The sequence below is a fragment of the Xyrauchen texanus genome, chromosome 7, assembly GCF_025860055.1.
Source record: "Xyrauchen texanus isolate HMW12.3.18 chromosome 7, RBS_HiC_50CHRs, whole genome shotgun sequence".
NCBI classification, from domain to species: domain Eukaryota; kingdom Metazoa; phylum Chordata; class Actinopteri; order Cypriniformes; family Catostomidae; genus Xyrauchen; species Xyrauchen texanus.
In genome coordinates this window covers 8,752,977-8,979,182 of record NC_068282.1, presented here as the reverse complement: position 1 = coordinate 8,979,182, position 226,206 = coordinate 8,752,977, and the positions used below count along the sequence as shown (strand labels likewise).

Here is a 226,206-nt window from a genome sequence, read left to right as displayed (position 1 = left end):
GACATAGCACATGAGAGGGCTCACGCTATTCACAGCGGCATCCACACACAACTCACCACGTGCCCCACCGAGAGCAAGAACCACCTTATAGCAACCACTAGTAAGGTGACCCACATGACTCTACCCACCCTAGCAACTGGGCTAATTGGTTGCTTTGGAAGCATGGCTGGAGTCACTCAGCACCCCCTGGATTCGAACTCGCGATTCTAGGGATGGTAGTCAGCGTCTTTGCTTGCTGAGCTACCCAGCCACCCTTTAATATGTGCTTTTAACAAATCAGTTAAATAAATCAAAGATTCAATGACTCACTCATACCCTTAAAAAAGACGCTAATTTGTCGCCACCTACTGACGTGAAGTAATTTGCAGAAATGGTGACTGAATCAATCTTTTTGGTAAATTTCAAGCTATGCATACTCTAGTTCGCACACTAGTAAAGTTAGATGAAATTCTTATAACTAGATACCTGAATAACATAAGGTTTATTAATGGCACAGATATTTTAAGGTAACTCTATTACCCCCTTGAGTGCTGAGGTTTGTTAAAGCCACAGTAACGCAAGAACAAACGTTAGGTACATACTTTAACAGTACCGCATGCTTGAAAGCATTGGCCAAGCATTTGCCTTTGACTAAAGTATCCTTCTGTCTATATGATTTCTTTAAATAAAAAAGTACTGTGGCAATATCATGATACAGAGATGCTATCAGATGGTCATACCATGGTACCACGTAAAAGAAAATTACAATACCATGGTACTTTTTTTGTTATTGCACCTATGCCCATATAAATACATGTTGCAAAAGTTTAGAAAATTACTCAATACGCCGCCTTATTGTGTATAACATTATTTCCTGTGTGACCTAAATAATACATTAATGTATGCAATTTCAAAGTTCTCACTGTAATCTGATTTTTTTTTATTAATCTTTAAATTCTTTCATTTAAATGTATTATAGATAATAAGTGTGGAACACTGGCTCCTGTGAATATCTTTTCTTTTAATCAAATTATAGGGCCAATTATCTTAACATCTGTCTTGTCATTTAAAAAGAGGTTTAAATCTCTCAAGGCTGCCACCTTCTGGTGTGTAGTTGTAACTGCACCAAACATCATAATCTGTCATGGTTTAAGACATGACATACTGTTCACGCATTCAGATCCTTATTAGTTAAAGACAGTCCTAGACAAATCAAAGTAGTGTCTTCTCAAGTTTGTAATAAATCCAATTTAAGTCACTTAAATCCAATCACGGCTGTGCTCCTCAAAACTCAGAATGCTTGTATTTCCATTGTGTATGGAGATCAAACACAGGCAATACAGCAGGAAGTGTATAGACATACAGTAGTTAATTACAGGCTATTCTAACACAAGACCAGACATGAAACTAATTTCAATGTGCTAGGTACATTCAACCTCTGAGCTATTTACAAACCAGCCCACTAACACAAAAGTATGAAGACACATATTGAGTACTTACCTAAATACAAATCTGCTAATACTTGATACAGCTCAGTCATTAAGTTTTAATAGGATGTTTTGATCTTAACATGAAACGTTAGGACTTTCCTTTCTTGACAACATGCACCTGAGAGCTTATATCACTGGAGTGCAACAGGATACACAATAAGAGAGGAGACTGGGGCTAGTTTGGAAAACATTTTTTAAACATAAATATATAAAAAATATTCACTATTTACTAGTTACTTTTGAACAAAAAATGCATATATGATGAAAAATCTATTATATATATATATATATATATATATATATATATATATATATATATATATATATATATATATATATATATATATATAATTTTTTATTTAATTTTTATTTATTTATTTGTTTCCCTGTAACATATTTGGGCTCTGAAAGGGTTTACAAATGTTGACCTATACATGAGGTAAGTTGTTACAATGGAAACCGGATGTTTATTTAAAAATTAACCCTTTTCTGAAATATGAAGTATAAAAAGCCAAGTTCCACAACATTTATATTTAAAATGTATTAATGACTGTGTGAAGGCTTTTCATCAATAAATTAACAGTAATGCATTTATGAAACACTAAACAATTCATGAATCAGCAATACTGGAAAAAGTAACAGAAAAACTAACAAAGCATTCTTTTGGCCTACAATAATAAAGTATCTGTGTAAAATTGCAACAATTTACTCTTTAAGCTCTGAAGGTATTTTTTTTAAAGATTTTCAGTTTTAGTGGCATGTTAGTGGAAAATTAAAGGCTTGTAACTCTTCTTTAAAAAAAAAAAATAACAACAACAAAGAGGGTTAGTTGTTTGGTATCATTTTAAAGAACATTTTTAATGATATAGAGTATGATAAATTATGAAACTCTTAGCATAAGAAACTACTGAAAAAAAAAAAAAAAAAAGCTTGAGCCAAAAATATTTTACTGATTTGACATTATATATCTCAAGTTGTAAATAAGTTAGCTCAGAAAAACAGCTTTTTTGTTCCCAATCATGGTACCTGCAACGGGTTAAATTTTGTATCGATACAACAAAAGAATCAAAAGTTATAGCATTACAAAAATAATTTATTGTAGTGTCCAAAAACATCTCCAAGTGTCTAAAAGCCTCTTCAAACAAATAAAACATAATAATTGTACATAAGAACAAATAATACAAGCAGAAACAACAATGACTAAACGCATGCTCTCTCTCCAAAGCATGCAGGAGAGAGTAACATTCTGTGCCATATGTAATTACAGTTAACGATCTTCTCTGCCCATATTTGGATGACTTCCAACTCTGGTTGCAGCGATCTGAGTCCTAATACGATTGGTATAGCATCCATGACACTGGACAGCATACTACATCATTTTTGAAGATGTCATCTGATCCAGGAAAGCTAATGTGATTTTAGCCAGATAGCACAGTATATGCTGTGCACATTATGCTTCGTATGGATTATATGATCATCTATGCATCCGATTACATTGTGTGTGGGCACGTTTTAACAGGAATCCCCTCTTCTAAGTAATGGTATGTGATATTTTATGTTCCGATTATTTTTTATGAAGTTATATGTTTTTTGGCTTATAAGCAACAGCTTTTTACATGTAACATGTATGTCAAAGACATGTACTTGGCTATTACTCGCTATATTTTTGTCTGTGAGTAAAACAAATAGGTTGGTGGTATTCTACTCTAGCTTTCCAATGACATGTGACACATGGCTATTTGATCAGTTTGATGTTTTACCGATAGCAATACTATACTGTATGCAGTGAAAAATTATTATCAAAACGGAACACTTCTGATTTGCCTGCAAATTTCAAAGCACTTGTTCAGTTTTGGGCATAAAGCCTACATGTATTATACAGTACAGCTTCTAAGCTTTAAAACAATACCTATTTTGTGATGGTCAAAGCTGTAGTTATTAATATTTTGATCATTTTGTTTCTGGGTTAGCTCGCCATCTGCTGTCAATCCGAGCTTAAATGGTTAAAGCACATGTGACTACTTGCCCCCACATAACATTGATTATATTGTTCATCTTTGCTTGAATGTATTCCAGTGTGGTATACTGTGCTTACTACATTATTCATATTACAACTCTATGAATTTTAGTTTAGAGGATCGAATTGGTTTGGAACCAACATATATAACCTCTTTTGTAAAAAAACAGGCAGTTGTGTAATTGGACTTATAACTCAAAACCTTATAGTTAATGAGATAGCAGTTATGACAGCCTCAGTTTCCCCTATATTAAACCACATGCATTTGGAAACTAAAAGGCTCTGGATACTAATAAAGTAGTTTCTTAGACATTTATTGGTTGTTCTGAAACCAACAAGCAGTTTAAATCAAATCTTAATAAAAACGGTCAGTTTAAATATTTTGTGGGATTCAAATGTCTGAATTATTTTATACTTACTGAAACTTACACGCTTGACTGTATTGTAATAATTAACTGTTCAGCTTGTAGTCTAAAAACCCAGAAGAAAATTCACCATAGGTTCCCTCAGGATTTTCCTATGGGTTTTTATAATGAGTTTTTTGAAAAATGAAATAAGGTCTGTGGTAAACATTATTTGACGATATGTGGACGTTTTGTTCTACAACATAAATGACACACTTTCATACCTCAAACGTAACTTTTGAAGCCATATAAAAAAAATTAAAAAAATAAAAACGGCTTCAAAATTCACGTTTAAGGTATGAAATTGTGTAATTTATGTTCATGTATTAGCAAATAATGTTTACCATAGACCTTATTTCACACAGAAGTTCAAAAACCCCATTGGAAAATTCAGAGGGAACCGTTGGCAAATTAGACTTCCGGGTTCGCCTACAAATTGATGTCACGGCTGAACAGCTCTATTCATACTGTAATTAGACTGGCAAGAAAGATTCCAACAGTTTATTTGAATAATATAACGCACTTTTGGTGCATCTGAATTTTTATTTTATCGTTTAAATGTCAGCAATTTCTGAAACAATATTCTTTACACATGCTTTACAGAATGTACAGTTACAGTATACAAAAAAAAAAAAACACTTGACAAAACAAAAATTAAACAAACAATTAAAAAAGCAGCATTTAAATATTGTCAAAGCATTAACGATAAACTTTGGTTTCTGTTCAGGACAAGTTGGCAGACAACGGGAATGTTTGATGCAAGTGGGCGTTTCTTTGGCATTACACTGAAATAAATTGTAAATGAATGTAAAGTCACAGAAATCACACTTGGCAAGTGTGATAAACAGTTCATTTTCAAACAAAGTCCTGTATTATTCAGAATAGAATAAAACTGCTATTCACTTAAATGAAACTGCTTTGCCTTAATCTCCTGAGAGATGAATTGTGAGTCAATCTGTGACTGCTGTAATATACAAAGAAAGCATTAACAGTAATTCTAAAAGTTTAGATGTCTTAAACGTTGCCAGAAGCCACTGAATGACACATAATCCTTTGCTATCAACAACAGAAACTGAGGCAGCATGGAGTCACATCATTTGGCATAAAGGTCTCTGATTAGTATAATTGAACAGAAAACCGCAAGGCAAGAAACTGTGCAAAATGCAACAAATGAATATGCAAATGTATGGGTCTTTATCACAGTTGGAGAGTGGGTGAGAGCAACTAGAAAGGGAATTTAAAAAAAAAAATAACAACAGGACGAAATTGACCACAGTTATCTGCTGCAGTGAAAATCCATCAGCTTTTGTAGGTTCAAAGAATGTGCAAAAAAAACAAAACGGTGGGCTGCTGTGTTGTGGAGCCTTGTGGAAAAAAATGTATAATTCAAATGTTTAAATGAAAGATTCCTACACATTATCTGGACCATTTAAGCAACATCACAGGAGCAAGAGTGCTGTTGTACTGAATATCAGCATAGAATCGAGTTAGCTGAATGTCAAAAAGGAGCTCTTCTTAAAGCATTAACCTGAAAGAATAGAGTTCAAGATTAGTTTACTAATCAGTACTAAATAACAAAAATTATAGCTTGTTTTCTGTACCTCTGTAATAATGCACACAGTGGGGAGAAAACTAATTTAAATGATAACTCTTTAAAATTCAGTTTGCAAAAGGCAAGTAAAGAAAATAGTAAGACAAACACTTAATACAGGAGAGTACCGTAAAAAAAAAAAAAAATGGAAATAAAAGTACACACATTTACGCTAGCATTATGATTTGTATTAAGGCTGTCCTGGGCAGATTGTCAAAGGTGCAATATATCCTGTTTTTCTGACTTCTATAGTGCCTTAACAAACTGGAGAAAGAAATATTCAGGAATATTTTTGGGTTTGTCAAAAGCACTACACAAAATGCAATAACCGCATAACAAATAACAGTAACTTCGGCGTACAATAACAGTGGAAAGAGCAGCGCTGTCAGCTCTGTTAACACTAATAATGATTATCAGTCAGTACCATTGCCAACAAGAATGAGAAATGCAAAACAGAAAATTGGCCAGAGAACTGCCCTGTTAAGGCAGGCTGGTTGCCCAGTTCTCGCCCTATTTTCACAGTCAATTTTCGTACAGCTCCTTTCACAGTGCAAAGGAAGTTATTGGGGGAGTCTGGGTCAAGCTCTTTGGCATATGCAAAAAGGCTCAACTTTCTGAAGAAGGTGGGGGAAAAGAGAAACATGTCTGATTTGTACGTCAAAAGTTTGGGTAGGGCTAGTGGAACTCTTGGAAACGTTACATTCAGAGTCACAGCTCTAACCAGTCAGTTGTTGAGGAATGGGTAAGCAGGAATTCGGTCTCCCGATTTTGAGAGTTTTTCACAAAACAAAGGAATGGCATGTAAATGGTGTGTAAACACTGAAAAGAGAGGCATTTCATTTGGGAGATAATGAGGCATCTCAGAGGAGGTTGTGGGCTGAGGGCACTGGGAGTTCACTGAAGGATGAGATGGTGTTGATGTTGGGGTCAAGGGCATTGGAGAAGGTGGGATTGGCTGAGTTTATGTAGGCACAGAGTTGGCTTCCTGTTTGTTAGTCCTGTATGAGCCTTCCTCCAGTGCCCCTCTCCTCTCCTCTTGGCTGTCCCCAGTAGAAAAACCCGTCTGGGGCTTGCGTACAGTCACTGACCCCTGGGTGAGGATGGAGGAGTGAGTTTCTTCTCCACTCCAAAATGACCTGCTAGGGACATCTGGGAGAAGAGAAATAGATTGTGAAAATAGACCACTACCAGGCAAAAGTTTGGAAACATCTACTCATTCTTTATTATTACTAACTTCCAGATTTTAGAATAGTAGTAAAATCTTAAAAACTATGAAATAACTCGGCTTTTTAGTGCATTGCTATTGGGTGTTAATGACAAGTCAAAAGAGCCAACACTCATAATATTTATATAGTCTCTATAATATTTTGGTCCCTAGATGGCTCAGCTTGCTCCTTCAATTGAATTCTTTGAGATTTGTCTGCCGTTTTTTCGTCCACCAGGCAAAATAAGTCTTTAATAAATCCTTCGGAGTTGTGCTGCGAAGTTTAATACCTAAGGTTAGGGAATGAATCACCTAAGTATGAACAATATTAATAGTGATGCTTGCCATGGAAAATAAATGTGATATTTCAACCAATATTTGGGTAAAATCTATATCTCGAATGAGATTTCTCAATTTGCTTGTTGAACTGTATTTGGGGATTACTTTGTCAGTGTTGGGTGTAATCTAGTTACAAAGTAATTAATTAGTGTAATTCAATTATTTATTAGTACAAAATCAGTGTAGCACATAACATTTCAAATTCTTGTAATCAGATTAGCTACTGACTTTCAAATACATTTCTTCCAATGGCTTTACTTGGGTTGCAGACATTTCTAAAAATAATATTATATATGTAGAACACATTTAAAAATTTTAATATGTCCATCTGTTTGCATATTTGTGACAGCTGAAGGTCATGAACCCCCTTGCAAGTCTATAGGAAAGTGTTTAAGAAAGTATTTTAGTAATGTGATTACTTTTTTGGTGAAAAAGTGATACTGAGATTATTTTTGAAAAATATTGCAATGACGAATTAAACTGTGATACGAACAAAAAACTAGAAAACGAGTCCTTTTGACCAAAATTTGGTAATGTTTTGCCCATTTTCAACTGCAAATAACAAGGCTACTCTTGAGGGTTCACACTTGATCCCTCCTAAAAGGAATACGCCAGTTTAATTACAAGTAAAGCTCAATTAACAGCATTTGTGTCCCTACATTAAATAAAATTAAAAAAAGCAGAAATCTGGGTTCCAGTGAGGCACTTACAATGGAAGTGAATGGGGGCCAATTTGTAATCATTAAAATACGGTTTCAAAATTATAGCCACAATACATAAACAATATGAGGGTTAACATGATTGTAGTGTGATAAAATCACTTACTAACATTTTCTGTGTAAAGTTATAGCCAATTTTACAACTTTGTTCCCACGACAATGTAATGTCAACAAACTCTAAAAATTATGATTTACACAACTTTACAACTCAAATAATACACGTGTTTTAACAGAAGAATTAATGCAAGTGAAAACATTGGCCCCATTCACATCAATTGTTAGTGCCTCACTGTAACTTCCATTTTTGCTTTTCGGAGTAGAGTTGAAATCATTTTTTCATTATCATTCAATCATTATGCCAAAAATGCTGTTGTGTTAAATGCTTAACTTGTTTTGAACCCGGAATATTCCTTTAAAAAGAACTAAACTTTAAAAATGTTCACTTCAGCCACAAACAAACAAGCATAGAACTGCTCTGAGGATAAAACAAATACAAATGATGATAATATATATATATATATATATATATATATATATATATATATATATATATATATATATATATACACCAGACATTGTGGTTTCTATAGCGATCGACTCCAGCTACCGCTTGGATGCTATTTTTCCACTGAGAAAGCTGATCTTCAGAAAGCTGACAGCATCTCTGCTTGGGAGTGTCAACAGGTGTTTGCACACGCTCCATCTCTCTCTCTCTCTCTCTCTCACACACACACACACACACATTTATCCAATAACTTGTTAGAAACAGCACAATCTGTGATACTATTTCTGAAGTGACATTTTTGAAATACTAATGAAAGCTTGGATGCATCATTTGTTTTGAACCAGCAATGGTAGACTCTGCTCCGTCGTGTAAGAAAGTAGTTCCATGCATAAATGCGTTTTTATGACCATCCTCAATTTTTCCTAATTTTTTTAAATTTACTTGTTCATTGAACTGTTGTATACAAGCCATATCACACTCACAATCTTGCTATATGGCCCTAAATCAGCACTGATGTGATGGCCTGCAGCCAAATCACAGCAGTGCTGATGTAGGGCCATATCGCACTCTTGCTCATGTGATATTGCTTAAATATATAATGCACTTAAAATTCAGACAGGACAGAGCAGAGCACATACATTTGAAGCTAGCAGCGCAATAAGACTATTTATTTATTTAATTAAATCGCCACCCTTTGCGGTTTAATAATCACAAAAGGTCTTATCGCGACTTAGATTATTTTCCGTTTAATTGTGCAGACCTATTCTTGAACAAAGAAAATGTAACATGAGATATATTAGATGCAAATACATCTATGCTGTCTATGTTCCTTTATTTTCATGAGTATAGTTGTGTTCATCCTTACCAGCGTTAAAGTGTTGTGAAGCCTGCAGTCGTGGTTCATGGTTGGTGAGGAACACTGTGTTCTGCTGACTAATCAAACTCTCCAGTGCTGTGTCTACATGCTCGGCATGCTGGTCCCGCTCTTGATGGCCGCTCTGGTGCCCGGAGAGCTGTGCCACCAATGGGTCATCCTCAGCCAGGTAGGCATATGGACAGTACTCACGCGTGCGAGAGTAGATGTTGGCATTATCATAGCAGTCTGAGCAAATGACCAGGGGTCCCGTTCCCCCTGAGAAGACAAAGAACAGTTCTGTATGCAGCTTTAACTATGAAGCATTATACTGCATGAAAAAGCCATTCAAATTGAGGCATTTTAACAGCATGAAGCTAAGAATTCACCAAGCGACTAAAAGTAAGGTCAACTGTTGAGTCCTCCAATATTTTTTTTTTTTTATTATTATTATTATTTTTAATAGATTGCACTTACAATTAGCAATTTTACAGCTGATCTTTACCAGGCCTGGAAATGTCAATTTAAAAATATCTTAATATTTCCAGCTTGGGAACCCTGATTTATTTGTATGCAGGCTACTGTTGAGTACTGACCACTGGGTATATTTGCCTGTCCCTCTCTGGGTTCACTGCGGTTGAAGCTGCTACGTCCAGCAAAGAAAGAGCCTGCATGACTCCCCAGCATTCCGTTAGACTCTGGGTCCACCTCACTGCTCACTTCACCATAACACAATCCTGTAGAAACAAACATTATGATAGTATTACTAGTATTAGTATAAATATACATAATATACATTTATTATACAGTGGGTCTCATGTTCTTGTATTTCATTATTTATAAGTGCAGAATTTGCGCAAATAAATTTGTTCATAGTCACATTCTAATGTCGATAAATAGAGGGAGCGTGTATCTGCAGTTAGTAATGAAACCCAAAAATTGTCCACCCAAACCAGCTCCATAAAAGAGCTATCAGCACGAATCCTGCTGAACAGACATTTATCAGTCTCTGCAAATGCATTCTTAAGCTTTGTTTATACATTCGAGAGACAGCTCTCGACGGTCCGGAAGTGTTTATACTACCGTGGTTGCTATAATCTCCTCTAATCTGCGAATGCACCCTCACACAGACGCGTCAAGAATAAACTAGGCTTAACATTTTCGCCTTTGCAGCAAGACCAAGTATAAGCCAAATGTGCCACTCAAAACCAGGTGAATCAATTAACAACATACATTTTTATTTAGGTCTAGACTACACGTCATCATCTGCATTTTTGTTAGGGGTGTAACTCAGTAAAAAAACACTGACATCACAGTTCTGCACACCTTGTGTGTAGTTGAAAATGGCAAGTGAAGAAAACGAGCCTCTGATAGAGAAGCCCCCCTGCATTTCTCCTTTCTGGGAGCATTTTCTTTTTGCAGTCAATTACAACAGTGATGGTCAAAAGATGTTTACAAAACAGGCACTGTTTGCAGACATCACTCCACACGAGTGCTGTATACTGGTATATGTCAATAATGCATGTGAGGGTTTATTTAAAACGCGCAAGCAAGTTCTTCCCGTTTCGTCGCGCGGCTGTAATCTATCGTGAACATCAATATTGATTAATGGCATTAAAATGCCTTTATAGTAATACATTGATACAAGATTAATCGTTTACACCGACATCACCCAGAGAAAGAGCCGTAGGTGAACTGTACTGCACACTCTCCCATAAGTTTTTAAGCAGGCACTCAGTGCTAATTTGGACAGACATGAAAAAATAACTAAAGCCCTTGGGGGTGTTCATGTGGGATTTCCACGTATTGTTAAAATACTCGAGCAGCATTATCACAACATCCCTTCTCGTATGCATTTTAATAGCAAGTTTATTCCTTTTATAGTGATGTACAGCTTCTGAATATATGTTGAGATAATTCTGAAATGCACATAGTTCAGGTATTAAGTTAAAATGTTGATTTAGTAATTAGAGAAAAAATATTTTTTAGTTAAGGACCATGATGAAAATTAACCATATTATAGTTGCTTTTTTATATTATCTTCCTTTAATCTTTTATTGTGGCTCTCTTTAAAATGTTGACCTGTCTTGTGCTCAACAGATCCAATCAATTTTCAATAGAAATTATTTATTGTTAGAACAATAAAAAGACTTTGTAACTCTTTGTACATTTTAATGCATAATTCCTGAGCAAAACAGTGATATGATGACAAAAGGTAAGTGGCAAAATATCGGTATAGGCCAACAGTTTTGTTTTTTTAAATACGTAATGGTCAAAATGTTTCTATCGGTGCATCCCTTCCATCAGCTGTCACACTAGCAGACTCAGGAACAGCTTTTTCCCCTTAACTATCAACCTGCTGACCCCACCCCCACACACTAACCAAAAACTGCTGACTGCTTTATTGAACATTCTTGCCCTTTCTTAATACTACATAATTCTTGCCACTTGCACAGAGTACTATTTTGTACCCTGTAACTACAATAACTTTATGCCTACATAGTACAGTATATTTACTTGTATATATTATAGATTTTAAATATATTTATATTTATTGTATCACTATATGTTACTATGCTATGTATAGTAGTACAGATACATGTGTGTATATATATACCATTTTTGTACATTTCCCTTCTAAACCACTTTATACCTCATACCTTACCATGAGACATGTTGTGTAAAAATTCAAGGAGATCAGCAGTTACAGAAATACTTAAACCAACCCATCTTTCCCCAGCAATCATCCATGCAATTATCTATTCAGCCAATCGTGTGGCAGCAGTTCAGTGTATAAAATCAGCAGATACGGGTCAGGAGCTTCAGTAAATGTTAACATCAAGCATCAGAATGGGGAACAAATGTAATCTCAGTGATTTGGACTGTGGCATGATTGTTGGTGCCAAATGGGCTGGTTTGAGTATTTCTGTAACTGCTGATCTCCTGGAATTTTCATGCACAGCAGTCTCTAGAATTTACTCCGAATGGTGCCAAAAACAAAAAACATCCAGTGAAAGGCATTTCTGTGTACAAAAATGCCTTGTGAAGAGAGAGATCAAAGGAGAATGGCCAGACTGGTTCAAACTGACAAAGTCTACAGTAACTCAGATAACCGCTCTGTACAACTGTGGTGAGAAGAATAGCATCTCGGAATAGGTTGGCGCTGTTTTGGCGGCATGATGGGAACCTACACAATATTAGGCAGGTGGTTTTAATGTTGTGGCTAATTGGTGTGTGTGTATGTATGTATGTATGTATGTATGTATGTATATATATATATATATATATATATATATATATATATATATATATATATAAACAAAACATTTTGGCTCAACACGTTTCATGTTTTTTAAGCCTGAGAAGAATGTGATTTTTGAGCATGTGTTGTTGTAGTTGGTTCTAAATTTCAGCATAAATTTAGAATAAATCTAAGTGCGACCCGAGACCCAATCTTATGACACATTTTGCCGAGCAATTAACAATCAGGCCCAGACCTGAGACATGTAGAAACTTCCTAGTTGTTAGATATTTATCTCTTGACTGCACAAGATTTAACCATAACATTCCCAAAGTAATGAACTCTCTCTTGCAAGATGGGTTCAGCAAGCCTGAACATGATGATCATACCGTCAGTGCCTTTGTGGATGTAACCATTAGCATGAGAGGGCATGAGCTGCTGGTGGCTTCCATTCTCTGAGTTACTGTAGCCCTCCTGTGGCTCAGACAGAGTACCCTGAGATGAAAGGTAACTGGGAATGTCAGCTGGTAGGGTCATCTCATCTGTAACATAGACAGGGACATTTCTGTGTTAAAATTGTGACAACTTTTATATACGATTTGTGCACATAAAAAAGTTGTATGATTTCATAGTCTGTCTTTTTGGTCCATGATCAAACTGTTTTAAAGTCTACAAGGTTATGATGAAAACTGAAACCCAACTGGACATTTCCTAAATGCTTCTGCAAAAAGTATATTTATTGTAATTTTAAATATTTGTACTGAGGTGTGTGGACTTGTTCACTTTGTTGTCTTCTGACCTGTATTTGTTATACTGTAGTCTTCACTCTTTCGTCTCATGTGATAGATGACTATGACCCATATGAGGGAGGTGCCAACCACACAGCACACAACCACCATCACAACAATGCCAACTGTTGTCCATGCGTCCTGACCATACACGCTGACCACTGGGTCACAGTTGGTCGAGGGCGAGATACTGAGGTAGATATGGCCACGTTCTGTGCCGAGTGTGTTGGACATGATGCATGTGTATTTCCCTGCGTCAGCCGGGCCGGCATCTACGATTATGAGGAGCTGATTGGCTGCGGCAAAGAAGTGACGTTCTGTCAGGACCAACGGGGCATCGTCTTTGGTCCAGTTGAGGCGAGGGGTGGGGCTACCACGAGCTATACACTGGAGGACAGCAGTTTCACCTCGGGCAACGTTACGGTCCTCTAGAGGGCGCTGGAACGATGGAGTTTCTTTCAAAAGGACAGAAGAGGATGAACTATCATTAATATATTGATAAATGCAGTGTATGATCATGGTTACAAACAAACCTGTTAAATACACCATATTTTATGGAACAAAATATTCTTGGGGTTCCACGTGACTCCATGCGAGGATCAGACGTATAAACGGCGAGCTCTACGCACTTTGCTGATTTTTGTGTCAAACCGGTGAGTTTCGAAACACCCTGCTACATATCTGCTCTTTGAACAACATTTCTTGACAGGCTTATGATTTACCGGATTCACAGAATATATAGAATTCAGCAAGCTAGATTAAAGCTGCACCACACATTTTTTTTTTGTCGGTACAAATGAACAAAAGTCCATAATTGAGTGAGCATATAAAAAAATCTGTGTTAAAAACCCTGTCATTCCCTTACAACAACTCACCACAGTAAGCCTAAAATAATTATTGTTTATAGCAGTTGGGTAAGATTTGGTGCGAAATCGCAGGCTTGCATCATTCGTCCTTGTGTGTTTATGTCATATTGTGTTACGTGGCTGGGGAAACACAAATGTTCAGTCAGTCGCAGTTTAGGACAGCAGCAACAGGAATTTAGTCTCCAGATAGACGTTTAACTGTTAACTGTTTGGCAAAGTAGTTTACTTGCCATTATGCTAGGATATGTTACTCAGGATATTGTGTTTCCTAAAATATTTAAAAGTTTTTATTTTATGGTGAAGTTACTGTACATGTTAACAAATTTTCATGACTTCTGAGTATTTTACAACATTGCTGCAGTTTCAAAGTGTGTCCATAAGTGTGTGTCACTGGGGGGTTTCTCCCCTTTGCTCCCCAATTTGGAATGCCCTATTCCCATTAATCATAATAATAATAATTATTATGGCCAATTCCAAATGCGCTCTAAGTCCTCGTGGTGGCGTAGTGACTCTACCCTCCCAAGCAAACGGGCCAATTGGTTGCTTAGGAGACCTTGCTGGAGTCACTCAGCACGCCCTGGATTCGAACTCGTGACTGCAGGGGTTGTAGTCAGCGTTTTTACATGCTGAGCTACCCAGACCCCAGATAGATTTGTGTTTTAACATATCCACTCTGTTTAAATACACCATCTGCTAAAAGGGCAATGGAAAGTGATAAAACAAATTGTTCTTTTCTGCGACTGGAGTAAAAGAAATGAGAAAACAGCGGCACATTTATACACACTTCAGGTCACACATTTGGGGAACCTCAAATCTGCAGTAATACCATCTCAAGTCATTTATAAAACAGATTTTATAGTACAGTAATGTCCGTATTTATTTGTTTAGTGTGTAACAATATCTCTATTATACCTTTACTTCCAAAGGAATGATTAAGGAAACAGTTTATCATTTTAATTGTTATGTTGCATATTTCTGCATATTATTTTCAAGATAAAAAAGTATGTTACATCATTATTGAATCGTCCTTTTGTGTTCTTAAATTAAAGTTTAAATTGTGTGTGTGGTGCATAAGTGTAGTATTTTAGTATTACGGTTTACTTGCATTGTCCACTGAGGCTGTAGATTTGAACAAAAATAATTAAAAGGTCTTTCATTAAATTGTATAAGCTATATCACGAGTTTCACCTCTTAAAAATGTGTAGTGTATAAAAAGATTGAATAATCATATTAAAATATGTAAATAAGAGTGTTGTTCATCTTCCTCAAAGCAAGGAATATAAGTGTTTAACCCTTTAAGCTCGGATGGGCCTGCCTGCGAGAAAAAAAAAAGAATAGTCAAAATATTAACAATTACAGTCTTGACCGACACAAAATAGGTATCGTTTGAAATCTTATAATCTCTACTTCCAATGAATATAGGCATTATGACCAAAACTGAACAAGTTCTTTGAGATGTCCAGACAAATCAGAAGTTTTCAGTTTTAATAATTCATAAATATAATTGCACTGTACATATTATTGCAATCAGTAATAACCACAAACTGATCAAACAGTCATGTGTCATATGTTGTAGGAAAGTTCTCAAAGAGTAGAATACAACCAGCCTATTTGTTGTACTCACAGACAAATATATAGCGAGTAATAGCGAAGTATATTTCTTTGACAATTATGTTGGTGTTGCTTGTATGCCATGTTTTTACTTATAACTTCATGAAAAATAAACCGTACATAAAACATCACATAACATTTTTTAGAAGAGGTGATTATATTTGAAACGAGCCCACACACAAGGTAATCGGATGCACAGATCATTTGATAATCCACACAGAGTACTATGTTACACATGGCCACCAGAAGATGGCGCCAAGTAAATGACAGACTCAATGATTACTCAAATGGCACAGAATGAAACTCATTTTGTGAAGTCTCTACTAAAATCAAATCTCCATGGTTTGCATACCTTTAGTCATTGTTGTGTCTGCATGTGTAATAGTTTTTTTTTTTATCAAACATTTTCTCATATATAGTTGACATGACTGGGAACAAAAATGTTTCTTCAGAGCCAGCTTATTTACAACCAGAGATAAATAATGTCAACTAAGAAAAAAGTAAATTTTTGGCTCAATTGTTTTGTGATTTTTTAACAGTTTCTTAACTCTTTCCCCGCCAGCGTTTTTAAAAAAAGTTGCCAGCCACCGCCAGGGTTTTTGACGATTTTCGCTAAATTTTAATGGCCCGCAGAATATTTTCTTCCATGAATATATGAAGATGCTATATATCAAAATAAAGATCTGAGCCTCTGCTTTTAGGCAAAAAAAAAACGATTTTATTTTATCTTCATTTGTTCTTTTTTTATTGCCACTTGAACAGAGGTAGGTTTTGTCAAAAACAACATTTCGGACAAAAAGCTGAGAAAAAGGCATTTTTATCAAACAAGTGATTTAGTATTAGTATGGTGTTCCACTTCTTCACGTTTGAGACGATCGCAGTCTGTTTCTTTGATCAAAGAGTTGCGTACTCTTTCAAAACATGCGAGCGGGTCTTCCTTACCGTATACCACCTAAAACACGGATACCCGGAAAATTCCGTGTTTGGCGGGGAAGCGTTTTTTCATAAAACCCGGAAAATTCCGTGTTTGGCGGGGAAAGAGTTAAGCTTAGAGTCTCAGAATATTTTCTTTACAATTATTTGGTACAATGATACCAAACACTTGAACCTTTATTTTTTTTGGTAGAGTTATAAGCCTTTAATTTTGGGTATGCCACTGACAGGAAATAGTTAACACCAGAACTTAAAGGGTTAAACAAATAACATATCAATGTAAAAATAGCACAGTATGACTCTGTGATCAATCGATATTCACCTGAAGAGCCAGAGTCTAGGTAACCTCAAACCATGAGTTTCAGCCACACAAAAGAACAGTGCCGAAACACAACCTGCATAAAATGTTCCTCTGCAAATTGCTGGCAATTTTAGGTTTTAACCACAGATGTCAATAGAGACCCCAACGTTTCGTAGTGCAGCATTAAGGTACCAAATCATAGTAAATTACTATTCAGAGAATAAAAACTTGAGATGTTTTGATAAAAGGCCCAGAGGGGCTGCTCTTACCCAACACAGTAACAGTGGCATTGGCCGATAGGCTGCCAGCCTCGTTTTTGGCCGTACAGCTATATACGCCCATATCCTCCATCTTCACATTGGCAATGAAAAAAGTGTCATCATCCGGCATGACATGCATCCGTCTTTCACGGGCAGCTGGAAAATTGATACCACCATCTTTCTGCCAGGCGATCTGGGGTGTCGGGTGTCCCTCTGCAGCGCATTCCAACCTAGCAACCGTACCCGTGCGAATTGTCAGATCCATGGGCGTCTTCAGGAATGTTGGGAGTTCTAGGAAAAGCCATTAATGAGTTATTCTTTCTTCTCATTTTGAAGAATTATATACAGTCATATAACTTGATCCAAGGTTAAAGGAATACTTGACCCAAAAATGCTAATTCTCTCATCATTTACTCTCCCTTATGCCATCTGACTTTCCGCAAAATGCATTCAAAGATATTTTGAAGTATGTATGATGTGTTTGTCCGTACAATGGAAGTCAATGAGATCCAACACTTTCAAGCTAAAAAGGACAAAGGCAGCAAAAACGTGATCCATCGAGTGGCATAATCCATGACTTCTGAAGTGATACGATCGGTTTTGGGGGAGAAACAGACCAAAAATATAACTTTGAGTATAAAGCTTGCAGTCTCCTTCTCTCCTTCTCATGAGACAAGCACGTTCACACTTCCATGTGCTTGTTGCATGCACAGAGAGTGTACAGCGCCTTCACCCAAAACGATTGCATCACTTCAGAAGATTTGGATTAAACCACTTGTGTATGGATTACCTTTTTGCTGCCTTATTTGCCAATGTTTTGGAACCCATTGACATAAATTGTGTGGACAAACACACATCACATCCTTCAAAATATCTTAGTTTGTGTTCAGCAGAAGTCAGTCAGTCATACAAGCTTGAGACAGCATACAGGTGAGTTAATGATTAGAGAATTATTATTATTTTTGGGTGAATTGATTTTACCTTCAGTTAAGATATTTTTCCTAAAAGGAGATAATAGAGTTTTTGTCCTAACCACCTGCAACAGGAGGAGCGTCAACGACAAGATAATATATTTTTGGAATGTTTTCTATTTCTGCGACATTGCGCCAGGCAGGACAGTCAACAAATGTGTCAAAAATTATTCTTTTAAGAGACTAATAAAATATTAGTTTCCTATGGCAACATTCATGCATTTTGTTAGTAATGACAGCAAAATACTAAATCACTACGTTAACCTATATTCTCTTGGAAAATATTGAAAAACATAAAAAATTGCGCCAGATAAAATTCGGTGTTACCAACTTGCAATAACAAGTTAAACAAAAATGTGAATGACAAAAAAAAACAGGCCACTGGCTAATCAAACCCTTAAAGAGCACAATTCCTATTTACAGCATTGTGAAACCTCATTTACTTTGTGAATCATGTTTCTGTTATTCTTATTTTCTATTATTATAAAACGCACAAAACCACACTTACATCTGTATTATAAACGGATAAAAACAGAATAATTACATTGGAGAGGTCTGCCTCCCCAAGGACTGTTAAGTCTTTGTTCAACAGAAATTGAAAATTACATTGAAAAGCCCTGAAAATCACTATGGGGAAATTAAGGGGGAAAGGGTCAGAAAAATAACAAAAGCCAAAATCTTTTCAAAGCAGTGGAGAGATCATGGTGCTTCAGCGAAACTAAATTGTGGCTGTCTTTGGAGCAAGAAAACTTGACTAACATTATGTGTAGACTTCAGGGGTAAATATAAAAGGCAATGAAAGTGCAAAATGTCTCCTTTAAAAATAAGAAAACAATAACAATCGTTTGACAAACACCTAATTTCTACCTATTAAAAAGGCAGAAAAAAAATCTGTTTTCGCAATGCACTAACCATTGACAGTGAGCTTCGCCAAAGTGGAGTAGTTGGAGCCAAAATGGTTGGAGACCACACACTGGTACTGTCCTTCATCTGTAAAGTTGACGTTGAGCAGGTGGAGTAAGGTGGTGTAGAGGAGGCGGTGGCCCTGGTACCGAGCATAGTTCTGCGCCTGAGCTTCATACAGCACCTCTCCATCTTTTCTCCAGGCGGTGTTCATGGGAGAGTCACTGCTGCTGAATGCAGAACAGTTTAGAGTGATGTTTGTCCAACGTAAGGCCACTGCAGTCCTGGGGTGAGTGCTGATCTGAGGTTTAGGGAAGTCATCTGTGAGGGTGAGACAAGAGAGTCATCATAATATGCAAAATGTCACTTTTAAACAGTTATTTATATATATATTTTTTCAAATGTTTAAAACATAGTTTCAATATATATATACATACATTTCCATCCATTTACTCACCCTTATACAGTACCTTTCTTCTGCAGAACACAAATGAAGATTTTTAGGATATCTCAGCTCTGTGGGTCCATACAACGCAAGTGAATGGTCACCAAACATTTGAAGCTCTAAAAAGCACATAAAAATCAACATAAAAGTAATCCACATGACTCCAGTGGTTTAATCAGTGTCTTTTGATGTGATCAAATCAATTTTGGGTGAACATACACCAAAATAAATCTATTTTTCTGTACATATTGACATCAGCAGTCTCCTTGGCGATCGTGTTTTTAAGCCCGGTTACACTTCCTAGTGCCATCTAGTTCTCTGCGCATGTGTCAAGTACTAGGAAGTGTAACCAAGCTTAAAAATCATGATCATGCCTCGAGTTTCATGCCAGTCTTATTATGGTCTGTTTTCCCCAAAACTTTATTAGATGGCTTCAGAAGACGTAGATTAAGCCACTGGAGTAGTATGGATTACTTTTTTTGCTGCATTTATGTGCTTGCTTTTTGTAGCTTCAAAATTTTGGTCACCATTTACTTGCATTGTATGGTCAGAATTGAGATATTCTTCTAAAAATCTTTGATTGTGTTCTGCAGAAGAAAGTCACACATCTGGAATGGCACGAGGGTGAGAACTATTCCATTAAGGCGATATCCCAAAGTTTGCATAAAATACATGGGTGGAAACCCAGTTGATCCAAAGAACGGGAGATTTTAACAAATGTTTACTACGTAGCAAATGTTAATTTAAATATCTAAAGAGGGTCACAAACTAGACGTTTTTCTAGAAGATCTTGCCAAAATGTCTCAAATGTCTCAACATCATTGTCATCAGCTGTAGTCTTTACAGCTTAATGGGCTGACTGAATCAAGCTTCAATACTGAAATGTTGACTCAGTTGGGAAATGAATTAATGATAAATGTGTTATAAGCTTCTAGCATTCTTCTCATATAACGTCAAACACTTTTTTGTGTGTGTGCAAGAAATAGAGTATCAACTTTCAGGTCACTCACTGCAGACAAACATTTCTTGTTTAACCATGAACACACTTGATCCTGCCAGGGAGGAAGGATGTGCACATACAGCTGTGCATGATTGCTGGAAGCGGCTGTCAATCAACCACTGGCTCAACCACTGCAGCTGACAGTCACACAGGAGACTGCTGGTGTTCAGATCACTGAAGAAGACAAATATCCATGCATTATTGAAAATACAGATACAGTATACTATTCTAACATGCACATGTTATATTCTTTCCAGTATATATTCCTCTGGTGTCCTCTCAGTATGGACCATTACAATAGACTGATGAAAAATGTATGATCTAAAAAAAATACTTACAGTGTTTTAAGTTTTAAATGGGAGAATGAATCCGGATGAATAGACATGATGCCATTCTTACTCAAGTCTCTGCAAATGATTTGACACAAATTACAAATTATTAGTTAAACTTGAAAAGTATATAATAGGAGGTTTATCTCATCTGTTTTTAAAATGAACTCTTGTTTGTTACATTGGATTATACTGCTGTTGATGTTGTCATGTTGTTTTCACATGGTATTCTACATATGCACACAAGAATAATGTAACAGTATAAAATATACCTTTCTGTGTGATCTAATCCTGAATGATAAATATTTTGAATAGAGATGCATAGTATATTAGTGGCCATATCTGTATTGACCAATAAAAGCTGCTAAAATAAAATGTGCATTTTGAACTGTGCTTTATAGATCAATTGAAAACTGCTTTCTGTTATCAGCAATTAGGCTGATACTGAAAGCATCGTGCTTTCCCCAAATTCAAAGGATATACTTTTTCTATGCCATGTTAAAATTAGGATTTAAAGAGTTTCAAAAATATAAGTTACTCTACTTTTCTTTTGCATTTATTCTAAAACCTTTTGATGCCGGATTTCCCTTGAAACAAGTACAATTCTAGTTTGGAGCTTTAATGAATGCTGTACAAAATAGTATTGCAAAGTTTGCTAGACAAAACAGAAATAATGTGTGTCATCACATCGGTTATAAGCTTTTGGTATGAGCAAAAAAATATGTATATTAATGCATCCATAATCTTAAAACAATGTTCTCAAAATACTGTGAAGGTCTAAAAGAGACTCACAAATACTCCAGCTCCATCAGACCCTCAAATGCTGTCTTAGTGATTGTCCTGATCTTATTATTCTGTAAAACCCTGAAAAACACACACATGCTCATGTCAAGCCATACTCCACATCTCTGAGTCACATCAAACAACTTGTATACACCAACAAACTTACAGTGAGTTGAGTCTCTTCAAACCCACAAACATGCCAACTGAGTCCTCGATGGCGAGGGATATCTCATTATTGCGGATGTCTCTAGAATGAACAAACATCAAAAAGAAACATCAAACAGAGAACCAGCAGAATATTAAACTCCCAACTACTGCAGAGTACAATGGGTTTTAAATTATTAATCTACAACGTCAGAGTTGCTTTCTTTTTGAGAATGTAATTCAACATATAGAAGGGGTCTGGAATTTGTAGGCCTCTGTTGTATAACAAGGAGGTTTTGTGTGGACATGCTGCTGACATGTTGGAGTTTTTTTAGATTATCTTCATGTACTTTTTTTTTTTTTTTTCAAAAGGCTGACATCACTAAACAACTCTGCCAAAGGGAAGTGGCGAAGGTTAGGAGAAGTGGACACATTTGAAAGCACTCTTTTTCCCTATCAGAGAGCTGGAATGCAGAAGGCGTTAACTTAAGCATTAAACTTTATCGATTCATAATTATGTCCTCAACTTCATTTTTAGAGTTAGAGCACTATGCTACTTATAAGCTATAAGGGTAGTGTCTTTAATATTTGCTGCAGACATATCCAAACACCTGTTCTCTCTTCATCTGAGAAAATATCATTGGTCAAAATATATGTTTGTATAGTGGTTGTACGCATGCTGTTTTTTTTGTTTTTTGATTTTGCAAAACACAAACACAATAAAGAAGATATGAAAGCTTGTATATACAATAAAATTAATTTCAGCACCACAAAACTGTAAAAACAATTACTGTTTAAGTAAGTATCAAACTTGCAGCAATGGTTGAGCCAATGTTGCTATGTTTGACCCAGTCAGGCCACTCAAACAAACAGATTGAAATTCAGATTTTTTAGCCTCTGGTGGTGCAGAAATTACAAACTTCACCTTTGATGCATAATAAAGACATTCATAATGCCTTATAATACACCTTGGGTCTGTTTCAAAAAAGACCCATGGTCCTAACGTAACCCTAAATTTAAAAACTGGATAACTTTAACAACCTTTTATGCCCATTACATGTCCCTTTTTTTAAGTCTGATGCGTGAACGACTGATGCTGAACTAGGGGGTTTCGTGACACTTTAAGCTTAATCAAAAGCATTTGTAGTAGGAATGCACCAATCGATACTTCAAGATCACCTGGATTGTGATTTTTTGATTGCTGCACATGAAATCGCACACTCTTACTTAATAAATAAGCAATGACGTTGCGGCTGCTGGAGTGTGAATTACTGACAATTCTAAGCATTCAAGTTAGGGACCATGGGGGCTTAAGTATTACAAACAGATGTAAAAATGAATTAAACAACATATAAAGATGCAAATTGTAATCGGATTATATGTAATGAAACCAGGGGTTGCGTGAACTGAAAAGTCTCCGTCATTTATAGATTGTTTTGAAACATGGATGGATAATTCCAAATGCTGTCCGTCATTTTGACAGATAAAAAAAAAACAAGAAAACCATTTTAACTTAGTGCAACTGTTTTGACTTCACTATCTCCTGCTGTGTTCGAATGTGTGTGTGTCCTGTTTTTTGCCTGGTATCAGAGGTGCATTTCGGGCAATCTGATCACAAGTGGCAGTTGACTTTGCCATACCTGGTAATTTGAATCTCTTTTAATAACTTGTGTTGGGATTTTGAGAGGAGGGTCTCTGATTTCATAACTGCATACATCAATCATTATGTCATTATTTGAAAGTATGCCAATAGTACCAAACATTATAAGAAAAATGGGTCGCATCCAACTGCCAATTAGACTTGCATTTAAATGGGTGTGCATCTCATCTGTCACTTTATGTTGATATCAGGAACACTGGAAACATTCCGTGAACTTTTGCATGAGCGCTTTTTCAAATTTTCTAATCAGGCAGTTATGTCTTCTAAAGCCGCACATAACAGCCAAAGTTTAAAACTATCCCTTTTAAATACCGGTGATCTTATCAGCCTCAAATTTTCAGATCAGTGCACCGTTAATTTGTAGCATTATATTGATTACTGCAGAAAATATTTCCTTATTTAAAAATCGCTGTTACAGTAGGGTACTTACAATGTAAGTGAATGGAGCCATAAACATAATAATACCCACTTTTATATTACATCAAGACATAAACATTATACATGTTAACATGACTATAGTCTGATAAAATATTTGGTCTACATGGTTTTGTTTGAAAAAAATGCTTATATGGCTTACAGGCATTGTGTCGTCATGGGAACGAAGTTGTAATATTGGATTTAACTAGTAGGGGTGTAACGGTTCACTCATCTCATGATTCGGTTCACGATTAGGGCTGAAACAACTAGTCGACGTTATCGACAACGTCGACAATAAAAAATTGTCGACAAAAATGTTCATTGTCGAATAGTCGTTTGACCTCATTTATCGTAACATGGGATCATACGAAATTCTAATGATGACATGCGAGAGCAGCACTGCAGTTAGCGCCTGACTGAGGAGAGGAAGAATTACACATCTCAAAGTCCAGATGCACTCTAAACTTTCCAAACAGCTTCAGCTTATGTAGATCGCAAAGTATGAGGGAATTATACAAAAATAACAAATAATATAGAAGCACTGTCGTTGTGGAATAAGTGGAGTCAGAGTTCTTTTAAAGAAACACCCCGGTGTAACATCTTAAATGCAGTTATATTTAATGCGTTATAGCTTTATTAAAGTTCAAATAATACGGAAGCAGGTCATGTAATTAACTACAAACTCAGAAACTGGCATTTCTCTGTGCAGTCAGCACCTCTTCTATGAGTTGCACGAATGTCCTAATCTAAAGGTGAGACATTGAAACGGCACCCGGCTGAGGCTCACTCTGGCGCGGGGACGCTCATCCCTCGAGCGCACACGCTTAATGCAGCTAGATTATAACACAATCGCTTGTGAATTATTGAATCATAATAAGCAGCTTTATTAATAAGAGGGAGGGTTTTTTTTTGTGAGTTAAAGATGGATTGATGTGAACAGAAAGGTGAGAGATGGTAGACTTCGCCCCTTTATACACTGCAACAATATTAGTTTATGATTTGTTTTGACTTGTTTTCCAATAAAAATATCTAAAACTACATTTCAAACAATGTACATTTACTTTAGCAGCTATACTGCAGAAGAAAAAATTGTTATCTGAGAATATTGAACATAATATTAAAAATACAAATATTTCAAAATATCTAAAAATCCTTTAAAAAAGATGCATTCACCTGAGAAGCAGCACATAAGATAGTTAGACTTGCTTATAGAGAATAGATCATGAATTCAAGTATATTTTGTCTTATAAGTATAACCAAGTGAAAAGAATACACGTATATACAAAATATATTAATATCTTGTTTTAAGGATATTAAGACAATTTCAAATGGAAAACAAGACAAAAACACTTGATAACAATAGGTTTTTTTGCAGTGAATTTATTTTCTGAATTAAACTTAATAAAAAGTATTTTTTCCAATTAATTCAGTGAATGTCATTTAGAGGTATTTTTAAAAGATGATTTTGTCCTCTTTATTGTTAGTAAGCACATCTAATACAACATTTTAATCGGGCCACAAGCTGAATAATCAGTTAAGAGCTAATGAATAATCATTGCAATAATCGCTGAATAGTCGAATAATCGTTCTAATAATCGTTAGATTAATCGATTATCAAAATAATCGTTAGTTGCAGCCCTATTCACAATACTGAACTCAAGGTTCTGTTCCTTTTCCGATTCTTTAAACTAAGCCTGAATAAAGAAATGTTAAGATATTGAAACTTTTTTTTATTATCATTATTTCTTTACAGTCATATGCAAAACAGTTTGTTTCCTTAAATATTTAGCTAAAAGTGCTAACTGATTAATCAGAAAGGTACTGGGACTAAAAACAGCCCAGAACAGAGCAATGGTGACACTATCACACCTGACAACCTTAGGAAAATATTTTGAGTACCACAATAGTGCAACGCTTAGTCCACATGCTTTTTTGCAGCACTTCGCTTTGCACACGGTCATTCCCCACGCGCCACCATGTGCTTGAGGAGAACTCTTTTAATCTTTTACTCACTTGCACTGGGCTATATTATAATACACAGTGAAAGTCAAAGGTTTCAGTACACCTGCTTAAAAATATTTTTTTTATGATATGTGTGCTTATACAAACTGATAACCATAAGAGAATTGCATTAAGTAATTTAATATAAATGAAAATGATTTATTTTGTATATTGTAACATGTTTTCATTTTCAAATATTTACAGAAACTTATGTTATGATGTAAAACACTGTCAATTATGAATAAAACCCAATATTCTGTTCAGTATTTCCATTTTATTTAATAATTAAATAATTGATTCTGCTTATATTGGCACACATTATATAGGCCTAATGAAAAATATTTAGCCTATTCAATTAAAAAATTAGCTAGGAATGTAGGCCTTTGAAACTAGAGGTTTAGCTACATTATTAACTGAAGCTCCTTGATTGCTAATGTAAAAATCGCAATTGCACATTGTGCAAAATGCATGATTTGGCAGTTTGAAAGCCACTGTTCCTGATACTTTTGAGGAACTTCTGGGGGGCATAGACTCACTTCTTTATAGGTCTGCTTCTCTCTCTCTCCCTGCCAGTTCCTCCTAATCTGATGTCATGTTTATTTTAACTGCAAGGCACACATACACACCTCTCGGTAAATTTCTAGGTAACGTTATTTATGCGGCATGTGCACTTGCTCTTTTTTCATCTTGACATGATCTGCTCCTCTCATTCAGGTGATGGGTTTGCCTGCAATAATAATTATGAATACGGTACTATGAAAAGTCACGTTTAACAATCTGCTACACACCAACCACATAACAGCAAGCCAATTACATAATGTTATGCTAACGTTACTAACGTTAAATATTTTCCCAAGATTGGCAGGTATGCGTTAACGCAGTTAACAATTTAATCTTCCCACATCCACCCCAGCCCGTTTACCTTTGCAAAGGAGTTAAAAGCACCGGCCTCACTTAAGAAACCAGCCAGACGGAGTGAGGAGGGGGAACGATAAAATCTATTTCATGTTGCTGTCGATTTGCAGTCTCTTGAAATTATTGACATTACGCATTTGTCAATCATCCCCGCTTGATACTTGGGGGAATGAACCCAGTGCTATGATTGGTCGATTGGTACTGCATGTATACAACTGACCACAAAGGCGTCACCAGCGTTTTGCATAGCTTAGAGAGACAAATTGTACCAGCATACTTTGATGTCAAAATGCGACCTGCTATGCAAAATGCATACAGGTTGGCAAGTCTGCACTATATTAGCTAAATATTAGCAAATTATTCTGCTCTTGAAAATACTTTTAAAATTAGGATTACATTCCCCCATAGCATTATTACATATAATATTACATATTACATATAGTAGATTAATATTGCACTCTCATTAAACCTCTGGAAACTTTAACTTTCTCTTGCGTAGTCAGAACAAATCACTCTTGCGCTACAAACGGACATTCGATCCCTCACGCTGAAAAGGTACATCTCTCTCCCACTCCTAGTTTCACTTTCAGCCGAACTCATAGTACAGATACAACACCTGTGGCTATTCTCAGTCATGCCCACGAGGATGTTGTACATATAGAACATACGACAACACCAATATAATAAAAGTCCCATCTCAACGATGAGCACCGTAAATTTTTTTAATCATGATGCATTCTGCCACAATAAACTGTTACACCCCTATTAACTATACACAGATAAGGTTTGTTAGAAATGTAATCACACTAAAATCATGTTTAATATTTATAACGATTCTCGTGGCTATATTTTCGAAAAGATTTGTATTTTAATGTTACTGGACTGGCTATATTCATTTTCATTGTATGGGCCTTACTGTAACCACAATTCTAGCTTCTTTTTTTTGTTGTTATAAAGGGACGATATTGTTTTGAGGTAATCAGTATTATGCCACAAATGCTGTCAATTGAGCTTTTAAGATTATAATTCGTAACACATTATATAACACTAGGAATCAATATATTGTGCTATTTAAACTATTCCATTAATACAACTCTGTGTATAATTATCAATTTATTTTAACTGTGGTCACAGTTATTCATGAGAATATACAACAATTACAAGGTGTATTACTTCATGAATACCTTCATAATCAATTATATAGAAGCTACAGACTTTACAGAAAATGTTACTGAAGATCATATGTATTATATGAAAGAATGAGGGGGGATGTGGGTTCTCACATTGTGCGGATGTTAACCAGACTGCTGAACACTCCACCTTCCAGGTGTGTGATTTGATTGTCACCCAAGTTCAGACTCTGCAAGAGGCCAAGACCAGTAAACACCCAATCCTCCAGCCGACTCAAGTGATTGAAGGACAAATCCCTGGAAACAAAACACACACACACACACTGTACTAGATTGCCAACACAAACAAAACCCATAGAAAATAAAATACAAAAGAAAGAAAAAAATAAATACTGACTGACAATATAGGCATTTAAAGAGCTGATATTTATAATGTCAAGAACACTGTCATATAAAAAATATATATATAAATATTCTAATATAATGCAGGGTGAGAATATTATGACAACAATTACATTTTTGGTGAACTATCTCTTTAAAGCTTAAGGTCACTTACAGTTCTTCCAAGCGATAGCAAAATTCCCAGGTGTCGGCTCGGATGAGTCCGATATTGTTTTGATTGACTCGCAGAATCCGAAGCATGTGAAGTCCAAACAACCAGCCTTTATTCAGTTCTGTTAGATTATTATACTCCAACTCCCTGGAGGACACATCAACAGAACACACAGCAGCCATCAACCAATTAATATGATTCATGTAAATCAGAGGCTTTAATGTAAAGATGATTAGAAATTATAAAATCAATAGATCAGAGCATCAATTTTATTAGATTTTTAAGTGATGTTATCCATTAAAATGTCAAGGAAACACTGCTCTAAAATCACCCCAAAGAAGTTCATTATCTATAAAAAAATTAAAAAAAACCCTGACAGCGTTGACTCACAGCTCCTCCATGTTGTCCAGACCTAAGAGAGCTCCATCCATTAGCTTTGTGATGCCATTCCGCTGCATCTTCAATGATTTAAGAGCCTTCAACTCTTTAAATATGAGACTTTCCACCACACGGATCCTGTTGCGCCTCAACTCTCTGAAAAAGAAGTCAAGAGGGGCATATTATGATGAGATCATAGAAAGCATGGCACTAACAATCACAGAGAGACAAGATATCAACAAAAAGAAACTCCCATCTTGATATTATCAGTGTGTTTAGCAAGTAGTAATCCTGTAAGATACAATCTAATTGAGCAGTGCAATAAATTCCAATTTATTAATCATGAATACACACAAGACTTGGAGCTGAGTGAGAGTGAAGACTTTATCCGGCAGCAGAGACAGTCTGTTCTGGTTGATCTTCAACACCAGTAGGGAGCTGATGTTTCCAAAACAGCCAGGTTCCAAAGAACTTATCTTGTTTTTGCTCAGGTTGCTATAGTGATGCAGAGAGGAAATGGAAAGACATTTAAGAACCTTACAACTAATCAAAAGTGTCAAACACAGTAACTGATAACAAAGATTTAAGGTCTTAAAAAAGCTTTCATAATCTATTTAGTTTCATCAAGAAGGCACTGGGGTCTTAAGCCAGATGCAGGGGGCGATTTTATCTGTCCATTACAATTGTAGATTGGCGATTGACATGTTAGGTAAAAGTCAAGGCAAACGGAGCAACACAAATAATCTTTTAGGTCAGACTGTACAATAAACACTCACTTAGCACTTTATTAGGAACACTATGGTCCAAATAAAGTGCCAGACGTGGTCTTCTGCTGTTGTAGCACATCCGCCACAAGGTTCAACGTATTGTGCATTCTGAGATGCTATTCACTACAATTGTACAGAGTGGTTACCTGAGATACCATAGCCTTTGTCAGCTCAAACCAGTCTGGCCATTTTCTGTTGGCATCTCTCATCAACAAGGTGTTTCCAACAGCAGCACTGCTGCTCACTGGATTTATTTGGTTTTAGCACCATTCTGACTAAACTCTAGAAAATGTTGTTCATAAAAATCCCAGGAGATCAGCAGTTACAGAAATACGCAAACCAGCCCATCTGGCACAAACAATCATGCCACTGTCTAAATCACTGTGATCCCATTTTTTTCACCATTCTGATGGTTGATGAGAACATTACTGAAGCTCCTGAGCAGTATCTGATGATTTTATTCATTGCACTGCTGCCAGACGATTGGCTGATTAGATAATCACAAGGATATGTAGGTGTACAGGTGCTCCTAATAAAGTGCACAATGAGTGTACATCTTAGAACTTTGGTACACAATTGACAATGTTGACCGAGTTTTACATTATAATTTTGCATTCTCCCTTTCAAAAGCACAATCAATATCTGTGCTCTTATGGTTCTTGAAAACTAACTCAGACGACACATTATGGCAAAAAAATCAGATAGCGTGTACCTGGCCTGAGGAAAGTTTAAAAGGCACAATTCATGTAAATTTACGAATCATATGAGACAAAAAGCCCAGAGACAAACTTTGAATAACAAATGTATAACTTACAGGTATTTCAGCAGCATGGGTGGGAACGATCCAGCTTTGAGCTCAGATATAGAGTTGGAGCTCAAATCCAGACTTTCCAGCGATGAATACAGCAACAGCTGCTCCGCCACAATTTCAGAGATTCGGTTATGAACACTGTAAACAATCAACAGCTGTTACATAACAGCAGCTGGTACATGAGTTATAGACATCTCAATGAAATTTAAAATTGGAAAAAATCAATCAATCAATCAATCTATTAACTGTTATCCCTTCAGTTTTATGAATGAAAGCTAATCCTAATTATATAACACCTCCACTGATTTCACAAGACATAAACAGCAGTAAACCCCGAAAAATGACAAACAAAGAGGGTAACTTACAGTGACAACACTGTGATGTTGGACGAGGCATCTCCAAGGAAAGGCAGCGATGCAAGTTCATTTTGATTCATAGACCTAAATTCAAACAGAGTGAAAGATTAAAACCAAAACAAATATAGGGTACTACTATGAATAGAATTTACAAAATTTTTTAAAAATCAACCCCTGACACCTCATGGGGATTTGCTTTACCTACATCTTTCATCAATGACAATATTCATCCATATATTTATCTGCACTTCAATGCATATTTTGCTATTTTGATTAGATAATCAAGCATTATAAATTGAAGTGAGAGCATGCAAAGAAAAATGTGAGTATATGGCACTTTTCACAATACATATTGTTTCAAAGCAGCTTTACAAAACATTATGCTGTAAAGTTTGTAATGTCTTAGTGTCTTAAAGCCCAAACATCATGTCTCCAACTTCATATCTTGTGAATAATATAATAAACCTTGTTCCTCATTAGGGATGTGCTGAACGACTAATTTCACTGATGTTTAAACAGAATTTTTTAAGTCGACTAGTCTAAACAATGAAAACAGTGAAAAAAAATGTTATGCGACCCATTTAAAATACTTAATCTATTCCAAATCCAAAGCTAAATTCCACTGAAAAGGGGCATTTATCTGCAACATGGTCACCTTGCATTATGAAAATTATACATTAAATATAGAACATGACACGCATTCACTGAATCAATGTTAGCGAATATTTAACAGGCATATTTATTGAAAACCAATAGAGCAACCCAGCCAGTCCTAAACGGAATTTACCGCGTAAAATTTACTTAACATATTAAAACAGTCAGGACATTGTTGAAAATAATTAACAGGTTGACTAAGACAAATCTACGAGAGAAAGAAAATGCGCTGAAAAGTTGCGCGTATTTCACGATGTTGCAGTTGTGCATCAGCCATTGATCTAATATTACAAATGTTTGGTAAAAAATGTTAACCAATAACAAGTTACGATGTAAAAAAAAATATATAGGCCTGTAAATAGGCCCGTGATGTAGCCTACAATAAACCTAATGTATTCTAAACATGAAATGCACACAGAATAAAAGACACTTTAACCTTTAAATCAGTCGGCATATTTATGTTTTTGAGTAAGTAGTCTAGAAAATGACTGTAAAGAAGACTCAAATGTGAAAAAATCCATAGTGACTTTCAAACATTTGGAAATCCGATTCCCACACCACCACAGAAGTGATTTCATAACTACTTTTGAAAAAATATAAAGCCAAATGTAAATGTGTAAAAATTATGATCAGTTAAATGGGGGGGAATATTAGCCGACTAGTAATTCCAGAGTCAAATAGCAGCATCAGAACCATTTAGTTGACTAGTCTTGCATATCCCCATTCTTCATTAGACCTCATCTGGGGAAATACACTCACTGAGCACTTTATTAGGAACACTATTGGCACTTTTCCACTGCACATTATTGTTCGACTCGACTCCTCCATCGTGAACTCCAGCCATGGCTGAGTCCAGGGCACTCTCCCTCCCATTGCTCGCCAGTCTAGATAGCATCCATTTGGTCTAACCACTTCCACTTTTCCTTGATGGTTCTGTAGTCACTTTTACGTTTTTTTTTTTTACTTTTCCCTACACTGTTGGTAGGTCAGGTAGTAGCCGTATCTCAGCTGTGCGGCCAACAGCTGAGACCCTTCCAGAAAGACTTTTCTGTTTAGTTCGTCGCTAACGAGAGAAACATCTGCACCTCGTTTATTGACCACGGCGTGGTTTTGCACACAGCCATTTCTTATTACAATTCGAAAGTTGCGTGAACGTATTATACTTTTATTGCTGTAGCTAACTTTAAAACTAGCGGGTTGATGTCCCATGTCAAAATCCAGTGACGATGGTAGTGACAATTCACGCAATCAGTGATCTGCTGGGTTTTGAAGTCACATTTAGTATCGGCTTGGCTCGCTTGTAACCTAGACCGAGGTGGTACTAAACAAAGAACCAGGTACTATCCATAGTGGAAAACCCCCAAAAAACGAGCAGAGTGGAGTCGTACCATGCAGAGGAAAAGCCCCATTTGGTCCTAATAAAGTGCCCGACATGGTCTTCTACTTTTGTAGCCCATCCGCCTCAAGGTTCAAAGTGTTGTGTATTCTGAGATGCTATTCTGCTCACTTCAACTGTACAGAGTGGTTATCTGAGCTACCATAGCCTTTCTGTCAGCTTGAACCAGTCTCGCCATTCTCCATTACCTCACTCATCAACAAGGTGTTTCGTCAGCAGAACTGCCGCTCACTGGATGTTTTTGGTTTTTGTTTCTGAGTAAACTCTAGAGACTGTTGTGTGTGAAAATCCCAGGAGATCAGCAGTTACAGAAATCCTCAAACCAGCCAATCTGGCACCAAAAATCATGCCACAGTCTAGATCACTGAGATCACATTTTTTCCCCATTCTAATGGTTGACGTGAACGTTAACTGAAGCTCCTGACCCGTTTCTGCATGTTTTTATCCACTGCACTGCTTCCACACGATTGGCTGATTAGATAACTGCATGAATAAGTAGGTGTACAGGTCTTCCTAATGAAGTGCTCAGTGGTGTATACAGGTTATATATATATATATATAATAAATATATATATAAAAAAATACTTAAAAAGCACTGTAACTGAGCCAAGTCTCCATTTCAAAACAATCCTGGTGTGTTTCAGGCTTGCTTGTAGTTAAATTTCCCTCGTTATTAACCAAATCTTCTTTTTTTTCTGGTTATTTCTGTGATTTTGGTTGTACAATAAACTGCATCTGGGATTGTATTCATTTGGACTCATGTAGCCTCTGTGTCTGTGCCCATCATAGTAAGGATTATCTAAGATTCTATAAATCGATTTTAAAAACTATCTGCCGATTAATCAGTTATCAGCTTTTTCAACCACCTTAGTTATCAGTTGACCTCTAATTACAAAACTACAAAAAACAAAACACACTGTACAAACACAGTAGCAAAAAACTTCTACATTGTATATTAACATGTTAATCATGTAGTACAATAATACAAAATATCATGGTACTGCCACAGTACTTTTGTAAGGGCTACATGTTAGATAACGACATTATCTTGAATAGGCTTTAGAATTATGTTTGCATTAGCATGGTTTAGGTACTATTTATCAGACCACTACCACTTTGTATGTGTAAACGAGGAATTGTCAAATCAAACAAAAGTTAAGTATGGAGTAGGGCTGCATAATATACCTTTTCAGCATCAACATTGCGATGTGCGCAACCGCAATAGTCACATCACCGAATGTGCGATGTAGTAAGGTCTACAATTTTTATTTTCAAAAGGAAAACTAGCATATCTGTCTGATATGATGTAATTTATGGGTTTTTGGATACACCGTGTTTCGAGTTCGTTGCTGCACATTGTTGAGGTAAAAAAGACAGAAACTGAGAATTTTATTACAAAAAGAAATGCATCGTCAGTTATTTGAATATATTTCAGCTACAGACAGGATGATGTTGACCAAAAACAGGAACTTTACAGAGAGTTCCTTGCAATTGTTGCCACAGCATGAGGCAACACGAACAATTTGTTTGATCATTTAAGTTGGCACCACAAATCTTTGTATGACGAGTGCAAAGCCAGATCTGAATGTCGTCCAAAGCAAAAAACAATTTTGAATGCCTTTGCCAGTGTTACACAATACAAGAAAGGTTCCAAACGGCAGAGAGAAATCCCAGAAAGACATGGTACCAATTAACATGTTTACCAAAGAGGGTTTTAAAAACGTGATCTGGTTGCTTGACAAGCGGTAACAAAATATCATCACGCAACTATTTTTAAGTTATTCGTTTTATAAAATGTCTTTTATTTTATGTTGTATTTTTGTAAACCACTCAGGGTTGGTGTATAGCTGCACTTTTTTATTTTTCAAATTGATTAAATTAAAAGATGTTTATTGTTTACTTTCTATTTTCAGAAAAATCGTTTTTTAATTAAATTTTTTATGTAATAAAATGCAAAATGATTTATTTTGTCATTCATATTAATTCCCTATTGTGATAATGAAACATCCTCCTTAGTGTAATGCTCCATTTTAACCTGGTTGGAGTACAGAAATAAAGCCTCCTGTAATCTCCTGGATCCCTTCTAGTCAGCCCCTTTATTTTAGGATAAGCAGCCTGCATTATTAATGTCATAACATGTTAGATCATTGACTTAAGCCTGAACTGATAGAAGTGTATTACATAAATACAATGGAACCATGGTGAATTAAACAGTGTAATAATTATTATAATAAAATAAACTACCCTAAATAAGTCGAAAAGTAAAAAATATTTTCAGTTTTTTTTTTATTATCCATGAAGATGCAGCTCCCTACAAAACAACCCCAATCATTCTAGAATAATTAATTATTTTCAAATAGAGCTATTCAAGTCATCTGGTGAAGTCATCCTGTATTTTTTCATATCACAATATATATCGCAGAAAAACAAATTACCGCAATATCAGTTTTTTCCAATATCGTGCAGCCCTAGTATGGAGTGCCACAGGGATCAGTTTTAGGACCTCTGCTTTTCTCCTTATACATGCTTCCTCTGGTAGATATTATCAGGAATCATGGAATAAGTTTCCACTGTAATGCCAACGATGCCCAACTTTATATTTCTTCTAAACCAATCAAAATTCAAAATTCTCCAAATTAGCAGAGTCTATCAATGAAATCATAGATTGGATGGCTTGAAATTTTTGTCTATTTAATTCTGACAAAACCCTCTAAAAACAAGCTGCTAAAATATAATTTCACTCTCGATGGGTGTACTCTTGTGCAGTCTTCTACAGCGAAGAACTTACCAATCTGTCTTTGAAAATCAAATTTCCAATGTTTGAAGAGCAGCATTCATCCACCTCAGAAATATGTCAAATTACGCTAAATATCGCTAAATTACGACGCATGCTCTCACATGCTGAAAAACTAATTCATTAATTCGTGACATCAAGACTAGATTATTGTAATGCATTACTGGGAGTAGGGCTGGGTGATAAAATGATATAGATATTTATCATGATAAAAAAAAAAAAAATCCACGATATCAATGACACCGAAGCTCCATTCCTTCTTGGTGTCGGACTACACTGCTATGTGTCCTACGTGGAACTGGCTCCCACAGTGAGCCTGGTTTATCCCATGGTTATTTTTCTCCATTAACCAACATCTTATGGATTTTTGTGTTCATTGCCACAGTCGCCTTCAGCTTGCTCACAGGGGTTATAAATACAATTATTATTTAATTATATAATTTTTATACACAATACGCAATCATATTTAACCAAACTTTACAATGACCACTACGTCTTTATAGATATTACGGTTTCATTTTTAATGCATAATTTCTGTAAAGCTGCTTTGAAACGATGTGTGTTGGGAAAAGAGCTACAAAAATAAAAATGACTTGACTTGCATCATTTCTCATATCCATTGTTATTTGTTGCATTTGTTACTTTTCGTTTGTATTTGTTTAATTTTTACAGTATTCCTGTCTGTTTGATAATAACCCAAAACTACAGGGGAACAACATTAATAAATACATTTGTTTACAAATTGGTTAACCTCAGGTAAGTGAAAGAAGGTAGTAAACTTCTCATAAAAAGTTTATGAGAAGTTATGAGTAATAGTATCTGCAAAAAATATAATTGTTACTTCCTACAGCTTTTTGTTACTAATGTAAATCAAAAATGTATGTGATTAAACCAGTCTCTCTGCAATGTTGTTTATATCGTACAGTTGTAGCTATTAACAAATGACCAAAGTGGTATTGAAGTGTTATTTTGGCGGTCAGTGTGTTTGTCTTCTGTTATGGAATGCATGACCTTAGACAATACATAACAGAAAACATGCTACTATGTTACATACTAAATATTCTATTAAAAGCTACATCTAATATCTAAGAATATCTAATCTTAAATTGCACCTCAATTGTGTGCATTCTACATGTGCAACCCTTATAATGTGCTGATCATCAGAGCATGTAAACAACATCTCAAGAGACTGTGCTATACTCACGCATGAGTAATCCACGATGGTGCTTCCAGGGATGTAGTAGACAGTCTTTTCTTATTGCAATCCAGCATTTGAACTGCACCTGGACCACTGGAACAAATACAAGGAGAAGGGCAAGTCTCCAGCCCCACAACACTCACTATAAGCAGGAACAGGGCCTGGGGGATGGGCCAGCCCTCCGCCATTTTGAGTCTTTGGATAGCAAATGGCCAGTACAAATTACGGCATTTATTAGACAGAGAGGCCAATGTGGGTTTTAGACTATACCTCTGCTTTAATTAAACTCAAAACCATTGCATAGATCGCTTAAAACCAATCCGGAGCAATTTAGATGCATCACTTGTAACCAGTCCCTCGCTTCGCAATTCCCTTCTTCCGCCTCGCGATTCCTGCAGCTCCAAGAATTCCCAAACCGAGCGTCAAACAAGCTTCAAGATGCCGAAATTTATTTTAATTAACCCGAAGGAGGCCATGTTCCATGGGATATTTTGAGTTTGCGTTTGAAAGTTGTATCAAACATCTCTGAAAAATCTCCTTTACAAACATCGTTCCTCGACTTTTTTCCTGAGGAAAAACAAAACCGTCTTCCTTCGTAGACACGTCATCCGCCCATCTATCACGTGCTTCTAAAGGCCTCACTTCATTGGCCAGGAAACTAATCCGTCAAACTTTTCCTTTATAACTGTTTCTCTGGATTTGCCTGTGCACAGTTATAAATGTCAAGTTGTTGGCGTTAATATGACAAATAGTCCAGTCCAAATAGTCAAAGGAAGTGCAGAAAAAATCGAATTAACAAACGAACAATATAAACAGTTTGTGTAGTACAAAGATATTCAAGGCTTTGCAATAATTTTGCTTACAAATTAAATTTTTTATATAAGTTTTATATTTCTTTATTTTTATTTTTACAATTGTATTTTTTATTCCTATCCATGTAGCTATTAAAATAATGGGTAACACTTTATTTTTATTTTACAGTGTCCTTGTTATACATATTACATGTAATGACTATAGTAATAACAGTAAAATATGCATAATTACAAGCAACTAACCCTAAACCTATTACATGTTGTTAATTAATATTACTTGTGTAATTACACTGTAACAAGGACACTAAAATAAATTGTAACCAAATAAGGGCCTATTTCTAATCTCAAATGTGTGAAACACATTTACCTTTACATTTGATGATATTTACATTTACCTTTACATTTATTCATTTGGCAGTAACTTTTTTCCAAAGTAACTTACAAAAGAATAATAATATAATATTTCATCTTAAGGAGACAGTAGTATGAAAACTATTTGATTGCAAAGTTTCAGTTGCATCAGAAAAATACTACCCAAGGCAGATTAGAGTACAATAAGAATAGTATATAGATTTCAGCAGAGTTCATATTTACCCCTTAATAAAAAGGTTTTTGAGCGATGTGGGCAGGTGGTCTTCATTACAGTTATCTATGATTGGGAAGGTTAATGTTATTAAAATGAATTGTATTCCAAAATTTAACTACCTGCTACAATCTCTCCCTGTAGATTTCCCCCCTCTCTTATTTCAAGCAATTTGATAGCATAGCAAAGTCCTTCATTTGGAATGGTAAACGTCCCAGATTGCATTTCAATAAGTTACATAGGAACGATTGACAAAGGTGGGCTAGGCCTAACCAAGATTTTGTTTTATTATTATGCATTCGGTCTCAGACATTTGGCTCATTGGTCACTTCCACCTGAGAGAGCCCCTCCCTGGTTTTGTATTGAACAGGAAGTTCTTGCCCCTATTTCGCCATTGCAAAGCCTTTCTATTAAACTAACCAGAGAAGTTAAGTTACACCCTGTTATCTTGCATTTGTACTCGGTATGGACAAAAGTGTCCAGAGTGTTTAATTCAGACATTTATTTAAATGTTGCTTTGAGCATATGGCTGAACCTAAAAATATGTGTTAATAAGTCCCCTTTCTGCTGGTCAGAGTGGATTGTGAGGGAGGTTAATACGCTCTGTGACCTGTATGAGAGTGGAGTTTTGAGATCCTTTGAAAATATGGATCAACATTTTAGGATCCCCAGGTCTCAATTCTTTAGGTATTTACAGCTGCGCTACCTGCTTTGTAATATTTTGGGGAGTAGCAGACACCCGCCTAATGCGGCAGATACTCTGGGAGAGGTGATTACTGTTTTTGGAAAAGGCCATGAGGCATCAGTGTATTACTCCCTGTTAATTCCGAGTCTGGAAATGGAGCTTCAACTTTGTTCAAGAGATTATGGGAGAGATATTTTAACTTGGTATTGGAGGGGGAGCGGGTGCTAGGATTCTAAAAAAACCATCAAGTCTACATCTAGAGATGCAAGGGTGCATGCAATTTAAGATTTTACATCGATTCTATTGGACCCCCTCTAGATTGTATAAGCTGGGTCTTAAAGACATACCCACCTGCTGGAAATGCCAATAAGAAGATGGGGACACAACCCACATTTTTTGGTTGTGTTAAGATACAAGAATTTTGGTTGAGGGTTCAGAGTATTATGTGTGACTTTTTGAGTACTCAAATCAAATTTTGCCCCAGACTCTGTATTTAGGCGATGGGGTAGTCATTAGTGTAGGGGATATGTTCATTAAAATTGGGTCCTGGCCAGTGTTATGATGGCAGACAGGTCATCCTTAGGGGAAAGAAGTCGGTTGGAGCACCCTCGTTTCGTGAGTGGTACGCAGAGATGGGCAGGGTAGCCGCGTTTGACGATTTGTCACATAGAAGGCTAGGCAACATAGATCTGTTCAACAAGAAATGGGGCAGCTATTTAGCATTTTTAGAAGGCTCTCAGGGAGGGGCAGTGGAGAAAGACTTGTTTTAAATGTGTGTGTTATAACCTTTTGTTTTTGATCGTATACTTTGTTTTTATAAATATATATATTTCTAAATATTTTCTACTGTTTTATTGTTTGTTTGTGTGACATTGTGAAAAAAAGTATAGTATATAGAAAAGATGTGCCATTTTTTTAAGACAAAGAGGAAGATAGAGTTCGGAAGGTCATTCCAACAACGAGGTACAGTGAAGCCAAAAGTCTCTTTCTGTTGGTACATCAAGGTGCCACTGATAAGCTGACCGCAAGGCTTTTGGTGTGAACATAGTGTAGCTCTGCACGAATGATTTTAGGTAAGCTGGAGCAGATCCAGTGACTGTTCTGTATGCCAGCTTCAGAACCTTGAACTTGATACGTGCAGCAACCGGCAGCTAGATCTAGCTCTGACCTTTCTCAGTCTCGGTGGATTTTCTATATATTTTTTTGCTTGTTCTAGACTTTTTTACTTCCCCCTCAGTTAAAATGAAAGAAATTGTACTTTGCACGTTTTCGTATATATTTCTTATATTCTAAGATCATTAATATCTGGCAGCTTGTTCTGTGAGAGATGGGCAGAGATCTGATTGAAAGCTAACTTGCGAGTGTTTTCACCTGCTTAAATGAGGTGGGAAAAGTGCCTGTAAGTAGAGATCTGTTAATTATGTGTTTGAGTGCAGGTAGGATGGATGGAGAGATAGCTTGGAGAAGACTTATTTCAGTGGTAACTTTCAGGGAGTAGGAAAACTTACAGCACCTTTTACCTTGAATTATAACCAGGGCCGTATTAAGGTATTCTGGGCCCCCTGACTCTATATTGCCTTGGTCCCCTTTCCTACTGTATTAAAAATGTACAGTTTAGAATCGTTACCACCTTTCACCCCACTATCTACAGCCATGATATATATATATATATATATATATATATATATATATATATATATATATATATATATATATATATATATATATATATATATATATATATACATACAGGTCCTTCTCAAAAATTAGCATATTGTGATAAAGTTCATTATTTTCAACTTTCATATATTTGATTGCACATCAACTGAAATATTTCAGGTCTTTTATTGTTTTAATACTGATGATTTTGGCATACAGCTCATGAAAACCCAAAATTCCTATCTCAAAAAATTAGCATATTTCATCCGACCAATAAAAGAAGTGTTTTTAATACAAAAAAAGTCAACCTTCAAATAATTATGTTCAGTTATGCACTCAATACTTGGTTATTATTTGAAGGTTGACTTTTTTTGTATTAAAAACACTTCTTTTATTGGTCGGATGAAATATGCTAATTTTTTGAGATAGGAATTTTGGGTTTTCATGAGCTGTATGCCAAAATCATCAGTATTAAAACAATAAAAGACCTGAAATATTTCAGTTGGTGTGCAATGAATCTAAAATATATGAGTTTAATTTTTATCATTACATTATGGAAAATAATGAACTTTATCACAATATGCTAATTTTTTGAGAAGGACCTGTATATATATATATATATACACTCACCTAAAGGATTATTAGGAACACCATACTAATACTGTGTTTGACCTCCTTTCGCCTTCAGAACTGCCTTAATTCTACGTGGCATTGATTCAACAAGGTGCTGAAAGCATTCTTTAGAAATGTTGGCCCATATTGATAGGATAGCATCTTACAGTTGATGGAGATTTGTGGGATGCACATCCAGGGCACGAAGCTCCCGTTCCACCACATCCCAAAGATGCTCTATTGGGTTGAGATCTGGTGACTGTGGGGGCCATTTTAGTACAGTGAACTCATTGTCATGTTCAATAAACCAATTTGAAATGATTCAAGCTTTGTGACATGGTGCATTATCCTGCTGGAAGTAGCCATCAGAGGATGGGTACATGGTGGCCATAAAGGGATGGACATGGTCAGAAACAATGCTCAGGTAGGCCGTGGCATTTAAACGATGCCCAATTGGCACTAAGGGGCCTAAAGTGTGCCAAGAAAACATCCCCCACACCATTACACCACCACCAGCCTGCACAGTGGTAACAAGGCATGATGGATCCATGTTCTCATTCTGTTTACGCCAAATTCTGACTCTACCATCTGAATGTCTCAACAGAAATCGAGACTCATCTGACCAGGCAACATTTTTCCAGTCTTCAACTGTCCACTTTTGGTGAGCTCTTACAAATTGTAGCCTCTTTTTCCTATTTGTAGTGGAGATGAGTGGTACCCGGTGGGGTCTTCTGCTGTTGTAGCCCATCCGCCTCAAGGTTGTGCGTGTTGTGGCTTCACAAATGCTTTGCTGCATACCTTGGTTGTAACGAGTGGTTATTTCTGGCAAAGTTGCTCTTCTATCAGCTTGAATCAGTCGGCCCATTCTCCTCTGACCTCTAGCATCAACAAGGCATTGTCACCCACAGGACTGCCGCATACTGGATGTTTTTCCCTTTTCAAACCATTCTTTGTAAACCCTAGAAATGGTTGTGCGTGAAAATCCCAGTAACTGAGCAGATTGTGAAATACTCAGACCGGCCCATCTGGCACCAACAACCATGCCACGCTCAAAATTGCTTAAATCACCTTTCTTTCCCATTCTGACATTCAGTTTGGAGTTCAGGAGATTGTCTTGACCAGGACCACACCCCTAAATGCATTGAAGCAACTGCCATGTGATTGGTTGATTAGATAATTGCATTAATGAGAAATTGAACAGGTGTTCCTAATAATCCTTTAGGTGTGTATATATATATATAAACATATAATTCAGTGAAAAATAATAAATAAGCATCTTGTGATTCTGAAAGATGATATAAAGTTGTTTGCCATTGATTCTTCAATTTGGGGATTTTTTGGGATCCTGTTCCTAGGATAATTTTCATAAAAAAAAAAAAAAAAAAACAACCATTAGTTCATTAAATGTTAATTATATTTGCATAGCTTTAACCATTTTTATGTGTATTTAATTATCAAGAGTTTTGAAAGGTTACTTTTGCCACAATTACTGAACTAGAAAAAGAAAAATCTTTTGAATCTTTAATGGAAGTTTTCTCTAAATAATTAAATTGTTAAATCAGTTGTGGTGAACATCAGTTAAGATGGCATTCCAGGGACCAGTTTATGGCAGGGCCCCTCTCTAACTGCCGGTGTTGAAGAAGATGTGCCACACTGTGATTGGATCTTTGGTAAATGAGCATAACAAATGTTCAGCAACATCAGATAAGATCCTAAGACAACTGCTAGACACCTCTTACAGGGCAGGAAGGGGGAACTTCTGCACCCACCACCACCAAGGAGAGGACTTCTCATTGGAGTACAGGTTGAATTTAAATCATCACACTCATTCCTAAAGTTTAGGCAAGAACAACCGTAAAAATTCCTTCAGGACCTCCTGGATGCAGCAGCAGTGGAGAGCCATGAGATCTATTCATACCCAAGTTTGGAGGCCTTAAATTAATATAAACTGCAACACATCCACTCCATTTTCATGCAAAGCACAGATGATTATTGACTGTTAACATAACAGTTCACAGGATAGACCAATTAACAGATAAACGAATGCATGGAAAGCAGGAAACCGATGGAGTGCGTACTCCAGGTAGGGAATGAAGTTTTGCCCCAAGTGAAGGAGTTCAAGTACCTCGGGGTCTTGTTCTCGAGTGAGGGGACAATGGAGCGGGAGGTTGGCCGGAGAATCGGGGCAGCGGGGGCGGTATTGCACTCGCTCTATCGCACCGTTGTCACGAAAAGAGAGCTGAGCCGAAAGGCAAAGCTCTCGATCTACCGATCAATTTTTGTTCCTACCCTCACCTATGGTCATGAAGGTTGGGTCATGACCCGAAAGAACTAGGTCGCTGAGTACAAGCGGCCGAAATGGGCTTCCTCAGAAGTGTGGCGGGCTTCTCCCTTAGAGATAGGGTGAGGAGCTCAGTCATCCGTGAGGAGCTCGGAGTAGAGCCACTGCTCCTTTGCGTTGAAAGGAGTCAGTTGAGGTGGTTTGGGCATCTGGTAAGGATGCCCCCTGGCCGCCTCCCTAGGGAGGTGTTTCAGGCACGTCCAGCTGGGAGGAGGCCTCGGGGAAGACCCAGGACTAGGTGGAGAGATTACATCTCCACACTGGCCTGGGAACACCTCGGGGTCCCCCAGTCAGACTTGGTTAATGTGGCTCGGGATAGGGAAGTTTGGGGCCCCCTGCTGGAGCAGCTGCCCCCGCGACCCGACTTAGGATAAGCGGTTGAAGATGGATGGATGGATGGATGGATGGACGAATGCATGGAAGATGACTTAACCATTTATTATCGTGTTTGGTCTCTATCTGTTCCATACGATGATTTTAATAATTTGAAAGAGGTTTGGTAAAGAAATAATGCATGGGTAAAATGTTAACGACACAGTTTTAACACTGTACTTTATGCTATGCAATTGAGTTCCACACTAGTGTGGGCAACACTGAGGCTATTTCAGACACCGGTGGCCAATCGGAAATGTGCCAGATTTCAATCTCTTCCTCATCAGGAAGGGATAAATATGTCCCCCGGGTAGACACACCCTTGTTCTGTGTTTCCAACTCGACAGGAAAGGAGACACCAACAGACACACTACGTCCTGAGTTTCTGAACTAACGAGGAAAGAGACTACATGACTCCCAAGATGTTAGGGTTTTGAGTGCAAAACCTTTTATATTGCTTGCGGCTGCACTCTAGCTGAAAAAGGGCCCCAGCATTTAGGGACCTTATCTGACCCTTACAGCTCCTCCAGCATCACATCCCAGTCCACAGAGGACCTCTGCATCGGTAGACATTGCCTGTCCCACACGGCTCAACAGTGACAAAGCCAGCCTGCAACGGACCCTGTGAAGATTCAACTGACCCAGCTGCCCAGTCCACTCTTTAAGGATCCTCTTGGCACAACCGAAGTTCAGCATCCAGCTGAGCGTTTCAATGACTACTGTATCACAATTCTGCGCCCTTCCCATAGCACACAACCCGCATCACCGGTGGAAGACGGCTCTACTGCCGGACTGATCCCCCGACTGTGTGGAATGCAAATATAAACTTACCAAACCTCTTTCTAGAGAACTTGGCATTAGTTTATACCTGCAGCCAGGGCTGGACTGGTATCTGGCATACAAGACATTTTCCCGGTGAGTCGAGGCACTTTGGGGCCGATCAGGGGTGGACTGGCCATCGGGAGAACCGAGCGGGCTGGTGGGTCGTCCGTGAAATGTGCCGAATGGGCCGCGATAAGCTAAAATGTGCCACCGCATTATGCAGAAGGGACCACAAAACGGCGCAGAGAAATGCAGAAAAGGACAGTGAACACCCCTTTTATTACAACTGTGTCTTCATTGTGTTGAAGATCAAAGACTCTACTAGTTGTCCAGACTCTCACAAATCCTTCAGATAAATCAGCTGACCAACTCCCTCTAGTTTACATTCATTCTAAATGATTGAACAACTCTTTTGGGGGTGTTCTTAAATTGTTAAAATAATATTCTTAACTGGTGCCCCGTACTGAAAAGGGGTAGGGGTCATCTGATACACTCATAACCACACCTTAAGTAAGACCTTAAGATTTGTAAAGTAGTAAATGTGGGTTAAATCGAAATACAACAGGAGCAAACACTCTAAATGTTGGGTGGATGTGACTCAGTTGGTAGAGCTGGTCGGACACTAATTGCAGGGTTGGTGGTTCAAATCCTAGCCCACACGACTCCACATGCCAAAGTGTCCTTGGGCAAGACACTGAACCCCAAGAAGCTCCCAATGGCAGGCTAGCACCTTGCATGGCAGCTCTGCCGCCATTGGTGTGTGAATGTGTGTGTGTGAATGGGTGAATGAGTCACAGTGTAAAGCACTTTGAATACCGTGAAGGTTAAAAATGCACTATATAAGTGCAGACCATTTACCATTTAAGTGACATGAAATCCAAAATCACTACGTCATCGGTGAATTGAGTAGAAACCACTACACAATGAATGCATTTAAATGTAATTTCATTACCGTTTCCCACAGCAATTCATGACAGAGTTTGAAATATGAACTTATGTATATGACTTATGATCTAACTAATATCTATGTGCTAAGGGCCAGTTCTCTGACTACACTTGTAAATGTAACTCGAAGTGTAAATTAGACACTAAAGTGAGATATTTTTAATCAAGCTCAGCATGTTGACATAATTTACTGAGCCCATGATATAAAAACAAAGTTATCTGAGATCTACTTATATTAAATAGAATGTATGTTTTTAATGATTTGCTGGATCTCAATATTAAATTTAAGATATTATAGCAATTGCATTACATTTTATATAGTGTTAAAATATATATGACATAGGCCAATGAGGTTATTTATTTATTTAATATTTTTGGTGTTTCATGAATTGCTTAGCATTTCATATTTGTTTTACTGTTTTTGCTGAAAAGCCTAATAGGCTGTTTAATGACAGATTATCATTGTGACCTTAGACCATATAATGTGACAACATGCCCCACTATTTGTTGGCAGAAGGTCATTTGGTTTTAAATCAGTCACACACTCATTTTAATACATTTATCAGATGCATCTAGGGAAACATAAGTTTGTGTGAATCAGGCATGTCCACATTTTTACTTAACTTTAACTTTACTTAAATGTTTAAACATAATTGTTTAACAGACCTTTACTAGTAAGCAACTGCATTATTCAGTTGGGTACTCTTTCTAGGAAAAGGGTTTAAAACAAGTATGTTGCCTTCGGCACATTTTAGACAGGTAAGAACATGTCTTTTCTCTCCTTATGTTTTTATGCCCTTATCTCACAGGGGAGAAAACAAACACATTACCCGAGACCTGTAGACGTGGAGGATATATGACAATGGATGTTTTGCAGGAACAAACAAAACCAGTCCGTTTTCTTCGAACTACGAAGAGAAGGAAGTTATCAGAAATGATGACAAGCATTTACCAGCGAACCTGTCGACTGGATGTTAATGCACCTTTACAAATTTTGCATGTCGTCAGTATGCAATTGAAGGTGAACCTAGACAGGTAAGTGAAGTAATATCAAAAACCGCTGAGTTTGCACTGTCTATCGGTGTCGGTTGCATGGAGGAGAGAGAACATGCATAGTACTAACATTAGATTGGATACATTAGTAACCATTGCATGTTAACAATTATTTTACACTCAGCCTATTCATTATTTAAACCATGACCAATGGAAACATGCAAATGCTTCATGCTGCAACTCCCCAATGTTCAAGCCAAATCTACACCCTTGAGCCTAAAACAACAGTTAGTTGTTTTTCATAATACAACTTAAAGAATTAAAGGACTGTACTTCAACAATAGACATGAAGATCATGCATCCCCTTCCAGAAATGCTTCTGTGTGCAGCTTATTCTAAAGAAGAAAGCACCTACAGGGTTTTTTTTCTCCACATTCCAAGACTGACTCAACAACCAAGAAGTACACTAAATGAGATAAATAAAAACAAAACAAAGGACCAACAAACAAAAGTGCAAGGAGCAATATTTGACGACCGTAAAAAAGAATACACCTAAATAACAGACATTCTGACATGCACAAATAGTTTAGACTATTTTTAATATTTATGCATTTCAATTTCATAAAACTCCATCAAATTTAATTAAGGAATATCAACCTTAAAAAATAGGCTAAAACGTTTTTGTAGAAGATAAAGATAAATTTTTTTTAAATCATTTTTTTAATTTGTCTTCTATAGAAGTATACTTAATTTCTTTTTTTTTTGGTAACTAATATATATATATATATATATATATATATATATATATATATATATATATATATATATATATATATATATATATATATATAAATTTAATGACATTTTTTGTTTTTACAAAATCACAAAAATACACGAAAGACATTCTGATTTTTTGTGTTCATTTACATGTGTGGATTTGCTATTATAAGTACCAGGTTAGAAAATGGGTTAAGCACCTTTAGACCGAGCGTTTTGAACAATTTAATTTATTTTTAAATTGATAAGGCGTCCAAATAAAAGCGACACGCAGCGCATCGTCAAATACGTACGTCCATGTTTTTACACAGAAAACAATAATAATAAAAAACGTGCAGATTCACGCATTAACACGTTCGTTGTGAACGACCCCTAATTCGCTTGACTACAGATTGTGGGCGTTTACAGTCAGCTGAGGTCTTCTCAGTTCCCTACACACATCCACCTGCTTTTGGTGAACCAATAGGCGCTCACGCGGAGACATTTCAAGTATAAAAGAGTTTCGCGTCATTGTTAGTTATCACTGAAAGGAAGACAAATCGCAAATCATCATGTCCCAGCGAACGCTCAGACTTGACATCGAAAAAGCGGCAAAGACGACGTACGTTGTCGGAACGGAGTTGATGGTGAATTTAAACAGGTGAGCAAGTTTATTTTTCATGAGTTCTGTGCGTAGAATCATACGAATATAAGAATTGTGTTTTATTTGTTTGAGGGCGCGTTCACACAGGATATTCAAGACTGGGTAAATAAGAACGCAGTGCTCTCTCCCCAGGCTCATTTGTAACATGCCAAAAATATATCCGTCTGACGCATGCGTATACACAGACCAACAATTAACAGAGAGAGACTCAAGCATTGATATTGTATCATATTTTGGGGTGGTGTGTTTTAAGATGTTACTGTTTTAATTACTATAAGCAGAGCTTTAGCTAGTAGGGTGAAAGGTGGTAACGATTCTAGAGGCCCACAGGTCCAGGGGGGCCTACAACAAATTTAAATTGTATATTTTTATCAGGAAAGGGGCCCAGAGCAAGGTATATTCAGGGGACCCAGAATACTTTGCTAAAGCCCTGACTATAAGTAGTACTTGATCCTATTTGGAAGCCATACCAGGATGAATATCCCTCTGACACTTTCTAAAGTATCATAAGGCTAAAAACCATATGGAATATATTTATAATACATTGTGTGATGCTTGAATACCATTGAAAATTGTTGAAAACTGGCCATCCCTTGCAATTTTGCAATGTCTGAGTCTCATATTCTCATTAAAAATTTGTCTTTTTTGGAATTAAAATGTTCAATAACCAAACATGTTTGCTATGATACTGTACATTTTAAATGGTAAATGGTCTGCACTTTTATAGCGCCTTTTTAACCTTTGCAGTATTCAAAGCGCTTTACACTGCATCTCATTCACCCATTCATACACACATTCACACACCAATGATGGCAGAGCTGCCATGCAAGGCATTTCAGCATGTGGAGTCATGTGGGCCGGGAATCGAACCGCCAACCCTGCGATTAGTGGCCAACCCACTCTACCACCTGAGCCACAGCTGCTCAACATTTAGAGTGTTTAGCATTTAGGTATCTGTGGAATACAAAAATGTGCAGATGGAACACAACAATATGTGAACGGCCCCAAAAGATGTAATAAAATTGGTAAAATAACTTCTAATTAAAGGGATAGTTCACCCAAAAATTTAAATTCTCTCATCATTTACTCACCCTCATTCCATCCCAGATGTGTATGACTTTCTTTCTTCTGCTGAACACAAACAAAGACTTTTCGAATATCTCAGCTCTGTAGGTCCTCAAAATGCAAGTGAATGGTGGCCAGAACTTTGATGCTCAAAAAAGCACATAGGAACCATAAAAGTAATCCATTAGACTCCAGTGGTTAAAGAATTGACATGATAGGTGTTGATGAGAAACAGATCAATATTTAAGTCCATTTTTTTTTTACTATAAATTCTGCACAAAGAATGCAAATTGCCCCCAAATAAAAGAAAGTGAGAGTGAAAGTGGACATTTATATAGTAAAAAAGAACTTAAATATTTATCTGTTTCTTACCCACCCCTATCATATCACTTCTGAAGACAAAGATTTAACCGCTGGAGTCGATGGATTACATTTATGCTGCCTTTATGTGATTTTGTTTCTTAGCTTAAAATTTCTGGCCACCATTCACTTGTAATGTATGCACCTACAGAGCTGAAATATTCTGCTAAAACTCTTTGTTTGTGTTATGCAGAAGAAAAGAAGTGATACACATCTGTATAATGTGGGATGTGGGATGGCATGGGCGAACTATCCCTTTAAGCTTATTGTTCTATTGATGTAGTCTAACAATTATTTTGCAACATCATTCTGGTATGAACATATTCTTTTGTTGTGCTTTTTCAAAGACTTGCCTTGGGTTGGGTTCTATTCAACACTACCAACGACAATATAACAATATCACACATTTATCATAAGCACCTGCTAAATCAGGTGAACCTGAAGTATAAATGATCTTATTCAACAGTTAAGAAAGGTAAAAGAAAAATGAAGGATTTAGTGGGTGATTCTCATTTAACCTATTAAGAACGTGCAATTTCCTAGAAACAATATCACACTGCAAAAAGTCATAATAATCCTACAAATAGGCTCTTCATTAATAATAAAAGGTGAACTGTGACTTATGTATTAATTGTTTGTTGCCATTATATTTGCTTTATTGTTGATGTAAGAATTTAAGGGGGATTGTTGAAGAATTTCCTCTCCTTTCAGTTCCAAAGTCCGATGAATGAGATTATTGTGTTGTGACATTATTTAAATTCATCATTGGAGTCTGTCTGAATGCTTCCGTTTAACATCCACTGTCAGCTATTGTCTTTTATAGCTTTCCAAACTAACTTATAGCCCTTTTTCTTTTGTTTTTGTTTTTAAAAGTCTTTCTCAATGTCTTATTGGTTCATACTGAAAGAGACAATCTCATAACAACTCAAAAAATGAATCCAAGATGCATTAGTCATAATAACAGTATTATGACATTTGGGTTGTTTGACATGTCTTGTCACAGCCGTGATATCATTGTCCTACAGTGTAACAAACTGCATCTAAAACATTTTAAACAACATTTGTATCATTCTTGCTTAATTGTCATAATTGCATATATATTAATGTTATTAATTTAGCTTGAGATGGCCAATGTCATTTATTAACACTCTAATTTATGTGATAGAATGTTTTGTATCAGGAAATGATCCCTGTAATGATTTTTGGCCCTGTTGGAGTCCTCTTGTTAAAATACAAGATTATTTGAAGAGGTCCCTTGACTAAACCTTTGTGTATTATTGTACGGTGAAGTGGATAAATTCATAATGATTGTCTCTGTATTTATGTGTGCTATCTGCAGGTGTGCCCCACAACAGTCCAAGTTCTTCTCTGTAAAATGCACACCCAATGTGCATTTCAAGGTCACTCCCCTGACCAGGGAGGGGAGTTCCCCCTCAAATGTCCTTGCCCCAAACTCTACCCTTCTCATCAGCATGGACGCAGTCAGCGAAATGGCAAATGACAACAAAGTAACTCCATCCTATCACTAATGTGCTCTTAAGCTATTTATGCATATTACAGACAGGCCCATACAGAATTTGAAAGACTATAAAAAAAAAAAATAATTGTGGTCAATTCTGCTTTAAGGATTTAAATGTACACTATAAAAATGTACGTAATTTTAACAGTAAAAGAATGTAAAAATGCTACAGTACATAAAAATAATAATTGATTAATGGGTAGTTACCTTAACGTATGCAGTCAAAAATGACAATATATATTTAACATGTCAATACATGTCATTTTATGGCAGAATTGTGTAACAAATAGTCATAAAAAGTATGACTATTTGGTAAAAATGTATATCATGTTTAACAAGAGAATAAATGTATTTTTATAGTAAATCATAATTAAAATGAAGGTGAAAAACAATAATTGGTCGTTCCCAGGCATGACCCATCACCTTTCATTATATTTTGTGGGAATAGTTATGTTTCTTCTTTCTGTGGATGTTCTGTGTAATATTTTCTGTAGTTAAGTTGATGTTTTGCTATAGTTTGCTGTAGTGATTAAAAAATACATTTTAAAGTGAAAGCAGAGTTTTATAGTTCTAGACATCCCGTTAAGTCTGGAACATGGTCACCGTATTTTGCATGGTAAATTTGGCAAGCAGAGCTTCTGTAATTTTGCCGTAAATGTAAAATATTTTTTTTTACAGTGTGAAAAAATGTGTTTAATGTGCTAAACTGGTAGAGCAATGTTTTGGGTTTGATTTCCAAGGCATACACATACTGTACAAATACACTGCCTGGCCAAAAAAAGTTGCATACTCTAATATTTCATTGGAGCGCCTTTAGCTTTAATTATGGTGCATATTTGTTGAGGCATTGTTTCAACAACCTTATGCAATGTCACAACATTTATTTCCATCAAGAGTTGCATACATTTTTGGCCGAGATCTTGTATTGGCGACGGGAGAGTCAAATCACTCCGTAAAGTCTTCTCTGGCACACTCTGTTATAACACTTCCTCCAGAGGCTTGTACAGTGAGTACTACACATGACGGGTGCATCACTTCATGCGTTTACTTTCTTTCCCTGATGCGTCCATCGCTTTGGAATAGGGTAAATCTGGACTCATCAGACCACATGACCTTTTTCCATTGCTCCACAGTTCAATCTTTATGCTCCCTAGCAAATTGAAGTCGCTTTTCCAATTAGCCTCACGAACAAGTGGCTTTCTTGTGGCCCCACAGCTGTTTAGTCCAAATCCTGTAAATTCTCATCACATTGTGCATGTGGAAATGCTCTTACTTTAACTATTAATCATAGCCATGAGTTCTACTGTTGATTTTTTTTACGATGTGACTTCAAGTGTTTTAGTGATCTCTGATCACAATTCAACCAAGATTTCTTTCGCAAAGCTGAGAGTTCTTTACAGGTTTTAATAATGTGCTGAACAGTTCTTAACCCAATTCCAATGATTTCAGCAATCTCCTTAGTTGCTTTTTGTTTTTGTTTTGCTTGATGCAGGCCAATTATTTGCCCCTTCTGAAACACTGTAAAATCTTTTCCACGACCACGGGATACATCTTCTGACATGGTTGATTAAGAAATGAGAAGCTACACACTGCATTTGTTAGGGTTAAAAGAATTGTTGCCAGCTGAAACATATTAATCACTGCAATACTGATCCAATCATAGGCTCTTAAGTATCTGCTTATTTAGATCCAAACAGTTACACTTTTGTTTTGGCCAGGCAGTGTAAAAAAATGTGCAACTGCAAAATGCTTAAATGTTAATGGTAAATGGCACTGAGAGGACTACCAATCATTAGGCAATGGCAGATGGGGTGTTTTAAAAAAAAAAATGTTTATATGTAATGGTGAACTGAAAGGAATTGAAAACAAGAAAAAAAGATCTCCAATGAACGTGTCACTAGTCTATCAGGAAGCTGTGGTTTACACATAGACACTTACTCAACTCTGTCTAGCACTGCCATCTCGCATAGGAGGTTTCAAATAAAAACAAGTAAATCTGGAAATGTACTCATTAAGTACCAGTAATGGTTACAAGAAACTGCACAATTTTCACAATAATCGAATTTACAGTACATTTATCATGCAATTATCAGTATGTGTGTAACTTAGGAATTGAACCCATGACCTTGATGTTGCTAGCACCATGCTCTGCCAGATGAGCTAAAGGGACACTTTCATATTTGTTTCTCACAATCTGATCTATTCTAGCTATCCGTGAGGTACTATGGGGAGAAAATGGATATGCTTGGGAATGCCATCTTGCATCTAACAGCTGTTGGTATGTCTCAGTTTTCAATGGCTATTGTCTTGCTGTTCACAAAAGCTGTTTTTGTCCCTTTAGAGAGTATCTAACAAAGTCCTTGTGTCTATGCACAGAATGCATAGTCAACTTTGCTCCGACCACATATCGTGTCTTTGCTGTTTTTTTAATCTGAAGTCTAAGTGTTCGCTGAGACATCATCATTTGGGACATGTCCTTGCAAGTAACATCCAACAATTACCGTTAATTTACTAATAATATATTGGTAACGATGCAAAAAAAAAAAAAAGTTTAAGCAGCGTTGTGAGTGTTTTGTGAGTAAGATGATGGTATTTGCACTGAAATACCACATGCTGAAGTGCTTACTAAACAACTATTATGCGAATTCACCCCACACAGTTCTTCAACATGAAAGGCCTCTGCTTGCTGTCAAAAGTTTGTGCTTCTGCATGCCTGTAGCTGGTCTCATACATGGAGCTTTTAAATAACAATGACTGTTATTTTGATAACTACAATTGGTTTTGTTTGTTGGTTGGACTTTGAAGGACTGAGCAAGCCTCACATTGTCTCTATTCTGTTGCAGAGATATCTCTGGATGTAGATGCCGACCGAGATGGCATTGTTGAGAAAAACAATCCAAACAAGGTGAGATTTGTCTTATTGTAGTCTTTCAGTCTGTTCTGTACCATCATCAAGAAGATTTGTTTCTGGCTCCTTGTTTCAAACTGTGGAAGATTAATAAATAGAGGTACATTATAATGTAGAATATGGCTCACAAACTCAGAGTAAAAAATTAAAACTTATTTAGTTGATTAATAAAATCTGTAAATCTTTTTATTATATGCATATGTGAAACATACATAAAATGGGGAATTATATGATGTGGTTTATGGTGGGCCAGCATACCATAGGTCCTAGGCCATTATCGATCACAGTATATTCCTGTATTGTAGCATGATGGGTTCTGTAAGAACCATTTGAAGTCATTTTAGATTTCGTATGAAGATTAACAGTTGTGGTTTGGGTTTTCGTTCCAGACATCATGGAAGTGGGGTCCTAATGGACATGGTGCCATTCTTCTGGTTAACTGTGACTCCGAGTCTACATTCAGGAAGACACCTGACAGCCAGAAAGAAGAGATAAATAAAGTGTCAGGTGAGTCTGGCTTTATTTCTGAATAGGTGTGCTTCCTTCATATACTTTGCTATGCAATGCTATATTATAAACTATGCAAAAAGCAATACACTTTAAATCAGTATTGTGTGTGTGTGTATAAGTATATTCAGTAAGTGTGTGTATATATCATCAGATTCAAAACACTAAATTAAAAAAAAAATGGTGGAAAACCAAAAGTCAGGCGGCTCTTTTCAAGTTTAAGTCCTATGGGTACCAAGAAAGTCATTCCTTGTGGTTAAATTGTACTTGTTTAACAACACCAGTGTAAATTATTTTCACGGTTGATTGTTTGGCAATGACATACATTCATGTCACAGGACAGCGTTCATGTCCCTGTACAAGGTAAGTTCAGGAATGTATTTATACTTCTCACCTGAATACATAAATATATTACTTTCTGGCTTGGAAGTTCTTCGTCAAATCTAGTACAGGTACATACTCTGAGTTTGTATGCAGTTTAGGTGTGTGAGGAAGCAGCTTATAGGCCAGGTAAGAAATGTGAGGTATCAAAGTCCAACTGCAGGTGATTGCACTGTGTAAACAAAAGACGATGGCTCTGTTCCAAACCCTAGTGAGCTGCGTACTTGGGGGACTTCAGACTTAATGTGTTCTTGGTGTATAAAAGCTAGTTGTGCGCAATGATTGGCAAAAAAAGCAGGTGTCTCGAAACAGGTTTTTAAAACTAAGTTCTTTTAACTTCACATGCTTGAAAAATCAGTGAGACATTGCACAATAATAAAAATTTCTGTGTATTCTGTTTATTAAAGTTTAAAAAGTCCATCTATTTTATTTATTTCTGAAATGTTTTTCCAGAAAATATTTACATTTAATTAAAAGACTTCATAAAAAATGTGTGTCTAGCCATTTGCTTAGCAACATGCTATCATCCTACACCATCTAACTCAAGTGTTCGTATTAGCATCGAGTCCCTTGTGCATTTCATGGACTGAGTGCTATTTTTGTGTCATGCTCAAGTAACTATAAACAGAGCTACTGCTCTTAAAGAGCGCTTCCATTCAGTCACTTCAGAGGTGCCTTTTCAGTCAGGAGGTAGCGTTTGGAACAGAGCGTTTGATTTGATTAAATGCATTATGATATCAGTGGACCTGTTATACCGTGTCCTAAATGGGTGCACTGCAAAAGTTTCCTGTAGTCGCCCACATTTGTGGCTGGTTTGGACAAAAACACATTTACATGGAAGAGATGGCTTTTATTTGCTGTCACTTTATCATGTTGCATCTGGTTAGGACACAGTGGAGTTCAGAAAGGTGTATTACCATACTACTTAGACTATCTCTGCCAAAGACACATATTGCAGTAGTAGTAAGAGTTGTATGGGTAGTATGCCATTTCAAACTTAGCAAGAGTTTCCTAAAAAATGGAGTCTGGACGATCAAGGTGTAGTTAGGAAGTAATATGAAAATGGAAGCAATGAGAGACATAAAAAAGATAGAAAGTACAGATTTTTTTTTTTGTCATGCCTTGTCATACCATGAAAAGGAAAGGTATAACCAACATTCTGCCCTCTTAAATTTAGAGATGCAATTAAATATATATAAATATTTTTTTCTCCCCAATTTGGCATGCTCAATTCCCAACGAACTGTAAGTCCTTATGGTAGCGTAGTGACTCACCTCAATCCTGGTGGCGGAGGAAGAATCTCAATTGCCTCCACATCTGAGACGTCAACTCGCGCATCTTCAGAACGTGGGGCACATGGCTTCTTGAGCGCGTTACCGCAGAAACGTAGCGTGTGTGGAGGCCCATGCTACTCTCCACGGCATCCACGCACAACTCGCCACGTGCCCCACCGAGAGCGAGAACCACATTATAGGGGGACATATATAATTAACTTAACAACTAAAATTAAGGTAACTAGATTCAAGTAGACTTAAAGGATTTGTTCACCCAAAAATTATAATTCGCCTCATGATTGACTGACTTTAAGCCATCCTAGATGTGCATGTCTTTCCTATTTTTCCTATTTTTACAAGCATATTTCAGTTCTGTTTGTCCATACAATGAAAGCAAATGGGTGCCATGACGCTGCTGGCTGTTTGATGGTCCAAAAGGCATATTTAGGCGGTATAAAAGTAATCCACACGATTCCAGTTGATCAATGAATGTCTTCTGAAGCAAATCAATAGGTATGTGTAAGAAATAAATTGATAATTAAAAAAGTCTTTAAATTTAAATCGTTGCTTCTGCCAACCGCTGTTTGAAATGACCTAACTCTTGGTGATCAAATTTGTATTAAGTTACAGAATGTTAATATACAAAGATCAAAAGAAATAAAATAAACATAGTTCGGAACATCCCCCCCCCCTTAAATTACCCTCCCACTTCCCGAAGGCGACCATAACCCCCATCTCCCAGAAGTACATACAAGGCATAAATAAATAGTCTTAGATGAGTGTAAATCCAAATACAATAAATAAAGATATAAAAGTAGAAACCTGAGACATATACACTCACCTAAAGGATTATTAGGAACACCTGTTAAATTTCTCATTAATGCAATTATCTAATCAACCAATCACATGGCAGTTGCTTCAATGCATTTAGGGGTGTGGTCCTGGTCAAGACAATCTCCTGAACTCCAAACTGAATGTCAGAATGGGAAAGAAAGGTGATTTAAGCAATTTTGAGCGTGGCATGGTTGTTGGTGCCAGACGGGCCGGTCTGAGTATTTCACAATCTGCTCAGTTACTGGGATTTTCACGCACAACCATTTCTAGGGTTTACAAAGAATGGTGTGAAAAGGGAAAAACATCCAGTATGCGGCAGTCCTGTGGGCAAAAACGCCTTGTTGATGCTAGAGGTCAGAGGAGAATGGGCCGACTGATTCAAGCTGATAGAAGAGCAGCTTTGCCTGAAATAACCACTCGTTACAACCGAGGTATGCAGCAAAGCATTTGTGAAGCCACAACACGCACAACCTTGAGGCGGATGGGCTACAACAGCAGAAGACCCCACCGGGTACCACTCATCTCCACTACAAATAGGAAAAAGAGGCTACAATTTGCAAGAGCTCACCAAAATTGGACAGTTGAAGACTGGAAAAATGTTTCTTGGTCTGATGAGTCTCGATTTCTGTTGAGCTATTCAGATGGTAGAGTCCGAATTTGGCGTAAACAGAATGAGAACATGGATCCATCATGCCTTGTTACCACTGTGCAGGCTGGTGGTGGTGGTGTAATGGTGTGGGGGATGTTTTCTTGGCACACTTTAGGCCCCTTAGTGCCAATTGGGCATCGTTTAAATGCCACAGCCTACCTGAGCATTGTTTCTGACCATGTCCATCCCTTTATGGCCACCATGTACCCATCCTCTGATGGCTACTTCCAGCAGGATAATGCACCATGTCACAAAGCTCGAATCATTTCAAATTGGTTTCTTGAACATGACAATGAGTTCACTGTACTAAAATGGCCCCCACAGTCACCAGATCTCAACCCAATAGAGCATCTTTGGGATGTGGTGGAACGGGCGCTTCGTGCCCTGGATGTGCATCCCACAAATCTCCATCAACTGTAAGATGCTATCCTATCAATATGGGCCAACATTTCTAAAGAATGCTTTCAGCACCTTGTTGAATCAATGCCACGTAGAATTAAGGCAGTTCTGAAGGCGAAAGGGGGTCAAACACAGTATTAGTATGGTGTTCCTAATAATCCTTTAGGTGAGTGTATCTTACAACCACTACTTAATTTCTGAAATTGCATCTAGCCATGCTGAGATGGTCCTCTGAGAGGCACCATGTAACCTTGCCACTGAGAGCTCCATTGAGTCCACGCTAGAGAGTGTGGAGGTTTCCAACGTAAGGCAAGAAAAACAACTTTTTCTGCATTAAAGAGAGAGTTTAAGAGGAATCATCACTTAGAAGCAAAAGTCTCGGACAGCATGGTACCTCAAACTACAAAATGTCCTTCAACATTGTGGAAACCTGTCTCGTTGACTTCAGGGCAGTCCCAAAACATGTGCATGTATGTGCCTATACACCCACTTGAACAAAAGTTACATGCAGGAGAAGTGGAAAGCTTCCTGGGAGTGAGATAAATCCTATGAATGGGTTTTTAGAGACATGTTTGAGGTTAGCCCGTATTGAGTCCCCAACATGTCATTATTGTCGTCTGAGCCAATCCCATAAATATCTCTGCTCCAAATGTCTACAACTGGTAACTTATTGTAAGAAGCCTCCAGAAACAACAGGTACAGTGATGAAACCATACCCCTTGTATTTCCACATGAAGTAAGCAACGTATGCAAAGTAAGAGCCCAAAGGCACCCCATATGCACGCATGGCAGATCTCAGGCACAGATAAAAGAAAAATGAAGTGCCTGGTAAATTATATTTGGCATGCAGATCATTAAACATTCGTAAACCATTGTCCCCCAAACATCAGTCAAAACATGAATCCCTCCAGTCTGAGAAAACAAAAGGCTTATTATCTGAAAGAAGACCATGATTACGAGATATACTATTATTGGGCCAAAACGCTGTTTACAATCTTCAACGAAGTGTTACAATAAATCAATTCCTGTAATCTATAAAGTAAAACCAGATTAAATTAAATCGGTTAAATCGGCCAAGATACAGCAGAGCCAGGCTTTAACCATACCGTGAGTGGTCGTAATGTAAATGCCAAATGATACAGCCTAAAGTCTGGAAGTGCAAGTCCACCAGCATCCTTGCAACAATGTAATGTTGAATACTTTATACGGGGGGACTTGCCATTCCATATGAACTTGAAAACGAATCTTTGCAATTTAGACCAGAAATCTAAAGATGGTATCACAGAGGTATCATAGCAGAAAAAAAATGTACGCGAGGCAAAATATCCATTTTGATGACAGAAATCTGAGCTTGTAAAGATAAAGGTAGTGTTGACCAACGAGTCAAGTCCATCTCTACACGATTATATATATACCCTAGAAATTATTCAGAGCTATTGTGTGTGGAGACGGAAATGTATCCACACCCAAATATCTAAAGCTGGTTACTATCGGTATAAAAGATGGCAAAACCGACTTAAAGGATGAAGTATTTAAGTGCATTAATGAGGATTTGTTCCAATTAATCTTATACCCAGAGAATTGGCTAAAAGAGTTAAATACTGACAAAATATGATGAATAGACACAGCAGTATCACTAACATAATATATATATATCACTAACATAATATATCTATAATTCCCGATTCCATCCCATCCCGGAGACTTACCCCTCTTCATACGTACAAGAGCATCCCTTAACTCATCTAATGAAATAGGAACATTTAAAGATGTACCCTCTGCTTCCGAGAGACATGTAAGAGTCAAATCTTGAAAACATTTGTTGCATAAAGTTAGGGCTGGGCGATATGGCCTAAAAATAAAATCTCCGATTTTATTTTTTTTAATTAGATTTACGATTTTTTTCCCGATTTTCCCATCTACTTATTAAGGAAATCAATACGACAAACAGCAGACAACTTAAAGCAAATTTTGCTTTTATTTAATCAAAAGCAAGACAAATGTAACCCCCATTTCTGGGATGAATAATAAATAAATGAACACCCTCTTGGAATCAAAGTCCCAGCTGTGTTTTAAGTCACACTTTGTAGTCCAGACTACATCCATCTAAAAATTATTTATTTTCTTCTGTATTTCAAAACTTTGTCATTCCAAAACTCAGACACTACAGAGATACACAAAAATAATTTTTGTTTACTATAGGCATATGTGCAGTTTGTGGAGAAATTTGAATCCATTTTATAAAATAATCCATTCGACTGTCTTTATGAATAAAATACAGATGGACAATGCATATTGAAACATTCTTGCCGAGTTTTTTTTTTTTTTTTTTTGGCTAGGCCTTATAAAAAAAAATGTATTTTAATAAATCACATACAGCTCTTAAACTTTTTAAACGGTGGATGAACCGCAGTCAAGTTGTCAGACAATCGTCTTTTCGTAGTCGAGTCAGCTTGACTAAATGTTGGGTTGGCTGACTGAAAAAAAATAATATATAGATCGCATTAATTATCACGGCCGTATCGCCTGCGATAATTAATGCGATATGGCTTAGCTTGTCAGTGAACTACGGCTCTGTGTAGTAAATGCCGCTCCATCTGAAAGCAGGTGATGGCGATTTACTACTAATCAAGAAAACCAGTTTTACTGACGAGATGCGCATAACAATGTCATCCGATATATCGCCCAGCCCTACTAGCTTGACTGCGTTTTGGATGAGGAAAATATGTGCTCTGTCAAAATTTAGTATTTTATTTTACTTATTGTTAAACGTACCAATAGCGTTGTGTAGTTTGTGTCCAAAGCACTGGAGGTTTGGCCATCCGTTCACTCTCAGGGCTTTAATCATGTTGGTGCCGCTGTCAGTTGTCATGCAGCATAGACGATTCTCAGACAGGTTCCTGCAGTCGAGAGCGTCTCTCAGTCCCTTAGCAACAAGTTCACCGGTGTGGTCCTCGGGAAAGTATGACGTTTGGAGGGAAATACTCCGCAAATCCCACGCATTGTTAATGAAATGCACCGTTAAACTCATGTAAGGTTGCATAGTCCGACTGGACCACATGTCGGATGTTGCCGAATAAAAGGACAGCTCCTCCAGTTCTCTGCTGACTTTCTCTCGTGTGTTGTTGTACAGCTGGGGCAAGGCGACTTCACCGAAGTACTTGCGGCTGGGTAGCTCATATCTGGGGTCTAAGGTTTTAATAAAATTAATAAACCCCGTCTTCTCCACGTTATATATGGGTACCATGTCTTTGGCTATGTGCAAAGCGACCGCTTCGGTGATTGTTCTCCACCGTGCCCCTTTCCTGTCATATGTGGTGCCTTGTGCAAAGGATTCGGCTACAGTTAGCTGTTTTTTAGCTAAGGTTTGATGGTCACTGCGGTTTTGTTCGTCTCGGAGAGACTGGCATGTTTCATATTCGGCTGGATGTCTCTGTTTCAGGTGTTGGAATAGGTTTGTGGGGCTGCTGCCTTTGACTGCGATGGGCTTTAGGCAAATGTTGCAGCGTGGGGTCTCTTGCTTTACGTCTGTCGCAGCAAACCCATACCAGTTCCAAACAACAGATGATTTTATTCCTTTCTTGGGAACAGACTTCCCACTCTCACCGGTAGCCATGTTGTCGCTTGCTGTATGCTGTTGCCGTTTCGTGTGTGCTATGATGTTGTTGTTGTTGTCGCTTGCCATACTGCTATGTGAAACTAACGCTACGGATGCTCCGGGGAGCCAAAAATGCGCCATTACACAACAACTCGATTTACTTATTTTTTAAATCGCCCGCAACAAAAAATTCGAATTAATTCATTGAATCGATTTTTCGCCCAGGCCTACATAAAGTTTTACTGAAAACTAAATCCAGCCTATATAAATTCAGATAAAAATCTCCATTTATAGCTTTATGTTCACTTATCAAGCTATTAGGGGATTGAATTGCCATAATATTTGAATTATTTTCACCATTCCTTAATCTAAGAGCTAAAAGGTGACTTGGTTTAGCACCATTGAAGTTATAAGTTCTTTTAACTTTGTGCATTAAAAACACAGCTCTATGCCGTAATAATGATTTAAGTTCTGTACGCATCACCTTTATTTCTTTCTGAACATCTTCAGAGCGACAAATTTGCTGACAATTCTCCAGCCTGTTTAATTTTGTCTCGAGAGTGCCTATTTCCTTCAATCTAGACTTATTTAATTGGGATGCAAAAGAAATAGGAGACCGTATGCAACCATTGATAGCATCCCAGAGAAAGCGGGGATCATCCACCGAACCAGCATTTATCTATATAAACCAACTCAACTCTTTTTTTGAGCATTGCACAGAAATCTTTATTTTGTAACAGTGTGGTATTAAAACACAAACGTAACACTCTAGAAGACACGAGAGATTTTAGATGAGATCACACTATGATCAGATAAAGGACATGACTTTATATCAACACTGTGTAATTCTGAGTATGCAGCATAAGATATAAGTATATAATCCAGCCTAGAATAACTTTTTATGTCTGGCAGAGTAAAAGGTGTTCTGTCTCTTTGTAGGATGAAAAATGCGATATACATCAATTAGACTAAGATCTGACATAAACTTACGTAATTCAGTAGATAATAAAGATTGCGTTGGATAATTTTGCATGCAAGAACGATCTAAAGAAACATCAACTACCGCATTCATATCTGCACCGATGATAAGAAAACAATCTTGTATGTGCAATAAAGTTGTAGTGAGAGTAGGAAGAAAATTTGGATCAAAATGAGAAGGGGCATAAATTGAAATAAATGCAAAATTCTTACCCGCAATAACTGTTTTAATGTATGATACTCCGCTTTCGTTTAACATTTTAGAAAGCTATAGTTGTGTAGAAGGCATTCGTTTTAACACGACCAAGCTACCCCTTGATTTACTATCTATTGAGAATGAGGCGGCTACATAATAAAACTTGTTAGTCATATGTTCAAAGGTTTTCTTTCTTAAATGTGATTCTTGGATAAATGCCAAATCAACCTTTTGCCTATATAAGTAATCCAGACAGGTAGTATGTTTAATGGGACCATTCAGCCCATTTGTATTCCAGCTAACTATATGAAGCATGTCTGTAGCCATGAATTAGCTGTAGAATAGCATAAAAAGATCAAGAAAACAATAAACTGGGCATAAAACAATTTAAAAAAATGCACCAAAGAAATATACACCTTACAATTGGAGAAATACCCACCCACCCTGTTCACCACAACCCAAAAGAACACCCAATTACCCACAAAAAAGAAAAATCTCAAACAAGGCATCTGCTAACAAAAGAAAAAAAAAAAAAAAAGCAATTGGGTGAACCATTAACCACCTTATGGAAAACGTGACCCCGAGAAGGGTGGCAGACACAATGTTAGCCCACTCCCCACTCATTATTAATATGTTAATGACCAAACTTAGCAATGAACAAAATTAACAGAGATGCTTACACTCGAAGGTAAATTGTGACATTTAGTTTGCGCTAGCCAATCAATATATAAGAATAAACAAATGTAGAAAGGGAGAAAAACCTCTAGGACATATCTTTAATGTCAGTTTATCCTTCCTCATTCTCCTGTGTGACCAAACCATTGAGAAAGTCTTCAACCTCTAAAGGAGACTTGAAAATGTGCTGAGCCGAACCTCGCGTTAACTTCAGCTGTGCTGTACATCAAAAAGGTCTGAAAGCCCATTTTCTGAGAGTTGTTAGTAGCCTCCAAAAAGGAATGCCGCCAGTTAATAGTGAAAGCGCAATAGTCCGCAGCAAATCGGATATCTTTCCCATCCACCTTGATTGGAGATTTTCTGGAAGCTCGGAGAATGAAATCATGATCCGTATAGAGATTGCTAATGTGACGTCATCGTGACGTGTTACCAGTGGTGAACGCAAAGCATTTTGGGAATCCGCGGCACAAACAGAAGGCGCCAGACTTGATTGCATGGAGGGAAGAACGCAGTGTTCAAGGTGCCGTCTACCTGCTGTGTTATAAACTGCAATAGTCGTTCTCACGATAGAAGTGGCATAAAGCTTAAGAACGGAAAATCCTTTTATCGTTTTCCAGCGTGGAAAAATAATAGTACAAGCCATGTTTCAGAGGTGACAAAAGTGCGACTGAATGGCATGGATAGCAGCAGTAAGGAGGCCCAAGATTACCTTCGATAACACTCCACCACACATGATGGTGTGTTCAAAGCATTTTCACAAAGTTAAATTACAGAGAGTAATTGTAAATGTTATGTTGTGGGCAAATAACCAGCGTGTTTTGTTTGATTTAACCAGACCATTAGATTTGACGTCAGGCCAATGTTAACCGTTAACTAGCATGAAATGGCTAGAAAATGAGCTTAAGTTACCAATGTACTAAAGCGTAACGTTAATCAGTTTTAAATGTTGTACATCTAGGCTACATAGCTATTTATTTGGTGACAGTGTTTGCAGGCAAACCTGCCTATGAAATGTTGGAGTGTGATCCTAACTGGGCCTGGGATATGTGGTGCCTTGTGAGGGGGAGGATAAGACTTTGCTGGATAAAATTGTGATTGTGTGCTGTGCTTTGACCAATATGTGTCCAAGTATTGTTGTGAAGCCGTCGTGTTAGAATTATACACCATGCTCACATCTAATATGTAAATTTTTTTTTTTTTCAAAAGATTTTGTAATGTCACTTCTCACATGTAATGATTTTTAGCCATCTCTGTAAATAAAATACACAAAGACTGAATGAAATTCTGCCTCCTTTATCTGTATTAAGGAAGAATTGTGCAAAATCAGTTTGGATTGCAATACACAATTACATAACTTAAATGGTAGTAACAACCAACTTAATTTCAGTTTCTTTACATATTTAACGTGTAAATACATTTAGATGAAGACATTTATAAAGAGTCCATAGAAAAGATAGGTTGTGGGTGATAAGTCACAGACATGTACAAGCATCGCATTGCCATAACTCTTCTCTGGCTGGTGCGCTGCTGAATCCCACGCAACCTAAATGGAACCACTGTATAGGACAGTTCTGATTATCGCAAGCAACCATGTCTGCAAACATTCAGGCTGTCTGCAAAAGCACCACAACACAGCCTTTTCAGGTTGACCTCCCCTGACCAGTCACTATGCTCGTAAGAATCCAGTCCTTTTGATTCCCTTTATTTTCTCGTCATATCTCGTCTTTGCATTAGGATGTAGTTTTAGGCGGTATGGTCCGACAATGTTTTCTTTAGCCCGCTGCATTTTGTAGGATTATATTCTGTTTTTCACGCTAATTTTTTTATTATTTTCATGCCACTAGCCTGCTATGCGATGCCAGCCTATGTAAACGGGCCAAATATACCCATAATTCTTTGCGTTCTGATGACGTTGCCGCCCAGTTGGTCACATGTCTCAGTGTCTGCGTGTCTGCATGTCTGCGTAGCATCTTCATAATGACCGTGCGAGGCCTGCCAGAGTTGTTGGGAGGGGCGATGCGATGAACTCTCATTATCTCCAATGAAGGGAACCATACAGGTTAAGATCCAGCGCCTTCCGGGAGATTCCTAATACCAACATTATCCCTTCGGTCTTTCAAATGAGCAATCTTTTCCTCAAAGCTTGTCAATCTGGCAGCAGATTTGTCATGATTTTTCTCCACTTTGCCAACCCGGCTGTTCAGAATGGAATATAGATCATGCAGTTCTCTCACCCCATTAGAGCAGCTGGAAAGCTCAGACTGAATCATATCTAGTCTCTTGCAAAGTTTTAAACTGTGCTTCAATAAACTGCGGTTTCCCCATAGCAGAAGCAATCATGGCAGTGAGAGAGGCCTCTATCTTATCCGCCTCATGCATTTGATCACGCTGCGTTTGCTTGCCGGATGATTTTCCTTGACGAGAAGACATGCTGTCGATGCCTAATATCCAGACAAAAAACTAAATGTCGAGCAACAAGCGAAAAAGTTGAAGTATAGAAATGAAAATGGAGTGGGGTTGGCGGAGTCACAACACTATGCTGCCATCATGCTCACAGGTCACATGAGCCTCACATTCGTTCCTATGTTGAATACAAAGCGCAATTCTGACTTCTTGCGTGAACGCACCATATGCCTTTTGGACCGTCAAACAGCCATCAGTGTCATGGCACCCATTCGTTTTCATTATATGACTAAACCGAGATGACGTGCTTATATAAATCTTCATTTCAGTTTTGCTGAAAAAGGAAAGACATAAACATCTGGGATGGGCTTAAGGTGAGTAAATCATGAGAGAATTATATTTTTGGGTGAACTAATCCTAACTCAGATTTGCAATTTGCAGATTTTAGTACTGTACTTAAGTTGCACATTTAACAAGCAGAACTGAGATAGTGAGAACTGAGATCGGGTCTTACTTAAACAAAGGGGACATGGATCAACCTAATGGTGACCTCACACAATACACATTTAAATGCCCCCATAGGTTCCCTTTGACCAAGGAAGTATTTATAGTATTTCTAGTAATAATTGAGATATTAACACTAAATCTGAAATCTATGGGTTTTTAACCAAAATAAGTTCAAAAACATGGCTATTTGAGGTTTGAGTCCAAAATTTCACATTTCAAGTAATGTTTAATTAAGACCACTTTATTTTTCCAGTATTGACAAAATCATTGACACAATGTGGGTTAAGAAAAATAAATGCATTCTCCATTTGAATTATGTTTATCTTTCTCACCCTAGGCCAGGGATCTGCAACCCATGGCACACCAGCAACATCAAGAGAGGAGTAGACGGTTTTATTTATATAAATACTGCAATCTCAATCTAAATCTTGATGTAATCCTTCCTCATGATCACGCAGCATGTTTTCATGAGCTGAATGGGGGGCTAAACAAAAAGTTAAAATGTGATGAGACGGCAGTACACCCAACAGACTTGTACAGTGCGTACAAGCCATTCACTTTCGATTAATCACGCCCGCTTTGCTTCGGTCAGGCTGCACGGATGACAGCCAACATTCTGTGTTTCTTTTGGTTTAATTTTGCTTTCAGGACAACACATTATGTAAAATGGAAAACACCACTATTAATCCTTGAGATTTCCAACCCAGCATATAGGTACACAGACCTTAAACCTTGGTCACATTCAAAATTACATTAAAAGAGAAAACATAAACCCACATCGTGGGGTTCAAAAATCTTTTCAAGTCTATTCAAAATATAAATGAAACCTGGAAATAAAAGTTTTAGGATTTTGTAGGTGCGATTCGTTCTTGCAGGCTTAATAGTTGATCGACTTTTCTTGCACTTGTCTTGTCACACTTGAATACTGTTTAGCCTCCCATTCAGCTGATGAAAACGCACTGCATGATCATGACAAAGGATTACATTAACATGTAGATTGGAATACAGGTGCGAAAAACGTACTGTATTCCAATGCTCCTCTCTCGCTGTTGCTTGCATGCTAGTGATTCCATGATTACAATGACATAATATAAGAAATATTTACGATTCCACACAATTTCGTGATTAGTAATCAAATAAGCAGATTTGTGACTAACTATGTTAACTAATTTTCGACAAAAGGAGGGTGCATCGGCACAGCCATTGACCAGGAAAATAAAAAATGGCACATCATGTCAAAAAGGTTGCTGACCCCTGCCTTATTAAATAAGGCAAATAGCCTTATTTATTCTTACCCTATAACAATATAAGCCTGAAATACTGAATCTTATGTTGTTTAATAAAATAAAGGTATCTTGTATTAAGGATATCTAAAAATAATACAAAAAAGTCTGTGTACTTTTGAGTATTAGAATTTATCTCATTCAGGGGCGTTAGACTCCGGGCAATGATGAACCTGAGTATATAATATATATATAATATTTGTGTTTGAAAATACAAAGTTAGGAATTAGCACTGTTAAATATCCATCTAAAATGTTTATACTGGATATTATCCCCCACCACAAACTCAAATTGGTCAGGTGGCCCTAAAATAGTTCTATGCCTGGTGCCCAAAAATGTGGTGCTACACCCCTGATCACATCTGACACAATAATGTCTCCTGCAGGGCTGGACTGGTAATGTGGCATACCGGGCATTTTCTCTGTAGGCCCACGCACTTTGAGGCCGATCAGGGGTGGACTGGCCATCGTGAGAACCTAATGGGACGGTGGGTCGGCAGCGAAATGGGCCGAATGAGCCGCGATAAGCTAAAACAAGCCGCTGCGTTATGCAGAACGGACGACAAAACGACGCCGCAATATGCAGAAAAGGACCGCAAATCCCCCTACTGTACCCAATACCAATTCAACTTTTGCCCAGTTGCTATGTAAAATCCCAGGCCACTTTGTCTTCCCAGTCCAGCCCTGGTCTCCTGATGCACTTATTACATTCCAAACTATGGTAAAAGAAAGGAGATTTATAAGAATGCATCTTTCTCTGATGGCAGATTTAAAGGACATGTCCAAGATGATCTTGCGCATCAACGGGCCGTCTGACCTTCCGCAGGGCTATAAACTGAGCATGCACATCACACAGACAGCTTCGGAGAGTGTTAGAGTCTTTAGACCTCGGACAACTGGAAAACCAAAGGACTTCTGGAGTGAGTAAACAGACAAGTGTCTAAGAATCGAATGTCTATGGAATGAAAGTGGAAAGTTTGTGCTGAATATGAGTCTTCTTTGTTGTACCAGAGCACAAACTCCTGAAGTTGTTCCTGAAAGAATATCTAATGGTGGTGGGCAAGGACAAGCTGGCAGAGGAAGTGCCCTATCTAGGTGGCAAAACTGAACTGCAGTTCTTTGTAGAAGGCCTTCGTTTCCCTGATAAAGACTTTGATGGCCTCATCACCATCAACCTAAGTCTGCTAGAGCCCAGTGGTGAGGTTAGTGGCCGATCTCTTACAAAATCTGTAGGATTTTAAACTCTTTATTCATGCTTACCATAGAGTCATTTTCAGAATTATCTAGCAAGGCTAGGTATTGTGTACATTGTGGTTTTAAATACATTCTTTACATTTTAGAGGGTTAAATCAGCAAAGTACAATGTTCATGGATTCCTTTTTAGCTGCGGTTTGCAGGAAATAAATTGGCACAATGCCGCTCATTGTTACAATGAGCCAATCAAGCATTCCATAGAACTGTATACTAATAACAAAAATATCTTTTCATGTCTTCCATTCTTTAAATTTGTCCTGGCATTCCACATTTGCTTACAACCCATGTGAGAACCAATGTTAATTTGAATCTTAACATGATTTCAATTGAGACATCGTGGGCTAAAGGAAATAATATCAGTGAATTGCGATGAATTTCAGTCCATTTCTCACAGAAAGCTTTCAATGGTATCAAATGTCTTGGAAAATAGTGCACAAGTCTTGTGGACAATTTTAATGGTGGAATTATGGTTTTTTCTTTTGTTTTTCTTTCCTTTAATATTTCAAATCACTAATTATGTACATTTTGTTTGTTTATTAAAAACAGGGTTACCCTGGAAAGCCCATCTTTACAGATAAGGTCATGTTTCATGTGTCTCCATGGATAATGACCCCCAACACCCTCAAACCCAAGGAAGTGTATGTGTGCAGGTGAGAATGGAGCAATTCAGTCAGAGCTTTTGATTAACATTTCTAGAATCATATATGTTACCAAATCTTACCTTATCAAGAAATGTGTTCCGTCTTTTGCAACACCGAATCATGAAATAGATCTTACGCTGATGCTCATGATACTATTTGATCTGTATTTATTTATTTTGGTAGCACAAATGATAACGATGCTTTCCTGAAGAGCATTAAGAACCTGGTGTACAGCTGTGGTTACAAATTAAATGTGTGTCATGAGTACATGAACCGTGGTGACCGCTGGATGCAGGTCAGTGAAATTGTATTTGTTTTTGTTAGGCAAGTGCTCAAGAGGTGCCATTCGTTTGAGTCACTGATCCGAGCATGATCAGAGTATCAAACAGTTTACAAACTGAATGCTTTTTTAAAACAATCATAAATGTATGATTGTTTACTATACATAAACGTTAAAACATATATTGGAATATTCCGGGTTCAATACAAGCTCAATCGACAGCATGTGTGGCATAATTTTGATAACCACAAAAATGTATTTTGACTCATCCCTCTTTTTCTTAAAAAAACAAATAAATAAAAAGTGAGGCGCTTATGGAAGTTAAGGGGCCAATCTATAAATGCTAAAATACTCACCGTTTCAAAAGTACAGCCACGAGACATAAGCAATATGCATGTTAATATGATTTTAATGTGATAAAATCACTCGCTAATCTTTTCTGTGTAAAGTTATAGCCAATTTTACATCATTGCATGACGATTTAATGTCAAGAAACCCTAAAATTACTGTAAAAATTATGATTTAAACAACTTTACAGCTCAAAGAACATGAGATTTAACAGAAGAATTAATGTAAGTGCTTTTATAAAATTATAAGCTTCACGTTTCTTCCTTAAAACCCTTGTAAGTGCCTTACTGTAACATTGATTTTTGCTTCTTTTTTAAGGAAAAGGACGGACAAGTCGAAATAGTTTTTTGTGGTAATCTACATTATGTCACAAATGCTCATGATTGAGTTTAACTTTTATTGAAGCTGGAATATTCCTTTAAATCAAAACAAAGTACAAAATAGATTACAGTTTTATATAAGGGACTACATTTAATATGATATAATCCCATTAAATATTATTTAATCCTATTACAATTACTTTTCTTTATGTACGTTTTTATTTGGGATTCCAAATAAAAGTTCAATGGCAATTATTTTATCAAAATGAATATTTTAGTCTAAATTATTCTGCCCCCTTAGTTATGCTCCGTTTGCTTCATGCACACACGCAGAATAAATGGGCCTTATTCAAATACACGAGCAGAACAATATCATTTTACATACAAATTGATTAAAAAAATGTATTTACACTGAATCTCATTCTGCTTATTTTTATGAATCAGGCCCAATGAAGTCTTTGAAGTTTTATGGTGATTTGATTGCTGTTTGTGCAAAATGGAAATTGTTTTGCAAAATGGGAATCCTTGCGTGACTTTGAATTTTCAAACAGATATTGAAACACTTATATTTACAGATAATATAACAGTAGAATGTTTTCTAACACATTAACCAATCTGTCAGAGCACCTGTCATGGCAGCTTGCCCTCATGAAACTATATGCTTAAGACTTTCTATTATGTGTTTAATAGAACTTGTACAAATGCTTTGGACAGCTTGCATTTGCTTTGTGGCCTCCACCATTTTTCAAATGTGTTTTTATAGTACAAATAAGTGGTATAACTGAACATGGTTCTTTATGCGACAGTTCAAATGTCCAACCAATAAAATTATTAATTATTTTCATTCTATTTACAATCACATCAAATTAGTATTTCTAATTACTCCATCTGTCCACAGGATGAGATTGAGTTTGGCTACATTGACTCTCCTCATCATAGCTTTCCTGTGGTACTGGATTCACCTCGTGATCGAGGACTTCAAGATTTCCCCTATGATGTTCTTCTGGTGAGTGAGACGGACAACTTCTTAAAGGGATAGTTAACCCAAAAATGTAAATTCTGTCAATTTTCTCACCTTCATGTCATTCCAAACTCATCCGACTTTCATTTAGCACAATGTTGATGCTGCTCTTTCTCATATAATGAAAGAATACAGTAACCATGGTGTCAAGCTCCAAAAACGACAAAAAGCACAACAAAAGTGTCATGAAAGTAGTTCATATGACTTCTGCGGTTTATTACAAGATTTTTTTAACGCCATACGACAGCTTAGCGAGAGGGACATAATGAAATTGAATTTATTCATTAAGTCGTTATTCGAGGTAATAATCACAATGACTTATGTCAGTCATTGGTGTTGATGTACTATTTGAGGAGCTTATTTAGAACCTATTAACTACCTTTTATTTTTATTTACTAGACTATATCACCTTCAAATCCTACTCGAATCTTGAAAAACTATATATAATGTGATAGCTCTTGGTCTGTATTTTTAATAAATGCTCACTGTTTTGACCACCGTGTTCGAGATATGGTGTAAGGAAACTTCTCACATCCGGTTTCAAAATGCAGTCACCCTATTTCCATAAATGGCCTGACAGCTGCCTGTGACAACAATGGTTTTGGACACACTGTTTGCTGGTTAGCAGAAATATATTTTATTCTGCAATTCATCTCGACATGGATTCACAAAAGTTTAATGCATCTCTACATATCAAAATTATTCACCATATCGAAATATAGAAACAACGTAAATAGTGAATCCACATCCATCAAAAGCCCTCTGTGTTTATACCTCGTGTATAATGAAGTAATGAAATAAAAATATCTCTTTGTGTGGTGTAGTGTAAATGCTACTTCCTTAAGGAACTAAGGTTGGTCATTAAAACGAATTTTTTAAGAACGGGGCTTGGATACATTCAACAACTGACAATACTGAACAGAAATCAGGGCATTAAATACACAAAGACTAATGAGAACATTAAACACAGGTGAGGAACAATGAGGGACAGCTGGCAGTGATAAGAGCAGGGAATTATGGGAAGTGTAGTCCGGGAACAGATGACAGGGGAGAAACACAGGGCAGACAACAGTCAATCGTGACAACGAGTCTGATTCATCATTGGGGGCAATTTCCAAATGCCTGAAGGTAACATGTTGATCTGTACAAACAATAGTACGCAAGTATAAACACCATGGGACCACGCAGCCATAATACCGCTCCGGAAAGAGATGCATTCTGTATCCTAGAGATGTGCGAAAAGTGCAAATAAATCCCAGAACAACAGCAAAGGACCTTGTGAAGATAATGGAGGAAACCGGTAGACAAGTATCTATATCCACAGTAAAACAACTCTTATATCGACATAACCTGAAAGGCTGCTCAGCAAGGAAGAAACCACTGCTCCAAAAAAAAAAAAAGCCAGACAACAATTTGCAAGTGCACATGGGGACAAATATCTTACTTTTTGGAGAAATTTCCTCTGGTTAGATGAAGCACATTTTTTTTTTGTCCATAATGACCATTGTGTAGTGAAGTGACATAAGACAGGGAATGTTTTCTATGATTAAATGTCAGGAATTGTGAAAAACTGAGTTTAACTGTATTTGGCTAAGGTGTATGTAAACTTTTGACTTCAACTGTATAAAGTTTAGTTTACAGATCAAGTGTCCTTCTTTGGGACTGCAAAGATGAGGTCCACGGATCTATATGTCATTGAATAATGTATATTTTAATACACTTTCTGCTTTTTTAATGGTCTGTTATTGATCAAAAACAACAAAAAAAAGAAACATTTTAGTCTAATCATACATGGATGCACTGAAGAAATCATGCAGGTGCTCTCTTGTTATAAGCGTTTGTCTTAAAGGGACAGTACCGATTTAGCATGTGTTCTTCATATCAATGTAAATACTTGTAAATAGTACAAATTATAAAAGTAAACAATAAAATTGTAACAAAAATATATATGCAACATAATATATGCAATTTTAAGACATTAATTGAATTGAAAATGTGATCAATTTGATGAAAAACTAATGATAAAATTGTACCTAGAAGGTTCCTTTTAAAATTAAGAGCATTGGCTGACAGAAAATAAAATGTATTTTATATGTAATTTCTATTTCCACGAAGGAAAAAAAAAGTCATACGGGTTGATGCTGAGTAAATGATGACAGAATTTTCATTTTTTGGGTGGAATATTCCTTAAAGAATTAAGACTGTTAAGATTTTTTAAATGCTGTTCACATTTCTTATTTCATTATTCACCCATGGGAACAAAGTAAAAAAAAAAAAAACTCTGCTAGAACAATTAAGGCAGTGTATCAGCAGTTGTATTATCTGGTCTGAGAAACTGAGATGATACTGTAGGAATAGGTGCAAAACGTCTAGTTTACGTATGTAACCCCCGTTCCCCGATGGAGGGAACGAGACGTTGTGTCAGAGAAGCGACACTAGGGGTCTCTCTTGAGTGCCGATATTCACCTCTGGACTATGAAAAAAGGCCAATGAGAGTTGGCAACCAGTATTTGCATGTCCCGCCCCCGGACATGCGGGTATTTAAGCGGCGCAAATACGGGAGCTCATTCAGGATTTTTCTGAGGAGCCGGAAATGGTCCGGCCACAACAGTGGCTCAGCTCAGCGACGTGGCAGGGGAGACACAACGTCTCGTTCCCTCCATCGGGGAACGGGGGTTACATACGTAACCTAGACGTTCCCCTTCTGTCGCTCTCTCCACGTTGTGTCAGAGAAGCGACACTAGGGGTCCACTTATAAAAGTGCCATGCGCTGAGCCGTGTACGTGAACTGCTGATACAGGAGCGAGCAGGTATTCTTACGTGCAGGGCGACCAACTGTATCAGGCTGCACCTACCCTTCCCCAATGCCCCATTTAAGCCATCAGGATTCCTTATCGTTACCCTGGAGGGGGGAACAAGGTGCTGGCCGCCAACCTGGGAACGGGCCAAGCCTGGTCGGGCCTCTTTTCTCTCTATGTTTCTCGCATAGAGCAACTAAGGCCGGGGCCCTTACACGCATTGAGGGAAGGGGGTCTTAGCCCTTATTCAGAGCGGAGAAGACCCTGCGGAGGCCACGCCTACCCGAGAGGGGAGGCAAGTTTAAGTGGCAAAACCATCAGAGGCCTGCTTAGGGCCTATGTGGAAAAGCCGGTGCGGTGGTGGATCCAGCCTCATAGAGGGGGGAACATACAGCACGGCAACCGAGGCAGCCATGACTGCCTAAGGGAAACACGGGAGTCAGCTCGCCAGAGGGGACAGAACCGTGGTGTTACACACAGGGGGAGTCCAAAGGAGGTACTACCTATACCAGTACAGGGTAGCTTGCGGTACCCGCAGTGGCTTGGGTCAGCGAGTTCCTCCGCTGAACTGCGACCCACGAGGGCTAGGGAGGAATCGACCAGTGTCCCAAACCTGAGATCTCCTGGGAATGAAGGCGCACTGTTTCCCCTGGTTAGGGGGAAGGGTGCTAGGTGCAAGCGATTCACCATGTCAGATCATGGGCGTGCCACCGAGTTCTACGGGCTCGGTACCTGAGAAAACACGGGACGATATTGACTCAACTCGGAGATTGTAGAATCTCGCAAAAGTGTTAGGTGTTGCCCAGCCCACTGCTCTACAAATGTCTGCTAGGGCAGTGCCCCTAGCCAGTGCCCATGAGGACGCAACACTCCTGGTGGAGTGAGCTCGGACCCGCAAGGGGGGGGGCACGGCCTGGGTGTGATAAGCCAGGGAAATGGCGTCGACAACCCAGTGGGCGAGTCTCTGCTTGGAGATAGCGTTCCCTTTCTGCTGTCCCCCAAAGCAGACGAAGAGCTGCTCAGAGCATCTGGTGCTCTGTTTGCGGTCCAGATAAATACGTAAAGCACGTACTGGACACAGCTGGACACAGGAGGGAGTTATCCTCCGGGCACCTTTTAGGAACCTGACGATTAAGTCATGCTTACCAAGAGACTTGCCGTCTACAGTGTCGTGGTGGGCCGCGATAGCGGCGACATACACCTTGAGGGTGGAGGGGGACAGCCTCCTCTCCAGCCTCTCCTGAAGAAACACGAGCACTGGCCTAACTGTGCACTTCTGCGGGTCTTCGGCTCGGGAAGAACACCAGTCCGCAAACAGACGCCACTTTAGAGTGTAGAGACGCCTGGTGGAGGGGGCTCTGGCTTGATTGATTGTATCTATGACGGTCGGTGGTAGGCCGGCTAGATCTTCCGCATCCCGTCCAAGGGCCAGAGGTGGAGGTTCCAGAGGTCTGGGTGCGGGTGCCAGAGCGTGCCCCGTCCCTGAGAAAGAAGGTCCTTCCTCAGGGGAATTCGCCAGGGAGGGGCTGTCGTGAGGAGCGTGAGGTCCGAAAACCAAGTCCGGGTAGGCCAGTAAGGGGCTACCAGAATGACTTGCTCCTCGTCCTCCCTGACCTTGCATAGCACCTGTGCAAGAAGGCTCACTGGGGGGAATGCATACTTGCGCAGCCCCGCAGGCCAGCTGTGTGCCAACGCGTCTGCCCCGAGGGGAGCCTCTGTCCGGGCATACCAGAGCGGGCAGTGGGAGGTTTCTTGGGAGGCAAACAGGTCTACCTGAGCCTTGCCGAACCGGTCCCAAATCAGCTGGACCGACTGGGGGTGGAGCCTCCACTCTCCGCCAGGCAAGCTTTGTCTTGACAGCGCGTCCGCTATCACATTGAGGTTGCCAGGGATGTGAGTGGCACGCAGTGACTTGAGTCGCTGCTGACTCCAAAGGAGGAGACGACGGGCGAGCTGTGACATGTGGAGGGCGCGTACTCAGCCTTGGCGGTTTATGTAGGCTACGACCGTGGTGCTGTCTGTCCTGACTAGGACGTGTTTGTTCCAAATTAACGGGAGAAACTTCTGCAGGGCCAGAAAAACAGCCAGCAGCTCTAGGCAGTTGATGTGCCAGCGCAGCGGCCTGTTGCATACGGCGCCCCAACCCAATTTGGAGGCGTCGGTTGTGACCAGAACGCGTCGGGACACCTGCTGCAAGGGTACTCCTGCCCTTAGAAAGCAGAGGTCTGTCCAGAGTTTGAAGGTTTGGCGGCAGGCAGAGGTAACTTTTATGTTGTGTGTGCCGCGGCGCCATGCTCGTCTCAGGACTCGAGTCCGGAGCCAGTGCTGAAGTGGTCTCATATGCATCAACCCCAGTGGCGCGGCCGCTGCGGAGGATGCCATATGCCCCAGGAGCTGTTGGAAACGTTTTAGCGGGACCATGGCGCCTGGCTTGAAGGAAGCGAGGCATTTCAGCACTGAGTCTAACTCCAGACCGAGAAAAGAGATGCTCTGGACTGGGGAGAGCTTGCTCTTTTCCCAGTTGACCTGAAACCCCAAACAGATGAGGTGGCTGAGCACCTGGTCTCTGTGTGCGCATAGTAACTCTCAGGAGTGGGCCAGTATGATCCAGTCATCGAGGTAATTGAGTATGCGTATGCCGGGTTCTCGGAGCGGGGCAAGAGCTGCCTCTGCGACTTTCGTGAAGACGCGAGGGGACAGAGACAGGCCGAAGGGGAGGACTTTGTACTGATACGCCTGGCCGTCGAACGCGAACCTTAGGAAGGGTCGATGTCGAGGGTGAATTGAGACGTGGAAGTACGCGTCCTTCAGGTCTACCGCTGCGAACCAATCTAAATGCCGGACGCCAGATAGAATTTGTTTCTGGGTGAGCATTTTGAATGGGAGTTTGGACAAGGTCCGATTGAAAACTTGCAGGTCCAAGATCGGTCGTAAGCCGCCGCCTTTCTTGGGTACAACGAAGTAAGGGCTGTAGAAACCCTTCTTCGTTTCGGTTGGAGGGACAGGCTCTATCGCGTCCTTTAATAGAAGGGAGGCGATTTCTTCGCGCAGGGAGTGGGCATGTTGGCCGTGTACTGCGGAAAAATGTACGCCCACGAAGGGGGCGGAGACCTGGCAAACTGAATTGCGTATCCGAGTCGAATGGTCAGGTGCAGCCAGCGTGACGGGTTGGGCAGTGAAAGCCACGCCTCTAAACTCCGTGCTAGGGGCACCAAGGGAACGGGTTTTTGGACGTACCCGGCGGGGCTTCGCAGCGGTGCGGAACAGGTAACGCGGCGTCGGGAGGCAACATGGCGTCCCGAGGCTCTGGTGCTGAGAATAAACTCAAAGCACTTACCTTGCTCCGCGCACCCGGCGGGGGGCGGGTTCGTGACTGAGGAGGAGGTCTGATGTTGGCGTTCTCTGGACTCGTCTGAACCGGCCGGCCGGGGAACAGTCGTGGCGCTGAAGGCGGGGACACCGCATCCATGGAGCCGGGACTGTTGAGGCCTGAAAGCAGAGTGCCATGAGAACGGCATTTGCGGGCCATGTGCCCCAGAGACAAAGGAAATAGCTCTTTTATTGAGAATTTGGGTACCGCAGCCCGTGTTAGGGGGTGCGGCAAATGAAAAAACAAAAGATTCTCCTCCCGGGCCCTCCACCGGGGGACGGAGCGGTCTTACCACCTCCAGAGCTAACGTCTTGGGCTCTGGGTGCGTTGTCTCAGGAGCGCCTGGGAGCCTTCCTCGAGGGGGTCCGTGAGACAGGGGGCGTGTGCTTCCCACGGTTTGCTCGACGCTGGAGCTGAGAGCTGGGCCCGGGTTGAGGCGGAGCAGGGGCTTGCCTTCTGGCCGCGGGAGGACGCCCTCGGCGAGCAGACTGGGCATGGGCCGTGGCGGCAGGCTTGCGGCGAGGCATGATGTGAGAGATGGCCTCCGTCTGCTTCTTCACCGTGGAGAACTGCTGGGCAAAGTCCTCGACGGTGTCGCCGAAGAGGCCGAACCGGGAGACAGGGGCGTTGAGGAAGCGAGTCTTGTCGGCTTCACGCATCTCGACCATGTTCAGCCACAGTTGACGTTCCTGGACCACTAGGGTGGCCATTGCCTGCCCGAGCGCTTGCGCTGTGACCTTCGTCGCTCTCAGGGCGAGGTCGGTCACTGAGCGCAGTTCCTGCAGCGTGTCGGGATCAGGGCCACCCCCGTGCATGTCGCGTAGTGCCTTGGCTTGGTGGACCTGCAGGAGAGCCATGGCATGCAGGGCGGAAGCAGCGCGTCCGGTGGCGCTGTAGGCCTTCGCTGTCAGCGAGGAGGTTGCTCTACAGGTCCGGAAAGGGAGTACGGGGCGACCTCGCCAGGTGGTAGGGGTACCGGGGCATAGATGGATCGCAACCGCCCTATTCACCTGGGGAATCGCCTCGTACCCATGGCGTGCTCCGCCGTCGAGGGTGGCGAGGGCGGACGAGCCTGTGGCGATGTGACGAGTGGAGAGGGGTGCTCTCCACGAAGACGTCAGCTCATCATGCACTTCTGGGAAAAACGGGACCGGGGGGGGGGCGAGGCTGTGAGCGGCGCCCAGACCCCAGGAACCAGTCGTCCAGCCGTGATGGTTGTGGGGAGGATGGAGGGTTCCAATCCAAGCCCACGCTGTTGGCTGCCCGGGAAAGCATGTCAGTCATCTGTGTGTCAGCCTCAGCCTGGGCGTGCAGGCCCGAAAGCGGCAGCCCAGGGGAGTCCTCAGCATCAGATAACACACCCTCCGATGCCGCGGCGAGCTCATCTGCTTCCATCGCAAGAGGGTCGGCAGACCGGCTGTGAGGCGAGTCACCACTGCCTCGAGCACGGACGGGAATCAACGAGCGTGTTGGGGTGTGGGTGGTCCGAGGGGGCGTACCCGGCGGAGCTGCACCCGCTGCCATCCTCAAATCGCCTCCATCGCCAGCCGCATCGTCCTCAATCCCGTGGGAAGAAGGAGCGACACGGGGGGCGGCTGGAGTGGCTTGCTCACGGTTGTAAGCAAGCCGCGACCGCAACGTTGTCATGGTCATGTTCTCGCAGTGAGAACATGAACCATCCACAAACGCAGCCTCGGTGTGATCGCTACCCAGACACACGAGACAGCGCCTGTGGCCGTCGGAAGCGGAGAGCGCTCTACCGCATCCAGAAACAACACAGGGGCGGAAAGGCATCTTTATAAAGACGCGTCCTTAAAAGGACGTTCAACGCCGCTGTGTTTTGCTCTTTTAGAGGAAATTACTCTTTTAAATAAAATCACTCTTTTAGGGAAAAAACTCGTGAGAGTTTTTGAATCTGCACTGTCGATGCGCCCAGGGGCAGGAATGCACAGCCGTGCAAACAGGAGAAAGCCGCTGTTGTGCGCTGTAGAATCCAACGTAGAATGCAGCAGAGGGATAGCAGGAACTCGGTGTGTACACTCAGCAGTTGCAGACATGACCATCGGCTCCGAAGAAATTTTCTGAATGAACTCCCGTATTTGCGCCGCTTAAATACCCGTATGTCTGGGGGCGGGACATGCAAATACTGGTTGCCAACTCTCATTGGCCTTTTTTCATAGTCCAGAGGTGAATATCGGCGCTCAAGAGAGACCCCTAGTGTCGCTTCTCTGACACAACGTGGCGAGAGCGACAGAAGGGGAACATGATATCAAATTATAATGACATATTTCAGTAGATGCTAAATTGTTTCATTTAATGTTTGAAAACTATCAAAGGGCCCAGACTTTGGGTATGTGACGCGTTTCGCAAATTATGAAGAAGTGAGCAGCCTGGACTCTTTTGGTAATCTGGAGGTTAGCCCACCAGTCACAGTGAATGGGAAAAGTTACCCACTTGGCAGGATTATCATTGGAGTGGCATTCCCTACGTAAGTACAATAACCATACCCTCCTCCAAAATATTATGTCTCTTTGAGCAATGATGTTTTGGCATGTTATTACATGGACTGAATATTTGCTGCTTGATAAAAGCGAACCATGAAAAATTCTGATCATTTTAATTTTAAGTACAACACATGGCCGCAACATGACACAAGTCGTCCAAGACTTCCTGTGGGCACAAAAGGTTCAAGAGCCAATTGCACTCTACTCTGATTGGCTGACTGTGGGGCATGTGGACGAGTTCATGACATTTGTCCCAGCGCCTGACCGAAAGGTAAAATGATAACAGATATGTTAAAATATTACCATACACTCTTACCACTTCTACATACAGCAGTATTTAATTCCGAACATGAAAATGTTTTTAAAATACCTATAAGCAGTGCTAGCTGCTAACCAGTGTTGTGTAAGTTACTCAAAAAAGTAATTCACTACAAATTAGTAATTACTACTCTAAAATTGTAATCAGATAACTGACTTCACTGATCTCACAGGAAAGCTTGTTTTTTCCCCCAATTTTGTCCTAAAAAAGTAGTTTATTACAGTAATTAATTTGTAATCAGATTACTCCCAACTCTGCTGCTAACTGTCTCAATGTTTTGAATCTTCAGAAATTCCGGTTGCTGCTGGCTAGCCCCGATGCTGGTTACAAAGTTTTCAAAAAAATACAGAAAAAAGGATTTGGAAAAGCAGAGATGTTTCCAGGTAAACCTTGCATATCAAGTCTCCCAATCATGTTTTCTATTCTAATTGGGTTCACCATCCGCTATATTTAATCATTCTAACTACAGTAATTTTTCACTAGGTTTGGAGGAGGCCATCACCGTAGATGACATCCTGAGTGATGAGCAGCTACAGGCTGAAAACAACTACGTGCAGGTCAGTGAAATCTGGCCTATTTACAAAGAACTTAACCTCTATTAACTTATACACATGTAATTATTAATGATTTTGGGGCTGGGTGAGATGACTGTATATACAGTACCATGGGATGGTAGAAGTGGCGAGGGAGATTTTGCCTTATGTGTATAGATACATTTGCTTACAAATGAGAGTGACAAAAAAATAAAAGAATGAATGAATAATGGACAAACTTTAAAGTAGGCTTGACAAAGCCTTGTCTAAACGCTTGAACTAGTTTTAAGTTTGAAAGTTAAACAGACTGTCACATAGATAGTTTTTTTTATTGAGAACCGTTATACTCCAACTAACCATACGGTTTGACCACCCACGGTTCAGGAAGCATTGGCACCATGGTCGGTTCACCTCAAGTATAATGACGCATCTGGAGCACAAGTTTTGGTCAAGAAAACAAAGCGTCAAACAGACAGGCACAGTTACAACCTCTGCAAATGCATCTGCATGGATCTGTAGATGGATACGCGCCGCCTGTGTTTCACGTGGGTTAACTCTATGACATCATAGTTCTGCACATATTGCGTGTAGTTCAAAATAGCAAGTGGAGAAAACGAGCCACTGATAGAGAAGCCCCCTGCATTTCTCCTTTCTGGGAACATTTTCTTTTTGTAGTCAATTACAACAGCGATGGTCAAAAGATGTTTACAAAAGAGCAGACATTGTTGAGATATATGCTGAGATCATTTTGAAGTGCACTTTATGTTGATGCATGTAGTGTAATAGTTCAGGTATTAAGTTAAAATGTTGATTTAGTAATTAGAGAAAATTTGTGTTTTTTTCATTTAAGGACCCTGATGAAAATGAACCCTGGTTTTACTATAGTTATATTGTAGTAACCATGACTGCTGTTACAATTAACTATGGTTTTACAACAGTAATACTGTAGTTTCTATATAGTAGCCATGATTTTAGTATATATTGTGAACATGACAGTAACCATGTTTATTTTGTGGTTACTATGATTTAACTACAAATGCCATGGTTAAACTATGGTTACTGTTGTAAAACAATGATTGTTATTTAAGGGCAAACCTGTTGAAGTGTTACTAAATAGATTATTCTTTGGATTTGGCAATAATATTTGTTTTCTGAACAAAGCAAATACTGAACCGTACCAAAACGTGACCCTTAAACCGTGATACAAACCGAACCGTGAGAAGTATGAACCGTTACACCCGTAATGGATAGTCAGATAAACAGATTAGTTTTACGGTTTTGAGTCTTTGTTTTTAACTCAAGTATTGCATGATGCGAAGCTGTTTTTGCACTGATGCCAGACATATTAGCTATGCATAATCGTACTTCAATAATCAAATGAGATGAAGTACCATTTATTTCACTGGATTATTTAAAATAGGCAGTACCACATGCTTTTTGAAATATAACCAATTTTTTGTTGAATTTTCAGCAAAAATAACTCTTGAATGGAAAATAAAAATGTGGGCAAATTTTTATTTTTTTATTTTTTTATCTCTCACTCAGAACTGTATTGACTGGAACAGGGACGTACTGAAGAAAGAGCTTGGGTTGGATGATGAGGACATTATTGATTTGCCCATTCTGTTTAAACTGCTTAAACATGAAGAAGAGGAAGAGGAAGATGTCCCACGGGCTGCGGCCTACTACCCCGACATGGTACAGCAAAATATCAAAAATATATTGAAGATACTCTGTTTGTTTTTCCCATTTAAAAAGAAATCGGCAAAAATTAAAAATGACTTTTTTGGTCTTGTAAAATAAACAAAATTGCAAGAATTCAGCTTGATTTATCAATGTATGCATTTTTTGGTTAATTTGTAGAAAGTTAGTATACAGCTTGAATATTTTATTTGTGCTTGTGCGGTTAAATTTGTTTAGATGGGCAAAATCTTTTCTTCAGTGCCGTTTTATGGCAGAATAAGAATTCACAGCTGTTAAAGTTAATCGATTGCTTAGTTTCATTTTATATTAAATACTTTAGATTTCTTCAAAACTTTTGATGTTTATCTTGCAATTCCTAATAAAATTACTGGACAACTAGTATTTTTTTGGGACTTGGAAAAAGACAATTTTTCTTGCATTTGGCACTTGGTGAGTGTTAATTTTGGAACCTGATTGCAACTATGTTGTTTTTCATTATTAAGTATCCACAATGGAAAACTGTAAAATATCAGCAACCTGCTAAATAGCCTTCTTTAAGACATTCCTTCAAACGCCGATACCCTACCCATACTGTATGCCTCTCTTGAAACGAGGGAACTCCAGCCAACTTCCATCCCCTAAGAATAATTTGTCTGCTGATCATAACACTGGCCAGGACCCAATTCTTTATGTATTTATCCATTATTTTTGCCCATTTCTTAATTTTAAAGTGGAAAATCTACTGATGCTCATTCATATATTTTTTAATTCATGTTATTTTTCAGAACTATACTGTGCATTTAAATATTCTAGTTTAGCTAAATTCCACTTTAAACCAAAAGTAGAAAAAATATAAATGGATTAATGCATCATTCATATACTTTCATATTCATGTCATTACATAATGTAAAGTGCATTATTTTTAATAGTATAATAATTTATTATAACCTTTGTTTTGATGTATTTACACTCAGGTGAACATGATCGTGTTGGGTAACCAATTAGGTATCCCAAAGCCTTTTGGGCCCCAGGTAAATGGCAAGTGTGCCCTGGAGACCGAGATGCAGTCTCTTCTGGAGCCTCTGGGCCTCAAGTGTACCTTCATTGATGACTTTGCCCCCTACCACAAGATGCTAGGTGAAGTTCACTGTGGATCCAACATCCTTCGGGAACCATCTACTTTTAGATGGTGGAACCTGGAGCTGTAAGAGAGAGAGAAGGAAAAACTAGGCAGAAGAGAGACCTCCAAGTTGTGCCTATTATTCTTAAACAGATGATCAGATCTGATTAATTCTGGCAATAAACAAAGCATACATGCCTTAAACTTAAAAGAACCAGTAAAGCAATAGCAAATAACTTCAATAACATAGGGCAAATCGACATGGTTCCAAACCTATATACAGTTATTTTCTCTTTCGTTGGACACAAAATATATTTTGAAGAATATCCAAGCAGCTGTTTTCCATACAGTGAAAACATATAGTGACCAAGGGCTGTCAAGCTCCAAAAAGGACATAAAAGCACAACAAAAGTACCTTGGAGTAGTTCATGTAACTTGTGCGCTACATTGAAAAGTCTTTTGAAGCCGTATGATAGTTTTGTGAGGAAAAGACAAAAATTCAAGGCGTTATTTAATGAAAATCTTTCCATCTGGGCTTGTGTTCTATTCAGATATGGTGTGTCAAGATAAATCAAGCCAAGTTTGATGTGAATGATATCAACTTCATTGGTTCTTCTGTCTCTCATTATTTTCATCAACCCTGGTGTGATGTGTTGTAATGCTGAATATTTCAATTGAACAGGATTTGAGAGCTCTGGTGGATTTTCTGCAAAAATGACTTAAAATGGTAAGAATCTTGGAATAAAGCGCACAAGTACTTTGGTGCTTTTTGTCATTTTTAGAGCTCAACAGTCCCAGTATGAAAAACGCTTTGACATTCTGAAATACATCTTTTGTGTGTGAATGAAAACAGAATTTTCACTTTTGGGTGAACTAATTCTTTAATACTTTGTAAAAGCTTCATGACTACTATGCTTGAATTCTGCAGGATTTCTAAGAAATTTAAAGGTTTACCAAAAGTGAAAAATAATCACTTAAGAGCTCAAATGTGCTTTTCTTTCTTTTTAAAATTGCTATAAAAATATATATATATATTTTACTTGATGCTGTGCTGAGTTTCTAAGTTAACTGTGAACCATAGAAAAATGGACCATTAATAAAAATCTGCCACTATGACAATACTTTTCAAAATATATTCTTAAAAGGAATATTCCGCATTAAATACAAGCTAGCTCAGTCGACAACATTTGTGCCATAATGTTGATTAAACAACACAAATCATTTAGACTCGTCCCTACTTTTCTTAAAAACAAAATTGTAAAATAAAAATCGAGGTCACAATTTTTGGAGGGTTTAAAGGCAGCTTACAATTTTCATTTTTTTGTATTTTACAAAAGCATTAAATCTTCTGTTAAAACTTATGTATTTTTGGAGTTGTAAAGTTGTTTAAATAGTTGTTTTGCATTACATCGTCATTGCCGAGATAAAAGGTTAGAAAGCGATTTTAACACGTTTAACATTTATCGGCAGGGCCTTTCACCTTCATTGTAAGTGCCTCACTGTAACCTCGATCTTTGCTTTTTTTTTATTTTTAAGAAAAGGGACATTAAATAAATGTTTGTGGTAATTGAGATCATGCCACAAATGCTGCTGATTGAGCATAAGTTGTATTGCACCAATAATATTCCTTTAAGTATTAATAATGCCTTAATTGCCTTTTTTATTTGTGATTTATTTCTTGTGTGCATGTCTTACCATACTCCATTATACATTAATGCAATAAATAAACAATTCAATAAACCCTCTTTTTTAAACAGTCTTTTATTTAATTACAAAAAAGGAGAAAATGTTTTATTTACATTGGAGCATTTCCTAAAAGTACCATTGTATGCACATGTTGTAAAAGAGAACACAATCACATTAAGCAGTCGGTGCTGTGTTTGGAATGAGTTTGTGCTTATATGCCTTGTGCGCAAATGATGTGGAGATCAACCAATCGGCAAAGACTTTGAGCACTAACACATGGTGCATTTCTCTATCCATCCTTGTTTTTCTTACATTTCCTTTCTCCACAAACAGTTTAATAGGTACCATCCCCTGATAGGCCCAAAGGTCTGTTGAATAGCAGGATTTTAAGCAAAAGTTTCCAGTGAACTTCGTTTATTGGTAATGAGATACCTATTGATCTTGAGAAATTAACTGGGACATTAACCTTTAAAAAAGTACCACAGTAATATCATATATTTGGACACTACCATGATGAAAATAACAATTCTTTGAAGTACCTTGAAGTCCCATGCAAATGGCATATGAATATTTATGAATATAGTAATCATAATATGGAACTACCATTTGATATATTGACTGTACAATGGTAAAACCACAGTACAATTCAGTGTAAAAAGTCCCCCAATTTGTTTTGGATTAGTTGATTACAAAGTTCTAAAAATGGCTTTTTTCCCCCCCATGTGTTTACATGAATACAAATAGATGAAATTTAGTTTGAAAAGAGAATAAATAAAGCAAACCATCATTGGTTAAAGCATTTCTTCAGTAAATTCTGACCTAGTGTTTTATGCCCATATATATGATCATATGCAGGGTTGCCACTGGGTACTGCCTGGCACCTCACAATATGATACTCTAAGGCGGGGTGCCAAGGTGTTTGCATTCAATAGTCTAAACTCCCCAGGGAGGCAAAGAGCAAATAAATTATCTCTGAGAAAATCAATATATGAACTTTCTCACAATTAGCATTCCTTCTGAAGGCACCACACCCAACTGAGCAAGAAGCTCTTCCACACCTCAAACTCACATAAGATCTGTATGTCACAAAATATATAATATCTGATGTATACATATAATGTAACTAGGCATATTTGGTATAATTTAAAATGTCTCAGTGCAACTGGTACTATGGTCTCATCCCCACAACTGTAGAATATCTTGTAATACGGTTTTAAGAATGTAGACAAATGCCCGTTTCACACATACTCCATGTGCAGTGCGTATGCGGTGCGTATTGCGGTGCGTATACGGTACAGGAGCAGCACGTGCTATAGTGCTTTCACATATGCTGCGTTTGCAGTGCGCTACTGATCCGCAGTTTCTGTGTGCCACAAAATCAAAAATGTGTAAGGAATTTTGATTTTAAATACAAACGTTAACTTTGAGATTGTTTAAGGCATTGAAACCGTATGAAAATATGTGATTCTTTGATTTACATGTAGTTCGAGTTGTTGACAGAAGAAAAGTTATCGCGCTATATCTGTTGCTAAGGAGGAGAATAATGAGACGCATTTGGGTTCACTCAGTCAAACGAGGCAGGAGACAGTTTGGTGCTTGTCTCAGAACTTCGACTTTACAGTGACCGGCACCTAAAGTACTTTCGGATGAGTGCCGAACAGATGGATAATGTTCTTTCTCTGGTTGGAGCAGACATCACAAGGCAAACCACAACGTATCGTGCGTCCATCGAATCATATATGATGCCATTTTGCAACTTTTGGGACTATAATCATACTTTTTTGTTTTGCTTGACCCTGTAATTAAGTAACTGTAGAACAAATTAACTGAAATTATGCGTATATGATGAAATTATTACAGTTTCTTGACAATATATGTCTATTTTAATGTGAACAATGTGCTGTCACTTTAATTCAGTGCGGTGCAGCACAGCAAAAATAGACTCGGTCCGTAAACGATCGCTGCACTGCTGTATACGCACCGCAACTGGAACGGATCGACGGACTGCATCCGCGTGCAGTGTAAAAGCTCTAACCTGTTAACATGGGAACGGAAAAAAATACGCACTGCAAACGGAGTATGTGTGAAACGGGCGAAACTCTGGCCACTGCTCGGGGGTGCGCCTACCTCCTTGGTCTTTCATCTAATTTACCTCCTGTATGCAGATAAAGTGTGACCCCAGGATTTCCAAACCTGACCATTCCCAAATTCCCTTTATGTTTACTCTGGTTTGGGTATTTAAGGAAATGTAACGCAGTGTTCATTGGAATTTTTTGTAGCCAGAATTCCCAGTGGTTACGTATTTTGTTGAAGTCAGATATGCATCTGTTCAGATTAATCTTTAAGCATGAGATGTTTTGTATTGATTATTTCTGAATTGATTATGTAATTGGCTTGATACACATTTACCCGACTAAGAAATTGTTAAACTTGATTCTATTCTGGCTTCTTCTGAAATGATTGGCTTTAGTAGATCACTTTAAATTCCTGTTACCGCAAATCTATGATCAGGGTTAATACATACTAAGACCCAGCATATGATGGAGCATGAAGCACATCAACCATTTAGCTTTAGTTAAGTGTAATAGACTGTAAAGGCTAAAGAAAGTCCTATCTGGCACAATGTAATTTTGAACGACCAGTCCAGATAGCACTAGTCATGACCCCCGTTTAATGCTAATATTATTCTAGTCAAATGTAATAATAAACTACAGAACTAATCAAAAGTACTATTTGGGTAATGGTATATTGGTTGGCCTTATCCAACTAGTATTAGTGTATAAGTGTATACAGATCTATAGAAACTAAGCAAAACTACTAATTAGAAATAGATTCTTACCTAAAACTAATTTAAGACGCCAAAACCAAATGTGTGCCAGAAAAGATGAACGATACCTTCACCTCTCTGATGGATTCCATCATTGGGCCAGCGAGGTGGCATTTTTGCAATCCATATTGCAATACACGTCACGATTCGATATATTGCGATACATCACCATATCATGGTTTGATTTGATTATGAATCAATTTCAATTCCAATTCATTTGGGTATATTATGGTTACATACTGATGTCTGATGAAGAGCATGTAGTTCGAAACATCACGTTTTTGTCTCTTGGTGAGCTCAATAAATTGGTTTGGAAGTAACAGTGTGCCAACTTAGGAATACACAAATAGTTGAATGTAAATATCAATATGTGGATCTAAAGTATCGATACAATATCATGAGAAAAAGAAATCGCAATTTATCAGTATTTGAATGTATCAATATGGCCCTATAGAAAACAATGAAATCTTAAAAGTGATGGGAATTTCCGTTGTGAACACAAATTCTTCTACTTTACTTCTGCTCTAAAATGTTTAAATGGCTAGACATTGTTCTTTGTGAGTGGCTGATAAATATTAATTCAATTAATTTCATCTCACCTTTCTGTCTTATTGAAGACATTTTGACGCTATTATTATGTGTAATGTTGGTAAACTATTAAAATTCCAATGACTGCTAACTGAAGTACAAATGGAAATCCTTTTCCAATGATGAATGTTATAAACGACTGAAAAATCATGGAAATACATGGGTGAAAAGGTGTGGGAACCCTGCATATGTATTTGCAATTTGGACAGTATTCATATTGCTCTCTGTCACCATTATAAGCTAAAAAAACAAAAGGGAACTTCAATACATCTTTTATAAGTTGTTGACCACTAAATGGACATCCAAGATACATTTGCACGGCTAGTTTTGCTCATTTGACTTACCTTGAAACATTAAACTACAAACGTGAAGCTACAACATTAGTGTATGTTTTACAGAGATGTCAGTTTTACCACAGCAAACAGTCAAGATGTGGTCATTTAAAATATCCAGATCAGGAAAATATCAGCCTACTCTTAATAAATAATATTTGAAAAGATTACATAATCTCACACCAGACCTTTTCGTCATAAAGTCTAATGCCTAAGCTTTGTATATTAGAGAAGACGTGAAATGGCTTGGGTGGTTCTTCACACCAGAAACAAGATCAAGTCAACTACAGACGACACTTACCATTAAAAATATTAATTCCCTACATCATTATTCATTACTGACAGATAACGACGCAAAACGTAACCAAAACGAGTACAAAAACAAAACTACACGCAGTCAGTTGTTTATTACAGCGTTTTGTGGGTTCACATGTTTGACAGTTTTAAGCATGATGGGTTAAGGTTGAATTTTTGGTTGATATTTTGAAAGGTGCAGAAATCTTGTGACAGCTTGCATGGCAAAAGTATTTGTTCTCAATCAGTATTTTGTCTTGTCTTTCCAGGAGAAAACCCTGTAATATACTTAAACCAAGTTAAAATGACTTGAGAAGCAAAATTGCGTACGATAGTGACTGAATCAAGTTTATATTTCTTTCTCCAATAGAAATGTTTTGAGAAATGTAATTTTGTTTGAACGATATTTGGTAACACTTTACAATAAGTCTTCAATTGTTAACATTAGTAAATGCATGAGATATCATGAACTAATCATTTTTACAACATTTATTAATCTTAGTTAATGTTGATTAAAATAGTAGTGTTCATTGTTAGTTCATGTTACCTCACAGTGCATTATATGATCAAATTAACCCAAGATTAATAAGTGCAGTAAAAGTATTGTTCATAGTTAGTTCATGTTAACTAATGTACTGTATAAAACTAATGTTAATGAACGCTACCTTACTTTCAATTGTTACATCATATTTTTACTGAAAACACAAAAATACAGATGAAGAAAAAGTTTTGCAGTGTACCCCTTTCATTACTAATAGACCTACTCCCATAGTGAGCCTCAATAAATAAATAAAAAAATACATAAATAGGAAAGCTAAAAACAAAACAAATGTGGGTCACCATTAATAGAATATAGTGCAAGAAAGAAAGAAAGAAAGAGAGGCCTATGTTAAAGGCAATAATCATGCATTTCCAGTTAAAAGGAGTGATTCACACCACGCATAGACTTTCTGTACTGTGAATTTGGCTCTTCTTGATGCCTACCTGCTTTCACACAACACAAGACGTGCTCAGCAGGTTTGCTATTTTGCATGTAGGCAAATGGCCACATGACAGTGGATAAAGTGGTTGTGTCCTTAAAAGTGTGTGCTGATTTTCTGATGCACACTTGCCCGGCTGTACGGCGCGCTGCTGTAACACCTAGCGATTAGCTCTCCTTTACATCTCTTTCTCTAGAGGAACTCTAGGGAGTGTGGCCAGTTTCCAATACGGAGGGCTGCGTATGAAAATGCTGAAAGAGAGAAAGAACACAAGGTCTTGTAAATGCCATGCTACATTAAACCAATACAATTATAGAGAAACTCAAAATATACATAAACAAGCATAAGGAGTCATTTACTTACCCTCGTGCCATTACAAACCACTACTTGTTTTCTTCTGTGGAACACAAAAGGAGATGTTAGGCAAAATGTCAGCCTCAGTCACCATACACTTTCATTGTATGAAAAAAAGATGCATTGAAAGTAAACTATGATTGAGACTAACATACTGCCTCCTTTTGTGTTCCACAGAGGAAAGAAAGTCATATGGGTAAGGAACAAAATGAGGGTGAGTCAATGATGGCAGAATTTTAATGTTTTGGTTGAACTATTGCTTATGGAAGTATATCACTCCCATATCAGTCCCACAATTGCTTGTCCTAACCTGCTGATGGACATCCATAAAGTCATCTAGACAGCCTACGGGACAGCTAGCAGTTCTGTGTAGCACAAAATGATGATCAGGTTAACAAGCTAAATACAATGAAAACCACATTATATCTGATATTCAAAGGGCAATGGAGACAAGTTAGGGTAGACGCTGTGTTTAGACTGACGCAAATGAAATGGGGGCCGTGAGGGATTGAAATACAGTCTGTAAAGTTTAGTCTGAATACTTTGAACATTTGGCAACAAGAGATACAACAGTACAATGGTCAAAACTTTTACAAACTTACAGTGAACAGAAACGTGGGCCTATATTTGAATATACACAAATGCAAATGAGATTAGATAGCTGAAGTTTAAGGGAATATTTTCAGTGAATAAAGACTTACGTTTGGTCCGTTCCTCAGACAAAGCTACTGTATGACTTCAGAAGCCTTAGAATAAAGTGCAAATGTAGTAAAGACTACTTTGATGGTGTTTTTTTAATGGTGCTTTTTGGAGCTTGACAGCCCCTGTTCTCTATAAAAGGTTTCGAAGGAGATGAGGGTGTGTAAAAGATTTTTAGGTGTACTATCCCTTTAAGATTGTATTTCTTGTCAGCCTTAAAGCAAAGTAAAATTACTTGACAAGCAAATCTGTGTCTAATTGTAATTAAGTTTATTTATCTTACCATTGGAAGTCATTTTTTTTTAGTTTTAAGACAAATTCACGGACAAATTTTTGAGGTTTGGTAAAGTAAAAAAAGAAGGAAAAAAAAAAAATATGGTATGAGCAACAACCTTTATTCAAGATATATTCTTTTAAAACAAGTTTTATTATCTTTAACTTAAAGTTAAGTTTGTTGTTCTTACCATATAGTGTTTTTTCTTTTTTTCCTTTTGCCTTTCTTGTTTTAAACCACACAAAATTTTTAAGAACATTTTTAATTTGGCTTAAAACAAGAAACAATTATTTTACAATGGGGTAAGGAAACTAAACTTAATTCAGTCCTCATTAAGAAATTAACAAATTTTAATAAAATTAAATAAATAATAATAAAAAAAACAGATGTAAAACTGATTAAAGTAATTGAACAATTTAAATATAATTTTACTGGACAAAAAAGACAAATATTGGTTATTAAAATACACGTAATTAAGATTTTGTTACTAAAATATTGCATTTCTGAGATGTGAGTGTATGTGTTAGTTTGGCTGCTTTTCACAGTTCTCACCGAGTCCTGCCTTTCTGTTTTGGGATGTATAGGTTCAGACTGCTGTCGAACAGGACCTATAGCCACAAAAACAATGGTCAAGGCCTGGGCACAATAAACTACACACACTACATACTCTGTATACTGCACAGTGATGTTCCTATTTTGTATATACTCTATCAAATAAATGTTCTGGGTTTAAAACAAGTTAACACAGAAAATGATTTCAACTCATCCCTGGTACGAAAATCAGCAAACCAAATCTTTTTTACAAATGAAAAGTAATTCATTTTCACTGTAAGTCTAGGGTAAGACATTGTGGAAGGTTTAAAAAGCAGAAATGTGCAGCCTGTATTTTTGTTAAAACGCTTACATGAATTCTTCTGCACATACATTTTTTTATTTGAAATGTAAAGTTGTCTAAACTGTCCATGAAGAGATGGGACTACTCTTCTAAGTGGAAGAACTTGTGGTTATGTGCTGAATTTCTACTGAGTGTTTACAAAACCATTTCTGGTATCCTTACACATATTGTGTGAAAGATACCAGGTTTACTGGCTTTACATGGTCATGATAGGGTCTTGACCCGGTGGTCCTCCATCCACATGCAGTGGTCTCATAATTTTTTCCACAGCTGTATAAGCCTGGTTCATCGCAAAAAGGAACTGAAGTATGTGTTTGAGAGTTTGCAAACTGGAAATGATACTGGTACAATGTTTGCTGTCTCACCATGTGAACTGCTCTTACAAGCACTACCGGAGCTGTCTTCCAACCAAACGCCACTGTATGTAAACAAATCTCGCTTATGAGGCGTACCAGCCGAAGACAGACTCTCCTGTATTCCAGAAAAAAAAAAAAAAAAACAGAACCAGTTGGTCTTGACAAATTCTCTCAGTGTATAAACATTGTTGCCCAAACAATTACATTCAAATTCCAATACACCTTTGTTCGACTGGCTGCAAATAGTGCAGGCTTGTCTTATCTCCCTGTCAGTTTGTATGAATGCACTGTATGTTTACTCAATGAAAATAATTTGAGGACAATGTAGTTATCTTTAAATATAATATGAGTAATTCTGTTTTCTCCATATTGGTGACTGATGTAATAATGATTTAAAAGTGGGTGTGGCCTCACCAGTCCAGTGTCGTACTCATCCGCTGCGTCATGCTCCTGTTCATTCTCCTCCACCACGCTGGTAAAGCTGCTGGCATTGGACGAGGAGCGAGATAGGTCATGTGACTCTGGGATCGAAGGAGCACGGCAGCACATGCCAGAACTACAAACAGATACAAATGTATAAATTCATATTAAAGAAAGTCCCAAATTTACATAGTGTAATCACATGCAACCAATATTTTACAAGTCAGTGGCTATGTTTGGAATGGCGTACTAACATACTGTACTTCTATTTCCGTAGAACATAGAATGCAAATTCTATGCAAAGTATGCAAATTATCAGTATGCTCAGATTACATGTATGAACTACTAAAATTTGCCACAGCATGGAATAATGTGTCCCACAGTGCAATTCGACTTGACCTACATTTCCAGTGTGATGAATGAACTTGAAGTAATTTTTATGTTTTTGCTCATTAGAAACAACTGCATTTATTTACTAACTGGACACTGCTCACTGAACTACACAAGCGATGTCATGAGGTCATGTAACGAGTAGCATATTACTGTTTGAAATGTAAGCAGTATACAGTGTTTACTGTGCAGTTTTCAGTGTGCTGGTATTCCAGTCCAAACATAGGCAGTGTTCACATAAGTGCTCACCTGATCTTGGTGGTTGGCATCTCTGGTGAGCTCTGATTGGACGAATTGTCTGATCTGAGGTCCTGAGAGTTGTATCCAATGTCAGATGCCCTCTGTGGACTTGGGGACACCTCTCTACTGCTGAGATAGAGTTGATGACAAATGAGGTGATGAAGAGTATAAATCTGTTAAAAATCTAGTTTAAAAGTGGTGTAACCATCAAATAAAAAGTAATAACATATTTTCCTTACACGTTAAAAACACATTTGAATCTATATTTTCAGAAAAGTTTTGATTTTTTTAATGTATCTTATTTATAACAATAATTATTATTACAAATATATAATCTTATAAAGATTTTATTTTTTTTTTTTCATTAAAATCACAATCACCAGCAAAAAAAAATAAAATGTAGGACTGCTTTTCCTTAAAATGTTCTGTTCTCCATACTTATTTTGTTGTTATTCATACCTCCTCTCCTGAACTTCTTGTATGTTCTCAATCCCAGTAGCGCTGCTCCTCCTGGAACTAAATGGACCAGATTTCTTACGTGTTGGACTTTTTCCAGGAATGATCAATGACTGTGGAGAAACACACCTGGGTCAGAAGTTTCTAATTTTTATCCACTGCATTGTTGCAATGTTTATTTGAATTTATTATAAATTAACTTTAATTTTCTTTTAGTTTATTTTAAAATAAGGGATGATCTTTTAACTTATTATATGTAAACACAGAAAACCCAGTCATAAAATGATCCAGTCATTTTCAGCACCTTTTAGAAATGCACTCAGATTGCTTGAAGGGACTGTCCCTGTTATTAATGAACTGTGTGTTACTTTAAATGAAGTTTTACCTGCTCTAAGATAAGTAATTTTAGTAAATACTTATGAAGTCAGTGTTTTATGAATTCCTATTTTGATAGGAGAATGTTCAAGGTGTTATTATTCAGGCAGGATAGTGGTAGCTTAGTAGTTGAAGATCTATTAAATATCAATTAATAATTTACATTTCTGGCATATTTCCCCCCGATTACCCCATTAAAAAGGATAGTTCATGCAAAAATGAAAACTCTTATAATTTACTCACCCTCATGCCATTCCAGATGTTAATGACTTTCTTTCTTCTGCTGAACACAAACAAAGATTTTTAGAAGAATATCTCAGCTCTGCAGGTCCATACAATTTAAGTAAATGGTAGCCAGAACTTATTTTTTTTTTTTTTATTTATTTATCCTTTATTTAACCAGGAAAAACCCATTGAGATTAAAAATTATAAGCTCCAAAAAGCACAGTCAGCATAAAAGTGATCCTTAAGACTTAAGTGGTTACGTTAAAATCTTCAGAAGTGATATGACAGGAGTGGGTAAGAAACAGATCAATATTAGTCCTTTTTTACTATAAATGTCCACTTTCACATTCTTCTTTTGTTTTTGGCGATTCGCATTCTTCGTGCATATCGCCACCTATTGGGCATTTATAGTAAAAAAGGGCTTACATATTCATTTGGTTCTCACCCACACCAATCATATCACTTCTGAAGATACTGATTTAACCACTAGAGTCTTATGGATTTATTTTATGCTTCCTTTATGTGCTTTTTGAGTTTCATTGTTTTGGCCACCATTCACTTGCCATGTATGAACCCACAGAGCTGTGATATTCTCCTAAAAATCTTTGTGTTCAGCAGAAGAAAGAAAGCCATACACATCTGGGATGGCATGAGAGTAAGAGTAATTTTTATTTTTGGGTGAACTATCCCTTTAATATTTTCCCTTATAATTATAATTTTTGGATCAGGAAATAAAATAAGCAGGCTCATCATTGTTGTTGCTGTGTCACTCACACTACAAGATGTTGCAATAATATTAAATATGATTGAAAACATCAGTATCTGCGACAGCTCAAATTGCGTTGTTGCACTGTTCATACATTAAATCAGTAGCTGGAGCGAGCTGTGAAAAAATCATGTAGTGAGGGGACGTTCTAAGCATCAAAAGAAAAACAGCTTCAGCATCCAAACGAGAAAATCGGTCCAAATCTGAGGATTTTCAGTTTAACAGTGCTGACTTCAATATCTAGTTTCTTGGACCTTTGTTGTAAATTTGTTCACAAAAAAATGTTGATCTCTAATAGCCGGTTATGTCAGCCTGTCATGAGAGTTTCTGAAAGTTATAGCTGTTGCATTTGTTGTCATAGTGATGGAGAGTGGACAGACACTTGTCGAGAGCCCCATCTGTTTTACTGACCACCATTCAAACGCATCATAACAACAGATTACAGATCAGATTTTCTCTTTAATGTCAAATGATAAACATCAGAAATGACAAGAGAGGACCTGATCTAGAATCAGCCCAAATCCTCACAGATGTGCCACCATGACATGTCCTCAAAGGTCAAACCCACTTGAAGGGCACAGATTTTGCCAGCTGCTACTCTGCCAGGCTGAATTATACAGAGGCCAGAGTGGCTGGCACAAACTAAAGCTGGCACATTGTTTTGGTTCATCTAATGACAGATTGCGTTTTCAGGCACTGGCCCGGAAAAACAAGATGTTGTGTCTTTTTAAAAGACCCCATGAAATACAATTTGTGGTTTTTAGTCTACGTCTTTTAGCCTTAAAGGCACCAATATGCTAGTATACTCTAGGGCTGCAACAACTAATCGTAAAAATTCAATCGATAATGAAAATCATGAACAACTAATTTTATTTTCGATTAGTTAGATATATGTGGCGAGCACAGAGAAGCTCCACCAGTGATGCCAATTTACATCCCAGTGAAAATGTGTTGCATGATGAAACTTGTTTGAAAAATGAAGGAGACAAATTGAAGTGGAAACAACAAGACTCAAGATGTCCAGCACACAAGAGCACTTTATAAACACTTCAAAGAAGATCATAGTAAGCATATTGTAATGTGGAGCGGCTGCTGCATCAGGTGCATTGATAGAGGGCATGTGGTGTTTGATGTGCTGGAGAGTTGTTTCTCTCCAGCACATCACTTACATTTTACTGCTGTTTTCAGTTTTATAATTGTGAGAAATATGAATTTGTACATGCTGTTCTGCTCTGTGTATGTGTTTCTGCCTTCCATGTGTGTTCAGTTGAACCCAGATGCAGGCTGAAGTGAGCACGTTAGTGAGTCAGTATGTTTAGCAACTGCTGACCGTTTTCTTCTCTTCCTCTTTATGATGTTGCGCATACTTATTTCAGTGTGGTGATTAGGTCATACTCGTGCTCTTGAGGTTAACAAGGTCAACTGTAAGTCTGGCGCATCTGCATATGGCCCTTTTCCTGTATTACTCCAGAGCACCCATTTCTCCCCCTTTGACCCTGGTTGTCACTTTCCTATTGGCTGATTCTTTGTTCCTTTGTCTTATGAAGAATATAAATAACATGCTTGAGTAGATTGCATACAGACCGACTGTGTGTTGTTCTTTCTACTTCCTTCGCGAAGTCTCCAGAGACTCAGACTCACGACTGCACCTTACTGGGCACGAACATAGAAAAGACGGGACCGGGGAATTGGAGATCGTGACTAGATCAAAAATATTCCTAACAATAATATATACATGTTATGAATACCAAATCAGGTGCGTATTTCACAAAACTGTTAAAATTCACTGAGCTAACGAGTGTGTGCATCTGCGTCAATCAAGCTGATCACAATGGAGAAAGGGAGTGCCTGTATTTTGATTCAACTTGTGGAACATAATACAATGCTTTTCAGTTTCAATGTAATCAATCAGGCAGCTTTCATGGATGTCATGGTCATGTGTGCCAGTTTTTGAAGTGTTTTAGATAGTTTCTCTTCTTGTAACTGCATGCAATACAATGAGCACCAAGATGAGACTTTTCAGCACGACAAACTGCATTTGCAGATGATTATACTATTTTAAACTGTATATAATACACAATATCATGTATACATAGTGCGATATATAATGTCTGATTTCACTAGTAAATTGATACTATGGCAAATATTATTTTACTGGAAATAAAAATTACAATTTTGTTTTTGAAAAGAATACTTTAGAAACATGTAATCAGTGACAATATGGTTTTAAAACCATTTTTTAAAATGTATTTAAAATGTATGTAATTAGTGACAGTGTACAAGCATATGTATCTAACATAATTATGTATTCTTCAGCTGGGCAGAATTATGAATATGTCTGTTCTGGTGTCACCATTGCCCTCTGCTGGGCTGATTTTCATCTCTGATGTACCATTTTACTCTTAATTAACAGTACTTTTTAAGTTTTACATGTAAAGGAAAGGAACTGTTTTGCATATGTCCTGAAGTAATAATAATGCTAAAAATCAAACATAACTATTCATGATTCAGGCTTTGTTCAAAGTTTTATGAGAGTTTAGAACCGTTCAGTACAGTAAAACAAACCAAATCCTTACACCCATCATCATATCTGTTTCTAAATAAATTACATTTGAATAAAATACAGGAAATGTAGTTATTTATCCGATTATCAAAATAATTTTTAGTTGCAGCCCTAGTATACTTCTAAAGGTTTCAAATGTACAGTTTTTATGTTTCTGAAAAATTATGATGACATCCTTCACAATACAGATTTTTGTCCAATCCAATTCTCTCTAGAATGAGAAAGTCCCTTTCCCTAATAACACATTGCTAACTAGCAAGTATAAAATTGTGGTTCATGGTTGTGACATTAAAAAAAGGGACAAGTCTAAATGAATGAAAGGTAATATATCAAACAGAGGAAAGCAAACTGCACCTGAAAGCATTTTCACTGGGTTTTTAACTATTTTAGATCCATTGATAGCTAGAAGGACGTTCATACTCACAATGCCAGTAGTTTTTGGGGTGTCTGGAGGGTTGTGTGTAAAGCTTCCACTGTGGCTTGTGGAGACACTGTGTGGTTTCTTATTACTGAGGCCCATAGCATCCATTGACTGACTTCTATTGCGGATTACTCGCTGCAAATAAGAAAACAATAAATGAAATCACTGCAACAACACTAGATGGCACTCTTGAGATGCTCATAAGAAAAAGGAAGGTTAAAAACAAAATTTGAGGGACAGGAAGAGGGCACATTTCCTATACAGATGACCTACTACTGTACATTTATGGAAATGTGCATTATAAAACAAGAGCATTTAGCATGGAATTCTGTATCCCCTAATGTGCTCAACTTGACTTTCCATTTCCAGAGTGGCATAATGAATTGTTTTAATATATTTTTGCTTTATAATTAGCTAAAACTGACAAATGTTTTATACAAAAATGAATTTAAAATACAAGTTGTGACAACAATGTAGTATAATACTGTGTGAAATGTTTATTTGAACATACTTTTCCTTTCCACAGTCCATTTTTTTTTTTTATTGTAGGCAGTATACATTGTTGTGAAAAAGTATTTGCCCCCATCCTGATTTCTTCTGTTTTTGAGTATATCTCATACTAAACATTAAGAAATGCTAACAAAATCTAACAGAAAATATAGTTTTTAAATGATAATGTTATTGATTGAAGCAAAATAAAGTTTTGGGCATGTGTGAAAAAGTATTTAGTCCACGCCAGCAGATGCTTCTTGTGAATAGCAAACTTAAAATGTTTGATTGCTTTTTATAAGTCAAAGTAGCTCTAAACCCACACCTCCAATGTCGTTTCATTAATTGGATGCCAGGTTTGCCAACTCCTGACTCTAATTATCTTTTGTTGATGTCATTAGCCTAGGGGTTCACATACTTTTTACAACCTACACTGTGAATGTTTCAATGATGTATTCAATATTTACAAGAACAGTTCAACAATTTGTGTGCAATTAGTTTAAACAGATTGTGGTTGTTCATTATTGTAACTTAGATGAAGATCTAACCAGATTTTAAGACAAATTTATACATAAATGAATGTAATTCCAAAGGGTTCACATACTTTTTCTTGCCACTGTCTACAGTGCATTATGCAGCACTTTATCACTCCTACATAATCTGAACACTTTTGACACCCTATCTGATGTACTATGATTTGGGAACACACTGGGATCATGTTTTGTGACCGTTTTGTTATACCAAAATCAATTTTGTCCTTAATTCATGTAAATAAATGCAGATATGTTTCCATGTTTAATCACTGATCAACTCATGTAGGCAGAGCCCAAATCAAATATGGCGAAATGCCAATAACATTAAACCTCATTGGTTCTTGTGTCATGATATCATGACATTTACTCACGAGATTGGCAAGAACCAACAAAGTTTGACGTTATTTACTTTTTTTTTTAGTTGATAAATAATTTGATTTGAGTGTGAAAACGACTTTCAGTCTGTTCATCAAACAAAGTGATTGTATGACTTCAGAGGACTTTAGAATATGACACATGAGTCGCATGGACAAGGTTTATGACACTTTTGGGTGCTTTTTTAAGCTTTAAAGTACGGCTCCATCAGATGTTGCAACATTCTTAAATATTTAAATAATGATATGATTTTCTTTTTTGGGTTAACTATTCCTTTAAATAGAGTTTAATGAGCTACCTTGAAAGACTCAAAAAAGCCGCCTCCCCCTCCTGCACCATTCTCCAGTTTGTCATCATCTCCTCCCAGACCCATCATGGACTGACTGTTCATATGAATCTCCTCATACAATGTCTCCAACAGAGCAGAGCGTGTTCTTTCCTGGAGAATAAAAACCTTCCAATGTAGTATGCATGCAGATGCTTCAACACAACATACACACACACACACACAGTTGTGCCATTCTCACCTCCAGCTTGGCAAACTTCTCCGCTTTATAGCAGGAATACTCCGCATTGATCAGTTTGGTCAAGAGGAACTCGTGAAACTCTTGACTCTGGACAAAACACAATGAACAGAGACAAAATTAGGTTTATAAAACAGATACTTCAAACTGTGAAAAATGATTGGATGAGCCATGTATAAACTCATTGTAAAATGGTTGATACACAGACATGTGACCATATATCGATCAATAAACCACAACAGACCGTGCATTACAGTTTTACCACGGTGAAGGGGATTTTTTGCTGTGCCTAAAAACATCTCTTAACCATAGTAAAATCTCATGTAACTCTCAGTCTCTGGTGGCTTAATGCTTTATTAAAGGTGCTGTAAGCGATTTTTCCATAGAATGGTATTCAAATTTTTTTTTCACTGGTCTCTGTGACAGCTCTAGACTCTAAACAGCAAACAAAAATGTGTCCGCGGGCCACGGTCTCTGACGTTTTAGACCTGTCAACAATTTTGCGTGTTCTCACGGTATTGTAGTTGCAGCGAATCATTGAGACTTAATAAAATTTTTATGCCATGCTGCTCATAACAGTTGTCAGTTGAGGGCGCTATTTTGAAGCTGTTTTTAACATCTGTTTCTGCAAGATGTCTCAATAAAGCTCATTTGTTATCTTTGGAGTGAGGGTTGAGAATTGCTTACAGCACCTTTAACTCTGTTTTCACATTATCAACTTCACTTTTTGGTTAAAAGGTTATTTAGACACAAAATCAATGTAAAAATATGAAATACTAATCATGTAGTGGGGTGAAAATCTGCACTTCATAATCTAATTTATAAACAAAGTGTTACGATTTTCAAACATTTAAATCAAAGAAAAGTTACAGTATGTTGTAAAATGAGTAGCATTTACAGTTCTGCACAATATGTAGGTCACTAATCAAGTAAGCAAATTTGTGACATTGACAATGTTAACTCAGATTGCGTTGCTTCCATCGAAGCACTCAAGATGCTCTTTGGAACATACTCAAATCATGCTGGAATAACATGGATCATCAGGTTTTGTATACATTGCCCATTGTATGTTTAAACTGTGTACCTTCTTGAAGATAGCTGGGTCTGGAAGGGCAGGTCCAAAGAAAGGCACATCATCTCTTGCAGTAACAGATACCTACAATAACACAGAAGAAAACATATGTAAGATATTATGAAAAGTTTCTAGAGTTGTTTTAAATAAGCCTAAACTGACTCATATAATAATGTGGAACAGTTTCCAAGACTGAATCACCAGCACATAAGTATGTGTTTTTTGATTGATTCAACAATGGAACCAACAAAACAGCCCTACGCCAGAAGTGAGTCAACGCAGTTACTCAAAATGGGTATGTGAAGTGCATAGAACAAAGACGCGAACCACATAATCCATGGCTTATCTGAATAATTAAAAAAGGATGTGCTTATTACCTTGTAGAGCACATTTTCTGTGCAGGCATTCTCCACTTGCACCACCACATAAGCATGTAGGAAGTTTGATGCAATCATATCTGGTACAAATGGTGTGTTTTCTTCTTGGAACACAATAGCCACAATGTCATTTCCTATATGCCTCTTCTTTTGAAGCTGAAAATAAGTCACAACGGCATATATTTTTCTTTATTAAACTTTTTCATCAGGGTAATAAGATGCTTGAGGGATGAATGAACTGATAGAAAACAACAGAACTGAGTACTATAAGAGGAAGCTAGCTCCCTTTAATGTCTGCACAATTGGTTCACGATTTACTACTTTTGAAAAGAACAGAGTTCTTGAAGTTCTAAATATCAGTTTAACCCTCAAACGCATACCTCAGGTCTTTAGAGACCCGGGACCTCATTCCACCCCCTGTACATCATCCATTTTTTGGAGTTGTGCCCACACCTCTTTAATATTCATCAGTCTATCTCTTATTAAAAGTTTTCACTTCCATAAATTATCATTTGTATTGTTATTTCATATCTATTCAAGTTTACTATCACAGAGAATCTATTTCTTTGTGTATTAGAAGATAAATTAGTAATATATTCATACAAATAAGCACATCATCACATTGAGTTTCAGTGCAAAAATGTACTATCAACAATGGTGAATTATCAGTATTTTATATGCATATACACATACATAATATACATGTTATTTCTTACTCAAGGTGGCACTGATGTTTCAGTGATTGACTTGATTTACATTTTACATTGATATTTGATGTAGGAACAACATTGAAGTAAACTTATAGCAAGTACAACACATGAAAAGTATGATAAGACTATTGTCATTTGGGTGTACTACTGAAATAATGTAAGTTGTACATCTATTTAGACTTAATAAGTGCCTGAGAAAATACACGTAAGATAAACTTAAGCTACACAGTAGTTACACATACATTACACATGTGTAGATTATGTTTTATGTGTAGTTAAATATGTGTTTGAAAGCCAGTTGCAACTCATGAAATTCTACATTTTACACTATCTGGGCATTTTGTACAGCCATTTTTGATAGATATAAGAGCCTGGGTCTCTAAAGACTAGGAATATGTAAGAGTGTTTGGGAAAATGACCATCATTTAAGAGATGCATTAGCATATTCTTTAATTACTTTACACCATTAGTTTTGACCAAAAACATAGGCTGTATGAAACAAGAAAACTAATGGGTTTTATAAGGGTTTTTTTTCACCCCAAAACCTCAAAGAAAAACTAATTTTACCAAGCAAAGAAAGAAAATGGAACCTATTTTTGGACCATTAAGATTTTTTGGTGAAATGCAGTTATAATTTTTTACTATTATAAAATCTGCATAAATTATGCTCAGCACATGACATTTTCCCACAATGTATTTATAGTTTATCATTTAAATAACATATTTTCTTTTATGTTATATTAACATTATATCTGCATTAAAGTAATGAGAATACTATTATTATTTTACAACACAGTACTGAGAATTGGGGAGAAATTGGTTTAATTGTCATAAAAATAACTTGACAATGCAGTTCTTAATTTTCCTTATGCAAATTATAATTACTTATTATTTTCTTTTGATTATTTGGAGTGAAATATGACCTGGACATTCACTTTATTTCGAACACAGATACTGTAGCTAAAGTTATGACATTACTAAATTCCTGCAACAGTAACACTTAGATCACAACGTAACATATATTGCAATCCAATTTATATGTCTCTTAATTTCAATACACAAACAGTGTCATCACAGTAAAAGCCCTGAAATGCAAAACAATAATTACATTTATAATTAGTTTAATACTGAAACAAAACTTTGTACTATTGTACACTATTGTACAGTAGACACTGTAGACTATTGTACAGTGTCAATTTGATCTCCCACTTCAAAGGTTTATCTGATTAGATTTCCTCACTTGAACTGTTCATTTGCTCATCTGCACAGCTTGCTCATAAATACTTATTAGACAATGCTCTCATGAAAAACAAAACACAGACTTGTAATTCAAATGGGGAACTGCTTGTGTTTATCATAAAGGTATGTAGAGCTGTATGAACCCTGGCTCTGAAAATATTAAGAAACTGTTCTGAGCTAGGAGTCTTTTCTGGTGTCCATTAGAATTTTGCTATACTAGCTCTCATAAAACACTGAATTTTTTCACACAATAGATACTAAATAGAAGCAGGTGATGAGTATGAAGCCATATGTTAGCTCCGGCCTTCATGGTGCCATATTGAAGAGGGTGCATTTCAGTGGCCAACATACCCAAGGGCAGTCCATGCTGAAACCCCTCGGGGATGTTTACTTTGAGTGATGAAACATGCATGACAACAGATGGCTTTCCAGGATCTGCCTTTTTGCACTGTGTGGCATGGTTTACTTGCTAATTAACATCGTGTACAGTTGGTCAGTGCATTGCACACAGGCCAAGCATCTCTAGAGGGTTCCGACTGGTTATGTACCCAAAAATGAGGCCACTTTTTTATAGTTAACATGATGTTCATATTTTAATCAAAAGTGTCCCCATATATTTGCCCATGACTACAGATGACCAAACATATTTTTTTAGTTATGAGTAAGGTCCACCCGAATCTGCACTTTTGTACACATTATCTGCACTGAAAGTGGTGGAAAATATTTGTAAATATGGTCAAATGTATTGAACAGAGCAGAGTAATACAGAAACAGCTAAAAGGGTTATTAAGGTATCCAAAATACTACAAACGAAACAAAAAGTAAAACAAAAAGCACAAAGCAAAACAAAATAAACAAAACAAAGAAAACCCCAAAGTAAAACAAAACAAAATACACAAGGCAGAGCAAAAAACCAAACAAAAAAATCAAAAAGGCCATAATACCTGCTGGGAATCCCCTTCAGTGTATGGCAGTTTAGTGGACACATGGAACATGATCTCTTTGTTGTGGAAGTTGTGGTAGACAGACTCAGTTCCTGTCTGGCCATGTGTCACATCCAAGCCACCACGAAACCTGTATTGTGCAACAAGGGCAACAGTATAGGTCTCAAAAAGCCCATCCAGGTTTGAAAACGCACACTGACTGGGGGACATTTTTGTTCTGCAGATACACAAGTATCAATAGCTTTGAATTATACTATTAATGCTTTCCCTGACCTGACATTTGTCAACTGCCAGGACAGTGCCATCAATAGGACAAGCAAAAACACAATTTTGTCAATTGACATTCATCTGGTATAAAGAACCCTTGCTCTTCTAAAGACACACTGAAATTATAATGGAATAAAATGAGAAGATACTACAGCCCTAACACTAAACCTAACCCTAAAATTTAATTGGTTAATAGAAAGGTTGTTTCAGGTTCAGTATGTAGATCTAAAAACATGACTTTCTTGTGTAAATCACAATACAAAAAAGCCTCATACCCTTTAAAGTCATGAAGTTCAATCTTCTCTCCCAAGAACTCCAAAAACTCAACAAAGGCTGGACTTTCCACATTGTTTCCAAAAAGTTCCTCTTCTGTTGTCTGTGGAAGATAAAAATTCTGATAAGTCCACACTTCATAAACATTAGACATTATATTAATCAGGAAAATGGGAAATTGAAAATCTGACCTGGGCAAATTTCTGGTAGACGACTCCAAACTTGAAATTGTTGTTGATGACGTGCTCATCAAAGGTCACGATGAGTCTAGACGCCTTGAAGTGGTTTGCAAATTACAGTCAGTGTATAATAATGACAGTCTTTAAGAATTACAGGATGTTAAATCATTTTTGATGTTCCCGTATTATCAATTTACCTTTGGGTATAAGACTGGATAAAATCGGTCCACATTCACCTCTTCACAGACAAGCTTAAAAAGATAGAAGATTACAGTAATGTAAAGTGATAGTTCACCTCAAAATAAAAAAATGCTGTCATCACTGACTCACCCTCATTCCAAACAAAGACTTTCATCCGTGGAAAAAAAAAATGTTAGATATGTTAGAAATGTTAGAAAGAATTGGAATATATTTATGATTTCTAAGGTGCTCGAAAACCTCTAATCTATTCACTTTTTAGTGTATCATATAGAGTGGCCTGTTCATTCTGCTTAAAATCTCCTTTTGTGTTTCTTTGAAATGACATGAGGGTGAGTGAATGATGACAGAATTTTCATCTTGAACTCCTGCAATTATTTTATTGTGTTATATTAGAAATATGTGGCCTCCTATTATAGATGAACCATTATTGTTTTATTTACTGTATGTTAATGTCATACCTTGGCCATCTGGACAACATTGGGGAACTCTGTCAGACAGGAAATTGGTATCACATCATGGTGTGTTTTAAACTTTGACCTAGAATTAAAATACATAAGATTCACAGAATGCTTTTGTCATGCACGATGCATTACAGAACTGCTTTGTAACAAACATGTGGAAGGCATCAGTGTTGTACACTGATAACTTCATTACAAACTCTTCAGAGCACATAACATTATAACACCCAACTAGACCTGAACTGACATCAACCCTACATTACAAACACATTCTCTCCTAGATATTTAGCAGCGAAGGGGTAAAGCGAGAGATATAATTGGTAGATGAGGCACAAAAGTAGCAATATATATCACTGCAGGACTCACAGGTGCTCTTGTCCATTATCTTACAGCCGACACAGAACACTCAAAGAGCCCCTGAAGAATCTCCCTTAATAAAACAAAGGCTTTGTAGATCAACCTCCCGCTTTCTCTCTGACACATACACCCTTTATCATTCCTCACCTCATCATTAAATTTGGGTTATAAAGAATAGATGATGTTTTTGTGTTCCCACTGAATTGCACTTAAGTCAGAACAGCTTCAAAAATGAGGGAGAGCTAAAAATGTAAGATGGTGTATGCAAAGGTTTCTTAAAAAAAAAGGTGCCTACAAAGATGATGATTTTGAAATGTGCAGGTCATATTTCACCCCGAATAAAAAAAAGAGATATATAGATTTACATTATAGGTAAAGAAAATGAAGCCTATTTTTAAAGCAAAGATTTTTGGCAATGTGATAATATTTGTTTATGACCACTAAGCCTATTTTCTCCCAAATCGCAAGAATTTATATACTGAGATTTGGTACTTTTCGCACTGTAGGAGATTTGTTATTTTTGTAATGTTTTTTTCTGAAAGTCATGCAAAATTCTACCATAGTGTCATTTTCAGCACATTCCAAATTTGGATTGTTTCACTGAATCCTGTGGTGGAAATGAAACTGATGGAAATTACATTTTTCAAATTTTTTAAATAAAATCTCCAACTCTTGTATTACATTTTTACACAATAAATATTGAAATGGTTTATGTTTATTTTTAAAACTTGGAATTATTTGTATTTTGTTTATGGATTTTCAAAGATTAATGTTGAAAGTCTGTGTATGAGTCAGGCTAAATGAAGATATACATAAAAGCCATTTGAAAAGTACCAAAAAAGAATGACAAAGGCATGGTAAAACGTACAAAATTTTATCTTAATGTAATCTTCATATAAGAAAAGTTTGCTTAAATAAAAATGTACCCCAGGTAAATGAAATTGTTTAAAATTAAAGAAACAAACACCCATATATATATATATATATATATATATATAAACTGTATATACATACACTGTACACACACACACACAAAATTATATAATTGTACAGTATTTATTGTATCCTGCTAACTTATGATGAATTACATTTTTTAAATTATTGCATTACAATATAATAAGAATCACCATTTAAAATAATGGGAATAATAATAAAAAAAAGCTTATAATAATATGTCCAGATGCATTACGGTTATGAGAATTTGGGGGAAAATGTGCTTAATTGTAATGAGAATCATAATGCAGAACACCTTAATAGTCCAACATCAGGCTTCATTATCTTTATATAAAATATTATGTCTTTTAATTTTGAAGTGAAGTGTGGCCTGAGAAGTAGAGAAATTCTCATAATCAAGGGCTGTGAATGTGAGTGTGTATGCATGAAGTACCTAAGCAACAGTCGAAGGTGCTCCTGGTCTCCAATCACATCATACTTCATAGAGAAGACCAGGTGGCCAAGGGCGCTGTCCAATGAGTAATAATTAAAGTGCTCCTGTGGGAAGTTTTTTCCACATTTAAACCCTCTGAAAGACTCTCTCTGCATTACTATAGAATCCTGAATGCACTCTGACCCTGAGACACAGCTAGTATACTGTATTGTGTATTATTACTGTAGTGGAACAAAAAGTTAACAATTTGGCAATAAAGCAACAAAAACCACATTCACACATTCTATAAAGGTTTTTAGTATACTATCTTTGTGTTATTTGGTCAATTGATCATTTTAAACCATTCAAAAACACAGTAATGCCTAGGCTGGCCATGGTAAACAAAACCTGATTATAATTAATTCAATAAATTGTCTTTCAATTTCTCACCATGTTCTTTTTTGGAAATATGACACTATAATAATCATAAAAAAAATACTGAATGGCCAGAGTTCAAGTCTCTCACCTTGCCCAGGAAGTATTTCCTGTAGATCTTTGCTATACTGTTTGTCTCAAGTTTGTCCTGTGTTGCGGGGCAGGGGGGTGGTTCCTCTGGCATAGGGGAGGAGCATAATTCATGATTGGTCCCTTCAATCCAGTAACCCCCAAACTGCGGCAGCAGAATGAGAGGCAAAGGGCCTGTACGACCCAATACCTGCCAACCAAACAAAAAGACAAATTGTACTGCATGGACTAGTTTAATATGCAGTGGCAAAAAAATCATTTTGGCACTTAAGCCACACTTAATGTCTGAATGTTTTTGCATTATATAGCAAAATATCAAAGCAAGTGGCATTTATTTTAAGGAAAGTTAGAATGAGCAACACATTCACAATAAGAAGTTTGTTGGATTTTAAATTATGCAACACTATATATATATATATATATATATATATATATATATATATATATATGTTCCAAACTGCATCAATTATTTGTTTTTTGGATATCGAATACAATGAAATTCATACATTTTTAAGTGTGGCATAACTGTACAAACACTCTTAGGAGCCTCTGTATGCATTTAAAATACCTAAAATATCTAAAATGTTTTTGTAACATTTCTACCTCATGTACGCCAGGATATGGAATGTAGTCTTCCTCTGTCTGTGGAATATAAATAGAGCGATCAGATATTATATGTTTTGAGCCCATCATTCAAGTAGCTCTAAGCTGTAGATGAAGGAAATATGAAAGGCTTACAGAGTAAAACCCCTAAACCCTAGACCTGCTGAGACACATGATTCCAAACAAACCCTGAACTGTATACAATATTACCAAGGCCTGGGGAGTGAGACACAGATCACATGCTCAGCTGTTTTGTGCTGGCAGATGTAACTTCTTTATCCAATAAATCTAAACTTGATTAATATAGATTTTTACATTTGCTGCTAAAAAACTGAGAGGTGCTTCCCCAAAACTCACCAACATAGTACTAGGATGTTGCGGGTTGTTGCCTGGGAGTTACTCAGGGTGGTTTCTAAGATATTTAGGATTGTTGCTTACTGGTCCAAGTCAAAAGAGCCACCCCCTAGTCTCTGTGATCTTCTGGTTCCCTATTTATGTCTCCTTTTATGTAAGTTCATGGGGTTGTTTTTGCCTGTTTTACTGTTCACCAAAGTCTGATTGCTTAAAAATGTAAAAGCATTGCTCTCCTCAGAAATCCACACGGTTAAAGGTATAATTAATGTCCGCAACACAAACAGTGTTTTATGCGCCAAAGTTTAATACTTAGGGCTTTGTTTAAATCAGTAACCTTGAGTATGATCAATAGTAATAGTGATGCTTGCCTTAGCTAACACCACTAATAAACATTTGACCGTGAATGAATAAAGCATTGTATTATGTGTCAATGTGTTTGTGTGTGTATATATAGAGTTGATTATGGGTTTTGCATGTTTTTTTAAGATTGTGTGATGTAAACATATGAGAATGAGGGCTAAGACACACATTTCTGTCTGGAATAAAAGCAACATTGTGTGTTTCTCTATGCATGTGATACACAGCTCTGATAGCAGGGAGTTTGCTGTGAGAACATTATGTAATGCTATAACATTTGAAGCTTTTCTGTGTGTGTGTGTGTGTGGGTTAATACACTTACTTTGAGGGGAGGTGGTAGTGTGCACCTCTGTTCATCCATTCTACTGCCCTGTGTTAAAAAAACAAACAATATAATGCATGAATTTTTATAGCATATTTCATATATAAAAACATATAATACAGTCATTTCAGAGCCTAATCCAAAAGAATAAAATTAACAATGTAATACACTATTGTTATATAATATACTAAATAATTAGAGATGCACCAATGTATCGGCCAAACAATAGGTATTGACTGATAAAAGCAATTATCTGCACAACAGGCCATTGTTTAAAACAGATAATAATCAGGGTTGATTATTTCCTGTCAAAAGGGGGCAGAAAAACATGTCAACCAATTAGCCTACAACCAGGGCTAGACTGATAATCTGGCATATACTGGGCATTTTCCCGGTGGGCCGACACACTTTGGGGCCGATCAGGGGTGGACTGGCCATCGGGAGAACCGAGCGGGCCGGTGGGCCGGCTGCGAAACGTGCCGAATGGGCCACGATAAGCTAAAATGAGCCACCGCGTTATGCAGAACGGACATCAAAATGGCCGTAAATTTCCCGGGATGAATTCTCTTCCCAGTCCAGCCCTGCTTATAACTCGTATTGTGTGTGAAAGTAAATGTATGGACTTACTTTGAATTGAGGGACACTTACAGCTGAAGTGCAGTTTGTAAGCTTAACACAGCTAGAATTGCACCAGGTGGAACTACAGTTAAATATTAACACAATTCATTTGATTACTCACCTTAAAGCTTGACACAGTAAGGAATATGATTTGTTAAAGCTTAAGCAAGAGACTAAAATTTAAGTTAAAAAGAGAGTTAAGAATATCATTTTTTTTATTATAATTGAGACCAGTTACTCTAAAACGTGGAAGAATAAAGTTATTATTTAAATTTATTTTGAAGTTGTGTAATTAGTTATCAGTGATTAGAAACGAGGTAGCATAAAAAAGCAGAGCACCAAACTATCAGTATCGGTAGATGAGGGCCAAAATAATCTTATATTGCTATTGGCACACATATTTTGTATTGGCGCATTCCTATATACAGTATATCTGCCCTCACTGAGAACTTTATTAGGATCATCTGTACACCTACTTATTTATGCGATTATCTTATCAGCCAATTGTGTAGCAGCAGTACACTGCATAAAATCATGCAGATACAGGTCAGGAGTTTCAGCTTATGTTCACATCAACCATCAGAATGGGGAAACATTTTTATCTAAGTGATTTTGACCGTGAACTGTGTGTTGGTGCCAGATGGGCTGGTTTGAGTATTTCGGTAACTGCTGATCTCCTGGGATTTGTACGCACAAGAGTCTCTGGAGTTACTCTGGAGCAAAAAACATCCAAGTGAGACATTGTAAATGAGAGAGGTCAACAAGAGAATGGGCAGACTGGTTTCGAGGTGAAAAAAAGGCTATGGTAACTCAGATAACCACTCTGTTCAATTGTAGTGAGCAGAATAGCATCTCAGAATGCACAAAACAGTGAACCTTGAGGCAGATGGGCTACAACTGTAGAAGACCTCGTCAGGCACTTTATTAGGACCATAGTGTTCCTAATAATGTGCTTGGTGTGTGTGTGTATATAAATTACCAGAATACCAAATATCTAAATCTGAATTCTTAATGAAATGCACATTTATTATTTGAAAACTTTTCATTGCAAATCTCAGACAGTGAAATTGGACAATATACAGCATGTAAAGGATTAAAAGACTGATTGTTAGAATGACTAAATTAAAGAGTATAAACTATATATTACAGATGTTAAAGTGAATACAGAATGAGCGATGTGTTGAGAGAGAACACAAGAACATAGAGGATGAGTAAAAAGATATAATAAAACAAAAACAAGGAAGGTGTCACATTATTGCAGATATAAAAATTACAGAGGCCAAAAGAGCACGAAAAAAGCAAAAGATCACATTAGCTTTCAACTTTGCAGGTAAAGCCACAAACACAAAATCTCACCTGCATTCGCTCTATCATTGCAAATATATCTGACGTCTAAGAATCAGAGAGAGAGAAAAAATTAGATCAAACAGTCTGCGAGACCACTTGACAGTGACTGTGGCATTTCAGTAATGGCCGGCATGACCTCCCTCGATCCACCAATCGACACACCATCAAACCTACAGATGTCCTTTCTCTCTTGCCGTTCATCTCAATGGAAGACAAGACTGTGAAACATCATCATTTAACACCGGGACAGCACAGCTGTGCGTATGAAGGATGTGACCTGACTAGCTACAGCTGCCAAGTCATTTCAATGAGCCCAAAGCTCAGAATAAATATCAGCCTGGAATAAGAAGCCAGCATGAATTAGGGGAAATGTTTTATAGAAATCACTGCCTGCTTATGGTCATTTGTCATTCTTTGTTCTGTGGGACAATAAAGATTTTTTTAAAGAATCTTCATGCTGCTGCTTGGGTTTAGAATGACATGAGCGTGAGTAAATGATGACAGACATTTTCATTTTTGGTTAAACTATACCTGTAATGCTAGTTATCTAGCTCTCATCAAATACACACAAACATATGCATGTCGACATAAACAGAGATCAGTGGACCTTAATTGACTACAGTCTGCAATGTGACCAGAGCAAGCAGTGAAACTAGAACTTCACAGCTACTATACGTTCACTACGCCAAAATCAGTTCCGGAATGCTACTTCCCAAATTAATTTCATAAACTGCGACAAATCAACTAAAAGGACACAGAAGGGGTTGGCCAATTGGCCATTTACCAATATAAGATTGTTAATTCTTTTTCAATGCAGACAACCTATAACACTATTGCATCACAAGTTTACAAAGCACATTCTGTGACCTCTTAGGATCCTACATATGCATGTATGATTCGATTCTATTATCAATACAAATCTATCAGGTCAAATCAAGTCTTTAAACCTATAACAATTGATAAGCTTTGGCATTAGCTTAAAATATATATTTATAGGTAAATCTCACAAAGCCTGTCAAGAACATGTCTAGGTCATATTTTATCCTAAAATTAAAAGATATTACATTTTGCATACTGAAAATGAAACCAATTTCATTTAGACTTAACTCTCATTACCACAATGCAATCACATTCTCATTTCTGTAATGTACAAAGAAAATAAATTGTGAGGTATCTATAAATTATAGTTGTATTTGTTATACTGCCTTTAATTTCACCCGATTTAAATACAAATATTATTGTGCCCAGAAAATCAGGATTATTTTTTTACCGTATTACATTATGGGACACTTGATCAATTAGAATTGCCATAAAGAATAACAAGAATTTCAAACCAATTAAAAAAAATCAAATTTCATGATGCATTACAGTAATGATATAAACGTATACATTTTCATGTTTACACTTACTGTATTTGTTACATCTAATCTCTCACTCTTGGTCATACTGCATACATAATGTATATATAGATTTTTTTCTCACACAATTATTCTTGATTTGTCTATACAGTAAGGTAAAGTCTACTCACATCGCTGTACCGCCTGCGTTGGCGCATAGCAACGAGAGCTGGACAGCGTAAAATGTACATGTTCTTAGCCATCATGAAGCCCTGAGAGAGACAAATTTGACTTGAAATGAAAGACTTGGCTATCTGCCTGCCTGCTTGCCTTTCTCTTGCTGTTGCTCTCTTAATCTTCATGTGTGCTCTGCTCGTGAGAAGCGCAGTAGGGACACCAAAAAAATACTGACAGCTTCCCCAATCTGCAGCAACTTCCTAATTTCAGTCAAGTGTACCACATGAAACAGCCTTAAATGAAGATCATGACTGGTAACTGATATGTGGTTATGTTTGCGAGTGTATACAGTATGTGTTTGTGGGTATGTGTGTGTTTGCCCACTGATGTGGCTGTTTATTTTGAGTAGATGTACAACATACAGCAAAACCAACAGTCATTTTCAATTTGTAGAATTTTAAAAGCTGCAAGGCCAAAAGGTGACCAGATGAAGACAAACACCTCAAATTCTTTAAACTACAACTAGTGGTCGACTAAAATGGGTTTGTCAAAGGCCAAGGCATTAAAATGAATACAAATTACGGCTAGACAACATTAAATGAAAATTATTTCTAATCATTATTTACTTAAAGTTCAATCAAACATATGTGAGAACAGTGCATTATTCATGGACAAAGATAAACTTCAATTTTGACACAAAGGGTCTCATATTGGACAATTATTGTTAATTAATTGCAGAAAACTGATGCCAACTAGGGTGGGTCAACTGGCTGATATGTAAATAATATTTTAGCGATAACTGCCATAAAAAAATATCGCAATATCCGATTACATCGTCAACCCCCCTGCTGAGGGTCGGTGATTTTTTTTTGCTTTATTGATTTTGCTTTACAAATTCAATTTGAATTACATAAGAGACATTTCTAAATTCAAATCGCACTTTAAATGAAAAATGCAATAAAATAACAAGGATCAAAAAATCTTATATAACCACCTCCTCAAATCCAAACATCTCCAACCACCCCATTTGCCATCACACAAGCATCCGTCAACGACAACAGGTGGAAAATTACTAATAACCTACAGATTAAGAACTAAAGACAATCATAAATGTAAAGACAACAATAATCCTAATAAATAAGACTAACTAATACTGTTCTCAAACTAATACTGTCAAATGTGTGTTCTTATCGAAGTTCATATACAGATAATGTTTGTACTTCCTTCGCCAGCTGAGGAAGTTCAACCTGCCACAAGTGCTGTTGATACATTTCTACAGTTCTCAGTCACTGAGTCTGTCCTCTGCACTTCAATAACTGTCTAGTTTGGTGCAGCTACTAAATCGGACATCAGAAGACTACAGAGGACAGTTCGGACTGCTGAGAGGACTATTGGTTGCCTGCCCCCCTCAAGAACTATACAAAGGAAAAAGGCTGTAAAAATCACTCTGGATCCCACTCACTCAGCCCACTACCTTTTTGAACTGTTGCCTTATGGCCGACGCTTCAGAGCTCTGAGCACCAGAAACATCAGGCACAGGAACAGTTTTTTTCCCTCAGGCTATCCATCTCATCTCATCACAGTTAAAGCCAACCCAATGAGCAATAATTATGTGCAATACACAGTTTAGTCTATTTATATTATCCAACATATCCTCTTCTGCCATTCTATACATTGCACTGTACATAACACACTGTATTTTTGTACTTTATATAACAGATATGTATTAGATTTGCACTACATAAGTGTGTGTGTGTATGTATGAAGGTGTGTGTCTGTGTGTATGTACGTATATGTATAATTATTTTTGTATTATTATCTATGTCTTGCTGCTGTTTTTGTATTGTTGTGCACTGGAAGCTCCTGTCACCAAGACAAATTCCATGTATGTGTAAGCATACTTGGCAATAAAGCGGATTCTGATTCTGATAATGCTGCCTAAAGGCTAAATTAGACTAAATTTTAGGTTCAAGGTGAATGTGTCTTCACTCTATTATTTTATGAGTTGCGTTCACAATGCATGCCAAGTGTGTGGATATAAAGCAAACTAAACTCACAGCACCTCCTGAGATAATCAGAGATAATTTGCAGCATTCTCACAGACAACTTCTTGCAAACAGTTTTCAGACGAATGAAACTGAGAAAAAAAAAGAGTGAAAACGCTTTACCTGCACTTGCCCCACGAGACAGGTTTGCGTTGCACACCGACATGCGTGTTTCACATGACTGGCTCGTGCTGCATGGCTCTGAACAAACAGCGAATCAGACACAAGCATTGACACCTATTCTTTTGTCTGTTCTTGAAAATATAATAAAGTGTTTTTCTTCAAGCGCACGTCTTTGTGACTAACAGCATTGCTTGTCATGTGTCACTCCGAGACGTCTTATAGGTCACCCGCCTGTTGTGGGTAGAAGAGCAAAATTACCAGCGCATGAAATACATTTGGACGAGGAGCATGTGAACTGGATTCAGCTTCGTCGCATTTCGAGGGTGGCGGGTGCTAGTTTCACACCCTTTCCACTGTTTAATATATTTGGTGACTTACCAGATCCATGGTTTTCCCACTTCTCAAAATTGCCGATAATTGTCTGTCGCAATCGGCATTGTGATCTATGTAAGAAATCCTTGGTATCCGATTACATCGTCTTATCTCCCAGCCCTAATGCCAACTGGACTTTTGTGATGTTAGAAGGCTTGTGAAGGTTTGCATGCTTTCTAAGATGGGGCTGTTGTAATCTCAAGACCCTTCAGATGACCTTAAAAGTTTAGTGATATATACTGTAGAGCAGTGGTTCCCAAACTTTTTACAGTGGCGTACTCCTCCAAACATTCAACATCCTTTCATGTAATCCCTCTTAAATGCATAGATAACATTCACACAATGTATTTTGAAAAGATGTATTTTATCACAAGTTTCTTTGTAAAACAACTCCCTTATATTAAACATGTTATATTTGTACATGTTATATTATTCATATACATATTGAATAAATGCCTTACGGAATGAGATGGTTATGTTAGATATGATATAACTGCATAAATTGAAAACACCCCTCACTGTATCACGGTACGCAAGAATAGCATTCAGTTCTGTGCCTGGAATTGCACATCATTGCAGGTACGGCATTGCCGGCCGACTTCGAGCATTGCGGGTAAGTATCTGAGCAATTTGAGATCAGCTCAAAGTCATTTTTTGTCACATTTGACACTGTTAGCAAGGCTGAGCTCATTTGCTGAAAAAAAACATCATGCAACAAAGTAAAAACAGGTCTCTAGCATGCAAACAAATGTGAGTGAAAATTACTGCGTGTATGTGGAAAATTATTTGGTGGCACCGGATATCTGACACCTGTGATCAAAACTTATGAACTTATTCCATCAGAATCAAACTCCCTTAAAACAAATTACATTTTAAACTAAGAAAGAAAAAAAAAAAAAAACAGACAAACAAAAATCGTGGATGACTGACATGTGTGAGTCTGGCAAAACAGTCAAGTATCAAGTTTACTTGCCATCACTGAGCTACGTCACCTAACAGTGTGCTGGGCTGGTAAAAAAGATAATTGTATGACGCACGAAGCATGAGCAGATACATTTTTTTAACCGCAAAAGATAGAGTTATTTCATTGTATATTTATCTGACCTTTATGACACAACCATTTTGGTGTTCTACATAAGGAGGCACACAAAAATACTTTTGCCGATGAGAAATACATGAACAGGGTTTGAATGTTATTTTAGAAATTTAAAGAATGGTAAATCTCATAATTTTATTCTTATAACCCTGTACCACAGATTGGGATACATTGCTTTAGGAAACAGGCAAGGTGATGCGTGTTGCATTGCAATGCACTGGCAGTGATTTTCATGTCTCTCACCAAATATTTCCTCCCTATCAATTACACAAACTGTAATGACATAAGGTCACAGTTCCTGAAATGTAATATGACATCCTGTTTTCACATTACGGTCAGAGTTGCACAACTACAGTGTAAGTATAATTCTATAGTATTACAGAATTACTACAAAAGTGTGCGTGTTGCGTGGAGCCGAGTGTTTGCAAAACCTTAATGAGAGAATGTGATGTGAATATAACCGAAAATAGAATCAAATATGGCTATATGTGTGAAAAATTTGCAAACAAAGCAAAGAAATGATAAGAAGATAGGATATAAACCTCTTTGTAAAGAAGTTCAGTGTTTTTTATTTATTTATAATTTTTTCCTTCACTAACAATTCCAAGTTTGCTTAAACTCATTCTACTGGGTTTCCCAAAAGAGTTATAAAGTGGTGATGTGGTAAAATCATTCTGTCCAATACTGTTATTGCTCTGGGATTTAAGGGAATCTAATGTACAGTAGCACACAAAACCTTTGATTACTGGATCATCAAGGTGTTTACAGAGTCTGGAGGTAATATGTATGGAAAACCATATTCTCAAACAGACCCCAGAAGGAAATTTTATTGTTCAGAGGTTGCTCTTTTATTGTTTGGGAGACTTCATGGAGTTCTGCATTACGCTTAATTTAAGTAGCAACTTTTTCTCAGATGGTTCTCCTAAAATTCCTTAGTAAAATATAAATACAGAAACAACGGAGACAATTGTTGATATAAAATAAGTATATAGTGCTATAAAATGAACGTGGATTGCAAAACTTCGATAATTTGGTTTTGGAAGAAATGAATGGGAAATGTTTGAATTCATTTTTAATCAATTTGATTGCAGACTTGGCAAATCTCTTCTGAAACTCTAGAGGACATTACTTGTGATATTACATGTGAGAGACAGTGAGATTACTGGGGTCTTTTATTAAGAGAAAAATCCAAGAAGCAAGAGGACTTCTTGCAAAAATCCAATATGCTCTCCATTTAGTCTCAATGCCATTTTTTCAAGAAATCACAAATGTAATTTTTCTTTCCAATGGGATATGACAATTGTAAGACTTGCCAACCCATTTGTGGACCAAGCTCTCTATGTATAATAAAACCTCACTTACTGTACCTTACTGCATGCATTACTACTTTTATCCATAGTGACTTACAGTGACTTAATGTTTATCTGTATGTGCGTTTACTGTGAATCAAACCCATATTCTGGACATCATTCGCTCCATGCTCTACCAGTTGAACTAAAGGTACATTATGAAACAATCAATAAAATACATAAATGCTCAAATGCAAATTCTAAATTGAGGTAATCACATTCTAACACTCACACAGCCATCAGGACACAATAATCATTGTAGGACATCCATAAACAGACACTTCAGCTCTCCTAGTTCCCAAAAGGCCCTATGCTAATGGCTCTCAGAGCTGCTCTGAGACACATGCGGGTTAAATTAAAAGGCACTTGGTTGTTAAATGAGGGGTACAGGTGTCCTATGGGGTTATCTAATGCTGTGGAAACAGTGGTCCATCTTCAGTTAATAAAATTAGCTAAACCCAAAGCTTTTTTAAACAACGAAAAAACAAGAAACCACTGCAAAAAGTAATTTCTTCATTAGTTAGTATCTTTGACTTATTTTCAAGTAAAAATATGGAGACACCCTTAAAACAAGATATATTAACTTTTTAGGTTTAGATTTACTCGCTAATGTATATGGATAAAGGAATAATTCACAGACAAATTCAAATTCTTTGATCATTTACTCAACCCCAAAAACAACAGAAAAGGTGCTATGAATGAGCTTTATGAAAGCACAATAGACAACAATAGTTTGATGGAAATTGAATTAATCTTCAGGTTGTTTCTCACCTAAACCTATTTTATGCCTTTAGATGACTACAGGAATATGACAAAGGACACTAATTTTATGATAATTTAGCGTTAAAATGAGGTAATATTCAATGCCATTGTATTAAAAAAGATGGTGTGTGATATTCATTAAAACATCTTTTGTGCGTAAGAAAGAAAGTCGTATGGGTTTGGAATGATATGAGGGTATGTAAATGATAACAGAATTGTCATTTTTTAGAGAACTTTCCCCTTTAAAACAAGATAAAACTAGTATATTTGTTAATGGGCTAAGAATAGTAAACCTAATTCAAGATTTTGTATTCTTGCACATTTTTTGCTTCTCAAGAAACGAAACCTTGTTTTAAGGATGTTTCAATATTTTACAGGAAAACAAGACATTGATTGGGAAAATGATTTTTTGAAGTGAACCCAATCTCAGCCTGTTTCAAAGTTCTGCTCATACTTAAAGGTGCCACAGCCATTGAAAGTTTTAATTTGCGGTTCATCAGTAGGTCTCAAAAACTTTGATTTATTTTTAAAGCAAATTAGCATTCCGTCCCTCAACAAAGTACTTTTTAAAGTTAAAGTTGGATGTTGGTCATTGAGGTGAAGTTTTGAAGTGCTAGTGTAGATTTATCTGGTGACACTCTTCACCTGATTAAGGGAGAGTTACAAAAACAAAACAAAAAAGAAGGAAGTGTATGGATATCTAGGAACACTACATAAAAATAAAAGTAATCGGTTTTGAATTTATTAACTGAAAAATAAAATGTAATGTAACTTGTTTGTCAAATGGATAAAGAAAAGCATCTGACATTTTTTAAATGTAATTTACAAGTATAAATCTTTTAAGAGTGGTTTACGGATTCATTCATTTAATGTTACATTTTTACACCTGAACGAACAACCTTAAAATAGTAAATGCCTGTTTATTAGTCAATTTGAAAAGCGATGCATTTATTTACATTTTTGGATTTATTAAGAATTATTATACAACTGAATTAATTCAATCAACAACTGAATTAATTACTAATTGAATAAATTAACATTTTCTTTAAATTTTTTTCAATGGTGCAACTCCGTCAATGATTTTTTCAAGAAAGAAAGAAATTATAGACAAACACATAAATGAAGCTAATCTATTTGCAATGGATGGTTGTCACAGGGAAAAGGAAAAGACTGGTACAAAGAAGAAGGAATGAAATGCCACCGATGTTGGAATATAAAATTCGATAAGAGAAGTGAGACATTAAAATCTGTCCCACCTTTGGAAGAGTTGGAGCAGGTGTTGTCGAGGAAGACTTGACCAGAACAGGACGTTCTAACGTGTCAGATATCCGTGGGATTTGGCCATCTTGTTTCCTGCGGAAATAAAAAGATCCTTAGCAAAAATGTTTTTTAAAGAATAGTAAACCCGAAAATGAAATTGATGTACATTTCCTCCGCTTTTCAAAAACTGCATGACTTTTTTTCCCAATAAAGTTTTGGAGAATTTCCTTCGGAAAACTCGATTTAGGCAACTTTTAAGATGCTTTGATACATTTATAGTGTTTGTTTTTGTCTTTTTGTACATTCTGCAGACCCAAAATTCACCTTTTGTGTTGAAAGTTCGGGGTGAATAAATTATGTTTATTTTGTTCATTTTGGTGTGCATTATTCCTTTAATAACTTATAGACATCATCATTCAAATGGGCACATTTCATCATACCGTGAAATTCGTTTAAGTGTTTTTCTGAAGATCAAAGTAGCGCTATCAAATTAGACATAACCCTGTGTCATCGATTTCTCCAACAGAGAAGGAATTGATTAGTTATCATGCAATACAAGATGCTTAAAGAGACACAGGTGTGTGCGAATGCAGACTACAAAATAGTAAGGCTCAATAGCACATGTTTCATGGGGAAGGAACAAACCCCTCTGGTTTCTTTCATGCCCTCCTACAGTGGCATGTAATTGTCTCAACTCAGAGGCTCAGTTCAAACGCATTATTTCACATCGCATCAACTCTTCTCAGCCTCGTGGTGCTTCTAACAACCGATCCTAAATCAATTAAAACTCCTCTGCCATGTGGTACACAATCTGTTCCTCCACGCCACAGTCTAGACTTTGAATATAAATGTCTATCTGAAGGCATAAGTATTTTTTTTACTACTTTGTTTTACAAGTTGATGATGATTCATCAATCTCGATAGAAACCAGATGATTAGTTTATTATAACACTGAATTTTGATTGAGATGATCATGAATTTAGTTAATAGCACCATGACTGAAATGGTGTCCTCACCAAGGGCGATCTGCAGCATAAACGTGACCAGAAGTCATTCATTTTCCAAAATGGAATGGATTTTCAGTGACAAGAGTGACATTGACCATTGACTATGCAATGAGTTCCATTTTATAAAAATTACAATCAATGTGATACAGCAACCACTACTGGGAGTGCAGACAGTGATCCACCACCTGATACAGTTGGATACATGGGCTTGGAATTACCAACTACAATACATGTGCCAAGATTAATACATCGCAATGCATCTCAACATTATGATTGGATCGTGATTCAAACTGTGGCAAACGCACCAAAGCAACCCAGCATGTCAAATAGAAGCAGCTTTGAAGGCAACTCGAACGCAATTTGTGAAAAGCTTCTTAAAACTGCAAGCACGCTGATTGGCTGGCTTTTGTAATTTCAGGGAGAACAGGTTTTAATTGGTCTGCCAGGAAACAACTGGTGAGTTCAAATCGAAAGTGATCATCCTTATGCCGTCCTCACTGAGAGGAACAGGGCAAAAAGTATGCGTTTATGTACTGATAATCTGCCGTTTTACCATAATTTGTGTGAAAGCGAATAAAAGCAGTTGTTGTATCACCTCTAGTGTTTATTTCACCAGGACAGTGTACGATATGTACAACGAAAGCTGCAATGTGGACCAGACTTTATTCCGAGAGTCAAAAGTCAGTCTAAATGAGACATACATTTGTGTTGCAACTACACAACAAAGAAAGTAGTGTATTTGCATTAAGTTACAAGTTCACAGGAGATAACAAGACCATGCAAGGATGACACAATATTAAGCCAAACAAATCGAGCTTTAGCGTGTCCCATATTGTTGAACAGAACAATTGACTTCGTTAAAAACCAAGAGAAACTGAGGTAAAAATGAGCACCCTAGACAGCAGAACAAAAACATTTTGGTTGTACGTGGCAGAAACGCAACGTAAAAGTGATGTCAGATGCCAGCAACATCATGTCCTGTCACCAAAGGCTCATCTGTGTTTTGTTAGTTCTTCACCTCTTGAGGTTCACCACGGCTGACTGACTTCATTTGTCCGACGGCAGGTAGTGTGCTCAAAAGACCCTGAAGTCGTCTGAGAGTTCTGACAGAAGTACAAGCTGCTGATTTGTCACAGCACACAAGCTGAGCTTGACTGAGTTTTGGCACAGACAGGTACAACTCAACCAATGAACTCACATGAATGATGCTTGCATTGAGAATAAATATCAAGTTTCCGTGTAAAATGTCCAGAGAGTGGTACCAAAAGCGAGTTGTGTTTTTTATACATAAATGCTGTAATACAGGCTGTGTTGATACAATCAAATATCGATATATCGTGATACCATTTCTCATTATATTGTGTTGATACTTTAGATCCATGTATCATTATTTATATTACACTATGTGTATTCATATTATGTAAACACAACAAACTTGGCACACTGTTACTTCCAAATCAATTTATTGAGCTTACCAAGAGACACAAACCTGATGTTTCGAGCTACATGCTCTTCATCAGACATCAGTATATAACTAAAATATAACCAAATGACTTGAAATTTGAATTGATAAAGAATCTAATCAAATTATGATATCTTGAAATATACCGAATTGTGACATGTGTATTGCAATACGTCTTGTATCGTGAGGTACCAGGCGATACCCAGCCCCAAAAGGAATGCTTATTTTATCACCCCTATGCCATAACTCAAACCCCAACCCTGAACCTAAGCATCAGTGGAATAAAAAGGACAATTTAGAGTGAAAATGCAACCTCACCATTGTTTATGTGAATGCCATTACTTTCCTGGTTCCACAAGACCAGAACCTGTGAACACAGGTTGTGCTAAAGGGAAATGTATTCAAACTTAATGTATGCAAACATGTCTGATGGGGAATTGCACTTGTCTTTAATTTGGTAGAATGGGGTTGTTTTCAGGGTACATGAATCTTTGGGAGCTACATGTTGATTTCCTGTGTCAATTAAAGCAACTGCAATATGATAAACATAAAACAAAAAGCACATGTGATTCCATTTACCCAAAATGAAACCATATTTTGCCCATGCTTTACTGCCGACCAGAAATACTGTTCTAGAAAGGGTGTTCACAATTGAGTCGTCTAAAAACAACAAAACTAAATTAATAAATAAAAAAGTGAAACAGAGGTGTAGGGGAAAGCATCACAATCACATTGCATCTGTCTGCATTGTAAACATTGTTTTGTCTGATTTGTGAAAGGGACATTTTACTTGAATAAATTATTTATTGAAATAATAATAATGTTAAGCTAATAAATTATAATAGAAATATATTATTGTATAATAATTATTATCATTATTACCCTTAAGCCTTTTTTCAAACCAATTCCAGCTTTTATTTTGAAAACTGAAGGGACAGAATTCCCTGTTGTTTGAAGTTGAGTTTGAAGTTGAGTTTAGGGCTGAAAAGATTAGCTGATGCACACTGTGTTGTGACTATAACGTAATTAAACTTAATAAAAATATTTTTCCCCCTTTAATTTTGTGAATGTCATTTAGAGTTATTTTTAAAAGATGATTTTGTCCTCTTTATTGTTAGCAAGCACGGTGGTGGCGTAGTGGGTAGTGAACTAAAGCACTGAACTGGTAAGCAGAAGGTTGTATGTTCGATCCCCAAATTCACCACCATTGTGTCCTTAAGCAAGGCACTTAACTCCAGGTTGCTCCGGGGGGATTGTCCCTGTAATAAGGGCCCTGTAAGTCGCTTTGGATAAAAGCGTCTGCCAAATGCATAAATGTAAATGTAATATAACTATTTAAGAGTTATTTTTAAAAGATGATTTTGTCCTCTTTATTGCTAGCAAGCACGTTTAATACAAACATTTAAGTCGGGCACAAGCTGAATAATCAGTTAAGAGCTAATGATTAATCATTGTGAAAATCACAGAATAGTCGAATAATCATTCTAATAATTGTTAGATTAATCTGTTATCAAAACAATCATTAGTTGCAGCCCTAGTTCAGTTGACAACAGCCTTTTAATGCAGTGAAATTCTCTCATCTGCATTGCTGAAAAAAAAAAAAACACCCCCTCACGGGATTACTTTAAATGTGTATAGTAAATTGTAGTGGCCAAGCATAAAGGTATGTGAAATGACACAAATGTGCAATTAAAGTAAATCTGGGGCGCTTTAAATAATGCACTCAGATCACAATAGAACACCTAACCGAACTCAGAGCACATCTGTCACTCAGGGCACCAGATAGATAGAGTTTGTGTGTATAGAGCACAGAACCACTTTGAAACCACATTTGTAATACAATGATCCCATTTACATGTATTAAAGAAAGCACTACACACTACAGACAAAACAGCCGTGCACATAGGCACAGCACAGCGGGCAGAACATTGAGGCTATTTACTTATATAATTAAATAGCAGCCCTCGCGGTTTGGAAATCGTGTAAGTTTAAGTTAAAGGGGTCATATAATGACATTTTTCTTTTATCCTTTGAAATAAAAGATTTCAGTACCAAAAAAAAAAAAAAAAGATTAGCAAATTATGAATTCCTAAATCCTCATGTTTTGACATCACAACGATTAATATATTTAAATATTAAATTGTTCAACAACTTGGCCCAGTCACGGCGAATAAGGAGAAAGCAAGATAGATGTTATCATTCCTAAACACCAGCAAGTAATATTCCAGTTATTCCAAAATGTTCACCAAAGTTGTGCTGTTCTTAGCTGTGAATTACCTGTTGCTCTAAATACTCTTTCGAAGAATCCCAACATTATGAAAGAGTTGCTAAAGTTTATTTTAAACAAGGTCCCCGATCATTTTGGTCTTTCCTTAACAGTTTGTGTGGCACATTTAATTGCGGATTGGACTCAACAGGTAACCCGCAGCCCATGCATTAATCAATAATTGTGCAGTTATGTGGTGTAGATGTCTTAAAGGTACAGTAGCAAAAACAAAATGAATCAAAATTGGCATTAAAGGGATAGTTCACCCAAAAATGAAATTACTCTCTTCATTTTCTCACCCTCAATGCAAGTGAATGGGGACCAGACCTTTCAAGCTCCAAAAATCACATCAAGGCACAATAAAATAAATGCATATGACTCCAGTGGTTTATTATATGTCTTCAAAAGCTATATAACAGGTGTGTGTGTGAGAAACAGATCAATATTTAAGTCCTTATTTACTATAAATATCCACTTTTACTTTCACATTCTGAAAGTAAAAGTGTACATTTATAGTAAAACGTATTGAAGTATTGATCTGTTTCTCACACACACCTGTTAAATAGCTTCTGAAGACATATAATAAACCACTGGAGTCATATGAATTTCTTTTATTTTGCCTTGATGTGATTTTTGGAGCTTGAAAGGTCTGGTCCCCATTCACTTGCATGGAAAGGACTTACAGAACAGAACTGAAATATTCTTCTAAAAATCTTTGTTTGTGTTCAGAAAGAAAGTCATACACATCTGGGATGGCATGAGGGTGAGTAAATGAGAAGAGCATTTTAATTTTTACATGAACTATCCCTGTAACCTTGAAGGGTCAGCAAAAGGGTGGAATCTGGTCATGTAAAAACAAACTTAAACTGTTTTTGGTGCAAGAAACCTTGATTAACATTTTAAGTGGACCTCAGGAAAAAAAGATTATGATATAAGCAAAAAGAGTTTTAAGACCTTCAGAGAATAGGGTTTAGAAAGATTCAGGAAATCCTGGAGGCTGAATGAATTACAGGATTTATACAGCGAATGCAAAGCAGTGCACCTGCTAATACAAATTAATTTGACTGTGTTTACATGAATTAGCAATAAGCTATCTGACACTAGCAAGGAACTAAAGAACTGAGTGTGCTCTAAAGAGAAAATCACTACATTATTGCTAGTAAAAAGAAGACAATTAGGACGAATGGGGCACAGTCAATTTAGCTGAAAATATTCTTTGTTTTTCTCAGTTCATGCAGAAGTCACAAAAAACAAACTCAATCCTACAAATCATTAGAGTAAGTGTGACCCATGTGGGAACCAGACAGGAGACAATTCAGACCCAAAAACAACAAGATGCCCCCCAAAACACATGCACCCGTACGGCTCACTTGTCTTTGCTTTCATCACAATCTGCTCCACTAATACTATCTGACATCCCATCAGCTGTTTCCCTCCCATTACGACCACCTGAGCTCCCCACCAGTAGAAGACAGCTGATCTTATCACTGAGTGAGATAGACAGAGAGAGTGATGTTACTTACTCATAAGCATGCACAGAAGACGAATCAGCAACAAGCAATCTGTTCTGCTGCTCCAAACCAAATGGGCAGGTGAAAGACAGAGCTCTCCTTTTCCCTATAGCTCCCTCCCTTCCTCACTCTCTCTCTCTCTCTCTCTCTCTGTGTGTGCTCTCATCCTCCCAACTCTTTCTCTCTCTTTCCCACCCTCTGGCTTCTCTCTCTCATGACTCACTCCTTATCTCTCTAGTCTTTTTTTGGTTATCAACAAAGAATCTATTGCTTTCAAACCTGTTTGGAGTCTCTTTATCCCTTTAACTGATTTCACCTCTGTTTTGACATTTTTTCCAATCTGCTTGTCAATAAATTTTTGGTTTAATCTGCGTGTGTCTTAAAGGAATGTATCAGGCTTAATACAAGTTAATCTATATTGACAACATCTAAGATATGTTGTTAATTAGAACCTACGACTTGTCTCTCAATTTGGTAATATAAATACAAATTGTGCTTGTAATAATACACTTATAATGGAAGCCTATGTGCAATACCTGAGAAATCTTGTAACTTTCATACAATAAGCAAAAGGATACAAGAAATGGACTTTTACACAGAAAAAAAAAAAAAAAACCCCACTCACAGTAATTATGTAACGCATAACTGGAAGTTCATCCGCCTACAACAATAGTCCCACCACTAAAAGGCAGATTCCGACAACTGTACAGCTCAAAAGCTACACACTTTTGTACAGTAGAATTAATGTATGTGTTTTAACAACAATAGTAGCATTTCTTCTTTTACACCCTATGGAATGCCTTGCCCCATAGATATTTATTGTAAGTGAAATCCTGTAAATGTTATTTATGTTTTTTTTTTTTTTATGAACTGAGGAACAAGTCGGGGTTTCCATCTAAAAGTTTAGCATTTAAAGCACATTTCTAAAAATTAGACTAAGGAAATATGAATCATTGCACATTTCCATCCAGTATCTTGATCTATCCATCGCATTATCTTGAGGGAGCCTTTCCTGTCATAATGGAGAAGCTGAATGACCTCCTTCGAGGAGAGTTTTACAGTATTTGCAGGATCGAAGGAATTGTACCTTGTTTTATTAAATGCTGCCAGGGGATGCCACAGAATAAGTGTAATATCTGATATAACGAGAGCTGAAATTGCTTCGATGCCCATACGCCACCTGCCTCCAAAGTTTTCTGGCCGATTGTGAGAACCCATTATGACAACCAACTGTGGGTTAAACATTTCCGAATGTGAAGGGCTTTATTCAAATAATTGTTAAATCGCACACTCATAACACATGCACAAATGGCCAAAACATGCTTCCATCTACTAAATGCGCATTTTAACTAATACAAAACTCTAGAAAATCCACTTCTGTGTAGAGCATTACATTTTAAGACTTTATTCATATATTTAGCGTTTCCATTCAGGATTTCTTATGCACAATTTCAAAATTCACATAAAAATTGTTGGATGGAAATCCAACTAACCTGTCAATAGATCTTTACTTGTTTTAAATCTACAACAATCCTGTAAGAACTACATGTATGTGTGTGCCAGTTTGTGTAATTCAACCCTCTTATGTCGCTTTAAAAGGATGTTATCTGTCAAGCCTATAATTAGCCCACTCAGCCCACTAAAGTACCTCAAATGAACTTGCTGCCTAAAACATTCCCACAGCTCCGGACATACGGAGCAAAAGGATCTCAAATGGGAACAAGCCAACGTCCCCAAAGAATTCCCACAAGTCCTCAATTTAATCTGTAGCACTAACTGGGTGGTAAAAGCACACTAAATAAATTATTAAATGATACTCTTCATTTATGCCACAAACATGGCTTCCCACTGTAACACAAGACCATTAAAACAACAAAAACAAACTTGATCTCTTTAGGATCTCAATTGTTTCTCCTAAACTGTGAAAACTCTCCTGCTGCTCAATTTTTTTTCTTACATAAGACTTCAGTGATCTCACATGTGTCCTCTATAGTATCAGATGAGATTTACACAAAAAAGTGCTCAGAATTGCCTAGATCCCAAAGTATGCAATCAAGATTTTCTGAGAGCAAAATATAAGCTATGGTATTCACATTTACCTCATACCACTATACACTTTATGTGTCAACAGTTGTCTTGTATGTTTCTATTTTTATTTTTTCTTACAAATGTTAGGAGAAACATCTGAGACCTGCCTGAAGTTGATACCTGCCTGAAACATAACTGAGAACTTTATTAAGTCCTGTGATCTATGAAAAGTGTGACCTCTGAGCAGTAAAACATTCCTCTGGGAGGATCTTCCCTCCAAACTCATGACCTCAGAACTATCAAAGCTTCTTGCATACAACTTTAATCTGAACAGCCCTATCAAGCAGGATTTAAACATTGAACAGTTCTCCTTGAGTTCTTTGGTTATTTTGCCAGATGTTCCTTTAGAAACCCAAGGAAATTGGAAGCCAAGCTATCAAATATTCTGCTCTTACCATAGATGGTGTACTTTATATAGAACAGCTTCTGAAAGGCTCAGTCTTCTGACATCCCTGTTCCTCGACTTCCCCAACATGGTTCTCAAGTGATTCCACAAAAATGGACTGCTGCCAACCAATAACAGAAATCTTCTCTCTACAGTTTAGCTTTTCTGTCCAAATCCAAGTAGACAGAGACTCAAGTCTTAGACGTCCACCTGAGTTCTTTGTTGAGAAGACTGTTGATGTTTCACTCTCAGCTTTTGAGATCCTGAAGAAGTCAAACCTGTTTTCAAGTATTTGTTCCCTAACTGGTCTTAACTCAGCCCACAGCAGGTAGGTCTAGGACTGTTTTCAGGTTAACAAACAAAATCAGCCCCAAGGGCTACAATAACTGACCATGGAAATGATAGACCTGGGTGTTGTTCTCTTTATGTATCAAATTGACAGGCTTGAACACAATTTATCAAGTATCAAATGAAAATATTCACTGAAAGAGAATAAAAAAAACACAATTCAGAGAAATTTTTTAGATTTTGAATTAACAGTATCTTTTGTTGTCAGTTTTCACAACTTCCTTTTTGCAGATTTAGGAGGTTTAATTTTATGTTTTTTATTTGAAATTCTGACACAGACATCTTCTGTGGGGGTGGGTCTTACAGGGAATGGCTGGTGAGTTTTGGAGTGTAAGCATTTATAACCAGGAAGTAGGTCGTTTTCAAGAATAGAATTCAAGCAATCTAGATACTTCAATAGTTTGGCAAGTCTAACCTCATAGCATAAAGTTGACAAACCTAGAATTTTTATCATAGATTGCAAACTAACAAACTTGGGTTTGAAAATAAAGTTGCCTTATATTTGCCAGGCTGTTTATACAGCTGCAAGCTCAATATGAATACCCTATGCATTAGGTCATTGGAATACAATTGACTTTGAGAATGGTACTGTAGGCATTATTCTCATAAAATCATTGTTACTTTACAATTGTAGACTCATATGGTCCAAAAATCTAATATTAAAACACACACATACATACGCAAGTACAAACACAGACATGCACACATGAAAACACACATGCAAAGCTCATGTAACCATTCCTATGTCTCCTAATAAAATGAATTCAGGTAAATTCATTTACTGAGCTACATTTTTAAATTCCCAATTCCAGTTTTAAACTCCCCACCTCTCAATCACTCTCTGACAATACCTCATAAAAACTGAAATAGCAAATCTTGCTAATCTGTATCCTTTGTTACATGTTGAAATAATAATCATAACGCAACACGTGCAGTTTCTGGTAAAGGAATTGTCTGCCAAGAAAATTTATGTAAATTAATGTAAATGTAGATGTCTTTACAAAGATCTCTTTCACTTTCAGAGCAGCAAAACACTGTCACCTTTGTGAAACTCTCCTTTTGGTTTGTTTAACTTAGACTAGCCTATTAGGAGACAACAACGAGTGGAGACCCTCATACTCAAAATATTTATCCGGCTTTCTTACCTGAATGAAACTTTAAAGGTTACCCAAAAGTGGATTTTTTTTTTTCATCCACAGAAAACCTTTTCAATCTGGCCAAAAAATATATACCGTCAACTCCAGAGCCAGATCAAAAGACATATTAAAGCTATTTAAGTGTCACATAATCATCACTGAAAGGTCATACTGTCGTAACCAAGAGTGACTCTACACTTTTCTCAATCACTTTGCTAATGGTGCACCGATCAGGAAATCTGAGGCCGATAACGATCACAGAGTTTTTAACATTAAGGTCGGCCGATACGATTTAGCAAAAGTGCCCTTTGCAACAAATGGTAAATGGTCTGCACTTATATAGTGCCTTTTTAATCTTATCGGTATTCAATGTGCTTTACACTGCATCTCATTCACCCATTCACACACACCAATGACGGCAGAGCTGCCATGCAAGGGCGTTGGGAGCAACTTGGTGTTCAGTGTCTTGCCCAAGGACACTTCGGCATGTTGAGTCGTGTGGGCCGGGAATCGAACCACCAACCCTGCGATTAGTGGCCGACCCACTCAACCACCTGAGCAACAGCTGCCCCTCACTTTTGCAAGATATAAGCTACAGTAATGTTTATGCCCCACACAGTAAAATTACATTCATTGTGAATTGCTAACATTTATTTGTATAAAAGTTATGAATAGTTCTGTTGTCACTATCACAGGTCATTGTGACACGGTAACCAATAAAACCATAAGAGCATCACACACAGCAGATATACAAACTATATATCAATTACAAGCTCAAAAACTGCTCTAGTGAGAAATCATTAGTATCTAATGATAAGTATCCTTTAGCTTTATGTTGTAGCACAAATCACTAATTATTAAGCAAAAGTGTGAAGACATGGTGCCATTAAGGTTAAACAGTAATTGCTTAGTGTTATTGTGACCAACATTAATCTGATTTAAATTGGGATCCTCACAGAACAGTGCAATGAAGAGTGACTAATGATGAGATATTGAGAGCACCTGGAGAGCACACTTATATGACTGACACCGAGAGCACATGAAGGGAGTAAAGCTGAAAGTGCTCATGATCACTCAAACGGTCTCTATCGTTCCACACAACGTCTGATTGTCCCGACTCACACTAAATCACCGTATACTCAGATTTGTAATCGCATGTTTATTTGTTGTTTAATTAATTTTGATAACCGTTTGATACAGTATCAATAATCTCTGCTCTCACTGTGCAGCGAGCCCAGAAGGTACGTCACTACACAAAAAGCCCCAAAATGTAATACGAATATATACAATATATATACACTCACTGTGTACTTTATTAGAAACACCTGTACACCTACTCAGGGCTCTACGCTAACTTTTTCCCAAGGAGTACATGCGCTCCTAAATGAAAAAATTTAGGAGCACAGTGAAAATTAAATACAGAGTTTATTAACAAACAATTTATTACATACATATTTACATACATACATATACTGCGTGTATGAGTGTGTGTGCATGTACTAAGGGACACACATCTGTGGAACAGCACCTACCTCCCAATTCACACATTGAACCCATGCCTACTAAAATCAAAGGATATCAGTTGTCCAGCTGCTTTTGTATGTTGACCGTCTGGCATACTTAGAGGTCAGCCAGCGATCTCTCATTATGTCAGCAATTTGACCGATCATCTCCGCACATTGTCGTATGTGGGATTAATGTAAACTTAGTTTTTGTGGTGGAGTCTGATAAGCGGCCCAAATGTTTATCTTTATTTTCAGCTGCTTCCACTTCTCCTCCTCAGACTGCAGCACTTGCCTCCTCAAGGCTGCTTACACAGAGCCTGATGGTTTCTCCGGTCTCATCCAGAGCACTGGATATGCCGCCGCGAGATGTTTCGCTACACTATCTCTTTTCAGATTAGCGATGGGCATTCCGGCTCTTTTCATAATTGGTGTTAAAAAAATTCTAATTAAATTATTAAATTAAATTATACTCTACCTTAACCACAATTTATTTAAAAATGCATTGATTTGTTAAGAAACATAATAGTATTAAACATTTGCATTTAAAGTATAACTTATTGTATATAAACAAAGTGCATATAAATCTAACCAATCAAAACTAATACAATCTGAACAACATAATAGACAGGGCCATCGCTGGCCAAATTGATGCCCTATGCATGATATGAGCGTGAAGCGATCGTCAGTGTTGCGCAACTGCTTTCGGGTCCTTGAATAACGTATAGCACCTGGAGCGAACGAGTAAGGGTAGCCGGTGGACTTTCTGGTGCCATCCTAGGGTAAGATGGTGCCCCCCTAGGGAGTTGATGCCCTACGCAAACTGCGTAGTATGCATGTAGGTAGCGGCGTTACTGATAATAGAATAATGCACCATATCAAAGAAAAATAAATAATTTGCAAAACTGCAGCATCCCACAAATTGAAATAAATGTAAAAAAGAAGGATGTTATTTCACGTGTGCATTTAAAGTATAACTTTTCAATGTAGATAACAAAGTGCATATAAATGTTACAATTAAAATACAATCTGAACAACATAAGTTGGCTCCGCCCTCCCTCACGCATCTTCGGTTCATTTGTTTGACACTGCATGTCTGATTGACAGGAACAACAGGTGAGGCTTTTATTCTGAGCAGACAGTCAGAACTAATGTGTGCGCTTGAGCATTTCGGCCTATATTATTCGTTATTTTTAAATATTTAGATTATTCGTATCTTAATTTGTTTTTAAATATTTTTATAAATAGATTCTGATATGCGAGCCGGCTCCCAACGTTCACCTACAAGAGCCGACTCGATCGTAAACAACCCATCACTATTTCATATGCGGGTTTCCTGACACGAAGGACGAGATGCCCACCTGTTTCTGCCATTGGCTACTTCAGGTGTTCCCAAATTTTTTTAATGCAAGATCTACTTTTTTCATTAACTACTTCAACATGCTCTAGCATTTCAGTTTAGAACTCAAATATGTGAAATAAGACCATGGAAATAAAATATATTATCTTTTTGGAAACAATGTCTGCCCACCAATCTTGTTTATTGAGGATGAGTTATATTCATGGTAATAGTTTGTGGATATATTAAATTCATGGTAATAGTTTGTGGATATATTAAAGTCATTTTATTTGGTTGTTTTTAACTATACCTTACAGTACATACAGCAATGAATACAATAGGCTATTTTCAGTATAAGAGAGATGGTTTTACTCCCTAGCGTTTAGTTCTTGAGGGCATTGTTGCACTTGAGCTACATACTGTCCAGATCACAAAAGCTTGTCGCTTGCGCTTAAAATGCCCTTAAGCATCCAAACATTCAGCTCCTTTTTGAGTAAACACTCTTAACCTGTTGATATGCAATTTCACAGCGGTAGTGACGTCACTCTGCTTACATTTAATATATAATTTACAGTCTATAAATGCAATTAATATTAACAGATTAGACATCTTTTCAAAGGTTTAAGGGTTAAACATTGCTATTCATGATAGCAATGCTCCAGAAACAGCAATTTAGTTATTTGTGCCAGGAGTACAACTGAAAACATACAATATCAAAACGGGACTTCATACATTTGTTATGAAAACACGATCCAAAACGCAATCCAGTTCGCCACACTTGGGTCAATTGTCCATGTCAAGCGTTCATTGAAAAACATCCAATAGCACTTTTTGTCCATAAACAATATTGATATATTCTCCATTGTTTACATGAGATCTCACATAAAAGAATTACCCTTTGTCATCGTTCTTCAACAAACAGCAATTTGAGCGGCATTCATGCTGTAAAACTGTATATTATCTTATATATTAGAGTCTCATAAACAAAAAGTCTCCAAAGTCTATTTTTAAAAATACGGCATAGTTTTATTCAGAATAGCCAAGCAGTGCAGTCAGATTTTGTGTCTAATAACCTTCTTAGATCATCTGTGTTCAGTAAGTTTTATTGAACAGAAAGTGTTTGTGCATCTGTCACTGCATGACTTTAATACAGTCCGATGGACATCTTTTTCATGACATTTATTTAAGTTGCTTCATAAAAGCCTGTTTTGGAAATGATTGTGTAGATACTGTAAATAGGGTTAGAGTTCATTCCAGTGTTACCTAGCCGACACTTCTTGTATTTACGTGTTCGGACTCTCATCCATGGGCTGCGTCACTTCTGCCTTATTTTCGATATGTTGATTCTGCCATTTTGTATTTGAGGGATGTTTTAATCGAGTAATAAAATTAAATAAAGTAATTGTGATGGCCTTCATTTCCAACATAACCTATTAGCCTAAGATTCACAAGTTTAAAATTTGATCTGATTCTAGATGAAGATAATTTTCTCATTTACATCAAACCAGTCCGTATGTATTCTTACAATTCCAGACTTTGAAATATATTCCAATTCAGCAAGAAATTGAAATGCAATAAATCTGTTACATTGTGAACTTGGTTGAATGAATGTTCCAGTCCTCTGATGTTTCTTCTTGTGTTCTCCAGAATAAAGGTAAGAAGAAAGACGTTTTCTAGAGCTCCAAACCAAGATGGCTGTGAGTAATTTTCAATACCATTTCAAACATGCTTCAAAGATCATTTTAATGATCTCTCAAATGAACACATTCTGTGAAAGCCCAGACCTCTGGGTGTATACAAGTCATCTGAGTTAATATGATATGTAGCTGAGAGACATTGCTTACCAATGTCACCAATGACTAAGGCTTCTGACCTTACTGAATCTGGGCAAACTAAGGTCCAAAACAACAACAAAAAATCTTTAGAGAAATAGCATCCCCATGGCAAATATCTCTATTACGTGTTATATGTGTCCATATCCTACATAGGAACATGGCGTGCCTAGTGTTACATATAGCAAAACAATGCTTTCTTACCAAAATGTGATCATGGACCAAAATATAGGAAAGAATTTGGGCATTTTGAGATTATCTGCAATGGCAATATATTTTTAAAGCAAAGGCTGTCAATTGATAATATTTAGGCCTTTCACAATTATTCAATAATCGTCTGATCATGGTAATTTAATTTAATTAAATAACAGAATTTTAAGCGAATATATATAAGCCATAAAAAAACACAAATAAAAAGAAAAAAAAAACAAAAAAAACAACAGTGTATATGTAAAATTGACCAAAAGTTTTGATTGGTCGGTTGGTCGCAGGGAAAAAAAATAAACTCAGCAGGAAACCGACGCACACCGGTATTACCGCTGGTTGGACGCTAGGTGGTACTACGGGGTAATTTTCATTAAGCAGGGTTAGGGTTAAGCCTACACAATAAAGCAAAACACCTTGATTTCAAACTTTGAACTTATTTTTGTATTTATTTGAACTAAAAGTTCAAATGAAACTGGAGAAAAATAAGTGCATTTAAAATGTGTGATGTTCAACTTTTTGAAAGATGGCTTTACAACAGTTGTTACCATATTTCTGGCAAAGAACCTACTACATCAGTGCATTATCTATCGGTCGGGTATTTCGTTGTCCAGGATCATGTTTGTGAATAAATCTGTTTTGTTCCCTCCTTCAGGAGATATATATATTTATTAATTTACCATCAGGCAAGTGTCCGTCAACACATGCAGGCGGAAAATTACTTACACAAATGAATACATAAAAACAATTATAAATGTAAAAATAATAATTATAATGATAATATATTCGAGGTGAACGTGTTTTTGTATTTTATGTTTTAATCACAGATGTATAGGCTGCAGATTTGTGGTCACAATGAACTGTTCTGTGAAAATAAAGTGAACTGAACTCAAAATACCACCTGAGCGGAGATGTCTGAGGCAATTTTTACAGCACTCTCATGGACGATACTATTCTTGCGAAAAAAAGTTCAAAAGAAAGAAACAAAGAGTGAGAACCTTTTACATGCGTGTGCTCCAGGAGACTGCATGCCACCTTATCAGCACGTCATGCATGCACATTGACAGCTTTCTGTCATCTGTTCTTAATAATATAATAAAGTGTGTTCATTATTTGGATCCTCACTCTCTCTTCTCTTCTCTGCACAGACCCGGACACTGCAGTTATATGTTTATGCCCCACACAGTAAAATGATGGTAACACTTAACAAAAAGGTTCCATTTGTTAACATTATTTAACAACATTACTGTAGTTAACATAAACAAATGTTAGTTACAGCATATACTAACACATTTTTTAAATCAAAAGTTGTATTAGTTAATGCACATTAATGCACAATGAACTAAGAATGAACCATTGTATATTTATTAACTAACATTATGTTTAATAAATGCTGTAATATATAGTTCATTGTTTGTTTATGATGCCTAATGCATTAACTAATGTTAAAGAAATTAAAACTTTTTATTAGGTGTTACCAAATTTAAATTAAATAACATTTATTTGTTATGAATAGTCTGTTGCCAATATCAAAAGGTCATTGTGACATACTGGCAACCAAAATCCATGAGAGCATCACACACAGTAGAGATACTTTCAACATTACAAGCTTTTAAACTGCTCCAGTGAGAAATCATTAATATCTATGATTTGTTTACTGTCTTTGGCGTCTTGTTGCAACACAAATCACTAATCATTAAGCAAATGTGTGAAGACGCAATGCAGTTATTGAAGGTTAAACATGGGGAACCATATTTGAAGGGATATAATGGGGAAATACTTTATCTCTGTGATCTCGCCGTGGTATGGTTGTTGGTGCCAAACAGGCTAGTTTGAGTATTTCTGTAACTGCTGATCTCCGCACAACAGTCTCTAGACATTGCTCACAATTGTGCCAAAAATAAAGAACATCCAGTGAGAGGCAGTTCTGCAGACAGAAATGCCTTGTTGATGAGAGATGTCAATGGAGAATGACCAGACTGGTTCGAGCTAACAGAAAGGTTATGGTAACTCAGATAAACACTCTGTACAATTGTAGTGTGCAGAACAGCATCTCAGAATGCACTACACGTCCAACCTTGAGTCAGATGGGCTACAACAGCTGAAGATCACATTGACACCACGTTGTATCTAATAAACATAATGATTCAGATAACTAAAGACATTCCATTATTGTGGCAGACAAGCACTGATTAGACAATGAAAAAAGTGGCTTTAGAAGTCAATCTATTTTTTATTTATATATATATATATATATATATATATATATATATATATATATATATATATATATATATATATCATTGAACATAAGGCTTTAAATGGTCTACAGTCCATATCAATCCATTTTGCAACTGAGTTTGTTGATCCGTCCAGGGTCTAATTAGGCTGTTTTCACAGGAAACATTCTTGCATCTGGACTATATATTTTTTTTTCATCATATGGACTCTTTGGGAGTGTTTCGATGTGGTTGCGTCGCATTTCACTGGTTGTCAGCATATTCATCCATTAATGGCACATTTTAGGCACTGTCAAGTTAAATGTAGTTCGAAACTTTTAAGAAACCCCTACATTCTGCTATGCTCCATCCAGTGGTCTTTGAGCAGCTGTCGGGTTTTTGTCTGAACATGTAAATGTACCTCTATGTCTCCAATTTTTCTAGCAGAAACAACTCAATGCACTCAATGCGCAACAAAATGAGTAATCAAAAAGCTACTTTGTCCTTCCAAAGTAGCATATCCAATCTAACACTGTAGCAGCTTAAAAGCATCCCTGTTGTCCCTGACAAGCCCTCATACCAAACACCAGGTTGTCCCTTGAGAAAGGACATGGGGATGCCACATCCAGTGAAGAGCTTTTACTTATGCATCCATTTTCCCTTTCACAGTTTGTTCCCCATAAATCTGATGGTTGTCTCAACAATTTTCTCAGACCAGCATGATCAAGACAGTAAACCAGCCTAAAATCAATATTCAAACGGGCATCTCAGCAACTATAACAGCAGAAACATTCATGCAATGCTGAAGAAAATACCAGGCTGATGTGTAAGACTGATCTGAATAGGTCTTATCATAAGATAATTGTGTCGCTCAACACCGGCTCTGACAGTGGTGGTGGTCATATGAGAGGCTTTTCAGGAAGTGTTTGGGCTCACAGCGACTTGGTGCTGTAAATTCAAAACATCTCTGTATGCTCGACCATAGTGCAATTGAAAACACCAGCAATATGAAATTTATAACTGTACTTTAACCTGTTTTGTCACTGTTGAGGAAAATGTTGCCAATATATCGAAAGCATCTTGACTTGTGCTTGCTCTTAAAAAAACTTGCCACTACAATGCTAGGGTGTTGTGGGAAGTTGCCAGGGCATTGTTGTGTGGTTGCTAGATTGTAGGGCTGAACAATTTGGACCAAAAATATAATTGCGATTATTAAAAAAAAACATGTGATTCCTTTTAACCAAAATTATAACGTGCTTTGCCCATGCTTTACTGCCAACTGGAAATACTGTTCTAGCACATCTGTCACTCAGGGCACCAGATAGATAGTGTTTGTATGTATGGAGCACAGAACCACTCTGAAACCACATGTGTAATACAATGATCCCATTTACATGCATTTAAGAAAGCACTACACACTACAGACAAAACAGCCGTGCACATAGGCGCAGCACAGCGGGCAGCACATTGAGACTACTTATTTAATGAAATTGTAGTCCTCACAGCTTGAAAATTGCACGGGGTCATATTGCGATATCAATTTTATTTTGATTAATCATTCAGCCATACCAGATTGTTCAAGGTATTTGCTAGTACGTTGCTACAGTATGTGATTGCTAGGTTGTTCTGGGATTGCTTGGTTATTGCTTACTGGCACAGTTCAAAAGAGTCAAGCCCAGATTCTATGATATTCTAGTTCCCAGATATGGTTCAGGTCCCTTTTAAATCTAAGTCAAATTTTTTGCCCATTATATCATCCACCAGGCAAACATCATAAGTCTCATTACTTACACAACATAAGTCTTTGGCTGCTGCACTGCTTCTCGTTGTTTCAGTGTCTCACCTATTCATTATTATAGGCTGTTACAACATAATCTGTTACAAAAACTTGCCTTGTGTGCGCACGCTTCTCCAGCTCTGTCTGCATACTATTACACGCCTGGTGTGTGTATACGCACGCTCCTTTGGAGTCACTGTGCTCTGTATTTTTGTTGCTGTGATAATTCATGATGCATTCCATTCAACTCGGAGTGTCGGAATTTCCACCTTTCAATTTCAATTTCCAGGTTTAGTACAAATTAGGCTAAAATGAAAGCATTTGTAGCATAGAGTTAATTACCACTAATCGGCCCCCTAATTTATGCAAAAAAATCACGTTTACATTTAGGCACTTACTATGGAATTGAATGAGGCCAGTCCATAAACATGAAAATACACACCGTTACAGCCTCAAAACACAAACATTACACACACGTGTATTTTAACATTCATAACCGGCCCCATTCACTTCCATTTAGGGGTGCACCAATCGATCAGCCACCGATCTAAATCGTCCGATATTCATCTTAAATCCATGATTGGCGATCGTGCCTAGATTTAGGGTCGATCTTTTTTTGCAGCATGCAGGGAATCACACATACACTGCTCCTCTAATAAATTAGCACTTCCTCAGCCCTTAAAGCATGACAGAGTGGCCTTTGGAGGGTGAGTTGTTGGCAATTCTAAGCATTCGATGATTATCATTTATCGTTATGTTTTTAAAAATGTGTAAGAATTACATGATGTGTTGAATATTAATCAATAAGTCAATACGGTAGTTATTCTGACTCATTGCACAGTGAGCAGGAAGAGGATAAAGAGGCTGCTAATGGGTATAAAAAACAAATTAAACAACAAATAAACATGCAAATACACGCGATGTAACGCGAGTCATGCAGCTCTCCAGGTGCTCTCAATATCTCATCAGTCACTCATCTCGGCGCTATTCTCTGAGGATCCCAATTTAAATCCAATTAATGTTGGTCACAATACCACTAAAATATATAACTGATTAACCTTCAATAACTGCACCGTGTCTTCACGCATTTGCTTAATAATTAGTGATGTGTGTTGCAACAAGACGCCAAAGACAAAAAACTAATCATAGGTATTAATGATTTCTCACTGGAGCTGTTTTAGAGCTTGTAATGGATATATTTTTCTTATTTTTGCAAGAATCTCTACTGTGTGTGATGCTCTCATGGTTTTTGGTTGCCAGTATGTCACAATGACCTTTTGATATTGGCAACAGAACTATTCATAACTGTTTTCAATATAAACATATGTTAGTAATTCACAATTAATGTAATTTTGGTAACACCTAATAAAAAGGTTTAATTTCTTTAACATTAAAGCATTAGGTATTATGAAAAAACAAAGAACACAATTGTTTTTTTACAGCATTTATTAAAAATATTTTAGTTAATAAAAATACAATTGCACATTGTTAGTTCTTGTTAGTTCATAGTGTATTAATGTGCATTAACTAGTACAACTTTTAATTTGAAAAATGTGCTATGTTAACAAAAGTAATGTTGTTAAATAATATTAACAAATGTAACCTTTTTGTAAAGTATTACCATCATTTTACTGTGTGGGGCATAAACATATAACTGCAGCATATAACTTGCAAAAGCATGGCAAAGGGCACACTGTCTTAGTGGTTAAATAAATCGGAGATTGGTATCGGCCTCAAATTTCCTAATCAGTGCATCAAGACGAGTCTAAATGTTTTTTGTTTGTTTGTTTGTTTTGTAGTAATCAACATTATGCCACAAATGCTGTTGATTGAGCTTAACTGGTATTGAAAGTTCCTTTAAACATTTATTGCCTACTTGAATGTGAGCACGATTAAAAATGAGGATAAGAAAGAGGGAGAGAGAAATATTTAAAGGAGAAATAACAAGAGCAAACAATTTTAAGGAAGTAAAAAAGAAAAAGAAAAAGGAATGATAGTTTTTCTAGTGTGCAATCGCTTAGGTCTCTTGTCGCATTAGTATGCATTGCAGTGCTCATCTGGGATGATACACAGAGTGAAACCCAGGTCCCGCCATAATTACATTCGGCATTCTCCCTTTCCTTTCACATTCCCTCTTCTCTCTCCACATCTCCCCAGACACATGCTCTTCACAGCCATTATAAACCAGCTTAATACGTAGCCAGTTCCCCCTATAGTAATAATGCTGTCATTCAGGTAGGCGTAAAAGTTTCCATCAGTGGTCGGTTGGGGATGGGTGATTCAAAACTATCTGAGAGTTTGTCGAGTAAGTGGATGCAACCTGACTTCGAAACTTCAGAACCACTCATATACACAGATACCAGCACTTAAGGTGACTGTTCTGGTTACTGACTGTAATCAGAATATATACAACCAAATATAGAAGAGTACATTTCCAAATCTTAATGCGTGGTATCGCGCGTGGTAATAAAAAATTATACATGATGTACGTGTAGAGGTAAAGATGTACAGATATTGGTTGATTAATTGGCAGATTGTTGCCCATTTTGAGATTATCAGAATGACTGATAATCCCGCCGACTTCGGCAATTAATTGCATCCGTCTGAACTGCTTAGCAATTGTTTCTCCATGTAAACATCTCATTTTATGTAACGTCTTTGACCGTTGAACTGCGTCACGCACAGGAGTGCTGCTTTTTAGATGCTGTATCTTATGAACATGTCAAGTCACTTGCATTCTGTTTCATTCATTGCACTATGTCTAACTTTTTTAGACCCTATGTGCTTTTGATGTAAAAGGTCCCATACGATGCGTTCAAATTCAACTCTGTAAATATTAATATCCATTCTGGAATTCCAATTCGTCATTTGAAAATTTGTTAACAGCTTGCCAGTGCATAACATTTTCACATTTGTAATATTTCTAAGAGCATTTTGAGTAAAATATTGTTAAAAATAATTGTTGATTTTATTTTTGTCATTTTGTCATTTGCTTTTGTTACATTATGTACATTACATATAAAATATTTATTACATTATATTATATGTACATTTAATGTAATTTATTTAATAAATAATATACTGTTTTACATAATAAATATATATAAATATAAATATATATACACACACACTAGATCCTGTCCTCAAATCTGATTGGACGAGAGACGTTCCATGAGCACTGATGTGTGACAGCATCAGCACTCAGATGCTTCACTGTGTGTATCACTCTGCTTGTGTTCGTGCTGTTCTAAACTAAAGTGCAAGCGTAGTGCATATGTGTTAGGAGTTACTGTCTTTATTTTTGAAATTACATATGTTAGCCAGCAGGTGGTGGCAAAAGATAATTTTTGTGTGTTATATGAGCCAGTTGGTGAGTTTCCACATTGGGTACATACTGTTTAAAATGGCAGAGGACATCGCTGTTTATAGTGAATGACATTTGCGCACAGGCTACCCTGAAATAGAGAGGAACACCCCGTTTGGACGTCTATATTCCAATGAGAAAGCTGACCTTCAGAAAGCTGTAAGCATCTCTGATTGAGTGTCGCAACAGGTGATCGTACAACTTGCTCTCTCTCTCTATCTCTCTAACACACACACACACACACACACACACACCCACCCATCCATTTATCCTTGTTTATCCAATGACTTCTTAGAAACAACACATGCCGTGATACTATTTCTGAAGTGAACATTTTGAATAACTAACGGAGGTTTGGACACATCATTTGTTTTGAACTAGCAACGGCAGATTCTGATCGGTCACGTAATAAAGTTCTTTTTATGACCGTACTCAGTTTTTCCTAATTTTTTAAAATGTACTTGTTCATTGAACTGCTGTATATAAGCAATATCACACTCGCAATCGTGCTATATGGCCCTAAATCAGCACTGATGTGATTACTGTGGCCGAATCACAGCAGTGCTGATGTAGGGCCATATAGCACGATTGCGAGTGTGACATTGCTTAAATAAATAAATAAATAAATAAATAAATATATATATATATATATATATATATATATATATATATATATATATAGAAAATTCTGTATACATAGTATACTGTATATCTGTATTATGCATATTGGTCATCGCAAAATCAGTTGACCACTAGTAACAAGTGTGTAAAAACTAGGGATGCACCACAATTTCGGCAGCCGAAAATTTTCGGCCGAAAATGGCACTTTCGGTTTTTGGCCGAAAGAGAAAAAAGGCCGAAAATATGAGCCGAAAATATGAGCCGAAAATATGTACCTCCTCACCCCGCCCCTCAGTGCTCAGATTTCACTCTGGATCGATCTAGCCCTTATCACGGCGCTACCAAACAAAGGCCGATCATGTCAGCGGTGTGGAAATTCTTCAAAGTTTCTGATAAGGACATCAAATTTGCGATCTGCAAATTTCAAGACATATATATATATATATATATATATATATATATATATATACAGTGAGGAAAATAAGTATTTGAACACCCTGTTATTTTGCAAGTTCTCCCACTTAGAAATCATGGAGGGGTCTGAAATTGTCATCGTAGGTGCATGTCCACTGTGAGAGACATAATCTAAAAAAAAAATCCAGAAATCACAATGTATGATTTTTTAACTATTTATTTGTATGATACAGCTGCAAATAAGTATTTGAACACCTGAGAAAATCAATGTTAATATTTGGTACAGTAGCCTTTGTTTGCAATTACAGAGGTCAAACGTTTCCTGTAGGTTTTCACCAGGTTTGCACACACTGCAGGAGGGATTTTGGCCCACTCCTCCACACAGATCTTCTCTAGATCAGTCAGGTTTCTGGGCTGTCGCTGAGAAACACAGAGTTTGAGCTCCCTCCAAAGATTCTCTATTGGGTTTAGGTCTGGAGACTGGCTAGCCACGCCAGAACCTTGATATGCTTCTTACAGAGCCACTCCTTGGTTATCCTGGCTGTGTGCTTCGGGTCATTGTCATGTTGGAAGACCCAGCCTTGACCCATCTTCAATGCTCTAACTGAGGGAAGGAGGTTGTTCCCCAAAATCTCGCAATACATGGCCCCGGTCATCCTCTCCTTAATACAGTGCAGTCGCCCTGTCCCATGTGCAGAAAAACACCCCCAAAGCATGATGCTACCACCCCCATGCTTCACAGTAGGGATGATGTTCTTGGGATGGTACTCATCATTCTTCTTCCTCCAAACACGGTTAGTGGAATTATGACCAAAAAGTTCTATTTTGGTCTCATCTGACCACATGACTTTCTCCCATGACTCCTCTGGATCATCCAAATGGTCATTGGCAAACTTAAGACGGGCCTTGACATGTGCTGGTTTAAGCAGGGGAACCTTCCGTGCCATGCATGATTTCAAACCATGACGTCTTAGTGTATTACCAACAGTAACCTTGGAAACGGTGGTCCCAGCTCTTTTCAGGTCATTGACCAGCTCCTCCCGTGTAGTTCTGGGCTGATTTCTCACCTTTCTTAGGATCATTGAGACCCCACGAGGTGAGATCTTGCATGGAGCCCCAGTCCGAGGGAGATTGACAGTCATGTTTAGCTTCTTCCATTTTCTAATGATTGCTCCAACAGTGGACCTTTTTTCACCAAGCTGCTTGGCAATTTCCCCGTAGCCCTTTCCAGCCTTGTGGAGGTGTACAATTTTGTCTCTAGTGTCTTTGGACAGCTCTTTGGTCTTGGCCATGTTAGTAGTTGGATTCTTACTGATTGTATGGGGTGGACAGGTGTCTTTATGCAGCTAACGACCTCAAACAGGTGCATCTAATTTAGGATAATAAATGGAGTGGAGGTGGACATTTTAAAGGCAGACTAACAGGTCTTTGAGGGTCAGAATTCTAGCTGATAGACAGGTGTTCAAATACTTATTTGCAGCTGTATCATACAAATAAATAGTTTAAAAATTAAACATTGTGATTTCTGGATTTTTTTTTTAGATTATGTCTCTCACAGTGGACATGCACCTACGATGACAATTTCAGACCCCTCCATGATTTCTAAGTGGGAGAACTTGCAAAATAGCAGGGTGTTCAAATACTTGTTTTCCTCACTGTATATATATATATATATATACATATACTACATATATATATATATATATATATATATATATACACACACACACACACACACACACACACACACACACACACACACACACAGAGTACAGCAAGAGATTCTACAGGAAAGTGCCCCGATCCACAGCAGTGCCACAACTAGCGCAGCTACTCCACAACTTGAGACGTATCTAGCTGAACTACCCATTGCCAGAAGCGACAATTCCCTTGACTACTAGCGCATAAACAAAGACCGCTTTCCATTGCTTGCGCGGATTGCGCACAGGTATTTATATCAAGCACCAGCACAGAGAGTGAGAGACTGTTCAGTGCAGCATCTCATGTTCTTGATGAGCTTTCTGACAGGAGAGACTGTCAGAAAGTTTAGCAACATTTGTTCTTGAAGAGAAAGCGGTCCAATTTGATGTGTATAGCAATTACATTACACTTGTTCTTCACTTGAGGATACATCTGTCGTTTACAGTTGAGATTGGATTTAGTTCAATTACTGTTGTTTTGCACAATAATTTTCACTTAAAGTGTACATACGTTTACATAAACAGAATAGAGCACTGATCTATATATAATTATATATTATAGTTATATATAGATCAGTGGAATAGAGGCCCTCTGCCATTCTATGTTCTGCCTTTTTGTTTCAATTAAAATTACTGTTGCATATTTAAACTTTTTGAAAGATTCTAGCCTTTTGAAAGATGCTAGCTAAGTTCATTACTTGACTGTTGTTTTGTATATAATAGTTTTCTAAAACTTTACATTATTTGGATAATTGTTAATAAAATCTGTAAAATTAGATTTTTACAGAACTGAATGAAGAATAATACTTAATATAGTTTTATAAATTTGTCCAATTTTGGTGTGTTACTTTCAATAAAAGTGTGATTTATTTTATTGGTTTGTAGTTTTTCAATTCAGATTCATTAAATTCATGAAATTAATGAAAAACTATAATATTAATACAATTATCCACAAAAAAATAGGTTAAAAAAAAAAAGTTAATTTCGGTTTTGGTTTTCAGCCAAGTGCATCCTGGATTTTCGGTTTCGGTTTCAGACCAGAATTTTTATTTCGGTGCATCCCTAGTAAAAACCTTTAAGAATGAGAAAGGCTTACCATACATGTCTTGTCCTGGAAAAGGTTTTGTCCACTCTGCAGAGACAAACAAAAACATACAGTTAAAAACCCTATCATTATAAGACAACAATACATACTGTATATAGACATTACACCATAAGGGGGCTAATTCATTTCACACATTTAACACACTCCGTACAACACTCTTCACGCAGTGCCATTATCCTGCTAAATACTAAGGCTAATTAATTCACCACTGACTTACTGCTTATACACTTCAACACTCAACTTGAATGATGACTTATAAAGTAAAACGAATGGTGAGGGCCAATTGGATAATGAGGAACCACTGGAGCAGATCATCTATTAATACAAGCAATTGCCATTGCTAAAATCCTCTGAAATATTTCCGCAATCCTTGATGAATTGTGCTGTATGCTAAACCTTTAACTTAACAATTTGTGTGTACGCATATACTTTTGAGACATTTTGATGTGGAACTCCTCAGTTTGCTTAACGAAATGGCTTAAAATGTGCTGAGGGCATTTAAGGTTGCAAAACGCTAATGAGACTAGCAGCTTTTTAAACATTCTCCCTGAATTGGAGCTGTGGTTTTGTTCTAATTATACTCTTATGATGGCATTTGGTTTAAAAACAGCCCAGCCCTCAAATGTATTGTGAATAAGGCCTTTCATGAGACTAAATATCAAAATAGCCACAATGCTGAAGACAATGACAGAAGGAACCTCCTATTCTTGGCTAACATTTTGTAGTTGTTGTTGGATGTAATATTGTTCTATTGCCACAAGGTGGTTCCACAATGTGGTTCTTTGTGTAAAGTAAAATTCTGTCATAAGTTTCACCTTGTTTCAAACTCATATGACTTTCTTTCCTTTGTACAGAAGCATTAGAATGTATCTCCTTTTATGGCCTTCGATTAGACCTGAACCTACAGTGAAAATGTCAGAGCTCCTCAGGGCCTGTGGGCTGTCAATCACAGAACTTGTGTGTCCTCTGACCTTCTGCTGAGAACAAGGAAAATGTTTCAGTGTTGCTGTTGTGTCAACAATATGAATTAACGCTTCAGCAGGGGACATCAATGAGTCCGTAGCGAGACTCACATGTGTCCATAGGAAACATTAGCAGGATGTTAGTCACATTTGTTGTAACCTGCGAGAGAATTTTAAGGTTGTGCGATATTGTGTGCATTTTCACAGAGGTCAAGCTCCAATCCAACACGCCATTTATATCCAAGTGAGTTGAGCTAGACAGCGATGACATTTCAGCCATAATGGCGGCAAAACATACTTCTAATCCATTGTGGTGTGAGTTTTTGTTTTGTTTTGTTTTGTGATAGATTTTAGATTAATGTAGCAAGGTATGGTAGTGGCTGGTGAGAAGTCATGCAAAAAAACAGAGCAGTGTGATAGCGAAGCAAAATAACAGCACAAGCTATACTGATGTCTAGATTCATCAGTTGAAAATAAAAATGACCTCACTCGCACTGCCAAAACAAAACTGCCATCATGGTTTCCACTCTTTTTGACTAATGAATTTCCATTACTTTTCCCTGACTTACCTAGTTGTTCATGATTACTGGATAAGGTTTGTAAACATAATTTCACAGAGATTGCACTAAAAAATCCCCAGCAATGTCTAGCTGATGAAATATTTAAGAGCCAAGCACAGTAAGGAAAAACTATATTCACTACAGAAATTTCCATGACTTTTAAAGGTTTCATAAATGTACTTTTCCAGGACTGGAAAGCCCAATTTTAAATGCCCTGATATTTCCAGGGAATGACAGGCAAAACAATGTTTACAATTTCTCAACATAATAGTTGTGAGCACAAAATGTAGTAATAGTTGATTTTTTTTTTTAAATGTCAATAAATAAAGTATTCAAGGAAACATTCAGAATGAAATGCAACAAACTACAATGGGTCTTTACTGTATGACTATAATACATTAATGCTTTTTAAATCTACTGAATTTACACAGTCAAGAGCAGTGTGTGTTTTCTCATTTTCTTGTTATGGTTGTTTGATTATAATAATGAGACTCTAGACAGCAGCAGGTCTATTAGCTTACATTTATACTTACATTTTAATACAAATCCGCTTTTTTAAACTAAATTTCGAGGACGAATCCCAGCTGCCTCCGTGTCTGAGAATGTCAACCCTCGCATCTTCATCACGTGGCTTGTTGAGCAGGTTGCCACAGAGACCTTGTGCGTGTGGAGGCTTCACGCCATCTACGCTCAACTCACCACGTGCCCCACTGAGAGCGAACCACATTATAGCAACCACAAGGTGGACTCTACCCTCCATAACAACCGGGCCAATTTTCAAAGTTTCATTGCGAAACGGAATGGGGCTCAATAATAATTTTATAATTGTTTTTAATTCATAATTGTTGGAAGCCAAAATCGTAATTGAAAATACAATTTGATTAAATCACCCATATTAATCGCCCAAGTTCATATTGGAATACATTTCTTATAATATAAAAAACTTTATAATTATGAGTTCAAAATGTTATTATGTTTTGAGAAAATTCTTACATTATGAACATATTATTACATTAATAATGTACTACTTTTTACATTATGTGCAGTTATTGCATTGAGTTGCTACATGGCCTTAAAGAGAATTCATTAAATTACACTTTCCATTCACACTTCCTTTGTGGCAAAAACTTCCATGATGAAAATGGCATTTCTACTTGGGATGCACCGATTGCTCCAATGCGACATTTATAACCGGATTGCGTATCGGTCCGACGAGTTCAATCCAAATCTGATACTGTGTGTTAATCATGGTCGTTACTGTCAAGCTCCAAAAATGACATAAAAGAACAATAAAAGACCCATTAAAGGGGTTAAACTCGCATGGGCTAACGTCTCTGGTCTCCCGCATTCGGATGCATTTTAATGGGAGTGCATGGAGTGCAGAGTGTAGTGTGACCACCCCTTAATGGACAGATGGACGGATTGATTCTAATGTTTATATGACATAAAGGTTGACCTTTACACAGTAGGTTCATCTGAAGTGATCCAGACGGTTTTGGGTGAGAACAAACCAAAATATAACTCCTTTTTCACCATACATCATGACAGCAGTCTCCATGGCGATCATGATTTCGAGCTCGATTACACTTCCTATTGTACCATCTAGCACTCTGCGCATTTGTCAAGCGCTAGGAGGTGTAATGAAGCTTGAAATCATGATCGTGCCTAGAGACTCCTTATGTCAAGATTTATGGTAAAAAAGTTATATTTTGGTCTGGTCTCACCCAAAGCAAACTGCATCACACTAGATTGTATTGAAACAAGAGAATAATTCTGATAATAGTTATTAGTAATTCACCTAAAGCAATACTAGTAATAGTAAACAGATGTTTCACATTACTTAATACAGAAAAACCTCTCAGACCTGATTGTGCCTGTACATTGTCAAAGTACAGCAGCTTTATTGCACTGTACCATGTCTTCTTTCATCAAGGTTCACCTATTCCCCCATTTTGCTATTCCACAAAAAAGTGCTTCAAAGAAGTTCCAAAAACTTTCAACAGAGACATGATGTAACAAATTGCTTTGTGATGTGTTTCCATTGTCCCTTTACATTGTAGAAACAGGTTTAAGACCATCCTTGATCTCATCTTACTGTCATCCAACTATCAGTCCTTTAACTAAACCATTCTACTCATAACAATGAGGTGTCAGGTGAGAAAACAATGCTTAAGCATAAAAGACACATGCATTGGTAATATTAAATTAGTAAAGATCAAGTGACTAAATGAAACATGGAAATTAATAAAGAAATGTCCAGTTATTATTAGTATAATAACTAGTAACTAACGTAGTTTGTCTGCCTTTATTCTGTTGTGCATAAAGAGCAAAGTCAAACCTTTCAGCTTTTGTGACTTTTGATTCTAAAATAATCAAACACGCAAAAAGTAGCCCAACTAAAGCAAAGACATAAGGAAGGAATGATTAGCAGACACTTTAGCCCAAAGCAATTTAAAGTGTACTCAAGGTATACATTTGATCAGTAGTACCTAGAAATCAATATTTATATAAAGTTATACATATAAAGTGTGACCTCAGAAAGCCAAGCCAGTGTAACAAATAAGCAAATTAACTGCAACAGCACAAAAGTATGCTTGTCTTGCTCTGTGTATGGGTTACCCACAGATCAAATGACAAGTCAAAGACAGTCTCTGTCCCTGGCGCGCACTCACACATCCCTCGCAAACACACAGTGGTCTGTCTTACCCCCCGTATGCTCCAAAAGTGAAACTCCTCTTCCTGTGAGACATTGTGTCCACAAAGCCAGATCTTTTTGAAATCACACAAAGGAGCTATTGCTTGTTTTCCCTATAACCTCCGTTTCTGCCAGTCTTGCTTTCATAGTATCTTCTCCTGTCTTTTTGACAGTGGGTGTGTGACTTGTGCCTCTGTCTCAATGTGTGAGAGTGTGTCCCTCCTCCTCTGCCTTACCATCCCTCCTCTCTTACCTCCCTTTCTCTACCTGAGATGTAGCTCTACAGCTATGAACAGGTGCTTGCTGTTTAATGGATTGCTTAACTTTTGGACTTCACTGGATATTCCTTTGGTCATCCTTCGGATGTGAATATAGGAAATTAAATCAAGACATTCTGTGTGTTGTACAAGGCTGGTTGTAAAGTCTTGATAACATAATAAAAAACTCCCATTGGTGCATTACAACTGAAGAATTAAATGGACATGCTGTATTAAATGTTCTACAATAAAAGCATATACACTAAAACATCTTCAATTAAAACTTAATCCAGGGCAAGTTGTACTCTGTCACACCATCACCACAATCAAACATACATTTCAAAGACAGACCTTTTAAAGACATACACAACCTCTGGTAGCCGCAGGCTCAGATGAATGGGTGTTTACTGTATGGAAAAGTTGACAACAGCACAATGTAATATCTCACCACATATCAGCTGACAGAGAACTGAAGGTAAATAAACATCACTATTTCTCTTGTTTGCTTGCTTTCTCTCTTTCCATTAATATTTAACAATTCATTTAGAAGTAAAATGGTCACTAACAACCCAAAGGAAATTTTATTTCTCAAAGGTTGGTCTTTCATAGCTTAGAATACTTAATGAAGTTCACATTTATGTTTATTTGAAGTACTTTGCCTCAAAAGCTTAAACTAACATTTCTGAGGAGAAATAGATATGGACACAAATGAGACAATTGTTGACTTCAAAAAGAGTTTAAAGCAATAAAATGAACGTGGAAAGCATTATTACAAAGGATGTGCATGAGTTATCAACTGAGTACTTGTTTAGCTTTAAATATCGGACTAGTAAAAACACTACTTGAATACTGTAATTTGATTTTCCTTTGTGCCTTCGTTTTGCTGTGACAACTCAATGCATTGGTTGACGTTTTTTGGAATAGCTTATTGTAACGTAATTTAGATGGAAAGGAGGAGGCGAGAACTGGCTTGTCAATATAAATAATATTTTAATTAACAACTTAAACGAAAGACAAACACACACATATGACGGACATGTCCGTAAACAATCTCTCTCTCCCGCACGATCCTCTGCAGAATGATGACGTCCTTTATTATTTAAATTATGTATTATATTTGCTTCAGACTATTTTGAGTTACTGCTTAAAAAAGAGAAAAGAACCATAAAAATGATCTTAAATGTAATGCAGTTTTACTCTGTTCCTTTCACAAAGCTATCGTGTGACTTCTGAATAATTTCAAAAACTTTTATAGTGGCTTTTTTGTTTGTAATAAATGATTGTGACTACTTGTAACATTTTATAAAGTTAAGAAGTGGTTAGATTTAGAAATAGGGTTAAAATAGGGTACATCTCAATGTATCACACTGGTAAAGCTTCTTTTCAAAGCTATAGATATTTTTGCTGTAACCTTTATTACATTAACATTAATCAGCATTAAATTACTGCATTAACTATTGCCAAGAATTTAGAAAGGCTACATTACCTAAAACAGTATATGGCAGGGTGGAGGGCGGGGTCGGGTCGTGATCCTACACACCCGGTCCTGTATTAGGCTAATCAAGCCTCCGAGAGGGATAAAGGTCAACTGCAGAGGATCGTGCGGGAGAGAGAGATAGTTTACGGACATGTCCGTCATATGTGTGTGTGTTTGTCTTTTGTTTAAATTGTTAATTAAAATATTATTTATATCGTCAAGCCGGTTCTCGCCTCCTCCTTTCCATTGATCCCTTTACACTGGTGCCGAAATCCGGGAAGGAGGAGGGATACGCCGTAGTAGAGTTCTCGCCACTACCGTCCACCCCAACGGAGCAGCCGCGGCCATCTGCCGGGGGACGAGGAGCCCAGCCGCCTGGAAGAGGACGATGACCGCCGACCGTGAGCGGGGAGGACCGCTGCCAGGGGCGGGAAAGACCCCTTCTGTTCCCAGAGAACGCTGAGAAGGGCTGGAGGTCTACCTCTGATCCACCCGAGAAGCGCGGCTGTCGTCCGATAGAGGGTGGAGGAGTGGCCGAGGGACAAGCTGCGGCATATCGGAGAACTGGCGAGTAAGAGTCCCCCCCCCCCCCAATCGCTCTCTCCTCTCTCTCTCACTGTCGCTCTTCATTGGCCTTTTCCCTCTCTTTTAAATTTGACAGTGTTTTTTTGGGGGGTACTACAATGTTACAGGAAGTACCCCCCCCCCCCAGTTTAATTATTTCTGTTTCCCTCCCCTTGTCCCCTCCCTCGTCCAGGTAGACGGGGATGACCTGCCGGCAGATGGGGCTTAGGGCACGCCCTCCCCCAGGGAAGGGGGGTGTATGTAATGCTGGGGGCTCCCCAGCCTGAGAGAACAAGGGAGGAATGTTGCAGGGCGGAGGGCGGGGCCGGGTCCTGATCCTACACACCCGGTCCCGTATTAGGCTAATCAAGCCTCCCGAGAGGGATAAAGGTCGACTGCAGAGGATCGTGCGGGAGAGAGAGATCGTTTACGGACATGTCCGTCATATGTGTGTGTTTGTCTTTTGTTTAAGTTGTTAATTAAAATATTATTTATATCGTCAAGCCGGTTCTCGCCTACTCCTTTCCATTGATCGCTTTTACACAGTACTCTTAAGACAGCTGGTTGGCTATTGGATAAAATTAATCAATATAAATGTACAGCCTAAATGATGTTAGCTGAAAAGGAAATTCATTTTAAAGGTGGAGCAACTTATTTCATTTTGAAGAATGATTAGGAAGAAAAACATTCTTTTCACTATCATAGCCTCACTTACAGTAAAAATGAGTCCAAAATAATAGAAAGGTGACCCACAGGGGACATCCAAAGTCAATTCAACAAGAGATTATTTTATAGAGGGGAGTTGGGCATCCATTTGTGTCCTGATCTGAGATGCAGGCGGTGTCTAGTCTCAGCAATACAGTGCATTTCATAATCACTTTTAAATGTCAAGTCAAAGAGTCATCCTGTCTGAGACAAAAAACATTAGTGTTCCTCTTCTATGGTTAATGCTAAAGGTGAGCATAAAATATTAAAGGTACTTTTAACATTTATTGTTGGAACATTTATTGGTGGATTAGCCATCATTTTCTGTCCTATTTCCACATATAAATAAATGTGATGAAGAACGATTTTTGTTTTGCTTAAACTACATTGCTACTACATTTAAGCATTGTTGCCATTTATTAAATTTTTTTTCTAAATAAGTATACTCGTGTCTAAATTAGTGGTGAAAGGCTAAACTAATTCCACGGCACTTTAACCTGGCCAAGCTGGTCTTCAGCTGGGCGGCCAACCAGTCTCCCTGCCTCAACAACTGAAAAGTGCCAAAAATAAATTGACAATCAGGCAACGGATCAGCCTGACCAGGCTGGGAGAACATTTTAGGAAGGTTTAAGATTATTTTTCAGTAGTTTTTGCTCTCATAGGGTTTCATTAGTCTCTCTTACTCTCTCTGGGGCATGTGTAGGGTACATGCAGGTAAGAACAGGAATATTTACACCGGTTAGTTTATGAAGAACAGCTGATATCAGAAGAGCACCGGGAGAGATTATTAGTATATTTTTGTAAGAGTCACACACACACACGCACATTACCAAAAGCAGGTCAGAAAGTCAAAACAAGCGGCATACAAAAGCAGCTCCTATCTACTTGAATGGTGAAAGAAAGAAATCTCCTAAATGGTTGGTTAAGATTACAATCAAAGAGCATGATTCAAATCAGCAGAAAATCTGACAACACTGAAAGCATACATTTTACCAACAATTACGCTAAAAAACCTGCAATTGTCCCGACCTGTATAGCTAATGCACATGCATGTTCTCGAGGTGATTGACAGGTGATGTAAAAGGTGATTGACTTTTTTTAACTGCAAGGTTTCTTTCTACATCTGTTGACGGTTTCTCCCATTCATTTTAATAGAAGTGGCCCATCTCTGCTAAATAGTCTCTGGTCAAAAGCAGCTACAAAAACACTTAGTAATAATAGAATAAAGGAGAAATAATGTCCTCTTCATATTAGTAACACATACGGTATAAGGCATCAGCTGATATATTATGTTGGACAGTAGCTTGAGATGTTTATGTGCCAACACTTCCAACCCTAGGATACTGTGTCATACTACACTTCCAATGCTAAACCTAGACAAAACAACCAAGCATCTATTTAAAGGCCATGACAAACCAAGTTCATAAATTATAATTTATTTTATAGTTTCTTCTCTTGCTCTTCTCTTTAAGAAAACAAACTTGTTCTCGCCTTCGTTATTTCAAGCTAAGTTTAAGTTCTAAATTTAGGGGTTAGTTTAGCAGAATGTACAGGCTGTTTTTTCCATACAACAAATCACCATAAAAATAGTCTATATGATTATTAGGTGCTATATATGTGCTATATTTAACATCTACTCAAGCTGTAAGATAGCTTTCTGTGAGGAACATACTGAAAGTTAAATCTTTATTTCACTGAAAATCCTGCCCTCAGATCTCATTCTCACTTTATTTCCTTTTGTGTTTCACAGAAGAAAGTAAGTAATATGGGTTTGGAACAACATGAGATTACGTACAAGACACTATACAAGGGAACAGTCCCTAATAGCACAAGTGATGTGTTTGTTTACTGCCATTTTTAACAACATTCAGTGAAAAAAGCCAGCATAAAGTGTTGCAAAATATCCACATCCATTCTCAGAGTGTAAGAGCTTTTGGTTATGATACATTTAAAGATTTAGTTCAGCAACTATGAGCATTCTGTCATCATTTACTCACACTAAAGTTGTTTCAAATCCATATGACATTATTTCTTACGTGAAACACAGACACAAAAAAGATATTAGTTACAATGCTAGCCTCAGTCACCATTTACTTTCAATGAATATATTATATGTGTAATGAAAGTGAATGGTGACTAACATTCTAATTATTTTTTGTTTAACTTCTCCTTTTGTGTTCTATACAGGAAAGACAGTCATATGGGTTTGGAAAACATGAGGGTGAGTAAATTAGAGAATTGTCAATTTTGGGTAAACTATCTTTTTAAATGGCAGCACACTAGGTTTTTGAACAGTCTTATGGTTAAGACACTGGGAAGAGTTGAGGAAAGATAAGAAAATTGCTATACGAGGTTGGCAGTGTATCTTCAGCTCAATGCCATGTGTGGTTACCTGGCAACACGTTTCGCTCTTTGCCGCGAGATACAATGGTTTTGTCTCTGGCTTTCAGCACTCTGGACAGCGGCGAGCAACTGAGGGCACATGTACACACAATCACAGACAATGTCATATGAAAATACACAGGCAAGCTTCCTTCTTTTCCAAGAATGCATGTTATTAAACAAGTGCAAGTGCGTGAACTACAGCGGCATATATTCTCCAAAGCAACACATCAATTTACAGCTGCTTTCTGCTGAGAGTAAGAGCACAGCACACAATAAAGTGTTTATAAAGTGTTTTTGATGAAAATGGTGCTGCTTCAGTCTGCAGCTAGGGAATGCTGGGCTTGGACATCCAATTAAGTTGCCTCCATCTATGGGGGGTTTCTAAAACCTTTCTGCTTGCAGTGTTAATAATGTAACTTCAGATCATTATTAATATACACTCACCTAAAGGATTATTAGGAACACCATACTAATACTGTGTTTGACCCACTTTCGCCTTCAGAACTCCCTTAATTCTACGTGGCATTGATTCAACAAGGTGCTGAAAGCATTCTTTAGAAATGTTGGCCCATATTGATAGGATAGCATCTTGCAGTTGATGGAGATTTGTGGGATGCACATCCAGGGCACGGAGCTCCCGTTCCACCACATCCCAAAGATGCTCTATTGGGTTGAGATCTGGTGACTGTGGGGGCCATTTTAGTACAGTGAACTCATTGTCATGTTCAAGAAACCAATTTGAAATGATTCGAGCTTTGTGACATGGTGCATTATCCTGCTGGAAGTAGCCATCAGAGGATGGGTACATGGTGGCCATAAAGGGATGGACATGGTCAGAAACAATGCTCAGGTAGGCTGTGGCATTTAAACGATGCCCAATTGGCACTAAGGGGCCTAAAGTGTGCCAAGAAAACTTCCCCACACCATTACACCACCACCACCAGCCTGCACAGTGGTAACCAGGCATGATGGATCCATGTTCTCATTCTGTTTACGCCAAATTCTGACTCTACCATCTGAATGTCTCAACAGAAATCGAGACTCATCAGACCAGGCAACATTTTTCCAGTCTTCAACTGTCCAATTTTGGTGAGCTCTTGCAAATTGTAGCCTCTTTTTCCTATTTGTAGTGGAGATGAGTGGTACCCGGTGGGGTCTTCTGCTGTTGTAGCCCATCCGCCTCAAGGTTGTGCATGTTGTGGCTTCACAAATGCTTTGCTGCATACCTCGGTTGTAACAAGTGGTTATTTCAGGCAAAGTTGCTCTTCTATCAGCTTGAATCAGTCGGCCCATTCTCCTCTGACCTCTAGCATCAACAAGGCATTTTCGCCCACAGGACTGCCGCATACTGGATGTTTTTCCCTTTTCACACCATCCTTTGTAAACCCTAGAAATGGTTGTGCGTAAAAATCCCAGTAACTGAGCAGATTGTGAAATACTCAGACCGGCCCGTCTGGCACCAACAACCATGCCACGCTCAAAATTGCTTAAATCACCTTTCTTTCCCATTCTGACATTCAGTTTGGAGTTCAGGAGATTGTCTTGACCAGGACCACACCCCTAAATGCATTGAAGCAGCTGCCATGTGATTGGTTGATTAGATAATTGCATTAATGAGAAATTCCCCCATAGGTGTTCCTAATAATCCTTTAGGTGAGTGTAGGTTCACACTGGTAACCACATAGCAATGATTCAGAACATCTTAGCAACCACATAGCAACACCCTATTAACCACCCAGTTAAGGTTGGAAACCGAGAACCAGTTCTTATTCAAAACTGGTTCCATTTTGAAATAACGGAACCAAAAATGATTTTCAGACTTTTGGCTCCGATGATTTTTCTAGAACGTAAATATTTCCACCGATGCGGATGCAACACCGTACTAAAATACACTGACATTGTTTCCTGTGTTACCATTTTGAGACACTGGAACACTGCTATTCAGCAGCAGCGAAACCAGTGTAGTCCGATTCATGAACGAATTACTCTTATGAGTCTGATCTTTTGAATCTACAGCTGAAACATACATTGCTATCTCCTGAATGAATGACTATTATCAGCCGATTCTTTTTATTGAATGAAGAACTTACTGAACCGCAAGTCTTTAATTTCATCATGTGAGACTTGAAATTAATCTCATCATTTGGTATCAGATCACTGAGGGCAGTAAATCCAATAGGAACTGCACTACTTGCCATTGTGGAACATACACAAAACTGAGACGTTGAATTAGACACACCCCCTTCTTCCCAAAACACCACCCTCCAAAGATAGTGCTGAGACAGTCACCGAACAGTAGCGTAGAAGTGCATCTTCTCAAAGTTATCAAACAAAACAGTAGCAAAATAGCACCCAAAGCTGACAATTGTAATGAATCTGAATATGACATTGAACCAGAATATTCCGCTTTAACTACTACACTATGATAACGTGCAAAATGATTGACAGACAGAAAGAACATCAATGTCTTCTCAAAGAATGCATCTTCAGCCTGAAAGCAACTACATTGAAATGTGCTTACTCAAAACACCATAATATTGTAATAATATTTAGGGATACACAGACATGAACATTTTAGGCAGATACCGATTTTAACCAACAACAAAAAAATCTATTGCCCGATACCGACATTTTATCACTTAAAATCTGAATTTTTTTTTTTTAAATTACAAAATTGTACTAAAAGTTTATAATTTCCATTGAATGTGGATTTGGTCTGTTGACACATGACATGCAAAAACTTCAAAGAGAGCCAAAATAAAAGATAAATAGAAGTTAAAAAGATAAAACATTGAAGAACAACTAAATATCATAGCATAATGATTGATGAATATATTACATATCTTGTACTTCTAAAAGATTTTTGCATTTCTGATTTTGTAGTTCAAAACAACAGAACTCACGTTTTACATGTTTGTATAGTATATAGTAGAAAGTCACAAATTCATAGTATGCATATTTTGGACAATTCTATCTATCTTTATAATGTGTTTGTCTCATTTTCCATTTAAAATTGTCTACAAATCCTTAAAACAAGATACATTTACTTGAGAAGCAACATATAAGATATTAAGACTTGCTTTAAGAGAATGTGTCTTATATACAAGTGTATTTTTCACTTGGTTATCCTTCTGCGAGGGCAGTAAAGACAAAATATATTTATATTCATGATCTATTCTCTAAAAGCAAGTCTAAATATCTTATGTGCTGCTTCTCAGGTGAATGCATCTTATTTTAAAGGATTTTTTTGATATTTTAAAATATATGTATTTTTAATATTATATTCAGATTTTTGTAATGCAATATACTGGTCAAATCAATATACCAGTAGAAATGTCCCAAACGGTATACATTTTCAAGTATCATTTCTATCACAAATCACATTGTACAGAATGACACACCCCCTTCACAGAGGTTGCGCTACAAATTTTAATTAAAATTATTCTATTTTTTTTTTATCTGTCATTATTTAACTCTAAATTTTTATCCTATTAGACATTGATTTAAATAAAAAAGGAACTTTTATTTTTCAGAAGTTTTTGAATCACTTTACTAAATATTTGTATATTGTGATACATACTGTATCATAATCAAATTAAACTTTCAAGAATATCAAGATAAACATTTCTGGTTATGTCGCCAACTCCTATTCAGAAAATGTAAAAGTAAAATCAAGTTCATTCTGCAAGGCCCCCGGAAGTCAGTGACAGTATGAATTGTCTAATTGTCCCAAAGTTCCACCACTTTTTGTGAATCTGCGTATTCATGTGATCTTGGCAGTTTGCTTTGCTGTGCCCTCAACTCAACCTTAGATCTGCTCTTTAGTGAGATCTTCAAAGCCTGCAGCACTGTTTCATGGCTTACTGCATGGGCTGACAAAACCCTGCTCTCACCATGCCAGTGTGTCTCGTTCTAGTCGACCGATCTCTCCCCCACTGTGTATTTGACCTCCAGATGAGAGAGAGCTCAGCCTACAGTCTGAGGCTGAGTGTGTGTGTTGAAGAGACAGAGACATCGAGATAAGAATGTGTCCCAAATAATGTGTTTCAACGTGTGAAAGTGTAATACTTTGTACGTATGTGTGCCTGTATTGTGAAATCTGTATCAAATAAGCCTCTTCAAACAAATAGGAACCTGAGATTTCAGAGGGTTTTCTCTGCGACCTAACATAAAGCATTTAGAAGAGACAGACAGACAGGACTGTCTATAGAGCTATTCAATTATCAAGTTTAGAGGTGGGTCTTTCATAGCTCAGGTTACCTAATGGGGTTCTCAGCTATATTTCATTAAACTATCAACTGCGATTACTTTCCTAAAGCTTCTCTCTTCTAATAGACAAAAATGAGACAGTTGCTGACAAAGTAAGAGTATACCAGGCACATGGCTTTGAGACTGGGCAAACATGAAAGATTTTTAGAATTATTATTAAACGGCGTGCCAAAAACACATACATTACGGGTGAGTGTAATGTTGCGGAAATGTTATTGACGTTGTTTTGTTTTGCCATAGGAACCACCAGTCAATAGAGCAATGTCACAGTGGCGAACTTCATGACCAAATTGCTTTGAATTCAGGACATTAATATTGGTCATATCACAATTTAAAGGTTGTCATATATTGAGCTGAGCATGTTTACAGTATGTCCAATAAATCATACAATGAACCACAGTGTCAGAAGAGCCTGTTTTGAAATACAAAAATAAGAAAGAGTTACTAGTTTCATCATAGGCCTCATACATCACTCATCCCACAGTTCAGCACCACTGGAATGGACAGCGGCAATTAACTAATCTGACCACCAAAGAAAACAATCTAAACCTGCATGTGCAAGGCAAATGTAAAGTAAACACAGCGGTCTACATACCTTTTTATATATATATATATAAAAACAGACACTGCGCCTTAACGTTAAAACTATAAAACCAGACTTCATAGCCTCAGCCTAACCAGTAACAATGACCTAGTAACAATGACGTAGTATCAAAAACGCAGATTTTTTATATATTACTCACCTTTACTGGAAAACAAAATCCATGCATTTCTCCTTGCGAATGAACATCTCAGTCATTTTGTTGTAAAAGTCGCCTGCTTGTTGAAGTTTCAATAGCCTTTCTTTCTCGATTTTGTTGAAATCAACTTTGCAAAATCCTCGTAGGTTTGTGATGCTTATACTACATCCATTTTTGTGCTTAATGCATTAGTTATGTGAACTTGAACGTGTTGACGCGAAACAAAAATAGAGCTTTTCAGATAGTGTGACTGAAAGAAGGAGCATTGTAATTGGCTTACTCATTTTGGTAAGCATGTTTACCTTGGCCATTTGTAGGAGCGGACGTGAACGTACATTGTTGAAAGAGGGGTAAACAATGCTTTGAATCAGAGAACGCATAACAAAGTGCTTATACCTGAGGGTGGCACCAAAGCAAATAAATTAATAACTGTCTGTGCTGCTCAACTGTGACAGTACTTTATATGAACAATTATACTTAAATATTTCAGTGTAATTTTTCTTTACACCCTTCTGTTAGTAATAATAATAATAATTCCTAACATTTATATAGCGCTTTTCTAAGCACTCAAAGCATTTTATATAGTATAGAGATACTCTCCTCAACCACCAACAGTGTTATGCGACGGCAGCCATATTGCGCCAGTACGCTCACCACACAACAGCTAATGGTAGAGAGGAGAGAGTAGAGTGATGAAGCCAATTAATGGATGGGGATTATTAGGAGGCCATGATTGAGAAGGGCCTATGGGGGAAATTTTACCAGGACACTGGAGTTACACCCCTACTCTTTAAGAGAAGTGTCCTGGGATTTTTATGACCACAGACAGTCAGGACCTCGGTTAAACGTCTCATCCGAAACACTGCTTACCTTGCTTATATGGACGGCATGTCCCTGGAGTATATACAGTAGATATAAAATTGCATCCCATAGCACAGACAATTTGGTATTAGAGTAATTTGATGTTTATATTTATAAACTATATTTAGTTTATATTTACATTTTTGACTTTTAAATTGCAGACTTCAGGATTGAAATGAGATTAAACAAAGTGTTGCTAAAGTCATCTGCTTCTTTTTCTCTGGGTTGGTATTTTAGCAAATCTAGGACAGTTTGAGACATTTGAAACTCTGAAACTTGAGAGATCTCTCCTAAAACTCTAGACACAAGAGATATTAGTTTGGTCTTTTTTCTGAGGGAAAAAAATCTGATAAGTATGAAACTTAAGCTTAATTTGTTCTCCATTTAATCTCATTAGTAATTTGTTTCACTAACCTATGGTATTGCTCAGGGTAGAGAAAATGACAAAACTTTACAGACAGTTTTGAGAATGGAGGGAGTTAAAGAAAGCATCTTCTTGTCATTATTAGTTTGGCAGGGTCGCTTTTGGCAGTCTCCAATGTCGTGTCACCAAATTGCCATTGTGATGCCAGTGTTGCTGTGGCAAACATGGGGCCTGACAAGCTTAGCAACATTAATCTTGTCCATCAACATTCTTCCTTTTTTTAAATATGGTCATTGCATATACTATACACATATACCAGTGGTTAGCTATTACAGTTGCAACTGATGGGAAAATGTTACGTTTGTGGTGCTTGCTAAGGCAAGCATCACTTTTACTATTACTCATAATTAAGAGTGTAAGCCCGTGTTAACCCCATGTATTAAACTTCAGTGTGTACCTTATCCCACACGGTTTGTTACTGACATGAATAATACCTCAAATCATGTGGCTGTGTAAGGAAAGGTGTGCTATTAGTTTTCCAAGTGATCAGACTTATGATTTTCCCCTGTTGGTTGAAAAAAAGAAAAAATAACCCCTAGATTTATGCTTAAAAAGGGACCACCTAGCAACAGCCCAAAACATCCTAGCAATGCCCTAGTTAACACCCAGCAACTGCATAGCAATGCCTTGGCAACATCTTGGTCGAACACTGACTTTTGTTCTAATACAATGACATATGGGTCGTTTTTCCATTAATCTCATCAAATGCACTCCAAATGAATCAAGAATGGCTTGAGGGTTTGGATTTTGAAGCTCTGTTCAGATGGCTAGGCAGCTGTCTCCGTTTGGCCATTTGAACTGGGATCATATTAATGAGTTCTGTCAGAACATACTTTTAAAGGGAAAAGCACCAGGAAAAGAGACGTGTTGGTGGAATCGATCACAATGGTTTAAGATTACCTCATGTTTCATTCACAAGTTAGACATTACAATAATAACGAAAGTAATTCTCGCAGTCGCTCTGCACAGCGACAAGGAACCCACGCCGATGACGTGAGATTGTCTGCGCAAACAAGTTGTACGGCGGTTTGCAAATATAGATTGACAGACAGGAAGGATATCCCATCATACTGGACCAAATGCAATGGTTGGTCGATCATTTTTTAGTACTTCCACAAAAGATATATATATATATATATTTTTTTTTTTACATTTAGACCACTTAAATTATTTATTGCTATCAGGATGTGAAGAGACTTTCAACCATTATAACAAAAAACAAATTATTGAAGAGTGCTAGCTTATACAGACAGAGGGCTCGAATGGACTAACTTGTTACCTAATACAAAGCTAGCCTCCTATCCAACACTTTTTCATTAAAAGGGTATTTAATAAATGTGGTTAGTCATTACATATTTTATTACGCAACACAAATGACTGATGTATGACAATTATCTGTAATACGTTATCTGTAATGTTTTCTTCAGTCAGTTAAATAAATCAGGGTTAGGTTTGGGTAAGGTGTTAGGCTTTATTGCTAGGTTTGGGTTTCGGTTAAATGTCGCCCAATTTTGTATGAGCCAATGACATTTTATACCAGATAAAAGGGGGAAACATTATGAATAGAAGTTCTAATATCAATACAATAGCTTAACGAATAGAATAGCCTTAAATAAAGAATAATTGCTCAATGAAGTGTTTGTGGCCCATGATAAAAGTACATAAATAATACATTGAAAGCCAGTGGTTCTTTACAAACATATTAAATTATGCAGGCAGCAAAGTACGCACACTGACAGAAGACATTAAATTGCAGGTAGCGAATATAATGTGCATGGTGGGTAACTGAAAGACGTCTCGGTTTCGGAATAACACAAGAAATGCTGTCAGACACACGCTTGACGAAATACACTTTATTATATTTTTAAGAACAGATGACAGAAAAGTCGTTTATGCGCATGTCCTACGTGATGTTTGTTCGCTGTTTGTTGTGTCGTGGAAAATGCGTATGTAAAGTCTTCTGAAAACATTTTGCAAGAATAGTATAGTCTACGAGAATACTGCAAATGACCTCAGACCATCTCAACTCAGGACGTGCTCTTGAGTTCAGTTCGCTTACTTTCCACAGCACAGTTCGTTGTGAGGACAACTCTGCAGGGTCACTTTATATATAGCCTACACATCTGTGATTAAACAAAAAAATTATACAAAAACACATTCACCTTGAACTATGATTTATATTTCAGTCATTACTATCATTATAATTATTGTGTTTACATAAATGAATGGTTTTTAGACCTTAATTTGTATTAGTAATCTAATGCCTGTTGTCATAGACGGATAATTGCATGACGGTAAAGGGATAGGTGGTTTATATATATATATATATATATATATATATATATATATATATATATATTTTAGGGCTGTCAATCGATAACAATTTTTAAATCAAATTAATGACATGGTGTCTCGATTAATTAAATCGCAATTAATCGCATATACAAATATTTGCTGAGAAAGCCCCTCATATAACAATATCTCAACATATAATGATTATACAAATTTATATCAATATATAATTATACATAGTTATCTTTAAATATTAAAAAAAATATATATACACATTTACACCTACGTCAAACGTCTCGGGTGTGTTGCGTCAAACATAAAATGTTTAGGTCACTGTGTCAAGTTAAATATAGTTTAATATTAAATTTTTAAAACACATCTTGAGATCCCTTAGATCGCATTTGTGCTCCAAGTATTTTGAACGCAAGAACGTAACGCATGTTTGTGTTGTTCTGCCTACTGAAGTGTTTTCTTCACTGTATAAACTGTGCGTTGCTCATACAGCTGAAATTTCACTTACTGCCCTCTGGAGTAAACAGGTGGTACAACAAGCTTCTTAGGAATCTTCCTTATGGTCCGTGGGCATGCGATTAATTGCGTTAATTTTTTTAACATGTTATTTTTTGTCAAATTAATCACACTGAATTAACATGTTAAATCGACAGCCCTAATATATTATTATTATTTTTTATTATTATTATTATAAAAAAAAAATAAAATTACCACTTCGACCTTTCACACATTTCTTTAAATTGCTTTTTCATTTAATTTGAAGTGCCATTGGAATTTAGAATTGACTTTGGCTTAAGTTTTTTTGAATACATTTATTTAGTTTTCAATGCAAAATCACTAAAGCAAGAATATTCACCCATTCCTCAGCCAGGGGGGTGACAATGTAATGTTCACCAAAACACCAACATTAAACCCGCAACAACCCACAATAATTGATGTATTTGCCCTGACAATGAAATACCCAACTGGTAGCCCATGATGGAGAGAATGTACGGAACAACACACATTTTAATTGCACTTCTTTCATTTCATCAGAATTTTTGGTTAAAATAAAAAATAAAATGTAAAAGTTTAAACTCAAGCTGCCTTGCGTTATTGTGTAGGTCATTGCTTAACAGAAATCTCCCCATAGTACCACTTAGTGTCCAACCAGCGGTAATACCGGTGTTAGTTGGTTTGAACGTGAACACCGAACCGATGTGAAAATTATGATATCGTGTCAAGTCTATCTTGTACTAATTATTCCAATTTCATAAGACTGCTTTGGCTTTTCCAAATAAGTGTAACCCGTTTAAGACAAAAGACATTATGAAAAAAAAACTTGAAAGTTGAAAAAAACTGACTGACTATATCTATATTCCACATATGTTTCTTGTATTGGAATCAGAAATCCTGAAATGTCTCATCATGCTGTTAAGGCCAAAACTAATAAATGTTTAAAAGCACATTTAGCTAAACAGACTGTTTCTGATGTCTAAGACCACGTCCACACCAATACATTTTTGTTGGAAAACACTTTATTTAAACATTGTTTTTTAACACTTCTGTGTACAAATTTGAAGGCTGTTTATTGAATAATACAGGTAAACGTCATATTATTGTACTATGCATTACTTTACGGAGAGGTTACAACCTACTAGTTAAGTCTTGCCTTAAGAACAGGTGGTGCAACCAAATAAGCACTGACTTACTTACAAACTAACAAGTAGTTACTAAGCCCTTAGTGTGAACTTTACATCCTAACTTAAATGAGAACTTCAAATCCTGAGGTCCACGCTGGTGGACTCTCCTCTTTAGTTCACCCCACAGGTTTTCTATGGGGTTCTGGTTAGGGAACTGGGATGGCCATGGCAGAACCTTGATTTATGGGGTTCTGGTTAGGGAACTGGGATGGCCATGGCAGAACCTTGATTTTGTGGTCAGTGAACCATTTTTGTATTGATTTAGATGCGTGTTTTGGATCATTGTCCAGCTGGAAGATCAAACCATGGTTCATATTAAATCTTTCTGGCAGAGCCAGTAATGTTTTGATTTTTAATCTGTTGATATTTGATAGATTCCTTGATGCCATGTATCTTGAACAAGATGTCCAGGACCTTTGGAATAAAAACAGCCCATATTTAACTGTGGGAATGGTACTTTTCCATATGGCTACCTCTCTCAAACCCATATCTGGTGCTTGCTATCAAAAAGCTCTATTTTAGTTTTATTGGACCCTAGAACCCGGTCCCATTTGAAGTTCCAGTAGTGTCTGGCAAACTGAAGATGCTTGAGTTTGTTGTTGGATGACTTGTGATGTCAGTGATGTCTGATTGTAGTTTTGGAGACTTTATGACCCCAACACCAACTAATTTCTGCAATTCCCCAGCTGTGATCCTTGGAGAGTTTTTGGCCACTCAAACCATCCTCTTCACTGTGCATGGAAACAATATAGACACACATTCTCTCGCAGGCCGATTCTTAACATCTCCAGTTGATTGGAACTTCTTAATTATTGCTCCGATGGTGTAAATGGTATCTTCAATGTTTTAACTATTTTCTTATAGCCACTTCCCATTTTTCAAGCTCAACAAACTTTTTGTCACACATCATACATTTATTCTTTGGTCTTTTGGTCCCATTGTGATGGATGACCAAGGGAATTTGGCCTGTGTGTTACCTCATATTTATACCCCTATAAAGAAGGGAGTCATGGCTGAACAATTTCATGTTCTTAGTCACCCAGTGCTCTAAAAAATGTAAAACATGAATGGGAATTTACTTCAATATATGACTCAAACTTGCATAGCTTTACCATGTGTACGAGACTTCGGCAATGGATATTTTACCATTGATATTTCTTTCCATGAGGGCAGTCTCCAAATCTGAACACATTCGTTGCAGACAACAGTATCAAGAATGCAATGGCATATGTTGTCACCAACACCTGATGTAACAACCTATTGCACAACAAATGAAAGAAAAAAAACATGAAATCTAATTTGACTGTTCAGACTAAGGCTATGTTCAGACTGCAGGCAAATCAGATTTTTTTCTCAAATCAGATCTTTTCAGGCAGACAGTTCGCACTATTAATTAAAAGTGATCAGATTTGCGTGTTCAGACATAACCAACCTATCTGCATGGGTTGCTTTGGTAACGACGTAGGCGTACCCAAGTGACAATGCTTTCAAAACAGATGAGGGAAAAATGGAAGTGCATCATCTCGCTAAAATAATCAAGATGATTCATCATAAGCCAAATAAGCGGTCCAATCACGGTGCAGAACTCCTCCATCGCACAAGAAAAACTCAACGACGGAGGAGACTTGTAAATATTGTGATGTTCCATGCTGCAGTCACCGATTTTTGACATCATCGTTGTGTGTCGCATTAAGAGTGACGTAAAAGACCATTTGAAATCTGAATTGAGCAGCCAGAGCGTCCAGACTGAGACACATCTGAAAGAAATCTGATTTCAATCGCATTTGAAACCCCCTCACAATGTGGTTTGAATCAGCTTTGGAAAAATCTGATTGCATGTGACTTTTTGCTGTCCAGACTATCAAAAACTCATCTGGATAAAATCTGGATATGCAAAAAAATCTGATTTTTAGTAGCAGTCTGAACAAGGCCTAAGACACCTAAAATTTTTATTCATTTTATCATTTTAAATTGAATTTCAAACCACATAAAGGTGGTTTAAATCAGGCTTCTGAACATTTTATTTCATGTGTTTTTCACCTGTTCAGACTACAAAAATCTAAATGGATTTGTCAGAAGAAAAAAAAATCCATTGATTGTTGGCAAACAGAAAACTTGCTAAAATATTTTAAAATGCCATTTCTATTATAGATAGCTGTACACCATTTCATCACCCTTTAAAATGATCAGTGCAAACAACTGGTGTAAACACTGATTGATCGAACGATTGAGTGAAATGATTACACCTGATTGTACACATACTGATTGCTGTGACACCTGGTGCTTTAAAAATGAGTGAGTGTTTATATCCATGTGTATGATTGAGCAAACCATCATTCCACAACAAAATAAAGCTACCAGAACACTCTCTCTCCTGTCCTGTAATATTTCTCTTCCTCGCTTTCTATCTCCAGCTTTCTCTTTCTATCAAGTTCATGCAACTTGTTTGTCATATTCCAGGTCTTCTGAAAGCACACTACACTGTAGTTTTTGGTAAGAAAAACCACAATATTTAAGAAATGTTTTCTCCTCTTAAGTGTGCCTTTCTCTGCACATCCAGTGACTACCAGGTCATCTGATTCTACTGTCTCTTTTCACCTACCTAAGCAGTAATGAAACACTACAGTAGGAGCCATAGTTTTGTAAGCCCCATCTCTGACTCCTCTTATTGTCCTCAACCTGACAGTTAGGAGTACTGTCCACCAATCCCTCTGGAACTCAAGTCAAGCTGATTCTGCATCCATGTAACAAAGGAAAATGACATATTTAGGCTAAAGAAAGCATATTTTTATGCATTCTCTGGGGATATTCATGGAAGATGTCACTAGCATGCTAGAAACCCACAGGTATGATAGTGACAGCTGTCCTGGCTTCTTCATACACTGTACAAATGTGCCATTTTTACCTTAAGGATCAAATTCTACAAGATCTTACATTCAAAGGTGCATCAATGTTTCAATGTTTGACTCACTTGGTCATATTAAGTACTATTTGAGACTTGAATAAAACCAGTTAATTTAGATGTTCCCATACAAATCAACTTGTTTTAGTTTACCTGTCAAACATTTTTTTTTACAGTTTATCTAAGCAGACTATACAATATGACTAGTGTGCTTTATTCCATTATATTCAATAATTGCAACAAAAAATTACAGAAAATTTTATGTTGAGTTAAAACTGTGCAACTACAAGCTGTATTTGTTGAAGATTCACGCACAGGTTTCCATGTTTTAAGTTTGACAAAAAGTGGTGTTCCATTGCACTTTTCTTAGTAGTAATTTAGAAAGTCAGACTCTCCGACTGAATGGAATTATCACAGCAACAAGCTCCAACACAGTGCACCCTGACTTTCTGTTTGGGGCAGAAAAAGCACTCAACACCACGGAGAATCGCGCACGCACACACCTAGCGAGTTTTTCCTTTCAAACAGCTAGATGAAGCACTGCTTCAAGAAACAAAACACAGGGTCTTCAAAAAAAAAAATTTACTTAACAAGGCATATTAAAAACGTGAAGGTATTGAAAACTGTCAAGAAATGTTCAGGAAATATTACACACAATCAAAAGATAATAAGAAATAAATCAATGGGTTTTTTTTTTTCATTTTTTGCATTGTGACATTATTTTCATGACAATTAAACATTTTCCCCAATTCTCCAATTAAAATGACTGTAATTACTTTTATGTAGACCAAAAATAAAATTACCATCACAGTAATTTGAAAAACAAGTGCTATACTATTTTATATTAATAATAATAATTACAATATGTATTAATAATTGGTCTTTATTAATAAATATTAAAAAAGTCTTTTTTATTATTTCAGGGATTTTCTGAGAAATACGATTTTTTTTTTGCAATTAGTCCACGGAATATGTGAATGTGAGCTTTCAAATTTAGTGTGAAAAATTGTAGGTCCAAAAATGTCTCAGAGTTGAAGAGGTTAAACTGTAAAAGAAAATTGTAAAGTACAATTCCAGTGTACATCTGGTACAAGTATCACCCAATTCTCATTACTGTAATTCGACACAAATCTCATTATCATTACTGTAATAAAAAAAAATATTATAGATTTGTAAATTTGAAGTACAATTTTAAGCTACTGTACACAATTTTTACCAAATTCTCAGAACTGTAATGCAACAAAAACCTCATTATCATTATTGTAATTAAAAATATAGACATTTGTAAAGCACAACTATAAGTATTTTATTTGGTACACAAAATTTAGGTTTTTAGGTTTTACTATAAACAAAACCACTGCGTCCAGACAGGATGAGTTTCATTTAATACACTGAAAAAAAATGATATTACAATAATGACAATTTGGGGGCTATGCGCTTAACTCTTTCCCCGCCAAACACGGAATTTTCCGGGTTTTATGAAAAAACGCTTCCCCGCCAAACACGGAATTTTCCGGGTATCCGTGTTTTAGGTGGTATACGGTAAGGAAGACCACGACGCATGTTTTGAAAGAGTACGCAACTCTTTGATCAAAGAAACAGACTGCGATCGTCTCAAACGTGAAGTGGAACACCATACTAATACTAAAGCACTTGTTTGATAAAAATGCCTTTTTCTCAGCTTTTTGTCCGAAATGTTGTTTTTGACAAAACCTACCTCTGTTCAAGTGGCAATAAAAAAAGAACAAATGAAGATAAAATAAAATCGTTTTTTTTTTTTGCCTAAAAGCAGAGGCTCAGATCTTTATTTTGATATATAGCATCTTCATATATTCATGGAAGAAAATATTCTGCAGGCCATTAAAGTTTAGCGAAAATCGTCAAAAACCCTGGCGGTGGCTGGCAACTTTTTTTAAAAACGCTGGCGGGGAAAGAGTTAATAGGGATGAAACTGATGTCACAATGGTACTAAAATTAAACTTCATAATCTATATGAAAAATTGTATCCTTTAAAGAACTAAGAAACAACTATTCCATAGATAAGCTCTTGGTTTTTATGCCACAATTGCACAAATCCTCACATTTTCACAGTACAAACTATTTTTAAGTTTTTTGCTTTGCTGTTCTGCTCTACATCCCTTATGTTCTCAAACAGCAGTTTCACTCTCACGGTGACTGCACTCTGCAGCATTTTCTCAGTTCAACAGTACAACGAGACGCCTGACGCTTTCAGTGTCCAGAGGTCAACAGTTCAATGGGTTTACTTGCACAGTCAGAGGGATATTCATCTATCAAAACCAAGGAACTTCTCCATGAGTAAATACTGGCAGGGATGTTTCATAATTTTTACCAAAAACATCCCTGTTATAATGTGAAAAAATTATAATTTGTTTTGTGTTCACTATGCGTTACCTAATTTTGTTTGCAGTCAAAAATGGCTGACATATATATATTGCAAATATAGCGATTGTTCTTACTACAACTCAATATTTTCCTTTACAAAACATATCAGCTGATTTCTGTACTCATTTGTAGACCCACGAGGATTAATTACATTGTGACAGGGCTTAACCCGAGCTCACATCAGTCTGTTCATCTGTGCAGAAGGGGAATAATATCTCCTGGCAGCCTCAGTGAAATGGTAAGCAATGAGAACAGACCTCATGAATATCAATTATGCATTAAACGGAACTGTGGTTAATTAGTAGGCTGGTCTATTGTGGAGGCAAAGGGAGTGTCTAGGCTGTTGCATATTCATAGCGGTGCACGGGAGTTTTTCACATTTTGAAAAATTTGCTTGAAAAACAAATCAATGTAAGAAATGGATTCATACATGCACTGATGGATAATTTTGATAATGGTTGCCACAGTGAATCCATTAGACAGCAATATGCATATCTGTTAATTAAAAGAAAGCCATTAGTAGAAGAACCTTGGACATCATTATCATTCTCAATAGTAGGAAATGGAACATTATGATATAAATTGGATAATGAACCACATGCTTTGCTGAGTAATGTGCAACATTATAACTAATGACTTCCCCTCCGTTTTTGTTAAAACATCATGGAGGAAAACAGGTAATTTTGAACTGCTAATTGGTTGGATTTAGAAATGTATCAAATGAATTTACGTTTAATTTTCACTGAATCAACACAAGGCAATTAAGATAATGATGACTGTAATCTGTTTTCTCTTGAGGGGTCTCTGTTTCTATTAATAGGTGCTCGTGTGTGTGTGTGTGTGTGTGTGTGTGTGTGTGTGTGTGTGTGTGTGTGTGTATAACCCTTCCACTGTTTACATGTCTAATTATCGTCTAATGAAAGATCGCTTATGATCATTGTGGAGGGGTTGATTGACAGGAGATTGCGGGGGGTTCTTCAGGGCAATTTTAGTGTTATGAATGGCATTTTCAGTGAAAATGTAACATTTAACTTTACACACTGATCAGCCACAACATTAAAACCACTGACAGGTGAAGTGAATAACATGTATTATCTTGTTACAATGGCACCTGTCAAGGGTGGGATATATTAGGCAGCAAGTGAAAAGTCAGTTCTTGAATTTCATGTGTTAGAAGCAGGAAAAATGGGCAAGCATAAGGATCTGAGCGACTTTGACAACAGCTAAATTGTGATGGCTAGATGACTGGGTCAGAGCATCTCCAAAAGATGTCCCTGGTATGCAGTGGTTAAAACCTACTAAAAGTGGTCCAAGGAAGGACAAGTGCTGAACCGGCGACAGGGTCATGGGCGCACAAGGCTCACTGATGCATGTGAGGGGCGACAGCTAGCAGGTCTGGTCTGATCCCACAGAAGAGCTACTGTAGCACAAATTGCTGAAAATGTAATGCTGGTCATGATTTTAAAGGTGTCAGAACACACAGTGCAATGCATCTTGATGTGAATGGGGCAGCATAGCCTCAGACCGGCCAGACGGCCAGAGTCAGACGGCCAGAGTGCACACGGCCAGAGTGTACATGCTGGCCCCGTCTACCACTGAAAGTGCCTACAATGGGCACATGAGCATCAGAACTTGACCATGAAGCAATGGAAGAAGGTGGCCTGGTCTGATGAATCATATTTTCTTTTAGATCATGTGGACGGCCAGGTGTGCATCATTTACCTGGTGAAGAGAGCAGGATGCACTATGGGAAGAAGGCAGGCTGGAGGAGGTAGTGTGATGCTCTGGGCAATGTTCTGCTGGGAAATTTTGGGTCCTGGCATTCATGTGGATGTTACTTTTATACATCCTATCTACCTAAAGATTGTTGCAGACCATGTAGCTGTTGACTTGGCCACCAAATTCCCCAGATCTCAATCCAATTGAGCATCTAATGCAGAGGTTTGGAACCTATTGCTCATGAGCTACAAGTGGCTCTTTGTTAAAAATCAAGTGTCTCGCCGGGTGTCTCATCATTCACCAACACAAATTTTCTAGAGATAACTTTCCAACAGAAAGTGTGGGTGCGACTGCAAAGCTTGAAGTCAATGACACGGTTTTGATTTCCTTTCTTCTGAATTTTTCGTACAGCTACTTCTGGTGAACAAGGTTTGAAATTAACTTAGATTTTTCATGCTGAGTATTTTGCTGATGTACCAGCCACTGTGGAAGGTGACCTGTAAGACTTCGCGGAGTGATATATTACAAGAAATTAGATGCAAAGGTGCGCGTTTGAAGAAAAGTGATTATATATTGAAGAACAGATGAAAGTAAAGCCGCAGATGCGCGTCTGATTTGGTATTTGTGCCCAGTGAGCTTTGCTGTTCACGAGAGCAATGAAAGCGCTTCTTCAAGAAACACCCATGCATAAGAGTTCTGGGCCTCGTTTCCCAATAACTATTGATCTTAGCTATTAAGAGCATTTTCTATGAGGGATTTTATGATTGTTCAATACTTTTTATGTGCACCCAAGGTGTGAAATAGCATCCACAACCCGCAAAATGTGACAAGGCTCAATCCAGTTCGAGCTCCATGTCCAAATGTATTTCATGCGCAAGTAATTTTGCTCATCTACACGCAACAGGTGGGTGACCTGTAAGACGTCTCAGAGTGACACATGACAAGTGTTAGACAAAAAGACATGCTTGAAGAAACACACTTAATTATGTTTTTAATAACAGACAAAAGAAAAGCCGTCAACGCTCCTGTCTGATTCGCGTTATTTTCAGAGACGTGCAGCAGGACGCTGTCCCGTTGAGCAAGCGCATGTCACACATTTTTCATTCAACTGAAAACTGTTTGCAAGAATAATGTTATCTATGAGAATGCTGCAAATGATCTCCGATCATCTCGTGAGGTACTGTGAGTTTCGCTTCATTTCCACGGAGCAGTTTGCTCTTACATAATCTTAAACCCAGAAGATACATTTCAGACATCAGAAAAGTTTCAGTCTGGACAAGTTATTTTTTCCAGTTTAGATTGGGAAATTAACTTGCATTATAGATGTGACAAAAATTGGCACATTTTGTTTTTGTGAGACCACATACTATGTATGCACAATCCACAATCCAGAAATAAAAATAGCCACAGAATTTAAAAGGTTTGGCACTATTGAGAACATGTAATATTTATTTTTTTATTCATTGTCGTTTTCACATAAATGGGGAAAAATTTACCTGTAAAATCCAAAAAAAAAAGCAGCACATACATCATAAGGGGAAACTATTCAAAACGCTTTGAGATCTGCAGACTTCGACCTCTGAGATATATTATATTACATTATAATACCCATAAAGTATGCGTGATGAATCAAAATAAGATTGAAATCGCCAGTTTTCCATGGTATGGTTGACATTTTTGTGGATTTGCCCTAAAGCATTTATCTATCCTTGTGAAAGTTCTGTATTTTAAAACAAATGGCGTTTTAGTTGCACAGTTACGACTTTAACATCTTTAATGAGGGAATGGCTGAAAGTGAGTACCACAAACTTTGTATCAACTATCCTTCACAGTTTTTTGTTGCCTGTACAGATCTCCATTGGTGATCACATAAAATATTTTACAGGTTTAGGTGGATACTGGGGCTGCTGTGAATCTCATAAATCAAGAGCTCGTACAAGAACTCAATATACCCACCATTCAATGCATTCCAATGATTAATATCACCACAGTTGACAACGCTCCCATTGGTACTGGTAGAAACCAACAAATTGTTCCCATGACCATCATGATTGGACTATTTTACGTGGAGAACATTTCACTATATGTCATAAACTCAACCATTCACACTATCCTGGGTCATCCTTGGCTGGCCATCCATAACCCTTCTATATCCTGAAACCAGAGTGAGCTCACACAATGGTCAAGTTTCTGTCATGAACATTGACTCCATGCCTTGTCTTCCCACCAGCATTGAAAGCCCTGAACTCTAAACAGTAACCATGACTCCCGAGGAGTATGCAGAATTCAATTAAGTTTGTAGTAAAGTCAAAGCTACTCCACTTCCTCTTCACCGTCCATGGGACTGTGTCATTAAACTTCTGCCTAATACAGCTCCACCGAGAAGCAAGGCTTATCCATTGTCATGCCCCAAGACCCTCGCTATGGAAACTTACATCGAGGAAGCCCGTGACTCCGGTTACATCAGTTTTTCCACCTCATACTAAGCTTGATCTACAAAGTGCTTATAACCTCATCAGAATCAAAGAAGGAGAAGAGTGGAAAACTGCATTCATCACCACCAGGGTGCATTATGAATATCTGGTCATGCCATATGGACTTGCTAACACCCCCTCAGTTTTCCAGTCTTTTGTCAATGAGATTTTCAGAGACCTACTGAATCAGTGTGTGGTGGCCTACATTGACGACATCCTCATCTACTCTCAAAACAAAGTACAACATATAGAGCATGTCAGGACAATCCTATCAAATCTTCAGGGACACCATCTATTTGTCAAGGCAGAGAAACGGGAGTTTCATATCTCCCATACCACGTTCCTAGGTAACAATATCAGCCACCAAGGTGTAGAAATGGATGTCTCTAAAATTACTGCAGTTACCAAATGGACTCGACCTTCCACAATCGAAGAACTACAGCGATTTCTGGGCTTTACCAATTTCTACTGCCACTTCATAAGGAACTACAGTATCATTGCAGCACCAATACAAGTTGCCAAGTTGCTTCATCCTCCTCAAGTCAAGCTTCACGATCACTCCTATACTGAAACACCCCGACATCAATCTTCCTTTCGCCGTTCAAGTAGACGCTTCTGATTGGAGCGGTCCTGTCACAACGTCACAGTACCCCAGGCAAGCTTTACCCTTTACCCTTGTGCATTCTTCTCCAGAAAGTTAAATTCAGCTGAACGAAACTATGATTTGGGGAACAAGGAATTACTTTCCATGAAGGCAGCACTCGAAGTGTGGCATCACTGGTTAGAGGGAGCAGTCCACCCATTCCAAGTTATCACTGATCACAAGAAACTTGATTATATCAAGGCAGCCAAAAGACTGAATCCACATTAAGCCTGATGGTCATTGTTCTTCCCCAGGTGCACCCCAACAAAGCACTTTGAACCACAAGCTCTACGTCAGAGAACTATCCAATGGGTCCACACTTCATTGAGCACAGGACACGCTGGCATCCAAAGAACAATAACCCTGGTACGTAATTCGTTCTGGTGGCCATCTGTGATTCGTGATGTTACCAAATATGTGAGGTCTCGTCAAGTGTGTCACAGTCTAAGACCCCCAGGGAACTGCACATGGGATTACTTCAACCACTACCAATACCCCAAAGACCATGGTCCCACTTGTCCATCGATTTAGTCACCGACATGCCAACCTCCAACGGATATACCACCATACTTACTGTCTTCTGCTGAGAAATTATGATCATTTAGAAAAAAAATATTTCAGCTCTGTGGATGAGAGACAGATCAATATTTTAGTCCTTTTTAGTTCTTTTTTTTACTATAAATCTCCACTATCACTTTCAGACGTGAAAGTGAAACTAAACTGGCGCCACATGTAACTTACAGATGTTAAAGTGAAACTGGAGATTTATAGTAAAAAAGGACTTAAATATTGATCTGTTTCTTACCCATAACCCATACCCAGAGACGCACACCTTAAGCAAATTTCCATCAACAGGATTTTAATATACGTATAGTTTCGAGCATTCCGCTCTTCATCAGACTTAAAATTAATTAAAAAACATCTTAAACAGTATAGGTCACAAAGAAATTTGTCACATAATACATTTTCCATCAACATTTCTTACCAAACTGTAGACATGGATTTAACAACAGGAGTCTTATGGATTATTTTTATGCTGCATTTACATGCTTTTTAGAGCTTCAAAGTTCTGGCCACCATTCACTTGCATTATATGGACCAAGAGAGCTAAAATGTTCTTCTAAAAATCTTCATTTGTGTTCTGCAGAAGAAATTAAGTCATACATATTTGGGATGGCATGAGGGTGTGTAAATGATGAGATAATTTTCATTTTTGGCTCAACTATCCCTTTTAGTAATTATTTTAAACATAAGGGGTGTAACTGTTCGATTTTCTGATATATATCAGTTCTGTTGTCACTGTGATTGTCAACTAATTAACACAGTGTTCAAAATCACATACACCAGAAATGAGTTCAAAAACAAGAGTGATATATCCAAAATTAGCACTAAATTTCCTTCAGAAACAAGTCATAAAGATTTATTCACCCCCTTTAGTGTTTTGTGTCAAAGTAGATCACTAAATGCATTTGCGTGAAGGCCTCTCAATGCCGACACTGAAGAAAATTATTTTTTTCCTGTAAATAATGTTGTCATGATTAGTACATATCTCTGTTAAGCTATTCATGAGATTGGACAGATTTGTGCTGTGCTGAGTAACTTTCAAGAGAGATTTTGAGTGTGCATGTTTGATTATTTGATTGACAGACCACGCATGGGCACACATGTACGGTGTATGACCGTGCACGCAGACCGACCGCCGCTCTTAGAAAATCAGCCATGCTCAGATATTATTTGTTGTTGGGTTTTTTGTTAGTTATTTGTAGCTTCCTATTGCATTTTAATTCCCTCTCTGACATGATTCAGCAATGTAGAGAACTAGCATAAATCCTCATGAAAGTGGACACCTCACAATTCATAGATTTGATAGGCTGCTGATAAATATATGTCTGATGATGATGAAATCATAACGCGGGCCGCAAAAGATCACTCTAGGGCCACATGTTGAGGAACGCTGCTATAGTGTATGCATCAAAAAAGCTCAGAACAATAGAGGTCTCCTCCAATCTTGACATCAACTTTAAAGCCATCGACTCTGTGGAGATATTGACAAAGTTCAATTTAAGTACCAGACACTGTATTCCCAATCAGACATATTAGATTACAAATTGTTCCTGGACCAGCCTACTGTTTTAACTACTCAGACAAACCCAAAGGAAATGCATTCATGCTTCAATTATGCTCCACTGAAGTATCAACACTGTCTCCATGTTCAACCTAAAATCATTTGGAGAGATACCATTAAAACAAATGAGCCTATTGTTATTATAGAGTAAACGTATACAACTGTAAAATTTATGTGGATAGCATCCTGTAGCTCAGATAATTTTGTCTTTGAGGAATTTGATGAGAAATATTTTTTTCATTTTGAAATCTGAGCACATTTTGCGACACGGTTGAGATTTATTTTTAAACTCCAGAGAGACTGGAAAAGTGTGAGATTATTGGGGCTGTATTATATAGATGAGCATAACAACGAAAATGCATTTACCATCAACTATGACTTTTTCAGGCCTAGAAAACAAAAGTTTTGTAAATTTCTGATATTTACAGGTGAAACAGCTTAGATATTAAAGTGATGTTTCATTTTAGTAAATGCAGTCAGTCTGACTGTAGTCAACTGCAGTCATATTCTGGATGGTTTCCTTATTCTAAACATGCTTGTTTGGCGTGTTAGCAATTCGTCTCAAAGTGACAACTAGAATGGCATCTGCCAGAGACTTTGTCTGCAGTGTCTGGATGCTAATTGGGGTCTTGCCTTGAGAGAAAAGGAATAAATTCATTCATTTATTCTCTCAGTTGCTATTTGAACACCAAAGTGAGCTGCAAACATCACACTGAAAGCAAAAATCCTTTTATTACATCGTAAGCTGTTGTTGCGCTCAGAAGAGAAACAAATCATAGACAATTCAAAAATAATGGCCGAATTATACCAATCAGGAATATTGTACCAGAGGACGAATGGCAATTATGTCAACAAAATGACACAGAGGAGAGCTTACAGCAAATAAATTATTCAGTCAGCACAGCAGCAACCTAAAACTAATGACAATGTTTAATGAATTTATAATGTTATGCTTCCTTAGCCTCCCAATAAGCCAAACCTCAGAAGACTGAAAACAAAGGGAAACTGAAAGGAAGGCCCTTATGAAAAAGTACTGTGGTGATGCTATGGTACAGTGATGGTATGAGATTGTAATACCATGGAACTTCGATATTTGGTCCTACATTATTGCCATACTCATGTACCATGGTATTTACTTTCCAAAAAAAGAAGAAAAAAAAAAGTTCATTGTTAGTTGATTGTTTTGCTAACAGCATTTTGGATATTCAAGAATAGGGCTGCAACTAACGATTATTTTAATAATCGATTAATCTCAGTGATTATTGCAATGATTATTCATTAGCTCTTAACCGATTATTCAGCTTGTGCCCCGACTTAAAATGTTGTATTAAACCTGCTTACTAACAATAAAGGGCAAAATCACCTTTTAAAAATACCTCTAAATGACATTCACTGAATTAAAGGGAAAATTAATTCAATAAAGAAATTCCCTGCAAAAAATCCCTATTGTTATCATGTGTTTTTGTCTTGTTTTCCATTTAAAATTGTCTTAAAATTCTTAAAACAAGATACATTTACTTGAGAAGCAACATATAAGATATTTACACTTGCTTTAAGAGAATGTATCACATATATATTGTATATTGTATATATAAGTGTATATTTTCACTTGGTTATACTTCGAGTTCAGTAAAGACAAAATATACTTATATTCATGATCTATTCTCTAAAAGCAAGTCTAAATCTCATATGTGCTGCTTCTCAGGTGAATGCATCTTTTTTAAAGGATTTTTAGATATTTTTTAAATATTTGTATTTTTAATATTATGTTCAACATTCAGTTAACAATTTTTTCTTCTGCAGTATAGCTGCTAAAGAAAAAAAAGAGTTTTAGATATTTATATTGGAAAACAAGCCAAAACAAAAACAAATCTAAAACATATTGTGTTGCGGTGTATAATGGGGTGAAGACTACCCTCTCTCACCTTTCTGTTCACTTCAATCCATCTATAACTCACAAAAAAACAAACTCTTATTAATAAAGCTGCATATTGCAAATTTTCTTCAAGATAAGAAATGCAGTGACATATATTATGATTCAATAAGTCACAAGCAATCACAATATAATCTAGCTTCAGCAAGCAAGCGTGCTCGAGGGACAAGCCCCCCCGTTTCAATCTCTTCCCCTTAGATCGGGCAACTCATAGAATAGGTTTTGACAGCTCAGAGAAATGCCAGTTTTGGGGTTTGTAGTTATTTACATGACCTGCTTACGTATTATTTGATCTTCATTAAAGCTATAACGCATTAAATATAACTGCATTTAAGATGGAGTGGTGTTTCCTTTCAAGTCGCTCAACACACAAGTTTTGCAACAGCAACACTTATTCCATAACGAGAGTGCTTCTATATTTACTTATTTTGTATATTTGAACTATAATTCACTCTTTGCATACTTTGCGATCTACATAAGCTGAAGCTGTTTGGAAAGTTTAGAGTGCATTTGTACTGTGATCTGTGTAATTCTTTCTCTCCTCAGTCAGGCGCGAACTTCAGTGATGTTCTTGCGTTTCATCATTAGAGTTGAATTTGATCTCATGTTACGTTAAATGAGATCAAACGACTATTCGACAAGGAACATTTTTGTCAACAATTTTTTTATTGTCGATTCTATTCTAGATTACAAAAACATACACAACAAAAGAACTGAAGTCTCCATTAATACTGCTATGAAACAGACTAACTCTCAGACTAACTCAATGGGAGAAAGGACAGAAATACAACAAAACAGTTGATAGTGACACACAGATTTAGAAAACAGAGGGAATGCTGAAATAGACAGAGCAACATAATGGGTATACACACAATTGGACCACAATTAAGATAATTACTTTGCTTCGGTTTCTATACTCTCAGGAACAGCTAAACAATTGTACTTATCTACTTGACATTTTATTTCACCAGACGCTGTTTGTGACTGTAATAAAAAGTGGCTCTGTCTGTGTCATGCATTCATGTTTGTTTACCACAAGTACCACAGTGGTTGGGAGAACTTGACCAACAAGTCGGCCCACATCTTATGCAGAAGGTGATCTTTAGAGTTCTCCAAGGCATATGTTCTCATTTTAATGCTTCTAAATACCTGCATTAGTGGTGCTTGCTCATACTTAGCAACCTGGTTTCATAGAACCAAGTTACTGTATGCAAAATATTTTTTACATGGCTCGTTGTTAGGGCTACAACTATTTGGACAAAAATTGCGATTATTTTCAAAAATATTGTGATTGCGATTTGAACTGCAATTATGACCTGCTATAAAAAAACTAAAAAAAGATAATGTTTTTCCCGTTCAACTGCCAAAAGGCTTTTGGGGTTTTCATACTTGTGTCCTCTTAAAAAGAACCAAACTGAGACCTCTTTTTCCAATTCAACCACAAACAAATACATATAAACTCAGCAAAAAAGAAACGTCCTCTCACTTGCAACTGCTTTTATTTTCAACAAACTTAACATTTGTAAATATTTGTATGAACATAAAAAGATTCAACAACTACAACATAAACTTTCACAGACATGTGACTAACAGAAATAGAATAATGTGTCCTTGAACAAAGGGGGTTCAAAATCAAAATTAACAGTCAGTATCTGGTGTGGCCACCAGCTGCATTAAGTATTGCAGTGCATCTCCTCTCATGGACTGCACCAGATTTGCCAGTTCTTGCTGTGAGATGTTATCCCACTCTTCCACCAAGGCACTTCCAACTTCCCGGACACTTCCCGGACATTTCTGGGTGGAATGGCCCTAGCTCTCACCCTCCGATCCAACAGGTCCCAGACGTACTCAATGGGATTGAGATCTGGGCTCTTTGCTGGCCATGGCAAACATTGACATTCCTGTCTTGCAGGAGATCATGCACAGAATGAGCAGTATGGCTGGTGGCATTGTCATGCTGGAGGGTCATGTCAGGATGAGTCTGCAGGAAGGGTAACACATGAGGGAGGATGATGCCTGCAATGACAACAATCTCAGTCCGATGATGCTGTGACACAACACCACAGACCATGATGGACCCTCCACCTCCAAATCGAACCAGCTCCAGAGTACAGGCCTTGGTGTAACACTCATTCCTTTGATGATAAACAAGAGTCCGACCATCACCCCTGGTGAGACAAAACCTCAAACTGTCAGTGAAGAGCACTTTTTACCAGTCCTGTCTGGTCCAGCGAAGGTGGGTTTGTGCCCATAGGCGACATTGTTGCCGGTGATGTCTGGTAAGGACCTGCCTTACAACAGGCCTACAAGTCCTCAGTCCAGACTCACTCAGCCTATTGCAGACAGTCTGAGGCCCTGTTGTTCTTCAAAGGACTATTATTATTATTAGGACCCAAGCACTGAAAGTTCTGAGGCCCTATTGTTCTTCTAAGGGCTATTATTATAATAATTATTATCATTATTCTTTTTAAGATTTTCTGCAATTTTTGGGTATTAGCATGCGCAAAAACTCTTGAAATTTTGCACACGTCAGAGTTTTCGGCCATTAGGGCTTGACAAAGTTGCGTGGGGGGGGGGGGGTAAGGGGGCATCCCCATTGATTGAACAGACTTTGAAATAGCCCTCGTGTTTTCACCTACAGTCACCAAAATTGGAACATATACAGTTCTCATCAAGCCAGACAACTTTCAGAATTATAGTCATTAGGTCGGCCCAACAGGAAGTCTGCCATTTTGGATATTTTAAATATAACATTCTCTGAACTTTTAAATACTCCTCCTAGGTGAATCATGAGACTGTCACCACACCTAGACAACATTACACCAAGACATTGAAGATGCTGAATTGCAAACATATTTTGATATATCGAACAGTGTTGCCATATCGAGGCATTAAATAAAAGATGTAAAATGGGAAACAGGAAGTGTCACATATCTTCTGTGTGCAATGTGTGATTTAGATCAAAATTGATATGTATGTTTAGTTTTGGGAGCTAATCACTTGGATTTTCCTACTTTGGGTCATGGTCATGGCACCACCACCTGAACCACTCTTACAACAGACTTTAAAATAGCCCTCTTATATTTACCCAAATTGCTTCAAAATTGTTTAGAATAATGTCAAATGCATGTGTCCACCTTGTATTGTTTTACAAAAGCCACCGGGTGGACCCATGGTGCAAGGACCCATCATCGCTGCTTGCAGCTATATTTAGTTTTTGAAACCCAGTCAACTTTAATATATGTGATTCTCCAATCAGGATTTTATTTTCATCTAATCATCCGATGCTGATCATTTAACATTTTATCAGCAGCTCTGTCAAAACTGGTTAAATGTAAGCTTTCTGCCCAATGCCACAGTTAATTGAATTTCCGTGTTGGTAATATCATAGTTGTTGCCTAGTTTTTGTTGTCAAAAATACTGTGGGTTAGTTGAATAATTAAACAAAAAAATGTATTTACTCTTTACTCTAGGCCTTTAAACAAGTAGGCTTATACAAACTATTCTCCACTGTATAAAAGATAGTTCTAAAAAAAAATAAAGCTTAATATCAAACTGCAGTTGAACAAACATTTTAAGTGAACATTTTGGTTAGTTTGTCATCATTTAATTTAATTATTTTATAAATTATTTTTTATATTTAATTTAGCAATGCATTATATTGTAAAATGTAAATATTTTATATAGATTCATTATTTGTATATTCCTTTTCATTTTTGGATGCTGGTATTATTAGTTCCGCTTTCACTTGTTGCCGCTGGGAGCGAAATGATGCTCTCTCATGAGGAAAATCAAATGACAGGAGAATGGAGGATGAGTGCATGTTTCTGGACTCCACAGGTGCTACTGTTAATGCGGTTTGCTCAGCAACAAATGCACATTATTATTATTATAATTGTGCTTGGTGGAGACTGAGATGCTGCTACCACAGATGATAATAAAAAACGCTTCACGCAGGATGCACCAGTTTAGTGTAAATACAGCTCTTGGCACACGTAAGCAAAGGTAATCAAACTCTGAGCCCTTTTGTTACTCTCAAATCAAATCAAAATGAAATCCTTTTGTCACTCAACCATATATAAGTGCAACAGTGGGTGAAAGTCTTGGGTGCCATTCCAAGCAACATAGCAGTATGAAAATTACAATAAACATCTGATTTACACATAAAACAGTTTACACATCTTGTTACACAACACAATATACACCTAATAATATACAACATACAAAAAATTAGAAGACTGTATACAATAAAAACACACTGTACCCCCCCTCCCCTCCATGTAATCAGTGGAAATATAGATGCAGTGTTGTGTTGACATTCAGCTGTTGGTTGATAGTCAGTTGCCAGTATGTTAAGAAGTATAAAATGTGAGTCCAGTCAGAGGCTTGGAAAGTGCAGCAATGATATATGTATCATGAGCAATTAAGAGTTCAAAAGTCTGATTGTTTGGGGGAAGAAGCTGTCATGAAGTCGGCTAGTGAAGGTGCTGATGCTGCGATACCACCTGCCTGATGTAGCAGTGAGAGCAGCCCATGACTCGGGTGGCTGGAGTCTCTGATGATCCTCCAAGCTTTTTTCACACATAGCCTGATATATTCCTGGAGGAAGGGAAGCTCAACTCCGATGATGCGTCTGGCAGTTTGCATCACCCTAAGCATGAGATGGAGTTGTGCAGCATAATGCTTAATCACTTAATATAGACTGGACAGAGCAGCGCAAATAAACTTTGAAGCGAGCAGACCATTTAATTAATTACATTGCAGCCCTTTGCGATTTAATAACCGCACAAGGTAATATCACGATTTCTATTTTATTTAGATTAATTGTGCAGCCCTACTCGTTGTACGTATTGTAGCAGTTTCCCAGAGAAAATTAACACTTGATGCACTAAAACAACAATGACTTATCATGTGCAAAACAGTAGATTATCAGTTCACAAACACTTACGTTTCACTCTGTTCCTCATACAATGCTATATCATGACATCAAAACACTTTTTTATAGTACATGACAACTACATTTACAAGCTTGTTTTTAGTGGCATGTATGATACCTCAAATCCTACAGATTGTTGAGGAGTGGTGTGCTATAAATTTGATCTGACAAACTTTTCACTTGGCGAACAGTAAAATTGGCAAAAAAAATCCCAAGGAGGGACCTGAGTCATATATGGACCAAAATATCATAGAAACTTGGCAGTGGCTCTTTTGACTTGGCACGGCTCCAGACTAAAAAACTTGGGAGCCATTGGCTCCTAAACTAAAACATTAAGGAGCCAAATGGCTGCTTTTAGTTGCCAAATCACAGAATTGCTCGATTTAGATTGCTGTTCAGAAAAAAGATATTTAGCAAAAGAAAAGGAAGACAGTTGATAACCCATTAATCTGAGATTTAATAACAGTATATATTGTTGAGAATATAAATTTGAATTCCCTTTTGTCTGATAAATGTTCACATCACTTTCCTAATTTAAATTTATTTATATCTTTGCTTGACATCTGGATTATCCTAGGGAGCAATTTCCAAACACCTGAAGGTACAACGTTCATATGTACAAACAATAGTACTAAAGTATAAACACCATGCCATCATACCGCTCAGGAAGGAGACTCATTCTGTCTCCTAGAGATGAATGTAATATGGTATGAAAAGTTCAAATCAATCCCAGAACAACAGCAAATGACCTTGTGAGGATGCTGGAGGAAACAGGTAGGTAACTATATATATCCACAGTAACACGAGTCATATATCGATATAACCAGAAAGGCTAAGCAAGGAAAAACCCACTGCTCAAAAACCACCATAAAAAAACAGACTACAGTTTGCAAGTGCACATGTGAACAAAGATCTTACTTTTTGGAGAAATGTCCTCTGGTCTGATAAAAAAATTTAACTGTTTGGCCATAACGACCATCTTTATGTTTGGAGGAAAAAGGGTGAGGCTTGCAAGCCGAAGACCACCATCCCAAATGCCAAGCACGTGGGTGGGGGTGCTTTGCTGCAGGAGGGACTGGTGCAATTCACAAAATAGATATTCATGAGGAAGGAAAATTATGTGGATCTATTGAAGCAACACCTCAAGACATCAGCCAGGAAGTTAAAGCTCAGTTTGGAAATGGGTCTTCCAAATGAAAAATTACCCCACACATTCCTCCAAGTTGTGGCAAAATGGCTTAAGGACAGCAAAGTTAAGGTATTGGAGTAATCATCACAAAGCCCTGACCTCAATCCGGAAGAAACTTTGTGGGCAGAACTGAAAAAGCGTGTGCGAGCAAGGAGGCCTACAAACCTGACTCAGTTACACCAATTCTGTCTGGAGGAATGGGCCAAACTTATTGTGAGAAGCATGTGGAAGGCTACCCAAAATGTTTGACCCAAGTTAAACAATGTAAAGGCAATGCTACAAAATACTAACAAAGTGTATGTGAACTTCTGACCCACTGGGAATGTGATGAAAGAAATAAAAGCTGAAATAAATAATTCTCTCTACTATTATTCTGACATTTCACATTCTTAAAATAAAGTAGTGATCCTAACTGACCTAAGACAGGGAATGTTTTTTATAGGGCTGCCACCTAATAGTTGACCAAACGTTAGTCAATGAGAAGAGTCTTGTTCGACCAAGTTTTGATTGGTGTTTTTTTTTTTTCTGCAACCAACTGACCACAGTTGGATGCTAGGTAGTACTATTGGGTAATTTTCATTAAACAGGGTTAGGATTAAGCCTACAAAAAGCAAGATACCTTGATTTCAAAATTGAACATAATTTTTGTGTATGTATATATATATATATATATATATATATATATAAATAAAATAGGGATGCACCGATCCGATACCGAAGCTTTTAGAGGGATCGGGTATCGGTCCGACGAGCCCGATCCAAATCCGATACTGCGTGTTAGTCATGTTCGATACTGTCAAGCTCAAAAAATGACATAAAAGAACCATAAAAACACAGTTAAATTAGTTCATATGACTCATGCATGTTATTCAAAACCACTTGAAGACATACACCATCCCTACTGTGAAGCATGGGGGTGGTAGCATCATGCTTTGGGGGTGTTTTTCTGCACATGGGACAGGGCGACTGCACTGTATTAAGGAGAGGATGACCGGGGCCATGTATTGCGAGATTTTGGGGAACAACCTCCTTCCCTCAGTTAGAGCATTGAAGATGGGTCGAGGCTGGGTCTTCTAACATGACAATGACCCGAAGCACACAGCCAGGATAACCAAGGAGTGGCTCTGTAAGAAGCATATCAAGGTTCTGGCGTGGCCTAGCCAGTCTCCAGACCTAAACCCAATAGAGAATCTTTGGAGGGAGCTCAAACTCCGTGTTTCTCAGCGACAGCCCAGAAACCTGACTGATCTAGAGAAGATCTGTGTGGAGGAGTGGGCCAAAATCCCTCCTGCAGTGTGTGCAAACCTGGTGAAAACCTACAGGAAACGTTTGACCTCTGTAATTGCAAACAAAGGCTACTGTACCAAATATTAACACTGATCTTCTCAGGTGTTCAAATACTTATTTGCAGCTGTATCATACAAATAAATAGTTAAAAAATCATATATTGTGATTTCTGGATTTTTTTTTTTAGATTATGTCTCTCACAGTGGACATGGACCTACGATGACAATTTCAGACCCCTCCATGATTTCCAAGTGGGAGAACTTGCAAAATAGCAGGGTGTTCAAATACTTATTTTCCTCACTGTATACTGGAATTACTGTTAATTTTGCTGCTACTTTATCCAGTATACTAGTTAATAATACAGTTTCTTAATAAGCTATACATTTATATTGTAATAATGTGTAGTTAGAAGTTTGTGTTTCTTAATAAGCTATACATTTATATTGTAATAATGTGTAGTTAGAGGTTTGTGTTTCTTTACATATTAAAGAGCACACCCAATTAGTTCCACACAATAATGTAAGATATTCTAAACCGATTATTCCAAAAAAAAAAAAAACACACTGATTTACTCAGATGATATCGGGCATCCCTAATATATAAGTAACCGCCTTTCCATTTACCGTCAGGCAAGTTTCCATCTAAACATGCAGGCGTAAAATGACTTACACAAATGAAGACATAAAAACAATTATAAAGGTAAAAATAACAATTATAATGATGATAATAATCACTGAAATATAAATTATGGTTCGAGGTGAACGTGGTTTTTGAATAATTTTATGTTTTAAATCAGAGATGTATAGGCTGCAGAGTTGTGGTCACAACGAAACAATGTGGTCAGAAGACAGAAATAAAGAAAGAATAAGAACCTTTTACATGCACGTTTTCCACGAGACTGCACACCTCCGTACAAACAGCGTGTCTGACAGCTATAGACGGCTTTTTGTCATCAGTTTTTAAAAATATAATAAATTGTGTTTCTTCAAGAGTGTGTCTGTGTCTATGGGCAAATTATTTGTAATACTAATTTGATAATAATAATAGCTTAATAATAATTATTATTATTATTTAATAGATTAATGAAAAAACGGGTCAAATATCCTCTTGACATCGTCAAAGGCATCAGCCAATGGCGATCACTGTGACCATCATCGATTCCCGAGATCATTGTCTGGCGGCACAACCCTAATGTGCATTTCGCTCTATAAATGTTCAGACAGTCTATTGCTGGTTTTGCCAACACATTCAGAATCATTACCGCTTTTGCCGGTGTCGCAGCAACTCTCTTAATGCGTGAGCTTGTAAAATGTATATTTTAAAGGCTTATTCTATTACAGTTTAGTAATGTAGTGTAGAATAGTGTTAGCAATGTTACTTATAACATTCTTTCTCAGCCCTGGAACTCAAACCATTTTCTGATGCCCCCCAACATACATAAAAGTAATTTAATTAATAGCATAAACATGCAACGACTAGACGACTAATGGCTTAAACAAACACCTACAAATCGACTAGAAAATGTTTGGTCGGGTGCAGCACTAGTTTTCTATGATTAAGTGTAAGTATTTGTGAAAAACTGAGTGTAAATGTATTTGGCTAAGAGGTACGTAAACTTCTGACTTCAAATGTGTGTGTGTGTATATATATATATATATATATACATATACACACACACACACACACACACACACACACACACACACACACACATATATCGACGATAGTCAGAGATATCAAGATGATATTTGGCTCATGTTCCCATTAAAATATTAAGACCATATTTTCACATCGACATCACATCATAAAACCGACACTTGCGACACCGACACACGCGTCTGAGGATTATAAAAATGAAATATTCAAACTGTTTTAAAAACAGACTACAAAACTACATCCCACATCAAAATTAAATTGCAATGTGATAGACAAATATTCACACAATATGTCAAGAGTGCTTGTTATAAAAAAGACACATCATTCTTATACAGTTGTTGTTTGAGCCATGGCGAAAACAGCATCGTCATTCGTCAGCATTTAGTTTTCTTTGCATAGCACATTAAAATAAAATGGTAATGATACTACTAATAATAATAATACTAATAACAATGCAATAACAAATTATTATTATTATATGATTGAAAATTATATAACCATACATACCTCTGCAGTGTGGTTCTCCGAGATGAATGTCATTTCGAGACATTTTGCCTCCATTTTCTAATCCTCCGAAATATAATGGACTGTCACAGACATGTAGGGGTCATGTTTATGGTTTACCACATGTCTGTGATCAAGCAACAAAGTCAGCCGCTTTCAAATCTTTAGTGAGTAGTAACAATCTATAGCAGTGTTGGTGAAGTACTTGTGCCCCGGCAGCTCGTACTGTTTGTCAAAGGTTTGGAGTAGTTCTCTAAAACTTGCCTTCTCCACTGTGTGATAGGAGATCATCTCCTTTGCGATATATTGGAGACAGCTGCTGTGCACTGAGCCCACTTTCACTGTTTCGTTTGTACTTAGTGCTTTTTGCAAAAGCTCTGATTATAGATGGCCGACTTCGATCTCTCCGACCACAGCTTCTTTTGGTGCTAGTTAAGCAGCATCAGCAGGGTGGTGGACACACAAATGTACAGATAGGTTTGTGGTTTTAGACTCCTTTACCTGCACAACTCTCGGGCAAAGTTGCCATTGAGATATTCACGGGCTCGCCATTTGCATCTGGTTTAAAAACGAAATATTGGCAAATAGGTGATGTGACATTTTTCTTTATCACCAACTCCATCTTTGTTCGCAAAATGATGGACAACGATAAATGAGCAAATAAGTAAATTATTGCCCCTCCCCGCACGCGATAATATCATGTATTGGCGATCTCACAGTCTGACGATTGGACGATCTGACTATGGAGAAGATCGAACAACACTAACATACAAAGTTGAAGTCGGAAGTTTACATACACCTTAGCCATATACATTTATCAGTTTGAAATAGTTTTTAATAAAAATATATAGAATAAAATAAAAAGCTACTTAAAATAATCTTTCTAAAATAATAATAAATGTAGTAAAATAAAAAAATACCAGTGTTGGAATAGGCACTACAAATTCACCATTTGAATTACAGTGAAAATTACATGACTCTTACTCACAAAAACACTCAAGGTTGCCAGTGCAAACATTCTTCTCCTCTTCCTGAGGCATGTTTTTCATTCACCCGCCTCCTTAGAATCCTTTTTCCTGTCAACCTTGCATACACCCATCTGAAGCACTGTATTAGGGGATGTAGACATGATAAGAGGATCTAATCTCTTCTTTCGTTTACCTCTGTCTTTTCATCTTCTATCACTTCATTAGATGCTGAGAGGTGGGGGGTTTGATGGGAGGCGGGACGGGATACATCACCCTTATGTTATGTCACTAAAAGCATGTATGACTTTTTTTATATTCTCTGTAGAACACAAAAGGAAAAGTTGAGCAAAATTGGATGGTACATAGGCACCAGTGCTGTCAAGCTCCAAAAAGGACAAAATGTACCATCAAGGCACAATAATAGTAGTTCATACAACTTGTGGGCTGTAATCCGATCTCCTAAAGCCAAATTATTGTTCTGAGGAATTGTAATATTTGTGTGTTTGACAGGCACTGGTCTCCATTCACTTTCAGTGTATGGAAAACATTTAGCTATGTAACTATATTTGTTCCACAGAACCAACATTATAAACTCTTAGTTTAAAGTTTAATTAAACTTTTTCAGGACACTGTATTTTAAAGATAATTTTGTAAAAATCCAAATAACTTTACAGATCTTTATTGTAAAGGGTATAAACAATGTTTCCCATGCTTGTTCAATGAACCATAAACAATTAATGAACATGCACCTGTGGAACGGTCAAAAAGACACTAACAGCTTACAGACGGCAGGCAATTAAGGTCACAGTTTAAAAAAATTAGGACACTAAAGAGACCTTTCTACTGACTCTGAAAAACACTAAAAGAAAGATGATCATGGTCCCTGCTCATTTGCGTGAACATGCTTTATGCATGCTACATGGAGGCATGAGGATTGCAGATCTGGCCAGGGTGTTCTGACATTGTTGTGTCAGTGTTCTGTCATGGCCAGCGAAGAGCCCGGATCTCAATCCCATTGAGCACATCTGGAACCTGTTGGATTGGAGGGTGAGGGCTTTACCCCAGAAATGTCCCGGAACTTGCAAGTGTCTTGGTGGAAGAGTGGCGTAACCTCTCACAGCAAGAACTGGCAAATCTGTTGCAGTCCTTGAGGAGGAGATGCACTGCAGTACTTAATGCAGCTGGTGGCCTCACCAGATACTGACTGTTACTTTTCTGTTAGTCACACGTCTGTGAAACTTGTTCAGTTTATTTCTTAGTTGTTGAAGCTTTTTATGTTCATACTAATATTTACACATGTTATGTTTGCTCAAAATAAAAGCAGTTGAAATTGAGAGGACATTTCTTTTTGAGTTTGCAAAGTGTCTTTAAGAACTGCTGCAGCACATTCTACTTGTGCAAATTTGAATTTATGCACAAAAACTCTACCTCTGGTATACTGAGGTTAATCTAGTTTGCTCAAAGGAAGTTATTTACTCTCTATTTATGAAAATCTCTCATCTTTAATAAAGCAACTGTAGAGGGGGACATGGTTGTGTGTCTGTCAGTGGGGAGAGAGGAAGCAGTAAGAGCCATCACCTGGTGATTACTGACTCTAAATATTTGTATCTCATCTCAGTGATGGCGGAAACAGGATTTAAAAGGCCGGCGGAATGCCAGACAGACAGACACAGAAAGCCTGAGCGTCATACTGACGCTGAATGCTGGAAAGCTATTTATTTTGCTGTATCTGATGAGTTTGTTAACTGTTATCACTGAAGCTGATGTGTGTGAACCAAAGTTCTTTCCAAAGAAAATAGAGTTTAAGTGAAACCTTCAGAATATAAAGAACACTCACATGGACTATCCACTCCACACTGAGAACGACAAAAATACAGCAAAAAAAAGCTTTTGACAAAATGGGAAATTACTGCACAAAGATAGAACCATTAACTGAAGTGTTGTAAGAGGCATCTTTGATAGAGGGCTATTTACTAATCCAATACCTCTTGACATTTCAGAGCACTCTTGCTACCATGTGCAAATCAGTGACAAGTTAATAAACGATGTGAGTTGAATGGGTTAGGGCTAGCTAAAGCAAAGCGTACGCTACATGACTTGCAGTCAGTGCCCTGCGACACACAGTCCTGTTTTTGTAGTGGTGAACACTATAGGACTGTAGTTTATCAACTACACAACCATTCGTCCCCGACTGAGGTATTAAGATGCGTGTAGGGTGATCCGATCACAAATGTACAAACGAGACATCACCGTTACTCCTGATCATCTCTTTTAGCCACTTGTGTTTGGATTTCATCAATACATCAATCACTAAGTCTGTGTTAAGTAATTGCTTAATGATAATAAAGCACAAATAAGTAAAACGCGCAAATAAGTAAAAGACGAGTAGTTTCTCATAATTATTCTCAAACATGGCATTTAGAGCTGGATTCTTAAGTTATTTTAGTGCATTACCTGTAATTGAGCTTCTAATGCGCATGCTGCTCATTTATGTGTCCCTAAACCAGCCATCAACCGTCTGAACACTGCGCACACCTGACAATAAAATGTCTGTTTAGAAAACTGTCGTAGCATCTGGGACTAGTTTCGGCCTGTCACAGAAGTACGTACCAGGTTTTCCATTAGCCGGTAATTACTGTTTTTTGACCATTAAATTATCCAAATGTCCAACAAATTCAAAGATTGTCAGACATGATGTCCAGTGAAAATATTAACATGAAGCATCAGCAACCTCTTTAATTCATGCCACAAATGTACAGCGTGATGCCATCCCAGTGATCACGTCAGACATTTTAAGAAGCTTTCCAGGTGGTTGCGAATTCCTAATCTGCGAGTGCACCGCATTCTGTCCCACACATTGGCAAAAGCAGCCAGCGTTACTGCCTTATTCCACGTCTTGCATGCCTGCAGTCAGAAGCTTCTCACTTCAGAATCGCATTAAAACAGCCTTGTGTTGTGTCTTCTGGAGGAGAAAGACACCATGGGATTATGTGAATCTCCAGAAACACTGGACATGTTTGACTTCACTTTGGCACAAAATGCTTTTGTGCTGCTTTGAAAAATCGGTTCTTGCAAAGTATATTAGCCAAGATGTGAAATTATTTACATTTACATTAATGCATTTGGCAGATGCTTTTATCCAAAGCGACTTACAGTGCACTTATTACAGGGACAATCCCCCTGAGCAACCTGGAGTTAAGTGCCTTTCTCAAGGACACAATTTGGGCTTTAGCCCACTACGCCACCACCACTCCACCTAAATTATATGATATAACTTAACTATTTGTTATTTTAATATTTCTTTGTAACTGAAAAGCTATTGTTTTTTGCTTTGCACCCTGTTGACAGCATTTTTTTATTAGACTAATTCCACGCTGGGTGTTTTTTTTTATTTTAATTTTTTAATGGAAAAGCAGCTGCAATGAACAAATATTCATTTGACTTGATTGTGCATCATTATTATATTGCATTGTTATACATAGTCCATCGCATTAAAAATAGCACAAAATAAACAGCAAAATCAGACGACCAGATTTTTTACAATTTGTCCGCCAAACTTCGTAATTCCCGGAAACTCTGGTGCGCACACAACAAGAAAGTTTTTGTGAGATCCCAGACTTCTTGTCGCAGACCAGTTGACAACTTAAAACATCAAAGGAGACAAGTTTGAGTCAAGAAATGATCCAAGTTTATCTATAAAGTACTCATTGTATATCAAACCATTTGTGTGTATATTCATAAACCCCTGCAGATAGTCGCGCTATCTAGCGATTCATGCTGAGCAGCGCAGCAATATGAAATAATTTGTCATTACAATTCAACTAGCAAAGTTTGTCAAAACAATCACTCGCCACATGTTGGCTATAGATGCAGTACACTTGAAACATGCACACAACAAAGTAATAATTAGCAATCTATCTGAATCATCATGGCAAAAGGAGAGGCGGATATTTGATTCTCCCATATATAGCCTCTCCATGATTTTAAATGTAACGCAATAACTGACACGTAACTAATGCTTTTTTATGGGTAAAAGAAAAGGTGACCATTCATTAACATGTTATGGTCTTAAGTTGGTGTATACCTGCATGATGGACGAAGCTGAGCTACAACCACACTGTGTACAATTGTACTGGGAATATACCGCAGTCTTTTCTATCAGTCTCCGTGTTGTTAACATGTTACGTTTATTTGGAGTGTGCCACATGTGTGCAGCTGATCAGATTGAGAGTGGCATTAAGACAAGAGCTATGAATTCTTTTTTTCTTCTTATTCAGCCCTTGGTGGTTTTACCACTTATTTAACTTTTTTTTTATCATGTCAAAACGCAAATTCAAATTAATAAAAAAAAAAAAACATAAAAACCGCCCAGCCCTATTGAATAGATCCAATTTAAAAGAACCTGTTCAAGAATCTGACATTGCTACTGTACTTTTCTCATGACCTCGTATAAATGGGCCAAGGGGAGACTGTGGATTTCAAGGTTTTCAGTGAATAACTATTTAAATTCCAGTTTGTTCCTCACACAAGTACAATCTCTGGCTACATAAATATAGCATGGAATAATGGAATGGAATAAAGCATCCAAGTGGACAATTTTTATTGTGCCTGTTTTGTCATTTTGGTGCCTAAAAGACCCAATCCTTATTCAGTTTCATTATATAGAAAAGTGTGGCTAGGATATTCTTAAAAAATGCACCTTTTGTGCTCCACAGAAAGTCACATGGGTTTGGAAAATCATGAATGTGAAAAAACTACGAAAGAATTTTCATTTTTAGGTGAACTATTCCTTTAAAATCAAGTAGCAGAAGAAATAAGTGATTGGTGTGTTATACTGAAGGAGATGGGCGAATGCATTTGTCTTGACCATGACTCATGACCCTGAAGGCCTGTATGTGTCTGTGTATCTGGGTGAGCGTGCAGATCTCTCACTGACCCCTCAACCCTCTACCACACACACACACACACACACACACACACACCCACACATCCTACCTCATGCCCACAGCATGTCTAAGCATGCCTGAAGCATATCGAGCAGCAGTGTCTACACCACAGCGACACACACACATACATACATGTATGTAAATTTACACACAAAAAGCAAGGACAGATAATGCTATGTGATTTATATAACAGTGTAGGTCATCATAGATCACGTTCAAATAATATGGTAATAAAATTTAGTTTTGAGAAATAAACATGGGTGCAAAGAAAGTATGGCCTTCACTGACATCAAAAGGATTGGCTGAATGCCTACAGATCCCACAGACTGCAACAGTAACTGCATACTTTTCAGCATTTGTTCGTATTCGAAATTTTGTGAACTAAAAGTGAATAATTACCTAACGCAAGAAAACACAGAATGCTGGTCAATAGGGCTGTTACCTTCAAACAGATCTCAATGAACAACACTACAACCATAAGATACATTTGATCAATATCAGCTTGTGTCAACAAGTCAGCAACCAACACTTACATTTAGAAATTTGCCTCCATTTAATTTTTTCTTGTGACTTGCAAAAAGCCATCTAGACCCCACTGTTTAAATTTAGGTTACATTTTATTGCCCTTTCAGCATGGAAACTTATTTCTGAAATAATTGGCTACAATAGCTGCATTTTCATGGACAATTTGTTTTAATCGATGATTCCGATGATCCGAACGTACTGTTTTCATGAGTGCTAAATAAAGTGACTGAATTGATGTGAGCTCATATGTTTCAAGCATTGGATCGGAACTGCTATTGTGATATGTGTACACTGCATTAATATACATCATTCCCTTGCTGTTTGAAGGGGTGTTCACACTTGACTTTAAGCAGACAAAAATTATTTCTAACTTCTCTACAAATGAGGATATGATGCCATGCATGACGGACTGTAGTTACAATAATCAATACATCATATTCAAAATGTTCAAATATACCCTCTACTCATTTTCCAGCAACAATAAAAACATCCAGCTTTGAAATATACAGCCTTTGAATTGAGCCAAGAGGTCAGTTCTATTTACCCGTTTCATGTGATATCATGTGATAAATGACCTCGCTGCCATATAGAGTTCAGTATATGACCAAAACTCCACACACCTTCCGTGTGCTGTGGGATGCGACAAAAGTCAGCAAACCTTTTGTATTTATAAAGCTTAATAAAGTGATACAGCTGTTTATATACCAGAGCCGAAATGATGAAGGGGTAGAGCAGCGATTAAACATTTAAATTCATAATACCACGGCCATGTAAGATAAGAAAAAGCACTTTAACATCACTAACAGTTTATATTTACTTGTAGGCTATAAAGTATACAAACATACGATTTTGAAGCACAGAATTTATTCACAACACCAGATTACAATGTTAAAAATAGTCCTATTAATTAGGGATGCACCGATACCACTTTTTCTCTTCCTCAATCTCAGTATGGGCAGATACCGATCCAAATCAGCAACCTGATTGTTTTTTTTGCATAATCAGTTTAGAATATCTTTACATTATTGAGTGGAACTAATTGGGTGTACTCTTAAATATGAAAAGAAACACAAACCTCTAGCTACACCTTATTTCAATATAAATGTATAGCTTATTAAGAAACACTTTATTATTAACTAGTATACTGGATAATGTAGCAGCAAAATTAACAGTAATTCCAGAATAAGTTATCAGCAGAAAAGAAGCATTTTTGTTTTTTTTTTGCTAAATGTTTTCAACTTGTATCTGGGCTTTAAAAGAGCAGATCTGTTTTTTGTTCAATTTAGTTGTATGATATCAGCTCACTTTGCATTCACACAGTTATTTTTTTGGAACCCAATCAGCTTAAATTTTATTATAATTTGTAAACTAATGCTAATAATAATACTAATATATTATAATAGTAATATATAGTAAAATATCTTAAAGTGTAACTAAACACCTGCTCAGAGTCTGACTCCACCCACTAGAAATATTTGAAAATGCAGGAAAAGTGGGCAGACCCCAGCGGGGATAGAGGGAATGAACCGAGTGCGGGGCTGAGTAGGGGTGGGGAGCACCTGAGACTCGTAGTGACGGATTAATTGACAGCTGCTGTCAGACTCTATGTTATTATTATTCCTCACACGGTCGCAAGACGACATGTACATGAATCTGGCGTGGTGAGCTGGAACCTGCTTACGTCAGCTGTCACCGCTTACGTCACGAAGTACCGCAACAGCCAATAGGAAAATTCAACTACAGTAGCCACCATTCAACCTGAAGAGGGCAGCACTCAGACGTTTTTACACCATATATTGTAGAATTAAAACACTTTATACACAAATGTCAAAAAAATTACTTGAATCAATGACCAGTACTAATAAAGCCCCATGCTTACAGATCATTAACTAAAAAAAGTTGGTTTAGGGTTTAGTTACCCTTTAAATGTGCACCTTTTGTCATGGATACACCGGTGTCTCCCTCTCTTTCTTCCTCACTGCCTTCACAGTGCTCACTCTCCCGAGTTCTGATTACATGCACCTGCATATCATTAGTGGCTAATCAAGGACTGCGCGCGCATATATATATTTAACCGATCCAATATATATATATATATACCCCGCTTTCTCACACACACTCATTGTCTGTTCTCCTCGATAGTATCTCTGAGACCCCACACCTTTCTACTATGTCAAACATACCTGTGTCTTCATTATTGCCTGCAAGACTGTTGTGAGTTATCTGTTCATCGTGTCTATACCATGTCTGGATATTACTTACCTGCTGTTTGCCACTCTGCTCAACTGGATTTACTCACAACGTTTGCATCACTTTTTCATTCATCTGTTCAATAAACCCTGCTTCTGAGTTCATATATCTGCCTCTGTGACACCTTTAACTTTTAAAACATCATGCTTTTATTTTGACATACTGAACTCTCCAGGAAGTTCTGTATGTGTCTGTTTGCAGGCAAGTTATCATTAGTTTAATTTGTTTCTGAACCAAACTCTTGAGAATCTACATCGGAGATGTTGTTCGTGAGTAGCGCTCAAATATTGCACACCGCTTGAAGGCTAAAAATAGCCACGGGTGTGTGTAAACCCGTCAATAACGCGCTGGAGCTGCGTGTGCATTTTATACATTATAAAACACAGCCTTTTGTGATTCATAGAGCTATTGCACATCTTCAAGTGCCTTTGAATAAAATGCACAAGTCATATGAACTACTTTAATTGTGGTTAATGTTTCTTTTGTCATTTTTTGAGCTTTACAGCATGAATATGACTAACACACAGTATCAGATTTTAATAGAGCTCGTCGGACCGTTACGCAATCGGTTTAAAATTTGTATTGTCTTATTGTGAGAAGCTTGTGAAAGGCTACCCAAAACATTTGTGTGTGTGTGTGTGTGTGTATATGTATATATATATAGTTAACATTTTAATAGTTAGAATGTTGGAATTAACAGGATTCCTTTTAGTTCACCTAAATATTACAATTCTTTCATAATTTTCTTATATTCATGCCATCCCAGATTTGTATAACTTTCTTCTGGTGATGATTTTAATAAAAAAAATTATATTTTTGAAAAACATATACCAGCTTAGATCAATATTTATGTCCTTGGCTTTTTTTACTATAAATCTCCACTTTCACTTTCAGATGTGAAAGAGAAACTAAACAGGCGCAACGTGACTTACGGATGTGAAAGTGGAGATTTACAGTAAAAACTGAATTAAATATTGATCCGTTTCTCACCACAACTATAATATAACATCTGAAGACATGGATTTAACCACTGGCATTTTATGGATTATTTTTATGCTTTCTTTGTGCTTTATGGTGCTTCAAAATTCTGCAAACATTCACTTGCATTGTATCTTCTAAAAAAAGAATATTTTGTTCTGCAGAAGAAATTAAGTCAGACACATCTGGCATGAGGATGAGGAAATTAGAGAATTTTCATTTTTGGGTGAACTATCGCATTTAGTAATTATTTTAAACATAAGGGGTGTACGGTTCGATTTTCTGATATAGATTAGTTCTCTTGTCACCATGAGTGTTCAACATCACATGCACCAGAGATGAGTTCAAAAACAAGAGGGATATATCCATTATTAACACCAAAAGTCCTTCAGAGAAGTCATTAAGATTTGTTCACCCCCTTTAGTGTTTTGCACCGAAACAGATCACTAAAAATAATTTGCGTGTAGGCATCTCAATGCAGTCACTGCAGGTAAAACTGTTATTTCCTGTAAATAGTGTTGTCATGATGAGTACATACTGTATCTCTGATGAGCCATTCAAGATATTGGACAGATTTGCACAGTATTATGTGATATTAAGTGAGATTGAGCGAGCGTGATTGATTGACCGACTGTGCTTGAGCGCACATGTACTGGGTATAAATGCATGCACAGACCCACCGCCGCTCTGACAGTATTTTTGTTTTTTGTAACATATTCTTGCAGTTCAATTCCCACTCTAAAGTGATTCAGCAATTTAGAGAACTAGCATAAACCCTTATGTAAATGGACACCTCACAATTTATACAAATTTGATAGGCTGCTGATTAATATATTTCTGATGAATATATCATAGTCTTGTAAAAAATGTTCCCCTACCTAAAATAATGTATTTAAAATTCTAATACAATTTGAATTTAGGTAATATTTCTGTGAAAAATTTGCATAATTTTTCAGCATTACTTTGGCAAATGTAGTACGTCATCCAGGTATCTCATGCATTCAGAAAATGTGCATACTGCTCACAGTAAATAAACTGCATACTGCAGAAATAGTACCAGTATTATGCCATTATGAACAAACGGATTTGATAAGACAAAAAAAAAAAAAGAAATCTCTGAAATTGTTGAGAAAACAGCAGTTTACTTAGTTATATCATAGAACAAGGACAAACATACAAAAAAAAAATTTTAAAAAAAGTTGCTGGCAATCTCACTCTTTGGTAGCCTTGTAAATTCTGCAAGTTAAAGTACCCTAAAAATGTCTTTTAATAACACATTTTAAGCAAATGTTAAAAGGTTTTTCCTGTTTACGTATGTTCATTCAAATCTTAAACAGAGCTTAAATATAACAAGCGTAATGTTTCAAAATGTGAATTGCATCCAACGGTTTGTCTGCTAGCTTTGGTTACTAAAGAATTCCATCAGACCAAAACATTGAATTGTACCTTACAACCAACGATTCTCCTACCTCATTCGCATGCATCTGGCTCTGGACCAATGCACAGTGAAATAAGCAGTCAAGCACACCCAGTCAGTCTGAGAAAGGTTTACTTGGTAACACTTTACAATAAGGTTCCATTTGTTAACATTAGTTAATGCATTATGTATCATGAACAAACACTTAATATATATTTTTACCACATTTATTAATCTTTGATAAGGTTACTTATTAAAAATAAAATAGCACATTGTTAGTTCATAGTGCATTAACTAATGTTAACCAATTCAACTTTTAATTTAAAAAATGTATTAGTATGTTGAAATTAACATGAACTAAGATTAATAAATGCTGTAAAAGTATTGTTCATTAATAATTCACGTTAACTAATGTTAAAAAAGTTAATCTTACTGTAAAGTGTTACTGTTTACTATCATTAAGCCACTAACCCGATCCATAACTTTATTCAAATTTGTATTTCATTAGCATACATGGATTTTAGTGATGGAAAAACTGTGGACACCTTCTTGCCTGACAGCCATTGTCATCACTTTCATTGTATGGAAAAGAGCAGTATGGAACTTTTGTGTTAAGTAAACCATTTCTTTAAGTAAAGACTGTGCCAGTATTTCTCCATTACAAAGATGATAGTGCCAATGCAAAACACCCCGCATGTAAAGCATCTGTTGTCTTCCTGATCTTTCAACAAACACAGCAACATGGGGTGGAGATGTCTTACAGACACAGCTGCTGCTTGCATTCTGCACATCTTGTGAAGCAGGCAGATAGAGGCAGCAGTATCTGAAGGAGGGATCAGCATGCCAATAAGCAATATAATTGCAAGATTGTCTACATATTGTTACAGCTTATTTCCAGCAACTTGTATTTTGATCAGAGCTGGAAAATGTAGCAATGGAAAAAGACATAAGCAAGCAATGATGCCAATTTATTGAATATTTAAGATGCTGCAATGAACCAATAAAATTTAATTATTGGCATATCTAAACATGTGCTAGATCAGTGGTCGGAAACCTATTAGTGTTGTGCTATCTTCTCCATTGTCAGATTATCCTGTCGTCAGCCTGTGAGATCGCCAACACAATATTATCGCACGGGAGGAGGGGCAATAATTTGCTTATTTCCTCATTTATCGTTGTCCATCATTTTGCGAACAAAGATGGAGTTGGTGATAAAGAAAATGGTCACGTCACTTATTTGGCAATGTTTCGGTTTTAAACCAGATGCAAATGGCGAGCCTGTGGATATCACAAAAGCAATTTTCAAACTTTGCCCCAGAGTTGTGCCGGTAAAGGAGTCTAAAACCACAAATCTATCTGTACATTTGCGTGCCCACTACCCTGCTGATGCTGCTAAGCTAGCACCAAGAGAAGCTGTGGTCGGAGTTGCAAAAAGCACTAAGTACAACAAAACAGTGAAAGTGGGCTCAGTGCACAGCAGCTGTCTCCAATATATCGCAAAGGAGATGATCTCCTATCATACAGTTGAGAAGGCAAGTTTTAGAGTACAACTCCAAACCTTTGACAAACAGTACGAGCTGCCGGGGCGCAAGTACTTCACCAACACTGCTATAGATTGTTACTACTCACTAAAGATTTGAAAGCGGCTGACTTTGTTGCTTGATCACAGACATGTGGTAAACCATAAACATGACCCCCTACATGTCTGTGACAGTCCATTATATTTCGGAGGATTAGAAAATGGAGGCAAAATGTCTCGAAACGACATTCATCCCGGAGAACCACACTGCAGAGGTATGTATGGTTATATCATTTGTAATCATATAATAATAACATCAATTTGTTATTGCATTGTTATTAGTATTATTATTAGTAGTATCGTTACCATGTTATTTTAATGTGCTATGCAAAGAAAACTAAATGATGAGGAAAGACGATGCTGTTTTCGCCATGGCTCAAACAACAACTGTATAAGAATGATGTGTCTTTTTTATAACAAGCACTCTTGACATAATGTGTGAATATAGGTCTATCACATTGCAATTTAATTTTGATATGGGATGTAGTTTTGTAGTCTGTTTTTTATAATCCTCAGACGCGTGTGTCAGTGTCACAAGTGTCGGTTATATGCGGTGATGTCGATGAGAAAATATATCAGGGCAAATTAATTGCAATATTAATTTGATAATAATAGCCTAATAATAATAATAATAAATGAATGGGAAAACAAGCCAAATATCGTCTTGATATCGTCAAAGGCATCAGCTATTGGCGATATTGCCAATCCCTGATATCATCATATATCGGCACATCCCTAGAACCTATGGCTCGCGAGCCACATGTGGCTCTTTGTTAAAAAAATCAAGTGGCTTGACGGGTGTCTCACCATAAACCAACACATGAACCTTTAAAACTTTCTAGTGATAATTTTCAGTAGAAAGTGTGGGTGCGATTGCAAAGCTTTAAGTCAATGACACTGTTTTGAATGAACACCCGCCAAATTATTTTTCAAGCGGAGTATTTTGCTGATGTACCAGCCACTGTGTAGGCCTACCTGTAAGACTTATCAGAGTGATATATTACAAGAAATTGGACACAAAGATGCGCATTTGACGTAACCTGATTCAATTTTGAAGAAAAGACGAAAGAAAAGCCACCGATGCACATCTGATTTGATGTGCGTAGTGAGCTCTGCTGTTCACGAGTGCAATGAAAGCGCTTCTCTAAGACATGCACATGCATAGAGTTCTGGACCTCATTTCCCAATAACTATTGATCTTAGAGGTTAAGAGCATTTTCTACGAGTGATTTTATGAATGTTCGTTATTTTTTTATGTGCACCCAGGGTTTGATATAGCACCCACAACTCGCAAAACATGACTAGGCTCAATCCAGTTCGCAAGCTCCTTGTCTGTTGCTGTTAGTCAAAAAGACACGCTTGAAACACACTGTATTATATTTTTAAGAACAGACAAAAGAAAAGCCATCAATACTCATTTCTGATTCGCTGTTTGTTCAGAGGGGTGCAGCGGGACCCTGTATCGTGGAGCAAACGCATGTATCACTCCTTTTTCTCTGTTTCATGCGACTGAAAACGGTTTGCAAGAATAATGTTATCTATGAGAATGCTGCAAATGATCTCTGATCACCTCGTGATGTACTGCGAGTTTCGCTTTATTTCCACGAGCAGTTTGCTCTTACACATGGTGAATGCAACTCTGCTGGTTCAGTAATATAAATCTTTGTATTAAAGAAACAAAGACGAAAGTGATTAAATCATTAAGTAATACAAGACACGTTCATCTTGAACCTAAAATGTTGTTATAATTTCTTTTCTTTAGCATCATTAACTGTATTACCAAAACTCAATACAAACACATTTGATAAGAACACACATTTGGCAGCATTTTTTGGGAACACAAGGGAATTTATTAGGCTTATTTATTATGAGGATTATTATAATTATTTTTACATTTTATAATTGTCTTTAGTTCTTAATTTGTAGGCTATTAGTAATTGTTCACCTCTTGCCACGTACTGATGCTTACGTGATGGCAAATGGGGTGGTTGGAGATGATAAAATGTTTGGATTTGGGGAGGTGGTTATATATATATAAAAAAATTCAATCACTGTTATTTTAATAACTATTAAAATATTTGTTGTTGTTTAGTTAAAGTGCTATTTGAATTTAGAAATGTCTTTAATTACTTAAGTTTTCAATTTGTAAGTTTTTCGTGTTTCAATTCATTAATTAAATTTTAAAGCAAAATCAATAAAGCAAAAATATTCACCATCCTTGGGGGTTGAACATATAATCGGATATTGTGATATTTTAAATGCGATTATCATTAAAATATTTTTTTACATATGGCCCAGCCCAAAAGGGAAGTTACAGTTAAGTTGAACAATTGTAAAATGAAGTAATTTTATGGAGACCCCCCGCACAAATACGTGTACTCAATTCCATATTGCAACATGTTACCTATAAATTATTGCATATTTGTTTGTTTTTGAGTTGTCTATGGGCAATATAATTTTATTTGATTGAAAAACATTGTTTTTGAAAATAGTAAATTATGTTTGTGGTATGGCTCTTTCGAAAAAATGCATCAACCAAAAGTTAAAAAATTGGCTCCTTAGTAAAAAAAGATTCCCGACCACTGTGCTAGATGGACGTCTTGGACTGCTGTACTGTTTTTCGGTGTCGCTTTTTAGATGCCGTGTGAAGTGAAAAGAATTTCAACTATTTAAATTTGAAATGTGTCTCACAACACCTGTGTTCTGTTCTATTCATGATGTTGCATTTAGCTTTTTTAGTGCAAGGACACATTCAGTATGAACTGCTCCTACAAAAGTAAATAAAATGTCCTTAAAAACAAACAATTTCATATTTCTTTCATCTTGCAAATTTTGTTCATTTTTGAGATGAGGATGAGGGCATTTCAGGCAGTCTGTCCATGTTGGCATGAGCCTAACATTTCTAGTTTCTAAAGTTACAGGTTAATATACTGAAAATACTTAGTTTAATTGGATGCATGGCCTTCAAAGTCAACAACAAAATATTTCTCCTCCATTTTAAAAGTTGATAAGCCCATTTATTTTGTTTCCTAATTCTGCATTATGCACTTTATAATTAGATGCATTTTATTAATTGTAATTAGCCTTGCTTTTTCAATGCTGTCCGAGACATATCAGAACAGACCTGCAACCCACCAGTTGTGTCTAATATACCTGGAGAGAGGTATCCATTAGCATTTGGCTAATTTCTGCAGCTAACCAACCAAACCTGGACACCCTGGGTATGACTCTACACTACAAAGTTCCAGCAATGTGTACTTCAGCAACAATGGAAGAGAAACTTCGAAACATTCACAATCAGAACAAATCTGATGTTTAATTTACAGTTACAGATTTCACTGCACAACACCACATATATTGCAATCAAGTGATCTGGTTTAAAAAAAACAAAAAACACATTTACATGGAAGAGACTGCTTTTATCATCTGCTGTTTTATCACATCGTTTCTGGTTAGGACATGTAGAAAGACAGAAATGAGAGACATCGATAAATGGAAAGATACACAGAAGTGTTACATGGGTCTATGACCCGACTCCTGGTCTCTCCAACTGAGCCGCTTTCTACTTTGAGTCTAGCAGCCTCAGAAATCTGCAGAGGCCCCTTGTGTCCCCCTGTGGCCCTCTGTTTAAATCTTTCACACTAAGAAATCATTACTCACAATGTGCTTGGAGTGTCCCCACTGACCCCGCAACAATGACTAATAGACTAATTTACTGAGCTTCTCCTCTGTTTCCCCAAGAGCAGCGGAGGAGAGGAAGAGAGAGAGAGAGAGAGAGAGAGGAAAAAAACATGCAATATCTGAGTAAATTAGTCCCAAAAACAACTACATATTCAACACCCTCCTTTAGAAGTCTCTCTCGTGTGTGCACGCACACATATACACTCACACACGCAAAAAGAAGGATTCCAATCAATTTTACCAGCATGGATTTATATAACAGGGACATTTATGCTCTAGTCTTGATAATAAGGGTTGGTGAATACATTTCCTTTATTGATTCTGTTTTATTGATTTTATTGAATTAATATATAGAAAAACTAAACTAAAACAAAAAGATATATTCTAAATTTAAATTGCACTTTAAATGAAACAAAAATTAAACATTAAAAATATCTGTGAATATATGTGATCTTATATAATCACCTCCCCAAATCAAACATTTATCCTTCCAACCGCCCCATTTGCCATCACACAAGTTTCTGTCTATGACAAAAGGTGGCAAATTACTAATAGCATAAAAATTAAGAACTAAAGACAATTATAAATGTAAGGATAATAATTACAATTGTAATAATAATAATAATAATAACAATAATAATTGAAATATAAATAAACCATCACCTCTAGAAAGTTCAACATTACAGTTTCATATTAGGTGTAAGCTTAATAAATTACCTTGTGTTCCCAAAATAATGCATCCATCCATGGTTCTGCCATTTCCCGATATTGTCAATCATCGTCTGTCAATGAGTGTTGAAATTGACATCAGGATATTTGTAAGATATCGTCGATATCCGATTACATCGTCCTATCGCCCAGCACTGCATGGCTGTATCAATTAATCAATCAACCAAACAAGCAATTAATTAATTAATTAATATTTAGGTATACGTCTATACCAGGAGAGATTTGTGAAATACTAAGTCCACATCACTGTTTAGAAATTGTAACATAGCTCTAAATTATTGTCATGAGCATGTACTGTACAGTATATTGGAGCTTGTAGTCTCTGGATGATTCTATGTAAGTAAGTAAGTAAGTAAAATGTATTTATATAGCACTTGTCACAGATAAACATCACAAAGTGCTTCACAGTAAAATGTAATACAAAAACAAATTAAATACATTCCCCAAAATACAAACAACAAACACTACAAACAACCATAAAAAAAACCCTCGACTAACCAAAAGCCTGCTTGAAGAGCAAAGTCTTCAGTTGTTTTTTAGAATAATCAACTGAGTTTGCCCAACGTAAAACAAGAGGCAAAGCATTCCACAGCCTGGGAGCGACTGCCTGGAATGACTGGTCCCTCTAGTTTTAAAATGGGTACGGGGAACAACTAATAGCATCTGATCTAAAGACCTGAGACTCCGGGTAGGAGTGTGCGGCTGTATCAGGTCAGTGATGTAGGTAGGGACTTGGCCATGCAAGGCTCTAAAAGTAAGAACTAGAATTTTAAAATGAATTCTATACTGGACTGGTAACCAGTGAAGTGAAGCTAAAACAGGTGTGATGTGTTCTCTTCTCTTAACGCGGGTTAAAAGCCTTGCAGCAGAGTTCTGAACAACCTGGAGGCTGATGAAGCTCCTTCTTACTCAAACACGTAAAAAGACTGTTACAATAGTCTAAACGGGAGGAGATGAATGCATGAATAATCATCTCTAACTCACCTTTAGTCACAGATGATCTTAATTTTGAAATGTTCCTCAATTGAAAAAAGCAGTTTCTAACTAATTGTTTCAAATGAAGCTCCAAGGACATAGCTGACTCAAAGACAACACCTAAGCTCCTGAGGCTCGGATGGACAGACGGGCCTAAGTCAGCCAATATGTTGTATTATCTTTGGGATTTTACTTTCAGGGGCTGATAATTAGTGTTTCTGTTTTGTCAGAATTGAGAAGCAAAAAGTTCTCACATAACCACTTTTTAATACTAGACAGACAGTTAATTAAAGAGGACAATTTAAACAACTCAGTTTCCTTAAAGGAGCAATACAGTTGGATATCATCCGCATACAAGTGATAAGATATGTCGCTAACCTTACCAAGAGGAAATATATACAAGAGGAACAAAATAGGCCCCAAGACAGAACCCTGCGGTACCCCACACGACAACTCTGCAGTTTCAGACACAATCTGATTCAAATTCACACTAAAGCTTCTACCTGACAGGTAGGATGAAAACCATTTTAAAACTGATCCCGACATGCCAACCAAATCACGAAGTCTATTTAACATAACATTATGATCAATTGTGTCAAAAGCTGCTGAGAGGTCCAATAAGATCAACACTGTATATTTTTTAGAGTCAGCTGACATCATAATATCACTTGAAACTTTAAGTAACGGCGTTTCTGTGGAATGTGTTTTGCGAAAACCAGACTGGAATTTGTCAAATAACTCATTATTCTCTAGGAAAAGGGTGAGTTTTTCAGCTACAACTTTTTCTAGAATTTTTGACATGAAAGGAAGCTTCGAAATTGGTCTATGTGGTATCTGAAGAAGAGATATATGGTCAGCGCAGGCTATTAACGCAAGCTGATTATGTACTGTCTGTTGACCTCAGAGAAATTAGGTAAAGTGTGCAGTAAGAATGACGATTTAGAAAAGAAGAGGTTATAAATACAGTTCATATAACTTGAACAGATGAAGAGTTAAATAACAGTACTATGGATGCAACGACCCGATGCCTGGATATAGGTATCGGCTCTGACACTGAAGCTTTTAGACGGATCGGGTATCGGTCCAACGAGCCCGATCCAAATCCGATACTGCATGTTCGTTACTGTCAAGCTCAAAAAATTACATAAGACCCATAAAAACACAATTAAAGTAGTTCATATGACTCATGCATTTTATTCAAAGCCACTTGAAGACTTGCAATAGCTCTGTGAATCAGAAAAGGCTGTGTTTAATAAGTAAATATATAAAATGCACAAGCAGCTTCAGCGAGTCAGTGAATGGCGCAGCTCTGCTTACACACTTGTGGCTATTTTTAGCCTTCACAGCGGTGCGCAATATTTGAGCGTTACTCACGAACAGCATCTCAGATGTAGATACTCAATAGTTCAGATCACTTGTAAAATGGATTTAGAACGGCACCGGAGGAGCATTTTACCAGAATTTGAATAAGCAAATTAAACTTCTGTGAACTTGCCTACAAACAGACACACTTACATGACATCCTGGAGAGTTCAGAATGTCAAAATAAAAGCATGAGGGTTTAAAAGTTATGGGCACGATTGAGATATATTACTATTATTATATATTATTATTATTTGTTTACAAATAATAATAATATTCGAGTTGAATGGGTTCCAAAAAATAGCTGTGTGAATGAAAAGTGAGCTGATATCTTCCAACTAAATTGAACAAAATAGGCTATGTTCAGACTGCAGGCAAATCAGATTTCTTTCTCAAATCAGATCTTTTCAGGCAGACTGTCCACACTATTAATTGCAAGTGATCAAATCAGGTTTGCACATTCAGACATAACCAACCTATCTGCATGGGTTGCTTTAGTAACGATGTAGGCGGGAAATATGGAGGTGTATCATCCCGCTCTCCAAATAACCGCCCTGTCCAATCGCGGTGCAGAACTCCTCCATCGCACAAGAAAAACTCAGCGATGGAGGAGACCATTAAATATTGTGATGTTCTGTGCTACAGTCACCGATTTGTGACATCATCGTTGTGTGTCGTGTTAAGAGTGACGCAAAAGACCATTTGAAATCCGAATTGAGCAGCCAGAGTGTCCGGACTGAGACACATATTAAAAAAATCCGATTTCAATCGCATTTGAAACAATCTCCCGATGTGGTTTGAATCAGATTCGTAAAAATACGATTTCATGTGTTTTTTTTGCTGTCCAGACTATCAAAAACTCTGACAACGCTGGTATCGGATAGGGATCGTCTCGGCAGATACTGAGATTTCTGATATCAGAAGAGAAAGTGGTATTGGAGCATCCCTGTGATGCTCCAATAACAGTACTGTGACTCAAGAGAATAGTTTCTTGTCCATGTGTTTAATAAAGATAGTGTACATTTGTTAGAATCACAATGTCTTTGCAATGTACAGCAATGTGTGATGCTTTGGCGAAATAGTATTGTTCTCTTCCATGAGGTTTGCTAAGGTATCTTTTCTAAAGACTATACTGAGAACATGAATATGTAAAAGCAAACAGGCAGATTCTGTATAAACCAATAAAGATAAACATGATTGTTTCAGGTGCTGAAATTGTGATTTGAGAAATGTGTCTGGGGGGGGGAGACACATTTTTTATTGAGGTAACAAATGTGGAAATTTAATATTGACTATTTCTGATTGACTAATTGACTGTTTCTTTAAAACTGCAGACATATCAAATAGAAAAATATTGAACAAAATGTGTATATACAGTATATTGGACAACATTTTTTAATTGCAATTATTAAAAAAAATATATTGCAATTGTGGTTTGAACTGCGACAATAATTATTCATGTTTTTTATTAAAACCTAGTAAGTGCTTCAAAATTAAGCTATGTTCAAACATGCTCCACTACCAACAGAAATACTGTTCTAGAAAAGAGAAGGATGAAAAGGACAAAAAAAAAAAAATTACAACAGAGGGGAAAACACCTTCATGCTGTATCTGTTCACGGTTTACCTGTTTTTGTCCACTTTGTGATAGGGCTTCAGCCCACTTTATTTTTGGAACCCAATGATAAGTTATAATCAAGTTAAGAAATTATTGTGAAAATATATTTATGTACAATAATAATAAATAATAATAATAATAATAATAATAATACAGCGTTTGCTGAATCTCTCTCTATTTGTTTATGTCCTGCTGTTTTCTGTTAAGCAACATCAAACTGCAAACGCATCAAAAGCGGAACAAAACAGCACTGTCCCTATTTGGACCAATTATCATCACGGCTCAATGGACAGAAAAGCGTGAGCGAAGCACGGATGCATTTACTTGCAGAGCGCAGATCATTATAGCTCTGCAAGAACCAGTGAGAAGCACAGTGTGAGTCGCCGAATCCATTACACAGAATACCGTGTTGCAAACCTCTATAAAAACACTTGATGAGTAAACTAGTTTTAAACAACATTAAATGGATTTTGGTGTGAAATATTATACACCAAAAGCTTTTGCTGTTGGCAGGATTGTTGAACATGTTCCTCCTGAGCTTTACTTAGAAACTTTATTTAAATTCGTATCTGCTTGTGGCAACACTCACTCTTCACAAAATGACTATCCAATTAAAATGACAAATTCAAACAGCTGTAATAAACTAGCTGTGTCCCAATCTCCAAAACTACTTCCATGGGAATGAAAACGATTTATCTGATTGAAGCAATTCCAAGTCAATCTAATTTAACGGCATTGTCAAGGAGATGAAAATGTCAGTACAAAAGAATGTGATTATTTTATTTATGCATAAAGCCAACAAATGTACTTGTCTAAAGTGATTCAACAGAAGGCATTATAAACAAGACCCTATGGCCCAAGCCCCAAGAGCTTCTCATTTATTTCCTGGAGCGTTGGAAATCACAAAGCATCAAAATAATTATAAATTAAAAGTAATGCCTGGTGGAAAGGTGGTTCCAGGATCCTGGATAAGAAGAGAAGTTGTGAACATGACCCGTTTGAAAATACCAATACATTTCTCTGAATGAGATCTTGTAACATTACCTAAAATGTTAAGTTTTGATGCAGTGTGTGAACTGAGTTGTAAGATTAGCGGTTTGAACACGTATGAGTTTAGGACATGCTAATGTAAGATTTTTGTCAACTGATAAAAAACGAACTACATCTCAGAGTTTAATGGCAATTTGGAGCTGATGTGTGAATGGCTGCAAAGTGGAAAAAGAAGGAAACCATTGCATGTGTGAATAGCAGATGTGGTGCATTTGCCAGTAAAAGTAATCCAACATTTTTATTGCAATTTACCAGGTTGCATGAGTGAATGGTCTTTGTCTTCTCTACAATATTCAGCAATTAAATCAGCTTGAATCATTTAAAGTTAAGGCCCTATAAAACATTTTCAAACAGTTTTGTATATAAATTAAATCTTAGGAGCACCACATTTGTATATTTTTTTACTTTATACTCTTAGAGAAATTTAAGATTAAATAAAACGTTAAATTTCATTCCCTTTCCAAATCTAGCATTCCAGTGGAATTCAAAATCTGTCTGTCAGATATTTATTGGAGCAGTGGTGTCTCATGTTTTCATACACCAAAAACTAAAAATAGCACAGATGGGAGAAAGAATGCGTCCATGATGCCTTTGTTCTCAAAACAGCAGGGCAGCAGCTGAATGACAGAGAGCTTCACCTCTTCAGATTTGTAACTTGACACCGCATCTTTTAAAAGTGGCCTAAGATATGTATCGACCGTCAAAGATGCCTGTCGGTGATGTAGAAAAACATTTAAATCCAGACAGGCACTTGAAGGCTGTCCACTTGAAAGTCCACTTAGGATGAATCTCCCATGACGGCCCCATTTCTCTCCTCTTCACCCGTGTTACTGACTGAGCACCAGTAGGTGGGGTCAAGGGTATAATGATGGAAAAATAGGCGTTGCATATGCAGATATATATTTTGGTCCTTGTGACATCACAAGTTCCACGAATTCAAAACAAGCCATTTTTTTTAGATTGGTTTAAATAAATGCTTTTTCTATTAAAGCAGGACATTTTCTGTTCTGAAACGTACAGTATGTTTTTAATAGTACAATGACCTCAGTAGTGTAGTCTAGATACCTATCTTTCTTAGGATTCTGCTTATGCCCACCTGAAATAAAATGAGTTGCCAAAACGAAGTCATTTGACCCAGAACTTTTTCAATCTACTAATGCGATCCCACAGCACAATTGAGTGAATTGTGTGTACTTGTGTGTGTAGATATTATTATTATTTTTTTGTGTGTACAGAGATTCTCTCTAAATGCACACAGAGCAACAAAAGGTGGGACTTCAACTGATAGCACAGGCAAGAGAGACAGTCCGACTAATCTAATCCACCAATCAGAACATTCATTTCAGACGTGATTGGATATTTGCTAGCCAATCATATTTTCTATTTCAGTAAGGGGTGGGACATTTCCAGCATCTCATACTAATGCAACCCTGGAGTAACCATAATTTGCACTGTACATTTTTTTTCGCTGATATATATATATATATATATACATACATACATACATACATACACACACACACACACAGTATCTCACATACTGTACACCCCTCACATTTTTGTAAATATTTGATTATATCTTTTCATGTGACAACACTGAAGAAATGACACTTTGCTACAATGTAAAGTAGTCAGTGTACAGCTTGTATAACGGTGTAAATTTACTGCCATTAATGTCTAAACCTCTGGCAACAAAAGTGAGTACTGAAAATGTCCAAAAGGCCCAAAGTTTCAATATTTTGTGTGGCCACCATTATTTTCCAGCACTGCTTTAACCCTCTTGGGCTTGGAGTTCACCAGAGCTTCACAGGTTGCCACTGGAGTCCTCTTCCACTCCTCCATGACATCACGGAGCTGGTGGTTGTTAGAGACCTTGTGCTCCTCCACCTTCCATTTGAGGATGCCCCACAGATGCTCAATAGGGTTTAGGTCTGGAGACATGCTTGGTCAGTCATCACCTTCACCCTCAGCTTCTTTAGCAAGGCAGTGGTCGTCTTGGAGGTGTGTTTGGGGTCGTTATCATGCTGGAATACTGCCCTGCGGCCCAGTCTCCGAAGGGAGGGGATCATGCTCTGCTTCAGTATGTCACAGTACATGTTGGCATTCATGGTTCCCTCAATGAACAGTAGCTCCCCAGTGCCGGCAGCACTCATGCAGCCCTAGACCATGACACTCCCACCACCATGCTTGACTGTAGGCAAGACACACTTGTCTTTGTACTCCTCACCTGGTTTGACCAAATAAGTTTATCTTGGTCTCATCAGACAACAGGACATGGTTCCAGCAATCCATGTCCTTAGTTTGCTTGTCTTCAGCAAACTGTTTGCAGGCTTTCTTGTGCATTATCTTTAGAAGAGGCTTCCTTCTGGGAGGAATTTGATGCAGTGTGCGGCGTATGGTCTGAGCACTGACAGGCTGACCCCCCCCCTTCAACCAGCAGCAATGCTGGCAGCACTCATACATCTATTTACCAAAGACAACCTCTGGATATGACGCTGAGGACGTGCACTCAACTTATTTGGTCAACCATGGCGAGGCCTGTTCTGAATGGAACCTGTCCTGTTAAACCGCTGTATGGTCTTGGCCACCTTGCTGCAGCTCAGTGTCAGGGTCTTGGCAATCTTCTTATAGCCTAGGCCATCTTTATGTAGAGCAACAATTCTTTTTTTCAGATCCTCAGAGAGTTCTTTGCCATGAGGTGCCATGTCGAACTTCCAGTGACCAGTTTGAGGGAGTGTGAGAGCGATGACACCAAATTCAACACACCTGCTCCCCCTTCACACCTGAGACCTTGTAACACTAACGAGTCACATGACACCGGGGAGGGGAAATGGCTAATTGGGCCCAATTTTGACATTTTCACTTAGGGGTGTACTCACTTTTGTTGCCAGAGGTTTAGACATTAATGGCTTTGAGTTATTTTGAGGGGACAGCAAATTTACACTGTTATACAAGCTGTACACTCACTACTTTACATTGTAGCAAAGTGTCATTATAGAAGATATAATCAAATATTTACAAAAATGTGAGGGGTGTACTCACTTTTGTGAGATACTGATATATATATATATATATATATATATATATATATATATATATATATATATGCTTGATGAACATTTGATTTCAAAATCTTAGGCAGCAAAATCCCCCTTTGCTGTAATAATAGCTTCCACTCTTTTGGGAAGGCTTTCCACTATACTGTATGTAGTAACATGGCTACAGGGATTTGCTCACATTCAGACACAAGGCTATCAGTGAGGTCAGAAACTGATGTTGGTTGATGGGGCCTGACTTACAGTTGCTGTCTAGTTCACCCCAAAAGTGATCAGTGGGGTCAGTGGGGTCTGGGCTTTGTGCAGGCCAGTCAATTTCTTCCACGCCACACACAATAAACCATTTCTTTTTGGACATCACTTTGTTCACAGGGGCATTGTCATGCTGGAACAGAAAAGACTATCCCCAAACAGTTGCCACAAATTTGGAAGCACACAAAGCCCAAGCCATTATATAAAGAAACATTAAGGTTTTTCTTTACTGGATTTAATGGAGTAACCAAATTCATTCATTAGAACGGGGTGTCCACATACTTTCTGTCAGTTTACGTTCTGCTGCAAATTGTGCTTAGCTGATGTAAATGATCGGAGTAAAGTGATCGGGCAGACTGCCGATCCCCGATCAGTTAAAAAATGCCCATATCGGCTCCGATCCGATACTTGCAATTAGGATCGAGATATAGGATATATGCATATACATTTAAATGTATATTTCTAAATAGGAAAACAATTTCACTATACACAATAAAACAAATACCCATTCATTTTTATGTAGGCTATACAGTATATTGTAATACAAGATAACATGTTACCGTGAACATTACTACAATCATATTAGCTACGCCACTGCCTTTGAGCTACTTAACCATTTATAGTTGCCTTATGTGTTGATTGTCAAGCACAGTGGACAGAAAACAAGATACACACATCTTAACATCATGAAAATGGCTCTAATGCAGAGTTTCATTGTCATTACAAACCTGTATGATTTTCTTCTGTGAATGTTAGCCTCAGTCACCATTCACTTTCATTGCATCTTTTCCCCATACAATGAAAGTGAATTACTGAACCTGGCTGTTCCTTAACATTCTGCAAAACTGCTTTTGTGTTCCATGGAAGAAAGTAAGTAGGCTTTGAAGTGACATATGCGTGAGTAAATGATGACTGAATTTTCAAGGTATTACCTCCAGGAAATGCAAATCTAGTTGTTGTTAGACTATTTTATAATTAAAATGTTTTCCCTAGATTAATTCCAAAACATACAGCAGCAGGCTTCTGTAAAAAAAAAATGCCCAATATGAACTACAGTGGGTGGAATTCTACAAGGAATTCATATGGCCAAAGTTGTTCTGATGAAAGTAGGTTTGGCTGTTGCATCGTGGGCCTGCAGGAAACATTCTCCATGCGCTCTCTCAATATCGCTCTCCCTAAACATCCTTGGCCTCGATTGCCCTTGCTGAAAATACTTACTGCCGGAAGCCCCAAACACGAAACGTGACCTTGTCCCGAACTATCAGTCCTTTTTTGGCAAGCCTATATTGGATTCTGTGCACTTCTTTGCTAGATGTTCGAGTGTGTGTTTGCATGTGTATACTACTGTGTTTTATCCCAGATATTAAGCCATAATATGAGATATAAGAATAAATAAGAGTGAATATCATCATGGCTGCGATTCAGAAATTGTTGTTATATAGGGTAACACTTCTGTAATCAAAAAGTTAATATAGAGCAATTTACATATGGCCAGGTATTTTGTATATTTTTGCTACAAAAACAAAAATAGTTCCAAAAGAAGCAAAAGCAGGATCTATGGTGTTCTGCAATGATCAGCGAGAGTAATTTGTAAGTGTAACTTGACTTGTATTCAAACAATAGTTGTATAAAAGACAAGGTTCTACCTTATCAACTTCATTGCTTTTTAAAGATCTTTTTATCCTGAAATTGATCCCTGCAACACATTCCAAAAAAGTTGAGACGGGCAATTTAGGACTAATAACAATCTGACGAGCTAAAAAAGCAAGTTGATGTGAAACAGGTGATGTTAAACAGGTGAGGCTGTCGTGTTATAGTATATAAAAGCCTCCAAAAAAGCCTAGTTTTTCAAGAGCAAGGATGGGTCGAGGCTTGCCAATTTGACAAAAGACACATCAGCAACTAATCCAGCGCTTATACTTTTGAGGAACATTAAAGACAAATTGGAAGTATTTTAGGAATTTCACTCTCTACAGTGCCAAATATAGTTACCAGATTCAAGGAAACTGGTCAAATCTCGTCTGTAAAGGACAAGGCCAAAAAACAATTCTGAATGCAAGTGATCTCCAATCCCTCAAACGTTACAGTCTTAAAAACTGTCGTGAGTCTGTAATGGACATTATGGCATGGGCTCGGGAAGAAGTCAGCTTTTCAAATATTATTCTCAAATATTGTTGTCGTGATCTCTGGGGAGGAAAAGGACCAACCAAGCTGTTATCAGCGTCAAGCCCAAAAGGTAGTGTCTGTCATGGTAAGGGGGGTGTGAGTGCCCATGGTAAAATTTTTTAGGAACATATGCCGCCATCCAGACACTGTCTTTTCCAGGAACGTCATTGCATTTTCCAGCAGCACAATGCCAAACCACATATTGCCACATTACAAGTGCATGGCTGTGCAGGTACTAAATTGGCTTGCCTGCAGTCCTGACCTGTCTTCAATTGAGAATGTGTGGCACATTAAGAAATTGAAATATGGTAACGAAAGCCCTGTACAATAGCGCAGCTGAAGACCTGCATAATGGATGAATGGGGGGAAAACTCTACAAATTTGTGTTAAAAAATGCTTAATAAGTGTTATCAGAAGATATGGTGATGTTACACAGTGGTAAACACTGGACTGTCCAAACTTTTTTGGAGTGTGTTCCAATCATCTGATTTGAAATGAGTGGATATTTTTCACAAAAGTACTGTTGTATTCATTTCAATAAATCACAGGGTGAATAGAACTTAAAAATCACTATTTTTGTTTTTATTAGCATTTTCATTACTGACCCAACTTTTTTGGAATAGGGGTTGTACTATGAGCTCGAAAAAAATAGTTTTAGATATAGTTACATGATTCTACGAGACCAGGTTGAAGAAACCAGATACATATTCAATTTATTCCCACATTTTAAAGTGTACCAAATAAAAATGGGACTGAAACTGTAAAATCCAATATGATTTTGGCTGTTTAAACTACAGTTCAATCAATATGTTTTTTTTTTTAAATGGCTAATGCCAATATCCAGAAAGCATTGTAGCCGATAGGCCCATATTTAACACAATTCAATATAATAGTTGATGACATGTACATAACTTAGCTAAACAATAAATTAAATTTTATTTAACATTATATTAACTCACATTTTCACACTAACCTTTAACTTTGTAAAAATAAAATCTTTAAAAAATAAGTTTTTGTGCGCTTTTTATGAGTGCTCAGTTTCATGAGGTTTGTAAATAAACTCTTTTAAATATATATATATATTTGCAGATGATACATGAGGTTTTATTGATATTTGCCTTTTTATCATTGGACAAGATGACACGAGCACTCGAAATTAGACCATGTTGCAAATAAACTATTATTGTTATAACGTGGTGGTACGCAACAACAAAACAAGCTGGTCAAATGTTCATTTGGTCATTTACATGTCTCAGATTGGTCCTTCACGAGCAAGCAGGTGATTCTGGGTGCCGTCATGGCTTAAGATGCCAATAATTAAAAAATACCAATTATCGGCCTCTGCGATATATGGGTCGACTACTAGTTTACACTGTCGTCCAAAAACAGGTCTTGTGCCTCATTCAACAGTGGTGTGAATGAAGCCTTAGATAATTGAAGAGGCTGCTTGGGCTGTCAGCATTGTGTTATACCATTAAACCCTTTCAGCCTCCATCTCCTTCATGTTTAAAAATAAATACACAAACACTTCCTTTAGATTCTAGTCAATTAACTTTCAGCGTGTCCATCTATGCCCTTTCATCCATTTATATGCCTCTATAACTGCACCTAAACCCTTCAACGGCACTGAACTTTTAGCCTCGCCCAGATGCTAGATTGAATAATCAATTCTCCTCCACTCGCTCTAGCTAATCTAATAGTGTTATTTTTCTCCAGTGGAAACCTCTGCAGGGTCATCAGACTTGTAAGATCGGGGAAAAGCCAGCAATCAGCAAATAGCTGCAGGAACCCTTTGCCCTCAGTGGCATCTTAACAGCTGTCCATCTCTGTAAACAGACGGACCACAGAATAATGTTCGCCTCAGGCAGGAACGAGGGAGTTGGGAGTAAAGGGTATTCAGGAGAGAGAGAGGAAATGAAGCAGAGAAAAATACATATAGAGAGAAGGAATAAAGAGGCAGAGGACCTTTTTACACTTGGCATCAACATCTAACACTTATTACAGAGACAATCCCCCCCAGAGCAACCTTGAGTTAAGTGCCTTCCTCAAGGACACAATGGTGGTGGTTGTGGGGATCGAACCGGCAACCTTCTGATTACCAGTTATGTGCTTTAGCCCACTATGCCACCACCACTAAATTACTACATGCCATATAATACTGCTACTGTCCTGAGTCCTGACTGCTTTATGTAAACAAAGCAGAGAATGCTAATGTTGTAAGATCAAGATTCAATTTGTTTTCATTCAGCATTTACACAGGTGTACAAGAGCTTAATTTTACACTAAAGGGCTAAGACGGCAACAGAAGAATACTTACACGTGCGAGATAGAGCCAGGTAAATTTTAGCTTGCCATTAGCCCTTGAACAGAGGAGGGGGTATAATTATAGTGGGCAGAGTTTGTGGGAAGTCGATCTGTGAATGCAGCTATGACGACTAGATTGCGTTTAGATTACGCTGATATCCGATCACAATGCGTCCCCGAAAACATCAGTATCAGAACACAAGCCAATCGGAACACATTCCGTTCAAAAATGCGTTTACACTTGTCTTTTCAATGCGTATGTGGCCAACATACAACTACAGGTCACCAGAGAGGACGAAAGAGTAATCTTCTGTCGACAATAATGAAAGAGAGGGTAGTAAGAAAGAAGCAAGAGGTGAGAGTGAGTGAGAGAGAGGTAGATTAGAGAGGCTGAAGGGGCAGAAGGGCAGAACACAGCCAATAATGGGGTGGAAGACGTGCCCAATATTATTATAAAAATAAACAATCTTTTCAAAACCGCATTCTGAATATGCCCTCTCGTCTAGGTGCGTCTCTCAAAACAAGTGACTCAGTATCCACAGTTTTCTAGAAAATGAACCTGAGAATGTCTTGCTTAAAGTAGTCTCTGATTATTAAGCTGGGATAGCTTTCAGCACATCCAATACTCATCTTTTATAGATATGGACTACCATCCAATTCTCATTACCATAATGCGTCCGGGCGTTTTAGCATACCATTTTCTTTTCTTTTTTTTAATTAGCAAATATTAAAGACGGTACATTTACATTTATTCATTCGGTACACCAAGGAACTACTACTATGATGTGCAGTATAAATAATGTAACATTTTATGTAAATAGTATTTTTTTTTACATTGCGTTAATGAAAATATTATAATGACTTGGAATGTCCTGATATCGGAATCGGGTCCGATACCTTGCTCATGTACTGGTACTCGTAAAAATCTCTGCTATCAAAAACCAATACGAACATTACCCACATTAAAATCACGTTATGAGATCATTTTACCAAAAGCTGCAATTTATATATAAATATATAGTTTGTGGCATGCTGCAAATGTGAGCACTTGTGAATAAAGCACTTGTGAATTTAATGCTCCACTTTTGCTTCTACAGGGAAACACCGTCATAAGCATCGAGCGCACTGTTTGTAGCAGATGACAGTGAACGGAGCGCAAATTCACTTTGTAGTGCAAGGCACTTACAGAGTACATCTTTATTTATTTAAATAGCAGCCATTTGGTGGTTTAATAATCACTTTCACGTAGTGACCAGCTTTTCCGTAGTGGGAAGCTGGCACCTTATGTGAGAGATCTGTGGTCATAACAACACAGAAACACTTCAAAATAAAAGCTCAGCCAAAATAAAAGCTCAGTTTAAATTAAAAAATTATGACATAAATGTAATATTCACTGTTATTTACATTTATGCATTTGACAGACGCTTTTATCCAAAGTGACTTACAGTGCACTTATTATAGGGACAATCCCCCCGGACAGGGTTCGAATTATGATTTCATCTTTGTGGGGGTCTCTTAAAAAAAAAAAAAGTAGCCTATAAGCAGGCGTGGTGTGTGTGATAAATAATTGCTTAACACTGCACTTGATTCTTTTGATTTCAATGTTTATTAATACAGGAGTAGAGAAACGAGTAGACTGTCCTCTGATGATGTTTTTCGTTTTTTTTAAATAAACCCGAATTTTGCCAAAGTTGTACCTGATGTTGGTAGCAGTCTTCTTATTTTTGGTGGCATGGTTGCTGGTTCTGAACTTTACATTATTTCTAAAATATTCTAACTGATCCCCCAGCGTGAGTTATTCTAGGTGACCGTTATTTAGAACCTGTCACTTTAATGTTTCCATGGTGACGCATCATTGCTTGTCACGTTACACAGCGCAACCACAACACAGCGCTGAATGAATGATGATCTGCTTTTATGTCATTTTTCCTTTTTTATACAAAATATTCACAAATGTATTAGCTATAACATGAAACACTGATATTCCGATTGTCAAATATGTGCAAGTGGATGTGTTTTGTTGTTTAAACGCCTTTATAACGATCGCGTTAAGTTAGTTGAGCTGTATGTGCGATGGGCGGCGCCATGTTATTTTACAACACGTCAATTCCTCAACTTCTCACGAAATACATGAAAGTAAGTGGCCGGTGAACTGGGAGAAGAATAGAGTAAAATGTAAAGCTACTTACACAATGTGTATCTGATATGAAAACGTGACTTATTGTAACGTAACGTTAATGGAAATGATTATTATTGCCGCTTCCCTAGACATCAGTGTGTATTTTACAAACTCAAAATATTTTTTTGCTAGTACTAATGTGTATTTAAATGTCTGAAACCTAAAATAAACATTATGTGGTTGAAAACACAGAACAGTTGATCTGTCTATGGTTGTGATACATGACAGCAGCACTGAGCCCGTCTGTCTCTGGCTCAGCGCCAGCCAAAGCGCGAAAGCACGTTTGAATTTAGCAGTTGATCACGTGATGCACTGACCGTTCTAATCACACCGGTGTTGATCGATCATACGTGCAAAAGGGTTAACATAAACATTGAAGGAATATATTGAAGGAAAAAATGCTTTATTTGTAATTTAATATAATGGTGCTGATGATTTTTAGAGACCCCCACAGGTGTATGATTTTACTGCTTTCATGGGAGCTCATCCTCTCTCTATGGGAGCTCAGCTCCCACTGGCTCCCACGTAATTCGAACCATGCCCCCAGAGCAACATGGAGTTAGCTGCCTTGCTCAAGGACACAATGGTGGTGGCTGTGGGGATCGAACCAGCGATCTTCTGATTAACAGTTATGTGCTCATCCCGAATAATTACCTTCTTTTTTCGCACTGTGGTAATGAGAATTAGGAGTAAAATGTGCATAATTCTCATGAAAATAATGTTACAATGTAAAAAAATGTACATTGTAAATTTATAAATTATAAATTATTTCATCGTTTACTCACCCTCATGCCATCCCAGATGTGTATGACTTTCCTTTTTCAGCAGAAAACAAATTAAGATTTTTAGAAGAATATCTCAGCTATTTAAGTCCTTACAATGCAAGTAAATGGTGACCAGACATTTGTAGCTCCAGAAATCACATAAAGGAACATTAAAGTAATCCATAAAACTCCAGTGGTTAAATCCATATCTTCAGAAGAGATTTAATAGATATGAGCACAATTTTACTTCTGATAGCCACATATGGTGTCTTAGTTTCACTTTCACATCTGACAGAATCAGAAAATGACTTAAATTTTAAACAGTTTCTCACCCAAACATTTCATACTGCTTCTGAAGATGTGGATTTAATTACTACATTTACATTTATGCATTTGGCAGACGCTTTTATCCAAATGCCCTTATTACAGGGATAATCCCCCCGGAGCAACCTGGAGTTAAGTGCCTTGCTCAAGAACACAATGGTGGTGGCTGTGGGGATCGAACCAGCGACTTTCTGATTACCAGATTACCAGTTATGTGCTCTAGACCACTACACCACCACCACTAGAGTCATCTGGATTACTTTTATGTTTACTTGATTTTTGCAGCTACAAAAGGTCTGATCACCATTCATTTGCATTGTAAGGACCTACTGAGATATTCTACTAAAAATCTTTGTGTTCTGCAGAAAAAAGAAAGTCATACGCATCTAGGATGTATATAATGTACATTTTTAAGGGTGAACCATCCCTTTAATTTACCTAAATAAAAGGCATTTTGTACTAGATGTAAAATCAAGTGTCATATTTGTATCATTTGCAATTGGAGTCAAACAGTATCAGGACATTTGACAGGTTCCATGAGAATCATCCATTTATGAATCAACATGAAGACTGAAAATGTATTTTTGCATCAAGTACACCTTTAACACACTGGATCAAAACACTGTATTATTACAGTTGCATCCCTTATAATAGTATAGCAGTGATGCTAAAAAAAAATACACTGGGCTTGACTCATGGTCACATATTTGCTGAAGTACAAAAACAGGCTCGAAACAGCAGGTCTTAAAGTCTTCTAAACACCACTTCTCACCACTCATCTCTGTCCACAACTAAACATAGTGGTTCATTTTTATGTAATACATGGTTTTGATATGACAGAGTGTCAGGGTCAAATATGACAGAGTGTCAGGGTCAAACACACACACATATATATATATATATATATAATACTCGACTGCTTCAACATGGCATGTAAGATGAGGAACGCAACTTGCACATTCTTGTTATTAATGTATAAAAACATAATAAAGTGTTGTGACTTACCAGCAGTTGTGTACAATCTCACTCTTGATGATGCACTGGGACAGGTGAAGTCTTCTCTTCCCTTGCTACTGTGTAACGAGGCTTACCTAATGGCTCGCGAAACTGTTAAAAAAAAAACAGATATATGTGTATACAGCAGTTATCAAAGCAATAATTGTGGTTTGAGCAAATAATGAACGGTTGACTATGTTTGTGAATTAGAATGGAAAGAGAGGAACAATCTAAATGAACGCTGTCCACTCTGAAGATGCTGGTGGGGAATGAATGCGTTTCCCCTTTCAAAGAATCAAGCCGAGGCTACAGAACGCCCGGGTCACGTGACCACTCAAGCGAGCGCGCTTCGAACTCAACATCACTGTGAGTAAAATGTAGCTGTAATAAATATATTTATTTTTGCTGTAGACTATAATAGAATATGTCATGTCTACTTAACCATTTCGGCGGAATACACATAAATAAATACATAAACATATAAGTGGACACGTGCAGTTGTTGCCTCAGGTGTTAACCTTTCTGCTTGAGCTAACCGTTAAAATTATTTTCGTACTTTCGTTCAGCTATATTAAATAATATTTTTTGACTCGAATACAACCAGTGAATTTAGGTGTTACCACATAGCATTTTTAAGTTACCTGGCAAAACAGGTATAAAAGGTGAGGCTGTGGAAAGTGCAGTAGCCTCTGGCGTGGCGTCTCAGTTCCGAAAAGACAACTGGACCCGCCTATCCGAGATTCTCATTGGTCAACAGGTGTGTACGTCAGTGCGTTGCAACAAAATTTGTTGTTGTTTTTTTTTTTTTTTCTACCTGTCAAAAGGTTTTTTTCTCGATGTACATCGATGTTATCTATCAAATTGACTGTACAAAGAATTTGGAAGTGGACATTTGCATCTCCAAATTATAGCTGTCCGATATCATAAAATATACCTACTGTAGATTCGGTTGATTAATGTGAATATTTACAAACGCAACTTAAATTTTTCCGTGAAAAAATGTCTTGACAAGAAATTTAATTTAACAAAAAAGGTGGAACATTAGATGTGATCTAGGAGCTTTATACATTGGGTGCCACTGAATAGACTAATTCTTTCCCTCACAGCCTCATTTTCATTCATGTCAAAAATCAAATATGGTGCTGTTGAGCATAAGGTCTATATATTCAATAGTATCAAGCACACATTTTCATGTGTGTAGCCAAGTTTAATGAACATATTTTAATATCTGCTGATGAGTTAAGACCTACTTAGCCAGCTCTCTGATTCATTGTTTTTATCCATAAAATGGAATTTAGGAACATATTTAGATGGAGATTTTTGA

The 226,206-nt window shown here is 37.2% G+C and overlaps 3 protein-coding genes across 6 annotated transcripts; 1 reads left to right on the top strand and 2 right to left on the bottom strand.

Moving 5' to 3' along the window:
* Nucleotides 1-4,619: 4,619 nt before the first annotated feature.
* Nucleotides 4,620-37,304, bottom strand: lrig2 (leucine-rich repeats and immunoglobulin-like domains 2). Its single transcript, XM_052130530.1, has 18 exons — nt 36,713-37,304; nt 30,674-30,748; nt 30,312-30,446; nt 29,085-29,225; nt 28,743-28,886; nt 28,356-28,499; nt 27,953-28,096; nt 21,699-21,779; nt 21,542-21,613; nt 20,759-20,827; nt 20,431-20,594; nt 18,985-19,296; nt 17,111-17,392; nt 13,142-13,585; nt 12,732-12,884; nt 9,698-9,838; nt 9,114-9,380; nt 4,620-6,630 (listed from the first exon to the last, which is right to left on the bottom strand). The coding sequence occupies exons 1-18, from the start codon at nt 36,892-36,894 to the stop codon at nt 6,443-6,445; spliced, it is 3,138 nt and encodes a 1,045-aa protein (XP_051986490.1). The 5' UTR covers nt 36,895-37,304; the 3' UTR covers nt 4,620-6,442.
* Nucleotides 37,305-46,379: 9,075 nt separating this feature from the next.
* padi2 (peptidyl arginine deiminase, type II) lies at nt 46,380-85,415 on the top strand. Of its 2 annotated transcripts, none has more exons than XM_052130090.1 (16): nt 46,380-46,572; nt 50,715-50,883; nt 53,103-53,172; nt 53,738-53,799; nt 54,192-54,309; nt 68,253-68,405; nt 68,497-68,687; nt 69,286-69,389; nt 69,564-69,675; nt 71,227-71,334; nt 79,854-80,005; nt 80,145-80,292; nt 80,630-80,723; nt 80,824-80,897; nt 82,419-82,571; nt 83,531-85,415. In XM_052130090.1, exons 1-16 carry the CDS (start codon nt 46,394-46,396, stop codon nt 83,762-83,764), a joined length of 2,121 nt encoding a protein of 706 aa, XP_051986050.1. In that variant the 5' UTR covers nt 46,380-46,393; the 3' UTR covers nt 83,765-85,415. The 2 variants fall into 2 exon arrangements, with proteins under 2 accessions (XP_051986050.1, XP_051986051.1); XM_052130091.1 differs by lacking the exon at nt 46,380-46,572 and adding an exon at nt 47,748-47,947.
* An 8-nt stretch (nt 85,416-85,423) lies between these two features.
* LOC127646435 (rap1 GTPase-activating protein 1-like) lies at nt 85,424-225,008 on the bottom strand. 3 transcript variants are annotated; one of them, XM_052130094.1, is made up of 24 exons: nt 224,892-225,008; nt 147,100-147,135; nt 120,825-120,921; nt 110,343-110,390; nt 109,310-109,348; nt 108,708-108,896; nt 108,203-108,306; nt 106,459-106,537; nt 105,997-106,050; nt 105,812-105,895; nt 105,623-105,723; nt 105,081-105,210; nt 102,188-102,343; nt 101,823-101,894; nt 100,742-100,828; nt 100,513-100,653; nt 98,821-98,952; nt 94,471-94,580; nt 94,021-94,140; nt 93,376-93,517; nt 92,971-93,076; nt 92,263-92,318; nt 91,048-91,102; nt 85,424-90,634 (listed from the first exon to the last, which is right to left on the bottom strand). In XM_052130094.1, the coding sequence occupies exons 4-23, from the start codon at nt 110,379-110,381 to the stop codon at nt 91,094-91,096; spliced, it is 1,950 nt and encodes a 649-aa protein (XP_051986054.1). In that variant the 5' UTR covers nt 110,382-110,390; nt 120,825-120,921; nt 147,100-147,135; nt 224,892-225,008; the 3' UTR covers nt 85,424-90,634; nt 91,048-91,093. The 3 variants fall into 3 exon arrangements, with proteins under 3 accessions (XP_051986054.1, XP_051986055.1, XP_051986052.1); XM_052130095.1 differs by lacking the exons at nt 147,100-147,135; nt 224,892-225,008 and adding an exon at nt 127,087-127,144; XM_052130092.1 differs by lacking the exons at nt 120,825-120,921; nt 147,100-147,135; nt 224,892-225,008 and adding exons at nt 112,317-112,352; nt 113,836-113,880.
* Between the last annotated feature and the right edge of the window lie 1,198 nt (nt 225,009-226,206).

Bases quoted from the DNA above. Each gene is read 5' to 3' on its own strand.
- lrig2 (XM_052130530.1), bottom strand. From the start codon at position 36,894: ATGGCGGAGGGCTGGCCCATCCCCCAGGCCCTGTTCCTGCTTATAGTG. The intron at 21,614-21,698 runs GTAAGTTTGTTG...TGTGTTTTTCAG, and splicing joins TTGAAGAGACTCAACTCACT to GGTTTTACAGAATAATAAGA. The intron at 20,595-20,758 runs GTAAGTATTTTT...TGTCTTCTTCAG, and splicing joins CATTTAAAACTTAAAACACT to TGATCTGAACACCAGCAGTC.
- padi2 (XM_052130090.1), top strand. From the start codon at position 46,394: ATGACAATGGATGTTTTGCAGGAACAAACAAAACCAGTCCGTTTTCTT. The intron at 68,406-68,496 runs GTGAGTAAACAG...TTGTTGTACCAG, and splicing joins AAAACCAAAGGACTTCTGGA to AGCACAAACTCCTGAAGTTG. The intron at 80,293-80,629 runs GTAAAATGATAA...TTGAATCTTCAG, and splicing joins TCCCAGCGCCTGACCGAAAG to AAATTCCGGTTGCTGCTGGC.
- LOC127646435 (XM_052130092.1), bottom strand. From the start codon at position 113,862: ATGCGCCAACGCAGGCGGTACAGCGAT. The intron at 106,538-108,202 runs GTACTTCATGCA...TTTTAATTCTAG, and splicing joins CACCTTCGACTGTTGCTTAG to GTCAAAGTTTAAAACACACC. The intron at 105,211-105,622 runs GTATGAGGCTTT...TGCACAATACAG, and splicing joins GAACTTCATGACTTTAAAGG to GTTTCGTGGTGGCTTGGATG.